Source organism: Lineus longissimus, chromosome 16 (assembly GCF_910592395.1).
Source record: "Lineus longissimus chromosome 16, tnLinLong1.2, whole genome shotgun sequence".
Lineage (NCBI taxonomy): Eukaryota > Metazoa > Nemertea > Pilidiophora > Heteronemertea > Lineidae > Lineus > Lineus longissimus.
This window is the reverse complement of record NC_088323.1, coordinates 15499582-15787939: the sequence shown is the minus strand read 5'-3', so window position 1 is coordinate 15787939 and position 288358 is coordinate 15499582. Positions and strand designations below refer to the sequence as shown.

Genomic DNA, 288358 nt, shown 5'->3' with positions numbered 1-288358 from the left:
TTTTAGTGATCACTGTAGTAGATCGAGGGTACCGGATAATATTATTGCCGGATTAAGACTATAGACTAGGTGCAGCTATTCTTGTTGTAATTTGTTTGTGAAGATCACACATTACGCATGAGAGCGGTTTACTCTGATCACAAATGTTGTCACCAGACCGCTTTTGGATTTTGCCCGCGAGGTTCGGCTTAAAAAGTCGCCTGACGGGTGCAATTCCTGCTTCAAGATGCCAAATTCCACAACATCGTGTAAAGACGTGCTTGCCATGTGATATTTGATTCAAGCAATTGCCGAAGGATACTTTGAACACATGGCAATACCAGTGACACCACACTCACTCACATGATATGATTCCGATACGAGATAGGAAACTTCTTAGATATTCTTAGACAGCCAGCTGCCATAGGAGAGAATCTGTATTTCACCGCAAATTTCATAATCACTTGGATCCTAATTGTCTCTTTTATAATTTGTACAATCTCCACAAATTCTTTTCAGAAATTTGGAGAGAATTGTCTGAATTATGTGGAAAGAAAAATTCATCGAATTCGAAAGAATATAACTGAAGATATCCCGCCCTCTTTTGAACGCACCTTTACAGCTCTGTGACAAGCTGCACAGCATCCTTTGAGATCAATAATGAGCTCTGAAAAAGAGCCAATTTAACAAAATGTCATGATCATACACACCTAAATAGTTGCGTCAGTGTCGACTGGTAGAGACCAATCGGATGTGCGTTTGATCATTCGCGGTGCGACACTGGTTGGACTACTTGTGTGTGTGGGGGGGGGGGGGCCTTCAGATTGTTACAAGGCCAATTGATATACTCGGAAGGGAACATTATGGTCCGATCCCGTCAATGGGGCCCCAGAAATTGTAATGGTTAACCTATAAGGAGCTAAGCGTGTATTTTGATTCGTACATTTGACTTAAAACATTGTTTTGGGTCGGTTTAGGGGCGGAGACCGTAAAGAAAGGCTGGACGAGATTACTGATTGAGACAATAGACTCAAGATGCAACATTCCACAACATCGTGTGATTGAAGACGCGCTTACAATGTGATATCTCATCCAAGCAAACGCCAAAAGAACTGTGATCACATGACAGTACTATTGAAAGCCCACATCACGTGATATGATTCCGATACTAGTTGGGGCATTCTTAAAAAACATTTCACAAAATGTCATGCTCACCTAAATAGTTGCCCTCCGTGCACTTCAAACAAGAGTAATAGACTTTTGCTCACCTGATTCCTGATGTCAGCAGAACCTATTGATGGTCCTGGTTACAGTAATGATAACGACAACAGACCCCTGGGGCACCCATGATTATTGGTCGGGTTATTTACAAGGCGAGTGCCATGGTTGCGTGTTCACCAAACTCCGAAACACTCTGTGTTCAATATCACATGGTTTGAAAAGTCCTGTATAGAAACGAATGTCCGCCGAACAATTGGTTCTTTAATTAGGTGCCTTAATTTCTAAGCTAGTGACGGTAATGGCCTCTACAGAACCATGATATACGACATATCATAATCGGCCAGCCCACGATAGTCTGGACACCTTTTCCAGGGGGACATTTTCCATTCCTACACCGGCTATTGCGAAGCAGGTGAGTTCCTGCTTACTTAAGACTATAAGAGGTACAGGGAGAGTTCTCTCGCCTATCTCCGTTCTCTTGCCTATCAAAACAAAAAATTGCCGGAAGGAACTACTTTAGTAAGTTCCCGACCATGTTACCACAAGACTACAGACCTGGCTTGAAGAAGGTCAAGTTCCAAGTAGGGAAATTAATGGAATCCGTAAGCAGATGTTCCATCATTTCTGGAAGATAATGAAAACAAGGCGGCTTTGGATGATGTTACTAGATATGTAACACACAATATAGTAGACACCCTCTAACCAAGAAATGGCCATTCTTGACAAGAGTATACCGAGTTTTCACCGTGCTTGACCGTGGATCTACCGAGAAATGCAAAACCGCCGTTGTCCGGAACCAAGAAATTACAAAAATCACTGCCCTCTGTTTTCGGGCATCATTGTACATAGATTGCTCCCTTGAGCAGCTTTCCTATCCTCAGGAATTCTCTTCACTACAGTCATGTCAGCACGTAGCATGGGTGGCATTTCGAGTGAAAAGTTCTTCTTGATGAAATTTTTCTCCTGAAATTCAATCTGGTCAAGGCTAAGCCTTACATGCATATTAATGGGACCTCTCTGAAACCGAACGACCACAATTTTACTTAGTAGTAAACCAGCGAGTTTTTTTTCTTAGTTAAGATCTGTTTAAGTTTCGTGAATACATGTACTAGTATATGCATTTGTTACCAGATTCTTGTATATTAGTTAAGATATTCAACACCCGCCATATATAGATAACAGTAGTAGTCGCCAAAAGGTAAGATTGTGTGTTTAGGCACGAGGTGGTCGGGGCAATTTAGCGGAAAAACATATGCCCATATGCCCATAGTTACACTTGAACAGCCAATTTACGCCTTTTGACATCTGTGACCTTGAAAATTTGGTCAAATCAAAATCCCGTACGATTTGTGATGTATCCTTGCTAGGACAACCTTCCATAAACATTTTATCAAAAACGAGTAACTCATAATAGAGAGATATCACACTTTTTAGGTTTCCACTTCTGGACCCCCTGGTGGCGAAGTTAAGAATAAAATCTGACCATTCATTCACTGCCAGAGCTCACCTGACCTGGGGAGTCATGTTTACAAAGTGTCATGTTCATAGCTCTAGCGGTTAAGAAACCAGCAACTGTTTTTGAAACGGGATACAGACGACGACGGACGACGGATGACGGACGATAAGGTGTCGTATAGACTCTTCTACGGTGAGCCAAAAAGGTAAGTGTTGCTGGATGCAGTTGCAGCGGCAGATTCTCAAATTACGTAGACCGGAAATCGATAAGTTTTGTAAAGCAATTCATTCAATACCTCACGCTAAACATGTTTGTCGTTCTGATATTCCGTTGTAGCAATACCAACTTAGTCACAGGTGAGATGAGACGGGGCTTGGAATTCCTGCGGTACGAACACTCCATGTTACACACACAATGAAGAGACAGGGCCATCAATACAATGCGTATCAGTTAGTCGTCAGCGCTATGTTAGTGGCATCCGCGCGAACTATACCTGAATGTGTGTTTCGGAAGAATATCCGTCCTAACTGGAAGGAAACGTTCAAGCCACTTCACCAGAGAATGCGCGACGCCCGACTAGCCTGGACAGCAGCGGGTAAGCCCAGGGACTCGGATACTGCTGTCTAGAGACATCATAAAGAGATGAAAAAAGCTTTTCGCGCGGAGCTTTGCCGGCAAAATGCAACGCTACAACAAGAGTTCTACCGGGAACTCGGTAAAAGCGCAGAAATTGATCAAACTAAGTTCTGGAAACTGCTCAAAGGCAGCCGTCGGACCCCAAATAAACTACCGCCACCGATGTGCTTTGACGGGACAACCTTCTATAGTTTCACAGACATAACGCGTAAAATGGGCGAAATACTATGACAAATTCTGCACACAAAAAGAAAAACCAAAATATGACGCCGCCTTCAAACGGTTTGTGGATACCATGGTCGTATCTACCATGGGCCCATCATTGATCATGGATGGAATCCATCATAATTCTTTTGACGTGTCATGAAAGAATTCATTTTAGAATTATAGTTATTTTCCAGAATTCTAAATACCACTTAATAAATGGGTTTGTACTTTGCTGCATACGTTCATTTGTATGGGACCCAACGTCAGTGGACCCATGATGGAACTCCAATCAATGAAGAGTCCAAGGGCCATCAGCGGATCTCTCCTGGGCCATCAGCGGATCTCTCCTAGGCCATCAGCGGATCTCTCCTAGGCCATCAGCGGATCTCTCCTAGGCCATCAGCGGATCTCTCCTGGGCCATCAGCGGATCTCTCCTGGGCCATCAGCGGATCTCTCCTAGGCCATCAGCGGATCTCTCCTAGGCCATCAGCGGATCTCTCCTGGGCCATCAGCGGATCTCTCCTAGGCCATCAGCGGATCTCTCACGGGCCATCATAGAATCTAGATGGGATCCGTGTGTAAAACGTGGTTGGTGATAATCATCATAGACCCATCAATGGGCCCATCAATGACCCGTGCTCGGACACCTTTGACTATACACAACGGCCAGAAAAAACTGGCAGAAACGTCGCAGTAAAAAACAGCGAGGAAGAGTAACCCAAACATTTAATGAATTACTTAACGATAATACTTTAAAGATTGTATACATGCATACAAAATGGAATAAGATACAGTAACTACGAATCTTATACGAATGCTATCCGTAGTTTCGACCAAGCCACATTTAGAGACGGGTAACAGTCATCTCATTTGTCAGCCGTGATAAGAAATTGAGCTAACCACCGCCTGAAAAACACCCCATTCCTCCGAACAGCCGCATGTAAAAACACCAAGATTTCTTGTGCCTTCAAAACACTTCACTTCATAAACAAGTATTGATTGATGCCCATGTTATTTAGAGACGGGGTAACAATCATCTCAGCGCCTCGCTGTGATTGAAGGTTGACCCTATCAATCTTGGTTCATCAACGTCGCATATCCTCAGGGATCACAATGATTGGAAACAAAGCAACATTTGTAAAGGTCGCGCCTCAAGCCCGTAACGACCAATCACGCGAGGAGTTTCGCACCGAGAGACAGCTAGAGGATTTCAGGAGGTTTTCCCATCCGCGCTGCTACGCCTTGCTTTTTTGTATCTTAAAAAATCACCGAGTGTACAGCTGCTCAATGGTGATGGACCTGCATGATTGGAATCGAACCAGTACCTCAGAAGTGACAGGCGCCGATGTTGCTATTGCACTACTCCGAAGACTCAGTGTCGTTGTGATATGTTGAGAAGAGATTTTGTTATTTTCATGCGGATGAAACATTCTGCCAACGAGACATGCATAAGTCACATCAAAGATGAGCGGCGATATAAACAAATAGCGAAGCAATTTTTACATTATCGGATAAAAAGTTGACGTCTTGAACCGTTCGGTCAAACCCATCACGCCTTCGGAAATAATTGCTTTTCGCTATTTTGTGTTCTTCTTCGCTTGTCTAGTTTTTATGCTGAATTTGCCAGATGGGAGAGAGACAATGAAAGGATTTGATGATAAGACGTTTTTCTACTGACACACAGTCTAAAGTCTATTATTTTTCACTTTTTTACTAAATTTCATTTAAAGGCTGGGGTCTATTCATAATATTTTGTCCGCGTTTTAGGCTCTGGAGCACGAACTTGGACCTTGGCGATTTAGCAAGGAAAACTGCGGAAACAGCCTAAAAAACACCATGAGAATATCTATATTAGATATGTGATAGATATTTGTAAAGTAATATTCCATAGATTGAAATTGTAAACCGCGATATTCAACCACCATTCAGCCAAGCCCCATCATGCATGAAATTGTGTCTTTTCATTTTTTTTCTCCAACCGTTTTTTTCAATCGCCGTATTGGGGAGAAGATAAAACGTGGCGAATTATTACAAATATTTATCATATCACATCGATATGCTCAGACTGTTTTAAATTTATCATATAGCTAACATCGATATTTTCATACTGGGTCTGGGCAGATTCCGCAAAATCGCCTAACAGCCACGATAGACTACTCGTCACATTTTCTTTGAAGTTCGAAGGCTTCCCGACCAAAAAACCAGAATCGTCTCTCTTTTTAGAATGTAGTTGTTTACACTGAGGTCGCAATCTTTTGTGTACTCTCCTGGTGACTCGCAGTATGTTACAAATTGTTATAGAATAGGCCAGCTAACAGTGCATTCTCTCTTCTCATAATCTATCAGAATCCATCATACAATACAATACAATACAATAAAAACTTGTAAGGCGCTCAAATCCAGCAATTAAACTGTTCGAGTGCGCCCCTAGCGAGCAAAGTACTTCTGAAATAGGACGGTCTTGAATGAATGAATGAATTGAAAAACTTATATAGGGCGCCTTTCCGTGGTCCACCACGCTCAAGGCGCCACCCCCCCTAAATAGTCCTCAAACAAGGTGTTTTTGAGTTGCCTCTTAAATGATGTTTCTGGTAGAGCCCTGACGGAAACAGGAAGTTTGTTCCACAGGTATGGGCCACAGCATGAGAAGCTGCGGTCACCATACCTGGACTTACTTCTTTTGATTTTAAGCGCCTTGAACGTGGTGGACCTCGTACAGCCGCTTGTCGCCACCAGCAAATCTGACAGGTACATCGGACCCCCACTGCTCACTACTGTCTTGTGTACAAGAGTCAGAATTTTGTAAACGACTCTTGCCTTGACAGGAAGCCAATGGAGCTCGCGGAGCAGTGGGGTGATGCTGTCAAATTTCCTGCGGCGACAAACAAGCCTAGCAGCGGAATTTAGCACACGTTGCAAAGGAGCCAGGGTCTTATCTGGTAGACCATAGAGTATGGCATTGTTAGTGTCTAGTCGGGAGACAACCAATGCGTGCACAAGCCTTACTACTTTAGAGTGTTCCTGAAAGCAAGGAGTGACTGAGTATCCCGTAGATTACAGCTTAGAGAGTTCCACAGTTGGGGAGCCAGAAAACTGAAGGCACGCCCATCAAATGATGTAGTCTTTGAACGCGGCACAGATAGGAGGTTCTTGTCAGATGATCGAAGTGACCTCGATGGGGTGTATAACTGCAAACGATCCTGCAGGTAATCAGGGGCAATACCATTTACCGCCTTGTAGACTAGAGTTACCACCTTGAACTCGATACGGGCATCATGTCTTTCAATATTTTTTCTTCTCCTTCTCTATGAATTTTCGTCAACTTTGGCAAAACAAGAACACGGTCCTATATGAAGATTAATGGATTTGTTTAAGGTCATTCTTTCAGTTAAGTTCGGTTCATTGTGAAATGATTGAGGTAGAACTGCATGTCTAAGCAGCTCAGGCGAGTACCCGTCCGTCCTCCAAACCAACTCTTAACCCCACACACGATGGTCCTCTTCCGCCCACATCTCTAAAATCACGGGTTCTCGATGTCTGTAACCGGAAATCTAAGAAACCTAATCCGTCGACAAATTTGTATGTATGAGATATGAAATACATACCGTCCTCCCAATCAATTCTTCCGCGTTAGATTGTTTTACAGAAAGATCTTACCAAAGGTACTTGGCCGACCTCTTGTCACTAAACTGTACACTGCGATCACAAATAGTAATGTTACACGGCTAGACTTGCTATACTCTGTTTCTTCAGCATCGGTTGGGCCAACGCTAATATAATATAGGATAATCAAGTGTTGTGCAACACCACTATCTTTTGGTAAATGTGACAGGTCACATTCCAGAGTTCAACTCAGTACCTATTCTACTTTTAGCCAGAACGGTACGAAAAACACTATACCATGCCAGATATGCGGCCTTCTCTCGAACGAGAAGGATGATCTCCGCTCTACCTGCTGTGAAAGTCTCCCCCACTCTGTACCATGACCCTTTAAGTTAGTCGCATCACCGTAAAGAATGCTACGCTGATCAGCCTGCGCCGTGACACGGTAGCGTCATCGCCATAAATTTCCCGGGGCAGCAGCTGAACGCCGTCATCACATACTACCATATGTGAACCAGGCTGGATATAAGTCATAATCCGGCGCAGCGATAGAAGTGTGACCAGGCGGCCCTGCCGTCTCTGCTTAAATGGGCCGCCATTGAAGTAGTACGTGTACGTGAGCTCCATTTCTTAGCTCATGAGCAAGAAACCTCATTTTCGGCCCTGTATAGGAAGAACCGACTGCCTTTCTTTGCTTTCGAGGAAGAAATGATATGATTTCTTTCATTCATAGGAAGAAACGACTGCCTTTCTTTGCTTTTGAGGAAGAATTGGCATGATTTCTTTCATTCATAGGAAGAAATGACTGCCTTTCTTTGCTTTTGAGGAAGAATTGACATGATTTCTTTCAATTATAGGAAGAAACGACTGCCTTTCTTTGCTTTTGAGGAAGAAATGACATGATTTCTTTCATTTATAGGAAGAAATGACTGCCTTTCTTTGCTTTTGAGGAAGAATTGACATGGTTTCTTTCAATTATAGGAAGAAACTACCGCCTTTCTTTGCCTTTTGAGGAAGAATTGACATGCTTTCTTTCATTGAGGGAAGAAACGATTGCCTTTCTTTGCTTTTAAAGAAGAATTGACATGCTTTCTTTTATTCATATGAAGAACGTAGGAGGAAACAGGGCAACCAGGAATGTGGAACCTAACACTTTTTGGAGACAGTCGATGAATCGAATCTGATACCTTAAGTGTGACAGGTCCTAAATTTGTCATCTGTCCACTCCGACAGCTAATCAGGACCGTCTCGGGTGAAGCTAAGACGTACAAAACGGGCGAAGAAGTTTGCAGTGTGCACGGGACCCGCCGAGCTCAAAATACTCGCATTATGATTGTTGTCTGAGCCGATGGCATCATTTGTCGGCTTTCGGCTGACGTTTGACCCGGATTCTTCACATAGCTCGAGACCGAAATGAAAACTTGGAAAAGAGGATTTCCCGGCTGGAAGCACTACATAGAAAAGAAGACGAGGATGGGCAGAAACGTTTTTAAAAGGAAGATTTTGCTGACGAATATAGCTATACCAGCCGTGATCTCTTTGTAACAACTGACATCCTTCCGGTCTGGCTCGCAAGATGGATGACAGAAACAGCTTCCGTTTCCGGTTACTTTGATCTTTGGCTGAGCCGTCAGCACCCTCGTCCCAAGTCATTGCACCTTCGCCAATTCCTGATGCAAGATTGGATCGAACTGTAGGAAGTTAGAACGTTCATGGGATCGAGTAGAGTAAAGAGTGTTTGCTCAGAGGTGCTTCCTCTTAGGTGTAGCCTGTCAACTTGGGGGGGGGGGGGGGGTAAAATATATGTAATATATGGTAGAAACCCCCGAGGCTTGGGACCGACCTAAGGCAGTTCAAGCCACCATAGGCCTTACTTCGATCATCATATGCCCTCATTCGATCCGTCAATGGACAGGTTAAGGACTCTAGGAGAGTTAATTTACTTTCACACCAGGCAATGTGTCCGCCATTTTCATTAAACTGACAGAACATTTTCGGGTTCGACCCAAATTCGATGCTAACATTGACCGCTGCATAAGAATGCACTATACTTGTAATTAGAATGTGTTTTTTTCGTTGAGAAGCTGTACAGCAATCAGAAATTGAAGATGAAGCCCGCGACTGCTCACGGCACATAATTGCCTCACATAATCATCTGCTATTTGCTAAAATACTAACGTGGCGATGACAGCCAAGGGCATCATGATCATAATTCCTGTACTTTCCTATTTTCGCCCAAGGTAACAATCTGTCCAGAAGGATTAGCCAGTGCTTCACATGGTTTCCTGTGTGCCTCTAATTTGGGAAAGTGCGTCTTCCACGACTTCGATCAGTGTAGCTGTCACAATTATACAATTATACAAACACAGAAGGACCTCAGCTTTACCGAAACTAACCTGAAACTCGTCCCTGGAGAGTTCAACCTTTGAGAAAATCAAGTCCTAATTGACAGCTATCACTCACGACTGATTAAATTAACTGCGCGACGAAAGCAATCATAGTACTAAAAGTCAAGCTATTAGAGACGATTTAGTTTGCAGTTTCCCTCATTGAAGAATCTAATTGGTTTTGAAGTAAACCTATTCGATCCTTTCAATTCCAGATGTCTCGTCTCAATGAGCGACCATTTCCTTAGTAAAGTAATCTGCACTCAATCTCAATTTTAGTTCTTTAATTGGCATCGGGTATTCTTACTTTGTTTTAAATCGTTGATGCGAATTCGGAAGGCTATTGAGAGGGAAAAACGGCAAGATTATGTCATTTTGCCCCATACTCGGTAAATTGTCTTTTAACCAAGCCCGCTCCTACCTAGGCCTAAATGCCCATTGTTCTACTGTCCTTTGGGTTATCAGGACAAATCTTGATAACATCGATCTCTCGAAACAGCTTCCATGGGAGTCGATAGACCAAGAGCAAATAAATGAAATGATGACGTGCTCATAAATTAGAGAGCAAATTATTTTTTCAATCATAAGACAATCGGCTATGTTAAACAAAACTATCTAAAAACTAAAACAAATAAAATGCATCCCTTCCTTTAATTGCCAACAGCGTTCTCCCTTCTTTAAGCAGATGAAAGCAGGCCGCGACTTGTCCTGGTGGATGGAATGATTATTAGGAATGAGACAGCCTGTATATGGCGTGGGTGGTGTTGGGAACAGGTAACTTATCGCCGCCGATAAACTGGATGTATCACTTAAAGCGAATCTTGAACGAGCAATACAGTGCAACGGCCTTCCCTTGACTCAGTCGGTATAAAAACAATTGACGCATCATCTGGCCATACGCGAGTTTCTAAGTGGAACCATTTTACAGGCCCTCTTGTGCACATGTTCATCAGGCCTAATCTAGTTAACTGATCTCAGCGGCGGACGTATAAACAGGAAAAGAGAAGGTACATTTTCTCGGGCGGTGAAAATGAAAAAATGAATGCTGAAGCGCTGATCGTGCGAAATCTCCTTTAAGAATGGAGGACGGGTTTGCCCGATGTGTTGGAGGGACAAAGACCTGTGGATCATCCAGTGCCGCTACACTTCCAGTACGATGATGAAAGATGTCAAATTCGCCTCTAGTTTTCGAATTTCTTAAGCAATGAAATACGGTGATGTACACGACAATCGTGGAATACCACATGTTGATACCGACCCCGAGGCAAAGGCTGCAATCAACGAATACATCATATACACTGGAAGGGAATTGGAGATAATATTTACTTCAGAAGATACTGTCCAATTAGACGAGACATCAATGAGAGGCAGTTAATCAAGCTATGACTCCGGGCTGGCTACAGAGTGATTAAGAGAGTCGACCTTATGTCAAAGGCGAGATAGCATCGTGCATGCGGCGAAATCAGAAGTTGATCATGAGGTCTCGTAATATACCAAATGTGTCTTTAAGAAAAATACTGGCAGGATACATGTTTGGCCGGGTCTATTTGGCAAGCCGCTCGCCGAACAGGCATCTTTTTTTGTCCTGTTTGGAGAGCCGCTTGTCAAACAGCACTAAAAAGCCACCCTGTTCGGCCAGCCGGGCTTGCCAAACAGGTAAAAAATCTCCCCTGTTTGGCGAGCTGGAGACTTTACTTTAATATTAATGAGTTCGGCTCTCCATTCAGGACAAGAAAAAGTCGCTGTTTGGTAAGCCGGGCTTGCCAAGTAGTCACTTCCTACATGTTTATCTTTGTTTATAGAAATGCATAGTTATTGACTGCCAGTGCTCGTGCGCATACCGCCGCTCAATAGAGGGTAGCTGACGCAACCATATCTCCGTTTGGCAATTGATGGCGGATTCACTCGATACGTTAGGTTTCTCCCCTACACCTCATGACTTTGCAAAATATTTTGCAACAAAACCTAATGCAACATTAGTACAATGGCAGCTATAGATTTTAAGTTAAGCATAGTTTTGTCATCCAGTTTCGCGAGGAGACCGGTTTGACGCAGTGAAGTGGAATGGCTGCCATCCTGCGCGCGCAGGGTGTTTACAAATTGACACACGTCTTCAAATACCAATCATTATAATCGAGCGTAGCATTTTCGTCAATCTTGGCATCCTTCCTAAATTCAATATTCCCCTTAAAACAATTTTTGTTTTGATTTAACCTTCGTCGAGATTCATTTTTAAATTTTTTTGAAGCAATCTTTTTAGTTTGGCATGGTCTGTAACTCCAACGAAAATGTAAGGACTAATGTAATGAATGATATTGTGATGTGTGTGTGAGGGGTGAGGGGGGGGGAATTCAATAGCAACAGTTTCATCAAACCAGCGTAAGTTGCTGTTCAGAGGTATTCCTAGGTGGTGTGCACTTCCAACTAAACCGGAGTTGACTCCCAGGTGAAAACACTGTGGCAACATACCACATGGCTTATTATAGAGACATGTAGAAACCATTAAGAAAGCACTCCACGGGGAGAGGAAAATTGGACAACGTCTGAGAAGCTATCAAACAATGGCTTCGCTAACTAATCCCAATAATCTTTCTCGTTTGGTGTTTTTTTTGTTTGCGTTAAATGTTTCCGTTTCCTCTAAATCGCGTTTTGTTCGGATTTAGCTGTGCCCGTGCCTTCGTCAGTTCTAAGATGACGTTGCAGTTACGGGATGGTCTAGAGGTTTGCCTTGCGGATGACTTCAGAAGCGTTAAGTTCCAATGATTGTTGCTGCCTTTTTTCATTTAATGTGTTAATCATTGATAAGAGTTGTTGGTACATGATAAAATATGATTGCACTGCGCAGAGCATAATGCGCACATTCGAAGTCAGACCCTTTACGAATGAACTCCCGAACGAAAGCACACAAGTGCAACAAAATCCATGCCGCAAGTCATCAAATGCTCGCAGTTGGGCTAGCTGACCAAGCAGACGTTCATTAGAACAGAACTCGATTCATTCCTAGGATATATAGTGTATATATAACATCCGAATATAGTGATACAATGTATTATAGTATTCCTAATATGTGTTCATTGATATCACATGATAATGCAATCGCTCCATGGTATATGATTATTTGTCTGGCGGACGGAGATAGTTAAGACTGACAGGAGACCAATGAAAACAAATTTATCCTCCAAAATGATGAGTTCCTGATCGCTTGTTTTCCATTTCGGCCGCCAATGCATTCAAAAACGCGACCATGGATAGTTGATCTTATTCTTTACATCAGTCCTTTTTCATTCATTTTTGTGTGTGTTAATTCATGTTATTGTTGATGTTGTTCGCTTGATACGTTGTTGCCATGGAAATGGTTTACATTGGCACGCGCGTACTAGGGCATTGCACTGATAAAACCGCGCTTAACACTAAAAGGGTAACTCGTGTCAAATTTCACCATATAATGTTTTAGCTGTTTTTGACAAATGACTACGTCACTTTCTCATAAATCGGTAAGGTTTTCGAATCGAAATGCACATTTTCTAGAAATTGATGGTTTAATCCCGCCCGGACGGCTCGCTTCGATGCCGTTTTCGTTGATGACGTCACAACATGAACATTTTCGCGGTCGCGGTGGTTTACATTCAGCGATTTTATAATAAATCTAATCAAAAATGGAAAATTTGAGCTTTACATTTGTGATCAACAATTAAAAACGGACGTATTTCCGCAAAGTTGTAAATCGCATCACAGTATCACTTTAAATCTGCCTGACCTGTATCTGCCCATTTTTAGAAATAATGAATTTGGAGCTTAATAATAACCATTATCGTACTCATAAGTGGGTTTGGTCTTATAAGACTTATAGTGCCCGAGGAAGGCCGAACATTCGAACTGGTGTAACTTTTTTCAGTATATCGATATTGTTTACTTAAATCAAATAGATATAATACACAAATAACGCTATTTGGCCGGTTGAAGGGCGCAAATGCAAAATGCCTACATAGGACTATGTGAAACAGACGCAAAAAACGGCTAAATAGCCTTTACACTGTAGCAAACTTACCATATTTGGTTTTGTGACCATTTGACACAGTGATGAAACGAGTTATCGACCATGCGTGAATAGCATAGTTTCAGTGTACTGCGCGAGCTGGATAGCAGAGACACCTATTTGAGACTTCGCAAACACTAAACTCGCCCACCTAGCTTCAGCCTCTACGTTGTAATTTCCTCTCTTTTGCGTGTTACCAGTTTTCCTCAAGACCAATCCTGAATGTCGCTAACGAGAAACTAAATGATACTGCTAATTTCGCTAAATGTGTTGACACTGGTCTTGGGGAGATCGGTGATAAATGACGGCATTGGCCGACCTACTGTCTGGCGGTAAAAGATAGTCGCGACCTTGGATCGGACAGGTCGTCAGGAACAGGTCAGTCCTCTTACAATAAGCGTTTATATTGTTTCGACAGTAATTTCAGTCAATGGGTGATATGAATAAAGGCTAGCAAATGCTTTTACTTCAATTTTGTACAGAAAGGCCAAGTGTAAATGTACATGGAGTTTTAGATAAAAGCATTTACTACTCTTTATTCATATCACCCAATATATAAATCCTACTGAAATTGTCCTGACTAGGCAAGATATCTTGGTTATTCAGCAAACGTGCATCCCCCAACTACCCCATATAGGATATCAGTGTATTTGAAAGCTACTATTTAAAGCAGATTTCAAAGATTCAGCTCGAGGTTGGTCAATTAGCTTCAAATCAGTTTTTTGACCATTTGGCAAACTTTTGTTAATTGGTCTTTAAAAGGACTTACCAGACATGCTGAAACATTTGCAGAAAAAAACGAAATAAGGTCAAGTGTTACTTCATGCATATCGAATCAGACGGCTGCATACAGAATACGGCATCAAGGTGCCATGGACCTAATATGATAGATTGTGTCTGTAAACTGCGCCTTTAAAAAAGAAAGGCCTGCATTAAAGGCCTGCATTTCTGGGGAAAAATCTATTTTTTAAAGAAATTAGCATTTCATCTGTATGCCCTTAATCTTTGCCTTCCCAGAATTGAAAAAAAGTACCGAAAAGTCAACCATTTAAACGGGCACATCACAACATCCCGTGAAGGCATGCGGGCATCATCCGTTTCATTAAAATTGCACCCGAATGATTAAGCGATCAATCACTTCTCCAGCTGTTTTATCGATTAATCGCTTGCCATATTTTGCTCGCAAGACTCAAGAACTTCACGTTCGTTAGTCTAATGAAGGTTTAATTAAGCCAGGAGGAGATATCACATATCAGCTGCTGTTATTGCCGTCTGTTTTGATTCAGATTACGAATTCGACGGTTGGACACTCTTAAATCATATTTTATACTTAGTTGCAGAAAGAATAATTTCATTCGGGAGCTTTCACAAATGGCCCGAACCATCATCGTGAACGCCTACCCTATTGTTCAATCTCCTGATAAATATGTCCAACAAGGGGATTAGGCGTGCACGTCGGCGTTTCGGGATCGAGTTTTGCGAAAACTCCCTACTCAGCTTGATAACACATTATTCATTCGAATTCGTGCATGTACACGCACAATCTTTACAAGATTCCAGTTGTACGATTCTGAATTGATTATCCTCGGCCAGAATCTAACAAGAATTACGAAAGACTACGAATCGTATCAGTATTTCGAACCGCGAGATGGAGCGCGATCAAAGCAACCACACGAGTCGACAATTAGCTGAGCCCCTAAGCATTTCGGGATTATGCCCTTTGATTACATCGCAGTTAAAAGAAAAATAACTCTTTCCCAGTCAAATACGTCTTATTATCTTTAACAAAGCCCGCTCGCACCTAGGCCTAAAATCCCATCGCAGCTAAAAGAATTCAGGCCTAGCCTAATACGCGGTCTATTATCTTTGAACAAAGCCCATTCGCACCGAGGCCTAAATTCCCATTGTTCTACTGTCTAATCAATGGCTCGTGAGAGCGAATCTTGATAGCATCATCCTCACGAAACAGCTCACATAGAGATCGAAAGACTTTAACCGGCGCGGGTATATAAACATAATGAGCTCATTAGAATATATCATATCGATCTTTACCATCCAATATTAAACCTTTCCTTGAGACAACTATATCTGCAGTCAACAGTTTCATCAAATTTCTCCGATACCGTTAAATCAAACGATTAAATCGTTGACTGTGCTTAATGGGAATTCGCTGGATTGATTGTATAGTAGGCCCAGGGGCAACGGATGCATTTCAATCAATGAAACTCAAATCACGGCTCCGTTAACATCACTCTTGACGAAACTTAGCATGTAAATTGCCATGTATCAACGCTGTTTCAGAATATTCAGCTCCCAAGGCAGAACTTCCATAGAAGTCACGTCCACGTGTCACACATCCTGCGCAAACAAAACACTGAACATACGTATTCTAGAGGAAGCTACATCGGCGTCAACGTATCGTTTCGAAAAGCCCTTCACGCGTGAATCGTGGCAAGAACCTACGTACGTGTACCCTGAGGTTTGAGGTCCTCCAGTAACGTGACTTACTTAAGGACTGACTTGGGGCACCTTGATTCAAACACGTGCATATGAATCGGGTGCCTTATTTCACACAAGCTTTTGGGCCTGTACTCCCAAGCTGTGGACCCCCCTTCTTCAGTGCGGCCGTACTTTATGGACCGTCCCGTCAGAAAACGTCGCCTTACCCCGGTACGCACCCTGTACTCCAAGCTGTGGACCCCCTTCTTCAGTGCGGCCGTACTTTATGGACCGTCCCGTAAGGAAACGTCGTCTTACCCCGGTACGCACCCTGTACTCCAAGCTGTGGACCCCCTTCTTCAGTGCGGACGTACTTTATGGACCGTCCCGTAAGGAAACGTCGTCTTACCCCGGTACGCACCCTGTACTCCAAGCTGTGGACCCCCTTCTTCAGTGCGGGCGTACTTTATGGACCGTCCCGTAAGAAAACGTCGTCTTACCCCGGTACGCACCCTGTACTCCAAGCTGTGGACCCTTTCTTCAGTGCGGACGTACTTTATGGACCGTCCCGTAAGGAAACGTCGTCTTACCCCGGTACGCACCCTGTACTCCAAGCTGTGGACCCCCTTCTTCAGTGCGGACGTACTTTATGGACCGTCCCGTCAGAAAACGTCGCCTTACCCCGGTACGCACCCTGTACTCCAAGCTGTGGACCCCCTTCTTCAGTGCGGCCGTACTTTATGGACCGTCCCGTAAGGAAACGTCGTCTTACCCCGGTACGCACCCTGTACTCCAAGCTGTGGACCCCCTTCTTCAGTGCGGACGTACTTTATGGACCGTCCCGTAAGGAAACGTCGTCTTACCCCGGTACGCACCCTGTACTCCAAGCTGTGGACCCCCTTCTTCAGTGCGGACGTACTTTATGGACCGTCCCGTAAGAAAACGTCGTCTTACCCCGGTACGCACCCTGTACTCCAAGCTGTGGACCCTTTCTTCAGTGCGGACGTACTTTATGGACCGTCCCGTAAGGAAACGTCGTCTTACCCCGGTACGCACCCTGTACTCCAAGCTGTGGACCCCCTTCTTCAGTGCGGACGTACTTTATGGACCGTCCCGTCAGAAAACGTCGCCTTACCCCGGTACGCACCCTGTACTCCAAGCTGTGGACCCCCTTCTTCAGTGCGGCCGTACTTTATGGACCGTCCCGTAAGAAAACGTCGCCTTACCCCGGTACGCACCCTGTACTCCAAGCTGTGGACCCCCTTCTTCAGTGCGGGCGTACTTTATGGACCGTCCCGTGAAAAAACGTTTTAGCTATGAATTATGCATCAAAGATTCTATCAAATGTTGGATCGCAGATCACAATAGGTAATCTTCCCGGATTTAGCTTCTGGTCCATATAACACTAATAAGCCTCCTAGCACTATCCCCGATTTGTAGTAAAACACACTAAATGTAGTTTATGGCTGCTTTGAGACGAAAGATTGGTGAATGAGTTAAGATGACGATGCAGTAAACAGCACACACAGGCAGTTTGCTATAATTGTATCCATCTCGCCCGTTATTTCTTTCACGGTAAGGAATCGCCTTATAAAGATGGTGATTGAGCTAAGACGTCACAGCTGCTTTATTATCGCAGGCAGTTACCCAGTTGATAGCATCAGTCATGCACAATTGGCTCTTTTGAGTTATTTTCAAGATTGATAAATCCTTCATTGACGGATGCAGCATTGATCAGCATTGGTAGCATGATGGTGTTTCGTACCAACTCTTTAAAGATTAACTGAGTTTTGTTCGCGAGCTCATTACGACCCATCCTAGATCTTCAGCTCCAATGAGCAACATTAGTTATACGATATAAAAGGCAGAAAAATAATGACTAAACTACGATACAAATAGATAATTACAGTAAGTGGGTGAGAGTAGATACTACAGATGGAAGGATCTACGTACCAACAGTTACCACAAAGTATTTTATAAGACTTTTAGAACGAAGATTATATGAGGTGAACGGCCTCATCATCATCAGGAATGGAGTTAAAGGGAACTGGAACCGCCGTGCGATTTATTCAACCTTTCAACTTTCACCGGCCGAGAAAGTCAAACTTCCAACTTCCTATTCGAGTTCAGATTTGTAGCTCCGCCCCCAGTGCCCGAGCATGCGCAGTTCAATTTGTTATTATTGAGAATCATGTGAGAATCACGTGAGTCATGCGATCTTTCATTCATGAGTTTTCGTAGTAAATTCCATAGTAGTGACGTCACTCAATGATTGACAGCTAGGCGCCATGTTTCATTCATGCCTCGTTCTGATCACCCGATACGCGGGAAATGAAAACGAGGTCATACGAAATAAGAAATTGATGGTTTAATCCCGCCCGGACGGCTCGCCTCGATGCCGTTTTCGTTGATGACGTCACAACATGAACATTTTCGCGGTCGCGGTGGTTTACATTCAGCGATTTTATAATAAATCTAATCAAAAATGGAAAATCTGAGCTTTACATTTGTGATCAACAATCAAAAACGGACGTATTTCCGCAAAGTTGTAAATCACATCATAGTATCACTTTAAGGTATGATATAATAATAGCAACAATTTCAAGGTTAATTTTTTCTTGCGTTAAAGAATATGACATAATGCACATGTCGACAGTCATACTGTATCTTATCTGCCGAATTCCCATACAAGTTGAATATGGCGGTGGGAAGCTGTTTAAACACAGCGAAAGCCAGGTATAAGTGCGGACACCTAGTGACGGGTCATCGATTTGTAAAAGATCAAAGGTGGCCGTCTTATAGGAATGGATTGTCCTTTAGTGCTTCACAATGCGAACTGAGATGAAACAATCATTCAGGATAAAATGACCGTGATTGGGAACGATTGTGCACTTGATGAAACGACCATCCATTAGGGCGGGCGTCGCGAGTCCTCCATGCTAATGTGACGAGGGTTAGAAAGGAAGAATTGGGCCTTCAAGAGAGTGGCGAGATGGCTGATTATTGAGTGAGGGGCCTTAAGGAGACTTCAAGCAATGTGTAGCCAAGGGTCAGGTAACAAGGCCATTTATGTTCTCATAATGTTCCAAAGCTGACATCAAGTACAGATTCGATTTTTAATCTATATGGTGGAACCCCGGTGTAATGTTTTTGAGTGTTTCTGTTTTTGAGTGTTTCCCCTCATTGTTTGGGAACGTTGAAAAATAGATTGACGAGTTTTTCTGTGTATCCCCCCTATTGAAAAGTCATGGTCTCTCTAGCTGCCTATTGTTTGGAAACACTGACACATGGGGAACAACCACAGATGTTACACCGGTCTGCGACCATCCCGGTAACCGACCATCCCGCTATGAACAAATTTCTGAGTCCAAATATTTTTTTCACTTGTTTTTTTTCTGCTCAAAATGAAGAAACATCATCAGCCCCAACTAAATTTTAGCTTTGAAATTTTTTTCAGAATTTTGAACTAATGAAGAAGATTCAAATCTGAAGGATGAAAAGAATTCTAATATTATTTTCACTTTTCACTGAACAAATTTCTGAGTCCAAATGTTTGTTTCGCTTAAAATGAAGAAACATCATCAGCCCCAAAAATATTTTGGTTTTGAAAATTTTTCAGAATTTTGAGCTAATGAAAAAAAATTCAAGTCTGAAGGATAAAAAATTTCTCAGTCCAAAAATTTGTTTCACTTCTTTTTTTTCTGCTCAAAATGAAGAAATATCATCAGCCTCAACAAAATTATGGCTTTGAACATTTTCCAGAATTTTGAACTGATGAAAAAGTTCAACTCTGAAGGATGAACAAATTTCTGAGTCAACTGTGATGTTTGGAATAGTCACGGTCATGTTGGAAACCATTTTTGTAAAAATACCAATGTATCTCACGCCCAAGTTGCGCTTTAAAGTTGAAACGTTTTTTATTGCCACCTACATTAGGCATAATGATTTTCCCCAAGAGCCATTAAGGGTGTTAACACAAATGATAGTAAGCATACTCGGGTCGACATAGCGGTGGTTTCACATGCAATATGATATGGCAACAAGATAACTGCACCCGCCGAAGTTTTTTTTAATGAAACACATCAAATGCGAGGGATATTATAGCGAGCATTCCTGCTGCAGTGAACAATGATGGACTACCAGGTGAGGTGTGCATAAAACAGCACGTTGTATATTGCTTATTTCAATCATGTCGAGGCATGGGCAGTCATCGTTATTTCGGGGCAAAACGAAATTCTACATCGTATTCCTGAAATACATGTACTGCATTTTGCGCGGACATGTACGCTTCTCTTGATAATCCGACGGCGGCTCTCTCTCTCCCGATAAGGTTAGAAACCCAATTTTCTCACACACCGTGTCGGAGAGTTACAAAAGACATATTATATTCAATGGGGTCATTTAGGGCGGTTTTTCAAGCGCAATTTCGCGGAGTTCACACCAAAGAACGATACACGCCCATAGTATCATTTTAACAAATCTTTATTTGTAAGGATGCTGCATCGGAAAAAGTCTGATGCGGCCATCTGAAACGAATAAACAACAGAATTTGCGCCCGCGACAACCAATTCAACTCAATGTCTGCCAATTGATGATCAGAATCAGCGACATCAAAAAAAATGAACAACAGAAGTGAACCTTCTGAAGGACTGTTATCAGTAACCATGACTACAACATATACCTATGCCACAGCAGATAGGTTTGTTGACACCCTGCGCCTGGTCATCTCTTTTTTCCAGGCCTATGCCCTGTTCCCTCTCGTCTTCATCGGATTGTTCGGCAATGTGTTATCAATCCTCGTCTTTACTATCAACAAGAAAAGCGACATGGTGTCCGCGCAATATCTTCGCGTCCTAGCCGTGTCTGATTCTGGGATGGTTCTCCTTGTGGGGCTACGCAACGCCATTGCAAAAGGAGGCTCACACGAAACCGGAAGCTTCGTCGGATTTGATCTTCTAAATCAGTACACAGCTGCATGTAAGATATTTCGATATATCGAGCTTGTATGTCAGTTTTTGTCGTCGTATATTATTGTCATGTTTTCCTTGGAGAGGGCGTTAGCAGTATGGATGCCTCTTTGTATGGTGAACCAGTTCACCGTTAGACGGCGTTACGTGGCTGTAATGATTCTGGTGTCCGTCGGCATACTGATGCGGTTACATATCTTGATCGCGCTCGTTGCTTACACCACCGAAAAGTACAGTAGCTGCTGGTACCCTTTAGAGATGGCAGCCATGACGAAAATAATATTAGTCCTCTATGATTTAATTCCAAATCAAGTAATTCCCTGCTGTCTAATATTCATTCTGAATGTTGTCATTTGTGTAGGGGTCAAAAGGTCATCGCAACAGGTCAAGGTCAACGATGACGAACTGCTCCGACGACATAGACGGGACATGCGGTGTGTAGTGAACCTTTTAGTTGTCTCCACCGTCTATTTCATATGCACATCGCCACAGTCCGCGCTTTGGCTGTACACAGATCTAGCCATGTTCGTACTTATCAAGATCGACAAAAGTATAACTGAAGAATACCTCGCAATGTGGTACGAGATATCTCGCTTTGCTGACTCCATAAACATGTTTAATTATTCCCTTAATTTCATCATCTATGGGCTTTCACTCCAATATTATCGGAGGACAGTTTCATCGCTTTTGGCTTGCAAGCGTTGGAAGTCGAAATCAAAGCAAGTGTGAAAGAAATATCATCCTGGTTACTGTTTTGTGTGCAAAGATTCGTCGATGATATTGGAACGAAAAGTGATCGCAAACCACCAGACTGACAGAAACATATAGGCTGCCTTTGGCCATTTTTGTCGGTCATGGTTACAAATGTGGTGACTGAGATCGTCAAATGTACACTGCAGTACACTGCAGTACACTGTAGTACACTGCAGTACATTGCAGTACATTGCAGTACACTGCAGTACACTGCAGTACATTGCAGTACATTGCAGTACATTGCAGTACACTGCAGTACACTGCAGAACATTTTATTTTACGTGTGTTGCCAGTGGGGAGTTTGTTTGTCAGAGTCGATCGGGGGAGGGGGGGATATTGAGGTCTTATTTCCACGTGCCTGCACCGCGGGCTGTTTCAAGCCCCGAGGTAACACAGCAATATGATTAATCAATAGTGGGCCGTTCAAAATTTGCTTCCCATTTGTTTTGTCCACTCGGGACTGACCAAGCTGGATGTAGAATGAACCGCACTTCACAGTGTAAATGCGCCAGCGGAGCCTCGTTTTGAATTCAGGCAACCATAACCGCCTGGGTTGGTGCAGAATGTGGAAGCCGTCGAAAAGCATTTAAAACCACATTATTGGTTGTTTCATCATCTGATATGTTTTAGAAAAGAAATTGATACCTCACTGTCGATATTGATTGGCGCCACCAAAACCGCTCGGGTTGTGCTAAGATGATGGCTAAAACTCGGTCCCGCCCCGGTTTTAGTCGACATTTTAACTCCACCCTCTCGGTTTTTGTGAGACAATCAATACGTCCATTTCAGTAACAATTCATTAAATATAAATAAGATTTAAATGCCTTATCGACAGCGGAACCAGAAATATTAGTGGGATCAAGGCAACGCGAACACGACGAACATCGCGAATATTCAAAAGGCTCGAATTGTGATATCCGGCCAAGGTATCACTTCAGCCCATAAGCTTCGAGATTATTTACTTATTAACGGTAATTTCGATGGGATTTGCACATTTCGCCTAAAGTTCGTTTAATCATTCATAGATATCGGAAGACGAAACTTCAAAGTGGCCGTTATGAACAACGTCTGAATGACGCAGAAACTTACACAGAACTACGCAGAAACTTACATATCTCCGATATTTCAAATTTTATCGCCAGTGAATTTCATCAGACTTTCAATCAAATATTACTAGAACCTGTAGGTGCTTATTATTGTGGGGTCAGTTTTATCTGCGAAGGATCCCCCCCCCCCCCCCCCCCCACTATCTGGAACCGTCTCTTGTTGGTTCCAGGGGGCAATGAAAGCAAACAAATTACCTTAAAACAGCATTTTGAATACTGCGCTTTTGCCAAAAGCAATTTTTTTTCGGCGCTGGAAGCGGCTGTTAGTTCGCCAGGCAACCTAGAACGTCCTGAGATTTCTGCGTGAAATACGGAATGGCGACGGAGACAGCTCTTTAATGACACAGGTCATGACCAACACTTGATTAGCTATATCTTTGATTAATTGTGTTCTTCTTACTTTCAACCTGACACGGATAACGTAATGACTGACACAAGACAATCATATAAGACAGATATAATAGACAATTAACATAGAATATGACCTTCTGCGGATCCACAACCGTCATACGAGTCTCTCAGGTAACGTTCCCAGGGGAAGCGAGTTTGCATGGAGGTCAACGAGTGTAGGTCGTTTTAAATGGACGTATACACGACAAAAGTAGGAGAATTCCCATTGGTACGGAACGGTTCAGGGTTCAGTGGGGGTCGAACACAGACAGAGCTATCAATTTTTGTTAATTGATTAACTCATTAATTTATTAATCACAGTTAACTCAAAAGTTTATCAATTCATTTTTATTTTCAATTCATAAAAGTTAAGTGCCTAATTCATCAATTGATGCTAATTTATCAATTTATGAATTTGTAATATTTAATAATTCATGAATTTATGAATTAGCAAATTTATGACTGAATTATCAAGTTTCATGAACTCTCGGGCTCTCGGCTAGCGGTCAGGATGTCACATAAGATTAACAATTTTAACTCTGAACAACAGGTTGTTAGAATACTTTGTAATCTATGTCAGTAAAAACCAAAGTATGAATGGCTACAGGGAGATTTTGAATCACATAAAGGTCAGGTGAGACTCTATCAACATGGTCAGTGTTAACAATAGCATTCCGCGAAGTTACTATTTATAGCTCACAAGGTCATTTGAATAAAATATTGATGACGTTTTAGTCACGTGACAGTCGGACATCGACACTTATTTCTACGCATTTGAGCTTATTTCAAAGTCAATTATCTTTGACCCTGCATTGTTTTTAGCATGAATGATACCATAGAGTCAGAGAGAGAAATATTCAGAACAATTATGTAGTATTTCCAACACTCGGACATGTGCCAGATTGAATCTAACTGCCCTAGTTGGAAAGCCTGAATCTATTACGAAACCGCATGTTTGTCCGACATTGCCTGTAATTCAGCGATGGGGAAATAGAGGGCAGCAGCTGCAGCGACGTCATCTTCGCGGAATGCTATAAGATGAAGACAGGAGCCATGACACGGAGGGGACTGGTAGCGCTGAGGGACTTGGTCGAGAGAGGGAGAAAGGCCAGAGAATTACCCAGAGCCTCCACTTCTCTGATGTCTACACAACAACAACAATTAGATGCGGTTTTAAGTAAAGCAGCCACTTTGGCCATAACTATCATTGTAGCATTTTTACTCTCAGACAAAAGGCACGAAAAGACTGCGTGATGGGAATGAAGAGTGGACTCTCCAAGTGGTGTCTCGCCGCCAACAACGGCCCGTACTGTAAATCTTGGCGGTAGGTTTTGTAGTCCTGGGCAACAGTGAAAATAATGCATTCTCAAAACAAAATTCTTGAAGACACCACGAATTAATAAACAATGTCTATCTCATTTGATGAAAACCGCCCGAGTCAAAATGTCCTCACGCACTTTTGGGCAGCGCATCTATCAATATAAATCCTAAAGCTACATTTTTTCATTCCAAACCGCTGTTTCTGAATAAACATACTTCTAAAAACGTCAATCAACATTAGAATTTTCGAGACTTCTTTTTACATGGCAATTCTGTTTGACTGGTTCCGTAATACGAGGAAAATATGAGGTGTGGACGGGTAAGCCAGATTATTACTGAGACCATGCTGTCGGATAGTGGACGCTACATGTACGTTGATGGTTTAAGGAATTGATACCTCACTGTCGGTATTGGATGTCTCACGAAAACAGGTGGAGCTAAAATGTCGACAAAAACAGAGGCAGAGCCGAGTAACCCCATTCAACATAGGCCTTAGATCTTTATTGCCCTATTTTGGGAAGAGTTGGTATTCATCACGGGTTTTGAGAAATCCGACCTTCCGGGAAAAAGTCAGACAATGTTGGACTTTTGTCGGATAAATCAGGTAAAAGTTAGAGAAACCGTTAAAACGTCGGAAAAAGTCTCCAACTGGTAATAGGTTCGTCCTAACCTGAGGATCTATTGTTGTGAACACCACTATTTTCGGGTAAAAGTGACCTGGTCACATTGCTGAGGCCAACTAAGTCCCTTTGACCAGAACGCTATAAAAAACACTATACCATGCCGTTAGTCGACATATACTTTGCCATGTGACTTCACACACCAGTATCGTCTGACGTTCTTTTTGCCTAAGCTCTCGGCTTCGTGTACGCATTCTACAAGGGCGGGGAGTTCACTGAAAAAAAATAGGAAAATTGCGCAAACGTACAAAATGAACGGCTCCTTATACCTAGGATTTCTGCTTGGAAGCTTATAGTCACAGACCAATTTGATATCAAACTGCCGAAGAAGCCATACGCCGGCATATTACTTAAAGCATCCATGTCCATAGGAAGCCGTTGGTCTTCCCTTATGCGGCTGTATCAACTCACCGTATGCATCGCTATTGCGGAACTTGTAACCAATGGATTGTAAATACAGGAAGGACGGTGAAGGAACAAACCTCTTTTTGCGTAAAGCATGCCCTGTCCAACAGAGATAAGCTCACAGTGAGTCCATCGTATAGCTATGTTTCGTCATATTATAACATCAGGGCCCGGTTGTTCAAAAGAAGTTAAATTTCATTGATGTTAAGTTAAATATCAACGTTGAATTCCTTAACTTGGCGTTAGCTAACTTGGCGTTAAATTTGGGTTGTTCAAAACAACGTTAGGGTAAACTAAAGCTAATGTTAGTAAATATTGCATCTTGGTTCACTGATGTTAGTTGCCATGGTAGGTATAGGTAATCAAGTTAAAGATAACGTTAGATTTAACTTAGGGTTTTAGGTAAGTTAAATCTAACGTTAAAGATAACGCCAATGTTAGGCTAATATTGTTTGAACAACTCAAAATAAAACTTGACGTTATCTTAACGCCAAGTCAGGAATTTTAACGTTAAGTTATCTTTAAAAATGTATTTCTTCTTTTGAACAACCGGGCCCAGAACATCGTTACCAGAAACACCTCCGCCAAAGGTGCTTCAGACATCTTTCTGCTTGAATAAAAGATTACATTTTATTTCCCAATGACGGACGTGATAACACACAAAAGATTCGCAGAACAGATAACCTTTTTGGTCAACTGATCCGGGAGTGAATTCCGGAATAACTGATATCAAATATGCGCGAATTTGACTTTCAAAGGAGAGGGCAATGATTCGGGCTGCGGACACCTGAGGCTTGGAGAAGACATGAGGCTTTTAGAACGTGAGAACAGTTAGATCAGATAGATCATTTAACATTCGAAATGGAATCCGTTCCATCCTATCTCACTGATCCTATTGTGGCCAAGCGCGTCACCATAATACCCCAGCTATAGGCAGATGAGACAGGAAGAGCAGATCAGTGGTTACGTCCTTTGTTATCTAAGGAAATAAGTGTACATTTTGATGCCGCCAGTAGTGGATATGAAAACGTGTTTTTTGCGACAACGAAAGAAAAGTCTTTGAACTTTGCTGTCGAAAAGAAAAGAATAACAATATAGTCCACTATGGTGTCTCTTCCAACGAATGAAAAAATAAATTACTTCAGAATTATTTTCCAGGAGTTTGAGAGAAAGATAGAATAACGTGGATTCAGTATGAGACCAGTAACATGTAGTTTATTATGTTCTGATGTACATCATTGTTGGTAAAGCCTTGTCAGAACTGTTTTCCCTGCACTACGACAACTACGCCCCACATTGGCAATACGGCAGTTCTTGTCAACACTTCCACACTTTGTCCCTTTTGTCCACATGTTCAACAGGCCGAGTCCAGCTTACTGATCTGTGCTGTACTCATAAACAGAAGAGAGTGAGTTTCTGAAAGGAGCCCTATTGCAGGCCCTATTGTCCACATGTTCATCAGGCCGAGTCTAGCTTACTGATCTGTGCTGTACTCATAAACAGAAGAGAGTGAGTTTCTGAAAGGAGCCCTATTGCAGGCCCTATTGTCCACATGTTCATCAGGCCGAGTCTAGCTTACTGATCTGTGCTGTACTCATAAACAGAAGAGAGTGAGTTTCTGAATGGAGCCCTATTACAGGCCCTTTTGTCCACATGTTCATCAGGCTGAGTTTAGCTTACTGATATGCGCTGTACTCATAAACACGAAATGCGAAGGGTCATTTTCACCGCCCGAGAAAATGATAATTAGGCCGAAACGTTGGTCGTGCGGTATCCGCTTTAATTGCCATGGGCTCAGCTGACTAGCCTTTATGCAAGTATCAATGCGTATCTTCCCCCCCCCCCCCCTCCTCAAGGGTCGACAAGATTCGGCGCCGTTTCTCTGCCGAAGCTTGAGGTATTTTCTTCCTGGAATTGTCGTATTCTTGGCGATGAAGTGCGAGGTCGTTGTGATATTGCGCCGAAAGCTTAACGACAAGATTGGATCAGCCGTGTTTTGGTTGCCGTAATCTTGGCGAAGACCCGGCGGGGTCATCGTCGTAATCTTGCCAGATTGAGGATTCCCCCTTGCGCATGCGTGGTACGCAATTTTTCGACGCTGTCACGCTTTTCATGCTGTTGTAGTGAACGCGTGTGTCGTGTGTTCTCGCATACTTTCGGGCATACTTTGCAGGTAATTTGTGTTTCATTTTCTTTGTATTATATCATCGTAAGATTTGGAGACCAAGGACTCGCTGAAGCCCTGAGGTTATCGATATAATGGCCTAGATTTTTAGCCCCTGCGACCCTATCTCTGCTGTGCTGCTAGTGCAGTGCCGAGTTGTGGTGGTCGAACATCTTTGGTGATTTCTGACCTAAAAAGGTGATAGCATGTCGAACATAGGAAAAGGTGGTTAGGTGTCGAAATCTTTCCACATCATTGGATAATAGCAAGTGATAACCTGACGATTTTCCATAAGTGTCTAATGAACTCCTGCCGTAGCTTAGGTGAAGTGCATTGGGTATATTGTCGTAAAGGTGTCGAACCCTTGAGGAGGGGGGAAAAGATACGCATTGATACTTGCATTAGTCTTCGCTGTGATCCTATTAAATCTAGCCGGTCCAATGGCCACAATCATCTATAGTAAGTTGCTGGCATCTACAAGGAAATCCTCTGGTATTTGAAAGCATTGGATTCTAATTGAAACGAAGGACGCTTAGAAATAAAGGTTTTGAGCTCATGGAATATCTTTAAATGTTTTTCAGCCAACGCAAATGTGCACCCCGTGGCGGTTTTTTTGCGAAAGGAAAACCATTAGCGTAAATAGATTTTCCGAATATCAAAATCCAACAGGGGTTGTCCATTTTCCGGAATAACTACGGGTTGCATATGTAATATATATGAGCTATATGTGTTTATTTATCAGTTAAACTAGTAATTAAGTCTTTAACTGATTGGATTCTGTTAGAAAATGCAGGTTTTGATGATGTTTACCTTGGTCATGTTGGTTGTCTGCTAAAGAGCAACCATCTTGGATAATGCATTGTGGTATTTGCCTAGCGACCTTAGCAACCAATCAGAAGCCAGTTTACAATATTATAATTAGATTGGTGATGTCATTATGGCACCAGTCTTCGTTTATGACTGAGACCGTGCAACAACGAAGTGTGCACAACTCACTAAGTAGCCACCTGGAGTAGATCGTAGGATCCGTGATTGTCAGGCTAGGTGCCATCCATTCCAGTCATGGTACCCCGACCAAGAGAGTGGAACCTGATGAGCGGTAAGACAACAGGTGACTCTTTTGGTTTATCACCCTTGCCACGTATCATGGTCATGAAGACCAAACGTTATTACTTGGGGTTATTGCAATTCCGTATAGACTCCTTGTCGTGTCTGGAACGCCGCTTGAACGTTACCATAAACTCATCCATGTGCGCTAAAACAGCTAAGAGTGTCAGAATGGGTTCAACGGATTTACTTGAAATAGCATTCCGCGAAGATGACGTCACTGCAGCTGCTGCCCTCTATTTCCCCATCGCTGAATTACAGACAATGTCGGACAAACATGCGGTTTCGTAATGGATTCAGGCTTTCTAACTAGGGCAGTTAGATTCAATCTGGCACATGTCCGAGTGTTGGAAATACTACATAATTGTTCTGAATATTTCTCTTTCTGATTCTATGGTATCATTCATGCTAAAAACAATGCAGGGTCAAAGATAATTGACTTTGAAATAAGCTCAAACGCGTAGAAATAAGTGTCGATGTCCGACTGTCACGTGACTAAAACGTCATCAATATCTTATTCAAATGACCTTGTGAGCTATAAATGGTAACGTCGCGGAATGCTATTGTACCGTTGGTTTTCTGTGCGTTAATGGTTACCCAGTTGAAGGTTCAACTGAGGTACTGTCTACAATTAGGCGTTCTGTACAGTACACCCAAGTACATTTGGTTGAGGAGGTGACTCTGGTACACAGCATGTTCGAATTGTATCGTTTGCGTCATGTTAGTCGTTTCAAGAGGACGGCACACTTCTTTTGAAATCTTCCCAAACAAATGGGCCCATGGATGGAATGTTGATTTATAATCGCCGTCCAAGTTTCATGTATGGACACTTTGCCTGTTTAAGGGACGTTTTCTCCTGTCTTTGTCAGATCAACCAAGCCCTCTGTGATTATGTCGGGAATGCTGGTGACCTCATCGGGATTTCTGTTTGAAAGATCTCTCAGCATATCATCGACAAGATTTCGAACAGCAGAATTTCCGACGAAATCCGGCAACATGATCCAGCAACATGATCAAGCCTTTTCTTGATGAAGTATTGTTGAGTGCAGGAATTTGTTTACAAACATTGACATTGCATGTGACAGAACCTATATTTGTACTATACTAAACCCGACCGGTACATTTTCGTTGTTTTACGTTATTCGGGGTCAAAAGTATATAATCTTTTCTGATTCACCCAGTACATCGTATGATTTATCTCTCTATTTGCCTTAGATGATTGATAGATTCATCTTGGCGTCTTTGGCTCAGTTAAGTGATCGAGTGGTTTTCCGCTTGGTCACTTCGAACGATTCGTGTTATGAATATGTATAACCCTTCCGCCATTTCTGGCACTTAGTATACTCCAAGGCGATTTGTATTTCAAATGGAACAAGTCCCGTAAGTGCTTAAACGGTTTTTGATCATGGGAATTCCATTCTATGATTTCTAAATCCATGAAACTATCTGCCAAGTTGATGAACTTGTTTGGAAATATTCTTGGCCTTCTCAGGGTCAAAAGTATTCAGTCTTTTCTATGTCACCCAGTACATCGTATGATTTATTAGATATTTGTAAATCAAAATGTGCCAATTATTGCTTTGGGTACAGATCAGACATAGCTATGGCATGTGTTAAATGGGCCAATTCAAGTTGCCTGGTTTTTTTCCATTCGGATTTTTACTGTTGGGATATTTACCGTCGGATTTTTACCGCGTACCTATAAGGACACCCTCCGGACTGACAAGAGCGATTCCCGCTAAGGGAGGTTGCCTCTACTTCGTATGGCTCTCCCCTTGTTTTTTCAGGGAATGCACGTTTATTCACGTATCTTGTCCTCTAATATGTTATCCTTTAATCTATTGACTTTCCACTGATTGCTTCTATCAGTGCGCATTATCTCCCCGCCCCGCTGCGAGATATTTACCAGGCAGGGGTGATTTCGTCTCGCGAAGCGGCGGCTGTTGGTTATTCTTTACTCAATTACACCACTAATGAAGCCGCCCCAGTCGAATGAGGGATCACCTCAAAGTTGCTTCACTCCATCAGAGATTTGTTTGCTTCAGGGATCATCTCAACACTGCTACTTGCCATGGAAGACGATGATTTTCTTTCAATTCCCTCTGAACCCCAGAGGTATGAAAAAAAATTAAAGCAAATTTTGTTTACAGCAATATGACAATCAAGCGACCATGAGTTATAACAAATAAAGTTAAAATGGCCACAAACAATTCTTGATTTTGTAGTCACTCAGGTCAAAAAATTCTGAAAAGATGACTTTAAAAGAATCTTAGGTGAAATCATATTATTCATGATAAACATTTTATTCGTTTTCTTATGATGCCTGAGGAAAAAAACTAAATTTTGGCCAAAATAAGGCCTTTTTCCAGATATTCATCAGTTGGATTCTAATGAGTACCACGTAGTATTTCAAAGTCGCTCATGTGGATTGAAAGAGATTAAGCGTCTTCTATTCATTTGAACGTTAAAAACATGTATATCTGCATGGGTTGGAAGCTCTGGAGAAATGGCGGACTCCTCCCTCAGGTAATAATTTTGAGACCTATACACCTTTCCAGCAATGGGGCGCTGAGTGTCCGAAATAGTGATGTCATAAGGGGAAACTAGGCCTTATGGTGGAGGGACAAAGGAGATAGTCATGGTTGACCAACACACTTGAATGCCTTTAATGACGGACAAGGGGGAAAAGTTAGTTCCAATGCAAGCCACCAATTTCGGGAAGCATGTATATACAGCGCTGAATCCAACTGGTTTCGGTCGCTCAAAGCACTTCACATTATTACCCCAATAGCTGTTGGCCTGCTCATTCGTGATTCAACTCCACTCTCTGGGTGTATTACAGGTCCGAGTATAATTAGGTCCGAGCTATAGCTACATCGCTCAAAACTCATGTTTATAGTGTGTCATCATATCTTATGGCATCAATGACTTTTGAGATTATCCCTGAATGAATGCTGGGGTGCCACGGGTTTGAAGTAAAACTCCGGGTGCAACGGGAGTCAATTGCCACACGAAATTAGATTGCGATTGATGAAAAATTCAATCAATCTTTATTTCATTTATGTTTCATAATAAAATGTCAAGCTTGACTAAGAATTGAGTAATTGAAAATCTGACATGAGCTGTTTCATCAGACATCCCTTAGTCCGCTTATGTTAAATGGATAACATTCTTAAAACCATGCGATTAGCGACAGATTGTTTATTGTTGGTGAGGTTTCGCTATCCCGTTCCGCGAACAAATTTGCCCAGAATGGTTCTCGTTCCCTTTGAAATCAGACGCAGGTACTGACAAGAGACGATTTATCCACTTTCACTGGGTCATTCTATCGATCTATCGATCTATCGATCTTCTTTTCGGGATGATGAGTCCTATCTGAATAGCAGATCAGATTATTGTATTCCCTTAGGACGACGGAACGGTTAGTTAACCTCTGGACCATTGACCACTGGTTAAGGGTGATGCGAACGTTAAAGGCTCGAGAAGGAAATGATTCATGTTGGTTTTAGACACGAATAGGGCTTAAAGTTGGCCGTAACTTTTGGAAACAGGATCATGGAAAAACCACTCAACAGAGCACAAGAACTTAATGTAACCGTTGGTCAACATACAACTGCACTACGGCATGATGTAAAACTGAATTTCTATTAACCTTGACCACCAGTAATTACGAACGGAGTACCCCTTCAATGACTTAGATGCGGAACCTCAGGGTAACTGATCTCTGGTCAAGCACGGGGGGAGGCAATTCTCTCATGGAAACATTAATCCACCCTCTGGGTAGGCCCATGTTCGGTGTTGCCTGAAGCACGGTATGCTTGATGGATTGGGTCACTGACCGATAGAAGTTCGGGAAGCGTGTCTAATACAAATAAAATAGTTGGCTTTTCTTCGGCGCTCTTTTCAGTGAGTTTGGCCTCTGTTCGACATGCTCATGGGATTGTTTTCGTTTCTGAGTTGTGTCCCTCATGTTTTGGAAAGCTGAAAGATAGATTGACACGTATTTTTGTGTTTTCTCCAATTGAGAACTACATGTCTGTCTAAATGTCTATAGTATGCAAACACTAAAATAATGGGGATTTCTCAAGTTACTGCGGTTAAAAGATGATACGGTGATTGTCGCATGCCCAGGACGTGATGATACCACAAAACCTCGTACTGCGCCGTTCGTGTCGCGAAACCTAACTATTGCTAATGAAACACGATGGCTGGCCCCAAGGAACTGGCAACAAAAATGCTATTAGCTACTCGAATTACTCCGCTGATAATTTTTTACTAATTGCTTAATAATAGAGCAACATTTTAGCTGATCAAATTGCTTATTCGATCCAACTTCTATGTGGTCATATCGAATATAATGTGGTTCAAGTTTATGGTGCCCAGGATGGTTATTCGTCTCATATTAGTGTTCTCAACGGGTAGCCTACAGTTTATTAAGTTTGTTTGTCCTTCCAACTTTACCCCTATCGACCCCCATGAGAGCGTTTTCAAGGGGTCGATATTATCGGGATTCGCCATGTAAGATAAGACAGTAGAACAATGGAAATTTAGGCCTAGGTGCGAGCGAGCTTTGTTCAAAGACAATAGACAGTGTATTAGGCTCGGTCTCAATTCGTTTAACTGCGACGTCAGGGGCAAATTAACCTAACGATACACATTCAAGGAAAAGGTATGTAGCTGAAAAGCAAAGTTAGATTTTTACAGTGGTAAAAATCTCAAAGTTTCGCACGGTACTTCCAATACAGATGGCTATAGCGGGAATCATTGACATATCACCTCGTTAGGTGTAAATGGTACCTCTAAACGCCATCTATCGAGGGAGTCTAGAACAACGAGAACGAAACTGAACCACCAAACCCGTCACAATCATTTGGTGCTTGTGACGGGAACCATCTGGATCGAGCAAAGTTTGGGCGTTGACCATCAACAGTGACAACCTTCTACATGTTCTAGGGTACCCTGCGCCGACAAGACTTATCTCACAGGTGGCAGTGGCGGGTTTAGGTGGTAGCGCATGAGGTTGTGGATCAGCCACTAGGCGGTTACAATATCTCAGAATGAAAAACACTTCGATACGTTATTTTCCTGGACTGGGAGCCTTTATTACAGGAGATACAGCGGTTTTAGAAGACAACTTCGTTGAAACCCTGCGTCTCGTCATCTCGATTTATCAAGCCTATGCCCTGTTTCCTCTCGTCTTCATCGGATTGTTCGGCAATATCTTATCAATAGTTGTTTTTACTATTAACAAGAAAAACGACATGGTGTCCGCGCAATATCTTCGCATCCTCGCAGTGTCCGATTCTGGAGTGGTTTTGATCGTGGGGCTACGCAACGCCATCGCAAAAGGAGGGTCACACGAGGACGGAACATTCCTCGGCTTCGACCTTCTGAATCAATTCACTGTTGCCTGCAAATTGTTTCGCTATATCGAGCTGGTCTCTCAGTTCATGTCCTCGTATATCATTGTCACCTTCTCCCTAGAGAGGGCGCTTGCAGTTTGGATGCCCCTTCGTGTAGTTAGCGCATTTACCGTTCGGCGGCGTTACGTAGCGATAGTGACACTCGTGATCATTGGAGCACTTGCGCGGTTACACATCTTGGTCACGTTTGTTGCTTACAGAACCGAAACGTACAGCAGCTGCTGGTATCCATTAGAAATGCCCGCCATGCCGAAAATAAGTTTGCTTCTATATGATATCATTTCTATCCAGGCAGTTCCCTGCTGCTTGGTATTCATCCTGAATATCGTTATAGGTGTCGGCCTCAAAAGGTCATCAAAGCAGGTCAAGGTCGAAAGCAATGAGCAACTCCGACGTCACAAACGTGACATGCGGTGTATTGTAAACCTATTGATGGTCTCCACGACGTTTTTCATCTTTACGTCACCACAACCAGCCCTGTGGCTCTATACAGATATAGCCCTATTCATTCAAAGCAAGTACGACCCAAGCATGACTGAGGCATACCTTAGGATGTGGTATGAGATAGCCCGCTTTTCTGACTCTGTCAGCATGCTAAATTATTGTATCAATTTCATCATTTATGGCGTATCTTTACAATACTATCGCGAGACTGTTATGTTCTTCTTAAAGGTGAAGCTTTGCCGATTTAAATTGAATCGCCCTAAGTAAGAATTGTGACAAAATCATAGACATACTACCAAATAATGTATATCAATACTACATATATGTACTACCAATAAGATGACACGTATTTCATAGATGTTTCCAGATAACCTTGACCTTTGGGTATCAAGGACAACATGGAGATGAAGTTCACCAAGAGGAGGAGGATTGCGCAATCAATATCATACGAGGCACGTTTCGCAACCCTTTGACGACGAAGATTTTTAAAGATTTCTCCCAATACTGTTAGTATTACACGTACCACTATAAGGTATACAAGCCGATTTACTTCTGCCGTAACTGGACCCGCGCATGGTTTGATGACATCACACGATGACGTCCGTACTTCGTCGTTCGTAAGGGTTCCGAAACCTGCCTAATAGCAATAACACCTTACGAGCGGACCAAGCTAGCTTTCGGGCTGAATGAAAGATTACGACTAGCTAACATTGTCAGCAACATATCGTACCATGTATCACATTCTATTGTCGGATAGATACAGAGTATCCATTTTCGGACATATCGTACCACGTATCACATTCTATTGTCGGATAGAAGTAGAATATCCACTTTCGGACATACCGAAACCTTTTAATTCATGCTTTAGCAGCCCAGCAAACGTTGACACATATCGTAAGCAACGAATTTACTCTAGCAACTAGTACAGTCTAACTTTATGCTACCAGAGGCTCCAAGCTCAGTATTATGGGGCTGTTAACTGGCTTTCAATCCAATCAGGAGAAAGTCGCAAAAAAGGTTGCTTTTATTTACATGCCCTGCAAATCGTTTAGAATCTGTAGATACTGTTATATGTCCCTGCGTTTGTCTTCACAAGAAAATCAAGTTCGCGTGCGCCTATCTCATTAAAACGTATTCATGTATTACGATACAATTTAGTATCTTCACCTTGGCTCTCATCAGGTTGTAACGCCCTTCGAACCTTCCGTCCTCAGCCACCCAACCTATTATTATATTCGGTTCCAGCAAAAGGTGAAACTTCCGACAAAACAATACGAAGTATATCATCACACTGATTGAGTTGACCGTAATGAGTCGGCAAGTTTACCAGCGGACGTTGGTAAGGCATTTTGCAGATCACGCGATCCAGAGCAAGAACTGTTTTCGTCATCTGTGATGGTCAACGCCAACTTTTTCAGTCCTATAATTCACACTAGTTCATATCATTTAGGAATTACGAAATAAATTGACATGGAATTTTAAATCTCAAAATTGTTATCAAATAAGAACATGGTTTATGTATACCAGTATCACTTATCAATATTCTAAGACATCTATGAAAAAAGTTAGACAAAATCTCTTTTCATTTTGGAGGTACATTGAAATATCAAACAAGTTTTCGAGCAAAAATATTCAATTCCTTCCAAAATATTCTGGTAAATCTAGTGACCTTTTACTTTCCTGCGAGAGAGAACATTCAAATACATCATAGTCCTACCTTATCCTTACTCCGATATAGATAAGCTTGCTTCATTATTTCCTTACCTACAATGAAGACAACAAGAAAATGCGATAAAATACAAGATATTTGTTGACATTCAACCTTTTTGGATTATAATAATCCAGACACATACCTAACTGATCCTTATACGTCAATGATATCGGCATATTAAAAGGATACGCTGTATCTTCCGAGATGAAGACCTGTGAGGAACGAGTCATTCAAAGCAGCAATTGGCCTATCTTGACGTTCTCTTCATATTAACGTTAGCTCTATCTTTGCAATAACTTGTTGTAACTAGCTATATGTCTGCACTATTCTTTTGTATACCGTAGGGTATGAAATAAACACATATACATAAGTTGTTAATCAGTTTTACCATGCCACTCCCGAAAGAGATGGACACATTCACAACTACGAGGCTTTTTTCGACTTCTTACGATTTATCTACCTTATTCCGGATTTATCCGATGAAAAAAGTCCGACATTGTCAGATTTAGCAGATTCATCAAGTGACTTATCATCCAACACAGTCTTTATCTGTATCAGATTCTTTTCCCCATATTCTGTTCCCTCTTGGGCACAAGAAACTCAAAACTATCCAGTTTGACTAACACATGTGGAGTGACTTTATTCCCAGTATAAACCACGCAGGGCAGAGCCCAATACAACATTACATCATTTACTTAATAGTCAACACAATACGCACGCCGGATTACATCAAGATTGCCTAGGCCAGTACGTAGCATTTCCCTGTTTATTTACCTAACATTCCATAGTATTGGCGTTGATTCTAACTTGGCGTTATGTCTAAACAGACTTAAATTGAAGAGGTAACGCCATGATAGAAATACCGCCACGATGTTAAAAACGACATCGCACCAGTTTTTAACATGGCCAAGAGAACTGAACAGTAACCATGTCCACGCACACACTTGATGTGGTACAGTAGAACCTCCCTATTAAGGACTCCCTCGGGACTGACAAGTGTTGTCCTTTATAGAGAGGTGTCCTGATAAGAGAGGTCAAATTGAATGGAAAGCAACAATTTGGGACCTAACCTAGTGTCCTTAATAGAGAGGTGTCCTCAATAGAAAGGTGTCCGCTAAGGGTGGTTCCGCTGTATTCGATAGAATATTCTTCCACAGCCGTCATTTAGGCTTTTTTACATGTTATGACAGTTCATGGGCCAATCTATATCATAATACTATAAGGCGGCTCTATAAAGTGCCATTTGGGGGTAGTGTTTCGTCTCGAAATTGTGCACGTTTGCAGGTGATATGGTATCCTGATGCAACGTTATGTTTATTTTCGGAAATTTACTTCAGCGGAGTAGTAATGAGGGATTTTTAATCGGACACTGTCAATTCTCCTTACCACTCACAGAAGCCAAGCCATTGCTGTTTAGTTATGCAGAGGCTTAATCAATTACCTGCACTCCCTGTGGGGTGACTAACATTACCTGTTGAACGGCTGGCTGTAGGGGGATGATTGGAACAGCCTGTACTTGTTGACCTGCTCAACTAAGGTTAATGTTATTTTCAATCCACGATTGCAGGTCACCTGATCTTCGAGATTTCGCGGGGAAAGAAATTGTAAACAAACGCATGTGTGCAGTTCAAATGTAAACAAAAATGTATTTTTGGTACTTTTGGTTGCTGGACTTGGGTTTTCCCGCAGTAAGGAGCTGGGGTCAAATTGGTGGTCTATTGTTTATAGGTGCTGTGTTAGCCAGTGCTAGCCCTTGATTATGAAGGGATTTTCAAATGAAGGTTACTATGGTCTGTTTATGTGCTCACCACAGCTTTCAATACTTGATGTATTTGAAGAGGCACTCTGAACTTGGCATGGACTTATCAAGGAGCTGCTCACGGTGCTGAACTTCTAGCTTGCCTGTGTAAGTGCCTTGCCCGAGACCTGGCTACATGTAGGAGGAGCACGCATTTTAAGGTTATAGTAGTGATAGTGCAATTGGTCCGAGCCATTTGGAAGCCGACATGTGAAGGCCTATCTGGGTACTCCTTCTTCTCCGTATAAAAAGGCGCATATTGCTGACTAAGGAACGGAGGCATTGCCTCATCATCTCTATCAGACCAAATGATATACTTTTATATGCACGCATACAGCACGCCACAGCTAGGTCCGAGTTTGTGGACAAATGGTTGGTTTAATTTGTCTCTTCGATATGGCTCCTTTGATATTGCATTAGATTTTCATTGCAATTCAATCTATTCAAGGTATAGCCCATTTGAACCTGCCTGCGCCACGGGTACAATGCTAGTAGATATTTAATTCAGCCAGCTGTACACAAAATCAACTACATGAACGAAGGAAATTGACAAGTATAAACGGCCAAGATCAGCAGTAAGATCGCTAACGGCTGTGCCCTGCTGAAAGTGATGATAAGGCGAAGATAGTATAGAAGAAAGACAATTCGATTCAATGATGTCCAAAAACATTTATACAAAATGTTTATGCAGAGTGATCCAAAATATAGTTCACACGAGCTGTAGTGGTGGCATCATTCCTACTAGCCCAGACTAGAGGGAAATTCCCTTTAGCTCAGTCGGTAGAGTGATGGCCTTATAAGCGAGAGGTCCCGGGTTCAATCCCCGGTTGGACCTTGATGTTTTTTCCTCTGTTACAGAGCGGTGAGAGGAGATTCGATGTGAGCGGATGAGGAAGAGGCCTATGATGAATAACAAGGAAGATTTGGCGATGGAAACCAGATCAAGTTTTTCTGGTAAAAGCATTCCGCGACGTTACTATTTATAGCTCACAAGGTCATTTGAATAAGATATTGATGACGTTTTAGTCACGTGACAGTCGGACATCGACACTTTTTTCTACGCATTTGAGCTTATTTCAAAGTCAATTATCTTTGACCCTGCATTGTTTTTAGCATGAATGATACCATAGAGTCAGAGAGAGAAATATTCAGAACAATTATGTAGTATTTCCAACACTCGGACATGTGCCAGATTGAATCTAACTGCCCTAGTTAGAAAGCCTGAAGCCATTACGAAACCGCATGTTTGTCCGACATTGCCTGTAATTCAGCGATGGGGAAATAGAGGGCAGCAGCTGCAGTGACCTCATTATCGCGGAATGCTATTACTGGTTACATGAGCACTGTTACATGCATGGTGTCACCATCTGTAACTGTTAAAGTGATCTTTATATTCATAATTATATATTCATTCGACCTGACATAGCCAACTGATCTGCTTCCCCGTATTATTTGCTATATATCCTCGAAAATTAGTTGAAAAAACAAGTTTTGATTAAGACGTCTACTTCTTTCACAGCAAATTTCTTCAACTATTTGGTTGAAAATAACAGTCTGGACATGATTCACTCAGCCTGAATTTGAAGACACAGACTCTATCATGCTGTATGATATTGCTTCAAATTTTGTACTAAGTGACCCATATCGCAGGTGCCTTTGATTTTTGTTTAACCTTTCCCAATATCTGTCCTCGGGCAAATGGCAACGAATTCCTGATCATTAATCCGGTGTCTAGCCTGGGGTCCGGTCCACATTGCGAGTCAGGAAATTACCTAGCCGGCTCTCCCGGTAAAATATTTATCTAATCTTTCTTCTTGCCGGGATCAATAAGGCAAGGAAGCGGTGAGCTCGAGGTGGAAAGTTTCTAACAGAGACTGGTCACTCACTGTGGTCTTAGATTTGTTGACCACTTCATCAGACTCTACTTAGACTTTGTTTGGGGAATTATATTCCGGTAAGGCCTACAGTTAGTCCTTCCACTGAGAACCAAAAACCAACAACGTTATCACAAATGTTGGTTTTCCGCTACATGGTCTGGTCGAAGGCAGTTTCAGGACCACATTCCGCCAGATGATGTTGGGAAGTATAAACAAGTTAGAGGTGAGTGTGCTCTTGTGTTTGATGACCAGATCATACACTTTGTTTCGGAAGTCAAATACCGGTATAGGCCTACAGCAAGTCCTTCAAATGAGAACGAAAAACAACTATGGTTTCACAAATTTCGGTTTTCCTCCATCTGATCAAGGCAGATTGTGGGCAACATTCTCAGAGAAGATCCTACCTCTGCTCGCTACAACCTATTGTTTCGTTATAACATTCAATCATTGCAAAGTGTAATTGATCACTTTTGTGGTGTCTTCAAACCCCTAATTTCGATAGCTTGACTGATTGATTCATGTACATTTCGTCAATTTCAACCAGTCAGAGACAAAAAGAAATTGCAATACTGAGTAGCAAATGCAAAAACTTGGAAATGAGAGAAAAATTGCGTTGCAGAGTCAGAATAGCCTTTGCCAAGATTGCCAGTTCGAAGATCAGAAAAGTCTTAAACGAGAGTGTGAGTTGCAACGTCAGTAGACATTTTTATTACAGACAGGCTTTGCTTTCCGGACGACGATGTGCGACGTGCGATGATCTGCGGTGTCGGCAAGTCCTGCGCGAATTCAATTAGGCGACACTCGAAAATTGGCTTTCATACCAGTAGCACGAGCAATAAGGGAAATGTTGAAAAGCCTTCGTCGATAGAACGTTGCAGAATACATTTACGTACTTCGTACTTTATTGCCCGTTGCTCTTCGCAACGGTTTCAAAATCTACCTCATAGCTCAGTTGCAAGAGTCAGAATAGCTTCTAAGTATATCTTTAAACGAGATTGTGAGTTGCAGAGTCAGAATAGCCTAATAGCTATAAACGAGATTGGTTAACAAATGACCTCTCGCGCCGTGGCTAAACTAACTTTATTACTATCGACACCAGAGCTAATAGATGGCATCCTGAATAGCTAGGTTATTGATCTTGTTATTATCCATGTTGTCTTGGCGGATATTGGCTCTAGTCTCGCTGCCTTGGTCATATTATTTCCATCAAATCGTAGTAGAGTTAGAGTCGCATTACGGTAGATTGCTGGAATGTTCTCACCGAGACAAAGGCAGTGTCATCGACGGCAGGCAATCGACTCGGCTTTGTCCGGTCCGGATGTCATGAAATGAAGAATGGGTACTTATACTAGCATTTTCCCCATGGCGATAGAATGGGTTTATCTGGCAAATTGAGTGGTTTAGATGTAGACTTTGGCCGTCACGGCAGGGGTGGCCAAAGATTGTCATAATGACTTCCATTTTTTTAAATGGCATCATAGAGAGGGCAGATAATCGACTTGGTATGGCCTGGTCGTCAGGAAAATGATAACAAAGTATTGTTTGCATCATGACAAATTGAATTGATTCGCCTCCCAAATAAAGCCGAGATCTGAAGAATATGGTTAGTTTAGCGAGACTTCGCCACCGCCGGTCAACACGTACACGTTCACTTCCCCGGGGTGTTTGCTTGAAGTGTATCCCACATATTTGCCATATTTGCTGCAATTGTATCTCAATTGATCTTGATCAGTTCTCGGGATGAGCAAGCGGGAACCAAGGTCTGAATGACGGAATCCGATTTCGAGAACGGGGAAACCTGCCCAAAAATTGATGACGTCATACGCATAATCCCCCGATTCCCGGTGAATTTCTCGGCGGAACGGGATAGCGAAAACTATCTAATGACAGAATCCAATCTATAACATCATCAGATAGTCCAAGGAAAAGTTATTTCCTCCCACCAATGACAATACGACACAGGACACTAACATAAAAATGAAACGAAAACACGGGCTGTCGGCGAGAATACACACACCTAGCGAACCCACAATGACACCTTCGTTGACACTTTGTATGGGAATAGTATATCATAAGATCATATCAGCGATCATCTCAAAATTTCATGACGCTTGTTGTTAATTTTTGTTGTTGTTTTTTTCTGACAATGTTTTCCATTGGTCTACAGAAATGCAGAATTAAGACAATGCTAATCCGTATCACTGGTGTTGATGATAAAGTGTTGATTAACAGAAGCCCTTTTCGTCATTCGGGGGAGGAGGGTCAGACAGATGATATAAATCATCTCTCATGGCATCAAGCAGTTTTCTCATGATCCCTTACACTATCAGTGTGACTAAGGGAAGTATAATTTCCCCTCTCACCCACGACAAACAGTCAGAGTCACGGCTCTATAAAGCAACACACCAAGAGGAAATTATCTCTATTTGGAGTGTAACTCTAATCATCTCACCCTTTGAGAAATGAATAGCAACTAGTTTGTTTTGATCATCTTTGCTCAGCTTTGATTGATGCTTCATCTTTCCTAATTGAGTGTGTTCTTCAATCCAAAAGGTAGTCTATATCGTACTACTGTAATTGGTTTATTCAAGGCCAACTATTTACATTTGAGTATGTTTAATGATAGTGATATCCTTGACCTGTTTTAGAATGGCTTTCAGAAGCTGATCTATACACCACTCACCAGAAAGCCAAAGGAAAGCATAATTTCCTCCAAATGAATAACATTACGATATTCTAAAACACCTTGATTACAATGAAATACAGTTTGAGGTACAAAATGCGCAATTGCCTCATTTTAATGTCAGCGGTTATGGTTTGGCAACCAAACCACTTGGGTAGGTATAAAATGTGGAATCAGTGAAAATCAGTCCAATCCAGATTTCATTTGTTAATTTTAGGTGTTTTAGTATAGAAATCGGTACCTCGATGTCGGTGCTGGTTGTCTTACCAAATACCACTCGGGCGAAGCTGCATTTTATCCTACATTTTACCTCCACGCTCGCGGTGTAATTGGTGAGACGACCAATTCCTCCAGTTCGGTATCAATAGCATTCCGCGACGTTACTATTTATAGCTCACAAGGTCATTTGAATAAGATATTGATGACGTTTTAGTCACGTGACAGTCGGACATCGACACTTATTTCTACGCATTTCAGCTTATTTCAGTGTCAATTATCTTTGACCCTGCATTGTTTTTAGCATGAATAATACCATAGAGTCAGAGAGAGAAATATTCAGAACAATTATGTAGTATTTCCAACACTCGGACATGTGCCAGATTGAATCTAACTGCCCTAGTTAGAAAGCCTGAATCCATTACGAAACCGCATGTTTGTCCGACATTGCCTGTAATTCAGCGATGGGGAAATAGAGGGCAGCAGCTGCAGTGACCTCATCATCGCGGAATGCTATTCCTCAAACCTAAGGATAAGATAGTTTACCAAAAATAGACAACAACAAAACTGTACAAGGCCAGCTTACTTTTGCTATACCTCACTGACACGAAATGAATAGGCTGACGGCGAGAACATTCACAGCTATCATTCCACCCAGCATGGCTATCATGAACATTAATCATAACACTAACAGAAAAGAGACGAAGGAAAGTATAATTTCCTCTCTCATCCACAACAAACAGTCTCGAGTTACGGCTCAAAGCAACTCACCAGCAGGAAATTATACTAGTATATCATCTCTATTTGGAGTGTTGGCCTAATCATCACACCTTTGAGAAATAAGAAGCAGCCAGTTTGAGTTCAGATCACCTCTGCCAAACTTTGATTGCTGTTTTATTTCGCAGTAACTGTTTGTAAACACTCTATGTAACAAAGTTTCAAGTTGGTTCCTTGAAAGGTTTAGGAGTCGATTTCACTTTCGAACAGACTGACCTACGGACTGACCTACGGCCCGACCTACGGCCCGGCCCGACCTACGGCCCGACCTACGGACTGACCTACGGACTGACCTACGGCCCGGCCCGACCTACGGCCCGACCTACGGACTGACCTACGGCCCGACCTACGGACTGACGGCGAACGGTAATAAAATACCTCACCACTCGGAAAGCGACGAGATAAACACAAGTACCGCCTCATCAAACCAGTATTACTGCCCAGAGTTTGGAGAGCAGGTTTGGTCGGGCCGAAACCATATCATTCAATCCGACAATTGATGACAATTCCTCCCAGATAAAAGTCAGCCATCATCAAAACAATAGAGTCGTTAAAGGAATCGGCGACTTTTTACTGCAGTATGTTTGTTCTTTTTCTGGTTCATCAGTAAACTATATTTCTGAACGTGTTTGATGCTTTTTCAATTTTGTTTCAGCTCTTAGATAGTGGAAAAACGCGTTATTCGTAGCCTTGCTAGCGCTCTGTTCCACAGGGAAAGGATCGACGCATGAGAGCTAACTCGGGTCAAATCGGAGTCAACATCGGAAAAGCGTGAGTCAGATTTTGAATTTTTCCTTTTTTGTGCAATTCGTTGATGGAAACTACTTTTGTGAAAAGGAGGTGACTGGGCAGCCGACAGCTGGGTTCTATTGGCCTTAATAATACCAATGGTCCTTTTAACGGATGCTTCAGAAGCATCTTCTACTTTTAGATCTGCAATACTTCACATTGAAGTAAGACCTGACAGTGTCACGGTAGTACTTTAAGGAAAACCCATAAATGATAAAATTCAGACAGTAGTTAAACATGTTGACAGAGTCCGCAAAACGAGAGATTTCATACCACATCCTCAGGTATTCTTCTGTTATACCTGGATCTCGGTTGACTAAAATAAACACTGCTATATCTGTGTAGAGCCACAAAGCTGTTTGCGGCGTGGTTAAGATGAAATATGTGGTAGAGACAACGAAAAGGTTCACCACGCACCGCATGTCCCGTCTGTGTCGTCGGAGCTGCTCATCGTCTCTGACCTTGACCTGTTGCGATGACCTTTTGACCCCAATAGCAATTATGATATTTAAAATGAATATAAGGCAGCAGGGAATCGCTTGATTTGGAAGGAGATCATAAAGGACCAAAACTATTTTAGACGTTGCAGGAATTTGGGGAGAATACCAACAATTCCTGTAGTTTTTTGTCGAATACGATTCAAAGGTGATCAGGATATGCAAACGGATCAAAGCGCCTATTATCACGAGCGTTGCTATGGACACTTTCCGCCTCCTAGCGGTAAACGTGTTCATCATCCGCAGGGGCATCCATACAGCTAACGCCCTCTCCAGAGAAAATAGGACAATTATAAAAGCGGAAAGAAACTGACATGCAATCTCTAAATATCGGAATATCTTGCAGGGAACAGTGAACTTAGTAAGAAGATCAAACCCTAGGAAGCTGCTGGTCACGTGTGACCCACCTTTTGCAATGGCGTTGCGTAGCCCAACAAGAAAGACAACCCCGGTGTCCGAGACAGCAAGTACGCGTAAATATTGCGCAGACAGCATATCCTTTTTCTTGTTAACAGTAAAAATAACTATTGAAAGTACGTTGCCGAATATACCAATACAGACCAAAGGGATGAGAACATAAGCTTGAAATATTGATATCAAAAGATGAAGGATTTGAACGAGGTAGTTGCCGGTGACAGGTTCGCCTGTCGCAGTGCCTTCCATAGCTTTAGAGCCTTATCCTGGTATCAAAGCGACTAAGTAGATTGGGAGTAAGTCTGCGACTAGCCAAGGAAACAGCTGTCTAGCTTGCTAGGCAGTCTCTCATTCTAAAAGTTTTTTGCTCCTGCCAGCATCGCGACTATTCGAACGTAATACGCTAGAGCTCTTTCATATTCTACCAGCTAAAGTCTAGTCATATACGGCGTCGAGTGGTACCACTTGTAATCAGCAGTAAGTGTAAAAAGTGGTAATTCTCTCATGGTTTGATATATCGTAATTTATAAAGAAAGTGTGGAGTAGCTTTGACATTCTACATGAAGCATTTTCAGAAAATTTCGTTTTCTGAAGCTAGCCATCATGATATTAACCTGCGCCGCTGAGGCTTCAGTTTTGGAAATTTTAAATTTTCAGGGTCATCTGAGTGTGATCTATTTAACTGCTCTCGTCCTGCTAAAACTTATCCCGACTTCCATAGTAAGTAACTAGGGGTATCACTCTCCCTGGAAAGGATACAAATATTCCACCGGTTAAGCCTAACACTCATTATACTCCCGAGTGGGGCGAATTAAGCGGTATTATGGTCAGGTGTCTTGCTAAAGGATACAGAGACAGCGGTGAGTATTCCGAAAGTCGAACTGATCAATCCCTGATAAAGATGAGCCCGGTGCTGTTTGGCGCTGGCATAATATCAACAGATGTTGGCGACCGACACCGAGCGAGTATTACCTCACGTAGCCATACAGTAATATAATAATAATAAGTCTGTCATTTATATAGCGCTTCCCAGAACGTTTCAGCTGTTAAAGCGCTTACAGCTGATTTTTACCGATAATGTCCATTGAACAGCCAAGTCTTCAAATGCATTCGAAAAGTGTCTTGATCCTCAATCGCCTTTATGTCATTGGGAAGTTTATTCCATAATCGCGCAGAGGACACTGAAAAACTTCGATCACCAAAGATTGTTCTTGTTCTTTTTACGGCCAGGTTTCTTGAACTTACATCCATAGAACCTGTGTGACAAGTAATATCCTGATGTTTCACAAGCTGTTCTAGGTAAACGGGTGCCCTTCCATGCAAGATCTTATGTGTCAGATTGATAATTTTATACTCGAGTACAGTAGTGAATAAGTAACACCACGTTTGTTTAATCCACCTGCTGGGTATTGAAGACACTACTGATGCTGTTCATATATGATACACATCATCATATTCCATATTCCATAAGCCAGAAAGCTTTGGTTCGTAAAACAGCGGTGAAGCATCTCCTCTTGACCTTGAGCGATGACCTAGTTCACAACCATGGTGAAACCAATGACAATCCCATTTAAAACATGTGACAGCGGGCTGAGCACAAAATTATGGTAACTGACATTTTTTAAAAAAGGGAGTTGCTCCAGAAAACACTGCAAGAACATTATATCTAAGTTATAAGTCTGTTTTGCGACGTTCAATGCCATGGTTCAGTCAAACTACTCGAAAATGTTCGTATCTAATGTCATTCCCATTAGAAGTGGGGTCATAAGATGGCCCTTTCTCAAGATGAGTTAAGTGGTAGATAACATACCATTTTCCGCTCAGCCCGGGGGAGTTGGAAGATGCTTCAACAGTTTGATGAAAAGAGGATTTTTAAGGACAGAGATGAAACACAAACTGTCGTGGAGTGTGGAGTTGCTGCCTTTAACCCCTGTATGACATATCGAGTCGGAAATTCTGGACAACTGTTGCTTGGCACGGTTAACGGCGTTATACGAGTCAACAAGTTTTCGTGACAAAAACACTGGCCAATTGTCGCACCGCGGTGATCGTCGAGAAATGCGAGCAGTATACGGCAATTGCGTTGTTACACGTTGCTGGCTATCAAATTGCATTTGAATCGGGAAAAAGAATGGACCATTCTTAGCATTTAACCACGCGTACAGTACGTCAGAAAAAAAGAGAACTCATACAATCATGTTTGTACAGGCAATGAAAAGCGCATATACGTGTATAATACTATATGCACCCACACACCAAAACTGTCTTTGAAACATTAAACACTGCCTTAATTCTACACATATCGCGTTCTCAGATGCACTCATGAGAATTGAAAACTCAACCGACAGTTCCCAACTTTTCAATTGGGTTCTTGCTAATGCCTATATGTACCCACACACCAACTATGGCTTTGATACATCACACATTACACACATTTGACTCTTACAGATATCGCGTTCACATCTGGCCAGACGGACTGAGGGACATTTGTACAGAGGGTATTTTCATGTCCTCCTCCGCAGAGCAACGAGGACGAAACGTAGAAAAGATTAAAGTCAGTTTTTTTTTCAGCAGTGAAAGTCTCTTACCTGACATTAACGCCGTATTGACGTTATCTTCCTTTGCAACATCTACTTGACAGAACCCACAGGTAAAATCAACAATGAAATGGTCCAGGGACCATGTGCTCACCTCGGGTAATGTTAGTGCATGTCATTTGCAGAGTGGATATGGGGAGAACAGTTTTGGTCATTGATGTCAATTTTGCGATCTTAGAGGAAGTGGTGTGGTGGTGAAGCTATCTTTCCTGGGGCATTTTATATCAATATTCCGTCACAAAACTGAGCTAAAAATGGTTTCCAAGATGGGGTGTATACTTACGCATTTTAGAAGCTCAAAAATTCAGAAGCTCAAAAAATCATTTTAAAGAGTACAACCAATACACTGCGGAGGCCGTGAAACCGTCTCGTTCCTACGCATAGGAACACTCAGTTTCTGATGACTCTCCACTGCCTCGGGAGTCTGGCCAACAGTCGATATAGATATGTACTTTTCTGCTCTGATGGTTCTCGCAACTTTGCTCCGATGTTCAGGTATCAACTGGAGCGCAAAATATCGGCCGATTTACCTCGATTGCAATATCCGGCTGCAAGACGCACCCCGAGACAATCCAGTGAGATGAGATCGTCTAGAGTTCCTCAATACCAATAGCACTGTTTGTGCTTTTACTGAGATGTTTGAGTCGAGTGGTGAAGCTTGATACAGTCTGATTAATTATAGTTGCCGTCGTTTTAGACACCATAATTCTCAACCCCGACATCATGTTTCAAAATTCATGAAGAATAATACAGCAGGTATTTTGACCTGAAGCATCGCTGTACACAAAACGTGACCATCGCTATCGCTCGCCCAGTCTAACGATCTCTGCAACTGTAGTGTTTATGTGTTTTATTCAAAACTACAATATATTTTGCGTTAAATTTCATGCAGTGTCCCAAGAAGATAATGAGGGCAAATCATGTGAAGATGTTCTGAAATCCAGCACACATCAACAGCACAGCGGCCATGGAAATGAATCAATCATTATGTTGGTTTAAGGAATAGATAACGAACTGGAGGTGTTGGTTATGTCTCACCAAAACCGCGAAGGTGGAGGTTAGCTGTAGACCAAACCGACGTGACGTCGAGGTTTTGGCCAACATTTAATATCCACCTGAGCTGACTACACAACTTTCACAAGAAAAGCTAGACAACTTTCAAAACAAGTGAATCAATTAGGTCTGAATGTAAGGCATAAAATCGATTTCTATGGCTCTGTCCTAATGGCAGCCCCAGTGACCTTAGATACTCCCTCACTGGACTTGAGGTGATCACTCAGACAGACCTTCATTAATCAATATGCAGGTATGTTCCTTTCCGCATGACGACGCTCGCCTCATCTCGTGGCTCGTCTTGTTGGATCAGACGAAGTCGGTCGCATGCCGCCAAGACAGGCTACTGTTGGGGTGATGGCGTGATTGTGGAATGTATGGGCGCGCATTGCATACTATAGTCAGACACGACAGGTTGATTTTCGTTGGAGTCCTCGAATATTGTGCCCCGGGAAAAAGTATAATAAGACCTTAAAGCTCGGAGCTAGAGACGGTCACGGACGCTATAAAACCTTATAGTATCATAATCCGCCAGGATACAAGAGTTCCGGACACCTTTCCCAGGGGGACATTTTCTACTTCCACCGGCAATGTAAAGTATTTTGCATTGAAATGCTTCCACCCCACCCATACACCCCGTCTCTCTTGTAGATATGGACGGGAATATCTGGTCTAGACGAGAAGTGCTAGATCCTATCTTTCTTTCTCTCCCATGAGAGCAATCTCCCAATACCGACACCCAAAGTGCATGGCCTGTGTTGCCGCTTGGCTAGGTCAGATACATCCGGACGAGTCACGGCCCCATGTGAGAGAGCTAGTCATGCGGAAACACAACTTACCTTTACATACTAGTAGCTAGATTAGTAGATTAATGAAGGACAGTATGCAGGGGAAGCGATTTGTAGAACGAAGGTACCGCCATTTTCATTTGCCGCTTGAAATTTCTTGTTGAAATAATATTCCGGGCTTTCTCTCCGGTGCATTTATTCAACACCTGCTGTGTCCGCTGGTCGACATGGCATGGTGAGCCTTTGGTCATACGTTTAGGCATTACCCCATTCCCACATAAACTCCCAGTGCAGTAACATTACCCCATTCCCACGTAAACTCCCAGTGCAGTAACATTACTCCATTCCAACATCAGAGAGCACAGCACATTACTCATTTCGGCACAAGCTCCCAGTGGAGTACATTACCCCATTCCCACATGAGCACCCAGTGCAGTATATTACCCCATTCCCACATTAGAGAGTACAGCACATTACCCCCGATTCCAACCTCCATCTGATTGAACTAATGCGACAAACGAGAACAAATGTCCTGCTAAATCCTCATTGGCAATTTGGGCGGAATGCGACATGGCAGCTATTAGGTAGCTAATGGACCGGCCTAGCTTTGGCGACCGGGAACTAATAGCTCTTTCTTTGAGCATTCCCACAAGGCTACGATGCCGGTGCAACATCTGAGATTGTTTCCCATCTTTCAGTGATTCCCCTATTGTTCCCGTGTTAACGAATAAAGCAGTCCAGGGAAACACTTGCGCACAGAAACATTCACAGAGACTACGTTGGTGCAGTATCTGTGAGTGTTTCGTACGTAAGTGTTTCCTTCCAGTAGGGAGTTTTCGCAAAACCCCCTGAAACGTCCACGTGAACGCCTATCCCATTGTTTGACTTGCTGATCACGATGCCGAACAATGGGACAGACGTTCGCGTTGGCGTTTCGGGGGCTTTGCGAAAACTCCCTCGCCGCGAACGCGTTCTTCGATAGGTGGTAGCCTTATCCATGTGTAGGGGAACAATAGGGGACACATTGAAATCCCTGATACACTGCCAGTTATTCCACTGATCTGGTCAAGTTTGTTTTGGTACCGTGTAGACGGCCTTATCATAAACAACAGTCACAACATATGGCCATGACATTACTCCCTGAGGTCCAGGATAAAGACACGCCAGTACAATCAGTTGCCATTCCACCCGGAGAGCGGAGCGGAGAGGCTCACACACACACGACAACGGCAATAATTATTAGACGTGTCCGGACTACTCCTCAGCGATTTCTCTGCGAAAGGCGTGAACTGTTTGCAAAGCTGAAGTTAGCAATTGCTCATTCTGATATGGCAGTGACCTAGACTCTGTGTTTCTTTGCCGATATGTAATTATTGTGTGAGTTTAATATTCGCGACAGCAAAAAATCTGGTCATGTATCAACAGCGCTGCAAAAAGTCACAGACACTCAGCGTGTGATTAACTTATCATCAATCCAGAAAATCGGCCCGACCCCAATTTTCCACCCTTGGCACTATCATGGTGGTGAAAATTGGCCATTACCTGCGCGGAAGTCGTACTGGACGAGCTATTACCGAGGCCACCGGGCAATGTACCCGGATAATCTGCCGAAGACATCGCTGGCTGGTGGGAAGGAAAATGTCTACGGCATCTGGTTATGACTCGTGGGCGGATACCATAGGATCAAGGTTTGGCGGATCAATAAAAGCGAGTTTCAGCAAATCAAAAAATCACTTAGCTACCATTCGAAGTTTTTCGCGCGAGCGGTTGCGCATGACAAAAATAAAAAAAATAACACGCTTGTGTACTATCTGAGAGCTGAAACATAATTAGAAAAACGGAAAACACGTTCAGAAAGTTTACTAATGAAACAGAGGAAGAACAAACATATCTAAGCAGAGCCTCTCACTCGTCCTTGTAAGATAATGGTAGAACCTCTCTATTAAGGACACCCTTGGGACCGAAAAGTACTGTCCTTAATATAGAGGTGTCCTGATTAGAGAGGTCAAATTGAATGGCAACAACCAATTTGGGACCAAAACCAGTGTCCTTAATAGAGAGGTTGTCCTTAATAGAGAAGTGTCCACTAAGGGAGGTTTCACTGTACATGTTGCATCGATCTTCTAAAAACATTAACCGATACGACCAAAGTAATGGACCATTTCTTTACAACATAAGGACCATTTCTTTACAACTTAATGAGTCAAATCAACTGACTGTATTTTAGCAGATTTTAGACACAACATGCTGGAGCAATATACTGGTAGCTAAACCGGTGTAATGTTTTTGAGTGTTTCTATTTTTGAGTGTTTCCCCTCATTGTTTGGGAACGCTAAAAGATAGATTGACAAGTTTTTCTGTGTTTCCCCCTATTGAAAAGTCGTGGTCTCTCTAGCTGCCTATTGTTTGGAAACACTGACACATGGGGAACAACCACAGATGTTACACCGGCACATAGAATGATCACTGGTCTCGGCAGGACGATGTCATTTGGGTCTGTTTCGACGCTGTAGAATACCTATAAACAACGCAGCTCTTTATTGTTGCCATTCGCGAAAGATTCAAATCTGTTGGGATTTTTTGTGCTTTGTGGGTTTTTTTTGTTTTTTAGAGTCGGCTCAAGCACACTGGTGAATGAAGCATTGCGACGTTCTGCCACATCGTGGACTGGAATGCACTTTGATCAAATTGCTCAACACCAACGAAAATTCAATTTGGCTCCGGATACTACTAATCCCAATTTCACCCCTTCACGCAAAACCTCGAAAATTCAACCTTCAACGTTTTAAGATCAGACTTTTTTATTTACATCATATTTTGTTTTATTATCCCCTGAAACAAAGTACTTAATGACCATTGCGGATTGAACGAAAATTCTAACTGGCTAACGCGTCTCTACCTCCCCAACCACATACCCTCCCGCAAACAAATTTAACCTCGAAATCCCAATCTGCCACAATTGGTTCGACACCAAATTTAAAAATCGAGTTGTCTTATTCGCATCACAATTTAAGTAGCAGGCCATTAGATCCTAAAACAAGCCGCAGAATGGCTGTTCCAGATTAAATTGCTCAACGCAAGATATAATCAATGGAAACCAACGAGCCGGAGTTTTCAATCAGGAAGCTCGAGCCTGATTGGATCGAAGGCTGACATATTTATGTCGCCGAATTACACGAGCTTATTTTCAAGAGGTTTCAATCTTCTCAAATGGGAATCCTTACCCTAATAGGCCATATCATGGGGGGGACGTGATTTCAAACAAAAAACGCAACAGTTGTACTAGATATCTTCTTTCAAGTGAGATTTCAAAGTCGAAGGTATTGAAATACACTGATCGATCTCGATGGCCTAGTGGTTAAGGCGCCCGCCTCGTGAACGGAAGGTCGAAGGTTCGAGGCCCGCTGGTAACCTCTTTCCGATGCGGCCGGCTGGTTAGCCGCCATCTAGTTAAATATAGGGTACAAACTGCCTTCTCGCCAGGCGCCTGGCATTAGAGATAGGAGTTTGGAAGTGAAGAGTGTCTCATAAGCCAAAAAGCTGGCTGGCCCTTTCATTAGGGGTGACACTATAATAAACAATCTCGCAGTGGACCTTGAGTATTCACTTTCTCAGGGATTCCCAACAGACGAATCTACATCCGATTATTGATGTTACTTTATTTCACATAAAGGTTGTTCAGCAGCTTGCACTGACGCACACTACCAAACATGAAATATCACTTTTACCTCCCTATAGTTTGTTTATTTACACTGACCTTGGAGAAATTTCTGACAGAACAGATGGAACTGAGGCGAAACACCGACACATTTTCTTAGTCCATGTGATCAGGCTTTTTCGGGTTGCAGGCCGGCAAAGAACGAGCCGAGTAAAGACGAAATATGTTGGTATCGGAATTGAAATTTGTCATTTCAATTCCGATACAAATATTGATAGTAATCTCAATAGATTTTAGATAAAAGTCAATTTCTGACTCATGAATTTCAATTTACAACATGATTAAAATCAAGAATCAATCAGACTTTTCGATATCTCAACATTCCCAATTTCAAACCGTCAAACTTTGAGGGCAGATGCAACTGCTTCAAATACCATTCCATCCATCAGCAGACGAATTTGATAAACAACTCAATTTTTTTATTACTTCGAACAGGCCGCAGTGGACCTTGAGTATTCACTTTCTCAGGGATTCCCAACAGACGAATCTACATCCGATTATTGACGTTTCTTTATTTCACATAAAGGTTGTTCAGCAGCTTGCAATGACGCACACTACCAAACATGAAATATCACTTTTACCTCCCTATAAAAAAACACCCCCCAACTCCTCAACCGTATATCAATGTCACTCCAACCTGTCCATAAGATGAATAACTGTCATGAACAATGACGAGAATACATCAGCTTGTCTGATCGCATTCTGTTCGTTCCCGTCGACAGACAGCAGGGAAGCCCGACTGAGTGTCTGACACGTCTCATCAGTCAGTATCAGCAGAGTCCGAAAGACTGGTCAGGCGGGATTTGCAACCCTTACGAACGACTTTAATTCACGTAAGAGTTGAGTATAACTATTCGAGTGCACTACGTTATTGCGCTCCTCACCTCGCAGTTAACAAAATCAAGCCTACAGCCCAATACACGGTATATTGTCTTTAGACAAAGCCCGCTCGCACCTCGGCCTAAAATCCCATCGCAGCAAAAAGAATTCAGGCCTAGCCCAATACACGGTCTATTGTCTTTAAACAAAGTCCGCTCGCACCTAGACCTAAAATCCCATCGCAGCTAAAAGAATACAGGCCGAGCCCATTACACGGTCTATTGTCTTTAAACAAAGCCCGCTCGCACTCAGGCCTAAATCCCATCGCAGCTAAAAGAATTCCAGGCTTAGCCCAATACACTGCCTATTATCTTTAAACAAAGCCCGCTCGCACCTAGGCCTAAATCCCATTGTTCTACGGTCTTATCAAAGGGTTAATCAGTGCAAATATTGAGAGTATGGCGGCTTCTCCTCAACCGGTCCCAGTGAGATAAGACCGTGGCGCTTGCAAAGCAATCAGACAAGTGATGGTATTCTGAGCACTGTTTATGACATTCATTCATCTTATGGACAGGTTTGGGTGACATTAAGATACAGATGAGAGGGTGGCGGAATGTTTTAGAAAAAAAAGGTTATACTATTGAAAACCTTGTCATTGCCTCATTGTCAGCTGTCCATCTTACTCTCCAAGATATCAGCCTTGATTTACCAACTGCCTTTTACTGTCTAACAGTAACCTATCCGTGTTTTTCCCCCCAAGATATTGCATTGATTTAACAACTGCCTTGTTACTCTTCAATAACAACCAACGAAGAGAGATGTTGTTTTCGATTACAAAGAATCGCGTTAGAGTTTCAAACCACTAGGGATGGTATTATCTGGGAGCACGGTATCACTGAAAGCGAGATTGCTAATCAGCGAAGACAAGGCGAATTGTCCAGGGGCTAAAGGAGATATCTGAATTATCTTTGGCTGGCGAGCTGGTGATAAGCTGCCATTCCACATTGAAGAAACCATCTTGTAGCCTTTATTTACTTAGTATGAATAAAACCTTGGGGTGTTCGACTTGTGTTTTATAACTCAGTACAAATTGAAATGGTTCAGTAGCTGATATCGCCACAGATATAGCTCTGTGATATTAGCATGTTATTATTTTCTCTTCGTACATTGTATCCATAATGTTTATGTTTACCATGTCTGGTGTAAATACAAATATAGGTTGCAGTGCCATACCAGTGTGTACATTGAACTTGGCAGTCTGTGAGCATTTTTTCCATTTGCCTTGAAAGGTTTTTAACCTTTCTCTCGAAACGGAAAATGCGACTTTGCCACTTTTTTGCTTCAGAGTGCCCAACCAGTAATGTATAAAATATGACACTCACCGATTGATGGGCAAGCAAATATTGTTTTGTAGAATGGGATCATGTCTCCGGATGCGATACGTTTTGCTACGTTCATGTTCAGGTGGCCCACTTGGCCCCATGCGTCTCTAGCCTGAATTACCGTAATGTTTCTGCGGTATTCAAATGATATATAACGCTAATGGGTGGCCCCATGCTTCTCCAAGCTGACTCATTTTTTGAAATTACCGGTATTGTATTTGCTGGGTTTCTTCAAATACAATACATAGCGCTAAGGGGTATACCTGTCCCTGGGTGGTTAAATTTTATTTTGTGACAGATTTAGAAATTGTCAGATTTTGAACTACCATATCAAGTTCGATTTTAATCCTATTTTGTCATAGGAGGCGAAACAACGAATTGTCTTTGGGCGAAGCGACCGCTATTCCTACATACAATATACAGTGGAACCTCCCTTAGCGGACACCTCTCTATTAAGGACAACCTCTCTATTGAGGACACTAGTTTTGGTCCCAAATTGGTATTTTCTATTCAATTTGACCTCTCTAATCAGGACACATCTCTATTAAGGACCGCACTTGCCAGTCCCGAAGGTGTCCTTAATAGAGAGGTTCTACTGTACTAGACAGTCTCAATCTAGCTAGCGCTGGCGTCTTCCACTCTAACCTGTTCCTCATCTCATCTCATTAATGACCTCGCTCGTCTCATAACAAGATTATAACCAATAAAAACTACCCACACTGCCCTTGGTCTTATCCATTACTGGCTAATGGAATAGGTTCTTATAACTTAGATCTTACCGCTTCCAACCGCAAGGGGAGGCATCGTTGCATTCAGCTAAAGGATATAATGACCTTTATCAGGGGTAAAAAACAACAGGGAATTAGCTTAACAAACCTGATAATTGAGTTGGTGATGTAACCCGAAGCCAACCCAGAAAATACGATTTTACAGGTGGCAAAAATCCAAATAAGATGAAAATGTCCGAATAGTGATGGTCTCTCGTAGTCAAACGTCTCTGTTCACCTTCGCCTCAGCAGAATATCAGTTTATATTGATCAAACGAGATTTACTTTAAGGAACCTGGGAATTGAGTATGGTCTTACTCTTTAAAACATAATCGAAAAAGTGTGATGTTTTATGAAATATTGATCTCACAGCCAAAAGCGATACAAATTTAGATTGATGAACTCGGGAATTGAGCTAAAATATCTAATGTCCCATTCCAATAGAAAAATATCATTTGGCGAATAGCGAAGGTTCAATGAATAAGAATGACGCATGTCGTGACGATCTTGTCTCCAATTTGCCTGAGAAAGATCTTTTGACGAGAGAGAAATCTCGCGTTGTGCAGGTAGGATGCGTAACTATTATGCCATTTACAACGTTTTGGCATGATGTCCAAGGCCCAGCTTGGCGTCGCTCAATCAGCGTTAGAGACAATGCTAGCGTTAGTGCTACATTAGCTGTCTCCTATACACCTTTCCAGAAATGGGGCGCCGAGTGTCCGAAATAGTGATGTCATAAGGGGAAACTAGGCCTTATGGTGGAGGGACAAAGGAGATAGTCATGGTTGACCAACACACTTGAATGCCTTTAATGACGGACAAGGGGGAAAAAGTTAGTTCCAATGCAAGCCACCAATTTCGGGAAGCATGTATACCAACATTCTTTGACAATAGTCGCATTAGGATTAAATTACTGAAATTTCAAACGCAAAACCACATGTTGAACAAATGTTGATATGTGTATGTAGAAAGAGCAAGCGCCATCACCAAAATACAGTACTGGCCAACCTCCTGAGGGTATACATTCCATTCACAGTTGCCATCGCGTTGATCTACATACATTTGACAGCGCGACTTTGAAGAGACAATCGAACTAGCGGTCACCTTTGAAGTTACAAGCACCCAATGATCTCATTATTGGCTCGATATCTTTATTGTATGAGAGCCACTTTGAATATTTTCGCCGGCATACTGATGGATGTGTTGGAAGCCTTAAAGAGGATCTCCGTTCGTGTACACTGCGAACACGTGACACGCAGGAGAAGATGCTCTCGAGCCACTCATTTATTAGAGGCATGACTGCCTCCACTGTAGGTCAAGGTCTCTTCATAAAGTGATTGGTTCAAATATGTCTTTCATCAGGTTGTGGTAGGTTGACTGACAGTGGTTGGCATTGGGAATGAACTGAACAATTGTGACTCGCTCTACCAAAACTAGGCGCTTGTCGCATCTGAACTTGACAGGTTGATACGGACTTGTTGTTCATTTCCCTATTGTTGACCTTTTGTGAAATCTGTTACAAACACATTTGGTCACATTCAACAAAAGGTCTACAATAGGGAAATGAACAACAAGTCCGTATCAACCTGTCAGATGCGACAAGCGCCTAGTTTTGGTAGAGCGGGTCACAATTGTGACCTAAGGCCGAAGTTACATAGACCTCATTCGTTCATTTCCCAGGACTCATTTTCCCCTTTTGCTTTCGTTCCCCTGTAAAAGCACGGCCTTGTGGCGTGCATTCACCGAGGAATGAAAGAAAAACCTGGAAAGTGACTCGTGGTAAATGAACGAATGAGGTCTATGTAACTTCGGCCTAACACCTGTATTTCTACCAGCTGTTATGGTGTGGTCGATCAATTTCCCTGTCTATTAGCCTTTAGGTCTATTGGCCAGGAATCTTCAAAAAAAGAGATCGCATTGCGTTGAAAATAAAGCGAAATCCGTATGGGCCTGCTATCCTGAACTCTTAGCACGCAATCGATGCAATGGCCCACGGCACAACCATTAGACAAATTGGTGTCGCCCACCCTTTGTCTATCTCGGTTGGCATCCAACGCCAATGCGCATAATATCGACGGGGGCCTGTCGTACATAGTCAGAAACTGTCTTCTATCGGTGAGTCTACAGTATATAAACATGGCCGTAGCGCAGTAACAAGACGCGTATCTATCGGTCAAACCAGCAAGAACATTCCGTGAACGCTGTTTCGTGTAGGCTGATGTTATCAAGAGTTGCCATGATACCAGTAACCAGATGACAAGTCGGTAGAACAATCTCCTCAGCAGCTCATCGTGAGGGTAGCAAAACATGTCTAATGAAGCAAAGAGGCGAACAAAATAACTAAGGGAATCAACAAACAATCTCTTCAGCCTGTCAAAATGCAAGCCAGCTATGTATACAGGCCAAATTGTCCGAGCATGGATCATTGATGGGCCCCTGGATGGGTCTATGATGATTTTCACTAACCACGTTTTACATACAGATCACATCGTAGATTTCATGATGCCCATGAGAGATCCGCTGATGGCCCATGTATTGTACATTTGCCCAATGAGGGACGATTGGTCCTTTGAGAATGAACGTACGCAACCCTTTTGAGTAACAGTTAAATTAAAACTAACGTATTCCATCCATGGATCAATGATGGGTCCATGGTAGATACGACCACGGATTCCAACCATGGTGATGGGGATTCTCTGTGATGGGGATTCTCTGTGATGGGGATTCTCCATCATCTATCCATGGATGGGCCCATGGATGGAATGTTGATGATTAGTCGCCGTCATAGATCCACGCATGCACTTTTGGCTGTATAGATTGTTACAAAGAGCTCCCTTTGATCACTAATCCCGAGGAGGTCAATCCTTTTAGGTCGACAACCATCAAAGTCGAGAGCCTATCAATTTCTGTTGTGCCAATATTAGATTCCAAGCCTCCTTCACAACCATAGTGACAGAGCTCACACGCGATCCCTACTACCAACGAATCCTCACCTCGTCATAAATTTTTCAGAGTTGTCAATTTCCGCGACTCAGTTACGGATATTGTCAATTATCAGGCAACATGGGCAGGAGACGCGATAACAAAAACACATGCGTATGGTTGGCTGGTAACGGCATTTGTTTTGCATCGAGAGAAATGGCCTGTCGGATTCTGTTTTATGGCTTTCTTTGTCAAACCTGACCAAAATAAATGACCTAGCGTTCAGTTGACTGGGCGTTATGCCGGTATCAAGATGTTATTTGGTTCACGACTATTGCAAAGTAGACACCTTGGGCTTATGAATGGCCAAATTTTCGCGCAATTCGCAAAAATTTCCAAAAAATGTTCAGGTTTTTTTATTTTGCCGGACGACGAATTTTTATCAGTTTAGATCGCCATTTTTTATAGGTTATTCGCGAAATCATATTTGACCCATGATCTCACTGAACAGTTAATAAGTGATCTCAGCCCCATACCGATCTTACTGTGATGCAGTTTCTTTTATCTCTCTTACTTCACCCGAGCCACACGCAATCACTTTCGGATGGGTGAGCCGCGATCACAACCCACGCCTTCCTTCGGTTCGCCGTTCACCCCAGCCAGTTAGCCACCTGTTGCTACCCGTGGCGATTCGTAACGCTTATTCCAAGGAAACAGGGCAAATTCAAAATGGTGATCGCGAAAACCCGGATGGAGGTGACCGCTTCAAACCAATATGTATTTCTTCCAACCTCCCTTCACCAAAGCCAACCAGGCACCTGACACTCGCCGTGGCAATGAGCTTTACACTTACAGTGTCGGTGAAAGACTCTGGTAATCTGTAAAGCTTATTGCCTGGAAGCATGCCTAATCATTCGTCAACACAGATTTATATCAATCTGGTGGTCCATTCTCTGGCCCTGCCCTATTTGTCATTATTTGGTACCCGGCGCTCCTGATCGCCCCGATTTCGCCGGCCATGACACTCGTAAATTGATATAGATTGCTCTTTGAATGGCCATTGGCGGCCTGTCCAGCAAAGGATAAGAAGTGTAACACTATGGACAATCGCGAGTCAAACAAATCACCATTCCTTTAGCCTTATTTGGAACCAAAGTACTGATTATGATCACAGAGTTCTTCCAACGGCGATTGACATCTTTTGCTCTGAAGGACCATTTGGGGCCTATTTTAGCTATTAAGTGGAGAAGGAGCATCATAAGACAGGCAAGAACCGATAAAAGGCTAACTTTAACCCGAAGGTTCGTTTTGCCGATAACTTTGGAAAGGAGGTCTTGAAATGTATTATTCGTACAACAGAAATTGATAAGCGTTCGCCATTTTGACGGCGAATTGGTAGAAAAGGATTGACCTCCACGGCAGTGCTATTTTATTTCATATCGTGTAGATGGTAATTCTATAACATAACTCGATTGCGATCAGGCATTGGTTTGTTTGTTAACTACACTGCTTCTCATTTTGGTCGCAGCAGTCTTGTTTTTTCCACCGAGTTAGATAGAACGAGGTCGTCTTGCATTTTTGTCTTATGTTGAAATCAGCAGAACGGGGCAAAGACCGCCGAAGAGCGGTTTCATTCAGAATGTTTTGTACGGACAACTTGTCAAATTTCAGGAGGAGTTAGAACTGAAAAACACTGTATAGTTGGATGTTTGTATCAAAATAGATAAGCCAAGTGATAGAGAATAGATCTACATATCTAAACACAACTCGATAAGACTACTCTCATGCGATACCATTGGCTTCCTGTTAAATACAGGATTGTTTTCAAAGTGCTTTTATTTACATATAAGGCAATACATGGAGTCGCACCTTCGTACCTGTGTGATATGGTCAGACTGAGGCACCATTCCACCTACCATCTCCGCTCTGTTGTTGCTCCAACTTTGGTGGTCCCTCGCACTAAGTGCAAAACCTTTGGTGACCGTTCTTTTTACAAGTCATCACCGGTTCTATGGAACCAGCTACCTTCCAACATCAGGCTTGCTGGTTCCATAGACATTTTCAAAACTCTCCTGAAACAGCACCTTTTCAGGGAGTGTTTTGCTTTGTAAAGCGCCTGAGAATTTAAGTTTTTCTTTTAATTCAGGCGCTATAGAAATTCTTATATTCATTCATTCATTCATACTAGTATTGATAACAACGGAAAAAAGATCTGAATGTCTAACCAACAGGTTAGACCGTTCACACCAAAACAAAAGTCCCTCATGCCAATGCTTAGAACAAGAGCTGGTCCACTTCAGGCTCGACAAAAGAAATTTAACCCGACTATTAGTGACAGTTTCGCCCCCGGCCCAACATGCAATCGGATCAAAAATTGGACATCAATTGGTCGATCGTCCCTGTCTCCCAGAACACCAATTGGTCGATCGTCCCTGTCTCCCAGAACACCAATTAGTCGATCGTCCCTGTCTCCCAGAACACCAATACACTCGGTATTGAGTATAGACCACTATCATCGCTAGCAAACATTTATAAATCAACGTCACGATACCAGTGTCAGTGTTTAAAACGACACTTCGATCTCAACTCGTATCGCAAGTATATCCAGCAGCTGTGTCGAAACGCATTACTGTCTTCCAAGGCAAATTTGATTTCTATCAAATGATGATTCTAAATTGATGCGCATCTATGTTTTCAGTAACGGTGTGTTGGCGGAATTTGGCGTAACACAAGAGATTTGCAACCAATTTGAAAGCACGGTATACTGCGTACAACTTTGCTAAAAATCAAATTTGCGGTGTGATATTTTGTAGTCAATTTGATTAATTTAGAGTAGGAATGCTTCTATGTAGATGTGTACAACGTATTTGTGAGAGGCGAATGAGTTTAAATACGCAGACATGCTACATATCGTGTATTTGCCCTTGTCGGATCAGGCATATTGATCACCATGAAGGGTGTTTCGTGATGGTCGATGTTATCGAAATTTGCCTTGATGACCCTTTGATAAGACAACAGAATAATGGGAATTTCGGCCCAGGTGCGAGCGGACTCTGTTTTAAGACAACAGACCGTGTATTGGGCTAGGCCTGAATTCGTTTAGCTGCGATGGGATTTAGGCCTGAGTGCGAACGGGCTTTGTTTAAAGACAATAGACCGTGTATTGGGCTAGGCCTGAATTCTTTTAGCTGCGATGGGATTTATAATTAGGCCTGAGTGCGAGCGGGCTTTGTTTAAAGACAATAGACCGTGTATTGGGCTAGGCCTGAATTCGTTTAGCTGCGATGGGACTTGGGCCTGAGTGCGAGCGGGCTTTGTTTAAAGACAATAAACCGTGTATTGGGCTAGGCCTGAATTCTTTTAGCTGCGATGGGATTTTAGGCCTAGGTGCGAGCGGACTTGTTGTAAAGACAACAGACCGTGTATTGGGCTGGGCCCGAAGTCTTTCATCTGCAAAATGAGGGGCACACAACGTAATGTGTGTTTTCTGCATATTTTGTGTATCAAATCTGTTATTAATTCAGGGTATAGGGACGCTGTTTCAGTTATGTGTACACGCACTCAGTTGAAGAATGTATTTGAAAGGTATCACTGGATGCTAAATGACGAGTGTTAATCGGATTCTTGCAAGTAAAATACTTTTGTGAAACGTTACACCGGCGTCCCGAGAAACCCTCACCTCCTCTAAAATTTAATTTTAAAATGTTTATTAGAAAGGCCCGGCGCAAACCAAAAATTATAAAAAGGATGACCTTGCATAACCGTCGCAGCTATCGATTTCTCCGACAGCTTCAACCGTTTAGTCGCATTGGATATGTATTCGTGGCGAAGCCATTAGAGCCTCCAATTTAAAGCAGTCAGGTTTCCAAGTTAAAATCGTCCTGTCATAATAATCTGAATACTTTTCGCTTGGAGAGATTTCTCCAGTGTTCAATATCATTCAATAAGTTTGACAGGATATTATCCATTATTGGCATGGCTGGACAGAATGAACTGAAATATCGACAGAAATATTTTATTTTATGTCTCACAAATGAGACTCACGTCTTAATGGATTTGAAAGTCAATACATGGTAACATTTCGACACATTTTATTTCAATAAATTGATACCACATGGTCACGTTCCGATATCATCGCGACATTTGTATACAGGATGTCCCAGGGTAAATGCTCTCACAATACACAGAATTTGCTTCGGTTAGGATTGGACGGCCACACTTTGAAAGATATGCTACCATTGTAAAGCAAATCATTGGCCTTGTCTACCCACTGAATCACGTGATCACCACGCATTCTCTCAATATTTAACGATAGTTCTTATGCTTATCCTCCAAGAGTTTATGTTCCAGATCGACGTTTCTTGTAGCAGTCTATCAAGATTACAATAGCATTCCGCGACATTACTATTTATAGCTCACAAGGTCATTTGAATAAGATATTGATGACGTTTTAGTCACGTGACAGTCGGACATCGACACTTATTTCTACGCATTTGAGCTTATTTCAAAGTCAATTATCTCTGACCCTGCATTGTTTTTAGCATGAATGATACCATAGAGTCAGAGAGAGAAATATTCAGAACAATTATGTAGTATTTCCAACACTCGGACATGTGCCAGATTGAATCTAACTGCCCTAGTTAGAAAGCCTGAATCCATTACGAAACCGCATGTTTGTCCGACATTGTCTGTAATTCAGCGATGGGGAAATAGAGGGCAGCAGCTGCAGTGACGTCATCTTCGCGGAATGCTAAAAATGAGCAAGTTGGCATTCTACCACACATGCAGTCTCTAAGTGTAGGCTTTTGCTCTTTCGTCCTAATCCCTTCTGGTAGTTTTCTCTTTGTTTTGTCCTTATTGTTCACTGCTGATGTTTCTATATTATCCCAAAGGATTGAATTGCTTGGGTTAAAGCGTATTTCCTACGACAAGTACAATGCCTTCCCTTGCCTCAGTAGATATCAAAGCATCGTCAAGTCATACGCAAGTTACTGAATGGAACCCTATTGTCCTTGCCTATCGTCCACATGTTCAGCAGGCCTAATCAAGCTACCTGATCAGCGCCAGACTTCTGAATAGGAACTAGGCTGAATCGTTGGTGTGCATGTTTTCACACATGGCCGACTTTCGGTCACTGGATGAAGCTAATTTCCTATTCTCAACCAGTGATTCCCACTATTCTCACATGAAAAGCATTCGGAAACTAAAGAGTAACAATCTTTCTGGCATGGCCACAGTTCATCTCTTCGTCTTAGTCCAGCCTGGTTAAACCACGTGCCTCCCTGCGAGATATCTCGATATTTGCATGGTCAATCGCTCCGGTAAACGAATCACCCACACTCCAACTTTGCGTCAGGAACTGGCGGGGGCGCAATGACTTGGACAAGCTGGTACCCGTCCACGGGGTATACCGGAGGAGCGTAACGGACGAAGTGCGTAATGGCGGAATCCATACGACGCGTCACTTCTTCTTGGGAGAGTGAAATGGCATCATCTCGGCAATTCAGTTACGTTTAACGTGCTGTATATTTGAATGATGCAACAGCAGAAGTCCGATCGAGCCACCCACGATTAAGCCCTAATAGCAAGCTTAAGCGATGTACAGGTGTAAATGAGGGACGCAGATTTGACGAATTTCCCGTACCCTCCCTGTCTACCAACAGTACGAATCGGTTCACGCTACTAGAGATAAAGTGTTGATGATGATTAAAAGGCACGCCTCAAAGCAAAATCCACTTTAAAGATACACATTTCGTTTGAAGTCCTCTAATAACTTAAAACTGTTAAGGTATTCATTACAGGCAGGTAGCCGGCGGGAATGTTTTAAATAACTCGAAGCAGTAATCTTGTACCCTGGTATTTTCATTAGCGACAGCAGTATCGTATAACATGGAATGCTCACACTTTTTGATACTCGATCTCCGCGTCATTTAATTACGGTAGTAAGAAGTCTATTCTCTTTTGAGGAAATGTAATATGCTGTGAATATTATGTTGCGGGCTGAAATTCTCAGACGGATATAAAAAACAGCTTAGCTGGTTGAAGGCATAGGCAGCTTTTGTACTCTTAAAAGTTTGAGTATTTTACAATCGCAAAAACCATTTGGAGGTTTTCATATTGCCAAAAAACTCCACGGGTGTATACATGTATTTGTGTTGGCCAAAAATCCTTTAAATTTTTTCCAAAAGCTCAAAAACCTTTATTCCTAAGAGTGTAGAATTGAAACGAATCATTAAGTTTGCACCGGCTGCAGAGAGACCGTAATGTCACACAAGATACGGTAGACCGTGATGTCACACAAGACACGGTAGACCGTGATATCACACAAGACACGGTAGACCGTGATGTCACACAAGATACGGTAGACCGTGATGTCACACAAGATACGGTAGACCGTGATGTCATACAAGATACGGTAGACCGTGATGTCACACAAGATACGGTAGACCGTGATGTCATACAAGATACGGTAGACCGTGATGTCACACAAGATACGGTAGACCGTGATGTCACACAAGACACGGTAGACCGTGATGTCACACAAGATACGGTAGACCGTGATGTCACACAAGATACGGTAGACCGTGATGTCACACAAGACACGGTAGACCGTGATATCACACAAGACACGGTAGACCGTGATGTCACACAAGATACGGTAGACCGTGATGTCACACAAGATACGGTAGACCGTGATGTCACACAAGACACGGTAGACCGTGATATCACACAAGACACGGTAGACCGTGATGTCACACAAGATACATTAGACCGTGATGTCACACAAGATACGGTAGACCGTGATGTCACACAAGATAAGGTAGACCGTGATGTCACACAAGATACGGTAGACCGTGATGTCACACAAGATACGGTAGACCGTGATATCACACAAGATACGGTAGACCGTGATGTCACACAAGATACGGTAGACCGTGATGTCACACAAGATACGGTAGACCGTGATGTCACACAAGATACGGTAGACCGTGATGTCACACAAGATACGGTAGACAGTGATGTCACACAAGATACGGTAGACCGTGATGTCACACAAGATACGGTAGACCGTGATGTCACACAAGATACGGTAGACCGTGATGTCACACAAGATACGGTAGACCGTGATGTCACACAAGATACGGTAGACCGTGATGTCACACAAGATACGGTAGCTATAGACATTTTACCTCACATTAGTACAGTAGCTGTTTATTTCTCTAGTAGTGGCACGTCCCGGCTGTCACCTGCAGCTGGACAAGTCCCCACAAACTGCTTACCATTAGGGCACCGGGATCGCCAACCTTGGATGACAGGTCCTGGTATATAAAGAACCAGGATTAATGCAAGGTTAAGCAAGATTGACCTTTTGGCCTACCACCATTTTTGCTAGAACTTAAGCAATCAGGATTCCTTCAAAGTGAAGTGAATGCCCACTTGAAACCTGGAAGACGAAAGATCAGACTCCCACCCTCGAAATTGGCATTCGATTCGTTTGGAACGAATTTGGTTTTGTTTCACTTTCGCTACGAAATTTTATCCTACTACCTTGGCACTCTAACCACTATACTCCTGTGTTTCCCAAAGTTTCAATCACGATTGGGTTTTTTTCTCGTTTTTTGTTTGTTTTGGTTTGTGGATTCTGTTTTGTGAATTGTATCGGCGGTTATTACGAAACGTTTCAGCGAAGCACAACGCGTTGGCAACCGAACCGCATTCCTTGAGCCTGACTGAAGGGCATTCGGCCAAATTGTCGTTAGCACAATCTTTTTTTATGTCTGCTCGCCCGATTTTTTAATAAAACGACCATTTCTTAGACTATCCAAACAAAGAGAGTGTCAAATACAATGTACATGTAGTTACCTACCTTGTTAAAAGAGATGATTTTCAAAATATCTTCGGTAGCCAAATCTCCTGATAATCTTTGTATCCAATAAGAAATGCCTTCTTCACAATCTACAAAATCGCACAACCTCTTGCCAATAAATGTAAACCGACGTGGAAAAGTTCGATAAAATCTAGCGATGAACGAACAAGGAGAGGAGACACTTGAAAAGACAGATGTTAATCTGGAACCTATTGCTATGACTCTGAGCGACAGATGTGTAGTCTATTTCATAGACGTGAGATGGCGAACAGACCGCTCAAAGAAATCCCTGTGATCAGTTCTCGAACGCGGCGGGTGGGGATTTAAGATCGATTTTGCGGGAGGGTAGACCTGATTGCAGGTGTGGAAGGGACGTTAGACCCAAGGTATCAAGTCCGGGTAACTAATTGGTAGCATAGAAAGAGGTATGATACGACCATGTTGGCCTATCATATATTCTATGATGGAGATTCTTTCATGAAATTAACCCGCGCTATCCAGACCCCATCCAGCTAGCTCCCGCGCCCCTAGCCATGCGAGAGGAACCAGCCACCATCAGATAACATCGAGGTACTTCTGAGAAGCTCCTTCGGAAAAAAGTGTGGGCTTCATCGGGCAAAATGATGGTAGGATAGTCTCGGCAATAAATTGGTCTCTATCCTGAGCCCATCCGTCTATCTCCCTCGCCTCCAGCCATGCGAGGGGAACCAGCCACCGTAAAATAACATCAAGAGGCCAAGGTCTTTCTGACCATGCAGCTCCTTCAGAAAGTCATCAGACGTAATGTTGGTAGAATACAGTATGTAGACTCGGCTATAAATTGACCGCTAGGCTGACCCCACCCGTCTCGCTCCCCTAGCCTCCAGCTGTGCCCGAGGGACCCGCCACCAATATTTACATCCACAATAAACCATATCGATCGATAGCCCAGAGGAAGGAACCAAACGACTGCAATCACTATTTGCTGGCAAAACAAAGGGAGTGCCAAATTACCATAATTTTCAATAACCATTCATTATGTTGCGAATGGCAAGGAACGCTGAGAGATAAGGACGGCCATATTAGTTTAGAAAGATGTGCTTTTTTCTTTTTCTTCGGAAAGTAACGCAGACAACAGGAAAGGGGCCGAATTCGCCCCTTTGCAATTGGCCCCTTCCCCATTCCGCCCCGTCCCGTTCCGCCCATTCCCCATTCCGCCCCATCCTTTTCGTCCCTTTCCCATTTCGCCCCTTCCTTTTCGTCCCTTTCCCATTTCTAAGCGAAACAAGTATAATATGGCATTCACAACTTTCTTTTGATGATGTTTACTCCTGAATAAAGGATTGAGAAGAAGGACTCCAAGTCGAACATTGGCTGAACATTGTTTTTCATAGATACTGACACAGTATTGTACATTTGGTTACTACAGTTGATAAGTGTATGTCTTGATACAATGCTTAGTACTTCACAGATGTTAATAAATATCATTGATTCAACTCAATTTGCATCATATTGAAAAACATCTATGAAGCAGCTTAGCATCATATTCCATTCTTTGACGGCATACAGTGAAACTCGATTGGGAAAGTTCCAAAAGCTTAGCGTCGATCATTCGTGCTTTCAAAGGAGTTATCCTGGTACGAATACATTCTCCATGGACAAGTCGACGATCGTCACCTCAAAGCTATCTCTCCTTGCTATGCTTTGATAACATTGTGATAATACAAATGAATGAAACGGCCAGGGGCCATTGTGCTCACCGTATACATCTTTTAGTAGGCAGGATCATGCTTAGTTTAGAGGTGAATATGGTGAACACAATCAGGCATGAAGACTTTTTTAGATGTGTATTGATGTCAAGTAATAAGACAGGGCAGTATATATAAGTTTATGATCCAACCAATAATTGTCTATGACATCAACAAGATCAATATCGTGTGATTGCTAAGAGTCCCTGCAATAAAAAATTCATCGAAAAAAAGTCATTAATAAGCGAGATATTGCATGTCCTACTTTTTCAGTTTTGACTCCCTGGTGGCCAAATCAAGAATCAGATCAGGCCAAAATTCGGTGTCAGAGATTATCTGATGTAGGGGGTTACATGTACCAACTTTCAAGTTCATAGCTTCAGCAGTTAAGAAACGTGCCATAGTTACACTCTAATGGCCAATTTACGCCATTTGACCTCTGTGACCTAGAAAAGGAGGTCAAATCCAAAAATCGTAGGACATGTGGTGTATCCTTGCTAGAAGTCCCTGCCATAAAAATTTTATCGAAAACAATTCACTCAAATAAGCAAGATATTGCACTTCTTCCTTTTTCCATTATGGCCCCCTGGTGGCCGAATAAAGAATCAGATCAGGCCAAAATTCGGCATCAAAGGTTATCTGATGTAGGGGGTTATATGCACCAAGTTTCAAGTTCATAGCTTTACTGGTTAAGAAACGTGCCATAGTTTACACTCTAACGGCCAATTTACGCCATATGACCTCTGTGACCTTGAAAAGTAGGTCAAATTGAAAACCCGTAAGACATGTGATGTATTCTTCCTAAGAGTACCTACCATAAAAATTTTATCGAAAACAAGTCACTTATAAGCGAGATATCACACTTTTCAGATATCCACTTTTGGCCCCCTGGTGGCAAAGTTGAGAATCAGATCAAACTGAAATTCAGCACCAGAGGCTATGTGATATAGGGGGTTATATGTACCAAGTTTCAAGTTCATAGCTTTAGTGGTTAAGAAACGTGCCATAGTTTACACTCTAACGGCCAATTTACGCCATATGACCTCTGTGACCTTGAAAAGTAGGTCAAATTGAAAACCCGTAAGATATGTGATGTATTCTTCCTAAGAGTACCTACCATAAAAATTTTATCGAAAACAAGTCACTTATAAGCGAGATATCACACTTTTTAGATATCCACTTTTGGCCCCCTGGTGGCAAAGTGGAGAATCAGATCAAACCAAAATTCAGCACCAGAGGCTATGTGATATAGGGGGTTATATGTACCAAGTTTCAAGTTCATAGCTTTAGTGGTTAAGAAACGTGCCATAGTTTACACTCTAATGGCCAATTTACGCCATATGACCTCTGTGACCTTGAAAACAAGGTCAAATTAAAAACCCGTATAATATAAAATGTATATTTGCTATGAGTACCTACAACAAAAGTTTTATCGAAAACAAGTCACTAATAAGCGAGATATCACACTTTTTAGATATCGACATTTGGCCCCCTGGTGGCCAAACAGAGAATCAGATCGGACCGAAAATCAGTGTCAGAGGTCAGCTGACCTAGGGCATTCTGTGTACAAAGTTTCAAGTTCATAGCCCTAGCAGTTAAGAAACGTGCCACTGTTAGGATACGACGACGACGACGACGACGACGACGACGACGGACACAGCGCTATCGTATAGACTCCCCTTACGGTGAGCCAAAAATAGTCATTCTGGCTATACGGGGGATTTAATACAAGACATTTTAAAGCGTTTTTAGTTCTTTAAAGCTTTTTTCAAACAGTGTGCCACAAATAGCATTCCGCGATAATGACGTCACTGCAGCTGCTGCCCTCTATTTCCCCATCGCTGAATTACAGGCAATGTCGGACGAACATGCGGTTTCGTAATGGATTCAAGCTTTCTAACGAGGGCAGTTAGATTCAATCTGGCACATGGCCGATTGTTGGAAATACTACATAATTGTTCTGAATATTTCTCTCTCTGACTCTATGGTATCATTCATGCTAAAAACAATGCAGGGTCAAAGATAATTGACTTTGAAATAAGCTAAATTGCGAAGAAATAAGTGTCGATGTCCGACTGTCACGTGACTAAAACGTCATCAATATCTTATTCAAATGACATTGTGAGCTATAAATAGTAACGTCGCGGAATGCCATTGTGAGCTTATATTCATACTTGTCACAGTCATGACGACTGTTGTCATGGTTGTATTACTCTCGCAACAGTAGCCATGGATGTGTTTACAAATCATCGAGTAACTCCATATGCATGTAGAACAAGTAATAGCTAATTAAAGTCAACAAAAAACATAAAACAACAAGGCAGAGTTCGCTGTTGGAGATGGAAGGTATATTGAGGCCAAACTGAGGATTGAGACCCACTTCAAATTGCACAGATGCCAGGCTCATAAAATCTCTGCACATGGAAACTAAGACCAGGGCGTAAAAGTAAATAGTATTTGGAACAGGATGGACCCATTCATGAACATGGAAACAAAACGCAACCCCGTCCCCACTGTGTGGTGCCACCTCAGGTTTACTATGGTGGCACTACACAGTGCGGAGGACGGCGTCAAGGGCAGCGTCAAATAGGCCCCCGGCAACCTGTAAATTTTTGATTTTGGTGTCCCATTTTGAAGACAATGGTGCTCGGCAATGTGTGACCACATGAACGCAAAGATGGTATCAATGGAAAGCTTACAGCCCCTACTTTATGATGCAATCATGTTTATAATCATGAAACTCATATCCTGGTCATATTAACCCATGATTTTAGGATTACCTTTTTATTGAGACGCACTGTAGAGTTACTGCTGGTCGCCGCGGTGCTCACTCAATGTCCTTAAAAAGAGTACAGAAGCCAATGGTTGTGTCGCCTCAGAACCCTCTTTGCATCCTGCTAGGTCGCTCTGAATTTTCATCAGGAACTGAGGGGTTAAATGAATTTTCAGTGTTTTGTATTATCGAGAAAATTCATCAACACATTTTTGGTTGATGATGTTTTCTCCTGAATAAACGTCGAAGAAGTGGACCCTCAAAGCCCATGATATCGTGCGTTTTGTCTACATAAAGACGTTCCTTTCATGGCGATATTGAGATTGTGAGCTGACTGCTACAGTCGTGCAGCACAACCGCTTGACCAGCTGAACCCGCGGGGACAAGGATCATACAACCATGCTAACAACCTGTGCATGAGAGCGAGAAATCGATCAGAAAAAGCTTACAATGCACTTTTACAAGATGATAATGACTGAAAACTCCTCGATCCAAGACAATAATACCGCCCTTATCCCTGCATTCTGGTAGTGACTTTGTCCTGATGATACGGACCCATTTGGGAGAAATGAAAAAACACCACGGGAAATCCTTCCATATATACAGAAAATGATGTGAAAGATTTGCGATGTCTTTCCATCACAAACTTCATTGTAAATATTGTATTGTGCTCAGCCAGGCCTTTACCATGAAATGCTATTATTTATTTAGTATATATAATGCTAAAAATCTTGAACGTAAATTGAGTGGGGCGAAGTTGGTTGAAACGCAGTCACAACGGGCTCAATTTTCAGACTGAAAACAAAAATCGGGCAGGCCCTTTTATAATAGGCCTATTTATAGGGTTATGAAATATATGTCGTCATTGTGACACTTGAAATCGACATGCAGAGAAGATCGATTGACCTACCCCAAGACTTTGTCCCGTCAGAAAAATCCAGTCAACTCCGCCCTGTTGATCCAGACCAAACCTGTTCCATGAAAGACTCGCAGTCACATGCGGCCTTATTAAATCGCAACATTCCGCCCACCACCTGAGCCCCGGACGCCCCGGACCTGGAGGCCTATATAGACCTAGGCTATGCCTGTTTCACGGCCACACGAAACGCGCTTTTCAACCACAAAATCCATAGTTTTCCAGAACGAAAATTGAAATAGATCACACAAATCGAAACGCAGCCAAATACCATTAAGAGGACCAAACATTTACCCAGAAAGTTAATACACTAGACGTCTTACAAATAATGAATATTGAACACGTTTTTTAAACCGAAACTACAGCCGCTTGTGTCGCGTCGAATAAGTGTTTTGAACCGATTCTGCGGCGGCCGCGACAGACCAACATGTCTCACTAGCCAGTGCGGTGGATCTCTCGGGGCGTGACATCAGATGTGCCCCTGCCGCGGAACGCATGGCATGGCATGGCTTGACCCAGAGACCTTATTGTTGACATTAATTATGTAGGTAGAGACCTAGGGAAGGTCTCTATGCCACATTCGAGGCAACTAATTGGTTCTGTGACCAATAGTACGCCCACCTTCGACACCACCCAGGTCCCACAAACGGTCAAAAATCACACCAAACGTGCCCGACTTGGGACCAAGTAGCGGGCTCATATACGATGTAAAGGAGATTTTTCCGGCACATGAGCTGACCTCCATACAGGCCAAGTTGTATTCATTGTTATTTTGACAACGCCTGCCAAAATTCTGTTGTCTGTTTAATGGATGACAAGATAACGTATGAACAAATGGGGGGGGGGGGACCGAGGGGGCCTGGTCTACTTCATGTAATTTCTGGAATGATTTATGAAATCTCAGATGATTCAGTATAAACCACAATTTAAATAAAACATTGTGAAAAGAAAATCAAGTCGATTTATTACAAAACAGCGCACAAAAATGCTGTTCCTTTTGCACAATGACAGAAATTCTTCAATGGCGTTTAGCGGCTTTTTCGCCTGAACTCATTAATATGTCAAGTTCTGTAGCACTAGAATAGCCTTGCTACGGAGGATTGCTTCAATGAATACAAGATGATTGTTTTGACAAACACTGGCCGTGGCTGGTCCTTTAAAACTTCCACTAAAAACAATTGGCTCTGGAGCTAAAACTACTGAACTGAATCGAAATATACAGCCCCATCTATACCCATAAAGGTTCTTTGGGTGTCTGGCCGGAGGAATATCGTTGTCGGGGGGGGGGGGGGAGGTCACCCTGTCTAAAAGAAACAAACTAATGTCTGTGAAAAGATCAGTATACATGTACATTTTATTTTGTAATTATGACAATATGGCACAGCATTAGTATTCATAGATTCCAGTATCTTATTTTATGAAGATGGTTTGAGAAAAATTTCTTTACCACAGAAATTCTACTTCTTCTGGCAAAACTTTTCAACATTGAATCTATGATGGACCCATAGATAGATCTATGATGGACACATGGTAGAATCTATGATGGACCCAGAGAAAGATCTATGATGGGCACATGGTAGAATCTATGTTGGACCCATAGATAGATCTATGATTGGCACATGGTAGAATCTATGATGGACCCATAGATAGATCTATGATGGGCACATGGTAGAATCTATGATGGACCCATAGATAGATCTATGATGGGCACATGGTAGAATCTATGATGGACCCATAGAAAGATCTATGATGGGCACATGGTAGAATCTATGATGGACCCATAGATAGATCTATGATGGGCACACGGTAGAATCTATGATGGACCGTCACCCATAGATAGATCTATGATGGGCACATGGTAGAATCTCTGATGGACCCATAGATAGATTTTCAGATTCGATGGACATGATGGATATATGAATTTTGTTTACACTTTACATACAGTGTATACATACGTAACCATTACACTCACTACATTGTGCGAGTGATAAAATATACATGTCCAATTACAAAATGATATAAAACCGACCACCACAGATAGAAAAATTTTGAAAAGACGTCTTGAGCATGCATTTAACCCTGTCTCCACCAGGGGGAGAACCAGGCGTTTCAGCTTATTTTCCATCAGTGTATTTTTGATATTTTCTCAAACTCCTTGGTCAATTTCAAAGACGTCAAGTTAGTGAATTTAAGTTTGGGAGTTAGGAAGGAAAATTCATAAATTGTCTGACAAGAAATGAGCTCACAGAAGATTTTACAATTTTATAATAGATTTCATTGCGTATAAAAACACTCAATGTGTGCAATTACTGATTACAAATACAAAAGTTAGCGATACATCAATGGCATATTAAGAGCTGTGTTATCATCTCATGGCGGTTATTCAAATAAGAGACAAGACCACTGATGAATATTCATAGGTTGGAGGGTCGAGGCCTATCTATTAGACGAGTGCATGTTTTTAACTCTCAAGTACATATTTGGAGAGGTATTGAATTGAAAAAATATTTGCTGTGGCAAGTCTACAGATATAAAGAAATTATTTGATGAAAAAATTAATTTCGAATTTTGCTAATTGGGTAATAGGGGGCGTGTTTTGAGTTTTTTCTGCCAGTTGGCTGAAAACAGTGGAAATATCAAAGTCTGTCTAATTTGTCGATTATAAAAAAATTTCCGTGGTCAATCACCAATTTCCATCGCACCAGTTACTCGCAAGACTAACCCGTATATCATATCCGAATTTCAGTTTCACTACTTGACGCATTCTTTGATGCGTCGCGGTCAAACATTGACAATTTAACTGCTAAAAGGCTTAAAAAATCAATTGTGGTCTTGTCTCATAAACAAACTAACTATGGGCCAAGATAACCTCTGGAAAACATTCATGGCCGGGGAAATTGAGGGTTCGCTCTCAATATGAGTTACTGGGATGCTTCTCTGAAATGGTTGATTTTTTTCCGATTTTAAAATGTTAAGGTTCTACGGAAAGCTAGGACCCCTTTCTATTTCTGCTTTTTAATCAAGGCCTTTTTAGCAGGAGAAAAAACGGAAATTGTCCGTATATCAAAAATGCCTTATCCCTGCTGTAACTAATGGGTAAATAAGAACTACTAGTAGTGAGTTGTCTTTCTTCACATTCAGGCTCACTTAAAGAGATCCAGTCGTGGCTCAAGTCTTTATTTAGACTAGCTGAACGTGGTAAAAATAATTAAATAGCATTCCGCGAAGATGACGTCACTGCAGCTGCTGCCCTCTATTTCCCCATCGCTGAATTACAGGCAATGTCGGACAAACATGCGGTTTCGTAATGGATTCAGGCTTTCTAACTAGGGCAGTTAGATTAAATCTGGCACATGTCCGAGTGTTGGAAATACTACATAATTGTTCTGAATATTTCTCTCTCTGACTCTATGGTATCATTCATGCTAAAAACAATGCAGGGTCAAAGATAATTCACTTTGAAATAAGTTCAAATGCGTAGAAATAAGTGTCGATGTCCGACTGTCACGTGACTAAAACGTCATCAATATCTTATGCAAATGACCGTGCGAGCTATAAATAGTAACTTCGCGGAATGCTATTGGTGATTACTTCTCATGCTGTTCATTGGCTACATAATCAACTACCTGAGAGGAACTCGAAACTGCTAACATTTATCAATGGAAGTTTATTCTCACCTTAGGTTTTAACCGGGTCGTTCAAAACTCCCCATTTTTATAATCATTTCGCTATAGGTTTCATTTAACATGCAGCTACAAAATGCTTTTTGCTGAAATTTCAGCATTCATTAAAAGATATGATGACATCATACAGCAGGCAGTATTGGGCCACAAGCACATTCCGATACATGATCACAGGGTGTATCAAAAAACCCAAACATGACATCCAGCATCGTAAAACTCACAACATCTTGGACGGGTTTATGAAGAAATTTGTAAACACATGTGATCCAACGATTTCAAACTGCAACAACATGATATAACAGACTTACTAAGACAACTGGATAATAGTCACCAGAAATCAAAGAATTAATGGAATGTTCTGTAAAAAAATTATATCACCAAGACCACTGGGAACAAAACAGTCAACAAAATTGATTTTCCCATGCTAACTTATCTAAGCCATTTCGGAATACTTTGCCACAGAAAATAATTCTGAAATTGCCTTTGATATTCAACTTAATCCATACCATTTGTGATTGTGATAATAAACCTACACCTGATAAAATTGTACGTGGTATATAATTAAAATCCCTGGTCTTCCAAAGAGAAATAAATCACAACCGGCAGCTACACGTATAAAGGCATTCGACAGTATCATGATGCCACTAAAAAAGCTTAACTTCGCATCGTTATCTTTGACGTGGTGTATGGTCCAGATGTCTTTGATGTGGCACACATAGGAGTATCAATCTACGTGTCCTTGATATGCTACACAAGTGTCTTTGCTTTGGTTTGTCTTTACTTGCGGTAATAACCGCCCATACTCGCCCTTCAACGTACAGGCCAACAAGCTAATGTCTTCATCCTTCATTGATAACCATAGAAACATATTTATAACCTTAACAATAAACCATTGTGACATGTACTAATGTACTTTGAATGTAGCATGAAATGAGATATGTATGTAATTAAGAGATCGCAAAGACCAAGGAGCCTGTATCTCACTCCAGGCCTCTCAATTACATGATTCCTACACCGTATAACGGTGTAGGCCATACAGGATGTCCCCAAATTAGGTCTTCTTTTTTTTTCTTTTTTTTTTTAATAATATGACCCCCCAGAAGCGTTTTTTGACCCCTAACATAACCAAATCTCATCCAAATGGCCTAATTTTATAGTTTTACCCTAAAAATTATGATTTTTCAGGTGTATGTGGTGATATCAGTCACTAACTTTGATTTATGACGTCGATGTTCAGGCAAATTGGCGCGATGAAATGTCCCCAAATTAAGCTAAAAAGCAAAAAAACATGTCCCCAAAATAGGCTAAAAAATACAGGATGTAGAGGTCTCCACGTAATTGAAAGGCCTGATTTGTCTATGTTCCTGGTACAAGTGTGAGATGGGAGAGACCCCTATTGGCCATTTGATGTAACTCAATCTTGTCTATAGAGCTGCTGCCTATTGACTCCTTTAAACAATACCACATAACACGCTAAGGTCAATGCAACTTGTTTTAAGCTGTGTTTCTGCTTGTTTAGTTGACCCTCTTTAATCATATCAATGACATTTTAGTGCAGCAGTCCTTGTCTTGAATGTTACTTTAACTTGTACTGTATAATGATTGTATTCTGAAATATGACAAAACTTTCATTCCTACATCCGGCCAACAAGCTACCTTGGTCCTTGATTAATAACCATACAACATTAACAATGATATGTTCTCGTTACATCAGGTACAATGTATGTATAAAGACTATATATGAATACATGTAGCATGAAATGAGATATGTATGTAATTACCTGAGGAGCTTAGAATACAACTGCACCTCACTTTAAAGCGAACTGAAACCGCCAAGCCAGTTCGTATGACCTCGTTTTCATTCCCCGCGTATCGGGTGATCAGAGCGAGGCATGAATGAAACATGGCGCCTAGCTGTCAATCATTCAGTGACGTCACTACTATGGAATTTACTACGAAAATTCATGAATGAAAGATCGCATGACTCACGTGATTCTCACATGATTCTCAATAATAACAAATTGAACTGCGCATGCTCGGGCACTGGGGGCGGAGCTACAAATCTGAACTCGACTTTCTCGGGCGGTGAAAGTCGAAAAGTTGAATAAATCGCTCGGCGGTTCCAGTTCGCTTTAAAGGCCTACGCTCTTCCTTAAAAATTTTGAATTTGTAATTGAATTTGAAAATGTCCAATTGCAGAAATACGTACAAAATATAAATTCGAACATTGCCGTTGTGTAGACTGATATACAAATACTATGAATACCAAGTTTAAACAAACTTGTATGCATAATATTACCTCCACCACGGCATTGTGTATTAACTGCATTTCTATTTTCCGGGACCACAAGTAATGACGAACGGCATACCTCTTTCAGACCATTCTTGGATAATGCTTTCATAACTTCAATTCATCAACGATATTACACTGGAACCTATACCATCACATGACAAATACTCAAAAAAATATCAGTTGATTCTGGAGTATGAAGTCAATGGCTTAGATGAAACTTATTTTTTTACAACAGCAAATGGACTTTTACAGCATTCGAAATTAAAAACAGTTCTAAATTATATTCCTGAACGTACTCAATGACATTGTACGGCAAATAAAAGTGTTAAAATCATTCATTCGATCTGCCCACACATGTCCTTGACACTCAACGCAAAATGGAACTTAAATTTACAAAACGCCCTCCCCTTATTAAGTCAATCTATTCAGCAGCCGCCTAGATAGCTTATATAACTAATGAAGTCTGGGATTCATACCTAAATAATAAAAATCTTTAAAGCTCATATAAAGGTCTTTCAACCCCTTTCGAGAGTATCCAGACAGATTGAACCCTACTCAGTCATCAGAATTGGTCGACTGCAAATCAGGAAATATTTTCAGCAAGAGTGCACGATTTGTAAATTTGCATTTGGAAATTACCGTGACAGAGTTCTCAAAATGTAAAACCACACCAATCTTCAAAACTTTTTTTCTCGCTGTGTTTAATTTTCGCGATTTTTGTCGGTCATGAAAATATAAAATCAAAAAACACGTATGGGAATTTCCTCTCTGACACTATTCCCAAACAGATTGTGGTTGCCCCCAAGGCCTAAGGGGCATACAGGGTTAAAACAACCGCAGCAAGGACCGATCCAGCATCCAGAAAAAGAGGGGGCATGCTCTGCTTTTTTTTCAAAGTTCTTGTGTATTCCAAATGTGTATGGTACGCCCCCTTTTGGATCCACGTCCGATAGGGAAAAATCTTAACGTCCAACAAACACAAATGTGAACAAAAGAGCCAAAGTGATAGCAGCCATGGAAACCTTCAATGATGCGGCACCCAGAACTGTACCATCCCGAATAATCCTGCCATCCCTACATTCCTTCAAATTCCATTCCAATCCGGCCTTACAGCAAGCCACGTTCTTCTCATACTCGGATATCTTCTCTTTGACGTTGTTTATACACGCCTGGATGTTGTCGTAATATGCGCGACGGAATATGGCATGGGTTCGCTCGTATTCAAAATTCACAACCTAAAACAGAATATGAGAGAGGTAAAATCTTAAAGGGACAATTTGGGTGGGATGTTGGTTTTTCATACAAACATGGCTTCCAACAGGACCGCGACTTCTCCAAACAGAATAATTGAAAAACCATTGAACTGGAATGAGGAATGCACCAGAATGGGGTGTAATCCTAGGCTCTGAAATTCACATACCATGTCAAAAACTGCCTCCCAACACTGTCCAAAATCATAATTAGAACTCGGCATTAGTGTGATACTACCAGTGGCGGTGCATGGTGTCAAACAGGGTCATTATCCTCCAAGCCAGGTAACTACAACACCAAAGTTGTCCCTTTAAAGTAAACTAATCCAGGCATTCTGGTTGTGACACTGCCCTGATGAGACCGATTTGGGACAAATGAAATCTACATCTATCTGGAAACCAAGGAAGCTCTCTCTGCTTGATACATGTAAGGTAAAGTGGTACAATTATGACCCCAGTAAACCTATAGTCTGTCGTGTTGAAAGAGCTGGCAGTACAAATCAATGCACACCGAGTCTATAATTGTACCTCTTAACCTTACACGTAGCAATGGATGACGTAATGGGTGTTTTCATCACATCTATGATTCACATAGGATGTACATAACTGAATGTTTTGTTTGGTGTTTTGAATAGGAAGTGACTTTCTGACCGCACAACCAGCCCAAGTGTAGATCCAATTTCAGCAGGGCTTAGTGTGTGCGTGTTTTAGAAATGATACAAACGGCCTACTATGGGAGGACGTGTCAACCTCACACTCACCGCACAACTCCGTCCAGTCGCTGTCCCAAGATTAGCAACCTCTCCGTCATTGTGTCTCTCAGCCTCGAGGCACGCTTTCTGGTTCTTAAGATAATCCTTGAAGCCGAGACCTAGTCTGGCGATCCGTCTCCTGAACTCGTCCATCTTGGCATCGTTGATGTTGACAGACTCACCCTCGGTGAAGTTACCATTGTAGAAACACTCATTGCAGAGACCACAAAAGACGCCTGTTACAAGATAGAGCGAGAGGTTAGTGTGGCTGTCATTAGGCAGGTTATGCTTTTTGAGACATGTGCTTGGGTTGCCTGTGATTCTAAGGGTGGACGTAGGTATCACCATTTTGGCTAGACCTCAAAATCCTAATGCAATTAAAACTTCTTCAAACGTAGTGAATTCTCATTTCAAGGGCTGAAGTCTGTTCTTTGTTTTCAAGAGAACAGCCTCCAGGGTTTTAAATGAGCATCCAATTTATTTGGAAAGAGTTTTCATTGCTCTAGGATTTGGAGGTCTCGCCAAAATAGCGGTACCTGTGTTCAACCCTTAAATAAATGTAAAATCTTATACAGAATGTATACAACATTCTCGGAGCACAGTATATTTATGCCCCGGTCTAGTCGAAACAACAGCTTCTCAATTACGAATCGGGTGTGTTAGGCAAAGACACTTGCTTGAGCCACTACTACAGCACTGCAGCTTAGGCAAGGCCAAGTGTCATGAATAAAAGATGTAATCTTGATACCACAACAGACTAGCAAAGGAAAGCCAGCTCATGCCATGTGTGGTCGCATGCCAGGAGTTGTTTGTAGGCTATAGGCCAACGCCTTATCGATGAATCAGAGCCTAAACAAATCAAATGCGCACACTCAGAACACATCAGAAGGCCTAGGCCAGACGCGCAGCAACTTACGGACAATGCCTAGAGACATGGCGCTCCTTTGTTCAACCCAAGGTGAAATACATGACTGCTGGTCCGCGCGAAAACAAACTTCATCAAAATCGTCAATAGGCCTATGGCTATGCCATGATGATGGCAGACTGTGGACCCTGGTGAGGGTGTATGACCAACTCGGCCTATTACCAACTCGGCCTACCAACTCGGCCTGGGTTATAAATCATTAGTTTATTGGCATAAGCTTTTCTTATATTTTTTTGTTTTTTGTTCGCATATATAGGCCTACTATGTATTCATTCCTGTTGGAAATTAGAAGAAAATCCATTGGGATTTGAAGGAGAAATCCATGAAATAACGGCGGCGAGTGTGGAAAAGTCGCGGTAGCACTCCAAATGCACATTCATGACTGTGATTTGTGAATTTCTCCTCCAAATCTTGATGAATTCTCTTCAAATTTCTACCAGGAATGAATAAATAGTAGGCCTATATATATAGCAACAAAAAAAAACAATACAAGGAAAACTTATGCCAATAAACCAATGATTAATAACCCAGGCCGAGTTGGTAATAGGCCGAGTTGCCCCGTAATCCTGGTGAGTGGTGCAAGGCCCGTTGTCTGGATTATTTTCTTCTACTTTTTTTATATAAAAATGATAAACACTGAGCTACATGCTGTTGTGTTACATAGGCCCCCGGCAACCTGTAAATTGATGACTTTAGATATATGCTTTAAAACCAGTTACCTGGTGGCCGCTGTTTGGTATGACTCTTTCGGCCTATGGCCTTTTTAAACATTCTGGGCCAAATTCATAAAGGGTGTTTAGCTTAAAACAGCGTTTAACTACTAAATAAACAGATTCTGGCCCTTCATGTGAATCTTCACAGAATATGAATAGGCCCTGAAACTGATTAGAGAGAAGTTGTACATGTCTAACCCTTAAACGCCCTTGATGATTTGGGCCTCTAGGCTCTGTGTTCTCGGATTTGAATCTTTTCGTCATTTGTAGGAAGTTACAAAACATTTTTACACTATAACCTACCACAAAAGATGCTACAAATCACAAATATGAACAGTAGTTGCTTCATTTTCTCCTAGATAGATTATTATTGACGAAATCGGTAAAAAAACAACAAGAAACAAAGACCCAACTCCAAAAAAGTTGCGAAACTCAAACCGGCAAAAATAGATTTCATGACTCGGGTGAGTGACCCGTTTCCCGAGATTTCTTAGTTGGCCGTAGCCGTCGATTTGCACTTTGTAAATCTAGTATGCATCAACTATTTGATCACATGTATGTCATGTGTGTCTTTTTGCGGGAATTTTGACGTTTATGCTCTTTCTTCAACTTCTTATTTCATAGTCTGCTGATCAGCTGCAAGTGCTATGGCGTACAAGAATAACCTTGAGGTATAGTAAGGATATATACATTTGATTTGTAATTGAATTGGCTTTCCAAAACTATTTGAAACCAAGGCGCGGAAAGAAGACCCATGAGTGGTGCTATATCCTCTTTAATATGTAAAGAGCAAGCTCTAGTGAACTCACACAACTGTTTGACATGGGGGAGCCCCCCCAAACCCCCGTCCTTCTGACATATTTAGCCAGTACATTGGGGGATGAGTCCCCCAAACCCCCTCCCCCGTTCTCTGAAAGTGACAGGTTTTAGTCAGTACATTGGGGGGAAGGCCCCCCCCCAACCCCCCCCCCCATTGGACTCTAAAAATAGAATTCCTTGGAGACGCTGAACAATAAGGCCCAATAAAGAAATAGTCCCCGCCCCGGTAGCTGTATCTGCTGACAGAAGCAGCTCTTTGTGGTGAAATAATAATTGAATGCATGTCATGACACCCAGGAGCTTTTTCTCATTTCTGAAACAGTTGCATGGTTGGAATGAATTCAAAATCAGTCCGTCAAATCTCTATGCAATGAAAATTGAAATGTCACAACTGTCTCCACCGACGTTGTCCTGTATGTCCTAGCAGACGATTTTTAAATAAATGATGTGATTGATATACTTGTAGATTGGAATGAATTATTTCTTCAATGATATGAAAGTTTAAAACCCTCTGACATGTCTGAGTACAAAAATGCAGAGGCAAGACACACCATGCATGTCATGACACCCAGGAGCTTTTTCTCATTTCTGAAACAGTTGCATGGTTGGAATGAATTTCCAAATCAGTCCGTCAAATCTCTATCCAAATGGAACTTTAAGACCACTCTATATTTGTGCAGTAGTGTTAAAACTGACTTTTTTGAATTAAATCGAGAAGAAGGGGACGTTTTCTTTGTCTTAGAATTATTCAGGACGAAATGTATAACATTTGGGGGTTTTCGTGATTGTCCGGCCCAATTGGCAATATTGCCATTTGGGATGGTGAACAGAGCTAGGAGCAAATGCGACGCTTATGATTTATTTAAAGAAATAAAATGCCCGATTTGACATCCTGCAGAATCAGGGAAATCGGGCGTTTCCAGTGATATACGACACAAATGGATTGTCCTCATGCATTCACTTTGGAAACTTTAGATAGCGCAAGCATCGATCGATGGCGCTAGCCTTCTCCAGGCATAGGCCCCTGAATGCTAATTAGCGGGATTATCGGGCTAAACAATGGGATTAGCTGGGAAATAATATATAGGGAGTTAAAAAACTTGAACTTGAATTAAAAATGTTTTGCCATGTGTGAATACTACTGGTTATAAATTTCAACAATCATGTTACGTCACGTAGACTCGTTTGAAAATACCACAAAAGCCAAGTTTCCGCGAAGTTATGTCACTTGTTGTCCGACTCCTAATCACCCGACCGTGATCTCAGTATTTGACCAATCAGCTTTAAATCGTGAGCATTTTCGTGTATGGGTCAATGAATTTGATTGAAAATCACAATTTGAATAGATGAGTGGTTTGGTAACCTCTCTGACGTAACCTACTCAATGCGAGCCGTTGAATTTGGCTGTGCTCCTGGTATGACACACCGGTTTTGGGAACACAAGCGTTCAGTTGTGTTGACGCCAAGTCGAAGCACTGGTTCAATATTGGTGAGTTCAGCCTGATTTCTCCACAACTTTTTCTCCCCAAATTTTGCGACTATTGTCTGATACAATGTACAATCTTATCTTATCTTTTCATTTTCATTTCTTGCAGACGCCAGACACGTTTTCCTGTCTCGCACACCCAATGCTGCCCAACCGGTTTATCACAAGATACGACGTGAACACCACGTGGTGAGTTATTTTTCTCTATCGAAACTTCCTTTATCGCACATATATGTGTTCTTTTGAAACTTCTCATCTCTGCAGCAGTGGCGGATCCAGAAATTTGGGAAAGAAGCGGGGGTGGGGGGGGCGCTGCCCCACCAATGAACTCATGATAGAGCCGAAGGTGCAATCCTGAAAATGAGGGGGAGGGTTCTTGAGCAGTGGTGCCCTAAAATATCAAAGAGGGATGACTCGTGCGGGACGCCCCTAAATCCGCCACTGCTGTTCTGAATAATTCCACACTCGGCTCAGCTGACCTTTGAAAGGAGGACACTACTGTTAGCCCATACCCTATCTATGGTACTATATCGTTCTGGCAGCAAGAAAATGAGACGATCGGTCATGTCTGCCATGTTTTATGACGTCACACGCCACGTACTTGGTGTCAATGTGTCACGTGCTCATAACACATTCTATCTCTGAACCAATCAGCAATTGATACTGTGACATGTGATATGTATGATGAGGACCTTGACCGGATCAGAAAGATAAGGCATACAATCGAAGTAGTTCAGAGACATTTACATGAAGACATGACAGAAATTACCAATCGTCTCATTTCACCTCTGTGCTGCCAACTTCAGAGCTTTGATAAACCCTGCCAGTTGTCCCCAGGCCTGTGTTATGAAATGACCATGGTTTAGTGATATGCCTACCCCCTCTTGTATTCAGTGGTATTAAATGGACAACTGTGGCATGAGATATGGCGGTTTTTCCTACAAAAATGGCTTCCAGTAGAACCGTGACTTCTCAGTCCAAACAGGAAAATTGAAATACATCATTGAACTGCAATAAACAGTGCACAAAAACTGGGTGTAACCTTAGGCCTGCCTGAATTTCACGGGTCATGTCCAAAACTGCCTCGCACACTGGCGAAAATCGTTATTTGAGATAAGTGGCGGCGCATGGTGACAAGCAGAGGTATTATCCTCCTGGCCAGGTAAATCCCACGCCCAGGTTGTCCCTTTAAAGCTGACATGCATGCATAAAAACCCTAACGGCAAAATTAGAAAAGACGGAAAGGATGAAGTGGCGAGGGTTCCGAGTTCGAACCCGCTCGAGGAATATTTTTTCTTTTTTTCTTTCTCTGTGACCTGTCTCGTCAATGAACTTGTGTTTGTGCAGTCAAGTGAGACCTGTCGCTGATCGTCTATCATGTTTCAGGTGCAGTTTGTCGTTTGTTGGTCGGGCGTTTGTGTTTTCTAACTTGGTCGTTTGGGGTTTTTATGCATGCATGTCACCTTTAAGTATGTTTTGGCGTGGTCACGAAGATGATAAATGTGAATAATGACACCAATGCATTGGCCCTGCGGTCACGTGGTGGCTTTCAATGATATCCTTGTGCCGTCGTAGGAGGCTGCTGAAAGTCGCAGCAAAGCAGCAGCCAACAAAAGACTTGGGCTACTTAAAATTTCTTTCGGGAGCAGTAATAATCTGGTCACCATTGAGTTTTACCTATAGCTCTTATAAAGATGGTGTGGGAAGATAAATTTCGGCCATTTTGTTACCATTTTAATATCCAACTGTATGCGCCTGCTTAATCGCCCGCCCGCTAATTTTTTCCTGAATCTTTCGGGCAGTACAGTGTACATTTGTACACAGGTTCTCAGCCAATCAGAATCCGATAAATCTGTCTCGTCATCGAGGCGTCATCATGAAACTTAGAAGTAAGCTTGTATTGTTTTGTGCTTGTTAATCAAATTTGAGGCATACAGTATAAAAATATACTGGAGGAAGACCATACACACGAGGCAGTATCGAAAGACAAGTCTCATTGCAGAGAAACATATTCCTACTGGAGGAAGACCATTCACATACATACATACATACATACATATATTACTGCAAATAGGCTTTTTAGCCTGTAGCAGGTTTTTTCTTCTTAACTTTTTCTGCTGATTGCGGGAGTGCGGTGGGGCGGAAGCGAGGGTTTAGGATTGGTTTTGGGACAAGTCTCATTGTATATTCATGCTCAATATGATATCTGATTCTGAAGGACTATCCCTTGGATCTTGGAGATGGGCTATTGTTATTGTCCTTTCTGTAGGTATCTTGCAGGCAGCAGAAATAACTCAAATATCTAAAATCTAAATAACAAGGGAAAAAGGCGTTATAAAAATAAAATCTAAAGAGTAAAAAAGAAAAAGAAAAATGTTGTCCACAACCGGATTCGAACTCGCGACCTTTGGATCGAACATCGTATTCTGCCATTTTTGACGAGCGCTCTACCAACTGCTCTAAAGTTTTTAAGACTTCTGACGTCATGTATTTGTCGAAATGTGATTGGCTGAAAGTCCCTGTACAAATGTACACTTTTGTGCCCAAAAGGTTCAGGAAAAAAAATTCGCTACCCCTTTTCAGATAGACAGTTAGCCCATCTATCACTTCGATCTATCTACCGAGCTGTCATGGCCAATACTTTTTCTTTCAGAAGCCCCGACGTCCTTTGAAGTTTCAATAAATGGTTGGGTTTGGTCAAGGGACTGGTATTGGATCTGATATATTATCATTGTTGTCACACCTTTTCGCTAAATATGAGGTCTTGAAAATGCTTGGTATTGCTCCTTGTGAGGTGTTACCCAACGTTAATGACGCCTGTCTGTATAAGTGGTACATACTTGACACCTATGGCGAAGGATGAGCCAGTTATTTTCGAGTTTGTACTTTGGGTGCATCTCGTTCCTCGGGTTGCATTGCGCCCGCGACCCCATAGGAGTTCCTGGTCTTGTCTCTTCGCCCCCAACCCCGATAAACTCTATGTGCCGTGAACGAATGCTCATCAGGTCGACAGTTATTTGACGACGTAAATCCATCCATATTAACTGGCGCTGCGGCTGCGCTCAATAGACTTCGTTGGGGAGTCTGAGCCTGATAGGGTGTACCAGTCCAGCCGGTTATGTACGGTTGGTATGCTCTATGATATGGATCTCCATCCACCTGTCAGCTAGGGGCAGACCCCAGTGTCTCAACCCTGGGTCTCAGAGGCGGTAACTTCTAGTCAGGCAGCGCGCTATGTCTGGTTAGGCGACATGGGTTACCAGGAGCATCCACAGCCAAAATGGTTTGCACATGGAGGTCATCGCGACCGACTTGTGAGGGGGAAGAAGTGATGTCCATGGCGGTTTCAAATTGATCTGACGACCCCCGCGTCTTCTGGACACGGAGGGGTTCATGTGGCCAAATCCTGTCAGCTAAATCCTATCGTTAGCATCGTTCGCGGTACATGGAAACCAAGGGCATGGAACCCTTTTGTCTTGGTTTAATTTCTCTGAGGATTTCAATGATGATATATATATTTAGATCCACAGGTATAGTCGGTACATGTGGCGACTCGCCACATGAACATTTTAAAAGTTTTTTTTCGAGCATTGTAAAAAGTTATGATCAGAATAAATTTCCCCTTTGGACGTGTGTTTTTTACCAGAATGACAATCAAACAGTTTGTCACTGGAGAGTTTCCCCATCCCCCACCCCAGCCCTAGAATAATATACAGACTAAATAGTATCTTTGGACTGTACTGGTAATATAGGTCAGTCACGAAAAATAAAATATATATTGGACTGTACTGGTAATATAGGTCAGTCACGAAAAATGAAATATGTATTGGACTGTACTGGTAATATAGGTCAGTCACGAAGAATAGAATGATATTGGACTGTACTGGTAATAGAGGTCAGTCAAAAAAAAGAAATATATATTGGACTGTACTGGTAATATAGGTCAGTCACGAAAAATAGAATGATATTGGACTGTACTGGTAATAGAGGTCAGTCAAAAAAAAGAAATATATATTGGACTGTACTGGTAATATAGGTCAGTCACGAAAATATCTGAAAGTCTGTGCCCCATTGTTGACGAATATAATATCGTGAGGACTTTATCAATAGTCACGGTCCCTGGCCCCTCCCACATAAAAATCATTAGCAAGGTCACTGCAGGCAATAGCTTCAGCATTGTTGATGTATAAACATGTCTTAAACATTATAAACGGCCCTATTTGTGGGGTTACATTGGGTTCTTGCTGGGGTAATGATGTCCATGTCCCATTCTGCGTTTTGTGGACTTGTAAATCAGTCCAGCAGTGACATTGCGTTTTGTGGACATGTAAGTCTGTCCCGCAGTACCATGTTTCACCCCAGCAATTACCAATAAGACCTGCACGTGACCTTAAAGTAAATAGCTATGCAAGTGTGGTCGAGACAAAACGCGATGTATGCATTGGAAGAAGGAAATCTGCGAAGAGGAGCTGGAACTGTCGGTCCAGCTCTCGTTTATGAAACAATGGGCGATTTGAAAGACGTCTCCTGAACAGATCGCCCATTGTTAACTGAAGCAGCATTCGAATTGTCTCCAATTTTTTCAGGTGGATTGCTCCATCTCCTGTGATTTCGCTGTCCCGTCCCAAGAATCGAGCTAACGCGATCGAGGCCACTTCTGAGAGATAAATATTTAGGATGCCAGATTTGTGGAACACAATTGAGGTAAATGAGATAAGCATGGCTACAGTTGATGAAATGAGGCTTTAGGTCCGTCATCATGTGACTGATGTTGGGACAAACCCGAGGCAGGTTTACCACCATTGCCTCACAAATCAATTTAATTTATTCATCTTATTAGTGCCATGATTTAAAAAAAAACGTCATGAAAAATGATCAAATACTTCAATTTCTTAAATTGTATATTTCAATGTTTCTTTGTATATAAATCTTCCCTTTCTATTCCAGACCAGTAGTCAAGAGCCATGATCATGGAACAGCATTTCCCAACGGAATTGACCCTTTTTCTTGTTGTAATTCATGCTGTTGGCTCAGAATGGGTTGACACTCGCCTGTTTTCGACCCTGAAAATTAAACAGCAAACATTGTTACTCTCTGTTAAAAGTGAACCTTGCAAAATGTGTGCTTATTCCTGAAATCAATAGCACTTCATGTATGTACTCGCTGATCCAGAATATTGCTATTTCTTGTTCCGTTTTCAATGTGGCAATCCATTTAACGGATATCTGAACTACATGTATTTCACAGCACAAGAAGTGCAACATTACAACAATGGAGCTATTTCTTGATCACAGCAAAAATGTGTTTCTACATTGTTTTACTCAAATGATGCATCGATGAGCCTTATTGACATAATTGTTTTCAAGAGGAATTGGTTGTAGCTTTTCTTTATTTTTTCTTAAGGCAGGCCTAATTTAACAGAAGGCCTATATTTTAGGTAGGATATTATTTATACTATAGGCCCATATCAGTTTTGAGAGCAATTTCCTCTTGAAGACAATAAACGTCAATCGAGTCTCTGCACCATTTTGATTGGGCGGTTTTGGGCTAAAATACAGTACAAGAGAATGCTCCATTGGTGTTAACAGAATATGTCATTGTTTTGGTCAGCAATCAGTTCTTGCCACCTTGAAAGCGGTCACGGTTACTTATGACTTGCATATTGTTCAATTGTTATTATGCTATGATCATTTGCCCCCCCCCCCCCCATCCTTATCGACACTCACAGTGCACCACCCTCCATCCCGCACTGACCCAACATCTGATCCCTTGACACGCTTGCTCAAGCGGCTCAAGCGGCGTCAGCAGTATCAACGTTGTGTTATTGTATTCCAAGTTTTGCATTATTCATATGTATGTACTTGCCAAATAAATGTTGTCATATCATAACCTTCGTCTCTTGTCCTTCGGTCAATAAGTGTGCTGATCACTCCTTTTTTCTGATTCCGCATGCCGGCCACTAATTCTAAGTTTTGTAGTACATGTAGCCTATATATTATATACTTGCCCAATAAAAGTTGCCATATCATCAGGCTTTGTCTCTTGTCCTTCGGTCTCTCAGCGTGGGGGACACTCTCGAAAAGTTAGATTTATGCACTTACCAAACGACACCAAATGCACCTTCCTCATCAAAATACCTCACGCCTGCGGACAGGGACGAAATAGCTCAGTCTGTACCGTAACTTAATTTGCATCCCGTTTCAATCCAGAATAACATATCATCAGCCTTTGTCTCTTGTCCTTCGGTCTCCCAGCGTGGGGGACACTCTCGAAAAGTGAGATTATTAAAAATAACTGGCGCTCAATGTGTGTTTTAATAACTGTCGCTCAATGTGTGTATCTATGTGTCCCTGGAGTTCGAAGGATGTGACATTACAGAGCGTCCGATTTAGTCTCGTAGAGAGACGCGAAGTGAAGGGCAGTGAAGCGGACAACCCTGTTCCTCCAGTGTTAGTCTTGGGGGTAACTGATACGAGACAACTGATTTGGCATTACCTGGTATGGGCAACTCGTCTCGCGAGGGTGCAGATCGTGTGTCCCTTGTACTTCGAAGGATGTGACATACGACAGAGTGTCCAATGCAACTCCGCGCGAGAAAAAGACGCTAATACATTCCTAGGACATTTAAACTGCTGGGGGCATCCCTACAGAACAACGAATAGGAATAGGGATGGGTGAAAACTCGATCTGTCTTCGATTTTTGGAACAACGCTGATAATCTGTAAGTACTAGGACCCTTCAACAGAATCTAAAAGCCGATCGGCGCATCTCGAAAACCTAAAAAAATGGCCTCCACTCTTTGATCAAAATCACCTATTCATATAAAATATTTGCTATTTTCCTTTTTACCATCTCACTAGATTCCTCTAAAGTATAACATAGCGCAATTTGATTGAAAAATATTTTAAAACAAACAAATGTCAAGCCACCAAAGTTAGAGGGCCCCCATCAACATTTTCATCAGCAAATTCATCAACAGTTTACACTTTCCCCGATAGCAGACGATTTTTAAATACATGATGTCCCACACCCGCACTTCAGTGGCGCCGGTGTGAATAAATCTACTTGTATGAATGGTCAATGGCTCATGACGTCATGAAATAATTGCGTCACGAGGAAGGAAACAATGGGAATCACGTCCGACGTTGTAACTGGGAAGAGGCTAGAGAAGCAGGTCCAGGACAGATTGCCGCGAAAATTTATAAATAGTTTGGGAAGCTGGCTTGACATCCTGACAAATCCGGCCATCGATCACTCGATATGTGGCCTCGATATGTTTACTCCCTCAATCAGAAAGATGCGTAAGGAGTAGTCCCTGTTTGCAAGAGGATGCTGCAAGAGGATGTTATAAGTTTCCCGAACTATTTATAAATTTTCGCGGCAATCTGTCCTGGAGCTGCTTCTCTAGTCTCTTCCTTGTAACTGTGGGTGCGGTGCGTCGTGAATGCAGGATCGGCCAACGCGCAGCCCATATGGAATGCGACAAACTGTACCGGAACCAGAATTGTCATGGGTCTGCACAAATTTTTTCAGATTCGATGGACATTATGGATATAATATGAATTTTATTTACACTTTATACATACGTAACCATTACACTCACTACGTTGTGCGAGTGATCACTGTCGACACTTCCATTGCAGAAGAGGCAAGCATTCATCATACAATGAAATTGAAAAGATGCTGCAAGGGGAGGAGCATGTGCCTGGCTTTGTCGTGAGGATAGGATTTTAAGATTCCTGAACAAGTTAAAATATATTGGAAAAATCTCGTGTAAAGGAATGCAAAAAACTTTCTTACGTCGGCAACAACAGTAAATGCGTAGTTTCTTGTTAGCCACCTATCGAGTAGTGCCCTAGGTTTCAGAAACTCCTGAATAGGGAGTTCTTCATCCAGTAGGTGGTCCTCCAACAAGGACATGATGTACTGGATGAAGAACTCCCTATTCATGGTGTCTCAAAGACAGTAGGCTGTCCTCCGACAAGGACATGATGTACTGGATGAAGAACTCCCTATTCAGGGTGTCTCAAAGACAGTAGGTTGTCCTCCGACAAGGACATGATGTCAGGATGAAGGGCTCCCTATTCAGGGTGCCTCAAAGACAGTAGGTTGTCCTCAAACAAGGACATGATGTACTGGATGAAGAACTCCCTCTTCAGGGTGTCTCAAAAACAGTAGTTTGTCCTCAAACAAGGACATGATGTACTGGATGAAGAACTCCCTCTTCAGAGTGTCTCAAAAGACAGCAGGTTGTCCTCCGACAAGGACATGATGTACTGGATGAAGCACTCCCTATTCAGGGTGTCTCAAAGGCAGTAGGCTGTCCTCCAACAAGGACATGATGTACTGGATGAAGAACTCCCTATTCATGGTGTCTCAAAGACAGTAGGTTGTCCTCCGACAAGGACATGATGTCAGGATAAAGGGCTCCCTATTCAGGGTGCCTCAAAGACAGTAGGATGTCCTCCAACAAGGACATGATGTACTGGATGAAGAACTCCCTATTCAGGGTGTCTCAAAGACAGTAGGTTGTCCTCCGACAAGGACATGATGTCAGGATGAAGGGCTCCCTTTCTTACGTCGGCAACAACAGTAAATGCGTAGTTTCTTGTTAGCCACCTATCGAGTAGTGCCCTAGGTTTCAGAAACTCCTGAATAGGGAGTTCTTCATCCAGTAGGTGGTCCTCCAACAAGGACATGATGTACTGGATGAAGAACTCCCTATTCATGGTGTCTCAAAGACAGTAGGTTGTCCTCCGACAAGGACATGATGTCAGGATGAAGGGCTCCCTATTCAGGGTGCCTCAAAGACAGTAGGATGTCCTCCAACAAGGACATGATGTACTGGATGAAGAACTCCCTATTCAGGGTGTCTCAAAAACAGTAGTTTGTCCTCAAACAAGGACATGATGTACTGGATGAAGAACTCCCTATTCAGGGTGTCTCAAAGACAGTAGGATGTCCTCCAACAAGGACATGATGTACTGGATGAAGAACTCCCTCTTCAGGGTGTCTCAAAAACAGTAGTTTGTCCTCAAACAAGGACATGATGTACTGGATGAAGAACTCCCTCTTCAGGGTGTCTCAAAAGACAGCAGGTTGTCCTCCGACAAGGACATGATGTACTGGATGAAGAACTCCCTATTCAGGGTGTCTCAAAAGACAGTAGGTTGTCCTCCAACAAGGACATGACGTACTGGATGAAGAACTCCCTATTCAGGGTGTCTCAAAGACAGTAGGTGGTCCTCCGACAAGGACATGATGTACTGGATGAAGAACTCCCTATTCAGGGTGTCTCAAAGACAGTAGGTTGTCCTCCAACAAGGACATGATGTATTGGATTAAGAACTCCCTATTCAGGGTGTCTCAAAGACAGTAGGTTGTCCAACAAGGACATGATGTACTGGATGAAGAACTCCCTATTCAGGGTGTCTCAAAAGACAATAGGTTGTTTTCTATCCAGGATAGAATGAACTTGATAATGGCTCCCATGGTCTACTTGATACATGGTATATTTTATTCAAATTTTCCAACATGAAAAAGCACACTAAGTGTTACAAAATCATTTTTTATCATAATATACAAAACATGAAATTTAAAAAAAACAGTCAATAAGAGGCAGTACATGGAGAAAACTTTATGAATCTATGAAGAACAATCTTTAAACTGGTGACACTTGAGACCTGGCCATGAGTGAATGGGTATGACCCAATAGGGGGGTCACCTGTAACTATAGTACTAATGCATTGCATTACAGGCACTACGTGGAACACCCCTATCTGGAAAATGGTTTGTCTCGTCTGGAGTTAACCCTTTAAGCTCAGCGCACTTGGATGTATGGGGTGAGGCCAGATTAATACTGCCTCTCATTAACTGCTGGTAGAATGTATAGAAATGCCATGGCAAACTACCTTTGACAGCATCAGGTGATCCCCAAGCACATCTGTTTTCGTCTCCACAATCAGGAACAAACTGGATAGTACGACATATGTACACTGTAGATCTGCAGTCAAAGAATTGAGGAGAGCCTCGAATAAATACAAAGAAAATCTGGACGGATTTGAATTGTGTCAAACACTGTGAACCGGGAAATTTTTGCGTTGCTAAAATTTGGCAAATTTGCTGATTTCAACTCGGGGCTGGACTATTGTGCTTGGTGCCGAAATTTAATGTATCAGTAGAAATGTTCGCACTTGTAAGGTTCGTGTTAAAGGGGGACTATAGGCAGGAGCAGGGGAGTTCAATTAGCCATCTTTAGGTGACTAATATGTACAGTGAGGACACAGTCATGTTAGATTTAGCAGTCAATGTAATTGATTGTACAAGCGTGAATAGTTTTGACATTCAGTGAGATGGGAGAGGCCCCTATTGGCGACTTTGTGTAACTTTATCTCACCTACCTAGCAGCTGCCTATAGTGTCCCTTTAATGGGACATACATGTACATGTAAACCTCGAAAATAAATGCTCGTAAAAATGTCACGGTTCACAGTAACTTCATAGACAACATCATTCCTAATTGCTATTTTGCGAGTCCTAATCTAGAGTCTCGGATCCCCTGCAAGGAACGAGCGGTATCGGGTGGGAGGTCCTCACGAAGATCGGTCAAGATTCTGTCTTTTCGACTGTGCTCCTTAATGGCCGCCTGGATGCGTTTCTGTGATCGCTTCATCAGACCATCCATTGTAGTCGAGAAAAAATCTGGAAAGGAAGAGAAAAAGCGCGGTGATTTTTGGGTCACCAGGATGTACCCAGGACTTGGGAGGTAGTATCACATTGTTCTTCTTCTTCTTCTTCAGCGTTCGCTCTGCACTTGGAGGGGTCATTCTCCTAGGAGTAATCCTCCTCCAAGGCGGGATGAGCGTATCCTGCGTGCCACTACGGTTAGGCGCCAATTGGGTTTATTGGCCTAGTGGTCCGACTTTGGTGAGAGAGATAGAGTCCACGCAAGCTACTCATGTTTCTCACTTGGTGGGGTCTTAGCTTGCCCTGGCATAGACACCAGGTACAAGGAACCTCGGTTTTGAGTCTCATTCAAAGGACTGTGAAGAGCCAGGAATTTTAGTTCCTTGAAAGCCACGCCGGTTCATCCAGACATACGATCCTGGGTCCTCCCCGGGATCGAACCAGGGCCCTATTGCGTGGTAGCCAGCAGTGTTAACCACTAGGCTCTGGGTTCTCCCCGGGATAGAACCCGGGCCCTATTGCGTGGTGGCCAGCAGTGTAAACCACTAGGCTCTGGGTTCTCCCCGGGATCGAACCCGGGCCCCATTGCGTGGTGGCCGGCAGTGTAAACCACTAGGCTCTGGGTTCTCCCCGGGATCGAACCCGGGCCCTATTGCGTGGTGGCCAGCAGTGTAAACCACTAGGCTCTGGGTTCTCCCCGGGATCGAACCCGGGCCCTATTGCGTGGTGGCCGGCAGTGTAAACCACTAGGCTCTGGGTTCTCCCGGGATCGAACCAGGGCCCTATTGCGTGGTGGCCAGCAGTGTAAACCACTAGGCTCTGGGTTCTCCCGGGATCGAACCCGGGCCCTATTGCGTGGTGGCCAGCAGTGTAAACCACTAGGCTCTGGGTTCTCCCCGGGATCGAACCCGGGCCCTATTGCGTGGTGGCCGGCAGTGTAAACCACTAGGCTCTGGGTTCTCCCGGGATCGAACCAGGGCCCTATTGCGTGGTGGCCAGCAGTGTAAACCACTAGGCTCTGGGTTCTCCCGGGATCGAACCCGGGCCCTATTGCGTGGTGGCCAGCAGTGTAAACCACTAGGCTCTGGGTTCTCCCCGGGATCGAACCCGGGCCCTATTGCGTGGTGGCCGGCAGTGTAAACCACTAGGCTCTGGGTTCTCCCCGGGATCGAACCCGGGCCCTATTGCGTGGTGGCCGGCAGTGTAAACCACTAGGCTCTGGGTTCTCCCGGGATCGAACCAGGGCCCTATTGCGTGGTGGCCAGCAGTGTAAACCACTAGGCTCTGGGTTCTCCCGGGATCGAACCCGGGCCCTATTGCGTGGTGGCCAGCAGTGTAAACCACTAGGCTCTGGGTTCTCCCCGGGATCGAACCCGGGCCCTATTGCGTGGTGGCCGGCAGTGTAAACCACTAGGCTCTGGGTTCTCCCGGGATCGAACCAGGGCCCTATTGCGTGGTGGCCAGCAGTGTAAACCACTAGGCTCTGGGTTCTCCCGGGATCGAACCCGGGCCCTATTGCGTGGTGGCCAGCAGTGTAAACCACTAGGCTCTGGGTTCTCCCCGGGATCGAACCCGGGCCCTATTGCGTGGTGGCCGGCAGTGTAAACCACTAGGCTCTGGGTTCTCCCCGGGATCGAACCCGGGCCCTATTGCGTGGTGGCCAGCAGTGTAAACCACTAGGCTCTGGGTTCTCCCCGGGATCGCACCCGGGCCCTATTGCGTGGTGGCCAGCAGTGTAAACCACTAGGCTCTGGGTTCTCCCCGGGATCGCACCCGGGCCCTATTGCGTGGTGGCCAGCAGTGTAAACCACTAGGCTCTGGGTTCTCCCCGGGATCGCACCCGGGCCCTATTGCGTGGTGGCCAGCAGTGTAAACCACTAGGCTATGAGGCTCCTGTATCACATTGTGACAAGTGCCATTTTGAAGAGAATCAAATTCTGCAGACAAAAAGTGACATTTTTTTTCAAAAGCTAAGTCCCTTTAGAATCTAGAAGCCTTCAAAAAATGTAGACCGGTACAGAGTTTAGCTTTGGACTGGGAGGTCGTAATGGATTGCAACAAGTGCCTTTTTGAAGAGAATAAAATTCCGCAAACAAAAGTGACCTTTTTTTCAAAAGATGTTGCTCAGTTTCGGAGCCAAACGACTTCAAAATGTAACATCCAAAACATCTCGGGCACCAAGGTGTTAAAGGGGTACACCGTTGGCTGGGGAAAATAGAAGTTATACACAATGCTGTAGTACATTAATCACACATGCAAATTTGTTAAAAGTTGCTGAAACACTTTAAAGTGTAGAGCCAGGAGGAAGGGGATCTTGAGCTGTAACTTTCCCTCAGCCAACATCAGTTTTTTTCAAACTTCTTTATCACTATCATAAGTCGTAGTTCCACCTATCATAAAACCCCGTGTTTTTTCAAGACCCGTGTCTTCACCGTGTGTCAAAAAACCCGCGGCGCACTTACACCTATCAGTGGTGTTAGATAATGGTTAATAGCCCCGGCGACAGGTGCGCTGTAGGTAGGGAGCTCTCCTGTGTTTCTTTCCCGTTGGAGGGGAATTTCGCGGGAATACCGAGGCAACTACACCGCGCCATCTGTCGCCGGATCTTAGAAATTGCAATTGCCGTGTCTATTCAGATTCCACCTAGCTAAGCGCAAAAGACACGGGGATTTGATAGGTGGAAGTACGACTATAGCTACTATGTCGATGACGGAAATGTTTGTCTCTGTACGACTTTCCCTGCTCTAAGAGGAGGTTTTTGTAAAACTTCTCTTTTGGAATTACTCGGTTCAAATCAAGTAAACCTGCCCTCACTCTGTGTCCGAGTTTCTCCTTCTTCCTCCTCCGATGACCCGCTCTCCTCCTCATCTTCCTCCGAATCAGACACGACAAACCCAGCCTCCATTTTTTCCACCTTCGTCACATCTTCGCCATCCAGCTGCTGCAGTTTGGGTAAATCTTGAATTATACGACCTCTGGAAGACAGGTGAAAAATGAAGAACTGTAAACGAGGAAATACTCGCAGACATTTTTTTGCGGTTTTGTGAAATTGCAGCTTTTTTGTACCTCAGACAACCATGTAACAGTAATTCAATTTTCAAAATATTCGATTTTCACGGCCTTACATTTTCGTTAAGTATCTGTAAATGTGGAAATTGAGTGACTTTTATGCCATATTTAGGATTTATTGTGTGTTATATTTCAGTGGATTTAATTGTGTTCCATTTCAGTGTAAGAGTTGTTAGTTTAATGTTATCTAATATATAATTAGCTGTGGCTGATTGGCAGGGTTTCTGCCAGAGGGTAAAATGGGCAAAGTTACATATCCAAAATAAATCCTAGGGTAAAGATAAGTACCAAAAAAAATCAGTTCGAAATTTTTTTGGTGAATTTAGTGTTGAATATACATGTTACAGGACTACAGAATAAATGCAGCTGCGGTCAGAGAGACTGATTCAAGTCAGTGAGTCACATGAAGCCGTCCAGATATTATCAAGTGCATGTACCCGACTCAAAGCCAGTCACAACCCCTTGGTCTCTGGCGTCTGGTGACAGGCTTCGCCAGTCACTTTTAGTCCGTACCCAAAATATTTTTTCTCGTGGAAACCCCGATTGGTCTGTGTTTACCTATCTAAATAAATCAGACAGGCATGGAGAACCAATGTGTTCAGATGTGTCTGTTTGCTAGGGATTGCCAGAAGCCGGGGATATCAAAGTAAATGTAAAAATAAAGGGAATGCAAATACTTTCATAGCAGGGCAGGGCGTTGGAAGATGATAACAACAAAGGTCCGCGTTGGCGGAGACTGGTCTCCTTGGCAGGAGACCAGTCAAAGAGCAGGAAAAGCTCTGACATAAACATGTCCACCAATGTCCTCAATCTACTCACATGCAGTCTCTGTCCTAGCTAGGGGGGGGGGGTTTGAGAGGTGAAAACATCAAAGGCAGTTGATGGGGTGACTGGTCTCCTTGGCCTTGGCAGGCAACCAGCCTAATAAGGAAAGCTCCGATATAAAACCCACCGACTGAGGTCGCTGTTCTCCTACTCACCGATAGTCCGCTTTATTCGTACATGGATTACCACCCAGGTTCAAAATGATGACAGTTTGGGGGATTTCATCTGAAAAACACATCGAATAAGTCAGGATTGTAACTGCAGTGAAGGTGGAGCAGTCCTTCATACACAGTGATACAGTGAATGTGTTGGGTTAGTGCATACAGACTGGTTCCATCAGGACTGCAACTGCAGTGAAGGTGGAGCAGTCCTTCATACAGTGATACAGTGAATGTGTTGGGTTAGTGCATACAGACTGGTTCCATCAGGATTGTAACTGCAGTGAAGGTGGAGCAGTCCTTCATACACAGTGATACAGTGAATGTGTTGGGTTAGTGCATACAGACTGGTTCCACTCCCGGCTGCTGGGGATCAGTTATGAGAGCCTCAACACCAGGACGTCTGATTTTCCATGACATCCTCAGGCCAGGGAACTGGCCTTAGTTGTCCCTTTAAAGTGAATTTCCTAAGACAAATATAATGCCCATACCAGGCCTCAGTCGGTATCAGAGCATCGTCAAGTCATACGCAAGTTACTGAATGGAACCCTATTGTCCACATGTTCATCAGGCCGAGTCTAGCTTACTGATCTGTGCTGTACTCATAAACAGAAGAGAGTGAGTTTCTGAATGGAACCCTATTGCTGGCCCTATTGTCCACATGTTCAGCAGGCTGAGTCTAGCTTACTGATCTGTGCTGTACTCATAAACAGAAGAGCGAGTTTCTGAATGGAACCCTATTGCAGGCCCTATTGTCCACATGTTCATCAGGCTGAGTCTAGCTTACTGATCTGTGCTGTACTCATAAACAGAAGAGAGTGAGTTACTGAATGGAACCCTATTGCAGGCCCTATTGTCCACATGTTCAGCAGGCCTTATCTATCTAACTGGTCTGTGGCAGACTAATGAATAGGAAATGAGACGGTTCAATTTCACCGCCCGAGAAAATGAAAGAAGTAGGCTGAATCATTGGTGTGCGAAATCGCATTTAATAAGTAAGAAATCATTGTATTTGATGACGTACCTATATCAAAGCTATTGATAAGATTCTCAGACAAGTCAAGAAACTTGAGTTTTCTCAGAGGAAGGAGATTTTCAATTCGTTCAATCCTGTTATTTGACAAAGTGAGGAAGCTGACGTTGGAAAGGTACTCCAGATTTTCTATCACTTCAATTCGATTCTGAAAAATAAATTTTGAAAATCAAGGGCAGAAAATCAGCATAGACACCAGGCACCTAAGCGTAACCAATTGGTAGCCACTGCAGACCTGGGTAGAGCTAGGTAAGGAATGTAAGGCAAAGGATCACACCTCCCTAGAGTGACAAGAGTCACACGCCGACAGTTTGCTAGTAGGCATCCAACCAGGGGAAAATGTCCGCTGGTCAGAGACCGGAGGTACCTACCCCTGGCACCTCTTGAACCCTTTTGCTGTGGCAGCTATTTTTCGGCCAGCGCAGCCACGTGCTGAAAATCGATACCAATAAATAACAGTGGAGCTAACTTTTAGCTGAACGGTCATCCATGAATACAATCCTGGGATTCCCCAAGGATCGAATCCGCCCTTTTGCGTGGTAGCCAGTGATGTTAACCACTAGGCTAAGAGGCTCCTGTACCAAAATTAAGCCGATGAATTGCTTTGAATCAAGAACTTACATGTTGCAGATACACGTTCGTGACTGAGCCTCCTAACAGCTCAAGATGGTCAATATTCTGGATGCTTTCACGGTCGAGGCGCAGATGTGTGATCTTGTTCAACTCATCCAAACTGGAAGGAAAAAGAAAGAAATGGAAAGATGCAGTTTGTAGCCTCCTTCTTTAACGGACATCCTGAACCTCATGGACTATAATGTACCCCCTCTAACTGTAACCTGGGTATATCTTTAAATCTTAAGTTCAGGCTTTGAAATTAAGAATTATTAGGGTACCCATTTTGGCCTTGGGTACTGGAAAGTACGAGAGAAGATCTCGAGGGCACGAAGGCCATTTTGGCGGGGAGGCCACTGACTGCCATGGCAGTGGTGGCAGTTGTAAATCTCAAGCTCCAATCTTGATAAGATGCAAAACCTTGGTGGTCAAGATGCCCTTTAGTTCGACACCAATCTTGTCCTCACAGATAGATTTATTTTGGAATGTCTGTCTGCCTGGACCACCTCTGTTTTAAAATAACTCCACAACTATAGATTCATGCACTAGATTGGGAACAACGTTTACATGACGTAGTGTTGGCCGTCGTCACGTCACCATGCATTTTACATTACTGTAACGTGACGAGACGCGACGTCTTCGTAAACGTTGGTCCCAATCAAGTGCATGGATCTATAGATGGAACAAACTCATTCTTAAATGGGCAGTGTGTCTGCATGAGCCATGAGACTGCTCTGTTTAGAGTGTTTACTGTGCGGGTACCAGCCCAAGTACAGTTAACAGCAGATGTTGAATTCCCAACGAGTCTTTCTTTCGATTCAAACAGCGTTGCGCACTATTTTATGCTCTTTTTGACCGAAACTGCTCCCTGTCCCTCAAAAAGTACTGTCTTCAAATCCAGGTAGAAGCACTATTTTTGATATAGCATCCCGCGAAGTTACTATTTATAGCTCACAAGGTCATTTGCATAAGATATTGATGACGTTTTAGTCACGTGACAGTCGGACATCGACACTTATTTCTACGCATTTGAGCTTATTTCAAAGTCAATTATCTTTGACCCTGCATTGTTTTTAGCATGAATGATACCATAGAGTCAGAGAGAGAAATATTCAGAACAATTATGTAGTATTTCCAACACTCGGACATGTGCCAGATTGAATCTAACTGCCCTAGTTAGAAAGCCTGAATCCATTACGAAACCGCATGTTTGTCCGACATTGCCTGTAATTCAGCGATGGGGAAATAGAGGGCAGCAGCTGCAGTGACGTCATCTTCGCGGAATGCTATTGGTTTCAACATGAGAGGAGGGATGCGATTATTCCCCCTGACAAATATGGATCTGTAGGACTACGAGAGATACAACAATGTAAGTACAATGGCTACTCACATCTCCTCCTGCGAGTAGCTGGACGTGATTTCTTTCTTCAGATGCCGCCTCGCTATCATGTGCAGAGATATCCTCTCACTCTTTGTCGTTTCAGTGTCTGGAAAACAGATATTAATTTCTATTTTCTCATAAATAAACACATAGCAACATTTCCTTCTCGAAGCGCGCAGCGGTTCCCAATCCAGGTATATGGCTGGTGACACTGTACTAGTGGTTCGACGGTAGTCTCTTTGACAAATCCGGTCTTGACGGCTGCTTCCTTCGTATATTTTCAAGTAGGCCTATAGTAAAGACCAAAGTTTTTTAAAGGGACAATATAGGCCGAGATAGGCAGGCAAGATTAAGTTACACAAAGTCACCAATAGGGGTCTCCCACATCTCACAGTACGCCCGAATGATTCATGCTGGTACAAGGAATATATTTAGTGCATAAGGGAATTCTGACATGACCCAGGGCCCTCAAGGAGCATCCCCCCATAGGCCTAGTCACCTAAAGATGGCCAAATTATCCCCTCTGCTCCTGCCTATTCAATTGATAGTTCCCCTTTAAAGTGTCGTATTGGCTAAGATTCATTGGCATTGCTACCTCATCATTCAATGATTCATGTCATCCCTAATGAAAAGGGCGGGAGTCAAGCAATTGGTCGGAATGTTTCAGCTGTCCGACAATAGACACATCTTGTGGCAATCCGGATTTCGAAATGCACACAAAATACTGTTTACAGGGGCAAAATACTGTTTACTGTCAAATTTAATTCATAATGGTAGTCTCTATTTATCATTTAGTGTGTTTGAAATAAATACCATTATAAACTTCAGGTTCTGAAGAGTGTTCGGCATCCTCTGAAATCATAATAATTCACCAGTGATATTTCTCAGGTTTCTGAAAACTGAATTTAATACCAGGCGAAGTAAGGTCTCATTAGGGAGTTTTTCCCAAATTTACGCGATGATGACGTGCCCCATTAACAGGACGTAACATCGATTTTAAAATGCGTTTCCAAAGTGAATGCATGAGGACAACCCATTTGTGTCGTATATCACTGGAAACGCCCGATTCCCCTGATTCTGCAGGATGTAAAATCGGGCATTTTATTTCTTTAAATAAATCATAAGCGTCGCATTTGCTCCTAGCTCTGTTCACCATCTCAAAATGGCAAATGGCAATATTGCCAATTGGGCAACACTAAGTTACAGTATGTCAGTGTTGATTTAGCAGTTGTTTTGGCAAAGACATCCTTTTTTGAGTTTCTGAAACCTAGAGCGCTACTCAACAGGCGGCTAACAAGAAACTACGCATTTGCTATTGTTTGATTCCGGCGTATGTGTACACTGAAAGTGGGATGTGCGTCGGCCCCGTGTTGAAATGCCGTCAAGTGCCAGTTAGTGCGTTTTTCGCTGATTTGTGCAAAATTCAACATATCTCAAAAGTTCAATGGTTGACCCTCGAATTTTTTTGATTTTTGTGTAGCGTAAGCAACTGTCTTTCATGGGAGAATGGTCACTGTAAGAATTATTCAGGAAGAAATGTAAAATATTTGGGGGTTTTCGTGAATGTCCGGCCCAATTGGCAATATATGAACAGAGCTAGGAGCACGCTAAATGTAAACAATAACTAGATGGCGCTTTCACATGTCGTAATAACCTATTGTGCTGTTCTTTTCCTCGAAAAGGTCCTTAATTTATCAAAATAATTATATTCATCAACGTATTTATAAATTGGATTCAATTTATTTTAAAACCTTCTTATGGGTCTTGAGTAGGTGCCAGAAACCGGCTGAAGTCGCAAAACTTTTGTTCCAGTTTCGCAACTTTTTGGGGGTTGTGCCTTTGTGTTATTTTTTACCGATTTCGTCGATAATAATCTTTCCAGGAGAAAATTATGAAGCAACTACTGTTCATATTTGTGATTTGTAGCATCTTTTGTGGTAGGTTATAGTGTAAAAATGTTTTGTAATTTCCTACAAATGACGAAAAGATTCATGACCTAGAAGTAGCCTAGAATAGAACAAGGAAGTTAGAACACTAAAAAAGTAGTTATACTAAACAGCGTCCACCAGGTTTAATGGTCATAAACGAAATAAGCAGGACATTTTCCAAATTTCCTGATCGTTTCATGACATTTGTGTGCTTGATTAGCGAGTTGTTGTCTAAAATGTGGCGGGCACATATTGGGCCACTGCCCCTTTAACATTCAGCACTGCGCAAAGCAGCTGCGCAGTGCTCTCTTCCGGTGACGCCCTTGGAGTTTCCAAACGAAGTTCAGATTTTGAGAATAAAAGTTGGTATTTATGTTGTAACCACGAGTCATCTTTCGATCAAACGCCGAGCAAAATGAGGAAATAAGCGACCTTTACATCTGGCGCCCAACGAGAAGGCCTGTCCAAAAAGAACTGAGACGAGAGAACCCGATTTCCTCGACAGTAGCGTCGAAAGTTTTGACCGTGACGGCACGATTTGTGCCTATTTCCCGCCAAATTATAAAAATGATAATTTTAGGCCTATAAATCACTCACTATCGCACAAAAAGCCCATGAGGACATGTAGGCATGCATATTGTACTTAAATCATAAATGCTAGTTGGTTCTGCCGCCACTATAATCACTTAAAAACCGTACATTATTCGACGTCCGGTGTCCGAAAATAAGACCCGCTTCGAATCAACCCGTCCGACAATCCAGTCGACTTTTCGTAATGACCAGAGCGATGCCACGTGACCGCGGTTTCTGTAGGCAGGTTGAGTTCGAGGGACGGATCGAGTGTACCCCAGCAGCACCACCAAGGCTCACTTTGTGTGTGAGATCAGGAAGCGGATTCAAGAGGCGATAGAATCCTTTGAGCAGGCTAGATGGTGCCGAGTAAAGTGTAAGAAAAAGAAAAAGAAAAAAGGGGTCTTGTTACTTAATTAAATTAACCATGGCGGCTAATAATATTAGGCCAAAGCTGACCGAGTTCTCCGGCGAGTCAGGAGATAATTTCGACTTGTGGGTCAAAAAGTTTGAGCTTTTTGCTCCACATCCGACCCAGAAGGCGGCCAGGCCAGGCATGTTGTCCTGCCAATGTTCCTTGGAGGAAGGGCCTTCCTTACCTATGATGGCCTGACGGCTGCGGAGAAGGCCAATTACGTACGACCTCCTGAAACAGGCCCTGAGGGATCGCTTGGTGCCTGGAGACTATGCACTCCTCAGGCGGCTGGAATTCATGGGCATGACTCGACAGCCGGGTGAGACGATGTCAGCTTTTGAACTCCGCATTATGCAAGCGATCACCCTTGCATATGCTGACTTCCCGGCAGCAGCTAGGGAGGCTCTTGCAAAAGAGCAATTTATCAGGGGAATCGTGGACGGGAATACACAATTGCATCTCCTGACAAACAACCCCGCCACCCTACGGGCTGCTGTTCAATTGGCCGAACAATATGAGCAGGTTCGGCGGGTAGCACAAGTACACTCCCTCTGCAGTGTAAACAATCTAAAAAACCCTGGTCTGGTTCTGTGGCCGACTCATCAGCACTGCGGGATTTGACAGTCCAGGTCAAACTACCAGGAGAACAGATGAAGGAGATGCGGATGGAGAGGGCAACCCAGCGTGATCCGTCGATGTCTGGTGGTTACCACCAACCGGAGCCTGGTTCTGAGGCCGGCCTAGCAGGTAATGGTGGGGCCGGACGCGGTTGCGGACGGTTTCATACGAGGCCGAACTTCCCTAGAAATAGAAGCCGCAATCCAGGGCGTAATTGAGACCACAAGGGTCAGTAAGAAGCCCAGCAACAGCAACAGCAACAACAAGCCGGGACCCCACCGAATAGGGGACAGACGTGGTCGACTCCATCCTCAAATGGCCAACGGGGATGGTACCACGTAGGTCAACAGAACCGGCAAGCTAGCCAAGGACAGCAGTCAGCTGAACCAATGCCCTTTAAGGGCCTGTGTGATTATTGTGGCCAGCCAGGCCACATATGGCGGTATTGCTAGAATCTGAAGTATAACCAGGGGCAGGGGGAATAGCTTCGGCCGTCAAGGAGGGTCACTTGGCGGCCAACCAGCAAAGTCTTGACCCAAGGAAAGTAATGCCAAGGGTGAAAGTGAAGATTGGCAAATACGAGGGACTTGCATTAGTTGACACAGGTGCGGAGATTTCTGTGATACGTGAAAATCTTTGGCGGGGCTGTCAACCCCCGGAACTCGTGCTGGAGCACTGCAGTGAGAAACCGCATTCTGTGACTGGTGACACCCTCGATGTCAAAGGTTGCTCGACGGTAATTGTGACCTTGGGCAACCTTGATTTACTTCACCACTTCAGAGTTGTCCGCAATGTAGACAGCCCATTGATCCTTGGGTGGGACTTTATGCTGGCCCACAATATCTCCTTAACCCCCCCCCCCCCCCCGCCAACACCAGCTGCGAATAGGAGATGAGATTCTCACATTAGCTTTTAGGGAGCCCAAGCCGCAAGGCGTGTGTCAAGTTAGACCATGGAGGAGCGTATTATTCCACCACACTCTGATGTTATTTGCCCAGGGCGATTACTCCATGACCGTGGCAATCCCATGCTGAAGTTCAACGGAATTCAGGAACCAAGACCGGGTAACGACGTACTTGTGGCGCGTATAGTAGCTAATGCTTTGGACGCAACGATACCAGTTCGGATCATGAACCTGGACGTAAATGAAAACCACACATGGCATGCTGGCTTTCCTTTGCTAGTCTGTTGTGGAATCAAGATTACATCTTTTATTCATGACACTTGGCCTTGCCTAAGCTGCAGTGCTGTAGTAGTGGCTCAAGCAAGTGTCTTTGCCTAACACACCTGATTCGCAATTGAGAAGCTGTTGTTTCAACTAGACCGGCGCATAAATGTACTCAGTACTGTGCTCCGAGAATATTGTATACATTCTGTATAAGATTTTACATGTATTTAAGGGTTGACCATAGGTACCGCCATTTTGGCGAGACCTCCAAATCCTAGAGCAATGAAAAATCTTTCCAAATGAATTGGATGCTCATTTAAAACCCTGGAGGCTGTTCTCTTGAAAACAAAGAACAGACTTCAGCCCTTGAAATGAGAATTCACTACGTTTGAAGAAGTTTTAATTGCATTAGGATTTTGAGGTCTAGCTAGAATGGTGATACCTACGTCCACCCTTAGAATCACAGGCAACCGAAGTACATGTCTCAAAAAGCATAACCTGCCTAATGACAGCCACATTAACCTCTTGCTCTATCTCGTAACAGGCGTCTTTTGTGGTCTCTGCAAAGAGTGTTTCTACAATGGTAACTTCACCGAGGGTGAGTCTGTCAACATCAACGATGCCAAGATGGACGAGTTCAGGAGACGGATCGCCAGACTAGGTCTCGGCTACAAGGATTATCTTAAGAACCAGAAAGCGTGCCTCGAGGCTGAGACACACAATGACGGAGAGGTTGCTAGTCTTCGTACGGCGACTGGATGGAGTTGTGTGGTGAGTGTGAGGTTGACACGTCCTCCCATAGCAGGCCGTTTGTATCATTTCTAAAACACGCGCACACTAAGCCCTGCTGAAATTGGATCTACACTTGGGCTGGTTGTGCGGTCAGAAAGTCACTTCCAATTCAAAACACCAAACAAAACAAAACATTCAGTTACGTACATCCTATGTGAATCATAGATGTGATGAAAACACCCATTACGTCATCCATTGCTACGTGTAAGGTTAAGAGGTACAATTATAGACTCGGTGTGCATTGATTTGTACTGCCAGCTCTTTCAACACTACAGACTATAAGTTTACTGGGGTCATAATTGTACCACTTTGCCTTACATGTATCAAGCAGAGAGAGCTTCCTTGGTTTCCAGATAGATGTAGATTTCATTTGTCCCAAATCGGTCTCATCAGGGCAGTGTCACAACCAGAAGGCCTGGATTAGTTTACTTTAAAGGGACAACTTTGGTGTGGTAGTCACCTGGCTTGGAGGATAGTGACCCTGTTTGACACCATGCACCGCCACTAGTAGTATGGCACTAATGCCGAGTTCTAATTATGATTTTGGACAGTGTTGGGAGGCAGTTTTGGACATGGTATGTGAATTTCAGGCAGGCCTAGGATTACACCCCGTTCTGGTGCCTTGTTCATTCCAGTTCAATGGTTTTTCAATTATCCTGTTTGGAGAAGTCACGGTCCTGTTGGAAGCCATTTTTGTATGACAAACCAACATCCCACCCAAGTTGTCCCTTTAAGATTTTACCTCTCTCATATTCTGTTTTAGGTTGTGAATTTTGAATACCAGCGAACCCAAGCCATATTCCGTCGTGCATATTACGACAACACCCAGGCGTGTATAAACAACGTCAAAGAGAAGATATCTGAGTATGAGAATAACGTGGCTTGCTATGAGGCCGCATTGGAAAGGAATTTGGAGGAAGATAGGGATGGCAGGATTATTAAGGATGGTACAGCCGCATCATTGAAGGTTTCCGTGGCTGCTATCACTCTGCCTGTTTTGTTCACATTTGTTTTTGTTGGACGTTAAGATTTTTCCCTATCGGGCGAGAACACTGTCACAGTAATTTCCAAATGCAAATTTACAAAAACGTGCACTCTTGCCGAAAATATTTCCTGATTTGCAGTCGACGAATTCTGATTACTGAGTAGGGTTCAATCTGTCTGGATACTCTCGAAAGGGGTTGAAAGACCTTTATATGAGCTTTAAAGATTTTTATCATTTAGGTATGAATCCCAGACCTCATTAGTTATATAAACTATCTAGGCGGCTGCTGAATAGATTGACTTAATAAGGGGAGGGCGTTTTATAAATTTAAGTTCCATTTTGCTTTGAGTGTCAAGGACATGTGTGGGCAGATTGAATGAATGATTTTAAGCTTTTTTAGTGGCATCATGATACTGTCGAATGCCTTTATACATGTAGCTGCCGGTTGTGATTTGTTTCTCTTTGGAAGACCAGGGATTTTAATTATATACCACGTACAATTTTATCAGGTGTAGGTTTATTATCGCAATCACCAATGGTATGGATTAAGTTGAATATCAAAGGCAATTTCAGAATTATTTTCTGTGGCAAAGTATTCAGAAATGGCTGAGATTAATCAATTTTATTGACTGTTTTTTTCCCAGTGGTCTTGGTGATACAGTTTTTTACAGAACATTCCATTAATTCTTTGATTTCTGGTGACTATTATCCAGTTGTCTTAGTAAGTCTGTTATATCATGTTGTTGCAGTTTTAAATCGTTGGATCACATGTGTTTACAAATTACTTCATAAACCCGTCCAAGATGGTGTGAGTTTAAAGGTGCTAGATGTCATGTTTGGGTTTTTTGATACACCCTGTGATCATGTATCTAAATGCACTTGTGGCCCAATACTGCCTGCTGAATGATGTCATCATACCTTATCTTGGCCCATAGGTAGTTTGTTTATTTGAATAACCGCCATGAGATGATAACACAGCTATTAATCAATACGCCATTGATGTATCGCTAACTTTTGTATTTGTAATCAGTAATTGCACACATTGAGTGTTTTTATATCCAATGAAATCTATTATAAAATTGTTAAATCTTCTGTGGGCTCATTTCTTGTCAGACAATTTATGAATATTCCTTCCTAACTCCCAAACTTCAATTCACTAACTTAACGTCTTTGAAATTGACCAAGGAGTTTGAGAAAATATCAAAAATACATAGATGGAAAATAAGCTGAAACTCCTGGCTCCTCCGACAATGACATGATGTCAGGATGAAGAACTCCCTATTCAGGGTGTCTCAAAGACAGTAGGCCGTCCTCCAGCAAGGACATAATGTACTGGATTAAGGCCTCCCTATTCAGGGTGTCTCAAAGACAGTAGGCTGTCCTCCGACAAGGACATGATGTACTGGATGAAGGGCTCCCTATTCAGGGTGTCTCAAAGACAGTAGGTTGTCCTCCAACAAGGACATGATGTACTGGATGAAGAACTCCCTATTCAGGGTGTCTCAAAGACAGTAGGTTGTCCTCCGACAAGGACATGATGTACTGGATGAAGAACTCCCTATTCAGGGTGTCTCAAAGACAGTAGGCTGTCCTCCAACAAGGACATGATGTACTGGATGAAGAACTCCCTATTCAGGGTGTCTCAAAGACAGTAGGTTGTCCTCCAACAAGGACATGATGTACTGGATGAAGAACTCCCTATTCAGGGTGTCTCAAAGACAGTAGGCTGTCCTCCAACAAGGACATGATGTACTGGATGAAGAACTCCCTATTCAGGGTGTCTCAAAGACAGTAGGCTGTCCTCCAACAAGGACATGATGTACTGGATGAAGAACTCCCTATTCAGGGTGTCTCAAAGACAGTAGGTTGTCCTCCAACAAGGACATGATGTACTGGATGAAGAACTCCCTATTCATGGTGTCTCAAAGACAGTAGGCTGTCCTCCAACAAGGACATGATGTACTGGATGAAGAACTCCCTATTCAGGGTGTCTCAAAGACAGTAGGTTGTCCTCCAACAAGGACATGATGGACTGGATGAAGAACTCCCTATTCAGGGTGTCTCAAAGACAGTAGGCTGTCCTCCAACAAGGACATGATGGACTGGATGAAGAACTCCCTATTCAGGGTGTCTCAAAGACAGTAGGCTGTCCTCCAACAAGGACATGATGGACTGGATGAAGAACTCCCTATTCAGGGTGTCTCAAAAGACAGTAAGTTGCCCTCCTGCAAGGACATGATGTACTCGATGAATAACTTCCTAATCAGGGTGTCTCAAAGACAGTTGTTCCGTTGAACATTAGACGACGATACGATTTGATCTCACGTGGCTTTTGGCCGTTTATTCGCCTTAAAAATGTCACAACACATTCTCTGCATGAAGCGGGTTTTTCCCAAAAGCGATGAGGGGAGCCACCTGGCATTACACATTATAACTAATCGAAAAGTTGTCCTCAAGACTGTCTCTAGACGGAACAAGGGTGTCTCAAAGACAGTAGGTTGACCTCAAACAAGGACATGATGTACTGGATTTAGTCATGTTCTTGTCGGAGGACAGCCTACTGTCTTTGAGACACCTTGAATAGCGTGCCCTTCATCCAGTGCATCATGTCCTTGTCAGTGGACAACCTACTGTCTTTGAGACACCCTGAATAGGGAGCCCTTCATCCAGTGCATCATGTCCTTGTCAGTGGACAACCTACTGTCTTTGAGACACCCTGAATAGGGAGTTCTTCATCCAGTACATCATGTCCTTGTCGGAGGTCAACCTACTGTCTTTGAGACACCATGAATAGGGAGCCCTTCATCCAGTACATCATGTCCTTTTCTGAGGACATCCTACTGTCTTTGAGACACCCTGAATAGGGAGCCCTTCATCCAGTACATCATGTCCTTGTTGGAGGACAGCCTACTGTCTTTGAGACACCCTGAATAGGGAGCCTTTCATCCAGTGCATCATGTCCTTGTTGGAGGACAGCCTACTGTCTTTGAGACACCCTGAATAGGGAGTTCTTCATCCAGTACATCATGTCCTTGTTGGAGGACAGCCTACTGTCTTTGAGACACCCTGAATAGGGAGTTCTTCATCCAGTGCATCATGTCCTTGTTGGAGGACAGCCTACTGTCTTTGAGACACCCTGAATAGGGAGCCTTTTATCCAGTGCATCATGTCCTTGTTGGAGGACAGCCTACTGTCTTTGAGACACCCTGAATAGGGAGCCTTTCATCCAGTGCATCATGTCCTTGTTGGAGGACAGCCTACTGTCTTTGAGACACCCTGAATAGGGAGTTCTTCATCCAGTACATCATGTCCTTGTTGGAGGACAGCCTACTGTCTTTGAGACACCCTGAATAGGGAGTTCTTCATCCAGTACAACATGTCCTTGTTGGAGGACAGCCTACTGTCTTTGAGACACCCTGAATAGGGAACCCTTCATCCAGTACATCATGTCCTTTTCTGAGGACATCCTACTGTCTTTTGAGACACCCTGAATAGGGAGCCTTTCATCCAGTGCATCATGTCCTTGTTGGAGGACAGCCTACTGTCTTTGAGACACCCTGAATAGGGAGCCTTTTATCCAGTGCATCATGTCCTTGTTGGAGGACAGCTATACTGTCTTTGAGACACCCTGAATAGGGAGTTCTTAATCCAGTACATCATGTCCTTGTCAGAGGACAACCTACTGTCATTGAGACACCCTGAATAGGGAGCCCTTCATCCAGTACATCATGTCCTTGTTGGAGGACAACCTACTGTCTTTGAGACACCCTGAATAGGGAGTTCTTCATCCAGTACATCATGTCCTTGTCGGAGGACAGCCTACTGTCTTTGAGACACCCTGAATAGGGAGCCTTTAATCCAGTACATCATGTCCTTGTTGGAGGACAACCTACTGTCATTGAGACACCCTGAATAGGGAGCCCTTCATCCAGTACATCATGTCCTTGTTGGAGGACAGCCTACTGTCTTTGAGACACCCTGAATAGGGAGCTATTTATCCAGTGCATCATGTCCTTGTTGGAGGACAGCTATACTGTCTTTGAGACACCCTGAATAGGGAGTTCTTAATCCAGTACATCATGTCCTTGTCAGAGGACAACCTACTGTCATTGAGACGCCCTGAATAGGGAGCCCTTCATCCAGTACATCATATCCTTGCTGGTGGACAACCTACTGTCTTTTGATAATTGTTCAGGAGTGTCTTACTAGTACAACAAGACAGGATAAGATAGAATTATAAATCAAATAATAAAATTTGTATTAATTCAAACAATTATCACTGGACCATAACACACCTTCAGGTCGTTAATTAACACTTGGTCATTAGCAAATGCCCACACATTTTCAATAGAAGTACATTAGGACCTCCATTTTATAGACATCTTGGGACTGACATATGCTGTATTTTATCAAGAGATGTTCTGATTACTGACGTCTAATTCGAATTAAACTATTTTGGACAAAAATCAGTGACCCAATAGAGAGTGTCCTACTAAAGAGTTGACACCTCTATTTCAAATGAATCAAACAGCTTTTATGATTTTGATTTTTATGACTGATGGCATCAAATTGGACGAGCTTCCTTTTCCACATGTGCTGATCATCTTTTAAAATGACTTGAACTAAAAAGTCTACAGGCATTTTCTAATGGCAAGCTATCAATTAACAGCCTGTATTTATAAATTTAATACCTTTTGTCAGGAATGTAGTATTTCTGAATCAAATGCAAACTGGAAAAGCGAATCACAGTCATGATTAAATTTTAAATAAAGATTAATTGACAATTAACCTCACATGCTTGGGAAGAATTTGAGGGGTCCAACTTCTCTCTAGCTTTACCCCAGAGCACAGTTAACCATGAAAATTTCAGCACGCTAGAATTTGTGCAAATTTGTTGTTTTTCACTTGGCCATTGCTTAAATATCATCTGTCCCCAGCAGATGGTTGCGAATTAAACCAATTGTTAGACACCTTTCTTCTGACAACAACTGTATTGTAAAACATCTGAAGCGACACAGCCAGATTTATCGTATCACTGATCCAATTATAAGACAAAAATTTCATCTTTTAGTACGACTTGTCAAGGTCCACAGGCAAATCGTGGACTCTGGATTCATGGAGCCTGGAATGCCCACTAGCAAAAACTGGACTCTGGATTCATGGAGCCTGGAATGCCAAGAGGAATCAGAGTCCTACACAGGACACTCCACGTCCCCTGTCTCAACGTACACCGACTTGAGCTGAGAATAAAATTCAATCGCAACTTTTCCAAATTCCCGTCCGATGCCGGATTTCTTGACTCCACCAAACGGCACCTCAGTAGGAGTGACGTTGAACGTATTGATGTAGAAAGAACCGCACTGGATCTTCGCTGCAACTCGATGCGCCCTGCTGAGATCTCTGCAGAGAAAGAAAAAGATTCTTTTTGTTTCAAAAAGGGCACGGCCATTTTTGCCGAAAGGGCTCTTTTACCAGTTTTGTGAACAGGGCACCCAATCAAATGGAACATTCATGTAATGATATCATATCAAAATATCTTGCCGGTGTCGTAATCCTACTGAATATTTGCGGAGATATGGAGTCCACTAAAGGCTACTGTCCACCTATGTGGGATCTTTTACTTGCCCTGGCAAAGACACTCAGGTACAAGGGACCACAGCTTTTAGTCTCGCCACAGCTTTTAATCTCATAATGAAGAAAACGTTATCCTAGGCCCTATTGCGTGGTAGCCAGCAGTGTAAAACACTAGGCCCCCTCAATGACACTTAAAACCACTCACTTTGTGAAAACCCCACCAGCAAGTCCATACTCCGTCGCATTCGCACGTTCAATGACTTCCTCCTCTGCATCAAATTCTAGCACCGCCATAACAGACCCGAATATCTCCTCCTGGACGGCGCTCATCGTGTCATAACAGTCAACAAGGACAGCGGGCGTGATGAAGTTCCCCTTCAACGATGGCGAGGGCTGAAGAATTTCCCCGCCGCAATAGACTTTAGCCCCCTAGAAAGATTACACATGTAGAAAAATAACAACTTGCAGTACCATGTAGGAGCCCATATCGAGTTCAAGATTCTGACGGAAGTGTTCAATTACCTAAAGAGGAAAGCTACGCCAAAGAAGAGAGTCACTCCCTCTATCACATGAATGTACTGGGACCCACTGGGACTCAAACCCACAACCTCAGAGGTGACAAGCCCTGACGTTTCCACTACACCATTCGGACAGCACCTCACGGTTCACAGCAGTCACCCGAAGACCACCTAGTTCCATTCGTTCAAAAATTTGAAATTTGTAATTGAAAATGATAATCTCCAATTGTGTCAATACAGCAGAACCTCTCTATTAAGGACACCTTTGGGACTGACAAGTGCTGTCCTTAATAGGGAGGTGTCCTGATTAGAGAGGTCAAATTGAATGGAAACAACCAACTTGGGGACCAAAACTAGTGTCCTTAATAGAGAGGTTGTCCTTAATAGAGAGGCGTCCTGATTAGAGAGGTCAAATTGAATGGAAACAACCAATTTGGGACCAAAACTAGTGTCCTTAATAGAGAGGTTGTCCTTAATAGAGAGGCGTCCTGATTAGAGAGGTCAAATTGAATGGAAACAACCAACTTGGGACCAAAACTAGTGTCCTTAATAGAGAGGTTGTCCCTAATAGAGAGGTGTCCGCTAAGGGAGGTTCCACTGTACGTCCTAAATATATATACAAATACTAGATAACCAAGTTACAGCAAACACCAATTCATAATAACTGCACTACAGCATTGTGCATAACTGCATTTCTATTTTCCTGGACCACCGGTAATTACGAACAGCGCCCTCTTTAAGATGTTGTTATGATTCTCACCTCTTCTTTAGCACCGGCAATATAAGATGACGTCTTCTCCATCTGTTCTTTTGAAATCATAGCACCTACAAACGTGTCTTCCTCCATCGGGTCCCCGACCTTCATGGCTTTCATACGTCGACCAAGTTTCTCTAAGAATTGGTCCCGGATGCTGCGCTCGACGAATACTCTGGTCCCATTGGAGCAAACCTGAAGAAAACAAATTTAGATGACTCAGAAAAGTCATAAAATCCTCTTTCCATTTTTCTTTTATGACTGGTCAGCCTAGAAACATTGATACAAAACAATAAATTTCACGTGAAGACATCAGCCAGAAAAAAATCCCCATGCTCTTCTTTTCAAAACAAAATCTGAACCTCTCTATTATTATCATTATCATCCACCACAATACATCTGATCAAACACCAGAGTATGTGCTCCAGAACTGTCCTCTCTGGGACACCGAGAGACTGGCCACATGCCCAGTTGAGACTATCAGTGGAGACTATCAGTGGAGACTATCAGTGGAGAATATCAGTGGAGACTATCAGTGGAGACTATCAGTGGAGACTATCAGTGGAGACTATCAGTGGAGACTATCAGTGGAGACTATCAGTGGAGACTATCAGTGGAGACTATCAGTGGAGACTATCAGTGGAGACTATCAGTGGAGACTATCAGTGGAGAATATCAGTGGAGACTATCAGTGGAGACTATCAGTGGAGATTATCAGTGGAGACTATCAGTGGAGACTAAGCTCTGGGGATCAAGGGAGGAACAAGAGATTACAGGTTTATTAGAGACAATGGCTGATATTTATAAAAGACTAGTAAATGCTTTTACTTTAAACTTCATGTACATTTACACTAGCCATCTCTGTAGAAAACTGTAGTAAAGCATTTACTACTCTTTATAAATATTAGCAATTGGCCTGGTTGTGTAGCATAGCCTTAAATAGAAAATCCAACGCTGAGAAAAAGAATATTCAACACAGACAAGACACAAAAAAGTTTAATGGTGAATTAGGTCAAAGGTAATATATTCACGAGCCAAGTCAGCAAAGCCTTACAAATCTTTGTAGAATCCTTTATATATAACCAAGCGTGACCAGAATGCAAAAAAATATGATATAGGGGGATGCCAGACTATTTCAATGCGACGCCTAGTTTTAGTAACGATTTCAGAATCGACCCCACACATTCTTCAGCAGAATAATACAAGGTGGGCTAGCTTGTCAACAGCAGCTTGACAAGTTCCCAATTTTTACAAGTTACCGATGGAAAGTAAAGGGACTGAATAGCTAAAGTAAGTTATGTTCAAGCTAGTTTCATGTCTAACCACATTACATGAGTAAGGTAGATCTAACTCTATTCCTCGTGTAGAGAGAGCATAGGTCTGGGGTGTCTCTCTCAATTACAAGTGCAGAGAGAGTATTGGCCTACTTACGTCAAAATGGGGCACCTAAAATGCATCTTAAGTTTAGGTGGGGTACTTACTTAAAATAAGTCATATTCATAAAATGCTTAAAGGGAACTGAAACCGCCAAGCCAGTTCGTATGACCTCGTTTTCATTTCCCGCGTATCGGGTGATCAGAACGAGGCATGAATGAAACATGGCGCCTAGCTGTCAATCATTGAGTGACGTCACTACTATGGAATTTACTACGAAACTCATGAATGAAAGATCGCATGACTCACGTGATTCTCACATGATTCTCAATAATAACAAATAGAACTGCGAATGCTCGGGCACTGGGGGCGGAGCTACAAATCTGAACTCGAATAGGAAGTTGGAAGTTTGACTTTCTCGGGCGGTGAAAGTCGAAAAGTTGAATAAATCGCTCGGCGGTTCCAGTTCCCTTCAAGTCAGGTGGCCCACTCAAATCGAATCTTAGATTTGAGACACCTCCGGGGCAGTCTTAACTCTAAGTGGACTGGTTCTTTCAGTTCATTTTGAGCACAGCGCTCATCGGAGATGAGTTTGTTGATGTTGGCTTGGCAACATGAAATTGCACACAGGCGTGCAATTCGCAGGGAAAGGGGTTTTCGTGATCGCCTCCATCCACAAGACTTCAAAAACGACTTATAATTATATCAGCGATATCGGTTTGATGGGTAAATATTATTCTTGTGAGGGATGACCTCGAATCGGAAACTAGGAGGAATTACGCGCTGCCTCCTGAGTTAAAACTGCTTGCGACTCTCAGGTTTACAATTTTTACTCTTGCGGATCATTCCAACAGGTTAAGCCTAACAAAAAAAAAAATCTTGTGTTTCCGGTAACCCGACCGACCCTAGCTTTTTGCTGCTGAAAACGCCGACCCTAGACAATTTTAAGCTCCTAGTCAAAACAAAATAATTGCTTGCACTCCGGACCCTAAATAAAAATATTATTGACCGCAACGCTGTCACAAATCTATATCATAATACTATAAGGCGGCTAGGAAAGTGCCATTTGGGGGGGGGGGCAGGCGGTATTTGCACCACGCCACCACGGGCACCACGCGACCACCACGCCACCACGCGAACAGGCGGAGCGATCATAATGACGATATCAAAATAGCGGTCGATTCATTGGATCATGGTTTCTTGGAACAATTATAGATGGCGTTCGCTGCTATCCTAGCTTCTCTGATGCCCGTTCTTGGGATTATTGGAATAAAGGCGTACGCCAACTACGGAAATACGTACTGAATTACCGTTGAGTAACTAGACCTACTCCAACTGACGACTGACCTGCAAAAACCATACGAGTACGAGTGGGTTATATAGTCTCCCTTTAAAGGGGTGGCCGTTCGTCTGGTGGGGTGGGTTGGGGGGGGGGGGGGGGGAGTTAGATTTATCACTCACTCGAACACGTGTGCATAGGTTCAACATACTGTTGTGTGAGAGACCCTTATTGGCGACTTTGTGTAACTTTATCTTGCCTACCTAGCTGTTGCCTATAGTTTCCCATTAAAGGGGGACTATGTAGGAGCAGGGGGTCAAATTGACCAACTTTAGCTGACTTATAAACAGAGTAAGGGCATTAGGTCTTATTTGATTCATCACTGACTGTATCCCTGTTACAGGCGTGACGAGGTCAGGACAAACTGTGAAAGGTGAGAGACTCACTGGCTGCTTTGTGTAACTTTATGTTGCCTACCAAGATGCTGCCTATAGTGCCCCTTTAATGGACATGTCTCGAATCTTATGCATTCTTTAGGGAAGGTGATTCACGGTTGGACACGGATGTATAGCGGCTTAATAATAGCCCTGCTTTTTGCGAATGCCATTAACAAGTAATAAATACTCGTAAATCCCGTCAGGCAACAACGCAGTATACCAACATGCCATCTATAATTGGTAGGTGTAACCACAACTCTCAAGTGTCTGTGGTCTGATGGTCTGTTTTGATATCGTCATTATGATCGCTCCGCCTGTTCGCGTGGTGGCGTGGTGGTCGCGTGGTGCCCGTGGTGGCGTGGTGCAAAATACCGCCTGCCCATTTGGGGGTCGTGTTTCGTCTCGAAATTTTGCACGTTTGCAGGTGATATGTTATCCTGATGCAACGTTATGCTTATTTTCGGAAATTTACTTCAGCGGAGCAGTAATGAGGGATTTTTAATCGGACACTGTCAATTCTCCTTACCACTCACAGAAGCCAAGCCATTGCTGTTTAGTTATGCAGAGGCTTAATCAATTACCTGCACTCCCTGTGGGGTGACTAACATTACCTGTTGAACGGCTGGCTGTAGGGGGGTGATTGGAACAGCCTGTACCTGTTGATCAGCTGAACTAAGGTTAATGTTATTTTCAATCCACGATTGCAGGTCACCTGATCTTCGAGATTTCGCGGGGAAAGAAATTGTAAACAAACGCATGTGTGCAGTTCAAATGTAAACAAAAACGTATTTTTGGTACTTTTGGTTGCTGGACTTGGGTTTTCCCGCAGTAAGGTCTATTGTATATGGGTGCTGTATTAGCCAGAGCTAGCCCTTGATTATGAACTGAAGGGATTTTCAAAGTAAGGTTACCATGGTATGTTTATGTGCTCACCACAGCTTTCAAAACTTGATGTATCTGAAGTCGAGGCACTCTGAACTTGGCATGGCCTTATCAAGGAGCTGCTCACGGTGCTGAACTTCTAGCTTGCCTGTCGACTAAGTGCCTTGCCCGAGATCATGCTACATGTAGGAGGAGCACGCATATTAAAGTTATAGTAGTGATAGTGCAATTGGTTCGAGCCATTTGGAGGCCGACATGTGAAGGCCTATCTGGGTTCTCCTTCTTCTCCGTATAAAACGGGGCATATTGCTGACTAAGGAACGAGGCATATTCACATTGCCTCATCATCTCTATCGGACCAACTGATATACTTTTATATGCACGCATATAGCACGCCACAGCGAGGTCCGAGTCTGTGGACAAATGGTTGGTTTAATTTGTCTCTTCGATATGGCTCCTTTGATATTGCATTAGATTTTCATTGCAATTCAATCTATTCAAGGTATAGCCCATTTGAACCTGCCTGCGCCACGGGTATAATGCTAGTCGGAGGACAACCTACTGTCTTTTGAGACACCCTGAATAGGGAGTTCTTCATCCAGTACATCATGTCCTTGTCAGAGGACAACCTACTGTCTTTGAGACACCCTGAATAGGGAGTGCTTCATCCAGTACATCATGTCCTTGTCGTCGGACAACCTACTGTCTTTTGAGACACCCTGAATAGGGAGTTCTTTATCCAGTACATCATGTCCTTGTTGGAGGACAACCTACTGTCTTTTGAGACACCCTGAACAGGGAGCCCTTCATCCAGTACATCATGTCCTTGTTGGAGGACAGCCTACTGTCTTTGAGACACCCTGAATAGGGAGTTCTTTATCCAGTACATCATGTCCTTGTTGGAGGACAACCTACTGTCTTTTGAGACACCCTGAACAGGGAGCCCTTCATCCAGTACATCATGTCCTTGTTGGAGGACAGCCTACTGTCTTTGAGACACCCTGAATAGGGAGTTCTTCATCCAGTACATCATGTCCTTGTTGGAGGACAGCCTACTGTCTTTGAGGCACCCTGAATAGGGAGTTCTTCATCCAGTACATCATGTCCTTGTCAGAGGACAGCCTACTGTCTTTGAGACAGCCTGAATAGGGAGTTCTTCATCCAGTACATCATGTCCTTGTCAGAGGACAACCTTCTGTCTTTGAGACAGCCTGAATAGGGAGTTCTTCATCCAGTACATCATGTCCTTGTCAGAGGACAACCTTCTGTCTTTGAGACAGCCTGAATAGGGAGTTCTTCATCCAGTACATCATGTCCTTGTCGGAGGACAACCTTCTGTCTTTCAGACACCCTGAATAGGGAGTTCTTCATCCAGTACATCATGTCCTTGTCAGAGGACAACCTATAGTGACATAGCGGCTTATAAGGCACTGGTACCTCTCTGTAAAAACAGCTGAACACCTATATCAAAATAACAAAGAGTCTGTTATAACAGAAAATTATGTACAATATTTATATAGCCAGCTGCTGAAATAAAGCATATATTAGTTCGTGTAGCAAATGTAGCAATGTTCAGTTCAGTCCCTTCAGTTCACAAGGGCAAAGTTCACACGGCAATGTTTACAGGGTAACTGAGAAAAAGGTCGAGTTCCAAAGATGAATTCCAAGTATAACTGAGAAAATGTCCAGTTCCGAGTAAGGGCCCAGATATGGCGACACAGAGGTGTAAAGGGTTAAGAGGCAATTATGAGAATACGGAATTAGGCTATCCGTTCCCAATAAGAATACGGAATTTAGGCGTTCCGATTCGAATACGTATATGTGTGCGTTTCACAGCTGCAGCGACGACTCCATTCGACACATTCGGCACCAACGCCAGGCGATCATAATTCCCGAACCGAAAAATCCGGATTCGATAAACAGCTTCCCCGAAAAGGGATTCTGGAGCTCCAATCAATTCAAATCACAAGGCAAGCATAACCAACTGCTTTCCTTGGAGTCTTTCTGAGTCCTCGCCAAAAGCACACACCAACAACCATGCCTCAGTAGGCCTAAGCCTTTGCCTCAGATCACCCAACCACTCGCCATTGTCAAGTCATTGTTGTTCCGTTGAACATTAGACGAAGATACGATTTGATCACACGTGGCTTTTGGCCGTTTATTCGCTATAAAAATGTCACAACACATTCTCTGCATGAAGCGGGTTTTTCCCAAAAGCGATGAGGGGAGCCACCTGGCATTACACATTAGAACTAAACGAAAAGTTGTCCTCAAGACTGTCTCTAGACGGAACAATTGTTAAGTCATTGTAAAGTCATTGATCAGCACTATTGTCCAGTCCTACATGAATGTTCATTCCCGATTCTAACTGATTCCATATTACATGACTATGATCTTGGATAACATTATGACCATGGTTATGGTTACATGATTCTGATCTTATATTACATAACTCAATTGACTCAAAATAAACTCACCAATTAATATAGGAAAGAAATAAAACAAAACATGGGATTCATCACAAACCTACAGTCTTTTGAGACACCCTGAATAGTGAGCCCTTCATCCAGTACATCATGTCCTTGTTGGAGGACAGCCTACTGTCTTTGAGACAACCTGAATAGGGAGTTCTTCATCCAGTACACCATGTCCTTGTTGGAGGACAGCCTACTGTCTTTGAGACAACCTGAATAGGGAGCTCTTCATCCAGTACATCATGTCCTTGTTGGAGGACAGCCTATTGTCTTTGAGACAACCTGAATAGGGAGTTCTTCATCCAGTACATCATGTCCTTGTTGGAGGACAGCCTACTGTCTTTGAGGCACCCTAAATAGGGAGTTCTTCATCCAGTACATCATGTCCTTGTCGGAGGACAACCTTCTGTCTTTGAGACACCCTGAATAGGGAGTTCTTCATCCAGTACATCATGTCCTTGTCAGAGGACAACCTTCTGTCTTTGAGACACCCTGAATAGGGAGTTCTTCATCCAGTACATCATGTCCTTGTCGGAGGACATCCTACTGCCTTTGAGACACTCTGAATAGGGAGTTCTTCATCGAGTACGTCATGTCCTTGTAGGAGGACAGCCTACTGTCTTTGAGACACCCTGAATTGGGAGCCCTTCATCCAGCACATCATGTCCTTGTCGGAGGACAGCCTACTGTCTTTGAGACACCCTGAATAGTGAGCCCTTCATCCAGCACATCATGTCCTTGTCAGAGGACAGGCTACTGGTTTTGAGACACCCTGAATAGTGAGCCCTTCATCCAGTACATCATGCCATTGGGGAGGACAGCCTACTGTCTTTGAGACACCCTGAATAGGGAGTTCTTCATCCAGTACATCATGTCCTTGTTGGAGGACAGCCTACTGTCTTTGAGACACCCTGAATAGGGAGTTCTTCATCCAGTACATCATGTCCTTGTTGGAGGACAACCTACTGTCTTTGAGACACCCTGAATAGGGAGCTCTTCATCCAGTACATCATGTCCTTGTTGGAGGACAGCCTACTGTCTTTGAGACAACCTGAATAGGGAGCTCGTCATCCAGTACATCATGTCCTTGTTGGAGGACAGCCTACTGTCTTTGAGACACCCTGAATAGGGAGTTCTTCATCCAGTACACCATGTCCTTGTTGGAGGACAGCCTACTGTCTTTGAGACAACCTCAATAGGGAGCTCTTCATCCAGTACATCATGTCCTTGTTGGAGGACAGCCTTCTGTCTTTGAGACAACCTGAATAGGGAGCTCTTCATCCAGTACATCATGTCCTTGTTGGAGGACACCCTACTGCCTTTGAGACACCCTGAATAGGGAGTTCTTCATCCAGTACATCATGTCCTTGTCTGAGGACATCCTACTGCCTTTGAGACACCCTGAATAGGGAGTTCTTCATCCAGTACATCATGTCTTTGTTGGAGGACAACCTACTTTCTTTGAGACACCCTGAATAGGAAGTTCTTCATCCAGTACATCATGTCCTTGTCGGAGGACAGCCTACTGTCTTTGAGACACCCTGAATAGTGAGCCCTTCATCCAGTACATCATGTCCTTCCTGGAGGACAGCCTACTGTCTTTGAGACACCCTGAATAGGGAGTTCTTCATCCAGTACATCATGTCCTTGTCAGAGGACAGCCTACTGTCTTTGAGACACCCTGAATAGGGAGTTCTTCATCCAGTACATCATGTCCTTGTCTGAGGACAGCCTGTACTGCAGCGTGGAGTCACTCCGAATTACACCGACCCGTAGTCTGGTTGGATCCATTCAGCATACATGGACAAACCACCTCAGTCTCCTCTTTTGCAGGAGAAGAGAAACAGATGGTTGTCCAGTCCTGGCTTGGATAACTGTATTCCTGGCCCGGTGGAACCACAGAACCCCCAGGGCCCATATTCATGAAAGTGCTTAACGTAAGTGTCATAAAACCCTAAGTGATCAACTTCCCAAAGTTCCCCACCTAAAACGGGATTCAAAAAAAAACTACTCAACGCCCCACTTAGCCAGGTTGACCGTTTAAGTTTGAGTGTAACACTTATCTTTCTTCAAAAGACACATCAGGTACCTGTCTGACTTTTTAGAGATCCGTCAGTCACGGCGAGTACTTCGATCAGCAGATACCATCTCGCTAGTGCTCCCGCGCACAAAGACTAGATTTGGCGAGCGTACATTCCAGTGTGCCGCAGCAGCACTCTGGAATGACCTCCCTAGTAATATTCGAAATGCGGACTCCATCACAACTTTTAAGACACTCCTTAAGACCCACCTTTTTCAACAACATTACGAACATTAGAATTGTTTATTGTTGTCAAAGACTATACTTCTTATAGAGACTCTGTTTTTGTTAAGCGCCTTTGAACGGCCCAATATAGGACTGATAAGGGCGCTATATAAATGTGATACATAGAGAGATAGATAGAGATCAGGTACCCGTGACATATTTCTTGTTGATTTCTGCCTATAAATTATGTTATTATTTATTGATCGTGAGTATTCAGCAGTGCAAATAACAAATAATTTGTTGTACACAATAGAATCATCGTTGCCCAAGGATGTTAGAGTTCAAAAATAGCATCGCAAAGCGAGCATAACCCCTCAGCCTATTAAGGTTGAAGGTGAGATAATGGTGAAGTTGGCTTAGTGGAGTGGCTAGTTTGCATATGGAAATTAAAATTGTGGAAACCTATTTTGAGGATGTGAGCGTGGCGGCCATATTGAATTTCGAATCGCGCTGATTTTCGAAAGGAACCTTCCCCTTACAAAACTGCATTAGGCCTACGACCACTAAAAACTGATTCCATCCTCCAAGCCGTTCTCCTCGAAATTGACGGAAACCGATTTCAAGCACGTTTCGCTAGTGACCATATTCAGAATCAGAACGAGCCGGTTTTCGAACTGAACCTTCCTCTAGTCACCCCCAACGTACATACCAAAAATGAATTTGATCGGACGAACGGTTCTCCTCGAAATTGACGGAAACCGATTTCAAGCACGCCGCCCTAGTGGCCATATTGATAATCGGAACAAGCCCATTTTCGAAAGGAATCTCGCTCTAGTCACCTTCAACGTACATACCAAAAATGAATTTGATCGGACGAACGGTTCTCCTCGAAATTGACGGAAACCAAGTAGCAGACGCCCGCCTGCCCGCCCGCCCGGACGGACGGCGCACAGGACGACAATACCCCTCTAGCCCATTTGGGCTGAGGGGTAAAAATGGCTTTGAAAGGCCACAATGGATACCTCTAAGGATGACCTCATCCCCTTTCCAACGTCTCATAATATCTCCACTCATGAAACGAAGATCCTAGAATCCAAATACTGTAGGCATTCGATCGACCACACTGATAACACCGTGAAATCGAAGAATCTGATAATAAAAACAGATAATTGAGGAGTGTCGTCTTGTTCAGAAATTTGGTTCAGTGAGGTTGTTACCTCCGCAATTACTCAACTCGTGGCTGGTTGGGAAATGTTGACAGTATCACCAGTAACCTGTTGGAATGATCCGCAAGCGTAAAAATTGTAAACCTGAGAGTCGCAAGCAGTTTTAACTCAAGAGGCAGCGCGTAATTCCTCCTAGTTTCCGATTCCAGGTCATCCCTCACAAGAATAATATTTACCCATCAAACCGATATCGCTGATATAATTATAAGTCGTTTTAGAAGTCCTGTGGATGGAGGCGATCATGAAAAACTCTTTCCCTGCGAATTGCACGCCTGTGTGCAATTTCATGTTGCGAAGCCAACATCAACAAACTCCATCTCCGATGAGAGCTGTGCTCAAAATGAACTGAAAGAACCAGTCCACTTAGAGTTAAGACTGCCCCAGAGGTGTCTCAAATCTAAGATTCGATTTGAGTGGGCCACCTGACTTAAAGGCAAAGCACAATCTGAGGGTACAACTTCGAATATATCGCTCCATGATCCTCATATGAAATCATTCAAAGTCACAATTAGCAATATAAACCACGAGATAAGCTTTTTGTTACTTGTACCGGGCTCCACAAACATCGTCTGCTACAAAAACGACCACTAGCGCCGTCTTATTTTAAGTAAGTACCCCACCTAAACTTAAGATGCATTTTAGATGCCCCACTTTGACTTAAGTAGCTTTATGAATACGGGCCCTGGATCCTACGGAGGCATCAGTAGGCGAAGGCGTCTAGTAGTCTCCATCTGCCCGAGTGGTTGCCCATGTCTCAGGTCCAGAAGCTCTTCCTATCCTGATTCGGAGTTCTGCGTCTACGCGTTTGTCTGTTGTGACATGCGAACCTAAGCTTGACTTTCTCCACCGTCTCAACATCGTCCTCCTCGATTTTGATTAGGGCGACCGTCTCCCCAATTCCCATCGCTTGGTCGTGGGTCTGGAGGCCGTTAAACCAACTTCATCCCAGGCTTTTCAAAGGTTTTGGAGTGTCCCGTTGCCCTTTTCGCTATTTGACTCCAGTAGAGTGACATCGTCTGCCAAATCGAGGACTGAAAGGGACCATGATGGTTGAATTCCTGTCAGTGTCCTGGTACAGGGCCACATGCAGATTCCAGTTTGGTTTTGGTCACAGGCCTTTCGGAGAACAAAGTCTATCAGAACTCCAAACAGTCGTGGTGACCAGCCACCCGCCTCGTTTCACTGCTGTTTTAATCTCGAACCATCTAGATCTATCGCCAGCAACTATAACAGCAGCTTGGCATGTCTCGTAGATTTCAGGTCACATGTTGCTAATATCGGGACTCTTATTTGATTTACAGGGCTAAGCTATGCAGATTTCAGGTCACATGTTGCTAATATCTGGGCTCTTATTTGATTAACAGGGCTAAGCTATGCAGATTTCAGGTCACATGTTGCTAATATCGGGGCTCTTATTTGATTAACAGGGTTAAGCTATGCAGATTTCAGGTCACATGTTGCTAATATCGGGACTCTTATTTGATTAACAGGGCTAAGCTATGCAGATTTCAGGTCACATGTTGCTAATATCGGGACTCTTATTTGATTAACAGGGCTAAGCTATGCAGATTTCAGGTCACATGTTGCTAATATCGGGACTCTTATTTGATTTACAGGGCTAAGCTATGCAGATTTCAGGTGACATGTTGCTAATATCGGGACTCTTATTTGATTTACAGGGCTAAGCTATGCAGATTTCAGGTGACATGTTGCTAATATCGGGACTCTTATTTGATTTACAGGGCTAAGCTATGCAGATTTCAGGTGACATGTTGCTAATATCGGGACTCTTATTTGATTAACAGGGCTAAGCTATGCAGATTTCAGGTGACATGTTGCTAATATCGGGACTCTTATTTGATTTACAGGGCTAAGCTATGCAGATTTCAGGTGACATGTTGCTAATATCGGGACTCTTATTTGATTTACAGGGCTAAGCTATGCAGATTTCAGGTGACATGTTGCTAATATCGGGACTCTTATTTGATTTACAGGGCTAAGCTATGCAGATTTCAGGTCACATGTTGCTAATATCGGGACTCTTATTTGATTTACAGGGCTAAGCTATGCAGATTTCAGGTTACATGTTGCTAATATCGGGACTCTTATTTGATTTACAGGGCTAAGCTATGCAGATTTCAGGTCACATGTTGCTAATATCGGGACTCTTATTTGATTTACAGGGCTAAGCTATGCAGATTTTAGGTCACATGTTGCTAATATCAGGACTCTTATTTGATTAACAGGGCTAAGCTATGCAGATTTCAGGTTACATGTTGCTAATATCAGGACTCTTATTTGATTTACAGGGCTAAGCTATGCAGATTTCAGGTTACATGTTGCTAATATCAGGACTCTTATTTGATTTACAGGGCTAAGCTATGTAGATTTCAGGTTACATGTTGCTAATATCGGGGCTCTTATTTGATTAACAGGGCTAAGCTATGCAGATTTCAGGTCACATGTTGCTAATATCGGGGCTCTTATTTGATTAACAGGGCTAAGCTATGCAGATTTCAGGTTACATGTTGCTAATATCGGGACTCTTATTTGATTTACAGGGCTAAGCTATGCAGATTTCAGGTCACATGTTGCTAATATCGGGACTCTTATTTGATTTACAGGGCTAAGCTATGCAGATTTCAGGTTACATGTTGCTAATATCGGGACTCTTATTTGATTTACAGGGCTAAGCTATGCAGATTTCAGGTCACATGTTGCTAATATCGGGACTCTTATTTGATTTACAGGGCTAAGCTATGCAGATTTTAGGTCACATGTTGCTAATATCAGGACTCTTATTTGATTAACAGGGCTAAGCTATGCAGATTTCAGGTTACATGTTGCTAATATCAGGACTCTTATTTGATTTACAGGGCTAAGCTATGCAGATTTCAGGTTACATGTTGCTAATATCAGGACTCTTATTTGATTTACAGGGCTAAGCTATGCAGATTTCAGGTCACATGTTGCTAATATCGGGGCTCTTATTTGATTAACAGGGCTAAGCTATGCAGATTTCAGGTTACATGTTGCTAATATCGGGACTCTTATTTGATTAACAGGGCTAAGCTATGTAGATTTCAGGTCACATGTTGCTAATATCGGGACTCTTATTTGATTTACAGGGCTAAGCTATGCAGATTTCAGGTGACATGTTGCTAATATCGGGACTCTTATTTGATTTACAGGGCTAAGCTATGTAGATTTCAGGTCACATGTTGCTAATATCAGGACTCTTATTTGATTAACAGGGCTAAGCTATGCAGATTTCAGGTGACATGTTGCTAATATCGGGACTCTTATTTGATTAACAGGGCTAAGCTATGCAGATTTCAGGTGACATGTTGCTAATATCGGGACTCTTATTTGATTTACAGGGCTAAGCTATGCAGATTTCAGGTCACATGTTGCTAATATCGGGACTCTTATTTGATTTACAGGGCTAAGCTATGCAGATTTCAGGTCACATGTTGCTAATATCGGGGCTCTTATTTGATTTACAGGGCTAAGCTATGCAGATTTCAGGTCACATGATGCTAATATCGGGACTCTTATTTGATTTACAGGGCTAAGCTATGCAGATTTCAGGTCACATGTTGCTAATATCGGGACTCTTATTTGATTTACAGGGCTAAGCTATGCAGATTTCAGGTCACATGTTGCTAATATCGGGACTCTTATTTGATTTACAGGGCTAAGCTATGCAGATTTCAGGTCACATGTTGCTAATATCGGGGCTCTTATTTGATTTACAGGGCTAAGCTATGCAGATTTCAGGTCACATGTTGCTAATATCGGGGCTCTTATTTGATTTACAGGGCTAAGCTATGCAGATTTCAGGTCACATGTTGCTAATATCGGGACTCTTATTTGATTTACAGGGCTAAGCTATGCAGATTTCAGGTCACATGATGCTAATATCGGGACTCTTATTTGATTTACAGGGCTAAGCTATGCAGATTTCAGGTCACATGATGCTAATATCGGGACTCTTATTTGATTTACAGGGCTAAGCTATGCAGATTTTAGGTCACATGTTGCTAATATCGGGACTCTTGATTTACAGGGCAAAGTTAAAGCAACAGACAAAAAGTTTTTGAAGTGAAGAAAGGCCTGGTGTAACCGACTGCAACCACCAAGGACTGTGTACATTGAATGAAATGGCACAAATATCGTTTCCAAAAGAAAATGTCAGGATGCACTCCTCTCGGTTGGGCAGCTTTTAAAGGAAAGTTGAGAAAGGTCAAGCGACTCTTGAGGGAAGGTGCAGATCTGGAGACAAAGGATACAGATGGCGACACCCCACTGAGCCTAGCGAGCGGGGGAGGACATAATCGTACTGTAAAGTTGTTGCTATCAAAAGGCGCAGATATTGAAAGCAAAAATAATAATGGGTGTTCTCCCCTTTTTGTTGCATCACAGAAAGGACAGAAAAGGGTAGTAAAAACTCTCTTGAAAAGAGGTGCAATCATAGAGAGTAAATCAGATGATAGGCGTTCTCCCCTTTGGACTGCATCATATAATGGACATGAGAGTGTTGTGAAATTCCTCCTAGACAGAGGAGCACTGATAGAGAGTAAATCAGATAATGGGCGTTCTCCCCTTTGGACTGCATCACGTAATGGACATGAGAGTGTTGTGAAACTCCTCCTAGACAGAGGAGCACTAATAGAGAGTAAATCAGATGATGGGCGTTCTCCCCTTTGGACTGCATCAGATAATGGACATGAGAGGGTTGTGAGACTCCTCCTAGACAGAGGTGCACTGATAGAGAGTAAATCAGATGATGAGTTTTCTCCCCTTTTGGCTGCATCAGATAATGGACATGTGAGTGTTGTGAAACTCCTCCTAGACAGAGATGCACTAATAGAGAGTAAATCAGATGGTGGGCTTTCTCCCCTTTGGACTGCATCACAGAATGGACATGGGAGGGTTGTGAAACTGCTCCTAGACAGAGGAGCACTGATAGAGAGTAAATCAGATAAAGGGGTTTCTCCCCTTTGGATTGCATCAGATAATGGACATGTGAGTGTTGTGAGACTCCTCCTAGACAGAGGAGCACTAATAGAGAGTAAATCAGTTGGTGGGTATTCTCCCCTTTGGACTGCATCATATAATGGACATGAGAGTGTTGTGAAACTCCTCCTAGACAGAGACGCACAAATAGAGAGTAAAACAGATGATTGGTGTTCTCCCCTTTGGACTGCATCATATAATGGACATGAGAGGGTTGTGAAACTCCTCCTAGACAGAGAAGCACTGATAGAGAGTAAATCAGATGATGGGGAATCTCCCCTTTGGATTGCATCATATAATGGACATAAGAGTGTTGTGAGACTCCTCCTAGACAGAGGAGCACTGATAGAGAGTAAAACAGATGATGGGCGTTCTCCCCTTCGGACTGCATCATATAATGGACATGAGAGTGTTGTGAGACTCCTCCTAGGCAGAGGAGCACTGATAGAGAGTAAATCAGATGATGGGCGTTTTCCCCTCTGGATTGCATCATATAATGGACATGAGAGTGTTGTGAGACTCCTCCTAGGCAGAGGAGCACTGATAGAGAGTAAATCAGATGATGGGCGTTTTCCCCTTTGGATTGCATCATATAATGGACATGAGAGTGTTGTGAGACTCCTCCTAGGCAGAGGAGCACTGATAGAGAGTAAATCAGTTGATGGGTTTTCTCCCCTTTTGGCTGCATCATATAATGGACATGAGAGTGTAGTGAAACTCCTCCTAGACAGTGGAGCACTGATAGAGAGTAAATCAGATGATAGGCGTTCTCCCCTTTTTGTTGCATCAGAGAATGGACATGAGAGGGTTGTGAGACTCCTCCTAGACAGAGGAGCACTGATAGAGAGTAAATCACGTGATGGGCGTTCTCCCCTTTGGATTGCATCATATGATGGACATAAGAGTGTTGTGAGACTCCTCCTAGACAGAGGAGCACTGATAGAGAGTAAATCAGATAAAGGGCGTTCTCCCCTTTGGATTGCATCAGAGAATGGACATGAGAGTGTTGTGAAACTTCTTTTAGAAAGAGGTGAAATGACCGAGGCAAGTGTTCTGAGCAGCCCACTCCACACAACTATAGATTGTGAAAACTCAATGGAGACATTGCACCAACCGAAAGCTGACATAGAGAGTAAAGATAATAACAAGGGGAAATCTCCATTAAACCAAGCGGCAACAGTAGGTCAAAGAGAAATTTTCCAGATTCTGCTTGAACATGGCGCAGACATCGAGAGTAAGGATAACGATGGATTTTCTTCTCGGGACAACTGTGTGATACACGGACAGATTAATGTCATTGAATACTTTTTGAAAGATATCACTGATGAAGCCGACCTTAAGAAAACCATTGAAATATGGTTACTGCTGGCAGCGAAACATGGACAGAAAGAGGTTGTAATTTTTCTAGCGAAAATGAACAAAACACCAGGTTTAGACTATGTAGGTCAAAACGGACAGTCTCCTTTAGCCACAGCTATCTCACATAGTCATTTTGAATGTGTCCGAATGCTCCACTCATTGGGTGCAACATTGTCTTTCATTAACGATGTCCAATTTGTACAATGCTTTTCTCAAAGTGGATCTATAGATATTTACAAGTATCTCTTGATTGCTGGATCAAACCAACATGCAGTGGATTTGAGTGGTCGAAATCCCCACCACTACCTTGCTTTTAGTGAAGACATTAAGTGGGATATCTTCAGGATGGCCCTTTCACCGCATGAAGTAGAAGAGAGGAAAAGAATTTCCACTTTCAGTTTGATCGAATTCCCAGGTTTGGGTTCGGTCAAAAGCCTAAATCAGGATAAACTGGATGAGCTGAACGTAACCATTGATACCAAAATTAGGGCAATCCTTGCTAAACTCTCATCGATTGTGACACTCACTGGAGGTTCAGCCGAATTAACCAAGGTGGGATTCCCTGATGAATTTGACTTCACAGTCAAGGACATAGATGATATTCCCACAAGTCACATCACAGATGTTTGCCATGGTTACAGAAAGTGTGACGGATTGAATACTCTTGATAGCAGTAAGTCGATTCATTCTTTTATTTGGTCTCAAATTGATTCAAGTGATGACATGATCGTTTCAACCCCTTTAGCTGTTGCTGGTGGTGGCAGTGCAAGCACGGTCATCCAACTGAGATGGAAGGAGGACGAACAGCGCAGTCTGGTGGTGTCGATAGACGTTGTACCCGTGCTTCAAGTAAATGACTGGCCGGATGATGCAATTAGAAAAACCTGGATGATGGGATATGATGACCTCAAGAAACAGGGCTACCAGTTGGTTGTAAGACCTCCACATCAAAAGAGCTCATTCGGGAAGACTTTCAAAGAAGCTGAACGTGAGAGACTCTACCGTGTCACATTTTCTCTGCTTGAGGTCGCACACATCAAGGACTTACAACCCAGGGTAAAGAATGCCTACATCTTGGCAAAATGTCTCAGGGATCCGGTCGTTTGTCAAGTTGTTGTGAAAGATGACGGCATGTTACATTTTGTCGACAAATTCCTCACAAGTTATCTTCTGAAAACTGTCTTCATGCACAACGTGGAAGACTTCCTTCACCATGAGCGCCCCCTGGTCGAGATGGCCTACATACTGTACTCTCAGCTGGAGTACTATCTCTCACGTGGATCCATCCCAATATTCTGGATGCCCAAGGTCAACCTGCTACAAGGGGTTAACATTAATGCAGCTAAATCTCACAAGGTGGCAGCACACATGAAGGCCTTTGTTGGTGGACTTTACAAGGAGGAATTGAACCAAGAGCCACCAAGAAATGTGAATGCAAACCTCGGCAAACCACCATGTCGCCTGGATTTGGATCCGAATGACGCAACAGCATTAGAAATTCTATCGCTGCCTTTAAGACAATAAAAAAGACCAAGATTGAAGGCCTGAATGATTTGACCTCAAAGGAGTTATGTGCAGAACCAAAGGTACTGTTCCTATCCTGATCGATCTAAATCAAACAAAATTGTTTAGAAACATTCTGCAAAATGGCCACGATTCAAGATATAACTCATCCATGAAACTTTAACCCAGAAAATTCCTGCAGCAGGTTTAATTTGTGGTTGCGCTCTTATAAGTGCCAAAATTTAACTGTTGGATTTGTTTATTTGTGGTACTACGGACGTAGACGAAGTCACATTGAGCACTTGTTGTCTTTGAAAAAGACCATAAAATTGCTTCGCCAAGCAAACATTTTCTGGGTTACAAAATATAATCACAAGAAATAACATATAGTAATAGCAGTAAGTTTGCGGTAGTATTCAACTAGCCTATTGTATTGTACGCGCCGGTCACCGATCCAAAGGTTGACCGTGCTCAACGTTGCTTAACTTCCACTCTGGGGCCAACGCGCCAACCACTTGGCCATAAAGGAATTCCCCCATGGCCACGTGGTTGGCGCGTTAGTAATAGCAGTAAGTTAGCGGTAGTATTCAACTAGCCTATTACCCCATATATCCTTATCCGGGCTCCTTATAAGCCAAGAGTTTAGAATATTAATGCATACATGTACATTTAACTGATTCTCTCTATTATTTACTATTAAAGGCGAATGCTGTTCCTAAATACTGGTGATCCAGGAAAATAGAAATCCACTAATACACAATGACGTAGTGCAGTTACAATTATGAACACGAATTTCTTCAAAGTTGGTATATTTGTGTTTGTCTATCTGTCCACAAAAAAGCAGTGCTGAAATTTATATTTAGAATGTATTGACACAATTGGAAATTTTCAAATTCAATTACAAATTCAAAATTTTTAACGAACAGCGTACGTCTTTAAAATAAAGTTGACTATGCTTGACAGTGTAAGCAATGCTTGGTGCACTGTGAATCAACTGAGACGAATGTCTGATCAGGTAAACATTGCTTGGTGCACTGTGAATCAACTGAGACGAATGTCTGATCAGGTAAACATTGCTTGGTGCACTGTGAATCAACTGAGACGAATGTCTGATCAGGTAAACATTGCTTGATGCACTGTGAATCAACTGAGACGAATGTCTGATCAGGTAAACATTGCTTGGTGCACTGTGAATCAACTGAGACGAATGTCTGATCAGGTAAACATTGCTTGATGCACTGTGAATCAACTGAGACGAATGTCTGATCAGGTAAACATTGTTTGGTGCACTGTGAATCAACTGACACCAATGTCTGATCAGGTAAACATTGCTTGGTGCACTGTGAATCAACTGAGACGAATGTCTGATCAGGTAAACATTGCTTGGTGCACTGTGAATCAACTGAGACGAATGTCTGATCAGGTAAACATTGCTTGATGCACTGTGAATCAACTGAGACGAATGTCTGATCAGGTAAACATTGCTTGGTGCACTGTGAATCAACTGAGACCAATGTCTGATCAGGTAAACATTGCTTGATGCACTGTGAATCAACTGAGACCAATGTCTGATCAGGTAAACATTGCTTGGTGCACTGTGAATCAACTGAGACGAATGTCTGATCAGGTAAACATTGCTTGATGCACTGTGAATCAACTGAGACGAATGTCTGATCAGGTAAACATTGCTTGATGCACTGTGAATCAACTGAGACGAATGTCTGATCAGGTAAACATTGCTTGGTGCACTGTGAATCAACTGAGACGAATGTCTGATCAGGTAAACATTGCTTGATGCACTGTGAATCAACTGAGACGAATGTCTGATCAGGTAAACATTGCTGTTTATACAGCTCTGCAGGTACAGGGAGATGAATATTCCTTACCTGTCCTTGGTTGAGAAAGTTAGCCATAATCGCCCCCTTTACGGCGTTGTCCAAGTCGGCATCGGCAAACACGATTAAAGGAGACTTGCCACCAAGTTCTAACGTCACGTATTTGATATCCTGGTGAAGAAACGAAAGAAACGGATAAAAAATACGCTAAAAGCCATTCTGAGACAAGACCACAATTGATTTTTTAAGCCTTTTAGCAGTTAAATTGTCAATGTTTGACCGCGACGCATCAAAGAACGCGTGGTGTTGTGAATCTGAAATTTAGATTATGTTATTCCGGACAGTCGGGCAAGTAAATGGTGAAAAATAAAATGGTGATTGACCACGGGAATTTTTTGATAATCGACAAATTAGACAGACTTTGATATTTCCACTCTTTTCAGCCAACTGGCAGAAAAAACTCAAAACACGCCCCCTATTACCCAATTAGCAAAATTCAAAATTAATTTTTTCATCAAATAATTTCTTTATCTCTGTAGACTTGCCACAACAAATATTTTTTCAATACCTCTCCAAATATGTACTTGAGAGTTAAAAACATGCACTCGTCTAATTGATAGGCCTCGACCCTCCAACCTATGAATATTCATTAGTGGTCTTGTCTCTTCTGACAAAAATTGATATCACTATGATGTCGTAAAATGAATCTCGCAGCACAACATGTCAGAATACCCAGGCGTTTCAATGCAAACCAGCAAAGTCCTATTGAAACTCGTAGTTAAACTTTAAAGGGACAATATAGGCAGCAGCTAGGCAGGCAAGATAAAGTTACACAAAGTCGCCAATAGGGGTCTCTCACAGTACGTCGAAATGATTCATGCTTGTACGAGGTATATATTTAGTCTGTACATAAATGAAGGCTGCAATGCTGCTTATAACATAATGATAATTATCGTACTTCCACCTATCAAATCCCCGTGTCTATTAACCCCATCGAGCTCGATGGGAGAATCGGGGGCTAATTTAGACCCGTGTTCAAACACGGGTTTTTTGATAGGTGGAATCTGAATAGACACGGCAATTGAAAGTTCTAAGATTTGGCGACAGATGGCGCGGTGTAGTTGCCTCGGTATTGCGCCCCCTCCAACGGGAAAGAAACACAGGAGAGCTCCCTACCTAGAGCGCACCTGTCGCCGGGGCTATTAACCATTATCTAACACCACTGATAGGTGTAAGTGCGCCCCGGGTTTTTTGACACACGGCGAAGACACGGGTCTTGAAAAAACACAGGGTTTTATGATAGGTGGAACCACGACTAATGATAATATTGAATTCTTATATAGAGCTTTTCCATGTTTCCCTGATCAAAGTGTTTTAGGGATATCATGTTATCACCTCGGTCTCCACAGAAATCAATCGAGGGTTCCAAGGAGGAACCAGTAGGTGCTCACTTGAACTCAACAATATTTGCATGCATAGGCCTGATTAATACTTCCTCTCATTGACTGCTGTATACCTTTGCACATGCTTCCATGACCTTCCGTCCCGTTTGAACGCTCCCGGTAAACGACATCTTGGCGATCTTGGGATGGCTGCTCAGTAGCTGACCGGTCTCGGCGGCACCCTGGATGACATTAAAGCATCCCTCAGGAATCCCGACATCTTGGTATACCTCAGCCAGCATCACAGCTGTCATGGGTGTGAGTGGAGCTGGTTTGAATACCATGGTGTTTCCGCAGGCAAGGGCGGGTGCCGATTTAAGGACGGCCATTTGGAATGGGTAGTTCCATGCTCCAATACCACCACACACTCCAAGAGGCTCACGGCGTGTGTACGCAAAACTTCCATTCGGCATGGTGATATGCTCCCCTGGAAAAGAGTCAAACTTTATCAAAGGGGGAGTACATGTCATTCTGATCAAGTTTTATAAGTACAGTAGAACCTCTCTATTAAGGACACCCTCGGGAGTGACAAGTGCTGTCCTTATTAGAGAGGTGTCTTGATTAGAGAGGTCAAATTGAATAGAAACAACCAATTTGGGACCAAAACTAGTGTCCTTAAGAGAGAGTTTGTCCTTAATAGAGAGGTGTCTGCTACGGAAGGTTCCACTGTAATAATTAGTGGTATGGATAGTTCCAAGCGGCAGCGGTGGCGCAGTGGAAGAGAGTCGGCCTCATGATCAGGAGGTCGTGGGTTCGACTCCCGGCGGAGTCACTGGTTAGTTCCCCGACTGGTCGAGTTCAAGTGAGCACCTTCTGGTTGCTCCTTGAAACACCTGATTGATTTCTGTGGAGACCGGGGTAATAATATGATATCCCAAAGCGCTTTGAGCGAGAACTATAGTGTCACGGAATTGCGCTATATAAAAGACTCATTATATATATACATATGTTTATACAGAAGAACCTCCCTTAACGTACACCTCTCTATTAAGGACACCCTCTCTATTAAGGACACTAGTTTTGATCCCAAAATGGTTGTTTCCATTCAATTTTACCTCTCTAATCAGGACACTTCTCTATTAAGGACAGCACTTGTCAGTCCCGAGGGTGTCCTTAATAGAGAGGTTCTACTGTATAGGACACCCTCGGGAGTGACAAGTGCTGTCCTTATTAGAGAGGTGTCTTGATTAGAGAGGTCAAATTGAATAGAAACAACCAATTTGGGACCAAAACTAGTGTCCTTAATAGAGAGGTTGTCCTTAATAGAGAGGTGTCCGCTAAGGGAGGTTCTACTGTATATGTATATATATATATATTATTCTCCTAAACACCAAAAGAGGCTCTCAGTGAATGTAGGCAAGACGACATTTTGCATTGTTATATGTTCGCTTGAAAGAAGGGCACAAAGAGAGTCACTGAATTCATTTCTGATCTTGCCAGGTCAACACAATTCCACTGCTGTAACTCTATTGGTTTTGCAATAAAAAAAACTCTTATTACTAGAGTTTCAATAGAATTTTACTGGTTTGCAATGAAACGCTAAATGATCTTTAGATCCAAGGTACTGTGAGCATCATTTTACCACAATTAGGCCCCTATCTCACTTCATCTTCACAATGACATCAAGTGACTTTTGCATCTGAAATCTTCAAAGATAAACAGCTCTTTGCATCGAAGACAGTAGTCTTCATTTATTTCTATACATGTGTCTGACATACTCAGCTTATTAAGTAGTCAGTAGGGTTCACTTAGCAGTCGGTAGAGTAAGGGGCAACTAACATATTTTAAAACAGCATTAGCGAGGAATAACTTCAGTCTCAATTGATAAAAGTAAATGGAAAACTTCACCTTCAACTTTAAACAACCTCTCTATTAAGGACACCCTCGGGACTGAAAATTGCTGTCCTTAATAGAGAGGTGTCCTGATTAGAGAGGTCAAATTGAATGTAAATAACCAATTTGGGATCAAACGTAGTGTCCTCAATAGAGAGGTTGTCCTTAATAGAGAGGTGTCCACCAAGGGAGGTTCCACTGTAAACGGAAAATTTCACCTTCAACTTTAAACAACCTCTCTATTAAGGACACCCTTGGGACTGAAAATTGCTGTCCTTAATAGAGAGGTGTCCTGTTTAAAGAGGTCAAATTGAATGAAAATAATCAATTTGGGACAAAAACTAGTGTCCTTAATAGAGAGGGTGTCCTTAATAGAGAGGGCGTCCTTAATAGAGAGGGCGTCCTTAATAGAGAGGCTGTCCTTAATAGAGAGGGTGTCCTTAATAGAGAGGGCGTCCTTAATAGAGAGGGTGTCCTTAATAGAGAGAGTGTCCTTAATAGAGAGGGCGTCCTTAATAGAGAGGGTGTCCTTAATAGAAAGGGTGTCCTTAATAGAGAGGGTGTCCTTAATAGACAGGGTGTCCTTAATAGAGAGGTGTCTTTTAAGGGAGGTTCCACTGTTCTTCAGTTTTGAGAAAATGAGCACGCTTTTACATGGAGGGTTAAGCCCCTCAGTGTACTAGGTACTGTTGAGTCTCACCTGATATTGTCCTTGCCATGGAGGCATAAAAATCCAGCACGTCCGCCATCCCATCAATGTCCCATCGAGCTTCGGTTATTGTCTTCCCGACGTCCATCGTCTCTGTGGCACTGATAACATCTCGGCGCTCCTAAGAAAACGTATCATCACATTTGACAAAGTGATCATATTTTGAAGAACTGTGCTCACATCAGACCTTACATGAACACCTCATAAATACACTAGAACCTCTCTATCAAGGACAACCTCGGGACTGACATGTTCTGTCCTTAATAGAGAGGTGTCCTGGTAAAAGAGGTCTTCGTCAAATTGAATAGAAACTACCAATTTGGATCCAAAACTAGTGTCCTTAATAGAGAGGTTGTCCTTAATAGAGAGGTTGTCCTTAATAGAGAGGTTGTCCTTAATAGAGAGGTTGTCCTTAATAGAGAGGTTGTCCTTAATAGAGAGGTTGTCCTTAATAGAGAGGTTGTCCTTAATAGAGAGGTTGTCCTTAATAGAGAGGTTGTCCTTAATAGAGAGGTGTCCGCTAAGGGAGGTTCCACTGTAATTATTAATTTTGGGGACGTCCTTTTTGTATTTAGCCTAATTTTGGGATATTTTGTTACATCTCTAAAAATCTCATCTTCACCAGAAAATGACATTGGGGTTTTGTTGGGAAATACAGCGGACAGCCCTGTTAGCAAACATCCCCTCTATTAGGGACACTGCTTTCAGTCCTAAGTGGATCACTTCAATTCAATTTCACCCCTATAATCAAGACACCTCTCTATCAAGGACAGCATTGTCAGAGGGTGTACTTAATAGAGAGGTTCTACTGTAGTTATTTTCATTTCCTTGTTAACTTTGTGAACAGTGACCCTCTTACAATGTTGAAAGAAGCGGTGTGAAGAATGAAGAGGCCTGTACACAAGGGCTACAGTTCAAATCTCACTCTTAACATTAGAGGGTCTAATCATGCAGCATCGTTAAAGGGTCAATATAGGCAGCAGCTAGGCAGGCAAGATAAAGTTACATGAAGTCGCCAATAGGGGTCTCTCACATCTCACAGTACGTTGAAATGCTTCATGCTTATATGAGGAGTATATTTAATGCTGAATCTTACATGACCCAGTGCCCTTACTGTGTATATTAGTCACATGAAGATGATCAAATTAGCCCCTCTGCTCCTACCTATAGTCCCCCTTTAAGAGAAGTACCTCGCTGATACGCTGGCACCATTCTTGACATACCCTTATACCTCTTTCCACTGCCTGCTTCCACTCACCCTAACTAGTCTCGCAGCATCAGTAAGGAATTTCCCCCGCTCAGACCCAGACAACTGAGACCACACTTGGAACGCCCGTGCACCACTTTCAACTGCTTGGTTCACATCTTTTGCTGCTGACGTTGGAATACGACACAATTGTTCACCTAAAAAGTGAAGAAAAGTAGTGTAATATATAGCTACGTATAGGTATCCTTGGCAACCGTAAAAATGTTTCTAGCACAATATTCGTGGATTCAATGAATGTAATTTATTTACATTTTATAACTTGTAAATGATTTTTTGTTTGTGTCTTTGTGTTATCGTATAATGTGAATGAATATTACAGTAGAACCTCTCTATTAAGGACACCCTTGGGACTGACAAGTGCTGTCCTTAATAGAGAGGTGTCCTGATTAGAGAGTTCAAATTGAATGGAAACAACAAGTTTGGGACCAAAACCAGTGTCCTTAATAGAGAGGTTGTCCTTAATAGAGAGGTTGTCCTTAATAGAGAGGTGTCCGCTAAGAGAGGTTCTACTGTATTTGTTATTCAAGGTAGCACTTGAACTGTTGAAAATGACATTACAATTAAACTTGGCCTTGGGGACAACATGTCATTGGGTACACTGCTTGTAAATGGTGGAATGGCGGGATGGGTCTCGGCGTGCTGCCGAAGTGCTCTAGCTATCCGAAATACTACCGGATAGATTTGGCACTGGGGCGGTGGCTGAGAACTACCCTCTGTTCTGTCGAACGGCTCGTAAGCCATATTGATTGATAGGTTTGTGTCGGCCCGTCTTCGGCGTGGCAGAGTGTGCATGTTGCATGGCAGCATGTATGCCCTGTCATGTTGACGATTGGCTGGCACGGAGAGTGTGGTAGTTCCTGGTAAGCCTATCAAGGCTGGCTGTACACATGTATACATGCGACACTTAAATAAATAAATAATGATAATGATAATACTGTAGAACCTCTCTATTATGGACACTCTCTGAACTGACAAGTGCTGTCCTTAATTAAATAGAGGTGTCCTGATTGGAGAGGAGTCCTGATTAGAGAGGTGTCCTGATTAGAGAGGTTTCCTGATAAGAGAGGTGTCCTGATTAGAGAGGTGTCCTGATTAGAGAGGTTTCCTGATTAGAGAGGTGTCCTGATTAGAGAGGTGTCCTGATTAGAGAGGTGTCCTGATTAGAGAGGTGTCCTGATTAGAGAGGTGTCCTGATTAGAGAGGAGTCCTGATTAGAGAGGTGTCCGCTAAGGGAGGTTCCACTGTATATTACATTGTTGCAGTAGTTTAACATTTGCTTATTGTGTTTGTATAAGTACAGTACATTGTACAACCTCTTTATTACGGACACCCTTGGGACTGGCAAGTGCTGTACTTGATAGAGAGGTGTCCTGATTAGAGAGGTTAGATGGAAGGGAAACCACCAATTTGGGACCGAAACTAGTGTCCTTTAGAATAGCGAGGTTGTCCTTAATAGAGAGGTGTCCACTAAGGGAGGTTCCACTGTACTTGGTAGTATTCAGAGGTTTCAGGTACTATTTCATGGGATTTGGAGGCAAAATTGAGAATTCTGAGGTACAAAAAAGTTCATCACGGGGTCAATTACCCCTAAAAACGGGGAATTTAATTTTTTGGGAAATTGAGATATTTTCTGGATTTTTTTTCCCCTAATTTGGGGACATGCATGCTTGTAGCGCCCTCTATGCCATTCAACGCCGTGAAACTATGCAATAGCATCCCGCGAAGTTACTATTTATAGCTCACAAGGTCATTTGCATAAGATATTGATGACGTTTAAGTCACGTGACAGTCGGACATCGACACTTATTTCTACGCATTTGAGCTTATTTCAAAGTCAATTATCTTTGACCCTGCATTGTTTTTAGCATGAATGATACCATAGAGTCAGAGAGAGAAATATTCAGAACAATTATGTAGTATTTCCAACACTCGGACATGTGCCAGATTGAATCTAACTGCCCTAGTTAGAAAGCCTGAATCCAGTACGAAACCGCATGTTTGTCCGACATTGCCTGTAATTCAGCGATGGGGAAATAGAGGGCAGCAGCTGCAGTGACGTCATCATCGCGGAATGCTATTGAGAAGCCTGATTTTGGCATCTAAACATTTCACTATTATTCTGAGGAGATAACGTTACCTGTAGCGGGATTGAATACATCAAATTCTTCTAATGTCTCAGGCTGAACTCGTTTCCCATCCAGAAAATTCAGGGGCAGTTTAACTGATGTGGCATAGAATCTGGCTGTGTGCCGTTGCAACGAGAGGGTCACTCTTCTTAGACAAATCATTTTGAGAATCTGGAAGGTTGAAAAAAAGTTATCAGAGTCCATTCTCTTTACCTTCTTCCATTTGTCACCAATTAGGCCATGGGAATTATTAATCCTGTTTACCGTCCACCTCCCGCATGGGTTCTGAGCGAACATGAAATATTTTCATTATTTTAAAAAAAAACTATTTATTTTATTGTTGCCATCATTTTTTTATTTAAATAATCTTTCCAGTGGTTCATCTTTACCTTAAATGATTGAAAAACACAAAAAAAACTTGGCAGGGTAGGCTCTTCATCATAATAATGACATTTTTTCAATGCCTCATGTTGATGACCGACCTGATTTCCATTTACTGGAACTTGCTGAATCGCGTGTTTTGACCAGTAAATCAGACTGTAAACCGATAATGAATAATGAAAAATGAAAAAAAGCCTCATCATCTTTTTAAATCTCTCGGACGATAAACAGGATTAATCATTCCCATGGCCTTAGACTGATGTGGCATAGATTCTGGAATTTAATCTGAATTTTATACTCCACTCACTACGGTCTTCTGACTCCCTGAAGGTAGCAGTACCTTGCAACAGGCGTACCATTGGAGATCGTTCCTTCTCAGTTGCAGCCCCAAGGCCCTGGAACGACCTCCCTCTGGCTATAAAATCTGCCAGCTCGCTGCCAGCTTTCAGGAAGAGTCTGAAGACCTACCTTTTCAAATAATTTTATATTATGTATTAATACCTTTTACGTAATGTTTTTAAGTAATGTATCAAGGCCTATTTATTTTTATCTCTGTGAGGCGCCACGATACATACATGAGCGGCGCCATACAAATATCGTTTATTATTATTATTATTATAGACATTGTTAGTTGTAGTTGTCATATTTTTTGAGACACCCTGTCATTGATGATTTTATTGGCCAACTTTAAAAGCTCAGATTTAGTGTGTTATTGTGTTAAATAGGAGATGACAGTGCGTGAATGTCAAAGTATATCATTGTTGCCGTCCTTAAGCACAATATAAATCGCAATAAGAATTGTTTTTATTGTTCAAAATAGGAAAATTATCAAAAAGTTTTCACAAATTTCACTCACTCCTTTCCCTAAACTACAGTGTCACCACCCGACGGCGAATAGTGTAACTAAATTTATGTTCTAAATGACCAATTATAAATAAGTTTCTTTAGTGCAAACTATGTATCAAGATATTGTGTAGTGATTTATGTAGTTTACTTCGTAAATAATTGTCAGAAATGCCATAATTATGTATTAACGACATTATATGGCTACGAGTTACGGTAAAATTGGTACAATCTTTACTCACCCAGTCACCAAAATTTCATATTAGAACTTTTTTCCAAAATTCCTCTAAAAATATCGTAAAATGATAATCTAGAGCATGAAGATGATCCCAGTATTTGGCAGAATAACCAGCCTACGTACAGTGAGGTTAATAAGTTGCAGATTTACCCATAAACTGCTGAATTATGGAGAAATCCGAAGTTGTGCAACCCCTCTACAGAGAAAAGTGGGATGGTCAAAATGGTACGGTAGCAGTTGTGCCAATGTGCTTGTCGAAGGTGGCAGACACGTCGGCTTAGAAGGGAAGGATGCTCGGATACCTGCAAGCAGTCTGGCAAAAGATTTCACCGCTCATTCCTGGTCTCCACCAATGAAGAGGAAGGATTCGACATTTTTGTCGTCTGCTGCTACGAAAGGTCTTCAACTTTTTCCGATGACATCGTCTCCGACTGCTGCCAAAGGCAAAGGCCACGGTTTTACTGATCTGATGGTGTCTGGTAAACGTTGTTTCTTCACAAGAACTTCTGCATTGTTCACTGAAAAGGAATCCGCGATATCAGGCGTTGAGGAACAACTTGGAGATATAGATTTTCAGGACAAATGTGATGAAACCCTCGATTCTTTGGCAGAAAAATTTGATGATCTTGCGGACACTCAATTAGTCAGCAAGGACTATGATGTTATGTTTTCTCAAGGTGTCTTGACTGTGAAATTTGGTGCAGATTTTGGAACATACGTCATAAACAAGCAGACACCGAATAAACAAATATGGCTGTCGTCCCCGACTAGTGGTCCAAAACGATACGACTACATTGATGGGGTGTGGATTTACAAACATAATGGTGGTGTGTTGCATAATCTCTTGACGGAAGAAATATCAAACATTTTGAAAGAAAATACTGACTTTACTCAATGTAGTTTCGCGAAAGCAAATTAAGTTTTATCAAATGTCATACGGAACAAGACAGGTTCTGGTTATAGATACAGTGGAACCTCTCCCAGCAGGCTCCTCTAAAACCAGGACACGCTCTTTATCAGCGACAGTGGTTCTGGTCCCAAATAAGCTGTTTCTAATTGTACCATTTGACCTTTGTAATCAGGACACCTCTCTTTAAGGGACAGCGTTCGTTTGTCCAAAGGGTGTCCTTAATAAAGAGGTTTCATTGTACTTGATGGCTTACTTTTAGCACCTCAATTCAATTGCATTGTGTCCGTGAACTAGAACAGTGTATGCTTAACACTCAAGAATTGTATACTTTCAAATTAAAATGTGATTTGTTAGAGAGTCTTGTTCTGTTCATGTTCATGGAGTATCTAGTCTGCCGGTGATCAGCTCTGCGGTTTAACTTATTCCTATGACTTATTCTGCATGGTCAGGGTGGTGTCCTTTGGCCAGTATTCCTCTCTATTCTTCATAAGGAAGCAGGTCTGAAGCCACAGAGCCCCAGAGCTTTATGGTCAGGGTGGTGTCCTTTGGCCAGTATTCCTCTCTTATTAGCTCACCTCTTAGCAGAGGTGAGCTTATCCCATACCGTGGCGTCCGTCGTCCGTCGTCGTCGTCGTCGTCGTCGTCGTCGTCGTCGTCGTCCGTCGTCGTCCGTCGTCCGTTAGCAGGGCACGTTTCGTAACTGTTAGAGCTATTGAGTTGAAACTTGGTACACATGTACCCTTATGTAATGACACCTGGGAGACCAAGTTTCGGTCCGATTCGTTTCATGGTTTGGCCACCAGGGGGCCAAACGTTAAAAGTGAAAATATGCAATATCTCCCTTAATAGTAGTCAGGAAATTTTGAAAAAAATATGGTAGGTACTTCTAGCAAAGGTGCATCATATATCCTCCGGGTTTTTGATTTGACCTCCTTTTCAAGGTCACAGAGGTCAAATGGTGTAAATTGGCCGTTAGGATGTAACGATGGCACGTTTCTAAACTGCAATGACTATTGATACCAAATTTGGTACACATTTACCCCTTAGTCAGGTGATCTCAGGGACCGAAGTTTGGTCCAATATGATTCACCACTTGACCACCAGGGGGCAAAATCCAAAAACCTTAAAAATGTGATTATTCCTTAACTTCTTGCCCGATTGCCACCAATTTGATATCATGGGTACATCTAACCACCATACAGTATATGTCACACAGGTTTTTAATTTGACCTTCTTGTCAAGGTCACAGAGGTCAAATGGCGTAAATTCGCCGTCAGGCCGTAACTATGGCACGTTTCTTAACTGCAATGACTATTGATCACAAATTGAGTACACATGTACCCCTTGGTCAGGTGATCTCAGGTACCGAAGTTTGGTGCGATCTGATTTGCCGTTTGGCCTCCAGGGAGGGGGCCAAATCCTAAATTCTTCAAAATGCCATTATTCCTAGTAATGACTTGCCTGATTGGCACCAATTTTATATCATAGGGACATCTAATTCTAACAACCATTCAATGTGTCACCCGGGTCTTCTTTGATTTGACCTACTTTTCAAGGTCACAGAGGTCGAATGTACTGTAAATTGGCCATTTTGGGGAAATTGTAATTGCTTGGACCTACATCAAACCTAACACTACATGACACAAGACCATGCTCTTTATCCATCTTTCCTCCACATGAGGTGAGCACAATGGCCCTGGCCATTTCATATTCTTCATAAGGAAGCAGGTCTGAAGCCACAGAGCCCCAGAGCTTTGTGGTCAGGGTGGTGTCCTTTGGCCAGTATTCCTCTCTATTCTTAATTAGGGAGCAGGTCTGAAGCCACAGAGCACAAGAACCTTGAGGTCAGGGTGGTGTCCTTTGGCCAGTATTCCTCTCTATTCTTCATAAGGTTCTAACGTTAATTTCCCTGAATATATCCAACACACACCAAAATGTATCACTGGAGGTTTTTTATCCAGTTTTGCACATACCATCCTTTGGTAATCATTCATGCACATGCATAACCAGGTTCCAACTTCTGGTCGTCGGACTGATGCATAGTCCACAAACAAGTCCTGACCCGCCTAAAGACAAAGAACAAACCACAATTTCATGAAAACATGTTTTTAATACCAAACACTGAGCCTTCGAAATCAAATTGCAGAAAGATGCTTCAAAGCAAATGACAAATACATTCACAGGCCTGTCATAAACATTATATACGTGTAGTTACATACACAATGCTCATGACTTAACTTATATGGACATCGACCATAAAAACAAATGTACTTGCTTTAGCAAGATCGCCACAATACAAGGTCACTCGATATCTCAACTTTAGTCATTTTCAGCAGGGTTTGATCTCCAATACGAAAGTCCTGACTTTGAATCCCACCTCGTGCATCCCCTAATCAGAGTACAACGCTGGTAACCTAACCAAGAGTTTCTTGACCCTTTTCTCTTATGCAGCTGTCAATGCTAATGTAAACATTGTACCCCCCCTTGGCAACAACATCCCAAAATGAAATCTAAAATTCAAAAAAATTCCAAAGTGGACTGTTCCAAAATTGTCCAAACAAATGAAATGAGCCAAATGTGCTCAGATCCTAAGATACATGTACAATTATCATACAGGTGAGTTTATGTACAGGTCATAACATTTTTACACCGACATAAGAAATAAACGTCTTGTGCCCCCCCCCCCAGGCCTACCCCGTCCATTTACAACTCTTGTTTTGGTATTTGCCTGTGGTTTGAGAAAATCTAGTGCCATTTTCTGACACCAGGTGATGACTGCAGTAAAACTGTGTGTATGTATACAGTTATACATGCTTCCCGAAATTGGTGGCTTGCATTGGAACTAACTTTTTCCCCCTTGGCCGTCATGAAAGGCATTCAAGTGTGTTGGTCGACTATCTCCTTTGTCCCTCCACCATAAGGCCTAGTTTCCCCTTATGACATCACTATTTCGGACACTCAGCTCCCCATTTCTGGAAAGGTGTATAGCAAGCAGTGTTACACATGTTAGTCAGTGTACATCGCAGTGTGCATACTTGTACTTAGATTGACATGGAAATATACATTTACTGCATGGCAATTTTGTATATTTCACCACAAGAATTTTGCCAAACTCAGCTGGTACAGTGGTATAAATCATAGGTGAAGTTATGGCTGTGACAGAGAGGATTTCCATAGCACCACAACCAAACAACCACCACCTATTCTTTTTAGTTGAAGATGAACGGGTTAGACCTATAATCAGATCTACAACTCAAAATCTTGTGCCCCCCCCACATCCCCATCCGATCCAAACCTCCTTTCAGATCTAATCCATAGCAGGGAATACACCAGCATCAACATAAACAACTGTATAACTCGCGAATTTAAAAAATAAATTCAGAAATGTCCAAGAACAAACGAAAAACATTCATGCAAAAACAAAATTAAGTACTTCGCTAGACCACATACTAACAGATCGGATTCAAAACGCTGTACTTTCAAAAACACAAAACAAATAAATAATCTCAAACAGAAAGAAAATATTGATTTGGACCCAACCAATTCAGGATTATGGATTACCCAAAATGAACATGACCAATGGGGCCATGAGAACTGCTGTTGCAGAATCTATGATGGCCCATCATAGATTGTATATGATGGCCCATCTCAGAATCTATGATGGCCCATCATAGATTTGTATATGATGGCCCATCTCAGAATCTATGATAGCCCATCTCAGCATCTATGATGGCCCATCATAGATTGTATATGATGGCCCATCTCAGCATCTATGATGGCCCATCATAGATTGTATACGATGGCCTATCTCAGAATCTATGATGGGGTCAGAGTGTAAAACGTGGTTTTGATAATCACCATAGATCGAGAAAGGGTCCTATAACGGAACCTTTTGCCTTTGTATAGCCGGCTTGCTTGGCCAGAATCAGACCAACCATGACCAAGAACAAGCTATTTGAAGTGAATAGCTTGTTTGAAGTGAATAGCTGACGGCTCTTCTCAGCCATTTTAGGCCTATTTTGCCAGCAGGGCCATTTTTGGTGAAAAAGAGTAAAATAGGCCTTTGAAGAAAAAGCTTGACTATATAGGCAGCATAAGATATAACAAAACTATTTGTGATTCCTTAAAGGGACAACTTTGGCATGAGATATGTTGGTTTGTCATACAAAAATGGCTTCCAACTGGACCGGGATTTCTCCAAACAGAATAATTGAAAAACCATTGAACTGGAATGAAGAATGCATCAGAACGGGGTGTAATCCTAGGCCCTGAGATTCACAAGCCATGTCAAAAACTGCCTTGTAACACTGGACAACATCATTATCAGGGAGCAGTTTTATGCTGATGCTATACGTAGTGCCACATGGTGGCAACCACTGGTATTATTCTCCTGGCCAGGTACATCCCATGCCCAAGTTTTCCCTTTAAAGTTGAAAGAATTACAAAAAGTTTTGTCATATTTCAGAATACAATCATTATACAGTACAAGTTAAAGGAACATTCAAGACAAGGACTGCTGCACTAAAACGTCATTGATATGATTAAAGAGGGTCAACTAAACAAGCAGAAACATAGCTTAAAACAAGTTGCATTGACCTTAGCATGTTATGTGGTATTGTTTAAAGGAGTCAATAGGAAGCAGCTCTATAGACAAGATTGAGTTACATCAAATGGCCAAAAGGGGTCTCTCCCATCTCACACTTGTACCAGGAACATAGACAAATCAGGCCTTTCAATTACATGGAGACCTCTACACCCTGTATTTTTTTAGCCTATTTTGGGGACATGTTTTTTTGCTTTTTAGCTTAATTTGGGGACATTTCATCGCGCAAATTTGCCTGAACAGCGACGTCCTTATTGACTGACATTGTCACATGCACCTGAAAACTCATAATTTTAGGATGAAAAGTATCAAATTAGGCCATTTCGGATGAGATTTGGTCATTTAAGGTGTCAAAAAACGCTTCAGGGGGTCAAATTACCCCTTAAAAAAAAAAAAAAAAAAAAAAAATTTATTTTTATTTTTATTTTGGGGACATTTTTACAGGGCCTAATTTGGGGACATGCCAAATTTCCTACACCGTATAGCGGTGTGAAAATGATGTAATCGATAGGCCTGCAGGCTCATCAACAATAAACACACCATACCAACCTCCTAGACCCGCCCTCGTTTAGGTAAATGTTACGGCCAAAACAAACAAAAAATGCGTACAGACGAAAGATATCACAGCAACAAATGATACAAAGTTCAGTTACAAATACATTTACAGTTTTAGTATTATGACATTTAACAGAAATAGCTCGCTGTTTGGTGTTATTTTGGCATTATCGTCAAATATTCAGGCAGTTACGTGTCATTGTATGTAGTTACACTGTCTCAGTATTACATCATCCGAACTTATAGGTAGTTAAGTGACAGAAAACATGTAGTACAGAGCCTGCAAAGTTCGTCACAATGAAGCACAGGATCTCATCGTAGACTGATTGCTGGACTGTCACACCATTATTTTGTTTTTCTGGTATCAAAACTTCCCAATGGCGCTGAAAAGGTACACCAGTGACTGCCTCTAGTGGATGGACCTTTTTGACAAAGACGAACCAGGGCCCAAACAAAATAAATGGGCACACTTAGAACTCATCAGAAGGCCTAAGCAAACATTGGACAATGCCATAACCCACTGCGACCCTTTGAACCTCAAGGCTTGTCAGTCAACAAACAAACTTCTTCAAATCATCCAAGCCATTAGTGCCTGGCACATTACGGGGCATTGATTCAATGAATTTCAAGTTATGCAATGTTACCCAGATACCCCGCTCACATAATCAACTACCTGGGGAACTCGAAACTGCTAATTCTAGCAATGGAAGCTTATTCCCGCCTAGGGTTATAACCAGGCCGTTCAAAACTCCCCATTTTTAGAAGTGGCACCGTTAACTACAGGTTCCCTTCAAATTCAATTCTACACCTGAAATTTAACAAGTCGTCTGCCCAAAACGTACACAGAACAGTCTTCAACTGTGGCTCCATTTGGTTAATTCAACACTACATGCAAATCAATCGTCTCCTTTGTGGAATCAAGACTGCTGCCAGAATGAAGCATTGTGTATCATGTGTGCAACATTGCAATCGGGGAGTCTTGGTTATAAAAATTCAGGCAGACGATAATTCGAAACATCTATAAAACATCTATATACATATTTTACTTGACTACGTCCGATTACAATTTGATAATATTACAAGTAACAGCAGACAGTAAGCCCCGCTTGAACCCCATCATGGGGCTTCCGAGGGGATCCCCTTACCCTTTCTAACACAGGTAGTTACAAATTTCTTGTATAATGGCAATACAACTGGAGCCCATCTTTTGCAGACACTAAGCCCCTCTTGAACCCCATAATGAGGACTCAAAGGGGATCCCCATTACCCTGCCCCATAATAACAAATGTCTTGTATAGATGGCAATGGTGGAACCCATCTTTTGCAGACAGTAAGCCCCTCTTGAACCCCATCATGAGGACTCCGAAGGGATCGCCATACCCTTCCACATAGCAGTCTGGGCTATTTATAGAAACAAATATTGCCATAAATAAAGGGAAAATGTAGAGCACAATATTGGCAACACTTTTAAATGGAAGTTGATTAAAAAAATCACACGAATGTGTCATATTAATTATTCCTGTGAACCCGTCACCCACAGCAACAATAGCTTAGCAACCATACTATAGCAACTGTAGCATTGCAACAATCGCTTAGCAACATTACCATAGCAACCATTGCTTAGCAACACTACCATAGCAACAGACCTACTTGTCTAAAACAAATAGCACCAGATCCTTCACTCTCGCCTGTGAAGGTTAAAATGCATCTTTTTTTATGAACAATGAAGCACATATTGATATAGTCAGGTGGTAGCAAGTGGAAAGGCGACATATTTTAAACCTTGGTCCTAGGTATCCTCCATATCACTCTAAATGCAAGGGTTCACCTGGGGATGAGATTGGGCGTCGCTGTAGCACCTCCAATGCCAATCGTCATTGTCACATTGTAAGTGAATGGGTCAATTCAATTCTCGTCCAAATAATCGTACAATTTGATACTTGGGCGTTTCTTCTTTTGACATCATTAAGTCGCATTGTAATTTGTACGATGGCTTAAATGACTTCGGCAGGTCTTTATACATTATATTATGTTACGATTTTTTTTTTTATGTGACAGCCCGCTGAGTGACGCTGTTATGAATGTGCCAGCCAGATGCGTTCAAAACAATTGGGGAAGAAAATGCCTTCCACGGAACAAACATTTGCGGTGGATCTCAGTCAACTGTTTTGTAGCACTTTTGAAGAACTCCAAACAAACAGTCATAATCTTTCTACACAGCTAACTCCTTCCTCAATAACCCAGATGTGACAGTTGGGCGTGCGTGCTTGCGCCCTCCGCCCTACCGCCGATGAGGCGCTCCTGTTCCGTCTGCGTACTGGGGACGAGGATACTCTTTATTCCCGGCGACAACCTGTGTTGGATACTCTGGATGTAGTGCTGAAAAAGAACGGAGAGAATTGAAGAGAGCACGAGCATTGCCTTCATCCATGCAGTTCCGCTGTTCTCCACAAGGCCATTTGACTATTTGTCAGGGCGGCCCACCCTACCCTGGAAGATCCACCCTACCCTGGAAGAGCCACCCTACCCTGGAAGAGCCACCCTACCCTGGATGAGCCACCCTACCCTGGAAGAGCCACCCTACCCTGGAAGAGCCACCCCACCCTGGAAGAGCAACCCCACCCTGGAAGAGCCACCCCACCCTGGAAGAGCCACCCTAACCTGGAAGAGCCACCCTACCCTGGAAGAGCCACCCTACCCTGGAAGAGCCACCCTACCCTGGAAGAGCCACCCTACCCTGGAAGAGCCACCCTAACCTGGAAGAGCCACCCTACCCTGAAAGACCCACCCTACCCTGGAAGACCCACCCTACCCTGGAAGAGCCACCCAACCTTGGAAGAGCCACCCTAACCTGGAAGAGCCACCCTACCCTGGAAGAGCCACCCTACCCTGGAAGAGCCACCCTACCCTGGAAGAGCAACCCTACCCTGGAAGAGCCACCCTACCCTGGAAGAGTAACCCTACTCTAGAATTTGGTACAGGGTTTCTACCTTGTGTGGCACACAGGCAAAACTTCTTGAATACCTGGGGTACCTAGAGAAAATCCTGTGGAGAAGGCCAAGTTACCAGAATCACTTTTGTAACCCCAACCTGAGCTCAAGCACACACTGTAGGCCGACAAAAGCTTCCGTCGTAGAATCTATAATGGTGATTAAGCAGGTCTCCTTAGACTCGATTCGGACAAGGCAGCGGTGAGCCAAATGATTGTGAGAGGTGGCACCAACTGTGAGGCCAATCATGAAACACTACACATCATACAAGGCAGCGGTGAGCCAAATGATTGAGAGAGGTGGCACCAACTGTTAGGCCAATCATGAAACACTACACATCATACAAGGCAGCGGTGAGCCAAATGATTGAGAGAGGTGGCACCAACTGTTAGGCCAATCATGAAACACTACACATCATACAAGGCAGCGGTGAGCCAAATGATTGAGAGGTGGCACCAACTGTGAGGCCAATCATGAAACACTACACATCATACAAGGCAGCGGTGAGCCAAATGATTGAGAGAGGTGGCACCAACTGTTAGGCTAATCATGAAACACTACACATCATACAAGGCAGCGGTGAGCCAAATGATTGAGAGAGGTGGCACCAACTGTTAGGCCAATCATGAAACACTACACATCATACAAGGCAGCGGTGAGCCAAATGATTGAGAGAGGTGGCACCAACTGTGAGGCCAATCATGAAACACTACACATCATACAAGGCAGCGGTGAGCCAAATGATTGAGAGAGGTGGCACCAACTGTTAGGCCAATCATGAAACACTACACATCATACAAGGCAGCGGTGAGCCAAATGATTGAGAGAGGTGGCACCAACTGTTAGGCCAATCATGAAACACTACACATCATACAAGGCAGCGGTGAGCCAAATGATTGAGAGAGGTGGCACCAACTGTGAGGCCAATCATGAGACACTACACATCATACAAGGCAGCGGTGAGCCAAATGATTGAGAGAGGTGGCACCAACTGTTAGGCCAATCATGAAACACTACACATCATACAAGGCAGCGGTGAGCCAAATGATTGAGAGAGGTGGCACCAACTGTGAGGCCAAGAGCCTACATGTGGTTACAAACCCCTGAGAATTGTTCAAGGCTTGTAAGTCTAACTACACATATCATTTCTGTGCACAACCGGCTTCACCACATGACTGTCACTTTCATTGAAATGCCACAAAAAATGCAAGAGTGCATCAAATAATCAGCCACTAAATCCACTGTAAATCTTTTTGAGTAAGATGAATGTTCTGCTGAAACTCTTATGGTTATGAAGACACCTCTCTATTAAGGACAGCACTTGTCAGTCACGAGGGTGTCCTTAATAGAGAGGTTCTACCCTAATTCATATTTTTAAGCTCGGGAGTTATGTCTACTAGGCGTTCTACAAGGCAACCTTCAAAATGAGATTGGATAACATGCAGTTAAATAGATGCCATGCCAGGAGATGGTTTAAATCTAAATACAGAAGTTGTACATCTTTCAGAGCTCCCAATCCACCGACAGTAGTCATCTGATGACAGCTTTGATTCAACTGAACTGACAAACATCTTCACATTAATAAACTACCTGTACTTGCACAATAATATGTTCAATTCGTCATCGTTCCTCTGCATAAGGTGGAAGTAATGAGGTCGTATTCCAAGTCGTGGTGATGGCCTACGACCTGCATGACAACCTGCCTGACAACCTGCATGACGTCCTGCATGACGACCTGCATGACGACCTGCACGATGTCCTGCATGACGACCTACACGACGACCTGCATGACGACCTGCATGACGACCTACATGACGACCTGCACGACGACCTGCATGACGACCTGCACGATGACCTGCATGATGACCTGCATGACGACCTGCATGACGACCTACACGACGACCTGCATGACGACCTACATGACGACCTGCATGACGACCTGCACGACGACCTGCACGACGACCTTATCAAATCCATCTTATGCACAGTTCCATCATGGAATTGGAAATATTATCGTAAAGATGCAAGTAGACTAGAATGTCAGTATGACAATTACATTAAATCGAATATATCACTAGATAACTGTATAATTCAACCTCGGATGTTGAGGTGGGAGTTGAAAGCAGGCACAACCTCTGTATTGTCTATTGAAAACTCGAGCAGACCGGAGAAATGATGATAATAAAGTGCGATGCAAAGGTGGGCAGGGCGCCTGTGGGTAAATGGCTAATGTCCGATAGCATATTTTGAACAAACTCGGTAAAAGGGAGGTTAAGATTGGACCGAGTCCCAGGAACAAGGTAGACATTGTCAAGAAGTCAGTAAATTTTTGTCAGAGAGCACAAACAACTTGAGAGCTGCATTCAGATGTAGAAAAAATCTGCTAAAAATTATATGTCAGTGAAGGCAAGCATTCACATGCCAATTGCCATGATTGACGTTCTTAAAATACTGTACCATGATTGATATGATTTCATCGGGGGACACCCTGTACTCGAGTTGCAGGGGGTATATCGCCAAGGAGCCTGTCGTGGATATTTTTGATGTATTGCTGAAATCATAAGCGAAATAGTAAAAATTGGGATATGGGTGAGGGTTGAAAAAGCAAATAAAAACCTACAGGGTGTCCAAAAAAAGTTACATGTCCATGTAATCTTACAAATTAGCCATAACATCTTCTGAGCAGAAAACATCCGACAAAAGCAATTTAAGAGTTGAATTTTGTGATTCACTTGATTAGTTGACCACTCACTAATGCAAGTATCAATTCGTGTCTTGTACCCCCCCTCCTCAAGGGTACGACACCTTATCACCCTATAACGACATCTTAAGGCTCAAGCATCACCCTTTTTTCACCAATGCTACTTTTTCTTTCGTCAAGACATCACCATCAACAATATATCAGTTATCACCATCATATTAAGTAACCGGACTAATTTTACTGGGTAAGGCTGTATGTTCGACAAGACATCGACACATTAGCATCCTTATTCTTTCCAGCTTCGCCAAATTTTCACAAAAGGAAAAATAAAGACTACTCAAGCATCGGCAAAGATTAGTGGTGATAGCTTAACTACCCTTGAGGAGGGGGGGTACAAGAAACGAATTGATACTTGCATAAGGTGACGCTTAACTTGAAGTACAGCATTCTGATGCGCATTGATTTGGCGAGTTATTTGCCCTGAGGACAATTTCTTAGCCTTTCTTGAACATTTTTGAGACACCCTATAGCTACATACAGGTACACGATAAATTATGGGATGATATAATTTTTATCTGCTTCTATTTACTACTAATACAAGGGGTGAGACAAAAGAAAGTTAAAATAGACAGGGCATCTTACTCATGCAAGGATTGACATGACATGCAAAACACTAGACTACTTCGCTTCCACAACACATATAAATAGTTCAATCATTCCTCGAGCTCACCACCAAAACATTCCATTATCAGGACCATTCCACAATCAATTATGTGAAGAACCCAACAGACTATCATTGACTAACTCGTAATGTTATAGAGAAAAACATCAAGGCCTGAACTCAGGACATCTGGCATGTGAGGCCATCACTCTACCGACTTAGCTAAAGGGAATTTCCCTCTAGCCGTGGCTAGTCAAGGAATAATGCCACCACTACAAGCTCGTCATCCTTAAACCCTACCGAGTGTACATGGTGAGCCAGTATGGGAACAATAACAATATAACCATACTGCATGTCAAAGACACTACACTCTCTGACCATATCTCTTGACAGACCTGCATCAGTGTTCTCCACAAGGCCATTTGTCAGGGTGGCCCACCCTACCTTCGCAGCTTACCACCCTACCTTGGAAGAGCCACCCTACCTTGCTCTAGAACTTTGTAGAGGGTTCCTATAGGGCCACCCTACCTCAAATTGCTGGCCACCCTATCTTGCTCTAGAACTTTGTAGAGGGTTCCTATAGTGCCACCCTACCTCAAATTGCTGGCCACCCTATCTTGCTCTAGAACTTTGTAGAGGGTTCCTATAGGGCCACCCTCCCTCAAATTGCTGGCCACCCTATCTTGCTCTAGAACTTTGTAGAGGGTTCCTATAGGGCCAACCTACCTCAAATTGCTGGCCACCCTATCTTGCTCTAGAACTTTGTAGAGGGTTCCTATAGTGCCACCCTACCTCAAATTGCTGGCCACCCTATCTTGCTCTAGAACTTTGTAGAGGGTTCCTATAGGGCCACCCTACCTCAAATTGCTGGCCACCCTACCTTGTGTTGCACACTGGTAAAACGTCATGCAAATCAAGGGTATCACCCTATCTTGTTAAAACCCTGTGGAGAACACTGCTGCATACTGCACAGCACTGTTACCAAGCAGACGTATTTCATAATCAACATTTTTAAAACGCTTTCATAAGAAATGGTGCACTTCTGCAAAAATCCATCAAAAGCACTCTTCATGTACTCATTGTAGTATCGGATATCCAAACTCCAGTTCACATACTGCAGGATCGACTAGTTCACCGAGCCCAATTGTAACGGTGGTCCAACGAGGGCCAGAAGGACCAGAACAGAAAACCAAGTAGTGAGATAAACAAGATGAACCTTCCCCGATTCAGAAAGCCGCTTTTTTGACTGTACAAAACTGAGAGGTTGATCGGGGTGTCGGAGTGGGACAGTGGAAACAACCGCGACTGTCACCTCTGAGGTCCCGGGTTCGATTCCCGGTCGGTCTCGGTACACTTCGACAGTGAAGATTTCCTCCGGGGCCTCCGGTTTCCTCCTACATACACCACAATCACCCAATATTATTTATAGGCTAATAATGTCCTCGATAACACTCAGCTCTTAACTCAATATTTCTATCAAATGCAGAAGATAAAGAATTGTAGCATCTCAATTTCCCGCTACTCGCGGCTCCTACCTGTGATATAACGTCACCATTAAACCGCCTGACACGATACAACTGCCGGTAGCGGGAATGCGGTTCCTGAGGGTTGATAGGGGGCGTCGCTGGTGGTTGTGGTTGGGGGGTCTGCGGCTGTAACAGCGGCGTCTGTCGAGGTGGACGCTCGGTGCTCTTTTCCCGTGAGCGTTTCTTCTTCTTAGGCTTCGGTGCGACCGTGACGGTCTTATTTCTTTTTCTTGCATGGAGGACTAAAATTGGAAGAAATAATTGAAGTCTAACAGTTGACAAAACAACAATAACATCACTGACGCAATAAACATGTCGGACGCTCGAAAAAAGATTTAGCGACGACGTCTCTTGATGCTGACAGTGTTGCTGAACAAGTATGCGAGGGTGTGAGTTCGAAATTTCAGCGGAACAGAAAGCAGACTAGCTGCCACATTCTAGGCCTACAATGTTAGTCATATGATAAGATAAGTCAAATATGTATGCATAGAATCTCTCTGAGCGGACACCTCTCATTAAAGACACCCTCTCTAATAAGGACATACACTGTTTTTGGTCCCAAACGTGTCATTTTCATTCAAATTGACTTCTGTAATTTGGACACTTCTCTAATTAGGACAGCATACAGTTTGACCAAATTTGTAAAGTCATTCATTGAAAAAGTACCAATTATACGAAACGTCTGAATAGCATTCCGCGACGTTACTATTTATAGTTCACAAGGTCATTTGCGTAAGATATTGATGACGTTTTAGTCACGTGACAGTCGGACATCGACACTTATTTCTACGCATTTGAGCTTATTTCAAAGTCAATTATCTTTGACCCTGCATTGTTTTTAGCATGAATGATACCATAGAGTCAGAGAGAGAAATATTCAGAACAATTATGTAGTATTTCCAACACTCGGACATGTGCCAGATTGAATCTAACTGCCCTAGTTAGAAAGCCTGAATCCATTACGAAACCGCATGTTTGTCCGACATTGCCTGTAATTCAGCGATGGGGAAATAGAGGGCAGCAGCTGCAGTGACCTCATTATCGTGGAATGCTATAGACTGGAGTCATTGCATTTGTTTATTTAAACCCACACTGACAGCATACATGTATGTCAGTCCCAAGTACAGTAGAACCTCTCTATTAAGGACACTCTCGGGACTGACAAGTGCTGTCCTTAATCGAGAGGTGTTCTGATTAGAGAGGTCAAATTGAATAGAAACTACCAATTTGGGACCAAAACTAGCGTCCTTTAAAGAGAGGTTGTCCTTAATAGAGAGGTGTCCGCTAACAGAGGTTCCACTGTATGTCCTTAATAGGGAGGTTCAACCGTGCATGTAGAGAGACGGAATCATCTGATCAGTTTAAATCAACTATACCTTCGTGATGGTCATATCCTTTCCCCGTCACCCTCCACTGAATGAATAACCCGATGGCACATGCAAAAGGCCAACATCCGATGATAATCCAGCTGAACCAGCACACATACTGTTTAGACCGCACCACGCGTATACGGTCCCACAAATAATCCACCATAATGAACAACTCCACAAAGTAGTCGAGACAAGACACCATGAGGGCAGCACCGAAGACACTCGTTCCTATTATCGTACACCCTTTTTGAAAATACAGCGTCATCAACGCAAATAATACCCCAATGCCAAATAGAATCCCGAAGGCGATCCATTTTGTTGACGGGTGGTAGAACTGCTCCATTACGACGAGCCCAGCCAGGGCCAGAAGGACGCCGAGATGAAATCCTGTCAGGAATAACCCCACGTATTGTACCAGCATGGTGATCAGACCACACAGGATCCCCGCGCCAATGGCGACACCAGCATTCCCCTCAGGTGGAAGAACTTTTTCCTCGAGACAAATCAGATAGGTGACAACGCTCCCGAAAATGAAGCCGGTCATGAACATCACTGCTTTGAAGAATCGATAGCCTGGAATGAAAAGTAGGAAGTGAGGCATCCGTTAAGGGAGGTTCAACTGTCAAAGGTTTTTGGGTAATTTACTCAATGATGAGTTAATAACTGATTCATCAGACATCGTTTTTTGCAGCAGTAAATAATAATAATAAGCCCCCCTTCTTAGGAGGGGCTCTTAAGATACACGACGTGCGGGAGTATAATGATGAGAAATATAAACGAGAGTAACTATTGTATATCCTACAAACAATTTTTTTTGGTTTTTCAAAATGGCGCTGAATTAACTCCGTTTATTTTACGATTTCTCCGCGATCTTCCAGTGGTGGTTGCTATCCCATTGGTTGAAATTAATTTAAATCTTCATGGGAATTCGCTACATTATATGCCTAAGAAATTGGCCAATTATATTAATAATATTTTAGTGCTTATATTTGCAGTAAAGGCCTATTTGCACACATGGTTTCAATGATTTCGAGGCCTTTGGCTTTACGGCCGAGACGTGTACATTGTACTACACATGACATCAGAATTCTCTCTGGTTATACTTCGAGGACACTTTTCACCAACATGGCAAAAAACATTTTCAGATACTTTTAAACCTGGCACAGAGAGCCACATGATCTGTAATGTAGAGTGGTGTCATAAGGTGCGATCCTCAATTTTGTACTGGTAGTCTATTCGTAATTGTTTTGTCAACATCGTTTGGTAGAATGGAGGGTAAACTACTCGTCAGATATCGTTGAAGTTTGCTTTTTATCGAACCTTACAACCGAGTTTTCACAAGTACAGTGGAACCTCCCTTAGCAGACACCTCTCTATTAAGGACAACCTCTCTATTAAGGACAACCTCTCTATTAAGGACAACCTCTCTATTAAGGACAACCTCTCTATTAAGGACAACCTCTCTATTAAGGACAACCTCTCTATTAAGGACAACCTCTCTATTAAGGACAACCTCTCTATTAAGGACAACCTCTCTATTAAGGACAACCTCTCTATTAAGGACAACCTCTCTATTAAGGACAACCTCTCTATTAAGGACACTAGTTTTGGTCCCAAATTGATCATTTTCATTCAATTTGACCTCTTTGATCAGGACACCTCTCTATTAAGGACAACCTCTCTATTAAGGACACTAGTTTTGGTCCCAAATTGGTAGTTTCTATTCACTTTGACCTCTCTAATCAAAACACCTCTCTATTAAGAACAGCACTTGCCAGTCCCGAAGGTGTCCTTAATAGAGAGGTTCCACTGTAATACCAGTACCAATACTTACCGAAAAAGGTATACAAAATTCCGAAGATGAAACACATTCCACACAACACTGCAGGAACGACGTCATACTGATATGTGATATTCACGCATCTATCCTTCAACCGATTGGACGGATGGGAACGGTTCCAAAATGAATGTGGGGGGGCGTAGTTGTACGGGTCCGGCTGGTCATGGAGACCGGATATCGATTCCTTATTCCCCATGGTGAGGTATCAGGCGGGACCTAGGTACATCCAGGATCCGAGGTTCAGCCCCCTAGTTTAATCTCCGAGTAATCTTTTTAGGCAGCATCATCATTTTTTCATTGGTTAATTAATGGCTGGAATCAAAGAAAAAGGTGTGTAATAAAAAGAATTTGATCAGGCCTCTCAATTACATGATTCCTACACCGTATGGTGTAGGCTGTACAGGATGTCCCCAAATTAGGTCTTTTTTTTTTCTTTTTTTCTTTTTTTTTAATTATATGACCCCCTGAAGCGTTTTTTGACCCCCAACATAACCAAATCTCATCCAAATGGCCTAATTTTATAGTTTTACCCTAAAATTATGATTTTTCAGGTGTATGTGGCGATATCAGTCACTAACTTTGATTTATGACGTCGCTGTTCAGGCAAATTGGCGCGATGAAATGTCCCCAAATTAAGCTAAAAAGCAAAAAAACATGTCCCCAAAATAGGCTAAAAAATACAGGGTGTAGAGGTCTCCACGTAATTGAAGGGCCTGTTGATGAGCAGGAAGCCGACCAGAAAAGACTATGATCAGCTGCGTTCAATTTCTGCAATGGGAGAAAATTGGGTACCCTGTCTATATCAGTTTGTGCTGAGGTGATTAGGTAGAATAATAGAAGATATCGACAAGGTTTGTTTTGGCGCTGTGCAGCCGCTGACCAGTCAGAGTTGGAGCAGGCCTTTCAATTACATGGAGACCTCTACACCCTGTATTTTTTTAAGCCTATTTTGGGGACATGTTTTTTTGCTTTTTAGCTTAATTTAGGGACATTTCATTGCGCCAATTTGCCTGAACAGCGACGTCATAAATCAAAGTTAGTGACTGATATCACCACATACACCTGAAAAATCATAATTTTAGGGTAAAACTATAAAATTAGGCCATTTGGATGAGATTTGGTTATGCTAGGGGTCAAAAAACGCTTCTGGGGGTCATATTATTTTTTTTTTTAAATAAATAAAAAAAAATAGACCTAATTTGGGGACATCCTGTACGGCCTACACCGTTACACGGTGTAGGAATCATGTAATTGAGAGGCCTGTGGAGACAGAGGCTCAGAGCAGAGCCAATCATGCGTTTCACCTGTCCTGTGACAAAGGGTCACAGTTGCTATGGCATCGTCTGAAGTTGGCTTAGGCCTAGTGGAATGAACCATCGACGTATGTTGGCTGAGACAATCGGATTTACGCCTAGTATTTTTTTCTTTTATCGTCTTAAGTTTTAAGACTAGCTTAGGCCTTACACATGTTTTGGTGGGTGCATTTGTACGTTTTGTTTGGGCTCTGATTGGCATTTGTCGAAAGCGGCCATCATAAAAGACCTTCATTACATGGATTTAATTTCAGTGCAGCGCTACGCATTGCATGCCATTGACAGTGACAAAACGTTGAGCATGCACGGTGATGGTGTCCCCTTTTCCAGTAGCTTTGGCTTTGGGATACAATTACAAAATCAGCTGGATGGAACTGGCCGAAAATTTTATGGAGCAGGAATTTGGGCAGTCAGCAGTGCTATTATTATCACTTAGGCCTATCATCATTACATCAATCTCAGTCTGTGCCAGAGTCTCAGGTTATTATCATCAATCTCAATCGAGTCAATCAAGTCAATGCTGAATGCAATGCGCAAGATTAAGTGAATTTTGGACAATCCAAAGCAAATATATGTACCGGTATGCCCAAGTTTAAAAAAGTGCATTCTTCCAACCAGCCCAGCCAAGGTTAAAATTTACAATCCCCGATCGGAAATGACGTAGTTTGATCGCATTCAACTATAAATCCATTGAACAGTGTGGTGCTTCGTTAGTCAACCGATGACCTTTTTTTGGGCGTGATCGGGGATTGTAAACTCGTTCCCCAGCCAGTGCGCAGGTCAACAGTAGCTTCACAACGTTCCTAGAGATTGCATCGTTACCACAGAAATGCAGTGCTGTGATGTGCACACACACTTCACTGACTTGACACAGAAGAAAAGAAAACAACTGCAAACCATTTAGAAATACACCTTCAAACCACCTTTAAATCAATCATATCGCTTCTAACGCATTTGCTTTGTGTAGCATATATATCAAGTCATCTAGTTACCTAAACATTCGCATATTTTTTGCCATGGTCTTTTTTAAAAACATCTTTTTTTCGAAGATAAACATCAAGAAAATGAAATATGACTAAGGTCAGCCTCGTTTTCGACTAAACTTGCAGTTAAATTTTCTTCGAACAGATGGCGCTGCAGAAAAATCACACAAAAGTCAAATCTTGACACCAGAGGCGCTGAGCGTTCCTTACAACGCCTCAGGTCTCGTTAGGGAGTTTTTCCCAAATGTACGTGATGATGACGTGCCCCGTTAACAGGACGTAACATCTATTTTAAAAAGTAAATTCATGGGGACAACCCATTTGTGTCATATATCACTGGAAACGCCCGATCCCCCTGATTCTGCAGGATGTTAAATCGGGCATTTTATTTCTTTAAATGAATCATAAGCGTCGCATTTGCTCCTAGCTCTGCACCATCCCAAATGGCAATATTGCCAATACTTGACTTGCCAAACTCAGCTCGACGCCGAACTGCAGCGCCACTCGCGGACAAAGATAGAACAAATCGACATTTTTTTCACCGGTTTTCTCGCTGCGCATGCGTACCAGCGGAAATCAACAAAAGATGACGCTGGTACGCATGTGCAGCAAGAAAACCGGTGAAAAAAATGTCGAGTTGTTCTATCTTTGTCCGCGAGTGGCGCTGCAGTTCGGCGTCGAGCTGCTTAGTGATGACTTTTCTGAATATCTGCAACTGTTTGACTTAATTCTTCTTACAGAGACTAAATTAGATGACATTGACAATGTCGAAGTCCCCGGTTTTATATTGTGGTGTACTAATAGAAAGGAATGTTCAGTTAACCCCTCGGGGGGTGTTGCCATACTTATGAAGGATGGATTAGATAAGTTTTGTGAGCCTCTAAAAAGCGATCATAATTTTGTACAATGGTGTAAAATAGACAAGAACTGGCTAGGCCTAGATAAGCCCTTGATCTGTGGAGCTGTATATATTCCCCCGGAAAATTCTCGTTATGCAAACTTGGGCCTATTCGACAATTTGGAAAGTGACATTGTTGACCTGCGTGGTGAGCACGACTGTTATTTTTGTATTGGAGGGGATTTAAATGCCCATACGGGTACTCGCTCCGACTTTATTGTTGAAGATGAATTCGATGACGGTCTCGCAGTAAGTGACATAGGTTACCGTTCTTCACAGGACACCAAGGTGAATAATTTTGGTAATCGACTGCTTGAATTATGTTCGAGTCTTGACATGTATATTGTAAACGGCAGGTGTGGTAATGACCGAGGTATTGGGCGCTTTACATGTGCCGGGCGTTCAGTCGATGACTACTTTTTATTATCTCTGCCAATGTTTGACAAGGTCGTTGACTTTTTTGTTGATGATTTTGATCCTTTGCTGTCTGACAAGCATTCGCCAATTGTTTTAGAGTGTGCATGTACCCCTGTTCCACGCCAACCCCAACCCAATATTTGTACTGATTCAGTCGGAGGTGACATACCCTCTTGGCAGGATGACAAAGCGAGAGATTTCTGTGGAAACTTAGATAGAAACCTACTGAACACTATTTTAACCTGGTCAGAAGAAAATTTTGGAAATGTCGATGTTAGCCAAGAAGCCGTTGACTTTGTATTAGAAAGCTATAAAACGCTTATCTCCAAGAGTGCGGTGACCACTTTCGGGCCAAAACGCAAACGACGATTGGAAACACGAAGTAGGAAGGGTAACAACCCGTGGTATACAAACGAATGTAAACAGCAAAGACAGATGGTAAACCGAGCCCTTAGGCGATACCAGAATGCTAGAAACGAGGAAAATGCCCTTTCCGCAAGAACTGAGAGTAGGAAGTATCGAAAGTTACTAAAGAAGTCCTATAGGGAATATAACTCAAAGCAGGTTGAAAATCTCCGTTCCCTAAAAACAAAGGAGCCAAAGAAATTCTGGAAAATTTTAAACCAGCGAAAGAGAAACAAGAAAACTGCGAAGAGCGATATGTTGCATGATTTCTATGAGCACTTTAAGAAACTCAACGAGGGTGAAGCCGAACCGGAGCTAGTCGCAGATGTTGACATGAGGATAGAAAACGAAATTTTGAACCGACAAATTGATAAGAATGAAATTCTGAAGCAAATTAAAGGTCTTAAACGTGGAAAAGCTAGTGGAGCAGATTGTATAACAAACGAATTTATAAAAGGGTCAGCTGATCAGATGATCGATTTCTATTGTAATCTGTTCAATATTGTTCTCGAAAGCGGTGTAGTACCAACAAGTTGGCTGAGTGGTGTGATCAAGCCGATCTATAAAAAGGGTGATGACTCGAAAGCCGAAAACTACAGAGGTATAACGCTGCTAAGCTGCTTGGGTAAATTGTTCACAGCTGTATTAAATTGCAGATTGGAAGAGTTTGTTAAACTGTACTATGTCATAGGTGAGGAGCAGGCTGGATTTCGCCCGGGTTATTCGACTTCAGATCATATTTTTACCCTAAAATGTCTTATCGATCTGTACCTCAGTAAGGGGAAGCGGCTTTATGTAGCGTTCGTTGACTTTAGGCAAGCATTCGATAGGGTCTGGAGAATCGGCCTCTGGAGAAAACTGATCAAAAGCGGAGTCAACGGGAAAGTATTGAAAGTTATCATGTCTATGTATAAAGGAGCAAAATCCTGCGTGGAGGCTGGAAACAGTCGTTCGGAATATTTTCCATGTAATATCGGTGTTCGTCAGGGCGAAAACATGTCGCCAATATTATTCGCTTTGTTTTTGAACGATTTGGAACAGTTTTTTGTTGAAGGTGGTTTTCACGGTCCTTCCAACTTGAACATGTGCGCCAAGTGTGAATTCTTAGATGATTTAGAGACAAATCTTAAGTTAATACTACTGCTGTATGCAGACGATATGGTCATCATTGCCGACTCTCCTGAGGATCTACAACGTGGTCTCGATCTCCTAGGTGAATACTGCAATACTTGGAAACTGGTCGTTAATATTGATAAAACCAAGGTAATGATTTTTAGTAGAGGTCAAATACGGGCAAACATCCCAGTCTTTACCTATAATGGTTTAGTGATCGATATGGTAGATTATTTCACATACCTTGGTGTTATTTTTTCCTATAACGGTAGCTTTCAGAGGAGCATACGTAATGCCTATGACAAGGGACTGAAGGCAATGTTTAGTGTTTTAGGCGAATGTCGTAGATTACACCTTCCGATTGACTTGTCATTGGAGCTGTTTGACAAAGTAGTAGTGCCAGTATTATTGTATGGTAGCGAAATATGGGGAACCGAAAACACCATTTTATTAGAGACGGTTCATCTGAAATTCTGTAAATACATTTTGCGTCTTCACAAACGGACGCCATCTATGATGGTTTATGGCGAACTCGGGCGTCACCCACTCCTTGTTGATATTAAGGCGAGAGTTATTTCGTTCTGGAATCGGTTAGTGATATCAAAGGTTTCTAAATGGTCGTCTATTATGTATAATATTACAAGGGAGCATACTACCAAGGGCTACCTTCTCTCAAGTTGGTGCTCCGGTGTGTTGAATATATTAAATGAATGTGGTATCCATAGGATCTGGTTAGACCCATTAATTATGACTGGAAACCAGCTCAAATTAGTTGTATCGCAGGTACTAAAAGACCAATTTATTCAGAAATGGAGAGGAAAAATAAATCAAGATGTAAATTGTATGGTATATAGGAGTTTCAAAGAAGAATTTATATTCGAACCGTATTTGAAAAAAATGCCCCTGGACAAAATGTATGCTGTGTGTAGATTCCGAACCGGGCCTCTACAAATTCAAGGTGTCAGATCTCGACTTTTCGAAAACAATGTAACAGAATCTGTTTGCCAATTCTGTGGGCAAGTGGATATTTTAGATGAAGTTCACTATTTTGTATCATGTATAGGGCTAACCGAATTAAGAATTCCATATTACCCAATGTTGGGAAATATACCTAGGCCGCTTCAACGTAATTACTATAAAACCTTTATAAATGCCAAAGGCCAATCAACCCTGTTAAATTTGTCATCATTTTGTAAAGCCATCCTTAATCTTTTGTCATAATCATAATCATTGCCATGTTAGAAAATTTTTGTTACTATTTTTTTGTTATCCTCATATTGTCCCGCGAGGGAATTTTTGAGAACAATAAATTATGTTATGTTATGTTATGAGATTGGCAAGTCAAGTATTGGGCCGGACAATCACGAAAACCCCAAATATTATACATTTCTTCCTGAATAATTCTTACAGTGACCATTCTCCCATGAAAGACAGTTTCTTACGCTACACAAACATTTAAAAAAAGTGAGGGTCAACCATTGAACTTTTGAGATATGTTGAATTTGCACAAATCAGCGAAAAACGCACCAACTGGCACTGGACGGCATTTCAACACGGGGCCGACGCACATCCCAAGTTCAGTGTACACATACGTCGGCAACAACAGTAAATGCGTAGTTTCTTGTAAACTACCTATTGAGTAGCTCTCTAGGTTTCAGAAACTCCAAATAAACATGTCTTTGCCAAAACAACTGCTGACTCAACACTGACATACTGTGAGGACCGAGAAATCAATGACTTTAGGAACTACGGTTAGGGGTTGGTCGCGCATGAATAAAAAAACACTCCCTAATGAGACCTGAAAGTAACGAAATCAGCGCCTCTAGTGTCAAGATTACGATCCAGATTTTCTTTTTCCGTAAGGTGCTGCCAGCTGGTGGTGACCTGAAGAATCTACATTGCATGTGAATCCATTTCGTAATGCACATTTCTTGATAACTTTACCCATCTATTTATCAATTCCACCGTGATAAAACATCATAATCCGCTGCGAAGATATCAGAAGCCAACGTGGCTAACCCAGATAGCGTAGAACAGGTCCGGATCAGGGATCCGAGTATGGTAAGGTTCCAGATGATAATAAATCACAAATCTTAAATGAAATTTGGATGTGGAAATTTTCACAACCAACAACCTAACCTGTCTCCCATGCCGCCATGGACATAGTTGCCCTTCACGATTGTGGAGAGTCCTACTATAGCTTCATTTGGGACAACATCACAGCCAGTTTCTATATAACAATAAAAAATAGACACTCTCACTGCTACAGGAGCCAAAATCGCCAATGTTTTTGGCAGAGACGTCGTCGTCAAGTGGAAGACAATGTCACAACCATGTTTACTTCACATCGAATCATGATCGATACACCATCTCTGAGTGAAGAGACAAGGGAGTTTGTGGCTTTGTGAAAAGGGGGCATTGCAAACCAATGTATATTTCAGTTCAAAAGATTCCAGAAAATCGCTACCAACTGGGGTGAAGGCAGTGAAGGTCAATGTTGACTGTATTATCATTTTTGTTCAGCTCCCCATTCCCTCTATTTCCAGTAATCCATTTTATGATTTCAGGCCAGTGCTGTGGTATTGGCCGGCCTTGGCCTAGCTGCTGTTGGCTTTGCTGGACGCTACGCTTTCCGCTATGGCCGATTAGCTCAGCAGACCATTGAGAAACAAATGGGTGCTCTACCTACAATGGTAAGTGAGGCTCTATTGATCTTTCTTCAGCATTCATGTTCAGCTTGGAAAAATTCCATTGAGGGGGGTCACGACAGACAATGCCAATGGTACTGTAATCGATAATTTTCGCAGGCGTTTTTTTTCACGGACTTTAACAAAATGCCTGAAATTTTGAAGATTCCTGAGACCATGGAGGTATAAATAAGAAATACCTCCATGCTGAGACTTGCCAAAATGAAAATCGTGAAGAAAAGGTTTTATTCTGAAAAACTGAAAGAAAATTTGATCTGCCACAACAAAACTGCAAAAATTTGGCAGTAAGTATGCAATAAGTTCAAATTTTGCATGGAATATGTCACAGAAAATCTAACCAATCTCAATTTTTTGGTCGTTTTTTTATTTTCAGGCCGGATCCAAGTATTACAAAGGTGGATTTGATCCGAAAATGAGTAAACGAGAGGCATCCCTAGTACTTGGAATTAGGTGAGTCCACATCACATCATGTGAGATTATTTTCTTTTGGAACTTTGTCATATCAGCGATTATGCAATAATTGAGAGAAAGTTTGGAATGAAACTGAGAAAAGGCAAATTAAAAAGGCATTGGTAAATTTTGATAATTTCTTATTATGAAAGGTTTACTGCTAGCCTGAATCAATGCTCTGAAATTTGGAGATAAAATAAATCATTCCATGGTCAATTGTATGATATGGTATGGTCGATGTATAGTACCCCCAGGTATATGGCACGGCTTAACCCGCCGGCCATGAGGGAATTCCTTTATGGCACAGTGGTTGGCGCGTTGGCCCCAGAGTGGAAGTTAAGCAACGTTGAGCGCGGTCAACCTTTGGATCGGTGACCGGCGCGTACAATACAGTCGACTCCTAAATGTTGGATATGGTTCATAACGTTTTTTAACACCCAATCCATTCTCTTCCAGTCCATCATCAAGTAAACAAAAAATCAAGGATTCACACAAAAAGATTATGTTATTGAACCACCCAGATAGAGGTAAGAAACCCATGCCCCCCCCCCCCCTCAGTCTGTTCTTGTAGGGGGAGGACAGTGCTTGTACCCACTGTCCAAAATGACTCCCATCTTGGGGATTGCCAACTCGTTTTTGACCCCCCATCTTGGTGACTGTACAACTGATGGTTCTGCCAAATGACGTCACTGGGCATGACGTAACGTCCTTCCTTCCTCGCAACAAACTTGTCCAAATGACGTCAAAACTATATCCTGACCTCAGAACATGGTTTCAGCATGATTTGTCATGATTTGTTAAACACAAAAGCCATACTTTTTATATTCCGCTGAGGAAAAGACTGAGGGTTTTACGATTAGTCCAGAAATTTATTTTTGTAGTCTATCAGCAGGCCTTTCAATTACATGGAGACCTCTGTATTTTTTTAGCCTATTTTGGGGATATGTTTTTTTTCTTTTTAGCTTAATTTGGGGACATTTCGTCGTGCCAATTTGCCTGAACATCGACGTCCTTATTGACTGACATTGTCACATGCACCTGAAAACTCACAATTTTAGGATGAAAAGTATCAAATTAGGCCATTTAGGATGAGATTTGGTCATTTAAGGTGTCAAAAAACGCTTCAGGGGTCAAATTACCCCTATTTTGGGGACATTTTTTCAGGGCCTAATTTGGGGACATGCCAAATTTCCTACACCGTATAGCGGTGTGAAAATGATGTAATCGAAAGGCCAGCTACCGGCTTTCTTGGTGTAGTTTTGAAGAACTCCTCATTTGCCAGCCGGTGTACTTTTCAGTAGAGGTCTTTACTGCAATCGATAATTTCCTAGCTTTTGACTGTTTTTCTCTCGTTTTATTTGCAGGAGGCTCCCCCTATCTTGCAGCTAAGATTAACGAAGCAAAAGATTATATGGACAGTCAAAAACCGTGAAAATGACTCCCGTTGAAAATCTTTTTTCGAGTAAATGAGACGCATTTATGGACACTCACAACTGGAATATGACCAGGATTTGAATTTTCACACCCTTCATTGAGCAGGTGTGTTAACTTTATACTTGGGTATGAATCGCAGCCTGCTCTCGATGATAGGTAATCCAGGGTATGTGATGGTCATTCTTTTTGAAGTTAGTAATTTTGTATGGTCCATTCAACTCACAAAGAACAATTTCTGTGTTTTCTCAAATCTGAGAGTCCAGTTTCTCTCTGTACTTGTAAATAATGTATTTAATAAATAAATTTAAAGGAAAAAACTGACTCAAGTTAATTGTTTTTAGAAAGATTTGAAATTGTGTTCAGTCTTCAGATCATTTCACAAGAAACTGTCCTGGTAAGAAGGGATTCTTTCTGGTTCGTGGAGCATCTGGAGGTAGCAGTGGCTTGAATCTCGTCACCAGAGTTCGGATATGAGCGTAATATGATATTTGTAGCAAGGTTGACATTATCATTAGGAGTGTTTTCCTATTCTGGAGCCAAAACTTTATGATTGGCAAGACCTGTCACGGCTTTTGACGAGACCTATCCCCTCCCCGCCAAATTTAGGATCAGTTGGGCAGTCAGTTGAGACAAAACTTCACAACAGACCTGCCCTGGATGTGTTTGACTTCTCTGCTTGGGGAGTGTTCTTTATGATGAAATGAGAATGGCTCCTGGCCGATTTGACAGTATCCAAAACCCGGTTGGCCGTCTCTCCTGGATATGGTCAGAATGTCTCTTGGCCGATTTGACAGTATCCAAAAACCAGTTGGCTGTGACTGTCATGATATGGTAAGGATGGCTCTGGGCCGATTTTACAGTGTCCAAAAACCAGTTGGCTGTGACTGTCATGGATATGGTCAGGATGGCTCTTGGCCGATTTGACAGTATCCAAAAACCAGTTGGCTGTGACTGTCATGGATATGGTCAGGGTGGCTCTTGGCTGATTAGACAGTATCCAAAAACCAGTTGGCTGTGACTGTCATGGATATGATGGCTCTTGGCCGATTTGACAGTATCCAAAAACTAGTTGGCTGTGACTGTCCTGGATATGGTCAGGATGGCTCTTGGTTGATTAGACAGTATCCAAAAACCAGTTGGCTGTGACTGTCATGGATATGGTCAGGATAGCTCTTGGTTGATTAGACAGTAACTCCAAACCACTACTGTAACATGTCAATGCTGACCTGACCTGACCTGTGAAGCATTGACTCAAAAACATTTGATTTGAATAAACAAATAATTTATTTCTATGTATAAAATTTGCAGAATTTTTAGAAATCCTTACAATTGTTCACAAACTCTATATATGGATGGTTTCTTATCAAATACATCACACACTTTGTATATGTGACCCGTTCCAGCAAAACCAGTCGCATGTCGCTCTGAGCTTGGCAGGTTGAGACTGACCGTTTGTTCATTTCACTACTGTCTGCCTTTTGTGAAATCTGACGACATCAATTTCTTCTATTATCTCCAGGTGTCATCTAGGCTCATCTTATGTGCGACATGCGACTGGTTTTGCTAGAACGGGTCACATATATACACTGCCTTTTAATAGAATATTTTACAATATTTACAGTATTCAGCAGATCACTTGGAAGAAACAGTTCTCTCAGACAGACCGACGGTGAGAGGAAAAAAACTTGAACAGAAAAACAATTGGGGAAACTTAATTCTGTAATAAGATGCTGCCTGAAGAAATCTGCACACCTAAGACAACATTTTTAAATCTGCATATATGCTAATTCAACAGTTTCAAATCCGCACATATCTTCTTACACAGCAGTTTTTGATAATTCATCTTGTTGACGTATTATATCACATTCACTGGACAGGTGAAGTTGAGCTGACACAAATACAGTGGAAACTCCCTTAGCGGACACCTCTGTATTAAGGACAACCTCTCTATTAAGGACACTAGTTTTGGTCCCAATTTGGTAGTTTCTATTCAATTTGACCTCTCTAATCAGGACACCTCTCTATTAAGGACACTAGTTTTGGTCCCAAATTGGGTCTTTTCATTCAGTTTGACCTCTCTAATCAGGACACCTCTCTATTAAGGACATCACTTGTCAGTCCCGAGGGTGTCCTTAATAGAGAGGGTCAACTGTAATGCTGAATTCTGTTTGGACGTCCTGAAGTATGACAAAAAACATGCTTTGTCCCAACAGCTGACAGAATACGACACTTACAGAGTTGGCCCGGAAGTTGCAACGGTACACTTTAGATAATGGGAGTCTGCTCAAATGTGGAATCGGGAATGATTGCATCGGCAGATTCCACATTTTAGAAGTCTCCCATTGTCTAAAGTGTACCGTTGCAACTTCCGGGCCAACTGTTAGTGTCGTATTCAACAGCAGACGTCTAAATGTTGACAATAGCTTCGTGTTTTCCATCGTACGATCCCTCTCCTCGGACAGTCAGATACTGCACCTCCTCTCCCAGAAGTCCTTGGAAGACGAACGTTGCCTCGTAACTCTCGCTGTGCCTGGAAAAATGATTTTCAAGAAATGATTTGAAGAAAATCTTGCAGAAAATTCCATAGAAAGACCTTTCCTATAGGCTATAGACAGATAAGGTCAGAATGTTATCATATCATATCATTACCGGCGTCATAACCCTATTGGATTTTTACCAGAGGTATGGAGTCCACTAGGCTACTGTCCACCTATGTGGGATCTTTTACTTGCCCTGGCATAGACACTCAGGTACAAGGGACCACAGCTTTTAGTCTCATCCGACAGACCCTCTAGTATTTCATACGTTGTGTTGTGAAGAGCCAGGAATTTTAGTTTCCTTGAAAGCCACGCCGGTTCATCCAGAAATACAATCCTGAATTCTCCCTGGGATCGAATCAGCCCCTACCCTGCTGATTGAAAGGAACCCTCCCTATCATACATTTACTTTGTAACACTGTTTATTTAAAGGACCTCCCCTATTATTCATGTACATTGCACCACTGTTTATTTAAAGGACCTCCCCTATTATACATGTACATTGCACCACTGTTTATTTAAAGGACCTGCCATATTTATGTACATTGCACCACTGTTTATTTAAAGGACCTCCCCTATCATACATGTACATTGCACCACTGTTTATTTAAAGGACCTGCCATATTTATGTACATTGCACCACTGTTTATTTAAAGGACCTCCCCTATCATACATGTACATTGCACCACAGTTTATTTAAAGGACCTGCCCTATTATTCATGTACTGCACAGTGTTTGTTAAAGGATCTCCCCTATTATACACATACATTGCACCAGTGTTTATTTAAAGGAACCCTCCCCTATTGTATACATACTTAGCTGTGAAGTAGACTTTAATCAGAGTCTTGCTGTCTGATATGTAGGTCAGATACGCATCCAGCTTACCAGTGAACGGATTCATGAGGAACGTGTTATTTGTGCACGTATCTGATTGGTTCTCTGAAAATAAACAACATAATGTTGACGACACTGTAAGGTGTCAAATTAAAAATTTTTTACAGTAGAACCTCTCTATTATAAAGGCCACCCTTAGAACTAACAAGTGATGTCCTTAATAGAGAGGTGTCATGATAAGAGAGGTTAAATTGAATGGAAACAACCAATTTGGGTCCAGAACTACAGGGTGGCCCAGAATTATTTTCCGTGTCCCATGATTTGGAAACAGGTTATTGAACAGCTTTCATGCGAAATGTACAATACTCTGTTTCCAAATTATGTGACGTGGGGAAAATAATTCTGGGCCACCCTGTAGTGTCCTTAATAGAGAGGTTGTCCTAAATAGAGCGGTGACGGCTAAGGGAGGTTCCACTGTATAAACGTTTACGCAACCAGATGAAAGTGACATGGAATAAGATGACGCCACCAGTCTTTAAAGGGTTAACTCACCGATCATTGCCATCCAGTAGCTGGCTGAAGCGGTCGTGTTCGACACAATGAATTCCTGACATCGCTCCTGCCCCACGAGACACGTGCCAAAGTCCAACTCCGTCTTGGAGAGTTGAATTGACGGAATAGTCAGGGTGGCGTGCAATGGCAGAGTCTGAAGACAAAATCATCGAAAACGTCACTGAATCATGCTTGAGCCCAACAATCCTGAATTCTCCCTGGGATCGAGCAGCCCCTATTGCGTGGTAGCCAGCAGTGTTAACCACTAGGCTCTGGGTTCTCCCCGGGATTGAACCCGGGCCCTATTGCGTGGTAACCAGCAGTGTAAACCACTAGGCTCTGGGTTCTCCCCGGGATTGAACCCGGGCCCTATTGCGTGGTAGCCAGCAGTGTTAACCACTAGGCTCTGGGTTCTCCCTGGGATCGAGCAGCCCCTATTGCGTGGTAGCCAGCAGTGTTAACCACTAGGCTCTGGGTTCTCCCCGGGATAGAACCCGGGCCCTGTTGCGTGGTAGCCGGCAGTGTTAACCACTAGGCTCTGGGTTCTCCCCGGGATTGAACCCGGGCCCTATTGCGTGGTAGCCAGCAGTGTTAACCACTAGGCTCTGGGTTCTCCCCAGGATCGAACCCGGGCCCTATTGCGTGGCAGCCAGCAGTGTTAACCACTAGGCTATGAGGCTCCCCTTCATGGCGATGGCTTAGCGACGTGGATCAGAACTGTGCTCTATTTTAACACTACCCCACACCAAAATTTCGTTTTGATTGGCAAAAAGCTATGGGAAACAAAAATGGGGAACAAACACCATAAATTTTTACCAGTTTTTATGTTAGGGAGCTCTGCTGATTGAAAGGAACCCTCCCCTATCATACATGTACTTTGCAACACTGTTTATTTAAAGGACCTCCCCTATTATTTATTTACATTGCACCAGTGTTTATTTAAAGGACCTCCCCTATTATTCATGCTTGAGCCCAACAATACATGTCTGCTGTACACACCACACTAATTACTGCACAATACAATCTCGGTCATTCACGAATCTTGGCACTGTACATAGATACAGGGTAGTCAATTTGTAGTAGGTCCTGTACTGGTTTTGGCGAGATTTGAACAGTATTTGAACTGGATTTGCCGTAAGAGCGGACATCTGGAGTTTCAAAAGATAACTTGAAGTAGGCGGGCTACTACAGGATAGCTTGTCAATGCCTATGGTCTCCCTTTAAAGGGACGATATAGACAGGCAAGATAAAGTTACACAAAGTCGCTAATAGGGGTCTCTCACATCTCACAGTACGTCGAAATGATTCACGCTTGTACGAGGATATATTTAGTGCTGAATCTGACATAACCCCGGAATCAGGCGTCCCAAGAGTGCCCTTAATACTAATAGATGTTCTACTGGATTCTGGGCATCATGTACCTGCTGCGTGTGGTTGTTAAACTTGACAACCAGGTCTTGTCTAAAGTGGAGCTTCCTTTCATTGTTGTTGACAGTCAGTGTGACGCCGTTTTGCTCCTCCTCTGGCTGGAGATCGTTCACATGGGCGAGGAGGTCCTTGGTCACGACGAAACCTACGGAAACCTGGAACAAGAGACATTAACCCTATAACACCTAGAGCCACTGCCAGCGCAAGTGCTTATTCCCCTAGGCCCCGACGTGATTTTACCTGGAAATCGCATTTTTTGCGATGGGTCCAGTTTTTCACAAAATGACATAGGTGAACTTCCAAATAATGTATTATAATTCCCGTTTATTTAAAAGAAGATGAAATTCCCTATTAGATAGGGTACATCCAAATCGGAATCAAACAAACGATCCATTTCAGTAATTCAAATGTCCAACCTGAATTTACTGGCTTGAACAAAAACTCGTCAAATATCTCAAAAAAATTTCTACAGCAACCACCATTGTTCATCCGGGCATTTGAAAGCTTTAGTTTCATAGATTAATAATAGGCGGCGTTCTGAAGGAGATCGGTAGCTAAGCGCGCGAAATTTGAATATGGGTGTGCGGGCGTCATAGGGCGCCTCCAGGGGGATCGGCGGCGGGCGTCATAGGGCGCCTCCATGTGTTATAGGGAAGGTAGGAACTGAAGCTGCTACTCCATTCCAATCTATAGCAAAGCAATTCTGACCATGGAATTTTGTCAGCGTTTTTTTTTGGGGGGGGAGGTAGTGCTTGAAAGGGTGTTTCTGGTCCCATTTAACCAAAAAATTAAATTTACCTAAAGGAGATAGTAATCTTTTCTCTGTTGATTCAGAAATCACAGGTCTTTGAGAAGCTACAGCAAAAAACCTTACACAGGGCGTGTCTGAAACCGTTTTTTGAGGGCGTGAAATGCTAGCACTTAATGTGTTCGAGTGCATTGTAACTGCACAGCGCTGTGTATGACAGGATTTCTATTTTCCTGATCCCCGAATGGTGATTAACCACTTAGTGCCGGAATAAAATTTTCTTACCTAATACCGCTCTGCCGGAATTAATTTTAGGAAAACATCATTATTCGTCTTGGCAACGGCCTTCAAAAGCTGCCAGTTGGTGTTTTTGTGAAGAACGAAGCCTCCTCAGTTTCAGTTTACGCTGGGGATTCCCCACGATTGTTTGAATAGGGTTTTGAGTACAGGATTTTACATGGAACAATCCTGTGGATGGCTGACGTATATATACGTCTTACGGCAGAGCGGTTCAGATACAGTTCGCGTATATATACGTCTTACGGCAGAGCGGTTCAGATACAGTTTGCATATATATACGTCTTACGGCAGAGCGGTTCAGATACAGTTTGCGTATATATACGTCTTACGGCAGAGCGGTTCAGATACAGTTCGCGTATATATACGTCTTACGGCAGTGCGGTTCAGATACAGTTCGCGTATATATACGTCTTACGGCATTAAGTGGTTAATACTATCGATACCCCTTTGATGCATTGATTATAGATTTGATCAAGTTTGGACGGACTAAATGCCCTGTTCTTTCATAGACCAACCATGACTGTGAGTTTAAACAGTACTGACCGGCAAATTCTTATGTGGGGAGAGAGTGATTTCTGGAGACGTCTGTTGCCCATCATCACGGTCATGTCCGCACGGCTGCAGAAGGATAAAAGGCCGCGTCACCAGTAGTCGGAAGGTCATGGGTGTCTCGGTGTGGTTACTGATCATGGCGTGACTTGACTTGATGTGGTCTGGGCTCAGCTGGAAGAAAACCTCAAGTTGATGATTTAGGTAAACATTGGGTGATTTTATGAATAAAGAGTAGTAAATGCTTTTATCTAAAACTCCATGTACATTTACACTTGGCCTTCTGTACAAAATTAAAGTAAAAGCATTTGCTAGCCTTTATTCATATCACCCATTATCTAGAAATGAGATTTTCAGGCACTATCACTCAGCACGTTGATGTCAAAAGTCACCCTAGATATGGTAAACTGGTATTCTTGGTCTAAGCGACCATAGCCACATGATATCATATTTTATATCATCGGTTTTTGTCACAGCAGTCCTTGCTGTCACAACCAAGGACTGCAAGATTTACAAATTCCCGTGTTTCCAAATTTTCTTATTTTGAATCCACACTCGGTTGGTTCTGTGACGTTTTTTAACCCTGTGAAAGGGTTGAAATTTTCAAGTTTGCTCCTAAACACCTTTCAATGACATCACACTACAAGTCAGTCTCACGATTATACAAAAAAGGCGGATTTTTTAACGCGAAAGACCGATGTTTAGTGCAGACGGTAAAATAAGTCCAAATTAAGGAAACAAGGGCCTGTCCCAAATGATGTACAGTAGAACCTCTCTAATAAGGACACTCTCGGGACTGACAAGTAGTGTCCTTAATAGAGAGGTGTCCTGAATATAGAGGTAAAATTGAATGGAAACAACTAATTTGGGATCAAAACTAGTGTCCTTAATAGAGAGGGTGTCCTTAATAGAGAGGGTGTCCTTAATAGAGAGGGTGTCCTTAATAGAGAGGGTGTCCTTAATAGAGAGGGTGTCCTTAATAGAGAGGGTGTCCTTAATAGAGAGGGTGTCCTTAATAGAGAGGGTGTCCTTAATAGAGAGGGTGTCCTTAATAGAGAGGGTGTCCTTAATAGAGAGGGTGTCCTTAATAGAGAGGGTGTCCTTAATAGAGAGGGTGTCCTTAATAGAGAGGGTGTCCTTAATAGAGAGGGTGTCCTTAATAGAGAGGGTGTCCTTAATAGAGAGGGTGTCCTTAATAGAGAGGGTGTCCTTAATAGAGAGGGTGTCCTTAATAGAGAGGGTGTCCTTAATAGAGAGGGTGTCCTTAATAGAGAGGGTGTCCTTAATAGAGAGGGTGTCCTTAATAGAGAGGGTGTCCTTAATAGAGAGGGTGTCCCTAATAGAGAGGTGTCCGCTAAGGGAGGTTCGACTGTAATTGAGAGGCCTGACGGAAGTGGTCACATATATTTTCGTACTAAACTTTACATTCCCGATGGAAAACACAAATTTCTCATTTCTTACCTGTCTTAGAGTTTCATCCATCAGGTCACTGAGCCCAGATATATACCTCATCCCATCGTCATCTGCCGTTTCCAACGTGAGCAGCGCCGGCTTCACCAAAGCCGCCATGTCTAATCTGATTGGCTCAACATCCAAAGCCTGGAGACGTCTGCTACTGTTGCTAACGGTAACGTCATCATCCAGATTCATGTAACCTAGGACATACGACACGCATTCCATATCCTGTGCGACCTCTTCATTCGCTGGAGGTGTGAAAGTGACGCAAATATTCGTGCATCCTTTTGCCGGGATCGTAATCTGTGACGGTGTGATGTGATATGGCGAGGCACTTTTAACCCCTTCATGTCCACGCATCGTAACTGAAACAGCCTTTTTCTGCTCTGCTGAGATGGTCCCTAACGCACTTGAGAAAGCACTCGTCAACGTTTGTTGACGGCTTGGATTCGGGATACTGGAGTCTGGAGAGTTGGGGATCACGTCAGTGGGGAGACGCTGCAAAGGTGGAATGGCTGAAAAAGAACAGAGGGAGGGTGAGACACTGAGGTAAGAACCTATACACAATGTCACGAAAAAAGTGCACTTGTGAATTTTCGGTGATTTCACACAGAAATTGCAGCTGTGGAACGAAAGGTTCCATAGGAGAGGTTTCTCATGGAGGGTTAAATACTAGCAAAATATCCCTAAAGTTGTCTTTATTTCACCACAATTTAAGAGCTGATGTGTTCTTGACTTGCTGGGATTAATTCCAGAGTTTTTTGACTTGCCAGATCATAACACGAAAAGCAAATAGCATTCCGCGAAGATGAGGTCACTGCAGCTGCTGCCCTCTATTTCCCCATCGCTGAATTACAGGCAATGTCGGACAAATGTGCGGTTTCGTAATGGATTCAGGCTTTCTAACTAGGGCAGTTAGATTCAATCTGGCACATGTCCGAGTGTTGGAAATACTACATAATTGTTCTGAATATTTCTCTCTCTGACTCTATGGTATCATTCATGCTAAAAACAATGCAGGGTCGAAGATAATTGACTTTGAAATAAGCTCAAATGCGTAGAAATAAGTGTCGATGTCCGACTGTCACGTGACTAAAACGTCATCAATATCTTATGCAAATGACCTTGTGAGCTATAAATAGTAACGTCGCGGCATGCTATTCAAAAACAGATACAATGTACAAAACTTACGAGTTTCTGCGGGCGGTTCAATCTCGTTCCCATCTTGGTCCTTAAGAGGGAAAGGTTTGCCGTACGTAAAGACAAGGTCAAGGAGTTTGTCGTCGTCGGGGACGAGGTTGTAAACTTCCCAGTCGACTCGTATTTCTGAAAAGGTGAGGTAAGTCCAGTGAAGGTTTGATAATAATCATGACTATGATTTTCAAACTTTTGATTGAACAGAGTGGGCCTTTAAAGCGAACTGGAACCGCCAAGCGATTTATTCAACTTTTCGACTTTCACCGCCCGAGAAAGTCAAACTTCCAACCTCCTATTCGAGTTCAGATTTGTAGCTCCGCCCCCAGTGCCCGAGCATGCGCAGTTCAATTTGTTATTATTGAGAATCATGTGAGAATCACGTGAGTCATGCGATCTTTCATTCATGAGTTTTCGTAGTAAATTCCATAGTAGTGATGTCACTGAATGATTGACAGCTAGGCGCCATGTTTCATTCATGCCTCGTTCTGATCACCCGATACGCGGGAAATGAAAACGAGGTCATACGAACTGGCTTGGCGGTTTCAGTTCCCTTTAAACTACACTCACCAAATGGACTTGAGTTGTTGATTCTGACTTGTCTGTTAGAAGGCGCCACTCCCGACACATGCGTTCCGAATCGTAGAGTGGGCGTCTTGATTCCTGCGGCTGCCATCATCTGGTATTCCAACGGGCAGCCAGTCACAGACAGTTTCACCGGGATCTCCACCACATCTAACTTTTCAACCTGAAATGAATGACGACGAGTTATTTGAAGGATTACAAAGGTAGGGTTGTGACTAAAAGCATTTTTGTTGGGTACTCCATGATGAGTAGGTCTCGGCACGCTGGCCGGTACAAGCTAATCTGGCTTCAGACAAAGAAAGCGGCACTTTTTGCCGGTATAGACCGGTATACAGAAAATTTTCTCCATAGATTTGTTAACGGTTCTTTTTGCCGGTATAGACCGGTATACAGAAAATTTTCTCTATAGATTTGTTAACGGCTCTTTTTGCCGGTATAGACCGGTATACAGAAAATTTTCTCCATAGATTTGTTAACGGTTCTTTTTGCCGGTATAGACCGGTATACAGAAATTTTCTCTATAGATTTGTTAACAGCTCTTTTTGCCAGTATAGACCGGTATACAGAAAATTTTCTCCATAGATTTGTTAATGGCTGTTTTGGCCGGTATAGACCCGTATACAGAAAATTTTCTCCATAGATTTGTTAACGGCTCTTTTTGCCGGTATAGACCGGTATACAGGAAATTTTCTCTATAGATTTGTTAACGGCTCTTTTTGCCGGTATAGACCGGTATACAGAAAATTTTCTCCATAGATTTGTTAACGGCTCTTTTTGCCGGAGTAACCCAGCAGACGACTGACGTTAGTTTTTAGCTTACCTTGCAAAGTAACTTGTCTTCATATTCACCCCACATATCGCTGTATCCCGTCACTTCGATCGTCTGCTCTTCAAAAGGTGGCAGCACGCCTGACGCTGGGCTGATGGAGAAGGCAGCGCCCTTCCCCTCACGAAGCATCATTCGACACAAGTCCAGGTGCGCCCTGGCGGGGCTCTTGCTCGACGGGTTGGCGAGGTTTGTGGTGCGGTTAAGAATAGCTCGGCGTTGACTGAAATAAAATATGACATTACAGTGGAACCTCCCTAAGCGGACACCTCTCTATTAAGGACAACCTCGCCACTAAAGACAACACTTTTGGTCCAAAATTGGTTGTTTCCATTCAATTTGACCTCTCTAATCAGGACACCTCTCTATTAAGGACAACCTCGCCACAAAATACACCGCTTTTGGTCCAAAATTGGTTGTTTCTATTCAATTTGACCTCTCTAATCAGGACACCTCTCTATTAAGGACAACCTCGCCACTAAAGACACCACTTTTGGACCAAAATTGGTCGTTTCCATTCAATTTGACCTCTCTAATCAGAACACCTCTCTATTAAGGACAGCACTTGTCAGTCCTGAGGCTGTCATTATCAGAGAGGTTCCACGGTATTTACTGATGTGGCTCATTAATAAAGTTTGTCATGTGGCCGGACTGCACCCAGGTGGTGACCATCAGTTATGTCACACCACTTTTCAACATTATGCTAGTCAGTATTCATGGCATCACTTACCCTTTATTAGGCATGAATGACTTCTCCTTCGAATCAGGTGGGGACGGGGGCCGTGCGGAGAAATTCTCAACAGTGATGCTGAACGGCGCTGTGATGGCTGAGTTGTTCTTGATGTGGAGGAATCGCTTGGGGCAATCACCAATTCTCACGGTGTCAAAGTTCAAACTGAGGACATCTGATTCGTCAACATCAGTTTCAGTAGATTCGCTGAAAAGAAAGACGGGATATCGTGATAACTTAAGAATGTGAGTAACGATCTGTTTATACTGCAAATTGGAATTTTTTGTGCTTTTTTGCCGTTTAAAAATGTCATAGTTTAAATTTTTGGGGATTACCAGAATTCTTTCATTTTTCCATCAAAAATGTTTTTCCCAATTTTTATGAATTGCAAAGTTTGTAATTCCCAAAGTCCACAGAAATAAGAGGCGTTTGTTGCAATTTGGCAATGGAGGCACTTTAAGGGTTAATAATGATACAGGGCTGCTTACCCTTACTTTTTTCTATCAGGGAATGAATAATGTACAAAACACAGAGAAAACATTCAAGTTAAGACCTTTTTTATTCGTATTTTACAATTAATTTCAGCGTATTTTTGAAAGGAAAAATTGTGTACAATGAGAAGCAAAAATCATAAAACGTACAAAATGGTTTTTTTGGCGTACAAAATACGGGATTTCCGTACAGGTAAGCAGCCCTGATAATATTGTCTTTATCATTTCTTGATAACAGTTATAGAAATCCACCCACCTCTCGTCCCCCGGTGTCCGATACGAAACAGTCAACCCCTGGATGTCGCACATCAACGCCAAATATATCGGCTCCTCCATTCCCTCGATGACGCACGGCAACCTCAGGTCCGACATCTCCACCTGACGATGCCCTGTAAACCTGACTGTCATCGGCATTTCTTCTCGGGGCAAAAGATGGCCGGATTTTGGTTCGACCGTCACACTGCAGATGTTGGCATCGGTGCCTTCCGGCTGGAAATGAAAGTGAAAACACTGATGTACTCAACTGATGATACTTGGGATGGGATACCCTCTTATGCAGCAGTTAATGCAAAACCTGTAACCCCCCTGGTCAGGCGATCAATACTTAATTTACACTGAGCATTTTTCTAGGGAAAGGATTTCGCACAAATTCACCAAAGACTTGAAATGAAGTCGTCAGGATCAAGTCCGACACAAATGCCACAAACTTCTCACTAATTATACAAACTTTGCATTAAAATGATGACGAAGTCAAAAGATACTGACACTACATATTTCTCTGATTTACAAAGTTTAAAAAAATGTATACTCAGAACTCACAGTCGGCTCAGAACTCAGTCGCATAATGGAAGAGAGGGTGATTTGCGATGGTAAGGTTGTGGGTTCAAAGGTCAGCCAGTGACACTCGATACTTTCAACTGGCCTGAACTCACCAAGAGTAGCAGAGTATAGTTTTGTCACAACAGAACAGTTGACAGTTTTCTAGGCCTACCTCAAGCCATTCAAAATCTGTCTCCAATAACGTCTGGTTATAGAGCGTGATCGTCTGCTCAACCTCCACATCTAAGTAAACATCCTCCATTTCGAGTTGGCATGACAACAGACAAACGCGTGGGACCTGCACCTCAGCCAACGCAAGAATGCTGCTGGAAAATTGAAGATTGAATGACATGCAAGAAGTTGTAATAATTGTCGTCAATAGTATTCTGCGATCATGAGGTCACTGCAGCTGCTGCCCTCTATTTTCCCATCGCTGAATTACAGGCAATGTCGGACAAACATGCGGTTACGTAATGGATTCAGGCTTTCTAACTAGGGCAGTTAGATTTAGTCTGGCACATGTCCGAGTGTTGGAAATACTAAATAATTGTTCTGAATATTTCTCTCTCTGACTCTATGGTATCATTCATGTTAAAAACAATGCAGGGTCAAAGATAATTGACTTTGAAATAAGCTCAAATGCGTAGAAATAAGTGTCGATGTCCGACTGTCACGTGACTAAAACGTCATCAATATCTTATGCAAATGACCTTGTGAGCTATAAATAGTAACGTCGCGGAATGCTATTCTGATCATTTGTGGATTGAAAGTTTTTACACTTTTTGTATGGGTGGCAATAGAGTTTGTGCAGTCAATGATCATATTATATCACTACCGGCGTCATAACCCTATTGTATTTTTGCTGGAGTTGGCAATAGGCTACTGTCCACCCCTGTGTGATCTCTTTCCTACCCTGGCTTTGACACTCAGATACAAGGCAAACACCATCCCTCTTGACCGGCAGTCCAACATGATAATTGCTAACAGCAGAGTGTGTGCAGATGTGAATCTTGCATGGGTGACAGCCCCGTACAGTGCTTTACCATGGCGATCAAATGTGCCACATGGGGAAATGAAGTAATTGACTGTCAAGACCACGGGTGATATGAATAAAGACTAGTAAATGCTTTTACTTCAGTTTTGTACAGAAAGGCCTAGTGTAAATGTACATGGAGATTTAGATAAAAGCATTTGCTAGTCTTTATTCATATCACCCCACGTTTCTTTAAGTGCTCCCTCATACTTCAATAGCAATGGCGATATCAAGCAGATTTTTCCAAGTGTGCTATAAAAAACAAACTTTCAATGCAATACAGGACAAATATCATTTCTATGTTTGGGAGTTTCAAGCCAAATTATCAATGTTTGCAGACACATTTTCTGGGCAACCCCCTACTTCAAAAAACACAACCAACCATTCATTTCCGTCTTCAACTGCCAGTTCTATTACGGTACGCACGGACTTGCATTCCGTCGGACAGAACCGGACCTCGATCGTCAAATCTTCCAGTGGTTTCAGCTCACCTCCGCAAGGTTTGAATTTGAACTCCGTCTCGGCCTAAAATGTCGAGAAAATCAACATTGAGAGCAAAATATTCAACAGAACTAGCATATCTCATTTAGAGGTCCACTTACAGGAAAGCGCTTAAGTGACACATTTTTTGATGCATTTTTTCCCTTCAAAATTAATGCCCAGGTCCTGGGTAATTAATGTAGCTATTTAACCATACTTTTCCTAAGCCAACTTGGGATCAAGCCTACCCGGTCTATACATGCTTCCCGAAATTAATGGCTTGCATTGGAACTAACTTTTTCCCCCTTGTCCGTCATTAAAGGCATTCAAGTGTGTTGGTCAACCATGACTATCTCCTTTGTCCCTCCACCATAAGGCCTAGTTTCCCCTTATGACATCACTATTTCGGACACTCAGCGCCCCATTTCTGGAAAGGTCTATACAGGGTGTCGGCCAGGGGTTCTATATTCTGACAAAACCCTGCACGAGCATTAGCAATCATGTTAAAGGGGGACTATAGGTAGGAGCAGAGGGGCTAATTTGACCATCTTCAGGTGACTAATATACACAGTAAGGGCACTGGGTCATGTCAGATTCACACTTAAAATACCCCTCCTACAAGCATGAATCATTTCGACGTACTGTGAGATGTGAGAGACCCCTATTGACGACTGTGCAACTTTATATCACCTACCAAGCTGCTGCCTAGAGTTTCCCTTTAAAGGGACAACACCAGCACCTGACAGTCACAAAAACTCACCATGGCATTATCGCTATCTGCACACGCTACGCTCTCCTGTATTCCCCATCTCGCCGGGATATGCGACGTATTCCTCACGACTAAGTCCAAACAAACCGTACTCCCAAGATGCACCAGTCCGAAATTCAAATCAGCGTTATCGACGCTGACTTCAGGGCCCTTGATATCGGCTTCTACGAACAGGTGTATCGGTTCGTCGAGATTTTCAACGAAGCATTTCAGGACCTCTTTGATTGGTCCAGGCTCTGATCCCGTCACGCTGATATCCAGCATGACTGCTTGATTAGGAGCTGCCGGGAAGGAAAAATGGCCAATTTAGATTTTAAGTGTTTCGTGACTGGTTTTTTGGTTCTAATTCTGTCAATCGTAGGAGGAATGTTGCAAATAACTTTTCTCGCTTAACCCTATAACACCTGGAGGCGCCCTATGACGCCCGCTGCCGATCCCCCTGGAGGCGCCCTATAACGCCCGCACAGCCATATTCAAATTTCGCGCGCTTAGCTACCGATCTCCTTCAGAGCGCCGCCTATTATTAATCTATGAAACTTAAGCTTTCAAATGCCCGGATGAACAATGGTGGTTGCTGTAGAAGTTTTTGAGATATTTGACGATTAAGTTTTTGTTTCTGTTCAAGCCAGTAAATTCAGGTTGGACATTTGAATTACTGAAATGGATCGTTTGTTTGATTCCGATTTGGATGTCCCCTATCTAATAGGGAATTTCATCTTCTTTTAAATAAACGGGACTTATAATACATTATTTGGAAGTTCACCTATGTCATTTTGTAAAAATGGACCCATCGCAAAAAATGTGATTTCCAGGTAAAATCACGTCGGGGCCTAGGGGAATAAGCACTTGCGCTGGCAGTGGCTCTAGGTGTTAAAGGGTTAAATTGTTTTTGCATGTAATACCATAAGGTACTCAAGCAAAGGACATGGAAGGCACACATAGACATTTTGGGGGTAATATTTGCCATTGTAACATGCTGCATGTCACCTAGTTTAGCACCTTTCAAAAACATTTCCCCAATGAAACCATGGCATTGACATGTTGAGTGGTAAGACCAGCAAATACTTTTACTTCAATTTTGCACAGAAAGGCTTAGTGTAAATGTACATGGAATTTTAGCTAAAAGCATTTGCTAGTCTTTATTCATATCACCCAATATGTTAACCAAATTTGAAATTCCACTGCATGATTTGGCCAGATATGCCATTTTTGCTCAGTCGTCACCTAAACATACCTATTTCTCCAATAGGTGGCTCCACCTCGATGATCGGGCCCTCCGTCACCGGTTCCCACTGATACAACACCATAGAGATGCTGTGATTGGTCAGTTGGATTTGTTTCCTGATCGTCGTGCCAACCAGCGTCTTCCCTGGGATATAGACACCGTAGGGTTGTACAGTCACATTTAAGGGGTCACATTCTCCCTTCAGCTCAACTTCAAGGGCCGTCACATCTTTCAGGAGGAGATCTGTAACAACAACAAAGAAATGGTCAGTTCAAAGTAACTTTTAAAGAAAGATTTTTTGTAATATATTTTTTGTAATATATATTTTTGTAATATATATTTTTGTAATATATATTTTTGTAATATATATTTTTGTAATATATATTTTTGAAATATATATTTTTGTAATATATATTTTGTAATATATATTTTTGTAATATATATTTTTGTAATATATATTTTTGTAATATATAATTTTATTTCCCTAGTACTTTCTTTTTTACATTTTACATTTTACATTTTTCTTTTTTTTCTATATATACATTTCATGATTTCATGAGAAAACACCTTTTTGTGGAGGCGGAGTATGGAAAGGGTAGAAGGATTATTAGTATTCTCTAAAGTCCTTAATTATACATAGTTTCACATTGAAACTTCGTCCAGTAGGTTGAATTGAGAAAAACAATTTAGAATGTCTTTTTATGGTGATATATAGTTACTATCTAAGCAGAGTATGGTCCTTGAATGCTGTCAAAAGCAAGCATTTCTAAATCCGAATCAGCTCAGGACAAGTACAAAGGCTCCCCTGTTGATCATGTAGGGTACCATTCATTCCCATTCCTAGATTCCCCTTCTTCTTCTTCTTCTTCTTCAGCGTTCGCTCTGCACTTGGAGGGGTCATTCTCCTAGGAGTAATCCTCCTCCAAGGCGGGATGAGCGTATCCTGCGTGCCACTACGGTTAGGCACCAATTGGGTTTATTGGCCTAGTGGTCCGACTTTGGCGAGAGAGATAGAGTCCACGCAAGCTACTCGTGTTTCTCACTTGGTGGGGTCTTAGCTTGCCCTGGCATAGACACCAGATACAAGGAACCTCGGTTTTGAGTCTCATTCGAAGGACTGTGAAGAGCCAGGAATTTTAGTTCCTTGAAAGCCACGCCGGTTCATCCAGACATACGATCCTGGGTTCTCCCCGGGATCGAACCCGGGCCCTAATGCGTGGTGGCCAGCAGTGTAAACCACTAGGCTCTGGGTTCTCCCTGGGATCGAACCCGGGCCCTATTGCGTGGTGGTCAGCAGTGTTAACCACTAGGCTCTGGGTTCTCCCTGGGATCGAACCCGGGCCTTATTGCGTGGTAGCCAGCAGTGTTAACCACTAGGCTCTGGGTTCTCCCCGGGATCGAACCCGGGCCCTATTGCGTGGTAACCAACAGTGTGAACCACCAGGCTCTGGGTTCTCCCCGGGATCGAACCCGGGCCCTATTGCGTGGTGGCCAGCAGTGTAAACCACTAGGCCCTGGGTTCTCCCCGGGATAGAACCCGGGCCTTCTGCGTGGTAGCCAGCAGTGTTAACCACTAGGCTCTGGGTTCTCCCCGGGATAGAACCCGGGCCTTCTGCGTGGTAGCCAGCAGTGTTAACCACTAGGCTCTGGGTTCTTCCCGGGATCGAACCCGGGCCCTATTGCGTGGTGGCCAGCAGTGTAAACCACTAGGCTCTGGGTTCTCCCCGGGATCGAACCCGGGCCCTATTGCGTGGTGGCCAGCAGTGTAAACCACTAGGCCATGAGGCTCCTTGATTCCCCTAAATATCAGAGAATAGGTCAACCTTTTCCGGTCTCTACTCACCTGGGTCCGGTAGTTTATTCTCATTCTCCCCATCGTCCTCATGATGGTCAGGCACGTGCTGCAACACCATGTGAAGAACACTATGATACTTGGCCACCTCTGGCGGTGCGAAAGTCACAAGGAATGCCGCCCTTTCATTCGGCTTAAGCACACCGCTGGCTGGCTCAATCGTAAACGCGGACTCCACATCAAGGACACGACTCATCGGAGGGTCGACTTCTGAATTATCAGGATCAGGGCAAGCGAAGTGGGGCTTAACGACTTTCCATGTGAACGGCAACTGAACATGCGTTGTGTTGCGAACCATCATCTCCTTCTGAACGTACGTGAACGGATTCAAAGTTTCAAATTTCACAAGATGTTGCGACGTCAAGTCGCTGTTTTCTCCCGGCATGACGTCAGACGTCCCACCTTCGATTTCTGCAAATTCCACCCCCGCTGTTTGTCCGTCCCCGACGACAGTGAAGTAGCGAACTTGACAATTGTCGCAGATTATTGCGATTGTCCGAGAGTAACTCTTTATTGATGGTGGAGTGAAAACGACTTCCATTACGATGGTTTCGTTTCTGTCAAGTTGAAAGATTGAGGGGCGGATCTGGAAGGGCGGTAGGATGACGCCATCTGGGTTCACAGACGTCTGCAACGAAAGGATGTAAACATTAGACATTTGTTCAGACGGGGCTCGAATAGGGTGCGTAAGAAAGCAGGAACGGACCGAAACGGACCAAAACGGGCCGGAACGGAGTTAAAATTTGCCGAAACGGAGCTTCTTCTTGTGGTTTTAAATGGCATCTATAGGCAAGATAGGGCCCCTGAATTATAAATTATGTTCATACAATGAAGATTAGACTTCTTTTCCATGATAGCCCCTAAATATTTAATGAGGACTAAATTTACTTTCACACAGAGCTGAAGTGACGTCATCAGTTCTTGTGCAGTATAAGCGCTGTCTGCTACTGGAATCGGCCTCGACCAAATCAGGGAATATCATCAATATCACGATGGAAAAGAAGTCTGATCTTCATTATATGAACATAATTTATAATTCAGGGGCCCTATCTTGCCTATAGATGCCATTTAAAACCACTAGAAGCTCCGTTTCGGCAAATTTTAACTCCGTTCCGGCCCGATCCAGCCCGTTTTGGTTCGTTTCGGTCCGTTCCTGCTTTCTTATGAACCAGCTCGAATACCATAGGTTAATCTGGGCTCTTGTTTGTTACACAACAATGGCCACAGCTATGGGAAGACTCACCTTGAAATTGGTCGCTGGCCAAGAATCGCGTGGTATGACACAGAACTTGCCCATCCCGCCTTCATTCTTCACCAAATATTGCGCGATACGACAGCCACTCACAAGACAATGACCGACGTCTATGCACTCCGGCACTGCAAAAATAACAAATTTGACTTTCACTTGGATAATGGCTAATATCAACAGGTAATAATCTTAATAGCATTCCGCGATAATGACGTCACTGCAGCTGCTGCCCCCTATTTCCCCATCGCTGAATTACAGGCAATGTCGGACAAACATGCGGTTTCGTAATGGATTCAGTCTTTCTAACTAGGGCAGTTAGATTCAATCTGGCACATGTCCGAGTGTTGGAAATACTACATAATTGTTCAGAATATTTCTCTCTCTGACTCTATGGTATCATTCATGCTAAAAACAATGCAGGGTCAAAGATAATTGACTTTGAAATAAGCTCAAATGCGTAGAAATAAGTGTCGATGTCCGACTGTCACGTGACTAAAACGTCATCAATATCTTATTCAAATGACCTTGTGAGCTATAAATAGTAACTTCGCGCAATGCTATGATGAGGCCTACATTGTCTGACTTACGAGGTTCAGCTCAATGTGAATGCATGGCTAGAGATTAGACTCAAGCTCATGAGCTTCAGACGCGCACCAACCTCATACATAGCTCTAGGGTTCTGTGGCGGAAATCTCTAGGACAGCTGACATTGTGACTAAAAATGGATGTCTGGAGTGCCTATCAAAAACGCAGCCTCAGAAGTAGTCTGGGTTTTTTTAAATATTGATTTGAGAGCTGAGCGTCAACAAGGACATTACATGAGGAAACCAGCCCTGTAAAATATTTAGTCGCCCTCCAACTTCAACCACCCGCTGATACTACACACAGTGATGATCGGCATATTTACCTTATCTACATAATGGCCAGCGTAACCAGTGATAACACTCATGACTAATTTACTGTGATGAGGCAAAATTTGAAGTAATTCGGTCGACTTCAAGGCAACCAGGATGTGATAGCAAGATCGGTTATGTAACAACATATGTTGACCTCAGCCTTTCCTCGGGGGGGGGGGGGGGGGGGGAAACTCAGCAGGAGGTTACCTGGCTCAGATAAGCTGAGAGCTAAAGTCAATAAACAATTCCTCAGAAACTCTCCCCTCATCAAATATCCCCCCCCCCCCCCCCGGCATCTAAGGCATTTTCCATTAGTTGGTGGGGGATGGTTAGGAGATAATTTTTACAGGGCTGGTTTCCTCATGATTAGCTCTGTAGACAATATTGGGCGATTGTATTGTAAGGAGGAGGAAACCGGAGACCACGGGGGAAACCTTAACTATTGAAGAGTTGCCCACTCTACATGTATCACAGTTCACATGAATGTAATGGGACCGACCAGGAATCAAAGTCCTCAGAGGTGCCAAGGGCTGACGTTTCCACCACCCACTCCGACAGCCCATGGGTGGTGCCTCGTTTGATTTCATTGCGTCCCTTGGACAAGTGGGAATAAAGCTCTAAGCAGACCTGATATATAAGTTACCCCACCAAAATGACAATGGGTGATATGAATAAAGACTAGCAAATGCTTTTATCTAAAACTCCATGTACATAAACACTAGGCCTTTCTGTACAAAATTGAAGTAAAAGCATTTGCTGGTCTTTATTCATATCACCCATTCTAATGTTTGGACAATATAATTTGAACTTGACTCAAGTAGCAGAAACGTTTTAAAATAATTTCATTCAATAGTATCAAATAACTTTGTCTGGTTTCAAAGACTTTTTGTGAAAACCTACAGGTGAGTTTTGGTGGTTCTCGTTTCCCCTCCAATCGAATGATCATCGGTGTCGACGACTGCGTCTGAATCTTCAAAACGTCCTCATAGTCTCCCAGGGAGTCTGGAGCAAAGGATATCTGATACTGGCAGCTCATGCCTGGCGCAACTAGGCCCTGTTCGCCGGGGAATTGCCCGAGACTCACACTGAAATACGAGGATGCGGGCGGAAGGACACGAATCGGCCTCATCGCTGTCGTTACATTTTTCAGTTCCAAAGTCATTTGATAAACTCTCCCGACGTTGTAATCATCAAAAGTGACAACAGGTGGCGTTGCTAAAAACACTACCGACGGCTCCCTCTTTGTCGGTTTTTCCGATTTCGGTTTCGTACCGAGGTCTTTCGCGATTTTCTTGCTGGATTTTATAAGTGATCTGGCACCACCTTGTGCCGATGGTGGAACCGTGCGGGGATTGCGGAGGAAGTTGGATCGCCCCTCGAGATTGGCCAGGTCAACCCTGTCAATTTCTCTCTGTTCTTCCTTCATGTGTTTTTGCCAGTATTTGTTGCCATCTTTTAAACCTCGAGACATTTCATCCTGTGAGAAGAAGAAGAAACTAACATTAGCTGAAATCTTCTTCTTCTTCAGCGTTCGCTCTGCACTTGGAGGGGTCATTCTCCTAGGAGTAATCCTCCTCCAAGGCGGGATGAGCGTATCCTGCGTGCCACTACGGTTAGGCGCCAATTGGGTTTATTGGCCTAGTGGTCCGACTTTGGCGAGAGAGATAGAGTCCACGCAAGCTACTCGTGTTTCTCACTTGGTGGGGTCTTAGCTTGCCCAGGCATAGACACCAGGTACAAGGAACCTCGGTTTTGAGTCTCATTCGAAGGACTGTGAAGAGCCAGGAATTTTAGTTCCTTGAAAGCCACGCCGGTTCATCCAGACATACGATCCTGGGTTCTCCCCGGGATCGAACCCGGGCCTTCTGCGTGGTAGCCAGCAGTGTTAACCACTAGGCCATGAGGCTCCTTGAAATCATTCAATCAAATTGTCACTGATAGTGATATTCTCAAATCTGGATAATATACAAAACTAATAAATTTCATTGATGTCAATGATTCATAAATTTATGGCAAAAGTAAACAAATTAAGTACTATAAATAGCAAGAATGGAATTAGTACAGAAAAATCAAGTTACCTTGACTGATATCGGAACCACAGATCTTTGAATTACTGGTCTACTGCTTTACCTATCGAGCAATTGTGACTCGCTCTACCAAAACTAGGCCCTTGTCGCATCTGAACTCGACAGGTTGATACGGAATCGTTGATCATTTCTCTATTGTAGACCTTTTGTGAATTATATTACAAACTGATTTGGTCACATTTCACAAAAGGTCTACAATAGGGAAATGAACAACAAGTCCGTATCAACCTGTCAAGTTCAGATGCGACAAGCGCCTAGTTTTGGTGGAGCGGATCACAATTGAGGTTCCCCGAATTACTCTACCATCCGACACCATTATCAGAGCTATCATATTTTTACGTCCACTTCACACTACACAGTCAGCAATATCTAAGAATCCATGATTAAAATCAAATTAAAACTCACATTATTCTGAATTCTTGGTAAGGTGTCCACGCTACTAGCACTACTACAGATACTATGAAAGTGCTTGTCATCAAGATCCAGATCCAGACGGTTCGGTTCCGATCGTGCCGACAAGGGTGTCAGTGTCTGTGATCGGATGCCATTGGCACTTTTGGTCGACTGGTGAATCGTAGATGATGTGGTTGGTCTTGCAAACTCGGGAACATCGGGAACTAAAACAAGGATGGATATACAGTAGAACCTCTCTATTGAGGACACCATCGGGACTGACTAGTGCTGTCCTTAATAGAGGTGTCCTGATTAGAGAGGTCAAATTGAATGGAAACAACCTATTTCGGACCAAAACTAGTGTCCTTAATAGAGAGGTTGTCCTTAATAGAGAGGTGTCCGCTAACAGAGGTTCCACTGTACAGTAGAACCTCTCTATTGAGGACACCATCGGGACTGACTAGTGCTGTCCTTAATAGAGAGGTGTCCTTATTAGAGAGGTCAAATTGAATGGAAACAACCTATTTGGGACCAAAACTAGTGTCCTTAATAGAGAGGTTGTCCCTAATAGAGAGGTGTCCGCTAAGCGAGGTTCCACTGTAGTAAGATTGGGTCATAACAATATAATATTTCAAGCCCTTATTTTTTGCTACTGACATAATTGTTTGTTGAATTTAACACATTCACAGATCTCAAATTGCCAAGAAAATCCAAGTATGGAATCAGCGACAGCATCTCTAAATTGCCACAACTTTCTAAGATAATCATTACCGAACCCTTTTTAACCCTTTAGATCCTTACTGGTTGCAAACCGGTCGCTCCACTTCATCAATATTATATCCCTAACTGGCCGCTAACCGGCCACCAGTACGCACATATGCTCAAGCGACACCATCACCATCTCCATTTGAGCAATAAAACTAAGGTGGTTTTTGGCCAGTAAGGGCTCTATTGATGAAATATTATGGACATGCAGTGGCTGGATCTAAAGGGCAGGCCTTTCAATTACGTGGAGACCTCTACACGCTGTATTTTTTTAGCCTATTTTGGGAACATGTTTTTTTGCTTTTTAGCTTAATTTGGGGACATTTCATCGCGCCAATTTGCCTGAACAGCGACGTCATAAATCAAAGTTAGTGACTGATATCACCACATACACCTGAAAAATCATAATTTCAGGGTAAAACTATAAAATTAGGCCATTTGGATGAGATTTAGTTATGTTAGGGGTCAAAAACGCTTCAGGGGGTCATAATATTATTTAAAAAAACAACAAAAAAAAGCCCTAATTTGGGGACATCCTGTACGGCCTACACTGTTATACGGTGTAGGAATCATGTAATTGAGAGGCCTGAAAGGGTTAAAGAACTTACTTGGTGGTGGCGGAACAGCAGGCATCATCGCAGTGGCATAATCGTCCGGTGTGATTAGGTTATGTTTCTTGAGCAGTTCGTTATCGATGCAGGAACGGAAGTGAGATCGTGGCGGAGGAAGGCCAAGATCTTTATAACCTTTGCACGCCGACCCGATGCGATTGAGTTCTCGTTCATCCGAGGACATTGCGCGGGCCTGGGCCTGCATGATATGCCGCTCAAGCATTGTGGCCTCAGCCATACGGCGCTCTCGCTCCTCGTGGACCTGGTAAGTGGAAAAAATAAACATCAGTGGAACCTCCATTAGTGGATACCTCTCTATTAAGGCAGGCCTTTCGATAACATCATTTTCACACCGCTATACGGTGTAGGAAATTTGGCATGTCCCCAAATTAGGCCCTGAAAATTTTTTTTAAGGGGTAATTTGACCCCCTGAAGCGTTTTTTGACACCTTAAATGACCAAATCTCATCCTAAATGGCCTAATTTGATACTTTTCATCCTAAAATTATGAGTTTTCAGGCGCATGTGACAATGTCAGTCAATAAGGACGTCGATGTTCAGGCAAATTGGCACGACGAAATGTCCCCAAATTAAGCTAAAAAGAAAAAAAAACATGTCCCCAAAATAGGCTAAAAAAATACAGGGTGTCGAGGTCTCCACGTAATTGAAAGGCCTGTAAGTATAGTGATTTTGGTCCCCGACACCAGGACAGCAAAACATGGCAGTCAGCATGTAAAACATGTTGATAGGTCAATATTTTAGGCTGAAGAGCCCACATCAGGCTCACATAGCTTGGGCTACAAATACTAAACTAGACAGGGCTGAAATTTGAACCTTGAAGTATAGGGACCTGCGGTTGTTTAGAATTACAGTAGAACCTCTCTATCAAGGATGCCATCGGGACTGACAAATTCTATCCTTGACATAGAGGTGTCCTGATTAGAGAGGTCAAATTAAATGGAAACCACCAATTTGGGACCAAAACTATAGATCCATGCACTTGATTGGGACCAACGTTTACGAAAACGTCGCGTCTCGTCACGTTACAGTAATGTAAAATGCATGGTGACGTGACGACGGCCAACACTACGTCATGTAAACGTTGTTCCCAATCAAGTGCATGAATCTATAGTGTCCTTAATATAGTGGTTGTCCTTAATAGAGAAGTGTCCGCTGAGGGAGGTTCTACTGTACTTAATTCTCTCCAAGTCATTTAAGACTTGCCAACTATCGAACATGACAAAGCCAAATTACTTTCATTACATTACAAGGTTTAGATTATTTAGAAATAACGATAAACATTTTTAAAGAATACTTGACTTGCCAAACTCAGCTCGACGCCGAACTGCAGCGCCACTCGCGGACAAAGATAGAACAACTCGACATTTTTTTCACCGGTTTTCTCGCTGCGCATGCGTACCAGCGGAAATCAACAAAAGATGACGCTGGTACGCATGCGCAGCGAGAAAACCGGTGAAAAAAATGTCGAGTTGTTCTATCTTTGTCCGCGAGTGGCGCTGCAGTTCGGCGTCGAGCTGAGTTTGGCAAGTCAAGTATTGAATACACACCTCCTGAAGAGCAGTGACATATCGCTCATGGTACTGGTCTGGTCCGCCCTTTGATATGCTTAAGTTCCGAATCATGTCGGAGCCTATGACATCCCTTGTAAACAGCTCGCGGAAAGTCTTGGCGAGGACATGGCTTACGTCTTGTGATCGCCCCGAGGACGGGCGCTGCAGGTACATAGGGGGCTCATGGCCCTGTTGTGGAGGGGACGGCGTTATTTCAGAAGTCATTGCCATGCATTAATCTGAAACAAAACATAAGTTAGAAACCTGAGGTATGTCTTTCTGCCATGCGATTATAGAGATAGAATATCAGAAGGGCAGTCGACCCTACTGCATTGCATCCAAGGATAATCCTAGTGTTACTGTTAGGCCATGGGAATGATTAATCCTGTTTACCGTCCGAGAGATTTAAAAAGATGATGAGGCTTTTTTTCATTTTTCATTATTCATTATCGGTTTACAGTCTGATTTACTGGTCAAAACATGCGATTCAGCAAGTTCCAGTAAATGGAAATCAGGTCGGTCATCAACATGAGGCATTGAAAAAATGTCATTATTATGATGAAGAGCCTACCCTACCAAGTTTTTATTGTGTTTTTCAATCATTTAAGGTAACGATGAACCACTGGAAAGATTATTTAAATAAAAAAATGATGGCAACAATGAAATAAATAGATTTTTTTTAAATAATGAAAATATTCATGTTCGCTCAGAACCCATGCGGGAGGTGGACGGTAAACAGGATTAATAATTCCCATGGCCTTAGTCACAGTGTTGCTCAGTTGTCAGGTGCCTTCACTAGATCCAGTCTGTGCTGCCTCCTCTGCCACAGCAGCATTATAATAACAGTAGTTATTTTTACGAGGATGGATGACAACAGTCATTGAAAGGAAAGGTGCGCCATCGCGCACGCGCACCATCACGCACCTAAAATACGATCCAGGTGCGCAAATACCCGCGCACGCCGTAGTTTTCAAAAAACGAACTCAAATTCCCTGCGCACCTCGCTACAGACGAGCCGACGAAACATCCCGAACATGTTGAATTGAATGTAAAGATGTAACATGATTCGTGATTGGCTGTTGTTTCACCAAATGTATTAGACCAGTGTATCAGTTTGACCAATGAAATTCCGGCTCTCTCTCACCACAACAATGGCGGAAGGGCAGGCAGTCCAGCTCTCCACTTTCCAATCGTGGGCCACAACATGTGAACTTCCACTCAAAAAGAGTTTTAACAGTCAAGTCGCCGAACGCCGTGAAAAACCACACACCTAAGCTCCTTTAGATGTGTGGCTACCCCCACACCTGGATTTTTTTCCTTTCAATGACTGTGGCAAGAGAAGAGAGGATCTGCCCAATTACATATGCCTACAATTGACAATGACATCACCACCAGGGCTAGTTGCCAGTAGACAGACTTCGCACATACATGTACTAAGTAAATATGGCCATCCCATAGTGTATAAACGCCGAAAGAGCAGAAGGTGACAAAGAAGTGTGTCCGAAAATAGATACTAAATTTCATTGTTCACATTTTATACGGGTAATCGCATGATCACTTCCCGGACGGCTGACATCACAACTCCGTTTTCCGCTTCAATTTTCAAATTCAAGGTACGTTTATCCTTTCAAATGCCGGCACAACTCCAGATATTCGGTATTTCATTGAAGCTGCACCACAATTCGCATCATTTACCTTCAAATAAGCGAAGCAAGAACGATGATCTGCGACAGAAAAATAAATTGGTGACCACCATCCACCATATTGTTTCCCCGGCCTTGTTGCCATGTGGGTCATGTGACCTGAATTTCGAAGTGCGCGAAATTTCCCGCCGAAATCTCGTAGGCCGTGCGATTTGACATTATCATTTGGATGAGGCTGTTTTGGTACACTCCGGACAATATGGTCCATCAGAATAGCACCAGGCAGCATACTAATGCTGTCTTTATTATACCTTTAAAGGCACTGTGGCAAACTTCCATCTCCAATCACATCAAAGTAATGTTGGATCAAACACCCACGGTCTCATAATTATCATGATATACATTATAAATAATAACATCGCCTTCTTTTTGGCGAAACCGAGACTGAATTATTCACATTGTGTTCAACTGCGTTCATTTCGCAGTCAATTCATTAGTTACCAATGTATGCCTTAGTGGGGGCAGAATGGCACTTTTTAAACAAGAAGTCTCATCAACAGCCTCAAAGAATATTGGATAGAACGGCACTGTACTGGGTCCCAGTAATAAATACATGTATTGCCATAAAGACATATGATATTGTTCTGGGACTTCTGTAAGATTAGTTCTCTCCGCCAAACCCAAGACTGAAGAATAAACACCTTGTGATTAACCTCATTTCATTTCACAGTCAATTCATTATTTACCAATGTATGCCTTAGAGGGGGCAGAATGGCACTGTTTAGACAAGAAGCCTCTCCAACAGCCCCAGGAATATTGGATAGAACGGCACTGTACTGGGTCCCAGTAATAAATATTGCCATAAAGACATATGATATTGTTCTGTAAGATTAGTTCTCTCCGCCAAACCCAAGACTGAAGGATTAAAATCTTGTGTTTAAAGGCTAACAAATGCAAACACTTCCAAGTGAACCCCCTACAAGAGACGAGTGGCTCTTCTTCTCTCCGACTTTGACACCCTACTGCGAACATATCAATAGATCAGCCAGCGGTCCTCGGTGTCGCCGCGTGGGTTACGTCCAGTGAAATTGTTTGCAAAGGTCAGGGAACCACGATCTGACATCCATAACCAGCGTATTCCCTTTTCATGCCAGTTACAGTCGGGTGCTACACCACAGTCGGGATAGTGGCCGCCAAATGAATGGTTGTTGAATTTTAAACTGTTAACTGTTCACGTCAATTTACATAAAATTAGACAAACCTTCATGAATTTAGTGGAGATTTCCACATCGCAGGATAGAACAGCAGTGATGGCATCTCGAAAATTTAACATGATCACTTTAATCTTCACCATCATTACTTGGACGTGCACCTTTAGTTTGTTTGAGCAAATTGTATTTGATTAGGGATGTCAATTAAAATTGCCGTTGAACATGTACATGAAGTACAGTGATGTACATAATTCACACACGTCTGGCTTGAAATTTCAAACTGCGCAGTTCATTCCTGCCTTGACTGTATGAATATTTCTACAATGCCTTTGAAACCAACCCATACCTTTATCAGGAATAGATACTGTGCCTTACCTTCTGCTGCAGCCGTTTTGATTTGTTTCGGAAAATTTGAAGGCCTTTTTACGTTTGAAATCGGAGAAAGTATTTCCGCGATGTTCTCCGCACCTCACACACCAACCGACTGGCGTTCAAATCAACCGCGACCGATCATGACCAAAGACAATACATTTGACGTCACAGCATTCGGGCATCCCCTTGAACCAGGCTGGCTAGTAGTTACCTGCTCAAGCGAGACCTTTGTTCTGTCAATTATCAATATGACAGGCATTGTCAAAATGTGGGCTTGGCTTTAGCATACATACTTGTACATGTACATTTGCCGTGCTATGGAAATGCATTAGGCAGGTTCCGCAAGCCAAAAGACGATGTAAATGCATTTTATCGACGATTTTTAAAAATCATTTCCCCAATTTTTCCTACAACCAAGTATAAAAGATGGTTCAGTGTCGTGTAAATCAATTAGCAGATAGGGGACTTGATGACTCGACAGACATTCGTACTTTGTAGTTAGTCGTTCGTAGGGCGCTCAGTTTCGAAACCTGCAATCATTCGAAACAGAATACAATTGCCAACTTTGATTGCATGATATCAAACTTGATTTGGTCGGGTCATTTAATGGGTTGTCCATTAAACACTCCTGTCTCCTGGGTAAAACTTGGTGAGAAAAATGAGTAATCAAATCTTGCCAGGCTTATTATAAACCGCGAGATGAGAAATCGCGAAATCGCAAGATGAGTAATCATTATTTTCTGCCACAAGATTCGTGTGCCACACGAATAAGGAGCTGGCAATTTGAACCGGGAAATGGAGTCAGCAAGGGTTAAAGTGACTTGTAGCTGAATCGGGAGCTAGCATTTGAATCGGAAAATGGAGTTATAGAGGGCTAAAATACGTTAAGACGAATAAGGAGTTGGCATTTTGAACCGGGAAATAGCGTCAGAAAGGGTTAAAGTGACAGTAAATTAATCGGGAGCCAGCATTTGAATCGGGAAATGGAGTTATAAAGGGTTAAAATGAGTTAAGGCGAATAAGGAGCCGGTATTTTGAACCGGGGAATGGGTCAGAAAGGGTTAAAGTCACTGATCACTGATAGTTGAATCGGGAGGTGGGTAGGAAAGGGTTAAAACCATCAGGTTGAGTTATCGGACTTTGGAGGGTTAATATTTGAAAGAAATTTGAATTGGGAACTGGGAAATGCTTAGCCCATTTCCTGGTTCCTTATTCGTACCCAAACATACCATGTTTCAAAATGGGCAAGAATAAGGAACTGGGAACTGGGAACTGGGAACTGGGAGCTCACTTCACACACCCGAATAACTGTCATTGAAAAGTGTTTCACCTTGTAAAGGAATTTTGCAACATTTTCATGATTTTATAAATTTGATAATAAGCGTGAAATCTGTAAAATGATTTTATCATTGGATTACTGTGGTTTAAATGGTCATTAATTGAAATCCCACAACCAGTTGTTGCAGACAATACAACCAGGTTAAATTGATTCCGATAAAACGATAGTGGATTATTAATCAGTCTTTCCCGTTGGCGGGGGCGCAACACCGAGGCAACTACACCGCGCCATCTGTCGCCGGATCTTAGAACTTGCAATTGCCGTGTCTATTCAGATTCCACCTATCAAAAAACCCGTGTTGAACACGGGTCTAAATTAGCCCCCGATTAGCCCCATCGAGCTAGATGGGGCTAATAGACACGGGGATTTGACACACGGGTCTATTTAGACACGGCAATTCATAGGTGTAAGCGCAAAAGACACGGGGATTTAGTGATAGGTGGAAGTACGACTATTGATTAGATCATGAGAGATCATGGGTTAATACTAACCTAACTGTCCAAGTCGCTTTACTGAGATTGCTTGGTCTTTCGAATGAGGTGTAAAAAATTGATTCCTTGTAATGGCTGGTATAACCTGGTGCCTATTGATTAGATCATGAGAGATCATGGGTTAATACTAACCTAACTGTGCAAGTCGCTTCACTGAGATTGCTTGGTCTTTCGAATGAGGCGTAAAAAAATGATTCCTTGTAATGGCTGGTATAACCTGGTGCCTATTGCAAGCAAAACACCCCGTCCTATTCGGCAGGCGGTATTTGCACCACGCCACCACGGGCACCACGCGACCACCACGCCACCACGCGAACAGGCGGAGCGATCATAATGACGATATCAAAATAGCGGTCGATTCATTGGATCATGGTTTCTTGGAACAATTATAGATGGCGTTGGCTGCTATCCTAGCTTCTCTGATGCCCGTTCTTGGGATTATTGGAATAAAGGCGTACGCCAACTACGGAAATACGTACTGAATTACCGTTGAGTAACTAGACCTACTCCAACTGACGACTGACCTGCAAAAACCATACGAGTACGAGTGGGTTATATAGTCGATCTCCCTTTAAAGGGGTGGCCGTTCGTTTGGGTTGGGTGGGTTGGGGGGGGGGGGGGGGAGGAGTTAGATTTATCACTCACTCGAACACGTGTGCATAGTTTCAACATACTGTTGTGTGAGAGACCCTTATTGGCGACTTTGTGTAACTTTATCTTGCCTACCTAGCTGTTGCCTATAGTTTCCCATTAAAGGGGGACTATGTAGGAGCAGGGGGTCAAATTGGCCAACTTTAGCTGACTTATAAACAGAGTAAGGGCATTAGGTCTTATTTGATTCATCACTGAATGTATCCCTGTTACAGGCGTGACTAGGTTAGGACAAACTGTGAGAGGTGAGAGACTCACTGGCTACTTTGTGTAACTTTATGTTGCCTACCAAGATGCTGCCTATAGTGCCCTTTAATGGACAAGTCTCTGTACAACACGAATTCGCAATAATAGGTCTCCGATCTATACTTTCTCCGCAGTGACAGTATTGTGATAACAATAATGGTGTGATAAGATCTCTCATGACAAACGGTTGGACACGGATGTGTAGCGGCTTAATAATAGCCCTGCTTTTTGCGAATGCCATTAACAAGTAATAAATACTCGTAAATCCCGTCAGGCAACAACGCAGTATACCAACATGCCATCTATAATTGGTAGGTGTAACCACAACTCTCAAGTGTCTGTGGTCTGATGGTCTGTTTTGATATCGTCATTATGATCGCTCCGCCTGTTCGCGTGGTGGCGTGGTGGTCGCGTGGTGCCCGTGGTGGCGTGGTGCAAATACTGCCTGCCGTCCTATTCCAAGTCGACAGCAGCCTTCGATGGCCCTTTTCTCTAATCTCTTGCGGAAACGTTGTGATTGGACCAACAATTCACCAAGGTGTTGCCAACAAAAGCACTCATCCCACATGGGAGATTAGTACTGGAGAACTCGTCCAGTGCAACCAAAGAGGAAATTTGAAGATCTAATAATCCAAGATGATTCAGCTAAGTCGGAGATAAAGCAGAACCTCTCTATTAAGGACACTCTGTACTAACAAATGCTGTCCTAAATAGAGAGGTGTCCTAATAGCATTCCGCGATAATGACGTCACTGCAGCTGCTGCCCTCTATTTTCCCATCGCTGAATTACAGGCAATGTCGGACAAACATGCGGTTTCGTAATGGATTCAGGCTTTCTAACTAGGGCAGTTAGATTCAATCTGGCACATATCCGAGTGTTGGAAATACTACATAATTGTTCTGAATATTTCTCTCTCGGACTCTATGGTATCATTCATGCTAAAAACAATGCAGGGTCATATAATTGACTTTGAAATAAGCTCAAATGCGTAGAAATAAGTGTCAGTGTCCGACTGTCACGTGACTAAAACGTCATCAATATCTTATTCAAATGACCTTGTGAGCTATAAATAGTAACTTCGCGGAATGCTATTAGAGAGGTCAAATTGAATGGAAAGTACCAATTTGGGATCAAAACTAGTGTCCTTTTTAGAGAGGGTGACCTTAATAGAAAGGTGTCCGCTAAGGGAGGTTCCGCTGTAGTTAGATATGTCAACTGGCACAGCCTTCCCCTAAACAAAAACAACACTAAAGTCAACCTAACAGTGAAATATTTTATTCTCTTCTTTTCATTCTGGTATTATAACATAATATGATAGTATGTATATATTCTCCCCACAATAACAAACTGTAGTAAAATCATTGTGTACAATAATATTTCTTAACCACTTGATGCCATGAGACGTATATATACGCGAACTGTATCTGAACCGCTCTGCCGTAAGACGTATATATACGCGAACTGTATCTGAACCGCTCTGCCGTAAGACGTATATATACGCGAACTGTATCTGAACCGCTCTGCCGTAAGACGTATATATACGCGAACTGTATCTGAACAGCTCTGCCGTAAGACGTATATATACGCGAACTCTATCTGAACCGCACTGCCGTAAGACGTATATATACGCGAACTGTATCTGAACCGCTCTGCCGTAAGACGTATATATACGCAAACTGTATCTGAACCGCTCTGCCGTAAGACGTATATATACGCGAACTGTATCTGAACCGCTCTGCCGTAAGACGTATATATACGTCAGCCAGCCACAGGATTGTCCCATGTGAAATCCTGTACTCAAAACCCTATTCAAACAATCGTGGGAAACTGAAACTGAGGAGGCTGAGTTCTTCACAAAAACACCAGCTGGCAGCACTTGATCAATGGCCGCTGTAAAGAAGAAAAATTACATTTTCCTGCAATTAATTCCGGCCGAGCGGGAAGGTAAGAAAAACTTTATTGCGGCATTAAGTGGTTAAGGGTTTCCAAGGTCACTGATCAGAAATCAAAGCGGTACAGTGTGGCCCAAAAACATGTCACTAATCATTTTTTTAAAACTTCCGTATTACCCTGCAAAAGCATTGCATTCCACAGTTAGCAAAACAATGCATGAAGACTGTGTATTTTGGCACTCAGAAGCGGGAGATTAGAGTAGCAAAATGTGTATCTAGGTACTTCAACTCGTGATGTCAAATCTCTGCGACTGAGAAAGACACTGACCAAGTTTTATCTGTGGAAGTATTTCGTACATCTTCAGGAAGAGCAGGTTAAACCCCTACATTGCACACTGACAAGATAAATTTGTCTGCCTCATATTTGCCCTGCCCACACCCGTTGGCCCCAGTATAATTTTTGAGGGCCTGGGGAAATGTTTTTTGGGACATACTGTACAACTTGTGTCATTATCGAAGAAAATGTGCCAACACTAAAGCTACCTCAAGTCAAAGTCAATATTATAAAATGCAGCCGCAAACTATCAATTTCTGTTGCTGAGAACTGCGACAAAAATCTCTCCATTGCTGGCACCTGCGACAAGAATCAGTGATCACCACAACCTGTGATCAAGATCAAATCCAACTCTCACTAGTTTTACCCGCAGATGAGCGTTATTTGTTACTATCCCTCATCGCAGCAATAATTGTTCTAGGTCGCAGCATTGAATTTTATACCTGTTGCGGGGCACCTGACACAACACAAAATGTCAATATTCGTCAATATTTATTGTCACTCCTGATTAAAGTATATCAGCTATACATGTATTTCAAGTTCGCTTATTTATAAAATCCGACTATTTACACTCGCCTCTAACATGATGGGATGCTCAGAAATTAAATTATAAAATACGTTTAATTTTGTGTCACCAGGGACAATTCACAATAGAGCACAATTATTTTTACAGTAAGATTTTTTTTAGTGATTTTGAGTGATTTCTAGTAAAAGAATATTACATTTGTCTCAAAACATTGAAAGGGGCTATAACCAAAATGAAAAGTTAGTTGAAAACACAAAGGTAACCAGGATATACTTGCGTGCCGTTTATTTTCGCGTTTCTTTACTCTATGGCGGCGAAAATAAAATAAATTGAAATGATAGCAACGAGGTTGCTGATAAATTAAAAGTATGCAACATTAGCTACTTCACAAAACCGCAAAGTGTAATGGCCGCAAGTATTTCCGCGTTTACAGCACTGGCCAAAAGTAACCTACTTTCTTAGCCACTCTGTACAAGTACCATTTTCGTCAACCACAAAAAGAGGGATTTAATTTAAATATCTCTAAAAAATGTATGTTTACATAAGATCCTAACCTATGTACTGATAAAACTATCAATAAAACAATTAGAAATACTATAATCTCAATTTACATTTGTATCTAGAGAAAGGTTCTTAATCACGGGACAGAATACACACATTCACACAACAAACTGGAAGAAAAGGTTATCAAAACCTGCAGCCAAGACCTCTGTGACTTGTACTCTCGTAGCTTTAACCCTTCGTTACCACAGGGATATTAAAGTGTACTAGCATTGTACCTGTGGCGCAGGCAGGTTCAAATATGCTATACCTTGAATAGATTGAATTGCAATGAAAATCTAATGCAATATCAAAGGAGCCATATCGAAGAGACAAATTAAACCAACCATTTGTCCACAGACTCGGACCTAGCTGTGGCGTGCTATATGCGTGCATATAAAAGTATATCATTTGGTCCGATAGAGATGATGAGGCAATGCCTCGTTCCTTAGTCAGCAATATGCGCCTTTTTATACGGAGAAGAAGGAGAACCCAGATAGGCCTTCACATGTCGGCCTCCAAATGGCTCGAACCAATTGCACTATCACTACTATAACTTTAAAATGCGTGCTCCTCCTACAAGTAGCCAGGTCTCGGGCAAGGCACTTCGCCGACAGGCAAGCTAGAAGTTCAGCACCGTGAGCAGCTCCTTGATAAGTCCATGCCAAGTTCAGAGTGCCTCTTCAGATACATCAAGTATTGAAAGCTGTGGTGAGCACATAACAGACCATGGTAACCTTCATTTGAGAATCCCTTCATAATCAAGGGCTTGTATTGTACCCCTGGCTCACATTTGGCATAGACTGGGTGACCTGGATCCTAACTAGTCACAGGAAAAGTTTCATTGTAAAATAGCCAAACATCACCCAATCTTAGATTGAGCAGAGTGCAGTGCTGCCATCTTGTTTTTTCAGGTGTAACTAACAAAAGACTTGCATGTATAAGGACTGTAGTGGAATAATAGAACTTGGGGACAATTTAGCAGTACCAATACAGTGGAACCTCTCTATTGAGGACACCCTTGGGACTGAAAAGTGGTGTCCTTATTAGAGAGGTGTACCTATAAGCGAGGTCAAATTGAATGGAAACAACCAATTTGGGACCAAAACTAGTGTCCTGAATAGAGAGGTTGTCCTTAAAAACGAGGTGTCCGTTAAGGGAGGTTCCATTGTACATGTACGGGCCAGGGCGCAGACCTAGTTTACACCGGATGGGGTAACGAAAGAGTTAATGCCAGTTTTATGAAATTGGCTAGAGACTGCAGCTGAATATTCCATGAAGGACATCCTTCGGTGTGGGCAACACTGTCCTTAATACAGGTGTCCTGATTACAGAATTAAAACATGATAGAAATGACCTATTTGAGACAAACATCACTGTCCCTACTAATCTTTTCGTGCTCTATTCATAATTGCTTTAGTGGACCCTCACCTCTGTGCCGACTTCATACTTTAAACAGCCACTTCACTATGATAGATTGAAACGTCAGGTACCAAGTGAAATAATCAACACTGTAAACTGGGATATTTGAACACAATAGTCGTAGTTCCACCTATCATAAAACCCCGTGTTTTTTCAAGACCCGTTTCTTCACCGTGTGTCAAAAAACCCGCGGTGCACTTACACCTATCAGTGGTGTTAGACAATGGTTAATAGTCCCGGCGACAGGTGCGCTGTAGGTAGGGAGCTCTCCTGTGTTTCTTTCCCGTTGGAGGGGAATTTCGCATGCGCAATACCGAGGCAACTACACCGCGCCATCTGTCACCGGGTCTTAGAACTTGCAATTGCCGTGTCTATTCAGATTCCACCTATCAAAAAACCCGTGTTGAACACGGGTCTAAATTAGCCCCCGATTAGCCCCATCGAGCTTGATGGGGCTAATAGACACGGGGATTTGACACACAGGTCTATTTAGACACGGCAATTCATAGGTGTAAGCGCAAAAGACACGGGGATTTGATAGGTGGAAGTACGACTATTAACAATGTCCGACTTTTATAATTCACACTTCACACTTGCGAATTGCAACACAGATAGAAATATATAAGAAAGAAAATTTGTCAAGATGTGAATGTCTGCAATTTGCCTCTTACCAGATAAGCACCTCTTGCGGTGGAGTGGTTGAACTTTGCCAAGTTTTGGGTTCAGTCTGCGTTTATTTGATGTCACGACTGACGTGATGTCGGAAATATCAAAAATTTTGATAATTCAAAGAGCCCAATGTCTTTGTCATCATTTACATTAGGGCTAAACAAGAGATAAGTAGACAGGGTTTAGCGCAAAGTCCACAAGGACGCTCGTGGCTAACAACAGGCCTCTGACCCCAGTTATTCCATCACCCTAAGATCAGCTAGGGCACCGGCCGGTTCGCATACTGTCGTACTTAACCATCAACACTCGTCCTCCGGCAATATTGTGAAAGACAAACCTGACCAAAGTCGGCCATTTTGTATTCAAACAATGAGCCAATCACTCGAGGCGCTGATCAGGAAAGAGGTAAATTAGACTTGAAATCGCTAACAAATGCTCAAGAATATTCCCCAGTTACTGAATACCAGTGATCTCCATGACAACGTGACATGACATCTAGCCAGCAACACCTCCTACTGGCCAGCACAGACACTACGACCCGTCCACGCCCGCTGGCGAGAATACAGCAATCTTTTATACAATATTTACATGGAATAGTTCAATATCGTTTCAAATGGTGGTTTGTTGACGTTTATCTCTTGCGTCTGCAGACGCGTTTGTGATCTTTATGCCAATGTTCCTGTTGACAGGTGATACTGCAATAGGAAGTGTTCCAGCAGCAATGATACATGGCCTCTTCCTCACAGTTGTAACACTGAAATTAACAAGCATCAATAGTTGTAACACTGAAATTAACAAGCACCATTAGTTGCAACACTGAAATTAACAAGCATCATTAGTTGTAACACTGAAATTAACAAGCATCAATAGTTGTAACACTGAAATTAACAAGCATCATTAGATGTAACACTGAAATTAACAAGCATCATCAGTTGTAACACTGAAATTAACAAGCATCATTAGTTGTAACACTGAAATTAACAAGCACCATTAGTTGTAACACTGAAATTAACAAGCATCATTAGATGTAACACTGAAATTAACAAGCATCAATAGTTGTAACACTGAAATTAACAAGCATCATTAGTTGTAACACGGAAATTAACAAGCATCATTAGTTGTAACAATGAAATTAACAAGCATCAATAGTTGTAACACTGAAATTAACAAGCATCATTAGTTGTAACACTGAAATTAACAAGCATCATTAGTTGTAACACTGAAATTAACAAGCATTATTAGTTGTAACACTGAAATTAACAAGCATCATTAGTTGTAAAACTGAAATTAACAAGCATCATTTGTTGTAACACTGAAATTAACAAGCATCATTAGTTGTAACACTGAAATTAACAAGCATCATTAGTTGTAACACTGAAATTAACAAGCATCATTAGTTGTAACACTGAAATTAACAAGCACCATTAGTTGCAACACTGAAATTAACAAGCATCAATAGTTGTAACACTGAAATTAACAAGCATCATTAGTTGCAACACTGAAATTAACAAGCATCAATAGTTGTAACACTGAAATCAACAAGCATCATTAGTTGTAACACTGAAATTAACAAGCACCATTTGAAATTTTGAATTGGAAACATGGCGGGCATATTTCTTCTTCTTCAGTGTTCGCTCTGCACTTGGAGGTGATTTTCTGCAGGGAGTTTCTGCAAGGTGGGGTGAGCAGTTTTTGTGTGCCACTACAATTAGGCGCCAAATGGGTTTATTGGCCTGGCAACCCCGATTTCAGCCAGGCCTTAGAGAATCCGACTTCAGCGGATTCGGAAGCACTGGAAGAAAGTCGGCCTCATGATCAAGAGGTTGTGGGTTCAACTCTGGGCCGAGTGAGTCACTGCTTGGTTCCCTTACTGGTCGAGTTCAAGTGAGCACCTACTGGATCCTCCTTGGAACCCCCGATTGATTTCTGTGGGAACCGGGGCGATAACATGATATCCCAAAAACACTTTGAACAGGCAAACATGGAAAAGCTCTAAGTCTATATAAAAACTCAATGCTATCAATATCATTATAAGTTTTTGACCTATCGAAAATATGATGAGACTTCTAACTCCCATTACTATATCTCCATCAATGACATGATGAGATCACCACCCAGCTCTACTATACTCACCCATTGTTTTTTCTTGGTGACTGATGTTTGCTCCTTGTGTTTCTGGGCCAGTTTCTTCATTTCTTCCATATATTTTGCACGGACTTCCTCCTCTGTTTTTTTCCGCTGGCGATCTGTCTCGCGTTGTATATTCGTAATCGCCCGCGACACCGCCTGCTGCTTGTCTTGTTCAAAATCTTTTTGTAACTGAAACCGTGAAACAGAATATTTGAGTATATTTGGCCAGCGCACTTTTCCATCATAAAGTCTTCTCTCTGTCACGGTCTATGAAGTACAGTAACACCTCTCTAGTGAGGTCATCCTCGAAACAGCAGGCCTTTCGATTACATCATTTTCACACCGCTATACGGTGTAGGAAATTTGGCATGTCCCCAAATTAGGCCCTGAAAAAATGTCCCCAAAATAGAAAAAAAAAAAAAAAAATATTTTTTTCTGAAGCGTTTTTTGACACCTTAAATGACCAAATCTCATCCTAAATGGCCTAATTTGATACTTTTCATCCTAAAATTATGAGTTTTCAGGTGCATGTGACAATGTCAGTCAATAAGGACGTTGATGTTCAGGCAAATTGGCACGACGAAATCTCCCCAAATTAAGCTAAAAAGAAAAAAAAACATGTCCCCCAAAATAGGCTAAAAAAATACAGGGTGTCGAGGTCTCCATGTAATTGAAAGGCCTGAACAGCCCCACATAGACAGATGTGCTCATGACTTCCAGTGTTTCAGTGCCCTGTTGTCCTTCTTACGAAAAGAAAACGCTGTCTTTTTCAAAAAAGTTTTTATGATGAGTAGAAGAGGTCTGACGCCTAATAAACGTTTATATTATGTGTTTTAAAATGCCCAATTGGCTCCACAAAATCTCATTTTTGAACTTTTGAACCATAACACTATAATAATAGTCGATTTTCAATTAAAAGTAGAAATTGCCACGATGAAAAATGCCCTTTTTTTGCTGAAAATTGCTCCTGCCTTTTCTGAGTCCGAAGTTGCCCTGACTTTATATCAAGGACACTCATTCTGGTCCAAAATTGGTTTTTTCCATTCAATTTGACCTCTCTAATCAGGACACCTCTCTAATCAGGAAACCTTTCTAATCAGGAAACCTCTCTATTAAGGAAACCTCTCTAATCAGGAAACCTCTCTAATCAGGAAACCTCTCTATTAAGGAAACCTCTCTATTAAGGAAACCTCTCTATTAAGGAAACCTCTCTATTAAGGAAACCTCTCTATTAAGGAAACCTCTCTATTAAGGAAACCTCTTTATTAAGGAAACCTCTCTATTAAGGACACCTCTCTATTAAGGACACCTCTCTATTAAGGAAACCTCTCTTTTAAGGAAACCTCTCTATTAAGGAAACCTCTCTATTAAGGACACCTCTCTATTAAGGAAACCTCTCTTATTAAGGAAACCTCTCTATTAAGGAAACCTCTCTATCAAGGAAACCTCTCTATTAAGGAAACCTCTCTATTAAGGAAACCTCTCTATTAAGGAAACCTCTCTATTAAGGAAACCTCTCTATTAAGGAAACCTCTCTATTAAGGAAACCTCTCTATTAAGGAAACCTCTCTATTAAGGAAACCTCTCTATTAAGGAAACCTCTCTATTAAGGACACCTCTCTATTAAGGACAACCTACCCGCTGCGACAATTCCTTCAAAGCCTTCTCCTTCTCGTCTTCTTGCATTCTCTTCATGCGGTCCTTCAGATCACTGACAACTTTCTGGTACTTGGTGTCACAGTTGCAACCCTTACCGCTATCGGCACTGGGCTCCTCGTCAATCTCAGTCTGGGTAGTCTTCGCAGCGGGTTTTGCTCCCTGGAACTGAAAAAACGGCGACGGTCAGATGACTTAAACACAAAATCAGCCAATAGCATTCTGCGAAGATGACGTCACTGCAGCTGCTGCCCTCTATTTCTCCATCGCTGAATTACAGGCAATGTCGGACAAACATGCGGTTTCGTAATGGATTCAGGCTTTCTAACTAGGGCAGTTAGATTCAATCTGGCACATGTCCGAGTGTTGGAAATATGGTTCTACTCACTTTCTTTGGAGTCTGTGTACTTGTATGACATGTGCTAACTTTGGGGACCTTATCTTCACTCGATGTGACTAGATTGACATCTTCAGGGGTGGGCGCTTGCTCGTCAGACATCTGAAAAGGTGACGAAACAATGCAGAAGACTTGAAATAAATCCCTATAGGTGGCGTAGTGAGTTCGGTACCTTTCCAAGGCCGGTGGGCATCACGTCAACAATACCAACAGCTGATAGCTTCATGTCAAAAATTTCCCTGAAATACTTTTTTTGGTCCAATTTTGAAAATTCGAAGATTCACAGTGAGTTGAGATACAGATCATTCCAATCCAGCGATGAAATTTAGCATCAAGTTAGCGGTAAAAGTCTGAAATCTGCATGAAACCAGAAATTTGTCATCCCTGATACCACGTGTGCATACTTGCTGAAATCGACATCAGAATGTTCAGCCCAACAGATTTCTCTAGTTCAAAACTGCTGACAATGGCAAAAAAACTACAAACTTTACAAAAACTTTCAATCGGAATCAACCTGACGCTAGCCTATCCCGCCCAACAACATCGGGCCTCTCAATTACATGATTCCTACACCGTATAGTAGGCCGTACAGGATGTCCCCAAATAAGGCCTTTTTTTTTTTTTTTTTTTTTTTTAAAATAATATGACCCCCCTGAAGCGTTTTTTGACCGCTAACATAACCAAATCTCATCCAAATAGCCTAATTTTATAGTTTTACCCTAAAAATTATGATTTTTCATGTGTTTGTGGTGATATCAGTCACTAACTTTGATTAATGACGTCGCTGTTCAGGCAAATTGGCGCGATGAAATGTCCCCAAATTAAGCTAAAAAGCAAAAAAACATGTCCCCAAAATAGGCAAAAAAAATACAGGGTGTAGAGGTCTCCACGTAATTGAAAGGCCTGAACATCATCTCATTCTTACCCGCATAGCTGTGACCTTGCTGGCCGCCGCAGCCTCATTCTCTTCCTCCGTCTCCCCACTCGACTCAGTCTTCTTCTTCCTCCTGGGCGTTTTCTCTTTCTTCACCTTCTCCTTCTTCACCGGAGCCTCACTTTCAGATTCCTCCCGCTCAATGCCCGCCTTCTTCGACGGACGTTTCTTAACCGTCGATTCCCGCTCGGCAGATTCGATACTCAGAGACCGCTTTTTCCGTCGTCGTTTCGGCGGTAACGTTTCCTCAACCTTATCCGGTTGCGGTGTCCCTCTGCTTTTCTTCGGGTCGCTAACAGCCGCTTCATCTTCCGGTTCAGACCGTTCCGGCGCATCCATCTCCGGCGCGTCCTCAGCTTCCTCCTGATCCATATCAGGTGCTTCCTGATCGTGATCCATATCCTCACCCTCGTGCTCATCATCTTCAATATGGCCGACATGCGTCAACCGCGGCACATTCGCAAACTCATCATCACTGAGATCATCGATGTCCGACTCCGTAATCCCTTGACGTTTCCTCTCTAATTGTTTTTCAAGTTGCTTTTCCAGTAGCTCCTTGTGCCTCTGGAGTTCCTCACAGGCCTTAGTGAAACCTGTCAGGTTACCAGTAAAGACAGAAATAGTTTGTTAGTAAAATTTCTACAAGAAATTTTTTATTAATTTTACATAACGACACTCCTACTTCATATTACCACTTTGAATAATGAAAGTTATTTCAGCCCTCCCCCCTAATGATTTCCCTGCTTAGTATTATTTGATTAGTAATAGAAAAACTGATATGCCGTTTTCAAAAAGGAACTGAAATGAATCTGATAGCACTATGCATAGATAAGTTTTGATTTGTTCAGGTTGGTGGAATTTCGGTGGTATTCGTATATTGAACAGAGTACGCCTTTAATTTATCTAATATTATTAGACATCTTGCCTTGGGCAAAAAAAGTGATTCCAAACTCGAAAGACCATCCTATCGGGATGTAAATCAAACAATATTTTGTAACCTCCAAATCAAGCCGGGACAAGAGTGTCGACTTAAAAACAGATCCTCCGCATAGCTGCAGAGACAACAACAACAACAACAACAACAACAACAACAACAACAACAACAACAACAACAACAACAACAACAACAACAACAACAACAACAACAACAACAACAACAACAGCAACAACAACAGCAACAACAACAACAACAACCATAGGCGTAGGCAAAGGGAGTTCAGGGCATCCAACCCCCCATTTGGGAAAAATCTTTGAATTACCAGTGCTGAAAGCATTCTGTTTGATAAACTTCCCTTAATTTTTGGAAAACACTTCTCCTTTCGACAAAAGATGTCTTTGATCAACAAAGGAAATATCTTTAAAAAAATGCCCCTCCCTCTGGCAAAACATGTCATTGATTAACTGAAAAATCACTCAGTTATTGGAAAACACCCCTCCCTTGGGCAAAACGCCCTCCTCTCTACGCCCTCCTCTGACTACGACCATGACAACACGATAAACACATCCAAATCTACCACACCAAATACACAACATCAAGCATCGCCATCAGAAAAGGCAGACGATTCAATCAAGCGCACAATACTGAGAGAGAATCAGCCAGAACAATCACAGCTTCAAGCAAGACAGCTTTTAATTGAATTTTTTCCCCTCTATTCAGCATGTATTGTATAATTATTTTATAGTTAGCATGTATTGTATGATTCTCCATTTAGCATGTATTGTATGATTCTCCATTTTAGCATGTATTGTATGATTCTCCATTTTAGCATGTATTGTATGATTCTCCATTCAGCATGTATTGTATAATTATTTTATAGTTAGCATGTATTGTATGATTCTCCATTTAGCATGTATTGTATGATTCTCCATTTAGCATGTATTGTATGATTCTCCATTTAGCATGTATTGTATGATTCTCCATTTCAGCATGTATTGTATGATTCTCCATTTTAGCATGTATTGTATGATTCTCCATTTTAGCATGTATTGTATGATTCTCCATTTTAGCATGTATTGTATGATTCTCCATTCAGCATGTATTGTATGATTCTCCATTTAGCATGTATTGTATGATTCTCCATTTAGCATGTATTGTATGATTCTCCATTTAGCATGTATTGTATGATTCTCCATTTTAGCATGTATTGTATGATTCTCCATTCAGCATGTATTGTATGATTCTCCATTTAGCATGTATTGTATGATTCTCCATTTTAGCATGTATTGTATGATTCTCTATTTTAGCATGTATTGTATGATTCTCCATTCAGCATGTATTGTATGATTCTCCATTTAGCATGTATTGTATGATTCTCCATTTAGCATGTATTGTATGATTCTCCATTTAGCATGTATTGTATGATTCTCCATTTAGCATGTATTGTATGATTCTCCATTTAGCATGTATTGTATAATTATTTTATAGTTAGCATGTATTGTATGATTCTCCATTTAGCATGTATTGTATGATTCTCCATTTTAGCATGTATTGTATGATTCTCTATTTTAGCATGTATTGTATGATTCTCCATTCAGCATGTATTGTATGATTCTCCATTCAGCATGTATTGTATGATTCTCCATTTAGCATGTATTGTATGAGTCTCCATTTAGCATGTATTGTATGGTTCTCTATTTAGCATGTATTGTATGATTCTCCATTCAGCATGTATTGTATGATTCTCCATTTAGCATGTATTGTATGATTCTCTACACTAAGCATGTATTGTATGATTCTCTACTTAATAGCATGTATTGTATGATTCTCCATTTAGCATGTATTGTATGAGTCTCCATTTAGCATGTATTGTATGATTCTCCATTTAGCATGTATTGTATGATTCTCCATTCAGCATGTATTGTATAATTATTTTATAGTTAGCATGTATTGTATGGTTCTCTATTTAGCATGCGTGGCCATTGCGTACCTCAGTTGGTATCAAAGCAAAAATGCATTATCAAGTCATACGTGAGTTTCTGAATGGAACCCTATTGCTGGCCCTATTGTCCACATGTTCATCAGGCTGAGTCTAGCTTACTGATCTGTGCTGTACTCATAAACAGAAGAGAGTGAGTTTCTGAATGGAACCCTATTGCAGGCCCTATTGTCCACATGTTCATCAGGCTGAGTCTAGCTTACTGATCTGTGCTGTACTCATAAACAGAAGAGAGTGAGTTTCTGAATGGAGCCCTATTGCAGGCCCTATTGTCTACATGTTCATCAGGCTGAGTCTAGCTTACTGATCTGTGCTGTACTCATAAACAGAAGAGAGTGAGTTTCTGAATGGAATCCGATTGCAGGCCCTATTGTCCACATGTTCATCAGGCCGAGTCTAGCTTACTGATCTGTGCTGTACTCATAAACAGAAGAGAGTGAGTTTCTGAATGGAGCCCTATTGCAGGCCCTATTGTCCACATGTTCATCAGGCCGAGACTAGCTTACTGATCTGTGCTGTACTCATAAACAGAAGAGAGTGAGTTTCTGAATGGAGCCCTATTGCAGGCCCTATTGTCCACATGTTCATCAGGCTGAGTCTAGCTTACTGATCTGTGCTGTACTCATAAACAGAAGAGAGTGAGTTTCTGAATGGAGCCCTATTGCTGGCCCTATTGTCCACGTGTTCATCAGGCTGAGTCTAGCTTACTGATCTGTGCTGTACTCATAAACAGAAGAGAGTGAGTTTCTGAATGGAGCCCTATTGCAGGCCCTATTGTCCACGTGTTCATCAGGCCGAGTCTAGCTTACTGATCTGTGCTGTACTCATAAACAGAAGAGAGTGAGTTTCTGAATGGAACCCTATTGCAGGCCCTATTGTCCACATGTTCATCAGGCCGAGTCTAGCTTACTGATCTGTGCTGTACTCATAAACAGAAGAGAGTGAGTTTCTGAATGGAACCCGATTGCAGGCCCTATTGTCCACATGTTCATCAGGCCGAGTCTGGCTTACTGATATGTGCCAGACTTTTAAGCAGGAAATGAAAAGGTGCATTTTCACTGCTTGAGAAATTGTAAAAAGTCGACTGAACGGCTGCCAAGTCCCCTATAAGAGTAGTCAAGCGCACAGACATCAACATGAAGCAGGAGTCTAACTACCATGCAGGGTACGTTGTGTTATACTTACTTGGTGTCTTTTTTACCGTGATGTGTTTCGGGTTCGTGTCAATCGGCTTGACGGAGGACTTTGGTACGGTTGCCCTGAAAGATAAACCAAGCTAAACCTTGAAATTTTCAATTCAAGTTATGAGAAGGCTGTCGGCGTGGTGCAGCGGGAACATAAGCTCCTATCACCTCTGAGGTACCGGGTCTGATTCCTGGTCGGTCCCGGTGTAACATCTGTGGTTGCTTCCCATGTGTCAGTGTTTCCAAACAATAGGCAGCTAGAGAGACCATGACTTTTCAATAGGGGGATACACAGAAAAACTTGTCAATCTATCTTTTAGCGTTCCCAAACAATGAGGGGAAACACTCAAAAATAGAAACACTCAAAAACATTACACCGGCACACTCATGTGATAGAGTGGGCAACTCTCTTAGACAACGTAGGTTTCCTCTGGGGTCTCCGGTTTCCTCCTACTCACATTACGATCACCCAATATTGTCTACAGAGCTAATCATGTCCTTGTTGACGCTCAGCTCTAAACTTTTTTTTAAAAAGTTTATGAAAGTAGATTGTCACACCAGACCTGCCAACCCTAAATTTTGGCGAGTAGTATTTTGAGGGTGTCAAATAGTATTTTTTAGAGGGGGTATGTTTTCATTAAATAATGCTCGTAATGACCTTAAATAAAGCTTATACATTTCGCTGGTGGTTCCCGAATATCTCCCTCGAATTCATCTTCGCTGTCCGTTTCATGAACCCGCCTCATTTTGTCAATTGAACACGGAATCGGCATGCAAACATGACAAAAAACATGAAAAATTTCGCAGCAAAAATTTTCAGTTTGACAGCGCCATCTTGCATCACGTGATATCGAACTGACTGACTCCGGTAAGCGAATGCATACATGTTCAGTCGCAAACTTCACTAGTACGCTGATCGCTCACTCGGGTATATTGGTTTACCCGAGTACATGGAACGGATTCTTCGAACGGAGAAATGACGACGCGGGGAATTATACAGGGTGAAGCGAAAAAAATAAACACATTATTTCAAAAATCGTATTTTAATGATCTAAGATCGTATTATCGGCTTTTCGACAAACATCGTATGAATACGCCAAAATCGTACTTGTTGGCAGCCCTGTCATACAGAGCAATGGAAGTTCAATGCCAGGATGGAGTTAGGATTGAAAATATTTACCTCTGGTGCCATCCTCCAAAGAATCGGACATCGTAGCCGTCCCTGGTGACCTTGATGACCTTGGCTGGCCAGAAGTTGAATCCTCGTTGTTTGGCGTAGACCAGATCATGGGGTGGGGACTGGAAATTTAAATATGAAATCATCAGCGCAAGAACAGTGACCTATTACGAACGCCTTCAGGACGGACAAATGCTGTCCTTAATAAAGAGGTGTCCTGATTAGAGAGATTTTCATCTTCTCAACACTCTCAGACAATTTGGAAAAAAATGGAAATGACAAAGAAAAAAAATGGAAATGATGATGAAAAAAATGATGGAAAAAAAACGGAAATGACAAAGAAAAAAATGGAAATGACAAAGAAAAATGGAAAATGACAAAGAAAAATGGAAATGACAAAGAAAAATGGAAAATGACAAAGAAAAATGGAAATGGGAAAATAAAATTCAGCTGAAATTCCTGTTGTCAAAACACTAAATCAGAAGTAAGCATGGCAGATTCTCAAAACCGTGAAGTCAAATGCAGCGAATATTTTGTGATTTACAGTCATATTTAAGACGAAAGTGTTCCTACTTACACAGGGCTCGCAGAACCAGTCTTTGGGCTTGGCGTTGGACATGAAGTAGCAATCTTTACACAGTCGAATCTCATCAAGCTGAAAATGAAAATAGATCAATAAATGTTTTCAATTTTCTCTTCTTATTTCTAACCATTTCATCAGTATCAATACACGGGCCTCATGAAACAGAAAATGAATACAAAAGTTTGTTTGTTTTTTTTTAAATTTAAATTTTAAAAAATTCTTCTTATTTCTAACAATTTTATCAGTATCAATATCTGAAGAATAGAGGAAACAGAAAATGAACACAAAAGTTTTAATTTCTAATTTTTTTTAAAATTTAAAATTTAAAAAATTCTCTTTATTTCTAACAATTTTATCAGTATCAATATCTGAAAAATAGAGGAAACAGAAAATGAACACAAAGTTTTAATTTTTTTTAAAATTTAAATTAAAAAAAATTCTTCTTATTTCTAACAATTCTATCAGTATCAATACATCTGAAGAATAGAGGGATATGCAACCTTGCATATCCAAAGCTCTGGGGCTCTGTGGCAGAACACTTGGGGAGAGCTGACTTCATAGGGAAAACGGTCTGACTGTCTACGACCCAGTGATAACCAATGCACGCCATATATTCATTTCCAATTGAATGAATGAAAATAATTTTTTTTTTTTTTTTTTTTTTCCAATTGACCAATCACTACGCTTATTGTGGTGACACGAGTCATCAAGTGAAAATGAATTGATGTCAAAATGTTGTTTACTTGCTACATGAGGAATGAAGTGTTTAAAATCTGAGGGGTTTCTTATTCTGGGGGTGAATTGATTGGTCTAATCTTGCCCTTACACCCACATTAGTTGAGACATATTGTTGCATACTCACATCGTACATGCACTCCTTCACCATGGACCTGGCCAACTCTGTCATCTGGTTTGTTTCTGTAGAGAAAATAACAATAGAGAAGAGAGTAACACGCATGATCTTATAACATGTGAAGAGCAAGCTCTGGTGAACTCGCACATCTGTATGTCCCAGCAGACGATTTTTAAATACATGATGTCCCACACCCGCACTTCAGTGGCGCCGGTGTGAATAAATCGACTTGTGTGAATGGTCAATGGCTCATGACGTCATGAAATAATTGCGTCACGAGGAAGGAAACAATGGGATTCACGTCCGACGTCGTAATTGTGGGTGCATACAGTGGAACCCCCCCCTATTCCCTTAACGGACACCTCTCTATTCCCTCAACGGACACCTCTCTATTAAGGTCACTAGTTTTGATCCTAAATTGGCCGTTTCCATTAAATTTCACCTCTCTAATCAGGACACCTCTCTATTAAGGACACTAGTTTTGATCCAAAATTGGCCGTTTCCATTAAATTTCACCTCTCTAATCAGGACACCTCTCTATTAAGGACACTGGTTTTGATCCCAAATTGGCCGTTTCCATTCAATTTGACCCACAAATCAGGACACCTGTATAAAGGAAAACCTCTCTATCAAGCACACTAGCTTTGATCCCAAATCGGCTATTTCCATTGAATTTACCCCACAAATCAGGACAGGTCTTTACTAAGGACAGCATATGACAGTCCAAGGGGTGTCCTTAAAGGGAGTTCCTATACTTGTTTATATCATTTCTTACTCACCTCCGTAACACATCATGACATTATGAAGTATCAACCTCGTGTCCGCATAAAACTCCTCCAGATGCGTAAATTCTCTCGCCAGAGTCTTCTCTTCCATTGTATTCAAATCCATGTCTTTGTAAATGAAGGCCATACACTTTAGTTCTTCATCCTTCAGCCCCATGCGATGTAACTCTCGTGTCTGCAATGAGTAGAGCAAGGTATCAGTCTGATGAAGTCGTAATAAAAATATTTTTACGTAGTGTTTTTACCATGTGTGCCTGATCAAAGGACTTGTAGGACGGTGTAGGCCGTACAGGATGTCCCCAAATTAGGTCTTTTTTTTCCTTTTTTTTTTAATGATATGAGCCCCCTGAAGCATTTTTTGACCCCTAACATAATCAAATCTCATCCAAATGGCCTAATTTTATAGTTTTACCCTAAAAATTATGATTTTTCAGGTGTATGTGGTGACATCAGTCACTAACTCTTATTTACGACGTCGCTGTTCAGGCAAATTTGCACGATGAAATGTCCCCAAATTAAGCTAAAAAGCAAAAAAACATGTCCCCAAAATAGGCTAAAAAAATACAGGGTCTCCACGTAACTGAAAGGCCTGAGGAGGAACCAGTAGGTGCTCACTTGAAATCAACCAGTAGGGAACCAAGTGACTCGGCCTGGAGTCAGAGTGGAACCCACGACCTCTTGAACATGAGGCCGACTCCCTTCCACTGCGCTACCGATGCCCCAAGATGTCACACAGGGCTTCAGTGTTCCCACAAGGCCATTTGTCAGGGCAGCCCACCCTACCTTGGCAGAGCCACCCTAACCTTGGTAGAGCCACCCTACCTTGCTCTAGAATTTAATAAAGGGTTTCATAGGGCCACCCAACCTTAAATTGCTGGCCACCCTACCTTGTATTGCGCACTGGCAAAACTTCTTGATTATCATGGGTGCCAATCCTGGTGCTTGCCCTCATCCAGTTGGGCCCCAAACCATGCAGTTCCAGTGTTCTCCACAAGGCCATTTGTCCAGGCAGCCCACCCTAGCTTGCCAGCTTATCACCCCACCTTGGAACAGCCACCGTACCTCAAATTGCTGGCCACCCTACCTTGTGTTGCACACTGGCCAAACTTCTAGAATATGAACCTGGATACCACCCTATCTTGATCAACCCCTGTGGAGAACTCGGGGCCTTCCCTCTACTTCTAGCAGACAGTTGGGGTGCCAAGCAGATTCAGGGGAACCAGAAAACTGCCAGGCTGCCCCAGGCCACTTTAGAAAGTCATGCCGAAACATCCAGAAATACAATCGGGGGGGAGGGGGGGGGGGGCTCCTCAGGAACTTACCCAGGCCTTGTGCATGGGTGCAAAGTTTCGTGAATAGATCAAGAAATTCCGACATAACAGCACCTGTTCACATCTTTTGGGTAGAATCTGAACAATTTCTTGCCATTTTCAAGGCGGGAAAACTGATACCAATTGCCCGCTTAAGTTTAACTGCCGAATTTTTTTCTAATTTTCATGACCTGTTCAACCTGGAGACTACAGCGTGAACAGGGAGGAGTGAGATTCATGGAAACCGCCATAGAAACGATCACCTCCACGCCATCTATCAGTGGGCGGGAAAACTACAGAGCAGACGATCTTCTCAATGAAACTCAATAATCTCAATGGTGAATAACGCATCGGCGATCATTGCAGTTTGGCGAGGGTGGCAGTTAAAGGGTTAAGAAATGAAAAAATTCAAAATATCTCCAGAGTCCGGGACGGTACCTTTTCTTTGAGTCTGACGATGGTGAAGCTCAGAAGGCGATTTAACTCTCGACGTGGAATCTTACTCTTCTTCTTGTAAGTCTGAATGAAGAAGAAGAAAGTTTAGAGATTTTTCTGAAAAGGCCAACGACAACATTTGCGTGACGTCTTGTACTAAAACGAGTTGATAAGGTCAAAAGCATTGATACATTTTGTCCAAAATAGTGCGTAACATGTGTAGTGACGTAGAGGAGTAAAATTGGCCTAATAGCATTCCGCGACGTTACTATTTATAGCTCACAAGGTCATTTGAATAAGATATTGATGACGTTTTAGTCACGTGACAGTCGGACATCGACACTTATTTCTACGCATTTGAGCTTATTTCAAAGTCAATTATCTTTGACCCTGCATTGTTTTTAGCATGAATGATACAATAGAGTCAGAGAGAGAAATATTCAGAACAATTATGTAGTATTTCCAACACTCGGACATGTGCCAGACTGAATCTAACTGCCCTAGTTAGAAAGCCTGAATCCATTACGATACCGCATGTTTGTCCGACATTGCCTGTAATTCAGCGATGGGGAAATAGAGGGCAGCAGCTGCAGTGACCTCATTATCGCGGAATGCTATTCCAAAATTGGGTTAATACAGAGAGGCATACATCTTTCTCTTTCAGCTGTAAAATTAAGCCTTTTTAAGCGAGGGAAAAAACGGACATCCTCTGAAAATCGGAAATGTCTAATCTCTCTCTCGCGAAAGAAAACACAGAGGAAACTTAGAGGAAAAAGGCCCACTCAAGGAGTGCTGCACGGGGACCGAAGGTCTTGGCTTGGCCTTCACCACGTCTGTCGACACTGATGATATGCAACTAAAGATCATAAAGGAGAAGAAAGAGGAAAGAAAATAGCATCAATCCCAGAATGCATCATGTATTGAGCCCGAAACGTTGACGTATCCAGGTGGCCAAGTCCCGTTTTCAATGAGTCAAAACAAGTTAAAAGCAAAATTTTATAAATTTTTTGCTTTTTTAGTTTTGACACCCTCCCCCCCTTTTCTTCAGGTATTTTAATTTTTTACTCCTTTTAAAAATTTTCACAAGTAAAAATTCCAAAAATCCCATCCCCTTTTCACTTTCTGCAAAAAATATCCCCCCTTTCAATATTTTTCCCTGTCAATAGGAGCAAGCAGTCGACCCAATTGCTTAGCAAGCAGTCGGCCCAATTGCCTATCATCAGAGGCAGAGGGAGTTACCCAGAGTAACCCCAGGAGCAGGCAGTTCAAACAAATTTCGTCACTAATGCTGGCGTTAACTTAACTAACTTGATATTACAGTGGAACCTCCCTTAGCGGACACCTCTCTGTTAAGGACAACCTCTCTATTAAGGACACTAGTTTTGATCCCAAATTGTTTTTTTCCATTCAATTTGACCTCTCTAATCAGGACACCTCTCTATTAAGGACAGCACTTGTCAGTCCCGAGGGTGTCCTTAATAGAGAGGTTCTACTGTATATCCTTCAGTTAACCCCTTTAGATTTAACACCAGGTTAAGTTAAGTCACGACAGACCTGTGCCTTTTTTTGTAGAAGAACCACAAACAACTAAAACATGTAATAATATTAAACAACAAACATGCAGTAGGCCCAGCTGTGCGAGCGGGTGGCTCCTTTTTTATACAATTCTACTGACACATCATCCAGCCCTAATGCAATACTCCCCATGTACATGTGCAAACAAACATGTACATACATGTAGGGTAGAATGGGGTAATTGTATCCCCAGTTACATGTAGGGCAGAATGGGGTAATTGTATCCCCAGTTACATGTAGGGCAGAATGGGGTAATTGTATCCCCAGTTACATGTAGGGCAGAATGGGGTAATTGTAGCCCCAGTTACATGTAGGGCAGAATGGGGTAATTGTAGCCCCAGTTACATGTAGGGCAGAATGGGGTAATTGCAGCCCCAGTTTATTTCTAGCCCCTGCATTATTGTTAGATGCATGGGGATATCAATCAATATCATAGGCAGGGGCAGGCCTCTCAAATGCACTCTGGCTTCACCCTCTAGGGTGTGCCCAAATTGACTGGTGCCCAAATTACAGTACTTTTAAAATATGCCCAAGTTAAGGTGAAAATGAGAAAAAATTAAAGAAATACAGGATTTCACATGTTTAGAGGCTATAACAGTGTAAGAGTATTCCATCTGGCTTCATAATCATATGGAATCATTTTTTTTAAATAATTTTATGATTTACTCACCTATGAATGGATTTTTCAAGGACACAGGTGTGCCCAAATTCAAAATGAAAAATAGAGGGTGTTAACGAAGTCTGTGCAATCGAAAGGCCTGAGGGGCTACAATTAAACTGGGGTTACAATTACCCCATTCTACCTTAAATTATCCATTACAGTAATATTCTTCATGCAGCACTGGACAACAATACATGTACATAAATTATCAAAAACTTTTTTCAATGTGCTTCCGCCGAGGTATGTTTTCAAAACCCCGCAATTTTGTAAACAGAACTTTCCTCAATTTAAGATTTAATTTGCTCCTAACTCCCACACACATAGGGCTTTGATGAGAATTTAATTGGATAGGGAGTAAAAGCATTTGAAAAAAACATTCTCCTTGATGGTTGACCAAATTTAGCAACATTTTCGCTAGAACTTGAAATTCGAAAGCCATTAGAACTCTTAGTGAATGCCCATTTAGGCGTTTAAAACCTAGGAGATTGTTCTGCCAAAAACAAAGATTTGACTCCCATCCTTGAAATTGACATTCACTTTGTTGTGAAATAGCTCCAAGGAGATGGTAGCTGTGATCAAGACTTAAGTAGGTAAATGATTCATCAAGTGCTCTTTTTGACCCCTTCATGGTCCCAGACCTCGTCATCAAAACTGACTCACAATTCCCGTAAGTTTTCCATCAGGACCGAAATCATGAAAATAACTGAAGGTCTCAAAGAAACCTTCTGTCCTCAACCTTGAGGTGAGACAACCCCCTTTGAATCAATTGACGGAGGAACATTTAAGGACCAGTTTTTATAGTACCAGAAAAGAGCAAGCCCGCCCTTGATCTTATTCTTATCAAGACTTATAAAATTTAAAATGTACGAAATGACAGAAATGAAAAGGCCAGGGGCCATTGTGCTCACCATATAGATATTTGGGAGTTAAGAATCATGCTACATGTATAATATACAAGTATAGGTCAAATCGAAATCAGTGTGACGTTTGATGTATCCCCTGGTGGCCAAGTTGTGAATCATAATGGACCGAAATTCGGTGTTGCACTTGGAGATTATCTGACCTAGAGGGTTTCAAGTTCATAGCCCTTGCGGTTAAGAAATGTGCCACTGTTTTTGGAACAGGATACAGACGACGACGGACACTGCGGTATTGTATAGACTCCCCTACGGTGAGCCAAAACGGTTCATGCAGATGCGAAGGATGTACCTTGTTTTCCTGAGGGTTGTTAGAAGGACAGACCAAAGGAAGAGATCGCTTTAGTGGGAAGATGGAGGGAAGCAGAACAGAGAAGCTGTTACATTGTATGAAACCTGGGCCTTGTTGTTTAACCCTATAACACCTGGAGGCGCCCTATGATGCCCGCCGCCGATCCCCCTGGAGGCGCCCTATGACGCCCGCACAGCCATATTCAAATTTCGCGCGCTTAGCTACCGATCTCCTTCAGAGCGCCGCCTATTATTAATCTATGAAACTTAAGCTTTCAAATGCCCGGATGAACAATGGTGGTTGCTGTAGAAGTTTTTGAGATATTTGACGATTAAGTTTTTGTTTCTCTTCAAGCCAGTAAATTCAGGTTGGACATTTGAATTACTGAAATGGATCGTTTGTTTGATTCCGATTTGGATGTCCCCTATCTAATAGGGAATTTCATCTTCTTTTAAATAAACGGGACTTATAATATATTATTTGGAAGTTCACCTATGTCATTTTGTAAAAAACTGGACCCATCGCAAAAAATGTGATTTCCAGGTAAAATCACGTCGGGGCCTAGTGGAATAAGCACTTGCGCTGGCAGTGGCTCTAGGTGTTATAGGGTTAAGGCACCATTGACTCTCAGCGGTGCTTAAAGTGCTGCTATCTTAGAAGTGACTTAGTTTGGGTTGTTTAAAGCTCAACTTTCTGTAAGTTGAGCTGACCCCAACTCACTGACAAGAGTCAGACTTGAAGAGCATAAATTTCAGGGTGCAACACGCACCAAGGTTTAGGGATCGAATTTATCGAAGACAATTACCTCTGATGCCCTGCCCTATAGCTGCGATGGCCTTCATATTACAGTAGAACCTCCCTTAGCGGACACCTCTCTATTAAGGACAACCTCAGTATTAAGGACACTAGTTTTGGTCCCAAATTGGTTCTTTCCATTCAATTTGACCTCTCTAATCAGGAGACCTCTCTATTAAGGACAACACTTGTCAGTCCCGAGGGTGTCCTTAGTAGAGAGGTTCTACTGTACTTCCATCACGAAGACATCTCTGTCTTCATTGATTCCCAAGTATGCCCTCTTTCACAAAAGGAACAAAAGTGCCCTTTTTTCGGCAAAAAATTGCTGTGCCCTAAAAAGCGATTTTCTAAGCCTGAGGTTTCTTCCTCTTCAGAATTTGCTCTGCACTTTGAGGTATTATTCCCCAGGGAGTATTCCCCCTCCTAGCGGGATGAGCATATGTGACCCGTCACAGCAAAACCAGGCACATGTCGCTCTGAGCTTGGCAGGTAGAGACGGACTGTTTGTTCATTTCACTATTGTCTGCCTGTTGTGAAATTTGACGACATCAATTCCTTCCATTATCTCCTGATGTCATCTAGGCTCATCTTCTGTACGCCTGGTTTTACTAGAACGGGTCACATGTCAAATGTGTCACAACAGACCTCTGCATTTCCGTTTGTTCATGACAATGAGGTATCAATTTCTTAGCCTAAAAACATCCAATTTTAAACATTTTAGGCATCATTTTGATTGGAAAAAATCTAAAGGAATTTCATACTCGCCAAGAGTATAAAACTAAAAGTTGCAATTTTTTATTTTTCTCGAACTGCAAATTGCAAAAAATCAGGAGGCACAAATATTTTGTGGCTGACAGTAGTGAAGTGAGTGAAAGCCTTTTTCTACTTTCTGTTTTAATGTGTCACCCACCTTGCAGAATTCACAATAGTAGTGAGGTTCGTCCGTGTCGTGGTCGATGCAGTCTGCGTGGAACACGCGCCAACAGTCCTTGCACTTGACAACCTCACCAGGGTTGTGACACTCAAAACAATACCAATCATGACTTCCCCTCTCCTGCCAAAATAAATTGAAAAAGTTAAAATGCATGAAACAGTCCAAGATACTCAGGGCTGCTTACCCTCTAATAATTTTTCCTGTAATATTGCTGAAATTTTCCTGTATTTTGCCATAAGTTCCTGTAGTATCATGACATAGTGTAAATTTCAAAACAGGCACACCAAAGCTGTTGGCCGCCACCATTATTCTATGCAAGGTAGTCTCGCACAGCAGCTGTACACATGTGATACAAGTTTCCAGATCCTCAAAATAGGGTGATAACTACGATCGGTGTCGTGGTGCGCGAGACTAATCAGTATATTGCGAACTGAATAAAGAAAAACTCTCCTTGGCAACGGGCGTGGGAACTTCTAATATCGGGCCTGCCAGGATCAGATATCGGGTTTAAAGGCTAAGAAACTAAATGAAACTAGAAATTTGAATGTTTATTTCAAGAATTAAACCGTATACAAACATTCTACAACGTATTTTTAAGTTGAACAAAAACGTATTTTCAGCACTGTAAAGGCCGTACCATAACGGTAAAAACCGTATTCCGTAAAGTCGGGAATTCAGTCGTACCAAAATACGGCCATTCCGTACAGGTACGCAGCCCTGGATACTGTAAGTGTAACAGAAAAAGAGAGCTCTCAGTCTCAAAGTCAAAAATCTTTGGATTTGTATCAATACATGAAGCAAACACTCTTCATTTCGTTCTCCCAGGATTCCTGGAAGTTTTTAATTGGGAAGATTTCTTTCTCTTGTTCCAGCTACACACTGCCACCATTTACCCTTTCTGTGAGCGACTGCTGAAATCGCCAGTTACAGACCCCCCTGCAATATTGCATGGCCGGTTTTGCACGGTGCCGTTTTAGACCGATCGTTCTGCAATCTATATTCATTCTACGTAACTAATTTGCTAGATCAGAGCTAACAGAATGTACAATGTAGTATGGGTAACAGGCTTTCCCCACCTGGTGGATGATGTCACACTCTCAGCAGACGATAAAAGCCTGGTGGCTGGTCATTTCACACTCAGCACAGGGCGTGCAATTACAATGAATGCCCAGCACCAAAAGGGTTAACTCGAATTGAAAGGTTCACAATACAAGCACACAGACGAATGATGTAGCTTACAAATACTCTTACATTACAATCCGTGAGGTCAGGGACTTTAAAGCCTTCCTGCTTGATTCCGACCTTTGACCCCTTGTTTCCAATGATCTCGTACGAATGAATCAAGCCATCCTTGACGGCTTCTTTCAGATGGTCATCGAGTTCACTCGGCTTCATCCCATGCTCCCTACCGACAAACTTGGCGAGTCGCTCATGGTTTGGAATCTGTTTCTGTTGCCGGACGTAGTTGACGGCTTCCCAGAGCTGCACTACAACCTTGGGAGGGGCTAAGCGCCGCTTATAGAACTTCATTTTGCCTGCAAATAAGAAGACAGCGGAACCTCCCTTAGCGGACACCTCTCTATCGGCATGACAAATGGCTTCCATCTCATCTGCATTGGCCTATATAGGCATTCAACAATTACTGACTGTGTTCTTGACCTACTGACCTATCTGGTGAGATTAGGCACCAACATTCAGGATACACAATGTATACATGATGCATTGTATGTACAGGCCAGTGCATGAATAGTGGGAATGCCCCAAAAATGGCTTCATTCCAAAATAAATCAGGCCTGCGAACCACCTACTTTCGCATAGAATCTCTCAAAATTGAGCGGAAAGATCATGATCAAACTTTGTTAACTTTGTGCAGAAGGAAGGATAGAACAATGTGACATATAGCAATCGATAATTGTTCACCATCTTACCTGGTAATTTAGCTAAAATGTGAGATTTTCGCAGCAGTTTGCGAAGCTGAAATTACTACTTGCGTGCTACGTCACGCCACATAATTTGCCGCGTCATCACAACGTGCGTTGCTTTGTACACAGAAAAGCGTGACGTTCTTCGCATCCGGCAAATAATTCCTGCAGTTTCTTTGATTTTTGGTTAAGATTTTCTCCAAAAATGCCGCGTTTGGTGGAATGTGTTCCGAATTTCTCGGAAGGACAGCACAAAGAGGTAGATATATTGATGTTCCCACCCTACGAATAACCCGTTTAATGATCACTTTGTAGCTTAATGCAATTTTCACCACTTGAAAACAGCTGTTTCCGGAAATCATTCAACCGTGAAGTCTGTCAAATTATTCCATGTGACACCTGTGTACCATGAACAGTACATTGTAATGCATGTCATGCTTGTGTGCCTTCAAACAACAGTATGTAGTCACTCTGTACTGATAATGGATTTATGCAGTTGAGTTGGTTCAAGTCAAAGTGTGTCTCACTCAGTCACTGTCAGAAGTGCATTCTGAGGGGTCCACCTAATGTGCGTCCGGAACTCTGTTTGCGCGTTGTCCGGAGCGCGTCCGGAAGAGAAAGTGCGCGTCCGGAACAATTTCCTATGTAAATATGAACCTATTGTTGCATTAGATGGCTTAAATAGCATTTTAATTCCATGTAGAGAAAATAAAATTGAAAAAAATCTTTTTGGTGACTTTGTATTTTACAATTTTCAGCGAGGTGGTTAATTACTAATGCCATAATCATATCCCAACTTCCTTACGCGCCTTCTCCTGTTGTGGTCGTCTAAGTCGGTATGAGTTTGTCTTTGCGTGCCGTGGGATAAGGGGCAATAGCAATTATTGTGAAGCCAATTTGCGCTTTTAGGGGGGAGGGGAGGGGATCGAGGGGGAAGGGGGAAGGGGGTCAACAAAATTCAGTGCGGTTTTAAGAGCTTCAACTAAAGATGAGCTTAATGATTATTTTCCTGGGTATATATCTTATTCATTAAAATAAAAATGCCAGTTTTTCTACCATTCGACAGAGTGGGCCCGGGAGGGGGGGGACTTATTTTTTAGATTAATTTCTAATTGGCTACACTTAAATTTAGCTATGGCTTATTATCAAAGGATCTAGTGATGACAGTGGATTTAAGGATACACTCGCATCAAAGAAGTAATACAATTTTCACTTATTTTTCTCACAAAATATATTTTTGGGGGTTTGGGGGACTCATCCCCCAATGTACTGGCTAAATATGTCAGAAGGACGGGGGTTTGGGGGGCTCCCCGGGTCCCCCATGTCAAACAGTTGTGTGAGTTCACTAGAGATTGCTCTTTACATATTAATGTGAACACATCTCACTAATTGACACTTTGACTGCATTGTGATTTTCAATAACATATTTGATTCTGATTTTTTGTGAAATTAACAATGATAAGACACTCTGACGGCATTCCATGTGCTGAGACACCAGATACCAGTCTAATCCATTACAACACGGCTACTATCGAAATTCTGCAACTGCAACAACAATTGGTTGAGGAGAAACGTCAGTAAACTGGGATTTGATGGCTGTGTAACACCCAAATCACCCCGCTGAAAATTGTAAAATACAAAGTCACCAAGGAGATTTTTTCCAATTTTATTTTCTCTACATGGAATTAAAATGCTATTTAAGCCATCTAATGCAACATTAAGTTCATATTTACATAGGAAATTGTTCCGGACGTGCACTTTCTCTTCCGGACGCGCTCCGGACGCACAAATTGTTCCGGACGCGCATTAGGTAGACCGATTCTGAGAGCTGACCTATCATGATATAATCATGTAATGTATATGTACCACCTGAGCTGAGGAAACAGGCCTGGACACAGGGTGGGGGAACCAAACATTAACCCCTTATTTCCATCTCCTAAGAACTCAGCTGTCTGAGATGTATATTGTATGTTGTAGTCTCTCTTTCAACTCCAGGAGGATATCTGCATGTACATCACAAGCCCTTGGTTAACAGTTTTGTCGGTTTGTCTTGAGGTCTGTTGGGGGCAAACACAAACAATGCTAGCTTGTCAAATCACATAATTCATCGAGGGGGGATTTCTTTGCTATATCAAATCAATTTGGTGTGGCCTTATAAAGAATATGGTCGCTATTTATATAATTATAACGCTCTCTCGATCAATTTTATTTCTATACTCAATGCTTTCATTCATAGCATTCCGCAATGATGAGGTCACTGCAGCTGTTGCCCTCTATTTCCCCATCGCTGAATTACAGGCAATGTCGGACAAACATGCGGTTTCGTAATGGAGTCAGGCTTTCTAACTAGGGCAGTTAGATTCAATCTGGCACATGTCCGAGTGTTGGAAATACTACATACATGACATAATTGTTCTGACTATTTCTCTCTCTGACTCTATGGTATCATTCATGCTAAAAACAACTCAGGGTCAAAGATAATTGACTTTGAAATAAGCTCAAATGTGTCGAAATTAGTGTCGATGTCCGACTGTCACGTGACTAAAACGTCATCAATATCTTATGCAAATGACCTTGTGAGCTATAAATAGTAACTTTGCGGAATGCTATTCAATGGTTGGTCAGTGTTTGTAGCAATGGATGTGATAATGACCAGACATTTTAGTATGTACAGTGGAATCTCTTTTAGTGGACACCTCTGTTGGCAGGACAACCTCTCTATTAAGGACACTGATTTTGGTCCCATATTGGTACTTTCTTATTCAAATTCAATTCTGCCGTGGTAAGCTGGACACCTTTATTTAAGTATTAAGGACAGCAATTCTCAGTCCCAAGGAAGTCCTCAGAGAGGTTCCACTGTCTATATCCAATTATGCCTGAAGTAATATGCCCCGATGGATCGAGTGAACCATGAAACCATGCTCCCTGGTGTGGCACTTTCTTTTTTTTTAAAAAAGGAAAATTAAAAAAAAAAAAGAAAGTGTCACACCTGGAGCATGCACTACAATGTAGTGCATTGACCTGCATGACAAGGTGCCCGCAATCTAGTGATTTTTGTTGCTGCGACCTGCAATACTGGCACCTTGTCACTGTACAGTCATCCTGCATGTTAACCCTCACTGTGCTTAGCGTGAACCGACCAGTCGCCATGGTTTTATTGTCTTCGGTAACGTCATCCATCAGGAAACCGGCGGTCACACAAATTTGGGGAGGGTATGAAACCGCCCAATTTCAGTGGTCACGCATTATGAAAGGGTTAACACCATTGGCAAGATTTCTTGGCCGAGGGCTTGTGTAGTGGGCAGTCCTGTACAACACATCGTTTCTTTCTTCTTTGCATTCTTCTCTGAGACAGTCAACCCTGTTCATCAGATGAACTCAGTTGTCCTCCGCAAGACCGCCCTGTCTCTGTGCAGTTGATCCTGCATGTTGACACCATTTGGCAAGATTTCTTGGCCGAGGGCTTATGCAGTGGACAGTCCTGTACAACACATCGTTTCTTTCTTCTTTGCATTCACTTCTCTTAGATAGTCAACCCTGTTCATTAGATGACCTCAGTTGTCCTCTGCAAGACCGCCCTGTCTCTATGGCTATGCAGTTGATCCTGCATGTTGACGCCATTTGTCCAGATTACTTCAATTCTTGGCCAAGTTGACAGCGTTTTTCTGTACTAAGGCAGCTTATCCCAATATACAGCAACTCACTGCTTGTCCGCATTGATCAATCCGTGATTATTAATTCACGCCATGTGTATTGTCCCATGATCACATTGACTGGTAGTCATTGACGACCAGGCTGGATTTTGTAAACATTGACACTTTCATCCAATGATGATGTCAGTTATTTCACTTTCATGATACTAAAGCTGAGTGCACACGGGCAACAAAATGACAGCAAAACTGAAAACATTTGTTTACAGTTGTTTTCGAAATGTTTTGCGTCTTTGTCGTGTTTGTTTCAATCACCCGCACACGGGAGACAAAATGACACGGTCACGTCACAGGTCACGTCAAAAACAAGGGGTAACCATGGTAGAGCCATACGTCACACCCGCGGTCACACCCGCGTATTCCAAGATGGCGGCCGCCATGCATAACAACCGCCTCACAATTCTAGCATTTCTGCTCGTTCTTCGTAACCGCCGATGATGACGCAAAAAATGTTTTACGTTTCGTTGTAGTCATCTGCAAACGGGCGACGTTTTGACGAAAAACATTTTGACTAGGTCAAAAATATATTGCATGTTTAATATTCGAAAACTGTTTCAAAAACAAATGTTTTCGAAAAACGTTTGTTTTTATCGCCCGCAGACGGGCAACAAATTGTGAAAAAATATTTGAAAACAAATGTTTTCAGGTTTTTTTGTCATTTTGTCGCCCGTGTGGGCTTAGCTTAAAAGTCAAGCTTGTGACAGTAGAGAGGTTTATATTTCCTTTAAAGGGTAACTCCTGTCAAATTTCACCATATAATGTTTTAGCTGTTTTTGACAAATGACTACGTCACTTTCTCATAAATCGGTAAGGTTTCCGAATCGAAATGCACATTTTCTAGAAATTGATGGTTTAATCCCGCCCGGACGGCTCGCTTCGATGCCATTTTCGTTGATGACGTCACAACATGAACATTTTCGCGGTCGCAGTGGTTTACATTCAGCGATTTTATAATAAATCTAATCAAAAATGGAAAATTTGAGCTTTACATTTGTGATCAACAATTAAAAACGGACGTATTTCCGCAAAGTTGTAAATCACATCATAGTATCACTTTAATTATGAAGTGCTTAAATCCTCCCCGCAATAATTCTATCTTGCACTGACCTGAGGCGACCTGTCAGTTTTCTAGTGCCCCTGCTTCAGCCTGTCACCCCAGCGACCTGCTTATGGTAGATTGAGAGCCCTACAGAGGTACTACATTTCCTTTAAGAATCATGCAGTGCTATACAGTCGAACCTCTCTATTAAGGACACCCTCGGGACTGACAAGTGCTGTCCTTAATGGAGAGGTGTCCTGATTAGAGAGGTCAAATTGAATGGAAAAAACCAATTTGGGATCAAAACTAGTGTCCTTAATAGAGAGGTTGTCCTTAACAGAGAGGTGTCCGCTAAGGGAGGTTCCACTGTACAGTAAAACCTCTCTATTAAGGATACTCTCAGATCTGACAAGTGCTGTCCTTAATAGAGAGGTGTCCTGATTAGAGAGGTCAAATTGAATGGAAAAAAAACAATTTGGGATCAAAACTAGTGTCCTTAATAGAGAGGTTGTCCTTAACAGAGAGGTGTCCGCTAAGGGAGGTTCCACTGTACAGTAAAACCTCTCTATTAAGGATACTCTCAGATCTGACAAGTGCTGTCCTTAATAGAGAGGTGTCCTGATTAGAGAGGTCAAATTGAATGGAAAAAACCAATTTGGGATCAAAACTAGTGTCTTTAATAGAGAGGTTGTCCTTAATAGAGAGGTGTCCGCTAAGGGAGGTTCCACTGTACCTCCCGCAAGGACGATTTCTGCTGCCCTGAAAGCTGGAAAGAGATCACTTTTCCATTGATAAAATCAGCCATCGCTAGGTTTTTTATTTGACATAAATTGCAGAGATTTTTATTGCAGGCAACTGCGATGATCTGCACAAGTCAAGATCGTTTTGTCAAACAGTTTACAAACTTTCCCCTCGTTGATAAAAGATCTTGAAAAAAAAAATCCTGACAACAGGCCAGAGTCCTCTATTAAAACATGTGTACATTACGTGTACATTGTTGTGCATAGGTTTTGGTGAAAAAAGTACTCATTGGACCAATCAATCTGCACAAAATTTTATACGTGTCAAGAAGAACCATTTGCCAATAGCATAATAAAGTTTAAAAAAATTCCAATACCGATTGCCTGAGAAAAAAAGATTTCCGTACACCATATCCATCAAAACGTCACTGGCGCATTGATATGGCCCTGTCAAAGTACAAGTTCTAAACTGACCAGTGAGACCACATTTTCTTAAATATATTATCAAAAAGCATATTTCTGTGATGGCCTGACTCTGTAGATTAAGAATCAACCACAGATTGAGAATTAATTCCACTTTGGTCCATCCCAGCCATGTATTTACCACAACTTGACATTTTGATAAGCTCTATGTGACTGTGCCACACTTCCGGTCGTGGATGAATACAGGTCTCTGCCCAACAGGTTATTTTGGTACTATTTCAACACCTACAGTGGAACCTCCCTTAGCGGACACCTCTCTATTAAGGACACCCTCTCTATTAAGGACACTAGTTCTGATCCCAAATTGGTTGTTTCAATTCAATTTGACCTCTCTAATCAGGACACCTCTCAATTAAGGACAGCACTTGTCAGATCTGAGAGTATCCTTAATAGAGAGGTTTTACTGTATTTTCAAGACAGAGCCTGCTATGTAGGCATTATCTAGAGCTGGTCTCAAACCCGTACAAATGCTCTTTATGAATATAAAACCATGAGCTGGTATATTCATTTTACCTCAGCCTGTCTGGCGATGAATGTCTGCGTGTTTGAAAGCCATCCACTTGGGCCCATCGCGACCCCATACTGTTCCATTCTGCAGACCATGAATTATCAATCCACGGGATACAGGTTTCTTTTCTTGATGAAAATACAAGTGCAATTCCAAGCCTTTCGATAACATCATTTTCACACCGCTATACGGTGTAGGAAATTTGGCATGTCCCCAAATTGGGCCCTGAAAAAATGTCCCCAAAATAGAAAAAAATAAAATAAATAAAAAATATATATTTTTTTTTACGGGGTAATTTGACCCCCTGAATCGTTTTTTGACACCTTTAATGACCAAATCTCATCCTAAATGGCCTAATTTGATACTTTTCATCCTAAAATTATGAGTTTTCAGGTGCATGTGACAATGTCAGTCAATAAGGACGTCGATGTTCAGGCGAATTGGCACGACGAAATGTCCCCAAATTAAGCTAAAAAGAAAAAAAAACATGTCCCCAAAATAGGCTAAAAAAATACAGGGTCGTAGAGGTCTCCATGTAATTGAAACGCCCGAATTCACTTGATGAATTTTGAAAACATGAATCGACTCGATTAGAGAAAAGTACAGTTGAACCTCTCTATAAAGGACACCCTCAGGACTGCTGTCCTTAATGGAGAGGTGTCCTGACTAGAGAGGTCAAATTGAATGGAAACAACAAATTTGGGACCAAAACTGGTGTCCTCTGGAGAGGGTGTCCTTGATAGAGAGGTGTCCGCTTAGAGAGGTTCTGCAGTACTGACACGCTAAAGTACCTTACAAACAAGAAATTTGTGTTGCTGCGACATGCAATAATTATCGCAATTGTCAAACTCCTCTCTGTTGCTGTCGTTGCATTTTCTACAACAAAATTGCACCAGGGCTGCAACCTGCAAATTTCAATATTTAAAAAAAGATATTTTTCAAGCCAACTTTTTATAACAGGATAATCTGGATATTCATTATTTATGGCTTTATATGCAGTGAACTTTATTTTTTGAATGCCCAATATTTTTGGTTGTGTATTTCAGGTGATTGAAGCGATAGCGAATGCTATCGTTGGTACCGATGGATGTACCCTTCTCGATGTAGATCCTGGCGTATCCACCAACAGAACCGTCTACACCTTCGTAGGGTCACCCGAAACTGTGGTAGAGGGCGCTCTGAATGCAGCCAGGGTCGCGTCACAGGTGATCGACATGACCAGGCATCATGGTAGGTCGAGGATGATGTGCAGGCCTCTCAATTACATGATTCTTACACCGTATAACGGTGTAGGCCGTACAGGATGTCCCCAAATTAGGTCTTTTTTTTTCTTTTTTTTTTTTTTTTTAAATAATATGACCCCCTGAAGCGTTTTTTGACCGCTAACATAACCAAATCTCATCCAAATAGCCTAATTTTATAGTTTTACCCTAAAATTATGATTTTTCAGGTGTATGTGGTGATATCAGTCACTAACTTTGATCTATGACGTCGCTGTTCAGGCAAATTGAATGAAATTGGCGCGATGAAATGTCCCCAAATTAAGCTAAAAAGCAAAAAAACATGTCCCCCAAAATAGTTTAAAAAATACAGGGTGCAGAGGTCTCCACGTATTTGAAAGGCCTGGATGTGAGTTCATCGCATCATACCAACCACAATCCACCAACTAGCAATGGCCAACTTTGGGAACGAGTTTACAATCCCCGATCACACCCCAAAAAAAGGTCATCGGTTGACTAACGAAGCACCACTGTTCAATGGATTTATAGTTGAATGCAATCAAACTACGTCATTTCCGATCGGGGATTCTAAAGTTTAGCCCAACTTTGCTTAGAGAAATCCGCACCATCCCCAAGGCTTTAAAAGGACTCTCCCTAGCCTGTCTGACAGGCCTTTCAATTACATGGAGACCTCTACACCCTGTATTTTTTAGCCTATTTTGGGAACATGTTTTTTTTTCTTTTTAGCTTAATTTGGGGATATTTCGTCGTGCCAATTTGCCTGAACATCGACGTCCTTATTGACTGACATTGTCACATGCACCTGAAAACTCATAATTTTAGGATGAAAAGTATCAAATTGACCATTTTGGATGAGATTTGGTCATTTAAGGTGTCAAAAAACGCTTCAGGGGTCAAATTACCCCTTCAAAAAATTTTTTTTTTTTTTTTTTTTTTCTATTTTGGGGACATTTTTTCAGGGCCTAATTTGGGGACATGCCGAATTTCCTACACCGTATAGCGGTGTGAAAATGATGTAATCGAAAGGCCTGTCTGGTTCGGTGGGGCTGATACCTGGGGGTACGATACACCATTTCCCTTGCACAAGTGTGTTTATCTGCGAGCGACACCAATTCCAATTTTAGTCCCAGACTCTGTTAGCAGGGGTCGCCAGGTGTCTCACACCACCCATCCACGGACTAGCTACGGCCATTGTTGCTTATTCGGTGAGGGGGACATCCCCTGCGGCCACAGGGCTGTAAGGGAATTCTCGATAGCCTTGGTGGTAAGGTGGACTTGATATGTTAAGGTACAACATCAGAGTGCGAGGTTTGTCTGACGACACTTTGAAAGTACAGTAGAACCTCTCTATTAAGGACACCCTCGGGACTGATAAGTGCTGTCCTTGATAGAGAGGTGTCCTGATTAGAGAGGTCAAATTGAATGGAAACAACCAATTTGGGACCAAAGCTAGTGTCCTTAATAGAGAGGTTGTCCTTAATAGAGAAGTGTCCGCTAAGAGAGGTTCTACTGTATGTGTCCTCTTTTCATTCTCAGTGGTCAGTGATGGCATCAAATTCCAGTCATACGTCATTGCGGAACAAAGTTGCTTTGACAAGGTAATCAGAGTTCTCCACTAGCCTTAATGGTCTGGCGGCCTCCTGACCAAAAAAAAAGTTTTTTTGTTTTTTATGACCCAGGGACACCTCTAATCCTCTTCCATTAGCTCCGTTATGTTGAGAGTTCTCCACCAGCCTTAATGGTCTTGCCAAAAAAAAGGGTTTTTTTGTTTTTTAAAATTGATTTTTATGACCCAGGGACACCTCTAATCCACTTCCATTAGCTCCGTTATGTTGAGAGTTCTCCTACAGCCTTAACGGTCTGGCGGCCTCCTGACCAAAAAAAGGGTTTTTTTTGTTTTTTATGACCCAGGGACACCTCTAATCCTCTTCCGTTAGCTCCGTTATGTTGAGAGTTCTCCACCAGCCTTAATGGTCTGGCCAAAAAAAGGGTTTTTTTGTTTTTTAAAATTGATTTTTATGACCCAGGGACACCTCTAATCCACTTCAATTATCTCCATTATGTTGAGAGTTCTCCACCAGCCTTAATGATCTGGCCAAAAAAAGGGTTTTTTTTGTTTTTTAAAATTGATTTTTATGACCCAGGGACACCTCTAATCCTCTTCCGTTAGCTCCATTATGTTGAGAGTTCTCCACCAGCCTTAACGGTCTGGCCAAAAAAAAGTTTTTTTTTGTTTTTTATGACCCAGGGACACCTCTAATCCTCTTCCGTTAGCTCCGTTATGTTGAGAGTTCTCCACCAGCCTTAACGGTCTGGCCAAAAAAAAGGGTTTTTTTGTTTTTTAAAATTGATTTTTATGACCCAGGGACACCTCTAATCCACTTCAATTATCTCCATTATGCCTCTAAAGACATGAAAAATGCCTTAAAAGTTCATAAAAGTCAAAAAAATGTAACTGTAAAGGAACTTTGAAGAAAAATGAAGCGAAATATTTCATCAAGTTTCGTAGATCCAACAGACCATTCACAGACCCTGCGAAGAATCCTGAAGGTTGTAGACTAATACACTGACACTCTAGTCTAATTTATCTCACTTCACCAGGTGAACATCCGCGTCTGGGAGCCCTGGACGTCTGTCCGTTCGTCCCTCTGCAGAACGTAACCATGGAGGACTGCGTCGAATGCGCCAAGGAGTTCGGCGAGCGCCTGGCGCAGGATCTCGGCGTACCGGTGTTCCTGTACGGCGAGGCAGCCACGGAGGACCACCGTAAGACTCTGCCACAGATCCGAGCGGGAGAATACGAAGGCATGCAGGAAAAGGTCATACTGATTTTAAAATACTCGACGAATATTTTGATCTTTGGGAGGTTGCACATTACAGTAGAACCTCTCTATTAAGGACACCCTTGGGACAAGTGCCATTCTTAGTAGAGAGGTGTCCTGATTAGAGAGGTCAAATTGAATGGAAACAACCAATTTGGGACTAAAGCAAGTGTCCCTAATAGAGAGGTTGTCCTTAATAGAGAGGTGTCCGCTAAGGGAGGTTACACATCATTTACAAGTCCCAATCGATTTCAAATTCGCGAGCGAATTTCTTTCGTCTTACGACATTTTCGACTTCAACTAGATTGACGAACGTCTTTGATAAACTACAGGTGCATTTTGAAAGAATTTTTGAATATCCTAATGTGACTCTGGATCAGACTGAGTCATGTCAAACTTGTAGAATTGGCTTACGACTTGAAATAAAACTTCATTATACAGTAGAACCTCTCTATTAAGGACACCCTCGGGACTGATAAGTGCTGTCCTTAATAGAGAGGTGTCCTGATTAGAGAGGTCAAATTGAATGGAAACAACCAATTTGGGACCAAAGCTAGTGTCCTTAACAGAGAGGTTGTCCTTAATAGAGAGGTTGTCCTTAATAGAGAGGTTGTCCTTAATAGAGAGGTTGTCCTTAATAGAGAGGTTGTCCTTAATAGAGGAGTGTCCGCTAAGAGAGGTTCTACTGTATTAGTCAAATGAAAAGGTCAAATAAGAACTTTCAAAATGTTGTTTATAATAGATTGTGGTTTGTCAATATGAAAATGATCAAAGATTCAAAGATTGAGGATTTCACCGGAGGTCTGTATTAATGGGTGCAGCCTAAAATTTAATGTCGAAGTTTGAGTCGGGAAGATGGGCAACCTCTGTTTTTCAAAAGATTGAATCGGTTCGGTTGTAAATAGCGCTATCAAGAAGCACTTATAGATGAAGACATTGCTTAGCAGTAAACATTTACAATTGAATTCTTCGTAGATTTGTATAATTCGTGATGTTTTTAGGTCACGTCTTTTAAAAAGTACAGTAGAACCTCTCTATTAAAGACACCCTCGGGACTGACAAGTGCTGTCCTTAATAGAGAGGTGACCTGATTGGAGAGGTCAAATTGAATGGAAAAAACCAATTTGGGACCAAAACTAGTGTCCTTAATAGAGAGGTTGTCCTTAACAGAGAGGTGTCCGCTAAGGGAGGTTCCACTGTACTCATCGTTGCTGGTTTCAAGTTGTTATATGAAGTGACATTCCCACTTGATATGGTTTGTATAACTCTTATCTTGTGCCTGCACCAAAGGATGTTGAAGTGGGTATTTTTCTCAGGCAATTCAGTTGCTGGGTTAGATATTAGATATCAAATACAGTGGAACCTCCCTTAGCGGACACCTCTCTATTAAGGACAACCTCTCTGTAATGGACACTAGTTTTGGTCACAGATTTATCGTTTCCATTCAATTTGACCTCTCCAATCAGGACACCTCTCTATTAAGGACAGCACTTGTCAGTCCCGATGGTGTCCTTAATAGAGAGGTTCTACTGTACAATGTTTACCTTGGTACCACTCTTTATACATGTACAGTAGAACCTCTCTATTGAGGACACCATCGGGACTGACAAGTGCTGTCCGTAATAGAGAGGTGTCCTGATTGGAGAGGTCAAAACGAACAGAAACCACCAATTTGTTTTCAAAGTAATTGTCCTTAGTAAAGAGGGTGTCCTTTATAGGGAGGTGTCCGCTTAGGGAGGTTCCACTGCATAAAGTATCCTACTTGGTTATCTTCTGCTCAATGTGTTCAGGAAAAACTACCCATAATTCATTGCAAACTGTATTTTGTACGATTTTTCCTCTGATGAACTTGTCAAATGTCGTCTTTTTTTCTGTTTTAGCTGAGCAAACCGGAATGGAAGCCTGACTATGGTGAGCCTGAATTTGTACCAAGCTGGGGGGTAACTGTCACCGGAGCTAGGAAATTCTTGATTGCTTACAATGTGAATATGTTATCAACGAAGGAACAAGCACATCGAGTCGCCCTGAACATTAGGGAGCAAGGCCGGAGCATTGAGGAGGTTTGTGACGTGTAGTAACACCTCTCTATTAAGGACACCCTCGGGACTGACAAGTGCTGTCCTTAATAGAGAGGTGTCCTGATTAAAGAGGTCAAATTGAGTGGAAATAACCAATTTGGGACCAAAACTAGTGTTCTTAATACAGAGGTTGTCCTTATTAGAGAGGTGTCCGCTAAGAGAGGTTCTACTGTACCCCTGGGGATGTCCCTTGAGGAGACTCGTGGTTAAAGAAATCGGTTGTGGCACAAAATCTTTATCTAGACAGCTGAACGTAGTGAAAACAAACTAAATTTGAGATTACATACTTCTTATGCAGTTCATTGACTGGAGTTAGTGATGTTATGCAACGTTATACCCTACAACAGCCTCATTTTGCCAGAGCTGGCCACATATGACATAAGAAGTTTAACCCAACGAGTTATGAAATCTTACAGACAAGTTATCCGGCGACAAATTATTTCAAGTAAATATTCTTTTGGCCCTAATTGCCACAGAATTTCGAGTTCAAGTTCGAGTCGCAATATCTTAGCAGAAGAAGAAATCGACACTAATCCTGATCACGTTTTTTTTCAGCCTGGTAAGCTGAAACATGTGCAAGCCATCGGTTGGTGGTTAGACGAGTCTAATCTTGCCCAAGTCTCCACAAATATTCTCGATCATGATGTCACACCTGTCCACAGGGTGTACGAAGAATGCGTCAGGGATGCTAAGGTGAGAAATGGGGTCAAAGAATCTTCACACAAGGACTTCTTGAATCAATAGAGTTATATTAGCTACAATCCTTTATGACATTACATTTTTTGGTTGAAAAATGACCAAAAATGACCAAAATGACCCCCTTTTCCAACACCCCCCGACCCCCCTAAAAATTCCCGGTGTCTGAACAGCTTATTTTGTTATTCAGTGGTTTGGTCTTTTCAGTTCCTGCTTTGCCCTGAAGATGGCGATGGCGTAGTTCTTTCATGAAGTCCATGAGACTTTGATAACCAGCTCAAAGAGGGGGGATTTGGGCCACGTTGATCTACGTGGTTCGGCGCTGAATGTGTTAAGTTAAACCATCAAGGGCTGGATAATCGTGGTCTTTCACCACCTTTAAAACATGGCATGATTCCATTGCCTGTTGGCCGGGTTAGATCTGACACTGCCATGGGATGGAGCGTCTGCTTCTAAAAGCCATGCTCCAGGCAGTCTATTCATACCAACTCTCTCTAATATTTGGTTTCAGGAATTGAATCTTGCCGTGGTTGGTTCTCAGATTGTTGGCCTCCTCCCTCTGAAAGCCATGCTCCAGGCAGCAGACTATTACATGGAGAAAGAGAATCTATTTATACTTGAGGAAGAGCAAAAAATTAAACTTGTAAGTTGATCAAAAATATCAATTCTTGGAAAAATGAAAATAAAATTGTGTTCCGCAAGAGCTGAATCAAAGGGGCACACAAAAAATGATCTGCCTGATATTTTTTAACCTAACTTTCCAAATTAGGCACCTGAATTACCTAACTCTACAACTGAAATCATGAATTTTTTTTCAAGATTGTTAACAAACTTTTGACAACTTGTCTCAGGTAGTCCAGTCATATGGGAACCTTTCAATCAGTTTACAGTAGAACCTCTCTAATAAGGACACCCTCCGGACTGACAATGTTGTCTTTCATTACCTTACTTTACAAGCGAAATCAGGAAAATTTCTCTCAAGACAGCAAACAATCTTTCGTCAACTTATCTCATTCAGGAAGTCCGATCAGTGTACCGTATTTTGCTGCGTATAAAACGCATCGGGGTATAAAGCGCACCCATTGAGTCCGTAGACAAAATCCAGACATAAGGCGCACCTACGTATAACACGCAGTACATTTTCTGAGATGCCCCCTGCCTATCTTTCCTTCGTAAAAGCCTCGCTTTGATGTTAAATCATGGCGGCACACGATCAGCTGATTTATCGATTTGGATTTATCTCGCATCTACGCTCTGAATATTGCCGCTAAGGACCCTCAAAAACATTTATAGAAGTAACTGAAATGATAATGAGGATACTAATGTGTATTGCGTACAGAACAGGCGAGTTAGCATCGGTGAACTATGCAAAGTGCATCGATATTCCCGATTTTTCTTTCGTGCAAAAATATAAAATGCGCCGACTTGGTTGCGAGCCAAAAAAGCCGTCAAAAGAAATGAGTTGATGGAAAAAATCTTGTGATCATTCGGTGGCTTCCTAGGGCTAGGCCATAGATAACACGCACCTTCGTATAACGCGCACCCCCCCGATTTTAGGGCTTTCTTGGGTCAAAAAGCTGTGCCTTATACGCAGCAAAATACGGTACAAGTATTTATAAATAATTTTGCTGGGATCTGATTTTTAATTCTGTTTATCTTCCAGGTAGTTAATCGGCTCGGATTAGACTCGCTCGCAGCATTTAATCCAAAAGATAGGATTATTGAGTAAGTTTTGTGGCAACTCATAGTGATGTATTTCCACAGGTCACAAAAGTACGAAGTCCTGAATTTGCCTTCTAACGTCCGAATCCTTTATTCTAAAACTGCTTCACAAGATTTAACACGCCAAAGTCATAGTTGATAAAGTAGTTCGTTGGGATGACGATTTGTGCACGTGACTAGAAATACTCCGGAGACTGGAATAACTGTAATCACTCTGATAACTAACTCTCTCTCTCTCTCTCTCCGCCGAGAGCGTGCGGACAGCTGTTTTGTATCCACGTGCAGCTTTGTCTGCACCAATCAGGGGGCATCGTTGATGCGTCTCCATCCAATGAGGAGCCGCATCAATGCTGACGTAATTGATCACGTAATTGATCACGCTGGGGAGAATGAAGAATTATAAGTAGACCGTGGGAATTTTCCACGATTATCCACCAGTATCTTATCTGACCCCAATTCCAACAATCCCGCACACTTAATTCCAAGAATTACACATTACAGTGCTACTCATAAGAAAGGTTTTACAATTACTATACAACAGTAGCCCAGTGGTTAAAGTGAATTTCATACCATCAATACAATGGCATTTGCGTACCTCAGTTGGTATCAAAGCAAAAATGCATTATCAAGTCATACGTGAGTTTCTGAATGGAGCGCTATTGCAGGCCCTATTGTCCACATGTTCATCAGGCTGAGTCTAGCTTACTGATCTGTGCTGTACTCGTAAACAGAAGAGAGTGAGTTTCTGAATGGAGCCCTATTGCAGGCCCTATTGTCCACATGTTCATCAGGTCAGTCTAGCTTACTGATCTGTGCTGTACTCATAAACAGAAGAGAGTGAGTTTCTGAATGGAACCCTATTACAGGCCCTATTGTCCACATGTTCATCAGGCTGAGTCCAGCTTACTGATCTGTGCTGTACTCATAAACAGAAGAGAGTGAGTTTCTGAATGGAACCCTATTGCAGGCCCTATTGTCCACATGTTCATCAGGCTGAGTCCAGCTCACTGATCTGTGCTGTACTCATAAACAGAAGAGAGTGAGTTTCTGAATGGAGCCCTATTGCAGGCCCTATTGTCCACATGTTCATCAGGCTGAGTCTAGCTTACTGATCTGTGCTGTACTCATAAACAGAAGAGAGTGAATTTCTGAATGGAACCCTATTGCAGGCCCTATTGTCCACATGTTCATCAGGCTGAGTCTAGCTTACTGATCTGTGCTGTACTCATAAACAGAAGAGAGTGAGTTTCTGAATGGAACCCTATTGCTGGCCCTATTGTCCACATGTTCATCAGGCTGAGTCTAGCTTACTGATCTGTGCTGTACTCGTAAACAGAAGAGAGTGAGTTTCTGAATGGAGCCCTATTGCAGGCCCTATTGTCCACGTGTTCATCAGGTCGAGTCTAGCTTACTGATCTGTGCTGTACTCATAAACAGAAGAGAGTGAGTTTCTGAATGGAGCCCTATTGCAGGCCCTATTGTCCACATGTTCATCAGGCTGAGTCTAGCTTACTGATCTGTGCTGTACTCATAAACAGAAGGGAGTGAGTTTCTGAATGGAACCCTATTGCAGGCCCTATTGTCCACATGTTCATCAGGCTGAGTCTAGCTTACTGATCTGTGCTGTACTCATAAACAGAAGAGAGTGAGTTTCTGAATGGAGCGCTATTGCAGGCCCTATTGTCCACATGTTCATCAGGCCGGGTCTAGCTTACTGATCTGTGCTGTACTCATGAACAGAAGAGAGTGAATTTCTGAATGGAACCCTATTGCAGGCCCTATTGTCCACATGTTCATCAGGCTGAGTCTAGCTTACTGATCTGTGCTGTACTCATAAACAGAAGGGAGTGAGTTTCTGAATGGAAGCCTATTGCGGGCCCTATTGTCCACATGTTCATCAGGCTGAGTCTAGCTTACTGATCTGTGCTGTACTCATAAACAGAAGGGAGTGAGTTTCTGAATGGAAGCCTATTGCAGGCCCTATTGTCCACATGTTCATCAGGCTGAGTCTAGCTTACTGATCTGTGCTGTACTCATAAACAGAAGGGAGTGAGTTTCTGAATGGAAGCCTATTGCAGGCCCTATTGTCCACATGTTCATCAGGCTGAGTCTAGCTTACTGATCTGTGCTGTACTCATAAACAGAAGAGAGTGAGTTTCTGAATGGAGCCCTATTGCTGGCCCTATTGTCCACATGTTCATCAGGCCGAGTCTAGCTTACTGATCTGTGCTGTACTCATAAACAGAAGGGAGTGAGTTTCTGAATAGAGGCCTATTGCTGGCCCTATTGTCCACATGTTCATCAGGCTGAGTCTAGCTTACTGATCTGTGCTGTACTCGTAAACAGAAGAGAGTGAGTTTCTGAATGGAGCCCTATTGCAGGCCCTATTGTCCACGTGTTCATCAGGTCGAGTCTAGCTTACTGATCTGTGCTGTACTCATAAACAGAAGAGAGTGAGTTTCTGAATGGAGCCCTATTGCAGGCCCTATTGTCCACATGTTCATCAGGCTGAGTCTAGCTTACTGATCTGTGCTGTACTCATAAACAGAAGGGAGTGAGTTTCTGAATGGAACCCTATTGCAGGCCCTATTGTCCACATGTTCATCAGGCTGAGTCTAGCTTACTGATCTGTGCTGTACTCATAAACAGAAGAGAGTGAGTTTCTGAATGGAGCGCTATTGCAGGCCCTATTGTCCACATGTTCATCAGGCCGGGTCTAGCTTACTGATCTGTGCTGTACTCATGAACAGAAGAGAGTGAATTTCTGAATGGAACCCTATTGCAGGCCCTATTGTCCACATGTTCATCAGGCTGAGTCTAGCTTACTGATCTGTGCTGTACTCATAAACAGAAGGGAGTGAGTTTCTGAATGGAAGCCTATTGCGGGCCCTATTGTCCACATGTTCATCAGGCTGAGTCTAGCTTACTGATCTGTGCTGTACTCATAAACAGAAGGGAGTGAGTTTCTGAATGGAAGCCTATTGCAGGCCCTATTGTCCACATGTTCATCAGGCTGAGTCTAGCTTACTGATCTGTGCTGTACTCATAAACAGAAGAGAGTGAGTTTCTGAATGGAGCCCTATTGCTGGCCCTATTGTCCACATGTTCATCAGGCCGAGTCTAGCTTACTGATCTGTGCTGTACTCATAAACAGAAGGGAGTGAGTTTCTGAATGGAAGCCTATTGCGGGCCCTCACATGTTCATCAGGGCGAATCTGGATAATTGAATCTGGATAATTGATCTGCGCTAGACTTATAAACAGGCAATGAGGATATGTATTTTCATCGCCCGAGAAAATGTCGAAAGTCGGCTAAAACACTGGTTGTGCGAAATTCCCTTTAATACTGCTGGGTACCATGCAATAGGGTCAAGCTTGATTGTGGTAGAACCCAGATTTATATCGCTGCATGACAAACTGGCATGGCTACCCGGCACTAAAATTCTGGCTCTTCACATTTCTTCAAATGAGACGTAAAACTGAGGCTCCTTGTATCTGGTGTCTATGCCATGGCAGGGTTAAACACCCCACCTAGTGAGAAACATGAGTAGCTTGCGTGGACTCTACCCTGGCCAAAGTTGTTGTCACTAGGCCAATGAACCCTATTGGTGCCTAACTGTAGTGGCACGTATAGACACTCATCCCGCCTTGGAGGAGGAATACTCCGTGGAGAATAAGCCTCTCAAAGTGCAGAGCGAACGCTGAAGAAGAAAATAGAATTTTTGGCCTACAAAAGAGTCAGAAACATGAGCTAACATAGACTAAACGTCTGGCAAAAAACTAAGTCACTTGGCAAATCAAAAAATCCAATTGGGACCTAAATGTAGCGGCACGTAAAGACACTCATCCCGCCTTTGAGGAGGAATCCTCCCTGGAGAATAAGGCCTCCAAGTTTCATTTGATCATCTGGCTGGCAAAATGTGTCGTCATGAGCATTTTGATAAATATCGACCACACATTTCTTCCCTTAAAGGGACAACTTGGAGGTGGGATGTACCTGGCCACGAGGATAATGACCCTGGTTGCCACCATGCGCCATCACTGGTAGTATGACACCATTGCAGAGCGCTAAGAATGATTCTGCCATTGTTATGAGGCAGTTTTGGACATGACTTTTCAAATTTAGGCTGGCCTATGATTACAATCATTCAGGGCCGAATTTACGAAGGGTGTTTAAGAGTTAGACGCGTGTAAATTCTACATAATCAGTTTCAGGGCCTAATGCGGTTTTCATGAAGAAACTCTGCAAGGCCCTGACTCTGTCTATTCAGACATTAAACACTGTTTTAAGCTAAACACCCTTTGTAAATTCGGCCCTCAATGTTGTTCTATAGCATTCCGCGAAGTTACTATTTATAGCTCACAAGGTCATTTGCATAAGATATTGATGACGTTTTAGTCACGTGACAGTCGGACATCGACACTTATTTCTACACATTTGAGCTTATTTCAAAGTCAATTATCTTTGACCCTGCATTGTTTTTAGCATGACTGATACCATAGAGTCAGAGAGAGAAATATTCAGAACAATTATGTAGTATTTCCAACACTCGGACATGTGCCAGATTGAATCTAACTGCCCTAGTTAGAAAGCCTGAATCCATTACGAAACCGCATGTTTGTCCGACATTGCCTGTAATTCAGCGATGGGGAAATAGAGGGCAGCAGCTGCAGTGATGTCATCATCGCGGAATGCTATTGTTCTTCATTAATTTTCTTTAGGCATGATGCGGTCATTTTGAATGTAAACCAACATGTCTCATTCCCACGTTGGCGCTTTATCAAGATGCCTGCTTTGTCAATTTCAGTTGAAATGAATTCTTCTCCTTACAGATACATGGTAATGGAAGACAAGGATGGCCCCTTGGCGATGATGGGGGTGAAGAACTTTGTCCTGACTGTTGGTTCACGAACCCCGTCTCCAGGTGGTGGGTCTGTAGCTGCCCTCATATCGTCCTTGGCAAGTGCATTGTCGTTTTTGTCACACAGATAGTCGTACTTCCACCTATCAAATCCCCGTGTCTTTTGCACTCACACCTATGAATTGCCATGTCTAAATAGACCCGTGTGTCAAATCCCCGTGTCTATTAGCCCCATCGAGCTCGATGGGGCTAATCGGGGGCTAATTTAGACCCGTGTTCAACACGAGTTTTTGATAGGTGGAATCTGAATAGACACGGCAATTGCAAGTTCTAAGATCCGGCGACAGATGGCGCGGTGTAGTTGCCTCGGTATTGCGCATGCGAAATTCCCCTCCAACGGGAAAGAAACACAGGAGAGCTCCCTACCTACAGCGCACCTGTCGCCAGGGCTATTAACCATTATCTAACACCACTGATAGGTGTAAGTGCGCCCCGGGTTTTTTGACACACGGCGAAGACACGGGTCTTGAAAAAACACGGGGTTTTATGATAGGTGGAACTGCGACTATAGCCTTGATTTCTTCTTCTTCAGAAATCCATCTGCACTCGGAGGTGATTTTCTCCAGGGAGTATTTTCTCCTCCAAGGGATGACTGACATGACCTAGGCCCATACAGTGTGGCCAAATTACCCCTCTCCTCCTGCCTATTGTATAGTACCCCCAGGTATATGGCACGGCTTAACCCGCCGGCCATGAGGGAATTCCTTTATGGCCCAGTGGTTGGCGCGTTGGCCCCAGAGTGGTAGTTAAGCAACGTTGAGCCCGGTCAACCTTTGGATCGGTGACCGGCGCGTACAATACATCTGGCAGACCTTCCCACGCGATGCGAGCTCTGGATTTGTTGTTCGGTACTGAGACGCATGAAGCGCTAAGTAGGATCGCGGACGATCCATCTCTGTCCGAAGGGGGGAATGAGGTGACCGGCGTGTACACAATACACCTATAATCCCCCTTTAATCAAATGAAGACTTTCTTTCAGGGTGCTGCCCTAGGTTCCATGGTCGGACTCCTCTCGTATGGAAACAAAAAATACGAGTCTCTCGATGCACAGATGAGGCAACTGATTCCTCCGTTCTATACCGTGATGAAAGATCTGACACAGTTTATTGATGCTGATGCGGCGGCCTATGCCGACTACATGGTGAGTTTGGCCCCCCCTTTGTGATTCGGTTGGTATCACAGGCCTTTCAATTACATGGAGACCTCTACACCCTGTATTTTTTTAGCCTATTTTGGGGACATGTTTTTTTTCTTATTAGCTTAATTTGGGGACATTTCGTCGTGCCAATTTGCCTGAACATCGACGTCCTTATTGACTGACATTGTCACATGCACCTGAAAACTCATAATTTTAGGATGAAAAGTATCAAATTGGGCCATTTAGGATGAGATTTGGTCATTTAAGGTGTCAAAAAACGCTTCAGGGGGTCAAATTACCCCTTCAAAAAAAAAAGTTTTTTTTTTTTTTTTTCTATTTTGGGGACATTTTTTCAGGGCCTAATTTGGGGACATGCCAAATTTCCTACACCGTATAGCGGTGTGAAAATGATGTTATCGAAAGGCCTGTATCAAAGCAATCAACACATCATCAAGTCATCGGCGAGGTTCTGAATGGCAACCTACAGAGCTAGCACCTGTTCTCCCCATCCTCAACAGGCCGAGTCTAGCTTTATTTAAAGGTCATAGTGCAGAAAGACTTGACACACCTCCATATTAACGAAAAGGTGTCCTGATTAGAGAGGTGTCCTGATTAGAGAGGTCGAATTGACTGGAAAGACCAATTTGGGACTAAAACTTGTGTCCTTGATAGAGAGGGTGTCCTTAATAGAGAGGTGTCCTAATTAGAGAGGTCGAATTGAATGGAAACACCCAATTTGGGACCAAAACTTGTGTCCTTGATAGAGAAGGTATCCTTAATAGAGAGGGTGTCCTCAATAGAGAGGGTGTCCTTAATAGAGATAGTGTCTTTAATAGAGATAGTGTCATTAATAGAGAGGGTGTCCTTAAAAGAGATAGTGTCCTTAATAGAGAGGGTGTCCTTAATAGAGAGAGTGTCCTTGATAGAGAGAGTGTCCTTAATAGAGAGGGTGTCCTTAATAGAGAGAGTGTCCTTAATAGAGAGGGTGTCCTTAATAGAGTGGTGTCCACTAAGGGAGGTTCTACTCTACTAAATATAAATTCCAGCATTGCCGTTATGTAGACAGACATACAAATACTATGAATACCAAGTTTCAGCAAATTTTCATGCATAATAACTCCAGTACAGCATTGTGTTTTAACTGCATTTCTATTTTCTGGACGTCAGTACAGTGGAACCTGTTAGCGGACACCTCTCTATTAGGGACAACCTCTCCAATAAGGACACTAGTTTTGGCCCCAACTTGGTTGTTTCCATTCAATTTGACCTCTCTAATCAGGACGCCTCTCTATTAAGGACAACCTCTCTATTAAGGACACTAGTTTTGGCCCCAACTTGGTTGTTTCCATTCAATTTGACTTCTCTAATCAGGACACCTCTCTATTAAGGACAGCATTTGTCAGTCCCGAGGTTGTCCTTAATACAGAGGTTCTACTATAACTACAAACAGAGTACCACTTTAAGACCAGACATGCAATATTTCTTTCATATTTCCAGATGACACTTAAGCTTCCAAAAAACACGCCCGATGACCAGGAAAACCGAGAGATGGCTATGCAACAAGGTTTGAAGAATGCCGTTGCCATCCCTATGAATGTTGCCATGATCACCAACTCCCTCTGGCCAAAACTTAAGGAACTATCGGAGATCTGTAACTTCAACTGCAAGTCTGATCTTCAGGTGAGTAATTTGCCTATCCCGGGGAGAACCCAGAGCCTAGTGGTTAACACTGCTGGTTACCATGCAATAGGGCCCGGGTTCGATCCCGGGGAGAACCCAGAGCCTAGTGGTTAACACTGCTGGTTACCATGCAATAGGGCCCGGGTTCGATCCCGGGGAGAACCCAGAGCCCAGTGGTTAACACTGCTGGCTACCACGCAATAGGGCCCGGGTTCTATCCCGGGGAGAACCCAGAGCCTAGTGGTTAACACTCCTGGCTACCACGCAATAGGGCCCGGGTTCGATCCCGGGGAGAACCAAGAGCCTAGTGGTCAACACTGCTGGCTACCACGCAATAGGGCCCGGGTTCGATCCCGGGGAGAACCCAGAGCCTAGTGGTCAACACTGCTGGCTACCACGCAATAGGGCCCGGGTTCGATCCCGGGGAGAACCCAGAGCCTAGTGGTTTACACTGCTGGCCACCACGCAATAGGGCCCGGGTTCGATCCCAGGGAGAACCCAGAGCCTAGTGGTTAACACTGCTGGCTACCACTCAAGAGGGCCTGGGTTCAATCCCGGGGAGAACCCAGAGCCTAGTGGTTAACACTGCTGGCTACCACCATAGGGCCCGGGTTCGATTCCTAGGAGAACTTTGGATTGTATTTCTGGATGAACCGGCGTGGCTTTCAGGGAACAAAAATTCCTGGCTTCTTCACAGTCCTTCGAATGAGACTTAAAACCATGGTTCTTTGTACCTGGTGTCTATGCCAGGGCAGGTTAAAGACCCCACCAAGTGAGAAACATGAGTAGCTTGCGTGGACTCTACCCTGGCCAAAGTCGTAATCACTAGGCCAATGAACCCTATTGGTGCCTAACTGTAGTGGCACGTAAAGACACTCGTCCTGCCTTCGAGGCGGAATACTCCCTGGTGAATAATAGGGAGTTTCCGCATCGCTTACGATTACGATTACGATTACGATTTCAAAGTCGTAATCGTAATACTCTCAAAACCGGCATGAACCAGAAATTTTGTTTCCGCATTCACACCAACGACTTGGTGTACTGTAGTATAGGCCTTATACTCTGCTCTCATGCTCTGGCAGCACTTTTCTCGGGCGCTAAAACATGATCAAAATCGCCGTTGATCAAATTAAATGCAGTTCCTATGTTTGACAGATATGATCTAAAGTATTCTTCAATGAATATTTCACCTTGAATTTGATATGTAGCGTGGAAAATAGGCTTTTCGCTAATCCATGTAATCGTTTTTCGACTTACGAAGATCAGCCGGAATCCTCGTAAGAACGAGACGAAAGTACCATCGACGATTTCGCTGGAGACGACGTAGCACCAAAAATTTATGACGTCAAACACAAATCGTAATCGTAATCGTAAGCGATGCGGAAACTCACTAATGCCTCCAAGGGCACAGCGGTTGCTGAAGAAGAAAAAAATACAATTATCGTAGGGGAAATGAATTTTTTTTGTTGAAAAGATGGATTGAAAGAACTTATAATTATTTTCCAGGTTAGTGCCAAAAGTCTTGAGACGGGTGTGTACGGAGCACATTGTAATGTCCACACCAACTTAGATAACATCAAGGATGACGAATTCAAAGCCAAAGTAAGTAAGACAAGGATATGAAATTTCTGATTTTAGACGGAGTTAAGACTTTTTCCTCTTACTTGATGCAAAATTCAAGAGCTGGAATGGAATGATCTCTGTCTCGACTCTCTGGAGATATTTGAATTTTCAAGATTGGGCTGAAAATAAGGATTTTAGAAGTATTTTTGTGCAAGCGAGAGCTGATCAAACGACACGTGAGATACAAGTATGCATGTGTACTCTCTTACCAATGTGTACTCTCTTACGCATGCGTACTCTCTTACCCATGCTTACTCTCCTACCCATGCGTACTCTTTTACCCATGCGTACTCTCTTACCAATGCGTACTCTCTTACGCATGCGTACTCTCTTACGCATGCGTACTCTCTTACCCATGCGTACTCTCTTACCCATGCGTACTCTCTTACGCATGCGTAGTCTCTTAGCCATGCGTACTCTCTTACGCATGCGTACTCCTACCCATGCGTACTCTCTTACACATTCTTTCTCGCCTACACATGCATATGCAAGGGGGAGGGGGACAAAAAATCAGGCAATAATGTGTGCGTATGAAAAATGTTTGATTCATTGATTGTTGATTCGGGTATGTCCCACAAAGAGTCACATGGATGTTTCAAAATCCTGCATGTACGTAATATTTTCAGAAAAATGTCCACTGCTTGCAGTATCTACTATTGAAGTCCCAACTCTGGTGGACATTTTGAGGTCAAGGATAAGATGCTCAGTTTTGCTAGTCCACTCAAATTCTTCCGTCTCATTTCCAGGCTACCGAGGACATTGATCGCGAGTGGAAACTCGCACAGGACAGCTGTGCGGAAATCCTTAAGATTCTCAGCGAACGAACCAAGTAGATGCTTCAGAGGCTTTACAACTCAAGGAAACGTGGTCACCTGTTTTCGTAAACATTCCGTTAAACTACTCCATAGTAGATATTTCAAGAACTACAGTAGGACCTCTCTATTAAGGACACCCTCTGTACTGACAAGTGCTGTCCTTAATAGAGAGGTGTCCTGATTAGAGAGGTCAAATTGAATGTAATTGTTATGTACATGTTTGATGTCATTCCATCCAAGATATTTCTTTTCTTCCAAAATGAGATTGTATGGCCAGTCCCATCCAATTTCACCTCTTTCTATTAAGGACAGCACTAAGGACAGTCCGTCCCTGGGGTGTCCTAATAGTGAGGTTCAACTGCATGTAGTTTTATATAAAGAAGTATGTGTTTCATTGTTGTGGTGTTTTATTGCTTTTTACACCAAGTGTTTCAGGATTGTTAGAAATGGGCTGTCCCTAGTTTCAGAATTGACTCAGTAATTGCTCTCTTGCACAGCTTTATTGTGATTTTGTGTCGTTGTTGTTTACACAATGGATGCTCCCTAGGCCTAGCACAGATTATTGTGGTTGTCTTATTGTTATATGAAGGGTTAGTTCTATAATTATACAGGGTTGATCGAAATCGTGTCACAATTTTTTTTGGAAGTATGCCCCTTAATCATGAAAATCTTATAAATTGACCATGAAATTTTTGAACACACCCCAAATGATGATGAGCACTGCAGTGCCCGCCCCTACATTTTCAAACTCCTGGAACCGCCCCTGAGAGTATTAGTAAGACTTAGGCTATAATGAGGTTATGTGTGTGTTATCAAATTTACCAACTTTGATGAAATCTGGCGGATTTTGGATTGGACACTAATGCATACTTTTGGTGTCATTTGTTGGCCTATTAGATAAAGGATTAACTTCAAAGAAAGATATTGGTGATTCATTTTGGTCCACCCTGTATAATATGAAGTTGTTTTGATTCACTGAGATTTTAAAATCTGTTCCATAAATATTTGACTTTGTAAAGTTGAGTGCACACCGCTGACTTTCGCTCTTAAAGGGGCAACTTGGATGTAAGATATGTTGGCTTTTCAAACAGAAATGAATTCCAGCAGGACCGCGACTTCTCCAAACAGATGATGGCCAAAGACTACAATAAATGGTGCTCTACAAGGGATGATAATTGTAGGTGTATCAGAAATTCCTGGGCCATGTCCAATAACACCTCACAATACCAGCAGAAAGCATTATTACTGGCCAAAATCGGTGCTATACCCTGTGACCAGTAGCAGTGTAACCTCCTGGCCGCTTGAATCCCACACCTAGGTAGCCCCTTCAATTGTGTCATCGGTGTGCATCACACTCAAACTGAAAAGAGACATTTTCTAACCTGTTGTATATGAAAGTTTAAAAAATGCTTTTTTGCAGCGATGTCTTTATAGTTTTTATGGACAAATCATACTAATGTTGTTTTGATTAATCATGTGCAAAGCATAGCATTGCACATTTTAATTTTTAGATAATTTATTTTCAAATTTTTTGAAACACAATTGATAGGATGTTGGTGTTGTCTAGTATTTAATGCATCTTTTTGTAGAATTGTGATGAAACATTTATGCAGCTTTCAATACCTGTGTTGTACCACCCTATGTCAGTTATATATATGTCCACCCCCTTTTCCACGTATGGACTCTTCCAAATAATGCACAAGACAAGTCCATAATGGAAAGTGAGGGTGTCAAGGTTACACTCGTATTCCTACACTCTGGACTTTGAAGTAATTTTTCTCAAAATAAACAGATATATCTTGTTTTTCTAAGGAGCCTCATGGCCTAGTGGTTTACACTGCTGGCTACCACGCAATAGGGCCCGGGTTCGATCCCGGGGAGAACCCAGAGCCTAGTGGTTTACACTGCTGGCCACCACGCAATAGGGCCCAGGTTCGATCCCGGGGAGAACCCAGAGCCTAGTGGTTTACACTGCTGGCCACCACGCAATAGGGCCCAGGTTCGATCCCTGGGAGAACCCAGAGCCTAGTGGTTTACACTACTGGCTACCACGCAATAGAGCCCGGGTTCGATCCCAGGGAGAACCCAGAGCCTAGTGGTTAACACTGCTGGCTACCACGCAATAGGGCCCGGGTTCTATCCCGGGGAGAACCCAGAGCCTAGTGGTTAACACTGCTGGCTACCACGCAATAGGGCCCTGGTTCGATCCCGGGGAGAACCCAGGATCGTATCTCTGGATGAACCGGCGTGGCTTTCAAGGAACTAAAATTCCTGGCTCTTCACAGTCCTTCGAATGAGACTCAAAACCGAGGTTCCTTGTACCTGGTGTCTATGCCAGGGCAAGCTAAGACCCCACCAAGTGAGAAACATGAGTAGCTTGCGTGGACTCTATCTCTCTCGCCAAAGTCGGACCACTAGGCCAATAAACCCAATTGGCGCCTAACCGTAGTTGCTCGCAGGATACGCTCATCCCGCCTTGGAGGAGGATTACTCCTAGGAGAATGACCCCTCCAAGTGCAGAGCGAAGAAGTACTTCGTATATATGTTATCAACATCCCTGTTTGTTGTCAATATTGATTGAATGTCGTTTTTCATTCCAACCTGCAAACTCCCTAAACCCACTCTATGCAATAAAGGTGACTTTAAGACCAATCTATTTGCAATCAGCAGAAAAGAAAACTAATTTTGATACACATCTATTTTGCAATTTTAACAAATAGCATTCCGCGAAGATGACGTCACTGCAGCTGCTGCCCTCTATTTCCCCATCGCTGAATTACAGGCAATGTCGGACAAACATGCGGTTTCGTAATGGATTCAGGCTTTCTAACTAGGGCAGTTAGATTCAATCTGGCACATGTCCGAGTGTTGGAAATACTACATAATTGTTCTGATTATTTCTCTCTCTGACTCTATGGTATCATTCATGCTAAAAACAATGCAGGGTCAAAGATAATTGACTTTGAAATAAGCTCAAATGCGTAGAAATAAGTGTCGATGTCCGACTGTCACGTGACTAAAACGTCATCAATATCTTATGCAAATGACCTTGTGAGCTATAAATAGTAAATTCGCGGAATGCTATTGCTCAATAATTATCCGTCCAGTTGATTTTCTTCATTATACTGTAAACACGGAAATGTTTGCACACCTTTTATTTCACTTTTGTGATAATTGCAAAAAAAGTTTGTTGAAGCTATTAAAGGGTAACTCGTGTCAAATTTCACCATATAATGTTTTAGCTGTTTTTGACAAATGACTACGTCACTTTCTCATAAATCGGTAAGGTTTTCGAATCGAAATGCACGTTTTCTAGAAATTGATGGTTTAATCCCGCCCAGACGGCTCGCTTCGATGCCGTTTTCGTTGATGACGTCACAACATGAACATTTTCGCGGTCGCGGTGGTTTACATTCAGCGATTTTATGATAAATCTAATGAAAAATGGAAAATTTGAGCTTTACATTTGTGATCAGCAATTAAAAACGGACGTATTTCCGCAAAGTTGTAAATCACATCATAGTATCACTTTAAAGATAATCTACAACATTTTTCAAAAATCATTTGTTATGACTGTCACAGAGGTTTTTAAAATGCAAACTTGGAAGTAAGCTCGGTTGCGTCATGAGGTAATCAGGGGTTAATGTTTGCTGTTCCGGCCGTGTACACAAACCCCTGAGATACTTGCCCTCATTTGGTGAATTAGTCGGCGCAGAAGTACGTGCGCCCAATCGGAGCGTCGCTTACATTCGCGTTGAGAAATTTAAAAAACGTAGTAGCAACAATATCCAAAGGCACAACACCAGTGACACCTACATCGGTATGGGCGTCAAATTATTGAAGAATAAAAACAAAAAGTTGACCCTGGGATGGCTGGGATGGCGTGGGTTAATACCAAGGTAATCAAGAAAAATATTGATTTGAATTATAGAGTAGTATTCAATCTTTCATAAAATATTGATTTCAGTTCTATGGTCCCCGGGTATTTTCAGGAGGGCAGCACCAGTAAGGGCTTCATTTCTAGAGACACGCAGCTTGGAAAGTGAGAATCTGAGAACTGTTTTACAAAAATAGGATTTTCTCTAGATTTTCGTGGTGAACCCTATGCGCCATTGCAGTGAGGGATGTCCCAGACCTTGGATATTAACCCCTTGTGGCGGTTTGTTAAAAAACACGGTTTCCTATTTTTGGCAGATTTTTAAGTTTAATGGAAAATGCATTGCAAATAATCACCGGTGTTGTCCCCAAAGATGCATTGAGAGAGTATTGTCTGGCAAGGAATGCATTGCAACCTGAGACAAGACCATAATTGATTTTTTAAGCCTTTTAGCAGTTAAATTGTCAATGTTTGACCGCGACGCATCAAAGAATGCGTCAAGTAGTGAAACTGAAATTCGGATATGATATACGGGTTAGTCTTGCAAGTAACTGGTGCGATTTAAATTGGTGATTGACCACGGAAATTTTTTTTTTAGATTGACAAGTTTGACACAAGTGGACATTTTTACCCATTTCGGCCATTTTCACTCCAAATTTGAACCACCCCCCTATGGCCAGGTTGTCAAAATTCAAAATTATTTTTTTTACCAAACAATTTATTTATATCTGTAGACTTGCCACAGCAAATATTTTTTCAATACCTCTCCAAATATGTACTTGAGAGTAAAAAACATGCACTCGTCTAATAGATAGGCCTGGACCCTCCAACCTATGAATATTCATTAGGCCTAGTGGTCTTGTCTCACCTTGATTCTGAGATTTTCCGATTTATATTCATACAAATCATAAGTTGTAGGCCTACTTCCACTATCAAATCCCCGTGTCTTTTGCGCTTACACCTATGAATTGCCGTGTCTAAATAGACCCGTGTGTCAAATCCCCGTGTCTATTAGCCCCATCGAGCTCGATGGGGCTAATCGGGGGCTAATTTAGACCCGTGTTCAACACGGTTTTTTTGATAGGTGGAATCTGAATAGACACGGCAATTGCAAGTTCTAAGATTTGGCGACAGATGGCGCGGTGTAGTTGCCTCGGTATTGCGCCCCCACCAACGGGAAAGAAACACAGGAGAGCTCCCTACCTACAGCGCACCTGTCACCGGGACTATTAACCATTATCTAACACCACTGATCACTGATAGATGTAAGTGCGCCGCGGGTTTTTTGACACACGGCGAAGACACGGGTCTTGAAAAAACACGGGGTTTTATGATAGGTGGAACTACGACTATAGAATTTCCGATACTAGAACTGAGGTTGACAGTTAAATCACACTGCTGACTTAAAGGTGACGTACGTCTGTTCTGTAACTACACCAAAAGAGGGCGAATGTTTCATCCAGGGCTTTGTGTGAATGTCTCGGGGGATGTGTGCAGGACTGGAGAAGCCAACATCAACCTGATTTCTACATGATGGGATTACAATGGGTCAAGGTTGACGGGTAAATATCTGTGCTGACTTTTAAAGGTGATATGCACCCGCACTTCACAAAATGAAGACGAATGTTTCAGGGGTTTGTGTACAGGGCCGGGGAAGCGAACATTTATGCCTGATTTCCTCAGGATGACTTGGTTGCACTTATACACGAAACTGAAATAAGAAAAATGGCCGCAAATATTTCCAGTGAAACAGTAGTACCATGAAGATGATTCCATCCTGTGTGATCAATGATATTAACAGTGTGCCAATGCATGTTTTCTTGGCATGTTTTCAATTGAAGGTCGTTCGTTAAGAATTTGAAATTTAAAATTGAATTTGAAAATTCTTATTTTGTAAATATGTTGGGGAGAGTGGGGTAATTGTAGCCCCGGTTTTAATTATAGCCCCTGCCTATGATAGTGATTGATATCCCCATGCATCAAACAATGCAGGGGTTAAAAATAAACGGGGCTACAAATACCCCATTCTACCTTACTAAATATAAATTTTAATATCGCAGTTGTCTGGACTGGTATACAAATACTATGAATACCAAGTTTCAGCTAATTTGCATGCATAAACTCCACTACGACATTGTGTATAATTGCATTTCTTTTTTTCTGACCAACGATTAAAGGCCTACGTTGTTCGTTAAAAATTTTGAATTTGTAATTGAATTTGAATACTTTCAATTGCGGGAATAAATAATGAATATAACTTTCAGCATTGCCTGTGTAAGGACAGGTAGACAAATACTATAAATACAAAGTTTCAACAAATTTGTATTCACAATAACTTCACTACGGCATTGTGTATTGGTGGATTTCTATTTAACTGGACCACCAGTAAATACAAACGGCGTGTCCCTTTAAGGAACTAAACTGAATCGGAGGGTCTACCCTTAGGAAGTATCAAACCCCTGATAGGAGGATGGAGATAAATTGGAGGCAAAGTTTCGAGCTATAGGTGATACTGGGTCATGGCAACCAGGCCTTTCAATTACATGGAGACCTCTACACCCTGTATTTTTTTAGCCTATTTTGGGGACATGTTTTTTTTGCTTTTTAGCTTAATTTGGGGACATTTCGTCGTGCCAATTTGCCTGAACATCGACGTCCTTATTGACTGACATTGTCACATGCACCTGAAAACTCATAATTTTAGGATGAAAAGTATCAAATTAGGCCATTTCGGATGAGATTTGGTCATTTAAGGTGTCAAAAAACGCTTCAGGGGGTCAAATTACCCCTTTAAAAAAACAATTTTTTTTTTTTTTTTTTCTATTTTGGGGACATTTTTTCAGGGCCTAATTTGGGGACATGCCAAATTTCCTACACCGTATAGCGGTGTTAAAATGATGTAATCGAAAGGCCTGGCAACCGAGGTGTTATAGAAGGACAGTGTATCCATGGATGATAGAGTCACCTTAATACTGACGACGACTATGCTGTGCGTTTCATCAATTTTTGATATTTAGGACTGAAAATGTCTGTGTGTTTTTTCACGCTATGTTCTTCCCTGTGCTGAACCAATAAAATTGGAAAATTTCAGATTCTGTTTTAGTTGATTCTTATTCTATGTTCGTTTCAAGAGTAGTGTTCACATAACGGCAGGGTCTATTCTACAGACCAAAGACTTTACAGACCTCGTTTTTTGGCTCTCACTTTTTTATTAGTGGAGATTTTCATGAAGTCTAAAGTGATGTTAGACCAGAAACGGTTTCCGCATATGCTCAGAAAGAAATTTTTGAAAATAATCAAATTTTAGTACCTTGATTTTGAAGAAATAAAAGTCTGTAATTCTCAGGATTCGAATTAAGAAGAAACAGACCAACTTCAAAAGCAAATTAAGATATTTTAAAAACATTTTTTAAATAAAAAATTAAGTTTGTTATGTGAAGGGTAATACAAAGATTATGAATATGTCAACAAACAATCGATAATTTTAATAGTTAAAGAAATATCACGAATTTTCTGAACACCTCTCAAAACGTCAACAACAAAAAACATGGCCGCTGGCAGGGAATTTTTGTGAAGTTAATTATTAACGCTTTCGATATTCCTCAAAATTACAGGTTGTCATTCGGTAAAAGTAGCCTAAGATGGACTTTGAAAGCAATCAAAATTTCCCAAAAATTTCAACAGAGTTCGCCGAGTAAAAGGTTATGTACTTGTAACACTATGTAGCAACACTGCCATGGTCCGCTATGAAGGGGGAGGGCACATCCAGAAGACATGGGGCACCACGTAGAACCTGACACAATTGGGGACAAGGCGCACCAAGTAGCGAAAAGGAACATCCATTAGAGGGAAGGACCAGGCCGGTCTACTGTCTCATTGGCAAAAGTCATTTCTGAAGAACATGGTCCTCCCCAGCAGATAAACAACATAGAGCCACGGTAAATCCTTATGTGTCATATCTTCACAAGTCTTCGTAACTGTCAGGTACCGCCATCTAAGCTAAGAAATTGGAACTAGGCATTTGCGTAAAGTTTAAAATATCGTCCGTTTTTAGGGCGGGGGACGATTTACAACTGGAACCCCTGAACCAGCTCCCGCAGATCCGTCATTCATCAAGTCAAAGCAAGTATGAACCTGGTTTAATCATGCGGTTCATCTTAACTATACTCTACCTATCAATACCCATCAGTTTCTTGCGGCATTGCTCCCATGGGTACGTCTTGTATACGTTTCATGTAGTACTGCTGGTCCACGGCAGGGGAGCGAGGGAGGAATAGCTTCTTTCAAAGAAGGTAAGAGAAATGAGAAAGTCATAACAAGACTGAGTCGGCCTTGGCAGCTTCGCCGTCTTGCCGGCACAGTGAGCGTATTGAGACAGTCACAACCAGACTAAATCGATCACCGTCTTGCCGACACGGTAAGACATCATGCGAGACAGTCAGAAACACAAGCCGAATGGGACCTGGTTGCACTGCCGTCTTGTCCGTACGATGTGAGAGCCGATGTGACCGCATCACCAACATCACCGTATCACGACTATACTCATAGGGAGAGAGGTCACATCCAAATCAGGCCGAACATGCCGAGAAGAGGCATGACACCATGTGGAGACTTGGCGTATCCAGCAGAGACATGGAACAACCTGCGTGGAGTGAAGGCACATCAGGGGGAGACATGTTACACCCTGTAGATGCACGCCTTGTACAGAAACATGGTGCACTGTGTCTTGGGATGACTCATCGAGAAGAGAAAGAGCACATCCGGTAGAGACATGGCACATCCAGCAGAGACGATACATCATGTCGAGAGGAAGTATATACATCCGAAGGAGACATTGTGCAACCCAGCAGCGCCATATCACAACCTGGATAGACATGACACATCCAGTAGAGACATATCACGCCCAGCAGAGATGGCACATCGAACAGAGACATAGTACACTCTGTAGCTACATATAAACACTCTGCATTGACAAGGCACATCGAATAGAAACATGGCACACCCTGCAGCATATGGCACACCCAGCAATAGTATATTATTAGAAAAACGGCACACCCTGTAGAGAAATGATACATTCAGTAGAGACATGGTCCACCCTGTCCCCAACTGTGTGCCATTGATCTGATCTGCAGGGTGTGTCAGGTTCTACATGGTGCCCCATGTCTTCTGGATGTGCCCTCCCCCCTTCATAGCGCACCATGGCAATGTTGCCACTTAGTGTACCAAGTCCATGCCCCTTTACTAGGCGTACTCTGTCTGATCTGGATGTCGCTCTCCCAACAAAGGTGACCATGTTTCTACAGGGTGGACCATGTCTCTACTGAATGTATTATTTCTCTACAGGGTGTGCCGTGTTTCTAATAATATACTATTGCTGGGTGTGCCATATGCTGCAGGGTGTGCCATGTCTAGCGCTGAAAGTGTTTGACTGTGGATCGGCTGGTCACGGGTTCGACTCCCGGTGAATCTGCCGCACTTTTCTCTTTTTTTCTTCTTCCTTACCTTGTTATCTCATCAACCATATACTGATGTCAACATTTTCATTAGTATCATTATCATACCCCGCATCCAAACTTAACAAACTGCAGCACATACCGATTCCGGGCGTTCGAGTACTACCGACGATGGATCGAATCGGCTGCTGGTATTTTCGAGGATACATTGGAATTAGGGTATCCTGAGCTTCAGACCTTTTATGCTTCTTAATTCGTCATATCGAGAGGCGGAGGATATTGTAAACCACTGGTGCCTAGATGGTTAAAGGGGTACGCCGGTCGTTGACGTATATTTACTGTTTGGTCCAATCCTATCTAGTTCCTACTTCTAACGCCAATCAACTCCAATAGTCAGTAGTCAAACGCTCGAGCGCTATCTGTATACAATTGGTTCGTGTATAAGTTTTCCCGACCGCTGCAAGTTAGTTCAGTCCGACTTTGTGTTTTAAGGATGCGGGTTACTTTGTTGCCCGATGACCATCCTCCTCCCTCTGTACACAAGCTCGGTCAATAGTGTCGAATGTTGGCCTGTGCTTTAGGACGCCTGATGACCAATTAATTAGATGTTCGAGTGACCCTGCTCGTAGGGTCGGAGAAACGAACAGCGAACATTGACCCCGGATTTCCTCAGGATGGCTTTAGATGTAGACAAACTTGTTACTGATGGGAGTAATGCTGACAAAATCGGAGTGATTTATAAGCGTCTCGCCAGTTTATTTGCAAGTATAGATTAAACCAGTTAGGTTGCGGAAAATACTCGCCACATTTATCCGAGGACTTTATTTGACACGTGGCGGAAAACGACAGTGAAACCACCTGCTATGTTTCTGAATCGAGAAAGTCCTAATCCTAGTCAGCAGTGAAGGACATGGCAGATTCATCTTGACCACAAAAGCTTTTGCATCTCCCAAGATCCGGTTATGGACCATGGGAAGGTTCAGGGAGTTGCAACTCCCTGAAAAGGTCGAGAAGGCGGTCAGTGCACGATTCTGCTGACACGGCCTGGTCCAGCTGGACTTATGCTAATTGCTTTGATACCATCAAAAAATAATCATCGCCCAAAAAGGCAAAAAAGCATTATAAAAGTTGCGCTTGGTAGGATTCGAACCCACAACACAGGTCATGCCAGTCTGACACTCTATGCTCTGAGCTAACGCGCCACAACTGCTGAAAGTTGTTCGACCACTTTGTGGAGTTTGATTTGTCCTTTCTTCGACGATTTGCGCATGTCCCTGCCATGATTAGCCCCTTTGCGCATGACCATGTCACGATTAGCCCATTTGCGCATGTCTTTGGAATGGCACTGTGATGGCCAGGGCCTTTTGAAATTGCGTGGTGAACAAACACTCCCGATTTCTCATGTTAGACCGTGTCGACGATGTCAAAAAGCGTGATCAAATGTAAGTACGATGTTCTTTGTTACTGTTTATTAGGCGTATTTAGTCACTGTTGATTTTTCAGGCCGAAATATTATGTTCTAAAGGTACTGCGGTGTATACCAATCAATACACTGCATGCATGCCTCGTGTTGTGGGTTCGAACCAAATAAGCGGAGATGTGCCGAAGGCTTCCATCTTTGACCTTGCACCTCCACCGCATATTAATATCGTCTTTTATTGTTATGTTTTAGGTCACGTACCCGTAATAAACGTCTAAGCCATATTTCAGTTGAATAAAGACAATTCGCCACACTCATAACTTTTTCCCAGAGGCTTAGTTAATGAGGAACGCTTTCCATCCAAATACAGTGGAACCTCTGTTAGCGAACACCTCTCTATTAAGGACAACCTCTCTATTAAGGACAACCTCTCCATCAAGGACACAAGGTTTGGTCCCAAAATTGGTCGTTTCCATTCAATTTGACCTCGTGAATCATTTCGACCTACTTTGAGATGTAAGAGGCCCCTATTGGCGGCTTTGTGTAACTATATCTTGCCTGGCTAGCTCAGTGCTGCCTATATTCTCCCTTTAATATCAACACCAGTGACTAGTGATGTTTCCTGAACACCAGACCGATTTAATTGTGGTTTGCACAGGGTTGTCATCAATCTTGTTGTCCATATGATTGTATTCTTCTGTCTTTGCAGACAGCTCTACTGGAAGAGCAGGCCTAGATATCTGGTATCGAGAGGTTCTTCAACCGGAGGAGGGTCAAGTTTGGAGGCAAGCTACGAGGTTAGAATAGATATTAGTTTGTGAAGTGAAAAAGTTTGAAAGTTTATGAAATTGTACCCTTCTGTCTTTGCAGAAAGTTCTACTGGAAGAGCAGGCCTAGATATCTGGTATCGGGAGGTTCTTCAACCGAAGGAGGGTCTAGTTTGGAGGCAAGTCACAAGGTTAGAATAGATATTAGTTTGTAAAGTGAAAAAGTTTGAAAGTTTGTGAAATTGTATCCTTCTATCTTTGCAGACAGTTCAACTGGAAGTGCAGGCCTAGATATCTGGTATCAGGAGGTTCTTCAACCAAAGGAGGGTCTAGTTTGGAGGCAAGCCACAAGGTTAGAATAGATATTAGTTTGTAAAGTGAAAAAGTTTGAAAGTTAATGAAATTGTATCCTTCTATCTTTGCAGACAGTTCCACTGGAAGGGCAGGCCTAGATATCTGGTATCAGGAGGTTCTTCAACCGAAGGAGGGTCTAGTTTGGAGGCAAGTCACAAGGTTAGAATAGATATTAGTTTGTAAAGTGAAAAAGTTTGAAAGTTAATGAAATTGTATCCTTCTATCTTTGCAGACAGTTCAACTGGAAGTGCAGGCCTAGATATCAGGTATCGGGAGGTTTTTCTTTAGAATCCTATTTTTAAATCCCACTTGCACTTCACGTTTTCTTTAGTAATGACTTTTATTTTATCCTGTATTGATGTTTTAATGTTTTATTATAAATTGTAAAGCGCTTAGAAGTTTTAACAACGTTAAGCGCTATACACATTTTTTAATAATAATAATAATAATAATAATAACATTAATAACAATAATAATTAATAATCAATAATGAGAGGTTGCAAGTCTCGGTATTGTCGCTGCCCTTGGGATGATAATGAACGACCCTCCCAACCAACCTGAGGGAGAGCCTCAAGGTAAAAGTTGATCCTTGACTCAGCTTGGCCAAAAAAAGCGCAGATAGTATGCTATTTTAATGCCATAGATTTTTCAACAAGGTTTAAGACCTCTTGCTCGGATTTGTGATTTTTTAGCAAGGTTTAAGACATCTTGCTAAGGATCGATTGAAATGCCTCATTCGGATTCGATGTTTTATAGGTTCAACTGGTCTTTTAGGTGAGAGGTTGCAAGTCTCGGTATTGTCGCTCCCTTTGGGATGACAATGAACGACCCTCCCAACCAACCTGAGGAAAAGCCTCAAGGTTAGACCTGATCCCTGACTCAGCTTGGCCACAAAATGGCGCAGACTGTCTGCTATTTTAATGCCATAGATTTTTCGGCAAGATTTAATACATCTTGCTCGGATTGGAGATTTTTCTGCAAGGTTTAAGACATCTTGCTAAGGATTGATTGAAATGCCTCATTCTGATTCCATATTTTGAAGGTTCAACTAGTCTTTTAGGTGAGAGGTTGCAAGTCTCGGTATCCTCACTGCCTTTGGATGACGAAGAACGACCCTCCCAACCAACCTGAGGGAGAGCCTCAAGGTTAGACCTGATCCTTGAATCAGCTTGGCCACAAAAAGGCACAGATAGTCTGTTATTTCAATGCCATAGATTTTGCGGCAAGATTTAAATACTTCTTGCTCGGATTGAAGATTTTTCTGCAAGGTTTAAGACATCTTGCTGAGGATTGATTGAAATGCCTCATTCTGATTCCATATTTTATAGGTTCAACTAGTCTTTTAGGTGAGAGGTTGCAAGTCTCGGTATTGTCGCTGCCTTTGGGATGACAATGAACGACCCTCCCAACCAACCTGAGGGAAAACCTCAAGGTTAGACCTGATCCTTGACTCAGCTTGGCCACAAAATGGCGCAGACTGTCTGCTATTTTAATGCCATAGATTTTTCGGCAAGATTTAATACATCTTGCTCGGATTGGAGATTTTTCTGCAAGGTTTAAGACATCTTGCTAAGGATTGATTGAAATGCCTCATTCTGATTCCATATTTTATAGGTTCAACTAGTCTTTATGTGAGAGGTTGCAAGTCTCGGTATTATCGCTGACTTTGGGATGACGAAGAACGACCCTCCCAACCAACCTGAGGGAGAGCCTCAAGGTTAGACCTGATCCTTGACTCAGCTTGGCCACAAAATGGCGCAGACTGTCTGCTATTTTAATGCCATAGATTTTTCGGCAAGATTTAATACATCTTGCTCGGATTGGAGATTTTTCTGCAAGGTTTAAGACATCTTGCTAAGGATTGATTGAAATGCCTCATTCTGATTCCATATTTTATAGGTTCAACTAGTTTTTATGTGAGAGGTTGCAAGTCTCGGTATTATCGCTGACTTTGGGATGACGAAGAACGACCATCCCAACCAACCTGAGGGAGAGCCTCAAGGTTAGACCTGATCCTTGACTCAGCTTGGCCACAAAATGGCGCAGACAGTCTGCTATTTTAATGCCTTAATTTTTTCGGCAAGATTTAATACATCTTGCTCGGATTGGAGATTTTTTTAGCAAGGTTTAAGACATCTTGCTAAGGATTGATTGAAATGCCTCATTCTGATTCCATATTTTGAAGGTTCAACTAGTCTTTTAGGTGAAAAGTTGCAAGTCTCGGTATCATCACTGCCTTTGGGATGATGAAGAACGACCCTCCCAACCAACCTGAGGGAGAGCCTCAAGGTTAGACCTGATCCTTGACTCAGCTTGGCCACAAAATGGCGCAAATAGTCTGCTATTTCAATGCCATAGATTTTTTGGCATAATTTAATACATCTTGCTCGGATTGGTGATTTTTTAGCAAGGTTTAAGACATTTTGCTAAGGATTGATTGAAATGCCTCATTCTGATTCCATATTTTGAAGGTTCAACTAGTCTTTTAGGTGAGAGGTTGCAAGTCTCGGTATCCTCACTGCCTTTGGATGACGAAGAACGACCCTCCCAACCAACCTGAAGGAGAGCCTCAAGGTTAGACCTGATCCTTGAATCAGCTTGGCCACAAAAAGGCACAGATAGTCTGTTATTTCAATGCCATAGATTTTGCGGCAAGATTTAAATACTTCTTGCTCGGATTGAAGATTTTTCTGCAAGGTTTAAGACATCTTGCTGAGGATTGATTGAAATGCCTCATTCTGATTCCATATTTTATAGGTTCAACTAGTCTTTTAGGTGAGAGGTTGCAAGCCTCGGTATCATCACTGCCTTTGGGATGACAATGAACGACCCTCCTAACCAACCTGAGGGAGAGCCTCAAGGTTAGACCTGATCCTTGACTCAGCTTGGCCACAAAATGGCGCAGACAGTCTGCTATTTTAATGCCATAGATTTTTCCGCAAGATTTAATACATCTTGCTCGGATTAGAGATTTTTCTGCAAGGTTTAAGACATCTTGCTAAGGACTGATTGAAATGCCTCATTCTGATTCCATATTTTGAAGGTTCAACTAGTCTTTTAGGTGAGAAGTTGCAAGTCTTGGTATCATCACTGCCTTTGGGATGATGAAGAACGACCCTCCCAACCAACCTGAGGGAGAGCCTCAAGGTTAGACCTGATCCTTGACTCAGCTTGGCCACAAAAAGGCACAGATAGTCTGTTATTTTAATGCCATAGATTTTTCGGCAATATTTAATACATCTTGCTCGGATTGGAGATTTTTCTGCAAGGTTTAAGACATCTTGCTGAGGATTGATTGAAATGCCTCATTCTGATTCCATATATTATAGGTTCAACTAGTCTTTTAGGTGAGAGGTTACAAGTCTCGGTATCATCACTGCCTTTGGGATGACGAAGAACGTCTCTCCCAACCAACCTGAGGGAGAGCCTCAAGGTTAGACCTGATCCTTGACTCAGCTTGGCAACAAAATGGCGCAGACAGTCTGCTATTTTAATGCCTTAATTTTTTCGGCAAGATTTAAAATATCTTACTCGGATTGGAGATTTTTTTAGCAAGGTTTAAGACATCTTGCTAAGGATTGATTGAAATGCCTCATTCTGATTCCATATTTTGAAGGTTCAACTAGTCTTTTAGGTGAGAAGTTGCAAGTCTCGGTATCATCACTGCCTTTGGGATGATGAAGAACGACCCTCCCAACCAACCTGAGGGAGAGCCTCAAGGTTAGACCTGATCCTTGACTCAGCTTGGCCACAAAAAGGCACAGATAGTCTGCTATTTTAATGCCATAGATTTTTCGGCAAGATTTAATACATCTTGCTCGGATTGGAGATTTTTCTGCAAGGTTTAAGACATCTTGCTAAGGATTGATTGAAATGCCTCATTCTGATTCCATATTTGATAGGTTCAACTAGTCTTTTAGGTGAGAAGTTGCAAGTCTCGGTATCATCACTGCCTTTGGGATGATGAAGAACGACCCTCCCAACCAACCTGAGGGAGAGCCTCAAGGTTAGACCTGATCCTTGACTCAGCTTGGCCACAAAAAGGCGCAGATAGTCTGCTATTTTAATGCCATAGATTTTTCGGCAAGATTTGATACATCTTGCTCGGATTGGAGATTTTTCTGCAAAGTTTAAGACATCTTGCTGAGGATTGATTGAAATGCCTCATTCTGATTCCATATTTTATAGGTTCAACTAGTCCTTTAGGATGAAGTTGCAAGTCTCGGTATCATCAGTGCCTTTGGGATGACGAAGAACGTCCCTCCCAACGAACCTGAGGGAGAGCCTCAAGGTTAGACCTGATCCTTGACTCGGCTTGGCAACAAAATGGCGCAGATAGTCTGCTATTTTAATGCCTTAATTTTTTCGGAAAGATTTAATACATCCTGCTCGGATTGGAGATTTTTCTGCAAGGTTTAAGACATCTTGCTAAGGATTGATTGAAATGCCTCATTCTGATTCCATATTTTATAGGTTCAACTAGTCTTTATGTGAGAGGTTGCAAGTCTCGGTATTATCGCTGACTTTGGGATGACGAAGAACGACCCTCCCAACCAACCTGAGGGAGAGCCTCAAGGTTAGACCTGATCCTTGACTCAGTTTGGCCACAAAAAGGCACAGATAGTCAGCTATTTTAATGCCATAGATTTTTCGGCAAGATTTATTACATCTTGCTCAGATTGGAGATTTTTCTGCAAGGTTTAAGACATCTTGCTGAGGATTGACTGAAATGCCTCATTCTGATTCCATATTTTATAGGTTCAACTAGTCCTTTAGGATAGAAGTTGCAAGTCTCGGTATCATCAGTGCCTTTGGGATGACGAAGAACGTCCCTCCCAACGAACCTGAGGGAGAGCCTCAAGGTTAGACCTGATCCTTGACTCGGCTTGGCAACAAAATGGCGCAGACAGTCTGCTATTTTAATGCCTTAATTTTTTCGGAAAGATTTAATACATCCTGCTCGGATTGGAGATTTTTTTACCAAGGTTTAAGACATCCTGCTAAGGATTGATTGAAATGCCTCATTCTGATTCCATATTTTGAAGGTTCAACTAGTCTTTTAGGTGAGAGGTTGCAAGTCTCGGTATCATCACTGCCTTTGGGATGATGAAGAACGACCCTCCCAACCAACCTGAGGGAGAGCCTCAAGGTAAGACCTGATCCTTGACTCAGTTTGGCCACAAAAAGGCACAGATGGTCTGATATTTTAATGCCATAGATTTTTTGGGCAAGATTTAATACATTTTGCTCGGATTGGAGATTTTTCGGCAAGGTTTAAGACATCTTGCTGAGGATTGATTGAAATGCCTCATTCTGATTCCATATTTTATAGGTTCAACTAGTCTTTTAGGTGAGAGGTTGCAAGTCTCGGTATCATCACTGCCTTTGGGATGACGAAGAACGACCCTCCCAACCAACCTGAGGGAGAGCCTCAAGGTTAGACCTGATCCCTGACTCGGCTTGGCCACAAAACGGCGCAGATAGTCTGCTATTTCAATGCCATAGATTTTTTGGCAAGATTTAATACATCTTGCTCGGATTTGAGATTTTTCAGGAAGGTTTAAGACATCTTGCTAAGGATTGATTGAAATGCCTCATTCTGATTCCATATTTTATAGGTTCAACTAGTCTTTTAGGTGAGAGGTTGCAAGTCTCGGTATCATCACTGCCTTTGGGATGACGAAGAACGACCCTCCCAACCAACCTGAGGGAGAGCCTCAAGGTTAGACCTGATCCTTGACTCAGCTTGGCCACAAAATGGCGCAGATAGTCTGCTATTTTAATGCCATAGATTTTTCGGCAAGATTTAATACATCTTGCTCGGATTGGAGATTTTTCTGCAAGGTTTAAGACATCTTGCTGAGGATTGATTGAAATGCCTCATTCTGATTCCATATTTTATAGGTTCAACTAGTCTTTTAGGTGAGAGGTTGCAAGTCACGGTATTGTCGCTGCCTTTGGGATGACGAAGAACGACCCTCCCAACCAACCTGAGGGAGAGCCTCAAGGTTAGACCTGATCCTTGACTCAGCTTGGCCACAAAATGGCGCAGATAGTCTGCTATTTTAATGTCATAGATTTTTCGGCAAGATTTAACACATCTTGCTCGGATCGGAGATTTTTCAGGAATGTTGAAGACATCTTGCTAAGGATTGATTGAAATGCCTCATTCTGATTCCATATTTTATAGGTTCAACTAGTCTTTTAGGTGAGAGGTTGCAAGTCTCGGTATTGTCGCTGCCTTTTGGATGACGAAGAACGACCTCTCAACCAACCTGAGGGAGAGCCTCAAGGTTAGACCTGATCCTTGACTCAGCTTGGCCACAAAAAGGCACAGATAGTCTGCTATTTAATGCCATAGATTTTTCGGCAAGATTTAATACATCTTGCTCGGATTGGAGATTTTTTTAGCAAGGTTTAAGACATCTTGCTAAGGATTGATTGAAATGCCTGATTCTGATTCCATATTTTGAAGGTTCAACTAGTCTTTTAGGTGAGAGGTTGCAAGTCTCGGTATCATCACTGCCTTTGGGATGACGAAGAACGACCCTCCCAACCAACCTGAGGGAGAGCCTCAAGGTTAGACCTGATCCTTGACTCAGCTTGGCCACAAAAAGGCACAGATAGTCTGCTATTTTTAATGCCATAGATTTTTCGGCAAGATTTAATACATCTTGCTCGGATTGGAGATTTTTCTGCAAGGTTTAAGACATCTTGCTGAGGATTGATTGAAATGCCTCATTCTGATTCCATATTTTATAGGTTCAACTAGTCTTTTAGGTGAGAGGTTGCAAGTCTCGGTATTGTCGCTGCCTTTGGGATGACGAAGAACGACCCTCCCAACCAACCTGAGGGAGAGCCTCAAGGTTAGACCTGATCCCTGACTCAGCTTGGCCACAAAAAGGCGCAGATAGTCTGCTATTTTAATGCCATAGATTTTTCGGCAAGATTTAACACATCTTGCTCGGATCGGAGATTTTTCAGGAAGGTTTAAGACATCTTGTTAAGGATTGATTGAAATGCCTCATTCTGATTCCATATTTTATCGGTTCAACTAGTCTTTTAGGTGAGAGGTTGCAAGTCTCGGTATTGTCGCTGCCTTTTGGATGACGAAGAACGACCCTCCCAACCAACCTGAGGGAGGGCCTCATGGTAACACTCGACCCTTGACTCAGCTTGGCCACAAAATGGCACAGATAGTCTGCTATTTTAATGCTATCGATTTTTCGGCAAGATTTGATACATCTTGCTCAGATTGGAGATTTTTCAGCAAGGTTCAAGACATCTTGCTGAGGATTGATTGAAATGCCTCATTCTGATTCCATATTTTATAGGTTCAACTAGTCTTTTGGTGAGAGGTTGCAAGTCCCGGTATTGTCGCTGCCTTTGGGATGACAATGAACGACCCTCTTAACCAACCTGAGGGAGAGCCTCAAGGTTAGACCTGATCCTTGACTCAGCTTGGCCACAAAATGGCGCAGATAGCCTCAAGGTAAGACTCGATTCTTGACTCAGCTAGTCTGCTGTTTTAATGCCATAGATTGAAATTGTGAGGAGTGACTGAGATTATGTGACTTGAGTAAGATACAGCTGAACCATCCAATATATTCAAGAACATAAAAAACGGATTCCAACAAGAATGTTAAGATCTAGAGGAGAGATTTCTAGCAGTTTTGAAAAGTCTTGCTAAAGATTTTATTCCAAATTGAACACATCATTCTTATTCTAATATTTTAAAGGTTCAACAAGCCCAGGATCACATCTGAATCACTGACATCCCCATTCTGTAGGAAAGGAGCCTTGGGAAAGGAAAACCCATCAAAGATCGTCTCGAAAACACTTGCCTTGATCAGGATACGCTGAAAAACCACCGATGAGGAAAATCACTTGATCATCATCATCGTGGAAGTTTTATAACCCTTTTGGGTCTTCAACTTATAAGGTTTGTGAAAAATCAGTGCAATACAGTCTTATTTTCCATCTCTTTGAATCTGACACAGTCAATTCTTTAAGACATCCTCATTCCTTGTCTTTTATACCTAGACTCATACTTAGACTGGTCATTCTCTATTGTTGTTTGTATATCAAAATATGGTGCCCACACAGAAAAACACAAAAAGACCAGGCGCTTTATAAAAACAAGAAAAAATGAAGTACGGTGTGGGAGAGTCGTCTCACTTGTCGTAAAAATATGAACTTTTTAATTTTTCCAGAGATTGTCTAAACGGGTTTTGAAAGTTTCAAGGGTATTTCTATTTGCAGCTACAACTTCATGTCAGAGATACATGGAATACTGTCAGGAACAAACCTGATGAAAGAACTCTCATTGCTTACACCAATGTTCGCGTTGATACAGAGCTGGACGATCCCATCGATGCTCTTGTTTCAGGCAAATGTAATGAAGTGCTGTGCAAACGATCTGTTAAGCAAACATTTGTTCCAAATTGTAGCATAATATTTGTTCCAAATAGTGATTTACCGACATGCTTGAAGATCACCTGTTTGTATTTGACAATGCAATACTGCACAAATGTAATGTGATGTAATGCAACGCTACAATTTGTTAGGCAAAATGTTTGTTCAAAATTGTGATTTATCAACATGTTTGAAGATCACCTGTATGTAGATCACCTGTATGTAGATCACCTGTATGTATTTGACAATGCAACACTGCACATAATCTTTCACTGTGGCCCAGTGTGTTTTTCACCCTTGAAACTAATGTAATTTAAACTTTTCAAGCCTGAATGCTCTTGGGAGCGCCCTTCCTATTCTCAAATAGTCTGTGAATAAGCCACTTAAGTATGTTGATAACTTTATCATTTCATACTGTGTCATCTTCCTTTGCCCCACATAGGCATATCTTTCATTATTTTCAATTATTTTTTATTTTTTAAAGATTTTTTGGCATTTTTGTTTTTTCTTCAGTGGTACATGTTGGTCATTATAGCTAGATTACAGGTAGGTTAGGCCTACAGGGTTACAGCATTAGTTTATTTCATGACTGGCAGTTAGTGCCGTCATCAGCAGCCACCTAGCGATAGGATTGAGACTAGTGAGTGCAGTAGGTGTAGGCGCAACGTATCTAAGGTTAGGCACTCACTGGTCTTTATCTCCAGGAAGATGACACACCTGGGTAACCATGGCGAAGCTGCAATACAATCTTATCACTGGTTTTAAACTTGATCCCAGTTGTTTGATATAATTGGGAAAAGTTGGTTATCAGATTTTAAAACTCAGAGGCTCATGCCAGTGAGCATGTTGCGCGTTTTAATAGTAATAGTAGCTCGAATTGGGCACATGGCTTGAAAGGTTTAAAACATTGACCTGTGATAAAAAGGGTGAGTTTCTGGGAATGGCCTGCAAAGGCAATTGCATTTTCTCACCCATTTTTTCACAATCAAATATTGTTTATAAAATGTAAAATGTATGATGTAAATAATGAAGTAAAAATGTATAACATAATAAGAAAGTACTTCTCTGAAGTTATTTATGTTTTGTTATGGTAAAATGAATGACAGGCCCTTACTGTAAACTCACTCAGGAGCTGTCCGACCGTCAAATGGCAGCACCCGCTGGATCTGTCATATTCATGGTCCCCTGCTGTAAACTCACCCGGCCAGGAGCTGTCTGGGCTTCAAATGGCAGCACATGCTGGATATATCAATATAGGACAGCCCCCCCCCCCCACTATAAACTCACCCAGGAGCTGTCTTAACCTTAAATGTGGCAGCACCAGTGGGACATATCAGTCGGCTACCATCCTACGTGTTGGTCCCTACTGTAAACTCACCCAGGAGCTGTCTTAACCTTAAATGTGGCAGCACCAGAGGACATATCAGCCGGCTACCATCCTACGTGTTGGTCCCTACTGTAAACTCACCCAGGAGCTATCGCCTCTTGATCATGTGAATCAAATGCTAGTCTGGAGGTCTCAGAAGCACACTTTGTCCCCTCCAATAGATCTAAGACATGCCTTTTCCGAGGCCGGGATGGATGTACGCATCCTGATTCAAATATTATTCATCATTCTCTTCGTTGGCCATCTTCTTAGATGCCTGAGATAGTAAGTGAGGTGCCCGAGATGAAAAATAAACATCGTCACTGAAAAAAAAACACCATGTCCTTTCACTAAGACGAGAATATCGTCTATCTAAATCGGATTCTGGGTCGTGTGAAGACAAGTCTCAAATGGTCTGTGAGAGGTGTCTAAATGAACTCTTTGCGACCTCGATGTCAATCGACAGAGATAACGCCCTAGTGGGAACAGGTTATGAAATTTCCAGACTTTTGAACGATGCTAAGTTGAGAAAATCAACTCCAATAATTACATCTATTTACCGACCGCAATTATTTTCTGCAGGTCGGCAATCTTTGTTTATAGTTGTGGTTGTCGCTTCTTGTAAACTGTACATGCATATGCTCGTGTTCGGCCTTAATTTTTTTTCTTAACACCCCAAACTCAAAAACCACTGGGAGATGGCACTTTTTCTGATTGTTCCTCGACGAAACCACATGGGTACGGTCGGGGGCGATGCCCTGCATAGCCTCATACCACTCTCGTTCCTAGGTGTGACCAGAATTTTTTTTAAAATCTTTGTTAAGTAAAATTTCTAATTTTTTCTTACCACCCCAAGCTCAAAAACCACTTGGAGATGGCACGTTTTCTGATTGTTCCTCGACCAAACCACATGGGTGCGGTCGGGGACGATGCCCCGCATAGCCTCATACCGCTCTCGTTCCTAGGTGTGACCGGAATTTTTTTAAAGTCTTTGTTAAGTAAAATTTCTAATTTTTTCTTACCACCCCAAGCTCAAAAACCACTTGGAGATGGCACTTTTTCTGATTGTTCCTCGACAAAACTACATGGGTACAGTCGGGGGCGATGCCCTGCATAGCCTCATACCACTCTCGTTCCTAGGTGTGACCAGAATTTGTTTAAAATATTTTTAAAGTAAATTTTCCATTTTTTTTCTTAACACCCCAAGCTCAAAAACCACTTGGAGATGGCACTTTTTCTGATTGTTCCTCGACCAAACCACATGGGTACGGTCGGGGGCGATGCCCCGCATGGCCTCATACCACTCTCGTTCCTAGGTGTGACCAGAATTTAAAAAAAAAAATTTCAAAGTTAATTTTCCATATTTTTCTTAACACCCCAAGCTCAAAAACCACTTGGAGATGACACTTTTTCTGATTGTTCCTCGACCAAACCACATGGGTACGGTCGGTGACGATGCCTCGCATAGCCTCATACCACTCTCGTTCCTAGGTGTGACCAGAATATTTTAAAAATATTTTTAAAGTAAATTTTCCATTTTTTTTTTTTAACACCCCAAGCTCAAAAACCACTTGGAGATGACACTTTTTCTGATTGTTCCTCGACCAAACCACATGGGTACGGTCGGGGATGATGCCCCGCACAGCCTCATACCACTCTCGTTCCTAGGTGTGACCCGAATTAATTTTTTCAAAAATATTTTTAAAGTAAATTTTCCATTTTTTTCTTACCAACCCAAGCTCAAAAACCACTTGGAGATGGCACTTTTTCTGATTGTTCCTCGACCAAACCACATGGGTACGGTCGGGGGCGATGCCCTGCATAGCCTCATACCACTCTCGATCCTCGTGCCTTCTCTCCACGCAGGTTGTTCCATATCTCTGCTGGATACGCCAAGTCTCCACATGGTGTCATGCCTCTTCTCGGCGTGTTCGGCCTGATTTGGATGTGACCTCTCTCCCTATGAGTATAGTCGTGATACGGTGATGTTGGTGATGCGGTCACATCGGCTCTCACATCGTACGGACAAGACGGCAGTGCAGCCAGGTCCCATTCGGCTTGTGTTTCTGACTGTCTCGGCTCGCATCATCTCTTACCGTGTCGGCAAGACATTGATCGATTTAGTCTGGTTGTGACTATCTCAATACGCTCACTGTGCCGGTGTAAAAGTAAAAAGTGTCCCCCCTAGAAAAAGTGTCCGGGCCTATTGTATTCTGACAGATTATGGCATATGGTTCTATAGAGGCAATGACCGTCAATAGCTCAGCGCATAATAGAATCCTTTGTTCCCGGACATTTTAAACTTCTACACCGGCAAGACGGCTTAGCTGCCAAGGCCGACTCAGTCTTGTTTGACTTTCTCATTTCTCGTACCTTCTTTGAAAGACGGAGAAGCTATTCCTCCCTCGCTCCCCTGCCGTGGACCAGCAGTACTACATGAAACGTATACAAGACGTACCCATGGGAGCAACGCCGCAAGAAACTGACGGGTAAATAAACAACTTGATAGGTATAGCAGGCCTATAGTTGAGATAAACCGCATGATTAAACCAGGTTCATACTTGCTTTGACTTGATGAATGACGGATCTCCGGGAGCTGGTTCAGGGGTTCCAGCTGTAAATCGTCCCCCCCCTAAAAACGGACGATATTTTAAATTTTACGCAAATACCTAGTTCCAATTTCTTAGCTTAGATGGCGGTACCTGACAGTGACGAAGACTTGTGAAGATATGGCACATATGGATTTACCGTGGCTCCAAGTTGTTTATCTGCTGGGGAGAACCATGTACTTCAGAAATGACTTTTGCCAATGAGACAGTAGACCGGCCTGGCCCTTCCCTCTAATGGATGTTCCTTTTCGCTACTTAATGGTGCGCCTTGTCCCCAATTGTGTCAGGTTCTACGTGGTGCCCCATGTCTTCTGGATGTGCCCTCCCCCTTCATAGCGCACCATGGCAGTGTTGCTACATAGTGTTACAAGTACATAACCTTTTACTAGGCGTTCTCTGTCTGAAATTTTGAGAAGCAGGTACCTGGAGCGCGAAGACCTCACACATAGGAAAATCTCACATATAGGGAACTCACGATCAGGGAAGTCATTTCAGTGCATCCAGGCGGCGGTGTAACACTTACTCATAGTGTGGTTATTTAATCGAATCACAGGTGGTGCTCAAGTTGTATGTATCCACTATGGTCTGTTTTGAATTTTCATGGAAAGTAAATTGATTCTTAGTCAATACACTGATAATGGGGAGACTTTTAACAGTTTATGGCTATGGAAGGTATACTTAGTAGGCCTATCGACAGTATCGTTAGTTATTCACTAGTAAGCATGCCATTGTAAATGTAATAGTAAGCATTTTATTTTTAGGATTGTGCACATTTTCAGATGTATATCACCAGCGCCGTGCTGTCTTCATTTTCTGAGAGGAACGCGTTCTTAATCCCCTGATAATAAGACTGTATCCCAATTGCATCAGTGATTTTGGCCCATCTCAGTCTTCATTTCACAGGGATTTGAAGCAAAAAGTGCTAATAGCATTCCGCGAAGATGAGGTCACTGCAGCTGCTGCCCTCTATTTCCCCATCGCTGAATTACAGGCAATATCGGACAAACATGCGGTTTCGTAATGGATTCAGGCTTTCTAACTAGGGCAGTTAGATTCAATCTGGCACATGTCCGAGTGTTGGAAATACTACATAATCGTTCTGAATATTTCTCTCTCTGACTCTATGGTATCATTCATGCTAAAAACAATGCAGGGTAAAGATAATTGACTTTGAAATAAGCTCAAATGCGTAGAAATAAGTGTCGATGTCCGACTGTCACGTGACTAAAACGTCATCAATATCTTATGCAAATGACGTTGTGAGCTATAAATAGTAACTTCGCGGGATGCTATTACAAGAAATTCAAAAAATCCACACCTCCTATATACCCCCTACACCAGAGAATTAACATAGTCCAAGGCCATAAGCAGACTTGGATGTCCCAGGAAATATTCATTCTTCGGACACAATTTCCAGGGGGACATTTTCCATTTCTACACCGGCTAATTGCGATGCATTTTAGTTACTGCTGAAGAGATACACGGAGAGAACCGTCTATCGCAACCAAAAAATTGCCGGAAGGAACTAAAGCTGGTTTCCTACATGCGCGCTTACTAGGACACTGCACTGATGCTATATATAGGGTCTGATGAAGTTCAAACACAAGTAAAGTGTCTTGTCTAAGAGTATTAGCACAATATTGCATTTGCCAAATTTAGACATTTGAATAATGACTCATTTATTTTACATAAATCATCATTATTGAGGAAATTCTGTAGCCAACATCCGGTGATTAAAAGAATAAACGAGAGAAATAATAAAATTTTCAACTCCAATTAGTTTTGGCAACACTCACGTTCTACGCATGCGCGGTTCTAAATTTAATGCTGTGACTCGCTTTCTTCTTCAGTACACCAATATTGACACTTTTAACAGAAAATTTTCACGAGTTTTGTTTCAAAATATGTGAGATACAAGACGAAAGCTATCATGAATTCCCTGCAACTGGATCTAAAAAAGAAGTTCAAATCGTTGCTCAACAAACAGGTGTGAAAACAGTTATTTTTGTTGTGTGAAAAGGCTAAAATCAGTGAAAGTTGTGTACATGTCACAAATTTTATGTTTTCAGGATGGGATGCACAGGTGTGTGTACAAAATGCACTACTGTCTACTGGAGCGCTGCTGTTTAATTGTACTGTTCTTGCGTGTCGACGTACCCTTCAGCTATCTTGTAGTCCCTGTCTCGGCCACGAGGTGGTTATCAAGGGGGCTCATGTGGAGAATATTGCAATTACAGTCATGTCAGACCCCCAAAATTGCAAAAGTGAAAGGGGAGGGGCAGCTGGGTATAGAGTTCCACTGAGGGTGACACTGTCATAATGGCAGAAGACCTTTAAGGACAGTGATGAGTGGTGTCGGCAGTAAAAGTCTTGACCTGGGGTCTTGACTTGCTTGAGGCCCGATGCTAGGGCATCAGTTGGGCAACCAGGACAGTGACTTCAAGGCCTGGCCCTGGGCTAGGCCCTATACTTTAGGCCTAATGCATAAGATAACAGAAGAATTGCAATGACGATCGCGCCCTTGCAGCGTGTACCAAACACTGCGGCGCGAATTGTGTGCAGGATGAAGAAATCTGAGCACATAACCCCAATACTGCGCGAGTTACACTGGCTCCCAGCGTCTGCTCGGATTGAATTCAAAATCCTCCTGCAGGTATTCAAATGTCTGAGACAATCTGTGCCAACGTACCTCCAGGAACTTCTTTGCACCAAGGAGGTTACACGAACAACAAGATCTGGTTCAACGGTTCTTTGTGAAAAACGAACGAAAACGAACTTTGGGGACCGTAGCTTCGCTGCATGTGGGCCACGGCTATGGAACAAACTCCCCAAGGGCATACAAGATTGCCAAAACACTGACACTTTCAAGGCACAACTAAAAACGCACTTATTTACAAGATCACACGGAGAGGGAGTGCCTTGAGCACTGACCAAATCCATGGAAAAGCGCTATACAAAAACTTCATTATTATTAATGAAGACGGTGCATCATGATAGTCAGTGTTCAGAGCGGAGACAACCCATCCTTGGAAATTAAGTGCAGCGCTAATCGAGAGCAGAGATGCTCTGTATTCAGTGGCAAGTGCTACTGGAATGTCATCCTAAACAGCATTCACTAGTGTCTATCAGGATTTAAAGTCATCAGTATAACATTTTCCCCATTTCCTGAACGTTTCATAACATTTGGGTGCTAGATTGGCAAGTTTTTGTTCAAATAAAGGTACCAGCGTCCACCACCCAGCCGGCAGCCATGATGGATCTGACTTGGAGGAAATGATAGACAGGATTGTTATTTTAGACAACATTTCCCTTATCTTACACCCAAATGTCATGAAATTTTCAGGAAATGTGTTTTAAAGTGTATTAAATTCCTGTATGGCTACTAAATTTTGTTTTGATGACTCTATACTTGACATTAAACCCTAAGGGGGGAGGTATGTGGCGGGCACATATTGGGCCACCGCCCCTTTAACATTTAGCACTGCGCAGAGCAGCTGCGCAGTGCTCTCTTCCGGTGACGCCCTTGGAGTTTCCAAACGAAGTTCAGATTTTGAGAATAAAAGTTGGTATTTATGATGTAACCACGAGTCATCTTTCGATCAAACGCCGAGCAAAATGTGGAAATAAGCGACCTTTACAAATATGTACCAGCGACCACCTGCACCCAGTCGGCGGCCATAATGGATTTGACTTGGAGGAAATGATGGGACTTCCCAATACTACAGGAGCCTTGTGATTTTAGACAACATCTCCCTTATCTTACACCCAAATGTCATGAAATTTTCAGGACATGTGTTTGATGGCGTACTTATTTCGTTTAATGTAACTAAATTTTATTTTGATGACTTTATACCTGACTTTCAACATGGTGGACGCTGTTTAGGATGCCTGCTGCTGGATCCACCCATGCGAGCCAGGAAATCGACAGTATATCACATGGATAACGATAGTGATACTCAGTGTTTCAATTGAGCTCGAGACACCAAATATTATTTAAAGCTGGTACATCACGGGAAGTATTTCAACCAACACGAGATGCTCCAAGTTTAGAAATTGAGACACTTGTCCTCAATTTCAACTTACTCATACTGGAAAGCTGAAAGAGGAGGCAACTTGAAATTTTGTCTGGAAACACAAAAATTAGTCTGAATGAATCTTTACTGATCCTTTATCCAATTTGCAGCCTGATGTCAAGTCGCCCGTCGATGACCTTTCACCTCAACACTTCGCTGCTGATCCTGCGGTCTCAAAGTTCAAAGTTCACGTGAGTATGGCTAACCTAAAATGGCGGTCGCACTATTCCGAACATAACAGACTAAACCTGACTTTCAGTTTTTATATAAAGATTTAAAACTTTTTATGACCAGGAAGAAGAGAATTATAATGCTGCTTCTTTGGAAAGTTCATCACATTTGCAGATCTATTTTAGTTTGGAATGTAATGAAATTACCAATTATTCCACTCTTGTCTCTCGGTATTTCCTCACAGGCTCAGACCAGTCAGGAGTTCCCCAATGACCCCCAAGCTGACCAAGAAGCGATAGATAGCATTGAAAAGGATTATTTCAATGGAGATGACTTTGATGCAAGTCGCGCTGAATTGGATGTAAGTCTTGTTACCTTGTTTTGCCCTGTCAGAATAACTGGACTTCTGTACGGTAAAAAGCGTGTGTACAAATTCCTTGGGCAGGGCGTAAAAGCTGCTGTATATGTTGACTATGCGCCACCCATGAGAGGAGTGTGCAATATATCGCCACTCTTTAATGGGAATTAACATCATGACGTAACTAGCGATAAAATGCAGAAGTGGCAATAGAATGTACAATGTCGGCCCTCATTTCATCAATTTCAGAAACTCCCTGATGTTCTTGAGCTTCAAGCGATTGATCAGGACAGGAGCAAACTACGCGGTCAGCTCCGGGCCGTCTCAAAGAAGGTGTCTGAGTTAGTCCTGGAGAACCACCCCGCATATGCTGCGGAGTTGATCCGAGTCATGGAGTTACAGCAGTCACTCCAGACGGCAAGCGTTGTCTGCGCGAATGGCAGAAGGTGAGTGCTGTACAACTGCAATCAGGGATGTGAAATTTCTGATTTTAGGTGGATTTCAGAACTTTTTCTCATACTTTATGCTGAATTTGATAACTGGCAGGAAAAGAGCACTTTCTCACCTCTCCGTGAATCTTTGAATTTTTAAAAATTTTGCCAAAAATAAGCGTTTAAGAGCTTTTTTTGTGGAAGTGAGTGCTGTTCAAAGGACAAGATTTTTACAAGAAAAAGTTTCATATTATTTTCTCGAGTTATTTGCATTCTTCAGCATTGTTGTCTGTAGCACTCATGTATTTTAAGTGATTCCCCCTTGTTCAACATTCGTCAAGAAATAACTGTACAGAGCCGAAAATGTCAAAATTCAATGTAATACACCCAAAGGTTGTTTGTGCTCCAGAGCCCAAACGATGTTTGTGCTCCAGAGCCCCAAACGATGTTTGTGCTCCAGAGCCCAAACGATGTTTGTGCTCCGGAGCCCAAGCGATGTTTGTGCTCCAGAGCCCCAAACGATGTTTGTGCTTCAGAGCCCAAGCGATGTTTGTGCTCCAGAGCCCCAAACGATGTTTGTGCTCCAGAGCCCCAACGATGTTTGTGCTCCAGAGCCCCAAACGATGTTTGTGCTTCAGAGCCCAAACAATGCGGACAAATTATGAATGGACTTTAGTCATGTACATTTTATAATTCTGAAATTTTACACCATTCGGTTAATACCTCTTATCCGGCTTTGTTTGTCCTGTGTCAAGGTATTTGTCCAATGCGAAAGAGGACTTCACCACAGCCAGCCTGGGCCTCCTTGCCAACTATAGGAAGAGACAGCAGTTGGTTGGACTTCTCAAATCGCTGAAGACCATCAAAACTCTGGTACAGTAGAACCTCTCTATTAAGGACACCCTCGGGACTGACCAGTGCTGTCCTTAATAGAGAGGTGACCTGATTAGAGAGGTCAAATTGAATGGAAACAACCAATTTGGGATCAAAACTAGTGTCCTTAATAGAGAGGTTGTCCTTAATAAATAATAGAGAGGTTGTCCTTAATAAGGAGGTTGTCCTTAATAGAGAGGTTGTCCGTTATAGAGAGGTGCCCACTAAGGGAGGTTTCACTGTATGTTTAGAAGGCATATTTGTTCAGCTGCTTGACTTGGAAGCGATACAAGTCAAAACAAAAAAATAACTCTATGACATGTCATCAACCCTTTATTGTTTGCCTCATCGGAGCACTCTTATTAGTAAACAACCTTGGTAAACAGACAGGGTTTGTATTTTAAGGTAAATTAGAAATTATTGGGTTGTACTTATAATTCCCTCGTTGTTGATGAACTGAATGTGTTTCTGTTTTCAGCAAAGGACAGACATCCGACTTCGTGAGATGTTGGAAGAGGAGGATTATCCTGGAGCCATCCAGTTGTGTTTAGAGTGTCAAAAAGCTGCCAGCACATTCAGACACTTCCACTGCATCAGGTAACTATAGAGTGTCAAAAAGCTGCAAGCACATTCAGACACTTCCACTGCATCAGGTAACTATAGAGTGTCAAAAAGCTGCAAGCACATTCAGACACTTCCACTGCATCAGGTAACTATAGAGTGTCAAAAAGCTGCAAGCACATTCAGACACTTCCACTGCATCAGGTAACTATAGAGTGTCAAAAAGCTGCCAGCACATTCAGACACTTCCACTGCATCAGGTAACTATAGAGTGTCAAAAAGCTGCAAGCACATTCAGACATTTCCATTGGATCAGGTAACTATAGAGTGTCAAAAAGCTGCAAGCACATTCAGACACTTCCATTGCATCAGGTAACTATAGAGTGTCAAAAAGCTGCAAGCACATTCAGACACTTCCATTGCATCAGGTAACTATAGAGTGTCAAAAAGCTACAAGCACATTCAGACACTTCCATTGCATCAGGTAACTATAGAGTGTCAAAAAGCTACAAGCACATTCAGACACTTCCAGTGCATCAGGTAACTATAGAGTGTCAAAAAGCTGCCAGCACATTCAGACACTTCCACTGCATCAGGTAACTATAGAGTGTCAAAAAGCTGCCAGCACATTCAGACACTTCCACTGCATCAGGTAACTATAGAGTGTCAAAAAGCTGCCAGCACATTCAGACACTTCCATTGCATCAGGTAACTATAGAGTGTCAAAAAGCTGCAAGCACATTCAGACACTTCCATTGCATCAGGTAACTATAGTAATGTTCACCGTGCTAAGAATTTTTTCATATTACTCCTCTCAGATTTCTGCTTGAATTCATGAGAAGCCTTCCCATCCGGTCGTGCCGACTATTAGGGAAATGGCAGTTGGTTGATGCTTTTGCTGCGAGTGACGTGCAAGGCATGTCATGTGCATGTCACCACATGTCACCACATGTCACCACATGTCACCACATGTCACCACATGTCACCACATGTCACCAAAGCTTTGTGTACCTGGTGCATGCGCAGTGGAAGAGGAGGTGTTTTTTTGTGGAGACTAGTTTCGGACAGTCGGTGTTCAGTTTGTGTTCTTGGGACGTTTTCATTCGGGAGTTTTATTTGAGGCAAAGTTATATTTATAAAGTCTTGACACGAATTGCTAAACGGGACATGAGCCTGGCCGGCCAGCATTCATTCAGGGTTTCATGTTTTATCACGAGGAGACTCGAGACGTGTATTCAGCTGCATGGGTTGCATCATCCGTACATGTTAGAGGTAACGCCCGTGGTTATGGAGACAAAGCAGTAGTGGTTTCCCACAAGACGGAGAGTCGTGTCGTGAGTTTATCGTGAGAGAATTGAGCATCTTTTCAACCATGGCGTGTTAGTGACGTACATAGTACGTCATACATTTCTAAAATCTGAACACATCAGGTCTTGGTGGCTGCCTTTCCATTCTTCCTCACATCAATTCTTTTCTCCCCTTGCAGTGAGCTGAGTTCAAAACTCAAGGACACTTTGGAAATGATTGAAGAGGCGCTGGATGTGGCTCTGTCTAAAACATGTAACAACTTTGATACGCGTCATTACGAGAAGGTCCAGACTGCTTATAGGCTGCTGGGAAAAACACAGGTAAGTTGTCTTGGAAGATTTTGCCATGTCTGGTTAGGGTCCTGTATCTGACCTGCTGGGTAATGGGTTCGATACATTGAGTGATATGAATAAAGACCAGCAAATGCTTTTATCTAAAACTCCATGTACATTTACACTAGGCCTTTCTGTACAAAATTGTAGTAAAAGCATTTACTTGTCTTTATTCATATCACCCCTTGTCTTTCTTCGTGTATCTCCGCAAATGTGTCAAGTTTGATTCAAAAATACCATCATTTCCATCAGAAAAATCCGCCCCTATCCAGCCCCTCGAAAGAATTCAACGAAGGGCTCCAATGAAAAAAGTTGTTTTGACTTGATTTGCTCATCTAATACCTGGAAAATATGTTTTTGCTCGAAGTTAGATTAACCAACCTTTGAAGAATTTGGCCCAGTAATTTTCGTACTGTAGCCCAATAGGATTTATAGACATTTACTTCTTAAAAAAACCTTTAAGTATACAGCAGTATCAGATGAAGTGTGTCACCACCCCTAAAAACTTGTTGGTAATCGAGGTTTTTACTTGTTTTGGCGCCAAATCTTTGAAAGTTCATCAAAATCGTCTTTATTGTTTGTTGCAGACTGCCATGGACCAGCTGAATATGCACTTTGCTAGCGCCATTCATAACACCGCGTTCACAATCGTCATCGGTTATGTTGAACTCTGCTCAGGGACGGAAGACAGCAACTTTCAGAAAAGACAATATCTGGATTTATGCGAGGTGAGGAGTAATTCTTTAAAGGGTAACTCGTGTCAAATTTCACCACATAATGTTTTAGCTGTTTTTGACAAATGACTACGTCACT

General features: G+C 42.4%; 10 protein-coding genes and 1 long non-coding RNA gene across 13 annotated transcripts in view; 5 read left to right on the top strand and 6 right to left on the bottom strand.

Moving 5' to 3' along the window:
- Window positions 1-74746: 74746 nt before the first annotated feature.
- On the bottom strand, window positions 74747-82899 carry LOC135500247 (uncharacterized). Its single transcript, XM_064791574.1, has 3 exons — window positions 82735-82899; window positions 80803-81029; window positions 74747-80026 (listed from the first exon to the last, which is right to left on the bottom strand). The coding sequence occupies exons 1-3, from the start codon at window positions 82778-82780 to the stop codon at window positions 79754-79756; spliced, it is 546 nt and encodes a 181-aa protein (XP_064647644.1). The 5' UTR covers window positions 82781-82899; the 3' UTR covers window positions 74747-79753.
- Window positions 82900-84889: 1990 nt separating this feature from the next.
- On the top strand, window positions 84890-90385 carry LOC135500524 (uncharacterized). The gene is made up of 3 exons (XR_010449462.1): window positions 84890-84925; window positions 87390-89440; window positions 89684-90385. It is a non-coding gene; the product is annotated as an uncharacterized LOC135500524 (long non-coding RNA).
- A 3850-nt stretch (window positions 90386-94235) lies between these two features.
- Window positions 94236-103466, bottom strand: LOC135500273 (leucine-rich repeat-containing protein 46-like). Its single transcript, XM_064791619.1, has 7 exons — window positions 103313-103466; window positions 102509-102605; window positions 101128-101239; window positions 100498-100654; window positions 99471-99540; window positions 98236-98396; window positions 94236-95436 (listed from the first exon to the last, which is right to left on the bottom strand). Exons 1-7 carry the CDS (start codon window positions 103359-103361, stop codon window positions 95258-95260), a joined length of 825 nt encoding a protein of 274 aa, XP_064647689.1. The 5' UTR covers window positions 103362-103466; the 3' UTR covers window positions 94236-95257.
- An 816-nt stretch (window positions 103467-104282) lies between these two features.
- LOC135500717 (uncharacterized) lies at window positions 104283-110062 on the top strand. Its single transcript, XM_064792346.1, has 3 exons — window positions 104283-104436; window positions 107743-107969; window positions 108754-110062. Exons 1-3 carry the CDS (start codon window positions 104391-104393, stop codon window positions 109015-109017), a joined length of 537 nt encoding a protein of 178 aa, XP_064648416.1. The 5' UTR covers window positions 104283-104390; the 3' UTR covers window positions 109018-110062.
- A 3115-nt stretch (window positions 110063-113177) lies between these two features.
- Window positions 113178-144104, bottom strand: LOC135500272 (4-trimethylaminobutyraldehyde dehydrogenase A-like). Its single transcript, XM_064791617.1, has 9 exons — window positions 144069-144104; window positions 142843-143002; window positions 140697-140842; window positions 139430-139559; window positions 136971-137323; window positions 135506-135625; window positions 115828-116016; window positions 114755-114978; window positions 113178-114375 (listed from the first exon to the last, which is right to left on the bottom strand). The coding sequence occupies exons 2-9, from the start codon at window positions 142991-142993 to the stop codon at window positions 114168-114170; spliced, it is 1521 nt and encodes a 506-aa protein (XP_064647687.1). The 5' UTR covers window positions 142994-143002; window positions 144069-144104; the 3' UTR covers window positions 113178-114167.
- Window positions 144105-147293: 3189 nt separating this feature from the next.
- LOC135500305 (transmembrane protein 198-like) lies at window positions 147294-163846 on the bottom strand. 2 transcript variants are annotated; one of them, XM_064791694.1, is made up of 6 exons: window positions 163755-163846; window positions 161444-161761; window positions 159616-160182; window positions 158249-158481; window positions 155809-155902; window positions 152601-152740 (listed from the first exon to the last, which is right to left on the bottom strand). In XM_064791694.1, exons 2-5 carry the CDS (start codon window positions 161643-161645, stop codon window positions 155825-155827), a joined length of 1080 nt encoding a protein of 359 aa, XP_064647764.1. In that variant the 5' UTR covers window positions 161646-161761; window positions 163755-163846; the 3' UTR covers window positions 152601-152740; window positions 155809-155824. The 2 variants fall into 2 exon arrangements, with proteins under 2 accessions (XP_064647763.1, XP_064647764.1); XM_064791693.1 differs by lacking the exon at window positions 155809-155902 and having other exon boundaries at window positions 147294-152740.
- A 4623-nt stretch (window positions 163847-168469) lies between these two features.
- Window positions 168470-171480, top strand: LOC135500274 (mitochondrial import inner membrane translocase subunit TIM14-like). Of its 2 annotated transcripts, none has more exons than XM_064791620.1 (5): window positions 168470-168639; window positions 169146-169271; window positions 169660-169736; window positions 170193-170263; window positions 171101-171480. In XM_064791620.1, exons 1-5 carry the CDS (start codon window positions 168637-168639, stop codon window positions 171166-171168), a joined length of 345 nt encoding a protein of 114 aa, XP_064647690.1. In that variant the 5' UTR covers window positions 168470-168636; the 3' UTR covers window positions 171169-171480. The 2 variants fall into 2 exon arrangements, with proteins under 2 accessions (XP_064647690.1, XP_064647691.1); XM_064791621.1 differs by having other exon boundaries at window positions 168470-168644; window positions 169151-169271.
- A 1030-nt stretch (window positions 171481-172510) lies between these two features.
- LOC135500271 (deleted in lung and esophageal cancer protein 1-like) lies at window positions 172511-198925 on the bottom strand. Its single transcript, XM_064791616.1, has 22 exons — window positions 198844-198925; window positions 197146-197387; window positions 195576-195840; window positions 194215-194426; window positions 192623-193199; window positions 190821-190954; window positions 189569-190205; window positions 187735-187968; window positions 186492-186781; window positions 185634-185776; window positions 184391-184544; window positions 183656-183888; window positions 182909-183115; window positions 182173-182401; window positions 181338-181515; window positions 180765-180899; window positions 179580-180088; window positions 178113-178292; window positions 176515-176676; window positions 175094-175247; window positions 174523-174646; window positions 172511-173700 (listed from the first exon to the last, which is right to left on the bottom strand). The coding sequence occupies exons 2-22, from the start codon at window positions 197377-197379 to the stop codon at window positions 173577-173579; spliced, it is 5115 nt and encodes a 1704-aa protein (XP_064647686.1). The 5' UTR covers window positions 197380-197387; window positions 198844-198925; the 3' UTR covers window positions 172511-173576.
- A 5436-nt stretch (window positions 198926-204361) lies between these two features.
- On the bottom strand, window positions 204362-230045 carry LOC135500084 (zinc finger MYND domain-containing protein 11-like). The gene is made up of 14 exons (XM_064791239.1): window positions 229968-230045; window positions 229291-229574; window positions 228016-228159; window positions 222869-222949; window positions 221115-221295; window positions 220345-220400; window positions 219477-219554; window positions 218903-219021; window positions 217724-217797; window positions 213594-214207; window positions 212660-212770; window positions 212254-212439; window positions 210619-210804; window positions 204362-209239 (listed from the first exon to the last, which is right to left on the bottom strand). The coding sequence occupies exons 2-14, from the start codon at window positions 229567-229569 to the stop codon at window positions 209117-209119; spliced, it is 2232 nt and encodes a 743-aa protein (XP_064647309.1). The 5' UTR covers window positions 229570-229574; window positions 229968-230045; the 3' UTR covers window positions 204362-209116.
- A 79-nt stretch (window positions 230046-230124) lies between these two features.
- LOC135500275 (formimidoyltransferase-cyclodeaminase-like) lies at window positions 230125-262144 on the top strand. Its single transcript, XM_064791622.1, has 12 exons — window positions 230125-230220; window positions 237488-237671; window positions 240284-240501; window positions 242385-242564; window positions 243138-243275; window positions 243790-243921; window positions 244942-245003; window positions 249833-249959; window positions 250901-251062; window positions 252557-252739; window positions 254246-254341; window positions 255109-262144. Exons 1-12 carry the CDS (start codon window positions 230167-230169, stop codon window positions 255193-255195), a joined length of 1623 nt encoding a protein of 540 aa, XP_064647692.1. The 5' UTR covers window positions 230125-230166; the 3' UTR covers window positions 255196-262144.
- Window positions 262145-281290: 19146 nt separating this feature from the next.
- The window catches only part of LOC135500379 (syndetin-like), an 11871-nt gene continuing 4803 nt past the window's right edge, over window positions 281291-288358 (top strand). The window contains exons 1-8 of the mRNA XM_064791817.1: window positions 281291-281425; window positions 283622-283702; window positions 283927-284043; window positions 284290-284486; window positions 285227-285344; window positions 285823-285941; window positions 287392-287533; window positions 288133-288273. Of these exons, the coding sequence (XP_064647887.1) occupies window positions 281369-281425; window positions 283622-283702; window positions 283927-284043; window positions 284290-284486; window positions 285227-285344; window positions 285823-285941; window positions 287392-287533; window positions 288133-288273 (972 nt within the window). The 5' untranslated portion in view covers window positions 281291-281368. The remainder of the gene's footprint in view (window positions 281426-283621; window positions 283703-283926; window positions 284044-284289; window positions 284487-285226; window positions 285345-285822; window positions 285942-287391; window positions 287534-288132; window positions 288274-288358) is intronic.

Coding starts and splice junctions, on each gene's coding strand:
- LOC135500084 (XM_064791239.1), bottom strand. CDS start 229,569: ATGAAGTTCTATAAGCGGCGCTTAGCCCCTCCCAAGGTTGTAGTGCAG. Junction 219,555..220,344: donor TGAAGGAGTGCATGTACGAT/GTGAGTATGCAA, acceptor TTTCATTTTCAG/CTTGATGAGATTCGACTGTG. Junction 212,771..213,593: donor GCAAGGTCACAGCTATGCGG/GTAAGAATGAGA, acceptor TCACCTTTTCAG/ATGTCTGACGAGCAAGCGCC.
- LOC135500272 (XM_064791617.1), bottom strand. CDS start 142,993: ATGATTTGTCTAAGAAGAGTGACCCTCTCGTTGCAACGGCACACAGCC. Junction 137,324..139,429: donor CATGGCAAGGACAATATCAG/GTGAGACTCAAC, acceptor ACTCTTTTCCAG/GGGAGCATATCACCATGCCG. Junction 116,017..135,505: donor ACTTTCTCAACCAAGGACAG/GTAAGGAATATT, acceptor TGTTTTCTTCAG/GTTTGCTCCAATGGGACCAG.
- LOC135500271 (XM_064791616.1), bottom strand. CDS start 197,379: ATGGCAATGACTTCTGAAATAACGCCGTCCCCTCCACAACAGGGCCAT. Junction 186,782..187,734: donor GCCACCTATTGGAGAAATAG/GTATGTTTAGGT, acceptor CCTTCCCGGCAG/CTCCTAATCAAGCAGTCATG. Junction 184,545..185,633: donor GTTGAAGACGGAAATGAATG/GTTGGTTGTGTT, acceptor TCAATTTTCCAG/CAGCATTCTTGCGTTGGCTG.
- LOC135500274 (XM_064791620.1), top strand. Junction 169,737..170,192: donor TCCCTAGTACTTGGAATTAG/GTGAGTCCACAT, acceptor ATTCTCTTCCAG/TCCATCATCAAGTAAACAAA. Junction 170,264..171,100: donor ATTGAACCACCCAGATAGAG/GTAAGAAACCCA, acceptor TTTTATTTGCAG/GAGGCTCCCCCTATCTTGCA.
- LOC135500247 (XM_064791574.1), bottom strand. CDS start 82,780: ATGAAGCAACTACTGTTCATATTTGTGATTTGTAGCATCTTTTGTG. Junction 81,030..82,734: donor GATTTGTAGCATCTTTTGTG/GTAGGTTATAGT, acceptor ATCTTGTAACAG/GCGTCTTTTGTGGTCTCTGC. Junction 80,027..80,802: donor CGACTGGACGGAGTTGTGCG/GTGAGTGTGAGG, acceptor ATTCTGTTTTAG/GTTGTGAATTTTGAATACGA.
- LOC135500717 (XM_064792346.1), top strand. CDS start 104,391: ATGAAGCAACTACTGTTCATATTTGTGATTTGTAGCATCTTTTGTG. Junction 104,437..107,742: donor GATTTGTAGCATCTTTTGTG/GTAGGTTATAGT, acceptor ATCTCGTAACAG/GCGTCTTTTGTGGTCTCTGC. Junction 107,970..108,753: donor CGACTGGATGGAGTTGTGTG/GTGAGTGTGAGG, acceptor ATTCTGTTTTAG/GTTGTGAATTTTGAATACCA.
- LOC135500305 (XM_064791693.1), bottom strand. CDS start 161,645: ATGGGGAATAAGGAATCGATATCCGGTCTCCATGACCAGCCGGACCCG. Junction 160,183..161,443: donor AATTTTGTATACCTTTTTCG/GTAAGTATTGGT, acceptor TTTTCATTCCAG/GCTATCGATTCTTCAAAGCA. Junction 158,482..159,615: donor AGGATATGACCATCACGAAG/GTATAGTTGATT, acceptor TTCCAATTTTAG/TCCTCCATGCAAGAAAAAGA.
- LOC135500273 (XM_064791619.1), bottom strand. CDS start 103,361: ATGATTTCAGAGGATGCCGAACACTCTTCAGAACCTGAAGTTTATAAT. Junction 101,240..102,508: donor AGCTACTCGCAGGAGGAGAT/GTGAGTAGCCAT, acceptor TTTTCCTTCCAG/TTTGGATGAGTTGAACAAGA. Junction 98,397..99,470: donor ACGAATAAAGCGGACTATCG/GTGAGTAGGAGA, acceptor CCTGTCTTCCAG/AGGTCGTATAATTCAAGATT.
- LOC135500275 (XM_064791622.1), top strand. CDS start 230,167: ATGCCGCGTTTGGTGGAATGTGTTCCGAATTTCTCGGAAGGACAGCAC. Junction 240,502..242,384: donor ACGAAGGCATGCAGGAAAAG/GTCATACTGATT, acceptor TTTCTGTTTTAG/CTGAGCAAACCGGAATGGAA. Junction 252,740..254,245: donor ACTGCAAGTCTGATCTTCAG/GTGAGTAATTTG, acceptor ATTATTTTCCAG/GTTAGTGCCAAAAGTCTTGA.